This window comes from Pelodiscus sinensis, chromosome 3 (assembly GCF_049634645.1).
Source record: "Pelodiscus sinensis isolate JC-2024 chromosome 3, ASM4963464v1, whole genome shotgun sequence".
NCBI lineage: Eukaryota > Metazoa > Chordata > Testudines > Trionychidae > Pelodiscus > Pelodiscus sinensis.
The window spans coordinates 130,628,695-130,880,267 of NC_134713.1; the positions used below are offsets into that span (position 1 = coordinate 130,628,695).

At 43.5% G+C, this 251,573-nt stretch overlaps 4 protein-coding genes and 2 long non-coding RNA genes across 15 annotated transcripts; 3 read left to right on the plus strand and 3 right to left on the minus strand.

Moving 5' to 3' along the window:
- Window positions 1-509: 509 nt before the first annotated feature.
- Window positions 510-117,949, plus strand: WDR64 (WD repeat domain 64). Of its 8 annotated transcripts, XM_025181850.2 has the most exons (29): window positions 510-842; window positions 2,838-2,968; window positions 8,396-8,498; window positions 9,064-9,167; window positions 15,928-15,957; window positions 31,694-31,804; window positions 35,616-35,830; window positions 36,771-36,905; window positions 41,132-41,211; window positions 43,958-44,097; window positions 70,411-70,537; window positions 73,650-73,798; window positions 74,800-74,923; window positions 77,299-77,471; window positions 79,377-79,559; window positions 82,009-82,139; window positions 87,257-87,343; window positions 91,118-91,211; window positions 92,932-92,968; window positions 94,035-94,186; window positions 94,894-94,999; window positions 97,895-97,956; window positions 98,395-98,504; window positions 99,406-99,594; window positions 106,141-106,240; window positions 108,153-108,233; window positions 108,422-108,473; window positions 109,115-109,201; window positions 117,791-117,928. In XM_025181850.2, the coding sequence occupies exons 1-28, from the start codon at window positions 689-691 to the stop codon at window positions 109,159-109,161; spliced, it is 3,207 nt and encodes a 1,068-aa protein (XP_025037635.2). In that variant the 5' UTR covers window positions 510-688; the 3' UTR covers window positions 109,162-109,201; window positions 117,791-117,928. The 8 variants fall into 8 exon arrangements, 5 of the variants coding, with proteins under 5 accessions (XP_025037635.2, XP_025037634.2, XP_025037636.2 ...); XR_003088174.2 differs by lacking the exon at window positions 106,141-106,240 and having other exon boundaries at window positions 117,791-117,840; XM_025181849.2 differs by lacking the exon at window positions 108,422-108,473 and having other exon boundaries at window positions 117,791-117,948.
- On the minus strand, window positions 19,897-101,571 carry LOC142827979 (uncharacterized). The gene is made up of 4 exons (XR_012902825.1): window positions 101,303-101,571; window positions 35,158-35,255; window positions 25,747-25,873; window positions 19,897-23,422 (listed from the first exon to the last, which is right to left on the minus strand). It is a non-coding gene; the product is annotated as an uncharacterized LOC142827979 (long non-coding RNA).
- Window positions 117,950-128,662: 10,713 nt separating the features above from the next.
- On the minus strand, window positions 128,663-137,388 carry LOC102462580 (uncharacterized). The gene is made up of 2 exons (XR_012902826.1): window positions 136,889-137,388; window positions 128,663-133,352 (listed from the first exon to the last, which is right to left on the minus strand). It is a non-coding gene; the product is annotated as an uncharacterized LOC102462580 (long non-coding RNA).
- EXO1 (exonuclease 1) lies at window positions 137,273-167,999 on the plus strand. Of its 3 annotated transcripts, none has more exons than XM_075924836.1 (14): window positions 137,273-137,375; window positions 138,018-138,191; window positions 140,572-140,691; window positions 141,687-141,810; window positions 145,102-145,239; window positions 147,768-147,980; window positions 150,433-150,620; window positions 152,286-152,382; window positions 153,695-153,923; window positions 155,333-155,582; window positions 157,650-158,133; window positions 158,809-158,913; window positions 162,747-162,940; window positions 167,131-167,999. In XM_075924836.1, exons 2-14 carry the CDS (start codon window positions 138,031-138,033, stop codon window positions 167,273-167,275), a joined length of 2,448 nt encoding a protein of 815 aa, XP_075780951.1. In that variant the 5' UTR covers window positions 137,273-137,375; window positions 138,018-138,030; the 3' UTR covers window positions 167,276-167,999. The 3 variants fall into 3 exon arrangements, with proteins under 3 accessions (XP_075780951.1, XP_075780952.1, XP_075780953.1); XM_075924837.1 differs by having other exon boundaries at window positions 137,275-137,375; window positions 157,650-158,112; XM_075924838.1 differs by lacking the exon at window positions 137,273-137,375 and adding an exon at window positions 137,405-137,809.
- Window positions 168,000-211,960: 43,961 nt separating this feature from the next.
- On the minus strand, window positions 211,961-214,521 carry MAP1LC3C (microtubule associated protein 1 light chain 3 gamma). The gene is made up of 4 exons (XM_006117436.4): window positions 214,378-214,521; window positions 214,236-214,291; window positions 213,989-214,095; window positions 211,961-212,852 (listed from the first exon to the last, which is right to left on the minus strand). Exons 1-4 carry the CDS (start codon window positions 214,433-214,435, stop codon window positions 212,642-212,644), a joined length of 432 nt encoding a protein of 143 aa, XP_006117498.1. The 5' UTR covers window positions 214,436-214,521; the 3' UTR covers window positions 211,961-212,641.
- A 29,637-nt stretch (window positions 214,522-244,158) lies between these two features.
- Window positions 244,159-244,818, plus strand: LOC142827526 (taste receptor type 2 member 40-like). Its single transcript, XM_075923129.1, has one exon. The coding sequence runs from the start codon at window positions 244,159-244,161 to the stop codon at window positions 244,816-244,818; it is 660 nt and encodes a 219-aa protein (XP_075779244.1).
- The last annotated feature ends 6,755 nt before the right edge of the window (window positions 244,819-251,573 follow it).

The following is a 251,573-nucleotide window of genomic DNA, read 5'->3' on the forward strand; positions in this document are numbered from 1 at the left end:
ATAATCCGGAATTCTTGGGACGTAGGTGGTGCCGGATTATCGGATATGCTGGACTATCAAGAGGTACTATAAACTGGTTATATACATACACAGCATATACTGTATATATAGTGTTTTTAACCCTTTTTATTGTAGCACAAGCACTGTTCAGCATCACACAATACCAGTGGCAGACTGACTCGGTCCCATCCAGTTTCGTTCGGTTCAGCTACTGCTGCTGCTGCCTTGTGACTTGTTTTTTGCTGAAGCTCACTCACTAGGCTCTTGCCATTTTGATGCTGGACTATCGGGAGTGTCGTACAATTGGATGCTGGACTACTGGAGTTTTACTGTATTATATTTTGTGCAAAAGAGGGAAATGAGAGTTGTTACTGCCATTCACCCACTGGACATTGATTCTGGCTCATGACCTAGGCTGCTCAGTGATCAATAGGGACTCTGTGATGTAATGAAGGTTTATGACATCAGGAGTTTGTTGATAGGCTTGTCATCAGGAAGTGCTAGTCAAGCCAATAATTGCTCACTCATTTAAGTGACACCCAGAATTAGGGTCATGAGGCTTTACTTCACATACCCTTGCATGAGAGTTTAAGATTTCAGGACCCAAAACAAGGATTGAGTGGGGTCATGAGGAGAGGATTCTTCACACTCTTTCCTGCATGACTCCCCTCCACACCATTAATCAAAGATGTCTGACGGACAGGATTCAGGAAAAGGAAAACTGAGTACTCTTTCTGATGTGACAAGATTTAACTATGCCTTGAAGCAGTTCCAGATCCTGATTGGAAAAACAGTTGCCCAGAAGAGGGAGGAAAGAATAGGGATGTATGTTAAAGATCAGGGTAAGAGGCATTATCTTTCTGACTGAGAGACTTTAACTTTGGAGTGAAGACTGGGTAGCTAGCTGGGACAAGCTAGGATTCTACAGAGGACCCCAAACTGTCATGTAGGCCATGGCTTGCCTTCCCTACTTTTAAGGGAAATACGCAGATTGCTCTATGAAAAATATTTTCTCTTGGAAGCTAAAACCTACAGCAGTCTTATTATAGCCAAAATCTGTTACTGTGCCATTTACCCACAAAATCTTATTCTGACTGGCAGCATCCCCACATAGGAATTCCCCATAATAGTACTTGCTTAATCCTTAATGTGGTGCTTTGTGTTTTTGGCACATGTACCAATTAAATGTGCAAGTCAAACAATTTCTATTACCATAAGTAACTCAACCTCATATAGGTTGTTACCACTGCAGGCCAGTAATTTTAAGTGCATAAAAGTAAGCTTTATCACAGAACTCCCTATGACTTCAGGATACCCTGGGCGGGGAGGTTAGCAGAATGTTCTCTTAACACCTCTCAGAGTAAGCCAGAATTGGGGATGGAACACTTCCACTATGTTTTCCTCCTTACCCTGCAGGTTTTGTAGTCTGCATTGTTTGTTTGTAAACTACTTTACAACCTATGAGATTTTTGGAAATTAAGAAGATTGAACAGTTTTTGGCATGGGTGCTATAATAAATACAACAAGAAAATTGAGAACTTGAACATTAATGATGCTGAAGTTGAAATTAAGCCATGAGCCAAATGCAGTACCATAGAAATGTAGGGCTGGAATTGTCCTCAAGAGGTCATCTAGTCCAGTAGCCAGTACCAAGGCAGGCCCAAGTAAACCAAGATGACCCCTGGCAGGTGTTTGACCTGTTCTTAAAACTGTAATGATGGAGATGCCATAACCTCCCTGAAAGCCTATTCCAGAGCTTAACTATTGTTATGGTTAGAAAGTTTTTTTCATATTATGTAACCTAAATCTCCTTTGCTGCAGGTTACACTCATTACTTCTTGTCCTACCTTCAGTGGGCATGGAGAATGATTCATCACCATTCTCTTTGTAATGGTCCCTAATATAGTTAGAGTGTTACCTGATTCCTCTCCTCCTCAGTCTTCTTTCCTCAAGAAGTAAGCACATTTTTAACCTTTCCTCGGAGGTCAGATTTTCTAACCCTTTTATAATGTTTGCGGCTTTCTTCTCAGCTCTCTCCAGTTTGTCCATATCTTTCCTGAAGTGTGGCATGTGGAATTAGACATGGTAAACCATCTTAGGCCTCACCAGTGCTGATTACAGTGGGAAAATTTCTTTCTGTGTCTTATACAAAACATTCTTGTTAATACACCTCAGAATATTAGCCTTTTCACAACTGCATTACGTTGTTGACTTATCTATCTTCCCTTTTTGATGCACTATAACCCCAGACTCTTTTTAGCAGTCCTAATGCCTATCCAGTTATTCCCCCAATTTTAGTTGTTCAATTCACTTTTCCTTTCTCAATTTAGTATTTTGTACTTGGTCTTTATTAAATTTCAGTTTGTGGAATTCAGACCAATTCTCCAATGTGTCACGGTAGTTTTGAATTCTAATCCAGTCTCCAAAGTGCTTGCAATTCCTCCCAGCTGGGTGGTAACTGCAAATTATATAAGTATACCCTCTACTCCATTATCCCAAATTTGGCTAGTACTGGAGCCAGTACTGACTCCTAAAGTCCCCACTAGGTGCACTCTCCCAATTTAACAGTGAACTTTTGAATATGGTCTTTCAAAGAGTTGTGCACCCATTTTATGGTATTTTCCTTTAGATACTTTTCCCTAGTTTGCTTCTGAAAATATCATGTGCAACTGTGTCAAAAGTCTTCCTAAAATGTAGATCTGTCTCATCTACTACTCCCCTTCCTGCCATTTACTGAGTCAACAACCTTGTCAAAGAAAGAAATAGAAGAAGAAACAGTTTGCTAGTGCTCATCTCTGATGGACTTGTTATGTTTTATTATTCTTGTTCCAATACAGATGAAATAGATTATGATAAATTCTGTGAGATAGTACAAACCCTCTTTGGTCCAGAAGTGAAGGATCAAGATGTTAAGACATTTTTCAGGAAGATTAGCAATAACCCTGATGGAAGGATAGAATGGTGTGAGGTAAGATATAACTATATAACTATAATTATATATATGTGTGTGTGTGTGTGCCTGTGCAATTATGTAGTTACTGATGCTATGGAAGGAGAATGGATTTATGGATAATTTACATAATCAAGGTGACGTTCCATGTAATTATATTACTGCTTATATAACTCTTTCATCTGTTAAAGGCCAAAATATTTTTTTAAAGGATCTGGCCTTCAGGCTGTATGGAAAATTAGCTAAAAGTATTGTTCTGGTTGGTTAGAGTGTAAGTGAGAAGTAAAATGAGATGGATTGTCTTAGGGAATCTAATTTGTACCAATATGAGTCTTTATCTAAGTCTTTATAAAGTCTTTATGAGTCTTTATAAAACCCAATCATAAATACAATTTTGACAAGCTGAGAAAGAAAAAGGAAGCATTTATTTTTAGTGTGGCAGTGAACAGTTAAAAATACACATATAACCAACAGTGTTAGGAACAAATTTTGCCTTTGGATGTACACACGTCTCCAATAGAGCATGCACGGTACAGAAGAGGAGAGATGAATTTGTCTCCTGGACTTTTTCCTTTGTAAACTCTGCTCTCATTCAGGGAGTTATTAAGTATATCAGGGTCAGATCTCCAAAACGTTGAGCATCTACTGCAAGATACTGACCTGGTAGCTCCCATTGATTGGGAGAGGCAAGGGGGGGAATCTTGCAACATGTGACCCTTCTGTGCTGTGTTAGGGTTGCAATAGTCATTGTTCATGGTAGAATTTAACCAACAATTACTATGCTTCTAGGTGCAAAAATTAGCATCTAAAGACTGGCTCTGCCCTCGGGAAAATCTAGCTTCAGTGGGAATTGTACTTCAGTATGAAAATGCAAGTTTGGTCCAAACCCTCACATTCAGGGACCTGAAAGAATGTTTAGGTGCACAAATACCTTCTGTAAAGGATTGTCCAGTTTTTAAGAGCCAGCCCATAGGTACTAAGATGAGTGTTCAGAGGTAGACATTTATATTTCCTTATAAGGCACATGTATTTTAAAACTAGCCCAAATTTAACCCTTTAGCAGTGGAGGGGGAAGGTGCAGGGAGCCAGCAGCTGCTCCCTAACTTAGGGTTACATAACACCAGCACAAATTATAGCTGTCTCTGCACAGCCTTAATTTATACTATTTATGTGAAGCTCCTCAAGGACTTTATGTCAGTCAAGGATCAAGCATGGTACATCTCTGCTCAGTCCTACCCATCCCATCCAGGGATAGGGAAGGAGTCTCTGATGCACCCCTTCCTTTCCCACTGTGGAAAGAGGGGCAATGGATGCAGTAGGTGATGGACCTTTTTCCACCAGCTCTCTGCTGAGAGCTTTTCTGTGCAAGAGAGAATTCTCCATGGACTATCTCCAGCCTATTTAAGGACTCTTATTATGCCACAAAGCCACATTAGGGCTTATCTACTCTTAAAAATGCTAGAGCAGCACAGCTACACTACTGTGGCACTTCATTATGGACACTACCCAGGCTAGAGTAGACCAGGCCATCATGGACTGCAGAATCCAGCTCCCTGACTCTAGTGGGTTTGCATGAGTGTATCGAAGGGCAGAATTTGGATTGGACAAGAAGCAATGGGCTTAAATTGCAGCAAGGGAGGTTTAGGTTGGACATTAGGAAAAAGCTTCCTAACTATCAGAGTGGATAAGCACTTGGAATAAATTGCCTAAGGAGGTGGTGGGATTTCCATCATTGGAGATTTTGAAGAGCAAGTTTAGAAAAGCATCTATCAAGGATGATCCCTAGATAATACTTAGTCCTGCTATGAATGTAGGGGACTGGACTAGATGACCTCTCAAGGTCAGCCCTATGAGTCTATGACTGTAATGACTTTCAGTTTATTGTCTGAGTACAATGCACCTTATGTCCACTGACACAGTTGATGCATGGTGCAGATTTCTGGCTGGCCTCTTAGGGGATGAGGTTAAGGGAGAGGGACTTTGTCCTTCTCCCGTTGCACCTGCCCTCAGGAATGCTTGGCCCCTTTACCAGGTCTGGCCAGGGAGTGGAAGGGGCAGGACGAGCCACTTCTCATGCCAGTCAATTGAAGTCGCTGCTCAGAGCAGCATAGAGGCTACCTGAGAGAGAACTTGGCTTGGGCAGTATCAGGCCAACCTCCACCCAGACCCAACTACCACAGGCTGTGTGAAGACAGCCAGAGTCACCTCTGCCCTCAGCACATTTTTGGCTCACTCAGTCCCTATCCCTGGCAGCTAGGCCCATGTGAGAGGTGGGGGGTTAGGGTTGATCCACTATCACCCCCCAAGCTGATGAACTGGACAGAGCAGGAACCCATAGCAGCCAGCTTCAACTGGCATGAGAAGTGTCTCCCTCTTGTTGCCTTCCCAGGTCAGGGAGAGAAACTGAATATTCTGAGGGAAGTTGCAGCAGAAGAAAGCCAGAGCTCCTTCTCCTCCCACCCCCACACCACCCCTAGTAGGTAACTGTGGTGTGGCAGGGAGAAGGCTACGGCCCTGGGCAGAGGAGATGTGGAGTAGTCACATGTCCTCTTTAGATTGTATCCCCCCTCCTCAGTATGGGGAGGCATGAGTCATTGAGGTCCACTGAAGCTCATTCTTAGCTAACTTGAGTCAAACCAGAAATGTACCCAGGATAACTAAAGGCATCCACTGCCATGTTTGATCGGTTAGAACTATTCTTAAAATGAAAGGAGCTGGTTAGATATGGCCGTAATAAAGTCAAATGGGTTTGGTATCGTTCCACCATATTGTGCATAGGAGGAGTTCTGTTTTGTTTTATTTTGGTTGATATCAACTGTTTAATGGTGGCTGCAAGCCAGACAATTCTGGAGGGAGGCAGTATTCTCTAGTGTTTAGAACAGGCAACTAGAAACCAATATTCTTGGGCTCTCCTCCAAGTTCTACAAGCCTGACTCTTGCTCTGCCTTCACTCTTTCCACCTCCCATACCTTTCACAGTTATCCCTCCCTCTTTTAGGATTCTCCCCTTCAAGCCTCATATCCATCCTCAGCTTTCCCTTCTTCCTTCTATTGCTGCTTTATCTCTTTTGCCCTGTAGTTTGTCTCTCAGTAAAATAAGGATGGTCCTCTTCTGCCAGCCAGAAGAACCTTTGCACTCCCTCTCTCAGCAGTGGTCTCACGCGTCACAGAATCTCTACTATCAATGTCTCTCTAGTCTGCGTCTGCACTTCTGACCTGTCTTTGGCATCCTCTCCTGGTTGCATTGCCATCAGCTTCAATTTCATTTGGGCAAAACAGAGCACCTTCCCTCCCACCTCCTTCCTTTCTCAGTCACTGACCCCTCACCATCTTCTTGTGACTCAGGCCCCAAGGCTGGGATTCTGTCTTTGACTCCCGCACTCTCCCACGGGTGGAGAGGCAGAAATGGAGAAATGGCACTTCAACTCCATAATCTGAACAGTTGTCAGTGTGTCCACTAATTTTATGTATGAGATCTTGCACTCTTTGTATGTCACCTGCATGCACTTTGGGGTGGACACTGGGTCTTTGTATGTGTTTGGATGGCATCTTACCACAATGTCTACAGTGCAATCCTAAGTTTGACTGCAGCATAGTCAGACATACCCACATGAGTGCTGATCAAAATAGCAATGAAGGCGTAGCAGCGTGGGCTTCAGTGAGAGCAAGCAATACAAACATATAATCACTGTCCCAATGTATCTGTACAGACTGTGTTGCTGCATCTATGCTAATATATGTAACCATGCTAGCATGGCTAAAGCTACTCTGGATATATCTATTGCTGCTGTAATCAGGATTTGGATTGCAGTGTAGACATACCTAAAAAGGGCCCCAGTCTGTATTGGGGCCTCTAGGAGCCACCACCTTGTAAATATTAAATAACAACTGACATATTCAATTATAGCTCTTCAGCCCAAAACAAATCTTCTAATGTTTCTTCAAAAGGTTGTATGCTACTACTAAAAATAGTCAAGGGATTTAATTATTTTTAAATGGCAAGAATCAATGCTTTGCCATGGTTTAGCATCAGCTATTTATATAAGAATTGTTGGCAATACTAAGGTTGATTTACTTCAGAGATGGTAGTGCTGTGAAATTGCAAAAGGAATCACTAGGGTGAGACTGCCAAGTGTCACTTAAGAAAACTGTATAGGTAAGTGAGCCTCCAATTCAGGTGTTGTTACAAGGAGAGACAACTGCAGAGCAGCAATAATGGGGGTTAGAAGGAAAGATGTATAGGGCTGTGATTGACAGTTGATTGCAGTGTCATTAAAAGTGGGAATGACTGAGGTCACAGCAATGGCATGAAAGATGAGAGCACTAAGTTGCCCAGCCAGACTATGCAGAATGTTCTCTACATGGCTCTAAGGGGCATAAATCAGAATTGTCAGGATGGACAATTGATGCACTAAAAGAGAAAATGATTAGGTGAGAAAAAAGTGCTAAGATTTGTCTAGCTTCTTGATATGCTGGTTTTAGGACTAGTAAAAGAAGGTAAGTGAAGAGACTTTGATCCTGGGAACCTAGGAACAATTCCAGTTTTTTCCTCTCAGATTTAGAGATTTTTTTCAAACCACACAGGAAGGGATTAGATGGCTGAGTAGCAAAGTCAGCTGGGCCTTCTAATTCATAATGAGGAGAGGAGGAAAGGAGTGACAAGTTTTGTAGCACAGAGAGATGGGAGTCATGTCATGAGGAGACAGCTGCTCTGTTTTTGGACCCAGAGCATGGAGGGATTTCCATTTTGGAACCTTTTCCACCCTGGAATGAAGAGGAACTAGACCTTTTGTTTCTGTTTTAAGAGCCCACCTTGCAACAGACATCTGTGTAATGTGTCTAGGTTTTGTTTTTGTTTTTGTGGGGTTTTTAAAAATCCCTTGTTTCATGGTCTTCCGTATTATCCCATGCCCCTGTTTTTCACATAAAGTTGGGGGGTGGAAGTGGACCTCAAGGCTTGTCTGATACAAATCCAGAAGTTTAAATGTATATTTGATCCTCTGTGACCAAAAACAGTTCCAGGTCTTAAAAGATCACTACTAAGTAATATATTTGTTGTTTCAGTACTTCTTCCAATCCTATCCTTTACAAGGAAGTGCAGAAATGCGAAAATGCATAAGAAATTTAAGGCTTTTGCATGCAAAATATCAATGAGAGAGCTACACTCAAAGGTTTTTTTTCATTTTAATAGAATTATTATTTGCAGTAGCACCCAATAAGAGCGGGGTGTTTTCCAAACACTCAAGAAAAATACACAAGCTAAGAACGAATAAGTAGACTGTGATCAGGTGAAGAAGAATAACAGTAGGTAATATATATACATTTAGTTATAGATATATAAAAAAGTGATTGTTTATAGAAAAATTGTTAATTCTGAGCAGAATCTGGTGAATGCTTATCTTTATGCATATATTCATGTTTGAGGAATTTTTATGGTTTTTTTAAGATCTTTGGCTATTTTATAGTAGAAGGAGATGCCCTTGCTTCCCAGCTAGATGAAGAAAATATGGTTTTCCTGGTGTCCCGAAGACAGCGGATTACAAAAGCAGGTGCCATCTTTTAATGTTAATTCCAAACTTTTTTTTGAGGATGCAATGATGAGATCACACTGCTGACAAAGTTTATGTACACTTCTTGTTCTACTATATTAATAATATATCCCCTTTTTAATCCTAGACTCCATCATTGTCCTGTTTGTATCTGAAGATTTCTCGCCAAATACCTTGAGCGCATGGGCCTTGCCTATTCACCCACTTTCTTAAATTCTTCTTGATTTCTTCTTTTATTATTCTTTTTAAATGACTAGACCATCTGACCCAAACGGCCCCTTAATAAACTTCTTCTGCTTTCCCCACCCATCCCCACATTCCTCTGCAGCTCGTTATATAGAACCAGCCTCATCCTCAAGATATTAATATTTGAAAATTCAATATGACTATATAAAGCCAGCTTAGAATAATCTGCATTCTTGTCTATTACATCTCTGAACTCTGTCCTTTTATATTTGTGAGTGAGGGAAGTATTCCTAGCACCTTATTCTTAGTTATGTATTTTGCCTAGTCTCCGTAGATTTCTATACCTGTGAGAGAAAGAAAAATGTTATTTCATTGGCAGGTGTCAAGAGACGAGATGTGATTAAGTGCATAGCAAAGGTGCCACAGCTGGATTTCATGGTAACAGCATCTCAGAAAGGAATGTTAACAATTTTTAACAGCCAGGTAATTCTGATTCATGCTAGCTTTTTCTTTATCCCAGTGTTGGTCAATATATATTGTGAACTGAAAAAGTATGAAACCAAACTCCACACTTATATGTAAAAGCTACATGTCTTTTTAACAAGGTTCTGATACAATTTTCAGTGCTGAGGCAAATATTCATTCAATTTATTTTTAGTGGCTTTTGCTTGCTTCCAAGCTTGCAATAGTTGTTTGAAAGTGTAGACATTTAAATTTTCAAAATGTGATTCTCAGAAACTGTAAAACTTTTTCCAAAAACTCAGATGGCTTTTTTGGTGTTTATTTTTTATTTTTTTTATTTTTACAAAAAAGCACAATTAGCAGTAAAACTTATTGCTACATATGTAACTAATAGCAGGGAGTCCAAAAAGGATTGTATATTTAATAGTAGGGAGCCCAAAAAAGATTAGATATTTATATGGCTATTTGAGAATATCCAGAGTTTATTTAGTTTAAAAGCACATTTACATCCTTGTACTTCAGGGTATTTACCAGCCTCTTGAAACTTTTCCATAAGTGTATACTCTGGACTCATGTCACAATTTGTGTATGTCTTCTCCGCCACCCTATTGCTGTCAGTCATGTGCTGCCATGCCCAGTCTCAAGCAGGTTACATTTTTTTCAGAAGCAAGTAAATGAAGAGAAAGCAGCCTTGTAACTTGCTCTTTGCTTTTAGGCTTCAAGGTCACCTCTCCTCAGGGTCTCTAGTGCCCTACACCTGACAGCTTCCCAGTTCTAGCTTCCCATTTTGGCTCCCTTCCTGAAACAGTAGCCCCAAGGCTGACTCCTTGAGTAACTGGCTCTTTGCTCTAGAGACTCCCCACAGAGATTAGATTCCCTCCACCCTCTTCCCCTGGCACAACTTGTCCCCATCACTACCTGCTCCCTGGTCTTTAACATCCCTTCACTGGTCAAGATGGATTGGGCTTATCTGCTCTGACAGACGGTACTTGGCCCTGTCTACTCACTAGAACCACCTGCCCTATGGCAGGTTTCTTCTAACTTTTGACGCATCTTCTATTGACTGCCATCTGAGACAGGATACTGGACTAGCTGGGTCCTTGAGTCCTCCAAAAAATCACTCTTGGTTAATTTAATACAAGATCAGGCACTGACTGGCTTTACTTCTGTAGCACCATTTTTCTATTATCATCATGAAATTACATACCTATGGGATACTAAAACAGAAATATGTAGCTGTCACAGTATATTTCTGTCACTGAGAAACTTACGTTTATGTCTAAATGCTTTCATGGAAGTTACTTGTTGACTGCATGTCACTCATCAGAGGTGAACTCACATGCAGAAAGTAAACTCTGAATAAGGGACCTGCAGGCAGACCATAGATCACAGCTGCTCCAAGACCATTTCTCTAGGCTGTGGGCTACAAAATCAGCTGCAGTTCCTCTTTTCCCCCTTAGCATTCTGTGTTTGTGCATTGGGAAGCCCACTTCTGCAATGTCTGCGGACATTTGAAGTTGCATCACCTCCTCCCTCCAAGCATAGGTAACACAAGGTTTATGTGGATTTAGTGATTATATTAGACTCTATTGGGAAATTCTCCCCAAGCTGCAGTATCTGACATTTTAAAGTCTTGCAACCAAATTCAGCCCTGCTGTAAAAAGACACCACTCCCTTCAAGTTAGCGGAGATGTGTCAGGATGGAATTTCTGTTTTGAGAAATTTCTGGCATAAAAGGTCTACGAGTCTTGCAGGGTTAGAACAATGTGCTCTCTTAGTACTCTCCAGTAACCAGCTTAGAATCATAGAGTTAAAGAAAGCAGTTCAGACTCCAAATGCTATGTAAAGCCACATTTGCTAAGGAGTTTAAGACTGATAGCGATGTTGACCGGGACACCACTTCCTACAGCTCCCATTGGCCAGGGATCTGCAATGGGAGTTGCGATTGCCCACACCTGTGGAGGCGCAGATAAAGAAAGTGTCTCGTGACCAGATAGTGGCTTGCCCTGATAGGCTGTGAGCCAGAATTTGAAAACCCCTGGTTTAAGATACTCCATGAATTGTTAAAGAAATATCCTCCAACCATGTTATAAAATACAGTGGAAATAAATCACTCTCATCTGGGCAGATTGGTTGCATTCTGATCACAGAAATGACAATGTCACAATATTATAAAAATGCAGTTAGGTTTTAAAGCAGTGATAATACACTCCAGGGGTTTCAATTAATTAGAACATAACACTCTTGAAAGGACTGAAGTTAGACAACCAAAGATTCATGTGGGTAATTAAATGCCAAAGCAAAACTGAGGCATTTGGAAACTACTGAAATAATTTATTTGAAAGCCTGGGCTGCTGTCTTCAGGAACATTATCCCTCTTTAGGCACCAGGGCAAAAGGCTTCCACACAGTACAGCAATAAAAAATATTTTTTCCCTGTGCTATTTAGAAAGTTCTGTGCTGCCTCCTCCTCCGAGTTTCCATTGACGTCACTTTGACATCAGTGTCTCTATTTCATTTCCAGAGTTTAAATGATTTTACATCTTGCTCTTTGAAGCCGTGCTTGGAGATTTTGAGTCATGCTGGCGTAACTATGTATGCCGTCTGGAAAATGATGGAGGCATTACAATTGCTAGCCTCTGGCCATCTCACACTCTGATTTCACTTACCATGGATTTAAACAGGTGTAATAACATTGGTTTCATTGGAATTGCTCTGGGTTTACACCAATGCCAGTGTATGTCTGTATGGCTGTCAAAGATGTGATTGCAGCACATGTACACATACACACACTAGCTTTAGTCTAGCTAGCAGGTGTACCGATAGCTTTGAAACCACAACAGCACAGGTTTCATCCTAGGCTGTACAAACCCTGAGTCTCTGCATTGAAGTTCATGCCTCCTTGGCTTCATTGCTATCATATGCACACTGACTAGATCAGAGCTCGATCTATATCTGTGTACCCGGCAATCATATTACCAGTTGCCAGGTAGACAGACCCCAAATGAGAAGAGAATTTGTTTCTTTAGCTGTGAAATCAGTTGATCTGATTCCAGTTCTAGCCGAGGGTGTTTCCCCCTCCTCCCCATCAACAGTGTTAGCACCTTTTTCAGCAGCCTTGGTCCAGAGACCAAGGATTCAAAAGGAACAGCCTCACTGTTTCATCTTTAGTGGTGTTTCCTCCATGTCAGCAGGGTCATATGTTATGAGGAAGCTTGACTTGTAGCTAAATGTATGGGTCTTGCATTATGCATATGGAGGCCATTTGTCTCCTGGGTTGTCAGTTCATGAGCTCTGCCTTCATGAATAGGCTTGGGTTTTATTTATTTTAAGGTTTTTATTCTCCTTAATAAGACACGTGAACTGGTGCTACGTTTTAAATGCACACATTTCCCAATCCAATCAGGGGCAGCCTTGTACAATGGTTGCTGTGATGTGAGTAGTGAATTTCTGGATCTTTTTTATGCTACTTTTGGGTACTCATCTAAGCAGAAACATTCTTCCTGGTATAATAACTTGAGGACAAATTCTGTACTCTATACTAGTGTAAATCCAACATGCATCCATCAACATCCGTGTGTGCACTAAACATATACAGGGCATCCCTGCCATATGTTGCCCCGGTATACATCAGTTCCACACTACAGTCGTTGACACTTGTAGTAACTGTTGCGTTATAAGTCCTCCCATTCTCCGCTCTTATGTCGAACACACAAAAAAGACCAATTGGTGCAAATGCCGCGAAAAAAATTCTCTGCTTTCCATCGTTTCACTATCCGCCCACGTTTTTTGGAACGTATCTCGGACATGGAGCGGGGATACCCTGTAGTTTGATGTAGTATTCTCCTGGCACCAGTGTCCTTTCACAAAATAGCATTCAGGAGTCAAAATAGACTAGGTAATTGCATGGGAATCTGTAGCCTTCCAGGTCAATTCCTTCAAAAAATCTATCCTCATGTTGAGATTTTGGGACACTGAGCGTTGAAACTGAGATAACTGGAAGCCAGGGGAGGTAGAAATGCCCTATGAAGAAAAAAAATGTTTTACAAATGAAAATAGAAATAGTAAAGAGGCTTCTAGTCATCCTACAGTGTATCTGTTTGCCTCATTCTACACTAGTAAAAGAATGGAAAATAAATGATTCTGAGCAAATTATTGCTTTGACAGCTGCACATGTCATTTACATTACACGACTCGCAGACTGATTGATTCAGATTGGATGGGTTAAGACAGCTTTCAGCACCATTACTTAATTTATCAAGTGACAGACTTCCATCATCCAAGTGTGCGTGTGAATTGTTTGGATGTAATTATCTTCCAAATTAAATAAAGCATAGTAGCTTCTCTAAAGACTGAGTTCTGTAATATAAATCCTGCAGAGTCTCCTGCATATCTGCTGCTATTAAAGTTTAAAGCAGAGGCAAAAGAAAATTAATTATTAATTTCAAAACCAGTAAATTCCTCTCAAAGAGCCAAATTTTATTTTCTTTCTCAGATGTATTTGGTTCTCCCAGGCTGGCAGCATTTGCCTGAAGCTCTCTAGATTGTTAGCAAACCTACTAGCAAAGGGTTAAATTTAAGGCTGATAACCCGTCTTATCAGGTATAAGGAAGGGACTTTCTACAGAGGGAGGATCTAGGGTGTAGCCTGATGAAGAGATGTAGGTGCACCCATGCCTGGGCAGAATCATGGGGGTGAAATCTGTTTTCAGTTTCTTCTCTAAGAAAGCCAAACCTCAGGGAGCTAGTGCATTGTTAACTCTACACAGGATGTAGAGTTTATTTTAGGGTCAATTTAAAAAGGCAAATTTCTGCTCTGTCACTCACTACAGCCAATAAGTCTTCCCTACTTGCATATCCAAAGGCAGAATTTGATCCTCGATTTTCTGTGTATGATTGAAGCTGCCAGTAGAGGGTTTGGGGCACATGTGAAAGGAACTTGTTGCAAACGGATGATGGTGAGATCCTGGTTTGAAGAGATAGCTGCCTTCCTGTGGGTTTGCAGGACAGAAAAGTTCATCTGGGATTCTCACTCTTGCCAGCTGAATAGTTCCATGTATAAAGAAATAAACTAACTGGTCTTCTTGGGAGCCAGCTTGCATCAGCCTTGCATCAGGACAAGACTTACCGTGGGCGTCATTATAAAAATGGACATATTGCACTTCCTTTTTGTCCCTCAAGGATCTCAAAGTGCAGATAGAGGGCAGTCAGTGAATCCCATTTTACAGAGACTGCATCTCTCTCTTTGTTGCTCTTAGTCTCTGGTAGGCTAGAGACTGTCCTGGTATTGAACACTGAGTCCCGCATCCCAACTGATGTGTGATCAGGATGCCATTTCTCCCAGTATTCAGGTAGGTATGTTGGTGTGGGGCTGGCAGTCTCCATACTTGGCTCTGCACAGATCCCCAGAAGCAGTGACATGTCCTTCCCTCAGCCCTTATGCTCAGGAATAGCCACCTTAATACTGTGTACTGTTCATAGAATCCTAGGGCTGGAAGAGACCTCATCGAGTCCAGCCCCTGGTCCAAAGCAGGATCAACCCCCATCTAAATCATCCCAGCCAGGGCTTTTCAAGCAAGGACTTAAAAACCTCTATGGGTGGAGATTCCACCACCTCCCTAGGTAACCCATTCCAGTGCTTCACTACCCTCCTAGTGAAATGGTATTTTCTAATATCCATCCTAGACCTCCCCCACTGTAACTTGAGACCATTGCTCCTTGTTCTGTCATCTATCACTACTGCCTCTCTCCATCCTCTTTGACACCACCCTTCAGGTAGTTAAAGGCTGCTATCAAATCGCCCCTCACTTTTCTCTTCTGCTGACTAAATAAGCCCAAATCCCTCAGCCTTTCCTTGTAAGTCATGTGCTCCAGCCCCCTCACCATTCCTGCCCCTAGTGCTGACTCCACAGCTCCCATTGGTCAGGAACCATGGCCGATGGGAACTATGAGGATGGTGCCTGCAGGTGCTGGCCACAGCAGTAGCACACACAGCCGCCTAACCCCACCTTCACCCAAGAGCTGAGAAAGAGGCATGTTGCCACTTCCGGGAAGCTGCCCAAGGTAAGTGCTGCCTGAAGCCTGCACCCCCTTCTGTGTCCCAAGCTTGAGGCCCCCTCCTGCATCCACACCCCCTCCCTCAGCCCACTCCTTGCAGCAGGGATGTGATTGGGGCTGTAGCTGGAGCTATGCATCCCTATCCCACATCTTTCATAGTGGCTAGAGCCAGGCCATGAGCCCCTGCCCCATGGCTTGCAGCAAGGGCCATATGACCCTTCCTTGTAGCTTCCTAAGGTTTCTGGCCATGTGCCTATGGCTGCCCCCCTCACCTCCACCACCTTGTATCCCAATATTTTACTTTTCCATCTGGTCATGCTACTGACAGACTGAACAATTGAATACAATAGTCCTAACATCAAGTCTTTCACCCTCCCTCTCCCCTCCCCGCACACACACCCTTTCAGATGAAGAGAAAACAGCTGCACTTAGTGGACTGTAACTTGAAGTCTTTAAATCAAGATTTGTGGACTTCAGTAACTCAGCCGGGGAGAATGGGCCTATTGTGAGAGTGGGTGGGTGAGGTTTTGTGGCATGAAATGGGCAGGGGTTCAGTCCAGATGATCAGTCGTCCCTTTTGGTTTATGAGGTGTGGTTGGTTATTTCATTTGTTTCCAGGCCCTAGAAAAAGCCCAGTGACCGACTCTGTCTGTGATGATTATGCTCAGATTTTTAATTCCATTGCCAGCTGTTGATTATCTTTTTCTGGCTTTGTTTTGTTTTCAGATGAGGATGCTGACAAGCACAAACATTCCAGTAAGTATATTTTTCCATTCTAATTAGATAGAATTTTCAATTAAAAATCAACAGTTAATGAAGTGAAATAATTAGAAAGTAAATATTAGTCTAACACTCCTCCTCTGCTTGAGTCTCCCTCATAGTTTTGCGTCGTGCTGCATGTCAGGTCAGACTGGTTCAAGTCTTTCCTCACAGTTACAGAGAAGGTTGGGTATTTGTTTTCCCTAGAGGAAGGATGCCTCAGGTAAATTCTTCTTCCGCCAAATTTGCCTTCTCTCTCTCCTACTCCACTCCTCCCCCATCACCCGCTTGTACGTCTTTTCGGCATCTTTTGTGGAGCTGCAGGGTAAGAGGTGACATTCGGTTGACACTTTGCAGTTTTAGTAAGAAAAAGTGGTATGCTGAGTAGTGAAATACAAGTCTACTGATTCTTAATTGGATTGTCTGGTTGATTGACTGATATATATAAATACACTCTGAAGGCTAAATTTTACCCTGAGAATAGCATTGCAGGTCTTAGCAAAGCACATTATCTCTGAGGATTTGAGAACCAGAGTCTGTCATTAGTCCAAACCGCTGATGTGAGCCTTTATTGCAAGCAATTCAGCTATTCTGATCCTCAGGGCCAGTGCATTTGTGCTGATGGATCCCTGAAAGTAAATGTTGCTTAGGAGGAAATAAAGATATTATAGGCCACCCACCAAATTTCTTTCATTACCATCCACCTAAAAAGGCAGCTCTAGAGCCAGCTTGTGCATCAAAACATACAACTGATCTTGCAAGGACTAATTTGACCTTTGTAGTCATGGCAGGGATATATTTTAAAATAGACACACATGACTGTGAAGAGATAGCGAAACACCTGACCTATGACTTGCACAAGTAGGCATGTATTACTTCGGTCAGGCTGTGGAAGCCACTTATGGATTGTGTTTTCTATTACCTTATGAGCATTGGCAGCTTCCTAACTTAATAATTATCTGTGTTAACAACCCACAAGCTAGTATTAACATGTCACAACCAAAACACGGGTTATATGCCTTCCATAAATCCTATGCTTATATGATATGGGCTTTAAAATTCTGTAGTGCCCATTGCTTTGCAGAAGGATTCATGATTTAATGTAAATAATACTGAAATCAGTGTTTTGATATTTCCAGAATGGACTGTTTCTGAATACAGATTGGACCTCCCTGGTCTGGCACCCTCGGGACCTGACTGGTCCTGGATGAGTGATATTTCAGGACCAGGGGAGCTCATTTCTGGCTCCACTGCTGCTCCCCTCTGCTCCTCCCCCCCCCCCCCCGGGTTCCTGGCTCTCTCACACCCCAGCTGAGCCCCTTCACCCTCCTCAGCCCATCTGAGCCATGTGCCAACTCCTGAACCCTGCAGCACAGCTGAGCTGCACACTGGCTCCCCTGCCCCGCAGTCCAGCTGAGCTTCACACCGGGCTTCCTGCTTTCCACTCCCCACAGCCCAGTTGGGCTGTGTATTACACACCCCACACACCTGCATAGTGCCAAGCTCCTGGTCCCCCCCAATACCCTGCATCACTCTGGGACTCTCTGATCCTATAACACCCATAGAACATCCACCTCTGGTTTATAGAGGTGCAACCTGTAGTTCATTCTGCAAAATACTTCAAGTTTTTGACTTTTCATCCTGAATCAGAATAAAAGAACATTTCAAAATCCTGATATTTTTCATGGGACAGAAATTCCATTTTCCAGCCACCTCAAATAAGTGCTGCTAGAAAATCAGTCATTTTGGAATTCCGTGGGAGCCAAAGATATATTTTAAAAAATAAAGACTGCTTATTGAAATTGCAGTTTTCCTTTCAGTCATTTGCATCTGAACTCTTAGTAAAATTCTAGGGACATATCCTTAACTGAAATAAATCTGTACATCACCAATAACTTTAGTAGTGCTCTGTCAAATTACACAAACTGAGGTCATTGCCCCAGCAGCTAAATTATTGTTAGAATGAAGAGCTGTGACTAATGCAGTGCCTTATTTCCTGATTAATTTCTGGATAGCTGGACATTTTTGCCTTGCAGGACTTATATTTTTTTCCCAGATCTTCAGAAACAGCATGGTAGAATTAACAATGCATTCTTTCCTATCTGAAATGAAGACATTTTCATCTGATTTAATAGATCATCCATCAAGCTGTACCTTTTATGCAAATGAAGTGAGACTGGATACCAAGTTGAGTGAGAGAAATGCTCTGAACTCTCCATCTGTTGACAGTGAATTCTCAGCAGCAGTGCTCTTGCCACTGTATTATGGAGTAACACTTCATGCTCCGTCCATTCTGAGTTCTCAAATCATTTCAACAAACTGAGATTCATGAAATCATGATAGGAAAGGAATTATCCCATTTCAAAGACAGGAAAGTCAAGGACCAATATAGCATAGCAATGATGTGATAAAGCCAGGAATAAAAGCCAAATCTCCTGGAATACTTGTACAATCCAAAGCTTTTCAACTACCTGACAGTTTAAAAGAACAGGAGCTGTCAGTATATCCTTTCCTGTTTTGATTTATGGTTTTATGGACAATAGTTCTAGACAGATAAACCTGATTTCATTCTTTAATGAGATTACATGCTTGGTTGCAAAGAAAACTATATAGATGTAATATATCTTGATTTGCATATGGCATTTGACTTAGTACTGCCCAACGCTCAGAATAAAACATTAGCACTGTACAACAGGAATAAAATGCATATTAAATAGCTTAAGAATTGTCTAACTGCTGGGCTTCAAAATACAGTAGCTGCAAATCAGGAATCATCATTGAATCGGGGTGTTTCTAGTGAGATTCCACAGGGATCTGTATGAGGCCTGATGCTATTCAGTTTTTTCATCAGTCAACCTGAAACCAACATAAAATCACTGGTGATAAAAGCTGTAGATGATACCAAGATGGGTGGAGTGATAAATAATGATGAGGACAGGGGCAGTCATATAGAGTGATCTGGATTGCTTGGTAAGATGGGCCCATTCAAACAAAATGCATTTTATGATGGCCAAATGCAAAGTTACACATCTGGTCTCCAGGAATGCAGTCCTTGCCTACAGAATGGGGGACTGCATCTCAGAAAGCAGTCCCAAAAGGATTTAGGGGGTAATAATGCACAAGAAATTCAACATGAGCTCCTTCCCAATATGATGGTAAACAGGGTTAATGTGATTCTTAGATATGTAAAACAGAGAAGTTGGTGAGTAGGAGAATAGAGCTGAATTTACCTCTGCATATGACATTGGTAAGACCAGCACTAGAATACTATATGCCCTTTTTGTGTTCATAGTTTAAAACAGATGTTGAAAAAATCAGAGAGGGTTCAGAAAAGAGCCACAGATTATTTGATAACTAGATAAAATGCCTGATAGTGAAGTAAAAAAATAATGTTTCACTTCCCAAAAAGAAGATTGAGAGGTGATTTGAGTGCAAGGTTGTCACGGCAGTTCTCTACTCTGGCATTATGAATGCAGAAGGTGGAGGACCAGTTAGCAGAATAAAAAAATGCAAAATCTGTGTCTGTGATTCCCAGAGACAAATTTATTCAATCTCAGTCCCCCTGAGATCCAACAAAAAGACAAGACTGGTTCCGGGCTGCCACCACCCAAGCAATTAAAAGAAAATATAAAATAAAAATCCTTTTCAAGGGAAGAGATCTCTCAGGAATCTCCTCCTTAAGGTAAAGCTCTCCCCTCTGCCTCCAACCTCCATTTTGCTTGGAGTTGGGAAAACAAATTGAGGGAATCCACAGAGAACAATGGACTCCACCTTGTAACTAGGCACTTAATCTTAAGGACAGAACAATCAACTAATACCGGTTAATCAAAATAAAAAGAAAACTCTTTTATTATCAAAACAAAACTACTGTTGCAAGCATAGTAAATTGACTAGGTGGTAAGTAGCCACAATTGACATAGACTCAGGGAAAGTCAATTGGGCTGCAATCCTTAGTTACAAAAGAGAAAAACCATTAGCCAGCTCAGACAATTTCCAAACCCCCAAACAAGGAAAACAATAAACCCTGATGGACTATCTAAACGTTTCTCTACCTACATAATTCAAGAAGTCCATTCTTGGAAAGAGAAGGTATCTCTCATCTCCCTCAATACCTGGGAGAAACTACTCTGCCATCAGACAAAGAAGAGAAAGAGAGAAAAAGCCCTCTGTCCAGGTTTGAAATTCCTATGTGCATTTTTATTGGCTGACTGCCTGACATCTCCCCCCTCGGCTGACAGCTTTGCTGGGGACCTGCGTTAACTCCTTAGTCACCGGGTGCAGGTCAGCACTCCTTCTGTTCATGACAAATGTATAAGTACATACTTGAGGGAAAAATGCTGGTTCCTAAAGGCCTCTAATCTAGCAGAGAAAAGCATACAAGGAGCAATGCTGAAGCTAGACAAATTGAAAGGAGAAAAAGGCAGAGATTTTTAACAGTGAAGCTGATGAAATGTTTCACTTTTTCAGTTTGAGATGAGTTTGTTTCAAAATTTCCTTTAATTTTATTGTTTTTAAATATTATAAATGGATGAACTTGAATATACTTAATTGAAACAAAAGATTTTGTTTGAGCTGAAACAAAACTTGATTTGACTCTTTGATTCACGTAAAATTTGAAAAGTTTTCAAATGTAAAATAGAAAAATAATTTTGAAATTTCCAACAAGCTGAAATCTGTCTAAACTACATTCCTCTTTTGAAAGAGGAATGTAAATGAGGCTGATCAAAAATTCAAATGAAGCATGTATTTACAAATCTTGTGCTTCATTTGCATAATCGCGTGAGAGCACTTTTTCAAAAAAGGGTTTCAAAAAAGAAACCTCAGTCTATTTGGGGTTCTTTCAGGGGAAAAAAACCCCTTTTTCGAAAGAACCCATACGCATCATTTTTTTAGGAGTACGGGTTCTTTCAAAAAAGAAGGTTTTCCTGCTAAAGATGCATACCTATCTCATGTGGATCAGCGGCTGCATTTTGTGTACAATGTGTGTACACAAACATATGGGAGTGTATAATCTGACCCTGATTTTTGTGGTCAGTAGTTTGCTTGCCTTTAACTTATTCTGCTCATCTTTGTCATTCTTTTGCATCCCTCCGTACTAATCATCTTGTTTAGTACTAACATTCATTTGCACCAAGATGAGAAATGACTTGAGATACCATCTTGCTGTTTGGTTAAATGAGAGCTGAGGTATGTAAGCAGGGGATAGGATGGGAGCTCTACAGTAGCATCATGGAGGTATAGATGGGGAAGTGAGTGGGAAAAGAGTAATGCAGAAGAAACAGAGAGGTGGGGAGGGTTGGGTGGAGTGGTGAGTACTGGATTTGAAGCATGGCCTCATGAACATGGGTCAAGTGCAGTCTATTGTAATAGGAGACTGGAAGGGACAGGTTAGCCAAAAGCAGTATGCTTGGAATTAGAGGGAGATGAGAGAGTGAGCAGAAGGTCATTAGAGCCATGGCAGGACATAAGAAGAGGAACTTGGATACAGGAATAGTTTAAGTGTGGCACACCCACTTTCAGGGTGTGTGAGAGGTGCTAAAGGTCGTGTGAGGGTGTGAGACAGGACAGGCCGAAGGCTGTAATGGAAGTGGTTAGGCTGCTCTGACTTTCTGGTCTGGCAACTGCCTGACATTAAAGGGTTGCAGTGCCAAAAGGAGTATTGCCCTAAGGCTACTGATTTATAGCAAGAGTTGGTTAGAGGCCACTAATTGCACTATGTGCTTCCATGATGTTCTGTCCTAAACCAAGTCTGGCGTGTTATAGGGTAGGATCATTCAGAGATGCTCATCTGCATGGTATGAAACTGCTTTTCAGTGTTGACAGTGAGGGGCCATGTTCAATCCTATACATCAGATATTGACTCCAACATATTATATATCCTCAGCTTGTCTCTCTATGAAGATGTTTAGTTTGAAAAAAAACAAGCTTGATGAGTTACCTCATGTCCAGCTATGCGTTTAGGTGAAGTAAGTGACACACTCAGCTGGATGGTCACCAGCTAAGATGCTAGACCCCACAATGTGTTTGAAATTGCTATCCGGAAGAATATTGATTTTACCCGCAGTTTATTGACTGACTTTTGCCATTGAGCTTTCCAAGTCTTCAACTAGCCACCACTAGCTTGTCCATTAATTTGAAAACTAGAACTGAGCCATCATCAAAATTGATGTTTGTGAGATTCTTGTTAAGGTGGGCAAAATGCGGCCCGCAGGCCAGATCCGGCCAGTGGAGGCAGTGGGGAGCCCAAGGCAGGCTCCCCATTTGCCCCACAGCCCCACACACCATGCAGGGCTCCGTTTCTGTTTTAAAAGGGAAGTTTCAGGAGGCACCCTGCCCCCCAGCACAATCACATTGGCTGGCGTCTGGCCAGAAACCAGCCAATGGGAGCTGCTTGTTGGAATAAAAGGCAGCCAAGAAGAACCACACCCCCTCTCCTCAGCTCAGTGAAGCACATGGCCAGGCAAGTAGGCAAGCTGGCTGACTGAGAAATGTTTTAAGCTCTGCAAGCCTTAGCTGTGCAGGCAGGCAGGCTAGTTTGGCAGCTGGCAGGTAAGTCTATTGGCCACAGCCTGCTTCTGGCACCACCGCCCTTTCCTGCCCCAACATACTCAAACCCTCTGTCCCCTCTAACTCCCATTCCCCCTCCCTGATCTGGCACCCCAGTCTCTTACCTCAGATCACAAAACCCTCCTACCCTAGGTCACATCCCAAACCCCTGAACTCCAGTCCCCTGCCCTAGGTCACAACTGTCTCCTTCACCCAAACTCCCTCCCAGACTCCAGTCTCCCTCCTGCACCCCAATCCCTTCCCCCAAGCTCCCTACAGCATCCAACCTCCATCCCAGACCCCACATTTTCTCAATTAATATCATGGAAGAATGCGGCCCTCGACCACCTTCCAAAATCTTGGAGTGGCCCCCCCCATCAAAAATTATTGCCCACCCCCAATGTAGACCAAAAATACATTTATTTGGGGTCTGATCAAGTACATAGTGTAGAACAGCATTGAAGAGTTCTGGGCAGCAACACATCCTTGTTGAACATCGAACCGAATTCAGAAGTTGATTCTTTTTCCATTCACAAGAATGCAGCTTGGGGAGTCATGATGTACAAGATGAAACATTCTGTGTAGGCCTGCAAGTTTCAAGATTGCCCAAAGTGGTTCTCTGTCCACACAGTGAAATGCAGCCTTGATGTCCATAAATGTGAATGGGGAATGTGAATCAGCACCTGAACCTTCATGCCTTCTCAATAAGCTCGCACATTGTGAAGATTTTCTCTTGGTCCTCAAGATATCAGCATGCTGGGCCAACAAAACCAAAGCAGAAAAACTTCCTCTTGGACCGATGGAGTAATGTCACAATCGTTACAGCAATCTTGTTTGCTGCCTTTACATTTCCAAAACAGTCAAATAATGCCTTTTTGCCAGTTGGATGGACTCTCCCCATAATATCGAACTGGATCTATAGCCACAAAAGAATAGCTGATTCAACACATTTTAACAATTTGTTATGTAAAATGAATCTATCAACTTGCTGGAGCCTTCTTCAGAGCTGAGTACTGTTCTTTTCTGAGCACTTGCAAATCCTAGGCCTTTTAATATTAATAATGTTGAGTCTGTGTTATGTTTCTTGTCAGGAGTTTTCATTTGGGGTGTTATCACTTTTCAAAGTGTATGGCACCCTGTGTTCCTGTTTTTCTTTACTGGCAGGGCTGATGCTTTTGTTCTTACAGATCCCTCCATGAGGTTGGCCATGACTATTTTATGGAAGGAATGCCCCTCTCCCCTCCTGCCTGTGGCTTTCCACTTAGAGTATAATGATCCCTTTCTGTCTTAATATTCATGAATCCCTGGAGTAAGTTCAGTGGCGTTATGAAAGATGAATTTGGTACAGGCTGTTTTAAAATGTGAATTCTCAACTTAGATGTGTAAAAAATAAATAAAGAAAAATTGTTTGTACACTGCTCTTTTCAGTGCTCACTTGTTCTGGTGCATTTCCCCATGTTGAATTTTTTTCTTGACTGATAGTTTTTCATAAACTGATGTAGAACACATCTTTGTATCCATTCTTGCTATTGTATTATACAAAAATGAATCTGAATATAAATAACAGTTGATGTCAACAAGTGACATAGTTGGAGTTCAGATTGTTTTAACAACACTTGCAATCTGCTAGTGCAGGGGTTCCCAAACTTTTTGACATGGGAACCAATAAATCCATTCACGAGCTTTTGGAGGACTGGTAACATTCACTTGCATATTCATTAAGCAAATGATGAATATGCAAATACATTGTTTCTTGTCCTCCCAAAGCTCCCAGTGCTAGCTTTAGCAAAGCTTTTGATATGGTCACCCACAATATTCTTCCCAGCACGTTAAGGGAATATGGATTGGATAAATGGACTGTAAGATGGATAGAAAGCTGGCTAGACCAGGATTTCCCAAACTTTTTACTTTAGTTGGAACCCGGTTTTTTTTCAGTACTGTTTTTTGCAGCCCAAAAATATAAACACATATAAAAAAAAGAATAAAAAATGAATAAATTTTCACTGTTTCACCCAGCTGCATCCTCTGCCCAGCCCAGCCCAGGGCTTGGGGGCTCTGGAGCCACATGGGCACTCCGGGAGGCAGGAGCAGGAACAGATTGGGGTAGGGTGTCTGGCTAGGAGGGAGGGTGCAAGGAGGGGACTTGGTTAGGAGTTGGACCTCCCTGGTCTGGCACCCTCTGGACCTGACTGGTCCCAGATGAGGGGTTTTTTGGACCAGAGAAGGTCATTTCAGGGCTCCTGGTTCCCCCCCTCCCAACTAGGCTTCTTTGCACCTCCCTCCTCTGCAACCCAACTGAGCTTCCCACCCCCGCTGGTTCCCTGCACTTCCCCCAAAACCATCCCCCACAATCCAAGGGAGTGCAGCACCAGTTCCCTGCAGCCCCTCACAGCCCAGCTGAACTGCCTTTCTGTTCCCTATGCCTTCCCCATCTACCTCAGCCCAATTGAGCCCCACACTGGTTCCCTACATGTCTCCCCCACAGCACAGCTTGTTTCCCTGCACCTCCTCACAAGCCCAGCAGAACTGCTGAGCCCAGCTCTGATTTCTTGCCCCTATCCCTCTCCCTTGAGTCTAGCCCCAGGTTCCCAGCATCTCCCTCCTCCTGCAGCCAACTGAGCTCTGAAGCGCTCCTCTCCCCCGCAGCCCAATCCAGCCCAGCTCAGCACCCCACACCTCCCCACTCCCACAGCCCAGCACCCTGCACCTCTTCACTCTTGCAGCCCAGCTGAGCTCCATTTCCCTACACCTCCCCCCAAACTGCGCAGACGTGCTGAGCCCAGCGCTGTTTTCCTGCCCCTCTCTCCCTCCCTCCCCTTGAGTCCAGCGCCGGGTTCCTGGCATCTCCCTCCTCCTGCAGCCCAGGTGAGCCCAGCGCCTCACACCTCCCCCCTGCAGTCTAGCCTGGCGCCCCCCTAGCATGATGCCCGGGGGTAACTGACCCCTCCCCCCCCCGCTCCGCCTCTGCCGGGAGCCCGGAACATCCGGCTGCATCCTCCACCTAGCCCGGCCCAGGGTTTGGGGAACCCAGTGCTGCACGGGTACTCTGGGAGCCCAGAACACCCTGGTAGCCATGCTGAGGCCCGGTATTTTTTTCCCACGGACCGGTACCGGGCCGTGGCCCATAGTTGGGGAAACACTGTACAAGTGTTTACACAAATAGCAGGTGATGTGTGTTATGACTAAGTGTTTCTGATTGTTTTTTAGTCAGTAATGATTTATCTTAAAGGAGAAACTTACTCTTGATTGGTGTCCTTGGTCAATATTCTTCTCCATTATAATGGGAACCGTGCACCAGTTTTCTGCCTATCTGTCTTCTTCCTCCCACCCAGAGCTGGTTGCATTGCAGTGGGTTATGAAATGGTTCCTGCAGATGCACACAGGGTGTTTTGTGTGAATATATGTTTAAATATAAACTAGTTCTTATGATACTCATTGGAGTCTTCAGGAGTGACAGATGCTATATCAATATAATATCATTATAGTTCATTAGGAATAATCTTGATGAGCTTTCAGTGTAACAATTTTTTACTCAAGTATACACGTGTGTTTGTATGAATGTTTGTGTTTGCTTGCTTGCTTGCTCCCATGCTCAAACAAGGCATTTAATTCTAAATCATCCTCCTCTTGTGAAAGATATGGCTTATGTATTAATCTGTCCCCTAAACTTTCATATTTCCCCATATACACCCCTCCAAAATATCGCGCTCACACATTTAACCTTCAAACCTACTTCTTTTAAAAGGATCTTAAATTTGTTAGCTGTGCAAGTGTCTTTCTCCTTGTTAGTGTAAATACTGTGTAAATGATGCTCAGTACTCTGATAAATATCTTGATTTACCTCATAAAATGGCTAGACTGTTGCCCATATTGCACTGTACCCAAGAAAGCCCGGCCTTTGGTCTTGTTATCATGCTTTGTGGCCCTAGGTATGGTATGTTACAGACAGTTCTGGGAAAAACCCCACCACTGTCCAGGCTGAAACCATGGCTACCTTAAGAACATCAGAGATTTGTTGCCATGATGTGATCTGAACAACTTGCACAATGCTTGAAATGTGGCCGTTAACACAAGGGAGTCCCTTCCTCTAGCATCTTCCCAATTCTCATCCTTCTCAAAGTGGCCTCTAAAGAGTCATGTCATTAGTCTTTCTCCATTGTTTTAGCTGAGCTGAGCTCCCCACCATAACTGGCTGCCATTGACTTGCCTCATTTTAAGCCAAGAGCTGCAGCCAACAGTAGCAGCTCAGTGGGCCTCTCTTTTAGTATTGATCCAACAGCAAAGGACCTGTATAAAGTTTTCAGGCAGTCAGTGAAATCTGAAACTAATTCTTTGCCTTTCCTCCCCCCTCTGGGAGGCAGACAAACAACTTTGCAGCCATATACTCTTCGATTCAGAATGCATTTGAAATGGCTAACAGCTGCTAGTGTCATCCAGGGTGACAAATCACTATAGGAGGGACAACTCTCCTTGCCTTTTACGTGCAGAAGCACCTTCCTCTGCTTCTTGCCTAACTGCATTACCTTTTCAGTCAGATTACTCGACCCTTGTTCAGACCCAGCATATGCTTTTCAACCTTTTTCAGTGGTGAGACTGGATACTTCCATATGCAACAAAAAAAGAGGACTGGATATGAAAAGCAAAGAGCTGGTCAGGAAAAAAATATCTGGTTATCACTGTCATCTCTGTCCTGTCTTTTATTTATAATGTAAGCTGCTCTAGCTGGGCATAACCTTCTTGTTACCTGAGAAGCTTAGGGTATGTCTATACTCAGTAAAAGATCCTTGGCATAGTACAACTTGTTCAGGTCAGCTGACTTGAACTTGAAGATCTCAGGTACCTGGACTATAAAATAGCAGTGTAGAGGTCTGCACTTGGGCTGGTGTTGGGGCTCTGAGACTCTACAAGAGAGGGGGTGCTCAGAGCCTGGCCTCCAGTCCAAGCCCAAATGTCTATGCTGTTATATATCCACAGTACAACCCTGAGTCTGCTGATGCACACACTGGGTACATCTACACAGCAGTGCTATTTCAGGATACTTTCAGTATCCCAAAATAGCTATTCTGAATCTTTTGAGCAAGTCCGTTATTTAGAAATATAACAGGCTCACTATTCTGACGTCTCTGTAAATCTCATTCCACAAGGAGTAAGGGACATTTCGGAATAGTGGTTGATTTTGAAATTTGATGCTGTGTAGACAGAGCCAAATTACAAAATAAGTTATTTCAAAATTAACTCGAAATAAGCTATACAATTTGTGTAGCTCAAATTGCATAATTCATTTTGAGCTTAGGGTGCAGTGTAGATGCATCCTCTGAGATTCAGTGCTGTGGCTTTTATTACAGCAAAGACGTAACTTTACTGTCTACACAGACAGCACCCTTATTTTTAAGGTCTTTTCTAAGCAACGCTCAAGCAGTGAGTTTTATTTGCCTCCTCAGGCAGCAGAGGAGGAATTAAGGGGTGTCTAGACTACATCCCTTTTTCGGTAAAGGGATGTAAATTAGGCACATCGATATTGCAAATGAAGCCGGGATTTAAATATCCCATGCTTCATTTGCATAATGGTAGCTTTTTTTCGAAACAGGGCTTTTTTGAAAGAAAATGGCAGTTTAGATGGGAATCTTTCAAAAATAAAACCCTTTTTTGAAAGATCCTGTCCTCAAAAAGTGAGTGATTTAATAAAAGTGAAAACATTCATAACCTCTGGCTATTGCTCTTACTGGCAGACAAGGGGTGCATAGATTACATGCTATGTAAAGAAAAACTCCACATTGCCTAAAAACACAAAAATCTACAGGAAAGTCAAACACATTCCCATACAACATTGCATTTCTTTTTTCTTAATAAATGGTGTAACTCTGAATGCTAAAGACAACTAAGATTACATTCAACAGAAGTAAAAATAAATACATAAGATCTAAGAGGATATAGTACTAACAATTCCTCTTTCAATTCCACTGAATACAAATCACTCACAATTTATTCATTTCTTATTCTACTCTACATAAGGTACATGCAACAGCTGCTTGTGATTGTAAAATAAATACAAAATTGTTGCATGAGCTACCTGACATCAGCTGGTGGAAAGGAATCTGAAATCTGTTTGAACACCCTGGCTGTGTCTACACTGGCCCCTTCTTCGGAAGAGGCATGCTAATTTCTAACTTTGGAATAGGGAAATGCGCAGGGGATTTAAATATCTCCCACGGGATTTAAATAAACATGGCCGCCACTTTTTTTCCGGCTTGGGGAAAAGCCGGAAAAGAGCGTCCAGACTGGCGCGATCCTCCGGAATAAAGCCCTATTCCAGAGGATCTCCTATTCCTGAAGTAGGAATAAGAGATCCTCCGGAATAGGGCTTTATTCCGGAGGATCGCTCCAGTCTGGACGCTCTTTTCCGGCTTTTCCCCAAGCTGGAAAAAAAGCGGCGGCCATGTTTATTTAAATCCCGCGGGGGATATTTAAATCCCCCGCGCATTTCCCTATTCCAAAGTTAGAAATTAGCATGCCTCTTCCGAAGAAGGGGCCAATGTAGACGTAGCCACTGGGAATGGGAACCAGAGCTAAACATATTTTTCTTTTGGGTACTGGAGTGAGTAATCTCTGGTAAAACTAAAACTTCATGCTCTGGAAAAATAACCTTCCCATTTTGTGTCAGCCTAAATATCTCTTTTTGAGCCAGTGGCATAAACAGCATGTATAAATGTCTGACTATCTTTTTCTGTGTCACCAAAGATGTTACAGTTTTTCTATAAAAAGGGGAGGCAGGGACAGAATTTCAAAGTGGCGTATAAAATATTTTAGCTACTGGAGGAGATGACTTCTTATTGCCAAAAGTTTTTGGCATTCTAATTCAAGTGCTTTAGAAACACACATCCCATTCATTTTGGAGTTTGTGCACCTAAGTCTCTTATGTTTTTGAAAATTCTACCCCAGAATTAATTATCCCCAGCAAGGACATGTAACTGTGTGGAGGAGAAAACATCTCTGTCTCTGCTGTTTTTGTCTTTAGTACTATAAAATTTCTCCTTCCACTTGTCAGTGGACTGGTGTAACTTATCTTCTGAAACATCAGGTTTCTTATCCCTTCATTAAGTTGGTGAGGTCCATTCCATGATTGAGTTAGGAAAGTCAAATCACGTAAGGATTGAGGATCCCAAGAGGATGTACATGTAGATGGCACATGATTCTTTCATTTGGGGAAGCATATTCAAGCTCTGGAAGCTCTATAGAAAGTGGGACCAGCAGTGGCTGGACCATGGCTCTGGCCCCCTCAAGGCCACACCCTCACTCAACCTCAGCTGCTGGGGCCCTGCCCCATCCACAGATTGCTCCTCTCCACCACAAGAAGCTGAGCAGGAGAGGGGCTTTAGGTCAGAGCTCAGGCAGGGTCACAGTCCAGATGCCAGTGGCCCCCTATCCTTCTAGAGAGCTTCTGATGACAGCACTCCAAAAGTGATGGGCCAGCACACCTCCAAAGGGAGATGAGCCAAGGCCACATACAGCAAATTTTTCCCTTGCAGGGCCACCCTTTTGAGTGGAGGCTGTCTCTTTTATGCATCACTGAGAGGTGTAAAGGACCAGACTTTCTCACTGGAGGGAGAGAATTGATTTAGAAGTAATCCAGTAATGCCTAGTTGGATCTATTCAGATCATGGGAATTCTCCTGTTGCCCTAACTATTACCTTTCAGGGAGATGGATTACCTACACCAACAGGAGAACCCTCCTGTTTGCACAGGTAATGTCTTCACTGAAGTGCTACAGCAACGTAGGTGCACCTCTGCAGCATTTGAGGTGTAGGCAAGCCTGTTCTTTCTTTTATATTTCTTAGGCATGCTTAAATGCAACTGTAAGATAGTCAGTGTTTTCACTAAACAGGGAGAGGGAATAAAGCTTCAGACATTAATCTCTTAAGGCCTTTTCTTTGGGACTTTGCCCACACAACAATTGCAACACAAAAAGAAATCAATTGAAAAATACTGACCTGTAATTCCCAGAGGGTTTCCCAGTTCTAACCAGAGGAGGGGAGAAGACAAAATTTTCTTCTTATTTCTTCTTTGATTCAGTTTCCCCTTCCTTTTATACTTTGCCTTGACAGGCATCTGACTGCTTTTACCTTGTCACAGCAGTCCAGGCCTAGTACCATAAATATTGAATAACAAACCTAACTATAGAGGAGACCCTTTCTTTTCCTGTTAATGTATAAGCCATCTAGGGTATTGGATATAGGATCCAGGATATATGAGTTCTGGGTTCTAGTCCTAGCTCTTTCATTGGCCAGTTGGGTTGCTCTCCCATGATTCAGTGGGACTCTCCTAACCAAGCCTGTGAGATAGCTATGAAATTGTTCCATGAAAACTACTTTATCTCAGGCTACGTCTAGACTACATGCCTCTAGCGACAGAGGCATGTAGATGAGGCTACCAGGCATAGGAAAATGAAGTGGCGATTCATTTAAATTTACATGGCTGCCGCGCTGAGCCGATCAGCTGTTTGTCGGCTCAGCGCGGTAGTCTGGATGCGCAGGTGTCGACATCAAAGGCATTTGTCGACCACCCAGGTAAACCTCATCCCAGGAGGCATACCTGGGTGGTCGACAAATGCCTTTGATGTCGACACCCGGGCGTCCAGACTACAGCGCTGAGCCGACAAACAGCTGATCGGCTCAGCGCGGCAGCCATGTAAATTTAAATGAATCGCCACTTCATTTTCCTATGCCTGGTAGCCTCATTTACATGCCTCTGTCGCCAGAGGCATGTAGTCTAAAGTGATCAAAGTAGCCCTTTGCTCTTATAATGTGACCCCTTTGTGTGCCCCATAGTTCACCATCACTGGATTTGTTCTCCGATTTTTAAAAATAATGATCCTATTAACCTAGTCCATAGTCACTGACCCTCATCACCAACCACTGCACAGTCTACAGTTTCTAGCCCAGAACTGTAATAACAGATCAAAGAACAGTGCATTGGCAAAACTGCATTACACAGTGTCTACTGACAGTCTCTTTGGTTAGAACAAGTTTATACAGTAAATGGTAAAGTCTTCCTTTCATTTAATCAAATTTACAAGTAACTTTTAAAAAAATAGGTAAATATTATACAATTATTTTTATTTGTATTATCCTATTGCTTAGAAGCTCTGCTCATGAACTAAATCTTTCAACCATCCTTTTTCTTTCATCAGGATAGTTCCTGGATTAGTGGATGTGATTATCTTACTCAGCTCAAACGTGTTGTTGCTGTAACTGAAAGGACTATTATCGTCTGGGATTATAAATCACAAGGCAGCTCCCAGGTATTGTTTTGAGTAATGCAAATATTAAAGAAAACTTAACTCACTAGGGAATCCTCTCTGCTCACATCATACAGCCCTGTTGCAATTGTCTAGTAGGCTAACTTCTCTTGAGTGACAATAAGTTTCTGCAGAAGATTTGGTAAATAAAATAAAATAAAATGTCTTTCCTTCTGGGAAAAGTGGAGTGTTTGAGGCTTTGGGACTAGCATACAGTCTTTAAAAGAAGTTTAAGGAAGACTTATGTTGGAGTAGCTTGGTAGTGTGATGGATCTCCTAAGCAGGGACTACAACTCTTATCAGCCTCTCCACTGCCCATCCCCTTCCTCATGATCTGTAGTGAGTCCATATCTAACTCTACCTGACCTGCTAGCTGCAGCCCTATAACCGATGTACAAGAAATACATTATATACATTATAATGCCAGGGGAGAACAAGAAACAGAAGGGAAACAGCAGCAGTGATTGCCAACAAAAGAAAGGAACAACAAAAATTGCACACAGACGGAATAGCAACAAAAGTTGCAAACGGAAGAAAAAATAAAGGCTGCAGGATTTCATTGATATACGATTCATCAGTGCCCCCAGAGACCTTAAGCTTTGACAAATCTTCACAATAGACAGACTTAAAGCAGTATTTTGCAAGATTTTTTAATTGCAACAAAGCTCTATAGGAGACTGGAGAAGTTCTGGGATCTTTTATTTATGCTATGGGGAGGCAGGAAGATACATCTTTGACTTTCCAGAAGATAGTCACAAAGGGTTCTGGCTATATTTGATGGACATTTTATACCCCAGAGAAATGTGGCTTATGAAGAAACATTGTTTTTACCAGATAATCAAAAAACTAACGGGCTGTGTTGAATGTTTTATAAATGTTCTGGATCCATTGGCTGAAAACTGTCATCTGGCAGCTGCAAAGCATGAAACTGGTCAAACAGCAGAACAAAAGGCACAAGCAACTTGTAAAACCTAAAACTCCCAGCCTAAGAGGGTCAAATTCTAGTCACGCTTTAGAGCCTTTCGGTCTGCTTGCATAAGATGTGGAAAAATTCATAACCAAACAGTTATGTGATTCACTGGAGGTATAACATGTAAGAAATGCATAAAATACGTTCATTTTCCAGTTTGCCTCATCAAAGCAATAAAGAAATTAACTCGTATAGTGGACAATTGAGAGCCATTTTTTCTGAATCTAGCATGTGTGATGACACAGAGCCAGTTTGGATAGTGAAATTGAATATTTATGGAAAGCTTATAGATTTTAAAATTGATTCAGGAAGAAACATCGCAGTCATCTCAGAAGGGACTTATGGTCACCTTCAACATCTCCTAGAGCTGAAGTCATCTGACATCTATCAGGGACGGTCTAGACTGCTTGGTCATGCCATGAGGGTAGGAGCCTGGAGTCTATGATCTCTCGAGGTCCCTTCCAGTTCTAGTGTTCTATGATTCTATGACACAACTCTGACTAGCTCTGGAGATATTGTGAACTGTGGACAAGTTCATGACAGACACAGCTTGCAAAGACAAAAGCTTAACATTCAGGGTGTGTGTGATAAATGGATCACACATCAATAGCTTTCATTACTATTCATAAAAACTGTAACTCCATTTGTGTTCATTAACAGTTCTCCCATGTTGGAAAGTCTATAGTTATTATGAACAATATTTTGATATATGGTTCTTTGCTGGAAGAACACAATAACAATGTCAACAAAGTTCTAACCTAATTAATCAGTCTAGATTGAAACTAAATAAGGAAAATTGTGTTTATTGCCTATCCCACATCAAGTTTTTGACAGACAATAAACAAAGATTAATTCAATCCTAGCTCTGAGAAAGTAAAATAAGTTCAAAAAATATATGCACCAACTAAGGTATCAGAACTCAGATATGTACTGATGATGTAAGTTACCTTGGTCAGTATCTACAAAACTTCTCTGTGATCGTGTACAGTTACAGAAGACCTCTTGGGGGTGCTTCCTGGTATGCTGACAAAGCCACTGACACTAGCTTTCTTGCTCTCTGGGGCTTCTCACTACCCTGTCCTGCTGGGCCAGCTCAGCTAGCTGGTCTCCCCCAGCCAAGGCACAGAGCTGAGATCACATCCCCCTGCCCCCCCAAGAAGCAGTACAGACACTGAAACTCTTCAGGTCCAAGGAAAATGTAGTTCTGGGCCTACCTTCCAAGGAAACCACTCCCTAAATGGAATCAGAACCCCAAATGAATGATTTAGCTACGCCCTCTTTAACAATGAAAGGGGGAATGTACACACTAATTGCTCCCTCAGGTAACAGTTATTTACACTGGGCTTGATAGTAAATAAAAGTGATTTTATTACATACAAGCAGTAGGATTTAAGAGGTTGTCAGTGGAAAAAAGGCAGAGCAAAGTAGATTTCAAATTTAAAGTAACAGAAAATGCTTAGCTAATTCTAACACTAAAACCTCAGTACAAACTTAGTACAAGCTTACCCTAAAATTGTTCTTATTCCAGCTATGCCTCCAAACCAGGGAAGTTCCTCTCCCTGGGGGCTCTTTCTTGGGAGTGCTATGCCAGCCAAAGATAAAGAAACTGCTAGCTTCCCACTGTTTTATAGAGTCCACCTTTGGGCAGAAATTCTGTCTACATTCCACCCTTACATGGAAAAATCACAGCTGGTCAGTCCTTACCAGTTGGGGGTCACGTGACTTCCTAGGACCAACTGCTGCTGAGACTTAAAGGACAAAAGGGGCTATTTACATATGATTGCCCAGACATTGAGGCTCCTCAGCATTGGGAACACTATTTGTGGCTTTTATCTGCATATTTAAAACCATAAACCATTCCATACTCCATATCTCTAACTTTACTTAAAGAGTGATACATACACCATAATAAAATATACAGACCCAATGGATTTAACATTAAGATTCACATGTTACATGAGGTAATTTTTCCAAAGTGTCTTTGAGTTATGCATATTTGTGTGCATAAGTCCATTTCATAATCACACTCTCTATAGTGACAAAACCACTGAATGAATTATTAATGTCCTACATATCTTGAGTGTGGGTGCCAAATCAAGAAATTGCCTTTAAAAAGGTAAAAGAAAATTTCCCAAAAGTATCAGTTCTCAAGCTATGATGTGAAGAAACCCACAATAGTCTGTGTGGATGCAAGTAGTTCTGTTCTAAGCTGTATATTGTTTCAACAAGATGGCTCTGAGTTGCCTTTTGGTCTCTCACACTCACAAAAGGTAGTCATGACAAATACATATTCTATTGAATATAAAAGGAAGTGAGGCAATGAAGCCAATGAACAATAGAATCTGGAGGATCCAAAATCTCTCTGTAGAACCTGCCTCACACTTACTTCCTCTCCTCACTCCATCTAACAGGCTCTCAGCATGTCTCCCACTTGTGCTGGTCCCGGTCTTTTGACTTCTAATAATATACTAGTCCACATTTGTCCTGCAAAAAGAAAAAAGTTAAAAAGATCCTTATTCACAATATATTAACATACTAATTAGCATGGTGAATTGTCCCAACATGTTCATCATTCATATTTCCAAACACACTAAAATATCTTTAATGCTCAGGTGCTGGTGGCTTTGACTGAAATGCAGGTTCCATTGAAGTCCATAGCAAAAATCCCATTGATTTGCCAGCTTCATGAGTCTATTGTATCAGAAAACAGTTGGTATGACAAGATTTTGAAAACTCTGAGACAATAATTAGATGTTGTTATGAATGGATGAGCATCGTGGAGACTGTGCTCAGTTGCTGTAGGACTCGTGCAGTGTCAAATAAACTCTTAACTGTATTTCACAGGATAACTGCTTTATCATCAAACCAATGGAACATTGTCTGCTCTGTGTTTGTACGGTGAATTTAGGCGATCAACAGGCTAAGGATGACCTACTAATGGGAGACGATGGGGGTCATGTCAGCCTTTTTACAGTGACCAGTGATGACTTTGGATTAAAGCAATCCAAAGAAAAAAAGAGTTCACATTTGCAGATCCTGGATTCCAGAAAATTCAAAAAGTAAGTTGTTTGTAGAAAAATACTATCACTTTAGAAGCTTTCATCAAATACTTAAATTCTGTTTCTCAAGGATCCATGCTTTTTAAAATATTTTAGAATGTACTTTGCCTAGCATAACAATGAAAATAGCTTTTTAAAACAATGAGCTGGTTTTCTAGCTCCGGTGTGAAGGCAATTCCAGTGTTCTTCATGGGAGAGCTGCACACAGAACAGCTACAGAGTAAGAACCAACAGGCCCAGTTCACCACTTCTTTAGTTGAGTTTCAGCCTGGTGTAACTCCATTGTCCTCTATTAGATGGAATCAAAACTGCTCAGTTGTGTGCCACAAACACTCTTCTGTCCTCAGATGTAAGAAATGTGTTGTCACGCCCAGTATTAGGTGCCTGCAGCTTCAGGACTAGTGGATCTAAGGTTTCTCATCTCTCTTGCTATGACTTGCATGTGTTCATTGTGTGCATTTTTAATGCAGCCTTGAAGTCCCTATTCTTATAATATACACAACATATCTTATACCAGTGGTCCCCAACCTTTTGAGGTTGTCGGGCGCCAGGGGGCGTGGCCGTTTGCCCGCCGGGCGCCAGGGGGCGGGGACACTAGCGCGCCCGGGGGCGGCCCCCCCCTTGCCGCATGCCCGGGGGTGGGCCCCTCCCTTGCCGCGCGCCCAGGGCCGGCGCTCCCCCCCGCCGCATGCCCGGGGCCGGTGCTCCCCCCGCCGAGTGCCCGGAGCCGGCACCCGCCCCCGCCGAGTGCCGTGCGCCCGGCGCTCCCCCCGCCAAGCGCGCTCCCCCTGCAAGCGCCCGTGCGCCATGTGCCCGGAGCCAGGCCAGCCCCGAGCACCTGGCGGGCACATTGAAATGCCCCCACGGGCGCCATGGCACCCGTGGGCACCGTGTTGGGGACCCCGGTCTTATACAGTAACCACCTAATTTTTCTCCCCAGCATTAAACGAAAACTCCATGATGACTGGGTTGTCAAGGTTAAATTCATCTCGACCTTGAATTGTTTTGGCTCCTGCTCCTTAGACAGTGTTCACTCGTTCGTTTTGGATGACTTACAGAGACTAGAGGACAACATGTAAGTAGAGCCATGCATGTAACACTGGAACACAAACATGTCATTGAAATAGCTACATGGGAGATTAGTACATTTCACAGTTGTACAATTACAGTAGCTGTGCCTTTTGCAAATGATGGCTAATTAAAACTAAGGCATAATTGGAATTAGTCATGCAGAACTATACAGAATGAGCCCTCATAAAAGTGTATTGGTTTTTGCTCATTAACTTTTAAATGCTAAGGACTGTCCATATGTTACTCTCTTTCTTGTTACCTTTAAAAATAAATTCTGTTAGCAAAGTCTGTCTGCTTTGGGTTTTTTATCAGCAGGCAAATTTACCAAGCATGATGATTTTACCTGAATTGTTGTGGTAACGTATTTTGAAGAATAATATGTTCATTCTTTCCTACTTCACTATATAAATTCATATATATTGCACATGAATTCATTTATTCATTATGAAAGTACATGTGAATATGAGAAAATAGATAAGGAATGAAGTATTTTTGGTGGAGTTTTTAACATGCATTTGAACTTATTAAAGGACATCACTAATGAAGCAATACAAGCCATGATTAAATTGGCTCTGCTACTTAGATTTATACCAGATTGTTATTTTGGGGAAAGGGTAATGACAAAAATAAGATATGACATAATATGGACATACAAAATTTGACAGGAGTAGAAACTATAAATAATGCTTTTCATTCAAGGATCTCTAAACATTAGATCTGCTCATAGTCTCTTTGTCAGGTAAAATGTTAATGGCAAAAGCAACAATTATGATTATATAGTTTCACCCATTGCAAAATACAGACCATATATTCCCAGTAATTCCTGCATCAAACCCATACTTCCTGGTTTTATGCATATTTTGTGTATTATTTTAGATGAAGAAAAAGTAAAATGGCCAAATTGACCAAAAGTCACTCACTGGGTCACTAGCAAAGCCTGAAAATGCAATTTGAGGATGTTCAGAAGTTTAGAAAGTTGGAAATAATCCCAAGAAAGTCAAGGAGGTGGGAAAAAAAGATAAAATGTCAAAAATATAGCCAGAGGTGCATGCACCATGACTGTGTCTTGTATAATTTAAATGCAAAGGTTCCTTTATGGGGTTTTAATTAACACTTATTGTACAAGTGTCTCCAGTTGTTGGAAGAGGTACATTTCTTTAAGGAGATTCAGACAGGAGCTAGATGAAATTATATTTAGACACTTGCAGAATACACAAATGTTAAAATGAAATTTGTAAACCAATAAAAGACAATGTATTCAATGACCATTCTGTGGAAGTCATGGTGGCTGAAACATGTTATTGCATGATGCAAACAAAATGCCTATCCCCGTAATTGTAGAACCACTGTTGCTGTTGGGTTCAGGAACAAAGCTTTTAGTTATCAAAACCCTTATGGGAACCATGCAGTTACTAAGTGGCTAATCCCAGGGAAGTGGTTGTCTTCTTTCTTTACAAAGAGGCTTAGAAGGGGAATGTATGGCAGGGATCAAAGAGTGTCTGGTTGCAAGGATGTGGGATGGGTCTGGACTCACATCTGGAGTTAGTGGCACCAGCCTTCCTGTTGCAGGACATCATTTTTCCTCTAGGAGAAAGTTGGAATCATCCTTGAAGAAACAAGGAAGGATTATATAAAAGGAAGTCTCCATTTTAAGAATTAAAAAAGAAAGAAAGAACAAAATCCTAAAATAAACTACCAGTAGCTCAAAACAAAATGGATGCCTAGTTATTAAACTGTAGTTTCCAGAAGGCCAAAGGTCTTATGTTCAAAACTCATACTTCCCTTCTAGGTATAAAAACCTCCCTTCTTTCCAAGGTTTCCCTGGAGTCCAGAACTCCTTGTTAAGAAATAGTAAAGTAAGTAGCAGTTGTCCAGCATCAGGTGGCCTTACTGTTGATGTCTAAACAGAGTGATAATTTGCAAACACCTGATAAAAACATAAGGGCTGTGTCTACACTGGCCACATAACCCGTAATAGCTATGGAAATGAGAGAAGTCAGAATAGGGAAATGCGCGGGGGATTTAAATATCCCCCGCGGGATTTAAATAAACATGGCCGCTGCTTTTTTCCGGCTTGGGGAAAAGCCGGAAAAGAGCATCCAGACTGGCGCGATCCTCCAGAATAAAGCCCTATTGCAAGTAGGAATAAGAGATCCTCCAGAATAGGGCTTTATTCCGGAGGATTGCGCCAGTCTGGACGCTCTTTTCCGGCTTTTCCCCAAGCCGGAAAAAAGCGGCGGCCATGTTTATTTAAATCCCGCGGGGGATATTTAAATCCCCCGCGCATTTCCCTATTCTGAATTCTCTCATTTCCATAGCTATTATGGGTTATGTGGCCAGCGTAGACACAGCCAAGGTGTCTTTAGAAATATGGAAGTCATTGCTTTATACATTCTCTTTGTTCTGAGTTACATTAGACTAATTTTATAGTCAACCTCTTACCAGCCCAGAAAGTATAGGTTGGACTTCTCTGGTCTGGCAACATCCGTGGTCCGTCATGATTTTAGTTAGCCAGATGTCCACTTATCATGTGTGTGGCCAAATTTCCTGTGATCCTATCAAGTTTGTTTACAGCCACCAGTCTTGGCTCTCAGATTTTTATGCTGTTATTTAGCTCCAATTTACCCCTAAATCTCCTCTAAGAGCCCAGTAAGCAGTGGAAGTGGTGTTAATGCTGCTAGACAATATTGATCTCCTGTGGTTTGGCAAATTCTCTGGTTCGGCACCATTCAGGTCCTGAGGGTGCCTAACTAGAGAGGTCCAACCTGTTCAAACTATTTCTTTTGAATTCAAAAGTCATCTTAAAGATTTGTACTATCTAAGCATATCTTTTTCATATTTATCCCTAGCACAAGTTAATGTTTTCATGGTCCATGGTTATTCAGAGCCACTCAAAAAGGAATGAAAAAGGTTGCTAACCAGAATACAAAGGAAAATAAAATTCACACACATTGACCAAGTCACATTCCAGACATACTGGCAATAACCAGTGTTTCCTGTTTGTATTTCTATGCCTTAAGTAGGCATTTATTTGATTCCGTTTTTTTTAAATAAACATTCATACTGTAGTATGTTAGTGGCACCAGCCTTCCTGTTGCAGGACATCTGTATGGAGTTTGGAGGAAACACAGTGAAGACAGTCTGTGTGCACATGGCTGGAATTCTAAGTAGTTGAATTATCTCTGCAAAGTGTTCTCTTAATGATGAGCTAGCTTGCTTTTGAAAACATGGAATCTTCTCATATTACCAAACCTGTGATACAAGCTACACAGACCATAAACCAATTGTATCAAAGCAGCACATGAGAGGCTGCACTTGATTTGTATAAAATTGAGTGTCACTGTCATCCTTGTTTCTAATATAGAAAGAGTCATTAGTTGTAAAATCCAGTACTTGAATTTGACAGGAATATGCTTAGATCAAGATTCGGCATTGTCTCTAGGGTCCTATAGCCTGCACAGTTACTAGAAGATTTACCCAGCATTGCTTGGGTCCTTAAATTAATTAATTTTTGTTTTTCTCATTTAAATCATTGTTCAGGGGAGAGGGGAAAGGGGGGTTCAGTGTGCAGGCTGCCGCAAGGAGAGGGGACTATCTCAGCCCTCTCTCACCTCAGCAGCGTGGGATCAGGTGAGAAGCACTTCTCCATGACTGCTGCAGCGGTCACATCAGGGGAGGGGTGCATGTCCCCTTACTGGGGGATAGATCGACACACAGACATACAGACAAACTCACTGAAATGTATAGTAGATAGCCATCCCTTTCTCCACCCCTGCCCTTAATGGCACAATGGGTTAATAGATGCCCTGGTCCCATCTCGGGGCCCTTGCAAGACAAGAAACAATGCTATTTCAGCTGAAAAGCTAGTCTAGATCAGTTTTATTGCTAATGGTAGTTACTGAATTTAAACAACTGCACGAATCAATTTCCTTTTAATAAAGTATTGGCTGTGTTATTTATAAATACTTTAGCATTGTGAAAATAACCATTTAAACATGGTACAATATTATCTGTCTCTTTTGGCCAAGTGTGTCCAATACTGATAATATCTCCTTCACATCCATACTGATTTTTGTGCCATCAGTTCAGCCCTGTGTGTCTGGATAAAACAGCCCTTGCCAACCACTGCACAGTATATATAAAGTCTTCAGGAATGCAAATTGTAATTGCTATACATTCTACTTTGACAAAAATTTCTCCCCTGATCAAATGACTTGTTCATTATTACAGACCTGTCAGGGAGTTTTCTGTCCCAAGAGGAGTTAATGCCTTCACATACTGTGGGAAAGCAAATATCATTGTTACTGGGGGTAAGTAAAATGTTTATATTATATATGAAGATCCGGTGATACTTGTCAATGTTTTCTGTCAAACAGATTTCTTGGTTGTATCTTTTTCGCTAAATAAATTCTATTAATTATTAAAACAGCTTGATAATTATAGTAAATATTTTCATAGTAAGCTTTTGAAGACCGGGACTTCGTTATATGTGTGTATAGTGCTTAGTGCAACATGGCCATAGTCTTTGAATTCAGCCTGATTAGTAAAGTTGTGAGTGCTCAGTCTGGATTTGATTCACACATTACTTCCTATGTCCTTAATAATCATAAGTAGTATATAGTATTACAGGTTGGACCTCCCTGATCAGGCACCCTCAAGACCTGAGTGGTCTCAAACCAGGGAATTTGCCACCCCACTGCCACCATGGTTCCTGACCAGGGCTGGGGATTCCTCCTGATTGCCACCAGGGCTCCGCGGGCTGGGACTCCCTGTGGCTGGACTCCCCACCCACCGCAGGACCAGCCCCAATTGGCCCAGCCAGGGCTCCCCAGCACTCCTGACTGACATGGGCTCCTCACCACCACAGCTCACTGGTCCAGCAACATCTATAATCCTTCCAGACCACAAGCGTTGCTGGACCAGAGATTCCCAGATTTGGAAAGTTCAATTTGCCCTCCCTTCTAAGATCTGACAGTTCCCTGATGACCCAGGAAAAATGAGCAGAGTTATCCCTCCATCTGTCTCCTAACTGGACTACTAATTTAATGATAAATCCTGGTTTCCATATGCATGGCACCTTTTATCTGAAAATCATTTGCAAAGTTACATTACCTTCTCCATTTTAAGGATGTCCTTCCTTGGCCTTGCTTTCCTTATGCAAAATTACCCTTTAACTAAGTCATGAGCTGATCCATAGTATCCTCTTGACTAGTCCCAGCTCCAACCAAAAGACAGTGAGGGTATGTCTACACTACCTCGCTAGTTCGATCTAGTGGCGTAATGTAGGCATATCCCAATTGCAAATGAAGCCCGGGATTTGAATTTCCTGGGCTTCATTTGCATAAGCGGGGCGCCGCCATTTTTAAATCCCCACTCGTTCGAACCCCGTGCCGCGCGGCTACACGCGGCATGAACTAGGTAGTTCGAACTAGGCTTCCTAGTTCGAACTACCGTTACTCCTCGCGGCACGGGGTTCGAACGAGCGGGGATTTAAAAATGGCGGCGCCCCGCTTATGCAAATGAAGCCCGGGAAATTCAAATCCTGGGCTTCCTTTGCAATTGCGGTATGCCTACATTACCCCGCTAGTTCGAACTAGCGGGGTAGTGTAGACATACCCTGAGAGACTGCAGAAAGGACCAGTATGATGTAATAAATAGTCTCTGAAAAGCCACAGCTGAAAGACAACTCTGACACATCCCTGGATGTCAGATTTTTCCCCCCTTTTGATTTCTTATGGGCCAGAATATCTGTCTTTTGTGACTTGCATTTTATTAGGTTCCATCTATTAGGAAATGTATACATTTTCCTGAAAACTTTAACCCATCTTAATTTTAAAGCTGTGCATCTTCAGATTGTTTTGCAGTTAGTTTAGAAGCTGTGTATAGTTTAGCAATTTGGTGAGTTATTTCAGATAATGCCAAATGTACACACTGGAATACTGGAGAACGTTTACATGCATTCTGTTGACTCACAAAGGCAGGCAGCTTATTATTCCTGGGTATAAAAGAGGAATGGAGTGGCTGTCTAGGGAGAGAGTGGAAGTGGGTTGACCTTACGAGAGAACCTTGAGAAGATTTGAGCCGACTTTTGTTTCCTTTGTTAATAAAACTAAATCCAGACAGAGGATGAGTTTGGGCTGTTCTGTATGGAGTGTCTGAAGAGCAGGTAGAGAGAGACACTAGCTTGCACTCTGAGCAGCACAGGTCTAGAGGACAATGTATCTGTGCAGTCTCTCCCTAAAAATATTTAAGATGATACTACTACTCTAGTATATAACAAACAAAGCTGAGTGAAAAGTGGCTGACTTGGCATTATGGTTATGTGAATATCCATATACAGTTTTGATCCATATGTTCTTACTCTCTGAGTTCTGCTTCAAGTCTGGAGCAGCTCAAAGTAAAACTTATCAATAACTGTCAAGTTGTACTAGTTTTATATCTTAAGCTATTCACCAAGGGCTACATTGACTTATATATGATGCAAAGGGCCTCTCAGTATTTAACTGTTAACAATGAAGCCACAAATCTGGCATGATTTTTATGCCAACCCATAAATACATTCATGTGTGTTTGAAATTTGGGCCCAGGGTTTCTTAAAAGGCTTATGAAAAATAGCAAATATTTCAATGTAGCTGCTATACATTTGGGGTTTGTATCAGAACCAAATGACAAGTGTGTTTAGTTTTGCTTTGGATTGGCTGAAAATGTTTGAAATAGTTACCAGCAAAAGACTACTATTTAGTAAGAGGACCAGATTTCAAAACTGGTCTCTTAAATTGTGCACAAATATCACATTTGCACAGATGGACTCAAAGGGCTTTTGCACCACTCTGACACTATTAAAGGGTCTTAAAGAGTGAGTTAAGCAGTGTAAAAGGACCTATGTGTAACTGAGAATCAACCCTTGATATGAAATATACAAAGACTTAAGCAGGATTTGTGTTTGCAATCTAGGAAGCCACTTTTAAAAACACAGCTGTCTATTAAGAATCTATTTTGTGACAGCCTGCCTGTTAGAGAGAGACAGAATGAGTCATGAATATCTTCTGTTCACAGGTGATGATAAAATTCTCCGTTTATGGCATCCCAATATAAACACCAAGCCAGTGGGGAAGCTGTTGGGACACTTATTTAGTGTCATGGAGATTGTCACAAATGAAAAAGATCAGCACATTATTAGCCTTTCCACTGAAAAGGTAAAGCACTGTACCTTAACATCATGAAAACCACTTCTGTGAATACTTGCAAAAGTTAGTTACACTTTGAGTTACCTGTGCTAATGGTATTAGGTTTTAACATTCACATTTTTATTAGAATATTTTACACTGTACACAATATACTATGCTCTTACAAACTCTTAAAGGACATGCCTGTATTTAAATTAGTATCTTTAAAATATTCAACTTATTTTATATTGTGACATAGGTTTCTGCATATTTCTGGGGTGGGATTTGTTTTATTCTGGATATGGTGTTGGAAAGAGAAGATAATTACACCGTTTGATATTAACATTCTGATTACCGATGTGTGAATGTACCACAAGTGACAACTGAATAAAAACTGTTCCACCAGAAATAGTAGAACCACAGAGTCAGAAGCAGCTCAGGAATGGAGGCAGTGTATAATTCTGAACTAATGGTTATTTATGGTTGTTCTTTAAAAAGTTTACAACTGAACATTGATGTAATGTGGATTTGAAACTTTGTCATGCCAAAGAAAAATGCTGCTTTTCCTTTCTTTTTAAAGTAGTTTATATTTATGTTTAACACAGTTGTGTACTGTTTGGGTGGGGGGAGGTTAGTTTTTTTGGTCTCTGCTGCTCTCTAATTGCATGCTGCTGGGTTCCGAATGAGGAAATGAGATGTGTGACTGACTGCTCTGTTTGTAACTGAGGTTTGACTGTGCCTTCATTCAGAAATATTACGAACATAGAGAAGCTTCATTCACCCTCCTTCAATCTTTCTCATTACACTCACATGTAGCACTATCTTAATCAGAATATCAGCTCTTCTGGTCAGGCCCCATCTTTTTCCTCTCTATGTACAATGCGCAGCACTATGTTCTCTGCTCCAAAATGCAGTTTATACACAAATGGGATAAATAACATGAATTTAAATGTCTCAGAGGGGTAGCCATGTTAGTCTGCCACAAGTCTACTTGGTGAATTTAAATGGAGCCTAAGTTCCTGCTTACAGTTAAACATGGATTGAAAGTTAAACAAGACTGAAATAATTGGGCTTGTTTACTTTAGAAAAGAGAAGACTAAGAGGGGACGTGATAGCAGTTTTCAAGTACCTAAAAGGGTATTACAAAGAGAAGGGAGAAAAATTGTTCTCCTTGACCTCTGAGGATAAAACAAGAAGCAATGGGTTTAAATTGTAACAAGGGAGGTTTAAGTTGGACATTAGGAAAAGCTTTGTAACTGTTGTGGTGATTAAACACTAGAATAAATTGTCTAGGACTGTGTGGAATCTCCATCACTGGAAATATTTAAGAGCAGGTTAGATAGACACCTGTCAGGGATAATCCAGACAGTGCTTGGTCCTGTCATCCGGGCAGGAAACTGGACTCGATGACCTCTTGTGGCCCCTTCTAGTTCTATGATTCTATGGGTTTCAGTACTTTGCAGACTAGAAATGGACTTTTATACACTTGGTTAAGTGTATGGCTGAATTGGGATGTCCAATTAATCTCAGCTTCATTGCAAGTACTCAGAGGAGAGGGTGAGTTACAGTTGATCAGATCAGATCCCTTCATTTGTCCCAGTTTATTCAGAAGCTACAAGTGTCATCTGAAAATGAGGTTGTATATTGTAATTACATAATGAAAGTCCTCTTCTACTGCTTGTGGCTATTGATGCCAAAATAGCTAGCATTGTGACACCCCAGAAAAATGTCAGCTTGCAGATGGAGAATCCCAGCTTCATGGCTAATAACGGTGTTGAAAACAACAGGACTGCTCATACCATGCAACATTAAGCACATGCATAATTTTTTGCAGAATCACGTCACTGACAACATCATAAACCATGTGCATGCCAGATGGGAAACAAATATTTGTCCCCATTTTACACTTGGGGAAGAGGAGACAGAGGCAAGCAAGGCTATACAGCGGAAGCAGTGTTCAGTCCTGTCTTCTTCAGACCTTTGGTTTTTGCTTCACTGGATGAAGCAAATATTCTTAGTGGAGCTGAGAGAAATTCAGTTTCCATTCTCTGGGAAATTCTGATATTTCAACTTCTGCTTTTGTTGTGAGTTGGGATGAAAAGTTGGACCAACATTTCTCATACAACAAAATATTCTGAAAAAAGTTCAATGTGGAAGTATTTTTCTCCATTTTTCAATCAACACAAAATGATTTGACCTTTTGAACCCAAATATTTTAGTTTTGGTTTGTTGAATTGGTTTGCTTTGTTTTGAGTTTGTTCAGTATTGAACTGCTCTCCCCTCTCATTGTACAAGTGGGATTGCAGATTGCCTGGCACCCTCATTTTTTCCTAGGGGCCAGCCTCCCAGACTGGATTATGTTTCTTACGATGCACCTGCATCTATATAATGTCCATGATGTACCACAAAGCTTGATCGAAGGAGAGTTCATATTAAATCATAGGAGATGTAGTATATCTGTAAGTCCAGTCCATGGGAGAAAAGCAGGCTCAAACCATGATTCTCATGGGGCAATGTCCCACAAGGGAAGTACAATTTTATGTTGAGCTTGCTCAAAATTTCAAGTCAATTCAACAAACTCAACAATTCCAATTTGGGTTAAAGCCTCCTGAAATGAAATATTTTGTTTTAAGTTTTCCCATGGAAAATCAAAAACTTGGCAAAACTGGAATCCTCCCATGAAACACTTGATTTTATGGTAATTGCATTTTCTTTTGGAAAACAATTGTGATGGAAGAATCCCAACTGGCTCTAATTCTTTGCCTCTGTGTATAGATCTGTTAATTAGCAGTGGAATCAGAGAAAATAATGAATTCACATCAGTAGTCACCACTTGGTATGAAGTCCTTCACAAAAAGTTGACCTTATGAGGACAAGATCTGAAGAAAATGACTTGAAAGGGATTAATGGAGTAAAGTATTGATTCAATGAAAAACAGATCTTCTCTTTGATGTAGAACATTATATGCTGGCTACACGAATTGGAACTCTCAGAGGAAAAGCCCTCCAAAGTAAAAATGTTAGGTTTATTCCCACTCTCATTGAACTCAGTGGGAGTTTACTAATTGACTTGAAAGGGAGGAAGATTGGGCCTTTTCAGTGTAACTTTTCGAGATCTATTAAAAGGAATCAAAATAAAAAAACAATAGGGTTCAAAGTATATCTTCCTCTGAGCGAAACAAGCATCTCTTCCACAAACTTTAATTTGTGCCAAAAAGCTTACCATCAAACTCAGAAAACCCATTACTTTCCTCCATTGACAGCAAATAAGATGGGCTAGAAACAACACAGTCACATATATTCTAAAAAAGCGCAAGCTCGTTCTTGAAGATGATTAATTCTTTCTTCAGGGCTTGTTTCCCTGGATGTTTTTCCTTTGGAAAGAAACAGGATCCTGTCTCCAGACCTCTGTTATGATATAATCCTTAACCCAAACAAAAGAGGATACGTCTACACTTGCTCCCTATCTCGAGATAGGGATGCAAATGTAGTGTACTGAAATTGCTAATGAAGCACAGGATTTAAATTAAGCATAATCGTGTCTGGCCATCATTTTGAAATCGCATTATTGCAAAATAAAACACCCCATGTAGCAGAGTTATTTCAAGAGAAAACCCTTCTCTCGAAATAACTGTTATTCCTCATGCAATGAGATTTAATAGTTATTTCGAGAGAACAGTTTTCTCTCGAAATAATGCTGCTACATGGGGTGTTTAATTTAGCAATAATGTGATTTCAAAATGGCGGCCGGATGCAATTATGCTAATTAAACATGGGATATTTAAATCCCATGCTTCATTAGCAATTTCAGTACATTACATTTGCATCCCTATCTCGAGATAGGGAGCAAATGTAGACATACCCAGAGACACTTTAGAATCCCTCTTTCTTTGATTTCACCATTTTAAAGACTTCTTTCAATACAGAAAGGGAAATCTATTGCCTAAATTACCAGTACATCAAGAAAGATGAGGTTAATTTGCCTCTTTGCAAAGACTCAAAAATTACAATTTTCCAGACAACATTCAGAGAATTTAACAAGGGGGAAGGTTAATGAGATCTGAAAGTATGAGGCAACCCTGATCCTTACTTCTGCACCATATAAAGAAAGGTGAGAAACCAAACCTCTTTGAAAGATGAGAAAGTTCAGAATTCATATGGGAGGTAACAGGTTTCTTCTTAAATTCAAAATAATTATTCAAAAATACAGTACTGCGTACCTTCCCTTTAGGTTATGTTTTTTTCTTTTTTGTGAAACCCCACCCTGAATGGTCAGTCTCAGCCTGCCAAAATTGCTTAGATTTTGGCTACACTGAGCAGATGGCACTGCCTCTGACTTTTGGTGCAGCAAGGTATTGTCTTTCTGCATCTCTGTAACAGTGTTTGCTCCAGACGGTCCCCAGCAGACCAGAGGCACCGGGAGCAAAGCAGCAGCGGTGGCGGAGTCCCGTGCCTCTGAGGCTTTGCCAGAGCAAAGCCTCAGAGGCGCAGGACCCCTCCGCCTCCCCGGCTTTGCTCCCCGTGTCCCTGGTCTGCTGGAGACGGTCCCCAGCAGACCAGAGGCACTGGGAGCAAAGCGGCAGCGGCGGCGGAGTCCCGCACCTCCCCGGCTTTGCCACAGCAAAGCCTCAGAGGCGCGGGACCCCTCCGCCTCCCTGGCTTTGCTCCGGGTGTCCCTGGTCTGCTGGAGACGGTCCCCAGCAGACCAGGGACACCGGAAGCAAAGCCGCAGCGGCGGCGGAATCCCGCGCCTCCCTGGCTTTGCCAGAGCAAAGCCTCAGAGGCGCGGGACCCCTCCGTCTCCCCGGCTTTGCTCCAGGTGTCCCTGGTCTGCTGGAGACGGTCCCCAGCAGACCAGGGGCACCCGGAGCAGCTTTTCTCGCCCCGGAGGTCGGGGTGGCTGGACCACTGCGCTCTGGGCGGTCCCGTTGCCTGCGAGCTCCGGGGCGAGAAAGCCCCGTTCGTAAGTGCGGATCCGACATAAGTCGGATCCGCGTAACTCGGGGACTGCCTGTATTCCCCCTTTGGGCCCAATTCTTCATTTTCAGGCTGAGGATGATCAATAATCAAACATAAGAATGGCCATACGGGGTCAGACCAAATGTCCATCTAGCCCAGTATCCTGTCTGCCAACAGTGGCCAATGGCATATGACCCAGAGGGAATGAACAGAATGGGTAATCATCAAATGATCCCTCTCCTGTCACCCATTTCCAGCCTCTGACAAACAGAGGCTAGGGACACCATTCCTACCTATCCTGGCTAATAAGTATTGATGGACCTAACCTCCCTAAATGTATCTAGTTCTTTTTGAACTCTGTTAAAGTTCTGGTCTTCACAACATCCTCTGGCAAGGAGTTCCACAGGTTGACTGTGTGCTGCATGAAGAAATACTTCCTTTTGTTTGTTTTAAACTTGCTACCTATTAATTTAATTTGGTGACCCCTAGTGACATTCATTTTACAGTAAAAGCTCTGTTACATGGCATGTTTGAGGAACGAGGGGCTACAGTTAATCAAATATTCTAGTTAACTGAGAGTTATACTTTACCAATGGAATACCAGTTTTAAAAGTATTAGGATATAATAAAATGAATAAATTATAAAATAGTATACAGGTACTCACCGATCCAGTAATGGTACTGCATTGCAGAGTGGTCCATTTTTTGAAGCACGTAGCTGTACAAAGATAACATTTCTATACAGTAGGTTATTTTATGACACTTCATATCACTATGGGCAGTGCATGGCATACAAGCAGATCACTAAAATACACTAAAACTATACTGAATACAGTTTAATCTTTCTTTGATTCAAAAGGCATGTCAGGATCTTGCAGTGCCTCAGAGTCATTATTAACAACATCAGTTGTCATTGTAGATGTAGAACTTGTAGGAGATTAACCCTGTGACACACCCTGGAAGCTGCTTTTTTTTTGAAGAAATGCCTGATTTCAGCATGCTTGCTTGTCTTCTGCCTCCTTTGCATAAAAGCAGAGTGTAGAATATGCAGGTGCATAACATGTTGGGGGATATCAGAAATGGCAGTTACAGGCAGTCCCAGAGTTACGCAGATCCGACTTATGACCAGCAGACCAGGGAGACGGGAAGCAAAGCCTCTGAGGACGCCGGCAGCGGGACAGCCGCGGCTTTGCTCCATGTCTCCCCAGACCAGGGAGACGGGAAGCAAAGCCAGGGAGTACGTGGGCAGTGGACAGGCCAGACGCGCCGCAGCTGTCCCGCTGCTGGCGTGCTCCGCGTCTCCCTGGTCTGCTGGGACCGGTCTCCCTGGTCTGGGCTGTCCCACTTCCCCCGTGCTCCGCGGCTTTGCTCCGGACACCTGTGGTATAGCAGCTGGGGTGCTGCCGGTTGGTCCCATAGCGCCGCTCTGGGTGCTACTGGACCAACCCGGCAGCACCCCAGCTGCTCTGCCCCAGGCGTCCTGATTCAGCCACTGCTGGTCAGTTTCAGTCCCTGGGTACAGAGTTGCTCTGCCCCGGGCTTCCTGGAATCAGCCGCTGATCAGTTTCAGCAGCAGCTGACTTGGGGACGCCTGGGGTTCTTAAGTTGAATCTGTATGTAAGAATTGGCGTCCAGATTCAGCCTGTTGAAACTGATCAGCTGGCTGATTTCAGGAAGCCCGGGGCAGAGCAACTCTGCCTCGGGCTTCCTGTAGTCAGCCGCTGGTCAGTTTCAGCAGCGGCTGAATCTGGATGCCAGTTCCGACTTACATACAGATTCAACTTAAGAACAAACCTACAGTCCCTATCTTGTACGTAACCCAGGGACTGCCTGTAATTGAGTGCTGGATAACAGAACTTTTACTGTAGTATGGACTTCAACAAGGTTTTCTCAAATTTAATTTGAGGACTGTCAGCAATCATTTTCATCAGTATTTCCCCAGCCCCGTCACTCCATCACTCATCTTGAGCATTTACCAACCTGCCTGCATCTCTCCCACAAGTTGTGGGTACCTCCTATACTCTGACTGCCTAGGAATGGTCTTTGGGCTCTTAGTTGTGATGACTCCCAGCAACAGAGTCATTATATCTGAGGACAAAATAAAGAATAGGGAAATGGCCACCAGCTCTCTGTCATACTCCTATAGCAATGGCTGCCGGTCAGATTAAAAGGTGGGTTGGTTGCTTTATAGATGGGAGCAAACTGTTTTAATTCTGTCCTCAAAATGCATAGCTATTCTGCCTGAGACATTAGATGATGGCTAGTTCTAGTGTACACGGCAACACTGAATCGTGTTATAACTGAGCTTATAACATTGCTGTTTCTATAGTATAATTGGGCTGTTAAATCATAAATTCTCTGCAGGGAATGTGTCCTACTTTTTTTATAAAATCTACTGGATTTTTTTTCCAATATCTCTATGAGAGAGTACTTAATCTTTCAAGCTTTTTAGAGACATACCACAAGACCTATATGACTTTTTCTATTTAGACTCAGGCTCAGCCAGATGTGTCACTAGCAAATTATTTCTCCTGTAGGTTATTCTTCAGTTCTTCTAAAAGGAAAAATCAAACTGCTTACTCATACCTCAGTTCAACTGCTGTGTTACTTCATGACACTCCCTTGGGCTCTGATCCAGCTAAGGGTTGAAAATAAAACTAAAATATAGGTACGTAATCAGACTGAGGCTAATGCAACTACTCAGATGCATACTGTTAGTTGTGAGTGAGTTTGCAGGATCAAGGCCTTGCACAGCAGGTAATGTTCCCACCTAATAAATGACATTGAAAGGAAGACATGTTTTCAAGGTTTGTGTTTCAAGGTTTCAAGGTTTGTGTTTCAAGTTATTTCCTATACTGAATGACTAGCTAACTCATAGGTGGCTATAGGAAAGGAAACTGATGGACTAACACTAGCCTGATTTTGTATAATGTTGTCTGTATTGGCTCCATGTTCAGTACAGGGATGCAGGCCATTTACAAATCCCAGCATGCACTGCTCCAATTTACTGGTTTAATTCTGTAGTCTCTATTAGTGTAATTTTGTATTAAAGATGATGGTGGTTGTAATCTGCTCTGTTTAATGGAAGTTGGGTGACTGGATTCCAAATCTGGGCAGTGTAATCCTCATTTGGTCAATGTCTGGGTACCTTAGGGATTGTTGTGATGGATATAATTATGAGGGCACATCTGTTTTAATAAAAAACGAACGGAAATAAATCAACAGCAGACAAGTTGGGCTTTTTAATTTTTAAAACTACACATCCAGTTCTGCCAAAAAGTTATGGGCTTGTGGGTAGGAAATTTGGAAGTTTCAGTATCCTCCTGCTGATAAAATGAAAGTAATTTTTTGGTGTTGAAATTGTATCTAACAGTGAAAGACTTTTTTTTTCTTTCTTGACTTCCCCCAAAAGCTGTTTTCTTGGATTTGCATCATATATATAACCTTCCCATCCACTGATCACTAATTCACTTGGTTATTTTGTTGTTTGGTTATCTCTGTACCTTAAGAAAAATCAACTGAGGGATTTTTGTGTGTAACAGTACGATAATAATGTTAAATATTATTGACTGCTTTTTGTCTCTCAATTGGTGACTATGGGGATAATTTAACCAGATGTATAATTAAAATGGTGATAAATTCCATTTAAGTTCATTTTTAGTTAAATTTTGAAAAGATGTGAGGTTTGTAGGGTAGGAGTTTGAGTGAGACACTTGTGGAGAATTTCGATATGTTTTGTTCTATACAAAAACATATAATACAAATCTTAAGGCCATAGATATTGTAAGAATGTGACTAGTCCAGCAGAATGCCAACCAGTTGCTCTTGTTGTCCATTGGCTGTCAATATGAATCAGAATTAGTCACATGGGGGGAGGGTGACAAATGAAAATGTATTCTAGAACACATTCACAAGCAAAAAGTGAGTGATACACAAATACAATGTGTTTCTAACTCACAAATGGATTTAGCTCTAATGAGCAGCTCAGGCTCTTAATGCTGAAAATACAAGATTCAACCCTTATCTAGACAGAAACAATTAATTATGTGTGCATAAAAATGTCTTTAGATAAATATACTAAGGGTTTCATTCCTTTCATGGCCTACTCTTTAACAGGAGATAGGAAATACCATGAGGTTCCACTCTGTTTCTGATTAGTTCTTCTGTCAGGGTCATGGGGGTTTCCTACTCTTCCCACAGAAAGAAGGATTTTATTTCCATGAATGAATATATCCCTAAGATCCACCAAGGCTCTGTCCCTTCACATTGGTTCCAATTGCATTTGATTCTCTGAGGCTAGATCTATACTTTACCTTTTTTTCGGAAAAAGGTACACAAAATGCACTCTGCATTTCTATACTACACCTGGGTTTTTTTTTTTTTGAAGAGGCTTTTCCAAAATTTGTCCCGTTTACACTGGGCCAAATTTTGGATAATCACCCTTTTTCAGAAGATCCCTTCTGCCTCATAGAATGAGGAAGACAGGGCTTCCGAAAGAGCGCGTTTGCTCTTCCACAAAAAAATGCGGAAGAGCAAACGTGTTCCCTGGACGCGGCAGAGTTTTTCCGGTCTGTATCCTAGAAAAAGCCCGCAGTCTAGACGTACCCTGAGAGTGCTGCCCATGGTTCCCCTCTGCCCCTGTCGTCTGCTCAGGTGTTGGAGGAAAGATAAGAGCATTGTAGGGCATGGAATAAAGGATGGGAGAAGGAGGAACATTGTTATGAATGTAGCATCCCCCCTTCCCATTTTGGGATTTTCCCCATCCCAGGATTTGATACGTTACTGTCATAATCTCCAAAACTGTGATGCATCCTTTTCATACTTCTTTGCAAGGGTGTGTCTAGACTACATGCCTCCTTCGACGGAGGCATGTAGATTAGCCAGATCGGAAGAGGGAAATGAAGCCGCGATTAAAATAATCGCGGCTTCATTTAAATTTAAATGGCTGCCCCGATCTGCCGATCAGCTGTTTGTCGGCAGATCGGGGCAGTCTGGACGCGATGCGCCGACAAAGAAGCCTTTCTTGATCGACACAGGTAAACCTGGTTTCACGAGGCTTACCTGTGCCGATGAAGAAAGGCTTCTTTGTCGGCGCGGCGCGTCCAGACTGCCCCGATCTGCCGACAAACAGCTGATCGGCAGATCGGGGCAGCCATTTAAATTTAAATGAAGCCGCGATTATTTTAATCGCGGCTTCATTTCCCTCTTCCGATCTGGCTAATCTACATGCCTCCGTCGAAGGAGGCATGTAGTCTAGACACACCCCAAGAGGGCAGTGTCCAGCATAAGCATGTAACAGCAGATCTGTTACCTTTGCTTCTTCTCCTGCCCTTCCCAAATCCACTCTGCTTAGTAACAAACTCTAGACTAATTTTCCTGGATAGCTGAGGTGAGGGTGTGTCAGATCTCTCCCCACCACCAAACCCATGCTAGAAGAATAGGTGATTGATTTTCAGTCAGAGAACATGAGGAAGCATATCTTAGAAAATTTTACCCTCTCACCAGGAAGATGGTGGTACTTGTAAGAGGTTCAAGAGCTAGCCCTGACCTGTCCCTCCTTCAGCCCAGATCCAAGACATTTGCAGATCTCTTGTTCAGATAAATTATGAAGGCATATACTGGGCAGCAAATGAAGCTGAGAAAGAGAGCAGAGATACAAAAGCATTCCCTTTTCTCCAATAAGAAACCTGAGACGAGGCGTACAGATAGTGCGGAATGGCTTGCTAGTTCGAACTATCTAGCCCGTGCCGCGTGTAGCCGCGCGGCACGGGGTTCGAACAAGCCGGCATTTAAAAATGGCGCCGGCCGGCTTATGCAAATGAAGCCCGGGAAATTCAAATCCCGGGCTTCATTTGCAAGTGCGGTATGCCTACATTACCACCCTAGTTCGAACTAGGGTGGTAGTGTAGACATACCCTACGACAAGCCATTCCATATCAGTCCTCCTTTATCTCACCACCTTTGTTGTGGTTGGGGCATCCTAGCTCTCCACATTACACTGATACATGGAGAGGTGACCACATATGGAGTCCCAGCAGAACTGTACCTCTTCTGCTATCCACAAGATCCTCCACTGGTATGGAAAAGGAGGCAACAATTACCTCCAAATGTGGTAAAGTAAACTCTAAAGAAAAATCTTTTGGGGGGAAGGCTATCTCAACAGCCTTGTCTTTCATTCTGCTCCATGCATTGGCCTGGTAGGTTGCCAAGACAGGAAACCATTCTGGGATTTATACAGCATAAGACAGTTATGGTCATAGTGGATGAAGAGAGTCCTAAACTATCCTGTTGTAAAGTGTGACTTAATTGTTAAGCATTTGCTTGTATCAAGAAGCTACGATTCCTAAAAAGTACTTTAATGCACATTAGGAGGATTTAGTGGTAATGTAGGCATTAGCCTTCAGATGACAAATTCCAAAGGTTAATTTTCAAGCTTGTTGAAATTGTGTTTCTGGTGAAGACTCTCTCAGAACAGAGCTCGCCTATCGGCATAACTCCATCTCTATGAGAGGTGGTAGCTATGTCAGCAGGAGAAGTTCTGACAAAGCTCTTTTGATATGTGGGGATTCGGGTTAATATAATTACATTGCTCAGGGGTGTAGCTATTTCACACAGGGTTTCAACAAAAATACTGGACACACTTGACATTACATCACAATCTACATTACATCTTATTTAGAAAATACTGGACATTTATATTTTCTCAATTTGTTTCCCGAACAGAAAGCTCAAATACTTGACTGTCCGATTCAAAACCGGACACCTGGCAACCCGTAATTTCACACCCTGAGTGACTTATTTTACTAAAATATGAAAATGCTTCTGTAAAAAGTCAGATTCACCCAGCAGATACAGCCTTTGTTGCAATCCTGTGCTTTTTTGGGCAGACGTTAGCCCACTTTTACCATGAGGCACAGATGGATGGATGATAAGCCAAATGTAAAAGCTATGTTATGGATTCTACAGAAGTGACTGAGATGTCATGCTGTTTCAGGGCTATACTGTTGTACAGCTTACAGTCTGCAGACTCTGAATCAGATTTGAGTATCCAAAAATTTGCTGCATGATTATTTTTTTAAATCTCAAATATAAGATATATTTAGTGAGCTAGGGAGGGAACATTCATCCTAATTCCAGGTTGGTTGCTTCATTAATAATAGTAGTTAATGTGGAAAATCAAAATATTGTATCATAATCAGAAAAATTACTTTGACCATATGCATTCCTGTATTCTCAGCCTACATACTACTGTAATAAATTTTGTACAAAATATGCCTCATGACATATCACTGGAACACTAATAATTTATGGGTCAGTAATAACCTGGTTAAATGTATGTAGAAATATTATAGATAAACTTATTAACATAAGCTGAAATGATGACTGAAATGTATTTGTCAGACAAGTCTGGGGAGGGGGAAACATGCTTCTTGGAGACCAAGAACAAGCTGATACTTCTTGCCAGGTGTCTTCAACGTTGACTGGCAATCACTGGCCATTCTTTGACAGCCAATAGGGAGCAGGAGCACACTGATCTGCATGTTAGTTTACAATATGGAACCTTTTTCACTATAGAATCATAGAATCATAGAATAATAGGACTGGAAGGGACCTCGAGAGGTCATCGAGTCCAGCCCCCCGCCCTCAAGGCAGGATCAAGCTCCGTCTACACCATCCCTGACAACATATGAAACATAACATCTCCATTCTCAGAATTGGAAGGAATTTTATCTTGGGAAAACTCTTAGGAAAATGCATTTCCAAGGGGTACTTCCAAGGAGTATAAAAGGGAAGGGCAAAAATTCCCCAGGTAGCCTGACTGACTCTCTTTCACCTAAGAAAATGAAGGAAACAACTCTTGGGGCAGATCCTGAGATGAGAATTTGGTCAACAGTGTTGCTGGGAACATGTGGTAAGGATTCTACTTTGAACCAAGCTTTAGCTATTAGTAACCAGCTCCCCACTCCAGCCTGTTGGAACTCACCATAGCATGCAGATTGGACCATCCCTTTTGTGATGGTCCTCCCCGTTCCTGGTTCTAGTGCAACTAGACTGTCTGCCTGAGCTGAATTGTGAGGAGGCACCAAAAAGTTGTCTGGCCATGGCCTGCGAGCCTTGCCCCCATGCTACCCTCTGTGACCTGTGCCCAACATAATTTGTAATTAAATAAAAACAAACCTGACGCTTTTAATATGCACCTGGCATGACAAGTGTTACCCATCCGGCAACTCATTCTACAGGAAGTTTCCTCTATGCAGAGACCCAGTTCTTAACTGTTGTGTACATTCTGTGCTGCTTGATAGGAGCATTGGCCTGAGAGTCAGTGCAATGAGCACAAGCCAGCAGCTCCCAAGTTCTAGTCCTGACTACTGACATTTAAACCTCTGTGTTCTTAGGCAAGACTCTCTTCCTCCCTGCTTCAGATTCCCATTTTGAAATAATGGTGGATAATAAAGAAATGTCTCTATCATGCTATCTCTGGGTATTATGCAGCATGTAGACCTTAAAGTTGACAAGTGCTGTAAAAATTAGTGTATCGCTATTGCTTAGTTTTAACGACTTCAGTGGTAACATTGTAGACGTCAGTCTTCATAAAATCAGGACTAACGTTTCTTTGACTGTGTACATTTTTTTGCTTGAAAGCCCAACTTTGCCTGCTTTTTTGCATGTCGCTGATCTGAGTGGATTTAAAGTGACCTCTTCTCACACGGACCAACCTGGTTCACAAGACCATTAAACAGATGGTTCCAATAGCACAGATTACTCAGCAGGTGACTTGTGTCTGTGGAGAAGTTCTCTGTGGGAAGGATGTTGAGGGAGGGTGGGGGGATTGAGCAGAGAACTATACAATTTGTCAGTAAACGTAAATGCCTGGTGTAAAGAGGCTTACTCAGTACTGAAGTCCTTCAATTGGCTGTTTCTATAAGCAGAAGAATGACATATATTTGCAGTGGAATCTTGCTAACGGGGACATAAAATGCAAGTACCAAATTTTGCAACCTAAAACATCATGGATGATACATCAGATAGTGTACTTTGCTTCTTACAAATAAAAGTTCAGCTTCAATTTATGGGATAGGGATTTCTGTTCTCATTAAATGTTTAAGATACCAATCATTCTGGTGTCTGAGCACTTTTTGATGATAGTTATTGAGTCTATATATTAGAAGAATGAGAACTATCAATATTCCCTTTTATTAGCTGATACTGTTGACTAACAACTGCACAAAATGTGTTCTGGTTGTGGTGGAAGATCATTCTAAAAGGCTAAGTAATCACTTTCCTAATAAACTACCATTTCCTCTGGCGGTTCCCTCACTTGCAGAATATCTAAAAGGAGCTCAGTGGGTGTATTATGTATTTATTTCCATTTGTATAGTCATTTTAAGAATCAGAAAAATAACTCTAGTGTATAAATTGTAATTGGAGCATGTAGTTTGGACTGTCTAACCATCAACTTCCCAAAAGCCGGCTTCCTGGAGTCCTCAGGCAGGGTTAATGTGACTCTTCATCCTTCTTATGTAGACATGCAACCTGATGCTAAGACACAATAGGTATTTTTAAGCTTTTCTTCAAAAGATGCACCACTCTAAAGATCCTAGTGTCCAAGTCTGGGAAGAAGGAACATGGCTTCTTAGTAAGCTGAAGGTGAAAGACATTTCTCTTCACTATTGCTACCACAGTATTGAGAATTAGTGATGAGTCAGGAAGACGTGGGCACTAATCAGATGAAATATTACCATTAATAATGGGGAGGTTATTTTAATGGAACGACAGTACAGTCTTGGGCTAAAGCCTCAGTGTGTTTCCCTTCCCCAGCATCCCTTCTGGGTCTATTGGAGCCAGCTACCTTTCTTACTGGGGCTGAGCTATGACAGGCATCTTGGCTTCTATATGACAGTGGCTGTATTTATCTGCAGAGGAGAGATATACATTTGGGTTTACCAAGATATTTTTGGCAACACAAGCAAGGCGTTCTGTATGAAAATCTGGAGTTCATTTAAATAGTTTTCAGTAATGCTTGGGATTCTTCTGTCCTAAGTGCAGTACTCTGCACTTGTCCTTTTTGAACCTCATGAGATTTCTTTTGGCCCAATCCTCCAATTTTCTAGGTCTCTCTGGGCTATCCCTACCATCCAGCATATATAACTCTCCCCACATCTTAGTGTCATCTGTGAACTTGCAGAGTATACAATCCATCCCATCATCCAGATAATTAATGAAGATGCTGGAACAAAACCAGCCCTAAGTCTGACCCCTGGGGCACTCTGCTTGATACCAGCTGCCAAGTAGACATTGAACTGTTGATCACTATCCATTGATCCTGATGAGGTAGACAACTATCTATTTTAATGTGAGAGTCCATTCATCCAATCCATACTTCTTTAACTTACTGGCAAGAATACTGTGGGAGACAGACTTTAGCAAAGTTTTTGATAAAAAAGGCATATCATGTCCACTGCTTTCCTCATATCCACAGAGCCAGTTGTCTCATCACAGAAGATAATGAGGTTGGTCAGGCATGACTTAGCCTTGGTGACTCCATGTTGACTATTCCTGATCCACATGCAAACGTGTATGTGACTTTTTGAAATGTTGCAGATTGGCTTAGCAGTATGAAGGTATTTCATTCATTGCCTGAAGCTACTCTGCAGAAGTCATTAGCCCACTTTGGTGTACAACCTATCTGACCTGTTCAGTGTATAGTTTTTCAAAATGCCTGCAACATTTTTCTCTTGGGCTACGTCTAGATTGCATCCCTTTTTCGGAAAAGGGATGTAAATTAGAGGTATCGCAATTGCTAATGAAGCGGGGATTTAAATCTCCCCCGCTTCATTAGCATAAAAATGGCTGCCGCTTTTTTTCGGCACGGAGCTTTGCCGGAAATAGGCGCCAGTCCAGATGCTGATCTTTCGGAAAATAAAGCCTTTTCCGAAAGATCCCTTATCCCTCTTAAAATAAGGGATCCCTCTTAAAATAAGGGATAAGGAATCTTTCGGAAAAGGTTTCATTTTCCAAAAGATCAGCGTCTAGACTGGCGCTTTTTTCCGGCAAAGCGCCGTGCCGAAAAGAAGCGGCAGCCATTTTTATGCTAATGAAGCGGGGGAGATTTAAATCCCCGCTTCATTAGCAGGAAAAGGGATGCAATCTAGACGTAGCCTTGATTCTATGCATGGAATTCCCAATATTATTAGAATTTGAGAGTTGCCAAGAACAGAATCAGGGAGATAATGTTTTACAGTGTCTGAGTTTATATCTGGTCTTTTAAATCTAAAAGAAATTGGAATATACAACAAATTGGCTTATTTAAGTACACAAGTAACAGCCTATGACACTAAAAAACCTCTTTGCGGAAGGGAGATTCTGACAGTGCATATATACTTCTCGAACAAACACCACCTCAGGCTTAAAAATTACAGCTAAGTGGTAGATCTTGCTGCTTCGTGATACACTGATAGATAATGAATAATGACGTGAATTAGGCATTGTAACTCAAAGGCAAGAACATGCAGTATAAAGGTTATTAATCTGCCTATATAGCCCTCAGCATAGTAAAACACTTTTAGAATTTTAATTAAGTTATTAATATGTTTAGGGTTTTTTTTTAAGTGTATCCAGTTCTCTGCCTCTGAAATCTGTGGCAAATACTGTGATTGACTTGAGTGAAAGCATAATTGGCCCTGGACTTAATTATAGAGAAGTGGTACTGTGTCCATAACTAAAGGCCTTGATTCTCTAGATACAGTACATGAGTTTAGCAGTCCAATTGCCTATTGTAGAAATAGGGACTATGGTTGCAATCACTGTCCATTATAAGTATTCCCTTGTAAGACCAGAACCACACCTGATTCTGAATACCTGAAGCTTCACCTTAAGAAGCTAATCATCCAGCCCCTCAGCAGTCAGTAGCTTAGTGCCAGAAGATTCTGGGGAGGTCTGTGCTGGGGATGTCTGGCCCTGGAGAGTAAATCTTTCTGAGCTGGCTGTGCTCCTGCAGACTCCTCACAACCCCTTATTCCCTTGTGGCAGCTGCTCCCTACATGTCTCTGTTTGTTCTACAGTCTGCCCCCAAATTAATCCCCTGTGATTTTAGAAATGGAGAGCAGTGACAAATGTACACAGGGGACCAAACCCTAAATGCAGTGTGTAGCCCTATCCACGGGTGTTTAATTGCCATGTAGACATTCCCTTGTTGTGTGTGGCTCGGGGAGGGTGGAGCTTGTGAGTGTGAGGGGAGAAAGAGGGGAAGTGTTGTTCTCTTGCATATCTGCTTTGGAACATGGTAAAATTTGACTCCCAGGGCACATTGTCCTTTCTTCAATTTGTTCCACACTACTTCTCATATAGGCACACAGTCAAGTACATTGTTAAAAAAAAAAAACATGGAAAACCATGGAAAGCAGAGTCCATCATGCATATTTTGTTTTAGTTACCACTGACTAGCTTGTGCAGAACCCTAGATGCTCTGGCAGGAAATGGATAGGAAGCAGGATACTTCATTATCTTGATTAACATTAGTAGTGCATGGCTTTAGTCTGTTTCACTCAAACCTTAATGATAGTGCAATCCAGTCCCCTCTATCTAACTGCCTTCAATGCCAACTTTGCTTTGTGATGCCACAGTGAATGCCACGTGAGGTTGTCACATACGCCTCCTGTCTCTGGAAAAGCTGGTTGGAGCTGGGTGCATCCCTGCCTGAAAGGATTAGTGTTGACACTTGTTCTAACCTACTTTGAAGTCAAATGCCATTGTTTTCAGGATGTGTTCATAATGGATCTTCCCAAAATATGAGGACAGCTAAGCTGTAAGCATGATATTAACTAAAAATCTAAACCAGGATTGTTACTGAATTGTACTATATATCAAGATAACTAAATTTAATCAAGATAATTGGAACAAAGACATTTGGGACAACTGATCCAGTCATCCATTCATTATCGTCCTTTCATGGAAATTATATAGCTACATCTTTATCTGATATTTTCATAAACTGCTTAGAGATTTACAATTAATCTTTCCCTTGCTCATGTACTTTCATAACAATTATTTATGGCTATTTGTTTTGCCTAGAGATTAAGGAGTTTTATTCACACTTCTGAGTTGTTTAGTGCTTCAATAATGTTGAATATTTGTTCTTGGCAAGCTAGATCAAAAGCTTGATTTTCCTTATCCTTTTTTAATACGCAAGCTATCTAGCTTTTTCGTTAGTTTGTCATTGGAAGGTGGAAAGACCTAGAAAGTAATTGGAGTTAATTGAACAGTATATATTTCTGCCCCAAATGTCTGCTTTACATCTTTTTAATTTATATACCATATACTTATAATGCATTCCTAGGACCAGTGTGTGACTGCACGGCTCAAGGGAAATCTCTGAACAAGCTCATATGTTAAACCAATTAACGAGTACCTTCAAAATGCAGCCTTTCCTCTTGTTTTCTCTGAGGCTATGACTACACTACAGAGTTTTTGTGGAAAAACGGGGTTGTACTCTGGTATGATAGTACTAGTAACTGGGTATTTGACTCTGAATGTGATAGGCAATCTTGAACTTTGTCAAATTATCTATCTCGGAAGGCACTACTTGCTCAGCCAACTGCTGCATAGCATTGCATTAATGCACTGGGGTAATATCCTCTTTGCCATAGCTTCCTGAGTAACCCCATTGATAACAATCTGTCCCTGCATCTTCTAAATGACTAGAGCTGCAAAACCTGGCTAGGTCACTTTCAAGGATCGCAAGAGACAACTGTGTTTTCTCCAGATAAGTTACTCTGTTCATTATGGTAAGGAGAACTGCAGCTTTGCCTCTGCATGTTTTCCCTTTGAGGTCTATGGCACTGGTCAAACACGTCATGCGCATTTCCCTCATAGCTCCCTTCTTTGTGAACTTCACTATGTCTTGATAGCTTTTGATTAACAGTACAACACAGCTGAGCCACACGTTAACTGTAGGTGGGGCAAATCAACATGGTAGCCTAAAAGTAGCTTTTAAGTGTCGCCTAACCTGATCATGCCGCTGTGCATGGGACTGGACTAGATGCCCTCTTGAGGTTCTATTCAGTCCTATGCTCTGATGATTCTATGTTGATTTGTTGAATGTGTAGAGGTGTTTCAAATAGAGACAAGCTCTGCAAGTTTGGTGGAAACAGCTCTAAGTAAAAATTTAGCTACTTTCAGGTACTTCTGAGTTTTAGTCACTCTTCTCTTTTTTCTGACTCCTCCCTAGTGTTTCTTAATATATATGTGTGTACTTTCATGGAAAGAGCCTGGTGACATTTTCTCATAAGGGATGCATGCACATAGATTGCAGGGGCTTTTGGAGCATATCAGTTTGTCAGAAGAAATTCTTTAATATATAACTAGAACAGAAAGTTATTATGAATAGCTGTCCCTAAGGCAGTTACCACTAGTTACTTCCTAAAATCCATAATAAATGTGCTTGCATTTGCTCGCTGTCAATGCATATCATGTATGAGTTCGTGCACAGTTGTGTGCATATGTAAATATACAGCAGTGGCTCTATATCTCTCAGCAGTGCTTGTGGCACATTGTGTTCAGATAACTCACGTGAAATAGTTGCTTGCATAATCTGCTCAGCCCGTTGCCACAGGACAGAGATGGAATCATAGAATCATAGAATCATAGGACTGGAAGGGACCTCAAGAGGTCATCGAGTCCAGCCCCCCGCCCTCAAGGCAGGACCAAGCTCCACCTACACCATCCCTGACAGATGTCTATCTAACCTGTTCTTAAATATCTCCAGAGAGGGAGATTCCACCACCTCCCTTGGCAATTTATTCCAATATTTGACCACCCTGGCAGTTAGGAATTTTTTCCCAATGTCCAATCTAAATCTCCCCTGCTGCACTTTAAGCCCATTACTCCTTGTCCTGTCCTCAGAAACCAAGAGGAACAAATTTTCTCCTTCCTCCTTGTGACACCCTTTTAGATATTTGAAAACCGCTATCATGTCCCCCCTTAATCTTCTTTTTTCCAAACTAAACAAGCCCAGTTCATGAAGCCTGGCTTCATAGGTCATGTTCTCTAGACCTTTAATCATTCTTGTCACTCTTCTCTGTACCCTTTCCAATTTCTCCACATCTTTCTTGAAATGTGGCGCCCAGAACTGGACACAGTACTCCAGCTGAGGCCTAACTAGTGCAGAGTAGAGAGGCAGAATGACTTCACGAGTTTTGCTTACAACACACCTGTTGATACAACCTAGAATCATATTTGCTTTTTTGGCAACAGCATCACACTGTTGACTCATATTCAACTTGTGGTCCACTATGACCCCTAGATCCTTTCTGCCATGCTCCTTCCTAGACAGTCGCTTCCCATCTTGTATGTATGGAACTGATTGTTCCTTCCTAAGTGGAGCACTTTGCATTTCTCTTTATTAAACCTCATCCTGTTTACCTCTGACCATTTCTCTAACTTGCTAAGGTCATTTTGAATTATGTCCCTATCCTCCAAAGAAGTCGCAACCCCACCCAGTTTGGTATCATCCGCAAACTTAATAAGCGTACTCTCTATCCCAATATCTACATCATTGATGAAGATATTGAACAGTACGGGTCCCAAAACAGACCCTTGAGGAACTCCACTTGTTATCCCTTTCCAGCAGGATTTAGAACCGTTAACAACAACTCTCTGACTACGGTTATCCAGCCAATTATGCACCCACCTTATCGTGGCCCTATCTAAGTTATATTTGCCTAGTTTATCAATAAGAATATCATGCGAAACCGTATCAAATGCCTTACTAAAGTCTAGGTATATGACATCCACCGCTTCTTCTTTATCCACAAGGCTCGTTATCTTATCAAAGAAAGCTATCAGATTAGTTTGGCATGACTTGTTCTTCACAAACCCATGCTGGCTATTCCCTATCACTTTATTACCTTCCAAGTGTTTGCATAGGATTTCCTTAATTACCTGCTCCATTATCTTCCCTGGGACAGACGTTAAACTGACCGGTCTATAGTTTCCTGGGTTGTTCTTATTCCCCTTTTTATAGATGGGCACAATATTTGCCCTTTTCCAGTCTTCTGGAATCTCCCCTGTCTGCCATGATTTTTCAAAGATCATAGCTAAAGGCTCAGATACCTCCTCTATCAGCTCCTTGAGTATCCTGGGATGCATTTCATCAGGACCTGGTGACTTGCTGACATCTAACTTTCCTAAGTGACTTTTAACTTGTTCTTTGTGAATCCTATCTTCTAAATCTACCCTCTCTCTGCTTGTATTCACTACGTTAGGCACACCTCCAGACTTCTCGGTGAAGACCGAAACAAAGAAGTCATTGAGCATCTCCGCCATTTCCAAGTTTCCTGTTACTGCTTCTCCCTCCTCACTAAGCAGTGGGCCTACCCTGTCCTTGGTCTTCCTCTTGCTTTTAATGTATTTATAAAAAGTCTTCTTGTTTCCCTTTATGCCTGTAGCTAGTTTGATCTCATTTTGTGCCTTTGCCTTTCTAATCTTGCCCCTGCATTCCGTGTTGCTTGCCTATATTCATCCTTTGTTAGTTGTCCTAGTTTCCATTTTTTATATGACTCCTTTTTTATTTTGAGATCATGCAAGATCTCCTTGTTAAGCCAAGCTGGTCTTTTGCCATATTTTCTATCTTTCCTACACAGCGGAATTGTTTGCTTTTGGGCCCTTAACAACGTCCCTTTGAATCAAGGTAAAGGATGTGATGTAAAACTAAATTCTCTCCTGTGGGCAGTATTAGGACTTATAAAGCAATGGACTCTAAGGAGGGATGCAAAACCAATTTGATTGAAGTCCAGGAGGCATTTTGTGAACACACAACACCTCCTGGAGCTCTAGCAGAGGAGAGAAGCAGCACTGTTTTACCTTCCAGGGTTGTGGGTCAATGTGTTGCTCACCATACCTAGCCACATCCTCTTTGCAGTATCTAGTATTGGCACACCCAAACTGTGGTAAGCTCCAATCTAGCAAAGCATTTACTGTTATCCTGGGCTCTGCTGGAATGGAGGTGTGGAGCCAAAGCATCAGGATTCTGGTTGCCCCTGTGTAAGTGCACTGTGCCTTGCTGTGTTTTGTGGCTTCCGCTAGATCTGATAACAGGTTTTAACTTTATCATTGTCTGTGTTCTTATTTCCTCTGGTGACTATAATGAAGCATCTCATACAAACTTTTTGTCCGGTCATATATGGATTTGCATAATTTACTATTTGGCCTCTGAAATATCTGGAAGTAGCCGATACCTCAGATTCAGTCAGCAAACATAAAAATACTTAATTTTTATATCTGTTGGGAAAATCTGTCTTCCCTTCATCCAGAAGTTTGATAGAGATGTGTCTATTTTTGAAGGCCAGAAAGGATCATTAGTTTATCTGATCTGACCTCCTGTACAGGATGAAATTGCACCTTTACTAGAAGCTTCCCTGTACTCCCATTTATGGTTTAATTTGAGGAATTAAAAGGAATACCAGAACCACGTCTTCAGTTTGATTGTATCTATTCTACAGACTTTGAAGCAGACAATATATGAAACTAGAGTTTCTCAGAAGGTTTTATACCTTTCTTTTTCTCTTTATTATTGCAGTAGATTTCTCTTCAGTTCTCTGCTGTGGTTCCCCAACTCTCTGCGATTGTACGACTAAGTTCTTCAGTTCTTCCAGATGTTTTCTGTGGTGGCAGTGGTGGTGCGGTTCTGCTACTTTTTCACACAGTGCTTGGAGTTTTTCCTGAAGAGTTGCCCTAACTTCCAGCACTTTTGTTCTAAACATGTCTTTCCATTTTTGCTGCTCCAGTTCAGTCTGCTTTTTCTTCTCACATAAATTTCCTGTTGCAAGTCTTCTTTCTGCCTTACTTTTCATCTCCTATGCCCCTCCTGAAAGTTTTTGAAGTCAAATGTGTTTACCAAAAGCCCAGGTCAATAACTGAAATTTTAGACTAGTCTTCATCTAACTTTCTGCAAGTGAGTTGCTGTTTCTTTTGCTGACTGAGCTCTGATAATCTGAGTTCTAATAATCTGAGTTCCTCTGATCCCATGGGATACTATATAGGGAGGGAGGTCAAGCAGTCACAGGTGTTGTGCAATGCATGTGGTATTAAATGACCTCAGAAAAGGCATCAGGCAGCCATCTGGCTCACAACGTATAGTAGGCTCTCCAGGAGCCTAATCAGATTATTTCTATTTTTGTTACCAGCAGAGTCCCCTGGAACTTCTGGAACTCAACAGATAGAAAAGATAAAAAGTAATTTTTACTTCTAACTTTTCCTTTGAGGCCAGTGAGATTTTACAAATAGAAGATATTTAAAATGAAGATTTAAAAAAAAATCTGTTAATTGCTGCACAATCAGTGTGTTTTTACGAGAGTATTAAAAGAACCAATAATTACAGATTATTTAATTTAAAAATCCTAAATCACGTGTTACACTCTAGATCAGGGTGGCCAACCAGTTAGACATGAAGAGCCAAAAGAACTGTAGATAGTAGTGCAAAGAGCCAGACATCCCTCCCCCAGAGCCAGGCACTCCCAGTACCTCCCCCAACACAATGCTCTCCCCCAAACCCAACCTCCTCCCCAGTTCTCCCCACTCTAACCCAATGCCCTCCCCCTCTCCCAGATCCAGGCACCCCCAAGCCTCTCCCATTTTAACCCAATGCCTGGGTCTCACCAGAGCTGCCACCGCTGTAGCCATGCACTTCTCCCTCCAGGAACTGGGGCATGTGCACAAAGCGGGTATGCGGCTCTGAACAAGCCATAACCCTGAGAGCCACATTTCTGTGAGCAAAGAGCCACCTGTGGCTTAAGAGCCACAGGTTGGCCACCCCTGCTCTAGATCCTCCCAACTTTTCTTTCAATAAAAGATAATGATGAACATCTTTCCTGGGTGTGTATGTAAGGGGGAGGAGGGGAATGGGTGCTGCAGCTTGACGTGGTTTCCGTGATATACAGGATTTCCAGTTGAGTTCAATAGCTCTTAACACCTCCACTATACAAATTGTTCCAGCGCCTCTGGACACATCACCCTGCCGTGAATCAAAGGTAAAAACTGGTGAAAACTGGTAAAAATACAATCTAATGGTGCTTTTGAATTACTCCAAGTAACTTGCACATACAAGAAAAGATTGTCATAGTTTGAGAGTAGATGTGTATCTGTGCTAAAGTTGCTAGCAATGGCAGAATAATTTTAGTGACATAATATGTCTATTTTATTGGAAATACATTGTGCAAAAACATGGGATTATAACAACGCATGGCAATACTGAGAGCAATGTGTGAGTACAAGGGCAGGGACTGGTTGGTCATGAGTAGGACTTCTGGGTGCTACTGAGTGAGGGTATGTTGTGGAGAGGGGTTGTGTGTGTATTTAGATGCCCTGACTTCAGCCATTTTTGTTCATTCTTTTTCTGTTAGATTTATTTTTGTAAATAAATCTTCCTGATTGTAGTTCAAGTATTGTTTACCTATTCTGTCACTGGGGAACCTGGCCACAATGTTGAAAATTTGTCACCCTACAGGTTGAACCTCTCTAGTCCGATACTCACAGAACCTGAATGGTGCCGGACCACAGGAGATCAATATTGTCTCGCAGCATTACCAACATTTCCACTGCTTACTAGGCTCTCAGAAGATAGTTGGGGTAAATTAGAGCTAAATAAAAGCACAGAACACTGAGCCCCAGAAGTGGTGGCTGTTAACAAACTTTGTGGGACTGTGGGAAACTTGACCACACCCATGATAAGAGGATATCCGGCTAACTAAAATCATACTGGACCATGGATGTTGCTGGACCAGAGAGTGCGGGATTAGGGAGTTTCAACCTGTAGTATGTTTGGGTATGTCTACACTAGCCCCCTAGTTCGAACTAGGGAGGCTAATGTAGGCATTCGAAGTTGCAAATCAAGCCCGGGATTTAAATATCCCATGCTTGATTTGCATCTTCCCAGCCGGTCGCCATTTTTGAAATTTACAAGTCCGGACTAACTGCCCGCGTCTACACGCGGCAGGGACCTGGTAGTTTGAATTAAAGCCCTAGTTCGAATTACTTGTTATTCCTCCTGGAATGAGATTTAACAGGTAGTTCGAACTAGGGCTTTAATTCGAACTACCGGGTCCCTGCCGCATGTAGACGTGGGCAGTTAGTCCGGACTTGTAAATTTCAAAAATGGCGACCAGCCGGGAAAATGCAAATCAAGCGTGGGATATTTAAATCCCGAGCTTGATTTGCAACTTCGAATGCCTACATTAGCCTCCCTAGTTTGAACTAGGGGGCTAGTGTAGACATACCCTTTGGTTGTATGAGTATATATTTGAGAAGTATAAAATGGTAGAAAGGACAGATAGCGTTAAGGCAGTAGGCTAAGTCTCAGGAGTAGGACACACTGAGAATTTTTAACAAAAAACACATCCTTCATTGAAACTGAAATGGTTCACGAAAGCAGCTTTTTTCTGATTAATCTCCCAGCTCAGTTCTCCCCTCCCCACCCCCCGAATTGTCACTGTTTAGTTTCAACATTTTCAAACAGAAAAAATCTGGTTCCCCAGTTCAAAACCATTTTGCTTCATAGTGTAAACTAATTACAATACAATGTTAATGAAAAAAGAGGACAGCATCACAATAAAAATTTCATAAGTACAGAATGAAACTTTTAGATTGACCCCAACTGAAACAAAACAAATTTAATTTTTTGGTTCATGCAACATTTTGAGATTTCAATTTTTTGTTCCAAATTGAGACAGGAAAATTTGAACTCTTAAACATTTTTTTGGGTGGGAAAACCATTTCCCATCTAGCACCCATATTGCAATTCAGATGCTGGCTCTATCACAGAGTGCTTCTGAGACATTGAGCAATTCCATCTCTGCTCAGTTCACCCTCTGTACAACACCAGGGCACTACATCCTTTGTCTTATATCCTCTATTTAGATTGTAAAGTTCTTTAGGACGTGGAATGTTTCATACAATGCATTTGGCACATCACCTAAAGCAGTGGGGCCTGACCTTTGTTGGGTCTGCTAACTGCAATTATAATACAAATTATTAAGGCAGCATTTTTCAAAGTGGTCTGCGAAACCACTCAGAGAAACCTGCTAATTGGCCACTCCAGTGTATTTATTTACCGGTGCTGCAGCCATGGAGCCTCATGGCTTCCATTGGCTCCGGTTTGCCATTTGCAGCCAGCCAGGCCTCCACTTCCTTTGGCTCCTATTGGCTACAAATGGTGAACTGGAGCCAATGGGAGCTGCGAGGCTCTGTGGCTGTGGTGCTGGTAAAAAAAAACACCTGAGTGGCCAGTTAGCAGGTTTCTCAGAGTAGTTTCATGGACCACTGTGAGAAACACTGTGTATTAAGGGATGACAATATAATAGTGACATGCCATGCACCTTTATTTTTCCTCCAGATTTTTAGAGTGTGGGATATACAGACCCTTTCACTGCTGCAGATCTTCCACGATAGTCAGGGGAAACCTGGAGAAACACAGATCTATGCCATGATATTTGACAATAACCATGGCACACTTATTACAGGTATGTAGACATAATTAATGAATGAGAAATGCATCCCTCCTCATTTTAAATGTTGATTATCCATATTATGATACATGCATGCAGAAGGCAACAGCAGCATTGCCTGGCACTGAGGAAAATTAGATGCAAGGGATATGCTGAAATCTAGGACATGACATCGACTTTCTATACTCTGCTAATTGAGCATTTACAAATGAAGGCTATTTGAAGTGGAGAAGGAACTTCATGTTATATATAAAATCTAGTGTTTCTTTTAATTTGGGATATGCATGAGAGGCTTAAGGTGACAGTCACAGAAGATGATTTCTCTCAAGCCACATTTCCCAACATTTTGAAAAATGAACCCCTCGTCAAGAAAACAAAACCATTGTACCCTTTTCCAGCCCTGCCATCTGTTATTTATTTTAATCCCTTGAAATGGATCTCTTACCACATCAGAGACTGTTACAACCATGGGGCATGTCTACACAACAGCATTATTCCAGAATAATGGACATTATTCTGAAATAACTTTATGAGCATCTACACAGCAAGCCTGCTATTTTGAAATAATATCAAAATAATGAGTGTTTTATTCTGGATTCTGTAACCCTCATTCTACAAAGAATAATGCCTATTCTGACATAAGGGCCAAGGTGTCTGGTGTAGGGCTTTGTAAACCAGGGGAGGAGAGAGTAGGTTGCGTCCCTTACAATACAGATTGTCATGTCCACATCTCCAACCCTGATGATGCAGTAGGGGAAAAAAGGTTCTAGCATGCAGCTTCTGGAACAGGCTGGAGTTTCAGAAGACATGTGTGTCATGTGCCTTCCTTGACCACCCAGCGTAGATGACAGTAAACTGGCTGCAGAGGTCGATGAGGGGCCCCAGGAAAAGTGTGTGCTTGTCTGAGAACAAGAGCTTCTCCTGTGGCCTACACTTTTCCTTTTAGAAGCTCCTGGCTGATATAATATGGCCCAGCTGTCAGTCCCTCCTTCCTGTCCTACCGGTTCAAACACACTCCTTGTGGTATGTCAGCTTATCTTCCCACATTCCAGAGAAGCTAGTTAATAGCTCTTGCTTTTGCTGGGGACCAGATATGAACAGTTTATATTCATAAATTATCTGGGAGAAGGTATAAACAATGAGGTGGCCAAGTTTGTGGATGACACAAAATTACTCAAGACAGTTAAATACAAAGCAGACTCCAAAGAGTTTACGAAAGGATCTCACAGAACTGGTTGATGAACACATTGGAAAAGATAATCCCAGTTACACTTACAAAATTATGGGATCTAAATTAGCAGTTACCATTCAGGGAGGACATCTTAGAGGCATTGTAGATAGGTCTCTGAAAACATCCACTCAATGTGCAGCAGAAGTCAAAAATGCTAAAAGAATGCTAGGGACTGTTAGGAGAGGGATAGATAAGAAGATGGTAAATATCATAATGCCTCTGTATAAATGTGTGGCACACCCACTTTTTAAATACCGTGTGCTTTTTTGGTCACCCCACCTCAAAAAAGATGTATTAGAAATGGAGAAGGGCAACAAAAATGATTAAGAGTATGGAACAGTTTCCATATGTGGAAAGATTAAAAAAATTAAGACTATTTGGCTTGGAAAAAAGACAACTAAGGGAGAGGATATGATAGAGGTCTAAAAAAACATGCATGGTGTGGAGATAGCGAATAGGCAAGTACTTATCCCTTCTCAACACAGGAACCTGGAGTCACCCAATGAAATTAGTAGGCAGTAGATTTAAAACAAAAGAAAGCATTTCTTCACACAGCTCGGTTCAGTTAACAGTCAATATGTGGAACTTGTTGTTGACAGATGTTGTGAAGGCCAAAACTATCACTGGATTAAAAAGAGAACTAGGTAATTTCTTGGAGGATAGGTCTATCAATGGCTATTAGCCAAGATGATCAGAGATACAACCCCTTAGCCTCTGACTGCCAGATGCTGGGATTAGATGATAGGAGAAGGATCTCGAGTGACCTGGTCTGTTCATTCCCTTTGAGACATCTGGCATTGGCCACTGTCAGAAGGTTGGATACTGAGCTTATATGAACCATTGGTCTGACCCACTGTTGCCATTCGTATTTAAATACTTGGCTCACTGTATCTTGCCGTCCTCACTGAAAAAAGGCATGTTCTTACCTCGTGTCTGCAAATGTGGTAACTAGACAAGATAAAATCCTAATGAAGAAGATAAAATCCTCATGCCAATTTGTGGTTTTAACACTTTAGGAGATCAAGATAAACCCTAGATTTTCATATAAACTTTACCTCAACCTGCTAACATGTAAAAACTACAAATGGCAATATCTTGATTAGGATTTAAGCTTGCCTTTAGTTAACATGAAGTAAAGCATTTTTTTCTTAGAGAAGACAAGGTCTTGGTGATGACAGTTGCCCACTGATTGTATATATGAAAGTTCTGGGTTTGGTTTTTTTAAGCAGACAAAATTGAATAGAAAATAGAACAGTGACCATAGAGCCAACACTATTTTCTGGGCACTCCACTGTCACTTGGAGAGAAGACTCTTACTTCATATTTTTGCTGCTTTGAAGCAACAGAGAACAGTGGAGGTTTTGACAGCAGTCTCAATGCTTCTGCAGAGCAGGAAATTCACTATGTAAATCTTTTGAATCTGTTCTGAAAGTGTTAGCCAAGAACCCGACAGAATGCTTGTTTCTCCTTTTGCACTCCCAAAACCCACTAGTCTTCATGCCCTGTTCATCACTGGAATGAAGCTCTATTTTCAGTTTTGTACATGGAAGACATTTATTTGTTCCCTCCTATGTTGGCTCACTCTGGAACTGTAAATCCTGTGCTTCCTATTGATCTTGGGGCTAGGGTTGTCTCTACCATAAAAATTGGATAGTTGATTGTCTAAGGCAGCAAAATATGATAAATATTCCTATTTAATGATTGTTGTGCCTGGGAGAGGGGACTATTTTCTAGTTTTCTTCAGGCCGCAGAAATTCTCTAGAACTAACGTTGGGCAGAGATAGCTTGAATTTAAATCAAACACAACGGCTCATGTAGAGTTTATCCATTTCCTTACATGGCAGTTTGCACAGTCACATAACATGTATGTATTAGTACCTCTCTTGCCACGTACAGGGTCATCTGTCATTGACATTTATCCTCTAACCCGGATGATACAAGACACCAAACAGGTTCCACAAACGCATGAAAGAAACATCAATGTACTGACTTACAACAGGGCTTTTCATCAAGTTCTCACTATCTGTGCTGAATCTATTGTGAAGGTGAGCATAAACTTGCTTTAAACCAGGAGAGAAAAGGAATGTTGCAGTTGCTTTTATCACAGATAAACTGTTGAGCAATTAAGCAGAAGTTAATGGTATTTGTTATGTGAGCCATCCTCTTTGTAGCTATTCTTATGCCTTAACGCTCTAGGGAAGTGGTAATCCATGATAAATAAGCCATTTAACATCACAGCAGCATTATTTCTATCAGGTGACCCTTTCAAGTGAACTGCAGAATCAATGTAATTAGTCTCCTCTTTCACATTAGGCACCAGAAGGATTGGGAGGGGAGGAAGAGAATCTGTTCTTGATGGTGAATTCCTTTTCCTTCACTTGAGTTTTGTTCCACACTTCACTTACAGGAATGGATCTTTGTATATCAGTTGAATTCAGCCTATGAAACAGTGATCATTGGTTATAAAAAGCTGTTTTATAAATGTGATATAAGAATGCTCCAGATCAGCAGTGAAAGTAACTTAAAATTTCTTACAGTTGCTGTCCTGTTGAAACCCCGGTGCCTGACAGCTCTTTAAATAGCTCTCTGAGGGCTTTTGCCACAGCTCAGCTCTTGCTGGAGCTGCACACCAGGGCTCACCGTCTTACTTTCACCTCTGCTCCAGATGAGGAATTTAAGCATGTATACATAGTTAGGCCCCCTAATGGGGGAAGGAGGGAAGAAGGAAAGGAGCAATTGTCAGCCCGTGTCAGCCATCAGCCAGTGAGATAAAATGAATTGCCTAGTTAAAAAGAAACTATTTCATGTAACTGGTAAAAATAGACTATCTTTGCTAGAATGGATTTCTTAGGGTGGCAGAGATTTTTGGAATTATACTGTAATTGTGAATGTTGTGTTGTTAAATCTGCTACAGTATCAGGAAGCATATTTCATAGGATTTATGACAATCATCTATTCAGCATGTTAATCTTTTTGCAGCCAGTTTGTGATACATAGTCCCTGGGATTTTTGTAGGATGGACTGCAAATAATTTTATTTTTTCTAGGTCTGGGAGCTAGAATCTGGTCAACAAATATACCAGATTGAAGATGCCCATGGGCCTAATATTGAAGTGACCTGTGCAGCAATTGATAAAAATGGGTTTCACCTTGCTACAGGGGCATATGATGGTAAACAGTTCAATAATCTCTATCTTGTTATCTCTCTTTAGAATGAGATACTCTATGCATTGTGATCAGGGCTGTAAGAACATTTTCCTTGACACTCACCGGCAACCATATTAGTGGGGTTCAATTGCAAAAACATCTGCAAAACTGAACTGGTGCTGTTTTGTACAGCCCTAGCCCCAGTCACCCTTTTCTATTAAATGCCTCAGTGAATAGCAATGAAGTTGGGACATGGCAAATCGTTAAAGAAATACCCCAATCTAAGCTTCCCCATGCAATGTTAACTGCCAGGTAGCACATCCTATATCTTTGGGTGTGTCTACACTTTGCACTAGAGCTCAAGTAGACATACTTGGGCTCACTGTAATCGATGTTACATTGTTTTGGTGTTAACATTGTTTTGGTGACAGATTTTTGCTTTCAATTTCCCTTGTTGGTTTTATTATAAGAAAGGGGAGAAGGGATGAAACTAAGGTGCCCTTTATTCAGGAGGACTAAATTAGCGTCATAGGCCACTCAGTGGTCCTGAATGTTCTCAACCCTGTGACTCAAAAATGTTGCATTGAAATGTATGGTAAATATGGCCGCAGTGTGTGCACAGTCCAAATTGAAATATTCATCACTTAACAAATACCGAACGGACCTGCTTCAAGCTAGACGTGCATTTCACTCCTCAAAGAAAGCTCTAAAACAAGCCAAGAATTGAGTTTCTAACTAAAGTGCTACTGCTATGCAAGAACAAAACTCATGATAGAAACATGTGGGCTAAGTCTATTTTTTCAATCTTATATCATTCAAAAGTAGCAAACCCACTTTTGCTCAAACCTCCAAAAAATTGAATTATTATGAGCTAAGCCCCAGCAGGAATATCTTCAGGCTAGATGGCATTTTAATAAGAAAACTGAGCAACTGGAGAAAAGTAGTTAAAATGGAAAGTGGATCTCAGCTCTGTAGGATTTGCTGACTCTGAACACTAAACTATATAATATATATATATAGCCCCCCAGTATATTTACCAGACTTGCACTGAATTCTTCAATAAACTTTAATAATTAATTAATCAGTTATCATGGCTGCATAATTCTCAAACGTCAGGGTTTATTGAAATGTTTAGAAATGCAGCACCCAGTAAAAAAAGGATATTCCAGGATGCCTTGTGAAGAAGACATGGCCTCTATCATGCCATGCAGGCCAGATTAATTCCTCCTGAGCATACTGCCCTCTATTTCTGCCATTGAGCAGAGAGACTTTGCCCACAGTGGCTACTTGGAAAGAAAAAGCTGTTGTCATGAGGAGCTGCTGCTTACCCTGACAGGGATAACCCTATGAGGTAGCTGTTACTCTGGAGAGTGCCTCAGCCTCTTTTTCTGACTCCTCGATCTGAGAGAAAGGATGGTGGTTAGCCATGTTCCTCAGAACCTTGCTGGGCTCTCTGCTTTGCTGGCTCCTTTTCTGCCCTTTTGTGGGCTTGGCACAGAAGGAGGAAATGCAGAACAGGTATGGAGAAGGATTGAATGGTGGTGTGATGGAAAAATCCGATACTGTATCTAACAGTACTCATTGAGATAAGGGACCAAAGGACAGGAGAATTTGTTCCATTGTTCTCTCATTTAGGCCAAAATGAATTTTCACACCCATAATTAAGCAAGTGGGCAACATTGCTTGGCAATCAGACTTTACACCCTCATTGACGTCAATAGGTTTTAGACCAGTGTGTCATTGGAAACCTTTGTACGCATGGAATCAATTAAATGTATTGCTCGAAGAGCACAGGTTTGAATTTACATTATCTGATGTGAACAGACCCTGTAGGCAGACTGTCTTGCCCCTGAGGATCTATCAGAAAAATATCTATCTGGTGGTGGTTGATGCTTTTACAAAGACCTTAATGCGGGTCTGGGGCATATTGTACAAATGCAAATAAAGTCCCTGACTTAAAGCGCTTACACTTGACCTTGAAATAACTCGGCCAACACATGTGAGAAATTGAAGGAAAGAGGTTTTTGAACCCCAGGATAAGTCATTCCTAGCATGAAATATGTGAGTAATATCTAGGAAAAGAGAGAGTCCAACCGAGGCAGGGAAATCACACCAATCTTTTCTGCAATTGGGTGATGCAATATTTGTTAGGAACATGCATATACACTCTTCCTGCCAACCTTCCATTACAGGGAGACTAATTTCACAAATACTATGTATCCCAACTACATGATTCTGTGAATCAGTATTCAATTACCAAATATCAGACCTGTAGAAATGGGAAATGCAATGCAGCTGTGTTTTCTTTGTTTGGGACATGTCAAGTTTCTGACTTGAAAATACACATTTTGTGTTTAACAGTTTTTGTCTTTGTGTTTCTTGCCCTCACTTCGTGTCAGGAACGTTGAAAATATGGGATTTTGGAAGTGGGCAGGAAATTAAAGATCTGCCCATTGCAAATGACAGCAAAGATGATGAGCAGTGGCTGCTGCAGCTAGTTTATCTGAGGGCTAGCGAGAGTCGGCATGTGATCCTGGCTTTGGAGCACAGCGGGAAGATCAAAATCATTCAGGTTTTTTTATACCTTTCATGTGATTTAGTTCCTTCTGTAGCTGCTAATTCGGAAGTTCAAACAAAAAACTTTCATAGATTAGTAGGTAAACCCTATGCAACAGTCAATGTAAAGTCATTTTTCAGCATGTCACCAAAATAACTCTTTTAATATTTAAAGTGTCAGTGTGTTCAATGTTCCATGGCTAGATTCTCAACATTCTGCTCACCTCTTTCCATGAGTCCACTACACTGGAGCCAATGTTTTTCTCATAGCAGCTAAGCTTTAGTGGCTATCCCTCAGTCATTTTGCTCCCCAAATAAGAGCCAGAACCTGTCCTTAATTTGCAGGAGGTGCATAAGATTACTCTTTGAAGTAACTGAGAATATTTCAGTGAATAAAGTTATTTACACATGCAAGGGGTAGTAGGATCAGGACTCAAAACTAAAGAACTCTTTCCCTTCCCCACTCCTTCAGAAGTGAAAATTAGAGGTCCATGCACACCCCTCCCTTGGATGACATGAGGTCCACAGAACAGCATGATCTGAATCCTGCATAGGAAGGTTGCAAAGAGATATGAAAAGGTGCTCTGTGGTTCCTTCCTTCCTCTTGAGTTGGGACAGTGCTGCTCTCTAACCCTATTAGCCATCAGCTTGAATAGCTTACAGGCAAACAAGAAAATAGCTAGACGCAAATATGAAGCTACCTCCGTTTTTCATATTTCTATTTATATTGATACCCTTTGCCTGAGCACCTACACAGAAGAGAGTACTACGTGTTAGGTGGTTGATGAGACAGAAGTTGGTTCAATAAAATACATTACCTCACCCAACTTGTCTGTTCATCATTTGATACAGACATATCCCACTCTGCCATGCACTTATACAGTCAAGTTGCATAATCATAATCCCAAGCACACAACCATAGGATTGCATGCAGAACATGCACTCTTAGGCATAGCAAGATCCAGGACAAAAAAAGCAGTTTTCTGATTGCAGTGTGATGAAATTTCTGTAACAAAAAGCTATACGCTGTGGTTATTATGAACATGAAAATATCAAATGTTTGGAAAAGAAATAATTCATGTAGCCTTCTTTATCTCTGAATGTCGCTATGGAAAAGAATATCCACTGTATTTGGAGCTGCTTTACAAGTTAATGTATCTAACTTAATCAGTTAATTGATTTTGCTATTTTTGGTGAATAAAAAATGCCCTCTAAATGTAATTTACTAACAGTGTAGTTAAATGTAGCTTCATGAGTCATTCCTTGCAAACATTACTGTGAACCAAATTTAAATCTGAAAGGTCCTAGGTAAAACTGCCTATTAGATTTACATCTGACCGTATTTTTTTTTTCAGAATTGTTGTTGTTTAATATATTGAAATGGTTTAAAAAGTAACATTCTACTCCAGCATTGATTACATTTAATATGTAATGCCTCTATGAAAAGAGAACTAAACCTAAGCTATACTTTAGGAACACTGAGACTATTCTAAAGCCACAAAGTAGGGACATTGAAGTTAAGCCAGGAAACTAGGCATTGGAGTTTGTTTTATATGTGGAGAATCTGTTAAGCAACCCTCAATAGCAACTAGACACAATGACCAAGGATCAAAGACTCAGTTTCAGCCTTAATGCTAAACTTTCTTAGGTTGAATCATCATGCTTGTTGTTTTATTGCAAGTATGATGACTACCATCTTAGCTGCCACCTCCAGGAATGATCTGGCAACCTCCAGAGCTAAATGTATGAGTTGCTACAACTTGAGCTGAAGAGCCAAGAGGTTATAGCCTGGAGTGCAATAGATTCCTATCCTCTGTGAACCTGCATGGTAGGGGACTTACAATGCACTTTGACCTGTAAAGTACAGGTGCAAATTGATTATATATATTTTTGTCTTTGGTTAAATGGATTGTTTTACTAGGGTAATGAAGGTGAACCTCATCTGACTGTTACATGGGAGCTCCCTGAGGCTGCATCACTTATTCTGCAAGGGAATACGGTCATGTCTCTATGTCTGAAACCCAATGCCAACAAAACAAATGGATTTTTTCCAGATGTTCAGCTATTGCCTGACACAGATGCTAAGACAAATAACAAAATGCAGGTGAAGAACACTCCTTCAATTTCCACATCATTTGCATTAAATGAGCTAGTGAGAGATTTCGATGCAGTATGAGAAGCAAAGATTCCAAAGTTTCCACAGCACTGAAGTCCAAAAATATTTTTTTTAAGGAGGTGACTGTTTCTATGAGAATTAGTTGAATGATGCCCATTGATACTAATAATTGTTGTGATTAAATACATAAGCAGTGCTCTGACAATATGCCCCTGATTATTGTGTTACATGTTGGAAATAACAGATTGAGATTTAGATAGACAGTGCTGTACAAATGAAAAGGACATCCTAAATACTAATGGATTAATCTTCTGAATGACAAAGGGAGGAGGAGATTAACATATTGTGGCTATTTTAAAGGAGGGCACTTAGATGTAGAGAAACAGACTCATCTCAGGTCAAACAGCAAGTCTGTGAGAGACCTAGGGCTAGAATCTAGGTCACTTGACTGCCAGCCCTGGCTGTGATTTTGTCACCAGACACTGCCTTCCATGCTAAATGACATGGCCATGGTAACATAAGTTACCTGTATACATCTAATGAAATAAGGCACATGTAATGGGCTTGCCAGGCCAAATAATTTCCTAAGTGATTTTGAGCAATGTTGCTGACTTCTGCAGAATCATCTGTCACTGTTTTTTTTAAATTGAGTTCCCAGCTGTGCCATTTGTGAAGGAAAATGCGGTGAGTCGCATGCAGTTGAGGTGGGGAGAACAACTGCCGTTCAGGTGTGGTCAGGCCCGACTCTCTATGAGCTCCACTCATTCTGCCGCTGTTCAGAGTGTAAAGGAACCACTGGAGTGGGAGAGACAGAATCCTTTAGGCTCCATTTTCCCTTCCCGTGGTCAAAAGAGGAAAGGCTCAAAGATCAATGGGTCCCCACTACTCCTTGCTGCCAGTCCTCCAAGGCCAGTTCCAGAGGAATCCTGCTCTGCCCTTGGTGGTGTCGTTATTTGGCTTGGCTCCTTCTCATAGTGGTGCGAGTGCAGCGTCTGAGCAGGTGAAGGATCTGGGAGCTAGTCGAAGTATGGGAGGGGGCTGAAGCAGAGTGTTAGGGTATGTTCACTTAGCTGAGGATGCTCCTGTTTGGCATGAGAGGGGAATAGGTGGCTCCATGTGACACCCTGCAGCTCCCATTGGCCAGGAATTGTGAGGGTGGAGCCTGCAAGCGAGGGCAGTGCTAGGATACAGCTTCCTGGAGCAGTGCTTATTGCAGTTACGTGGCTCCAGAGGAGAGAAAGGAGGAATGGCAATGTGTAGAGCTGCCTGCCCCCACCCCCTCACTCCCCAAATCAGGCAGAGCTGGCCCGGATTGCAACATGGAAGGGCTTTAGTGGCTGTATCCCAGAGTCCTCCCCCTTACCCTGGTGACCTGGGCTGCAGCTCTCAAAGCCCCTTTCTTAATCTGGCCCTGTTCATAACACAAGAACAAAACAGGAAGGTGACCAGTGAAAAAAGGAAATGCTCTTTCACATGACATATGGCTATATTGTAGAATTTATTGGCACATGAAGTTGTTGAGACCAAGAATTTAGCAAGTTTCTATGAGAGATTGGATGACATATGGATAACAAGAATCTCCTGAGTTATAATAGTTCATGCCAACAGAAAAAATAATTGGAAGGAACATAGAACCTCCTGTTTTATGGGTTAAAACAATATCAAAATATTAGGGATTAGGATAAGAATTTTGAGAGAGCAGATTATACCACAGCTACCTATTTGCTGCTGCCAATGTTGGAGACAGGTTAGCGAACTTAGAGGGTCTGATCCAGGATGTCAGTTCCTGTGTAGTACAATGTGCTCTGTGCCCGCTCTTGCTGTTAATTTTATTTGGATGTTTGTCACGTGTTAATGTACAAGTTGCAACAATCCATTAACATAGGACATTACTTATACTAATAATTCTGGCTGTGCTAGATACAATGTGTCAAATATGTTTGTGCTATTATTGTATGATGCAAATGGTATAATGCAAAGGGAAGAAGAATGATTCTGTGTTCAAAGCACAGAGTTGTCCAAATAGCGTGTTCTTCTGGGTCCTACCAAGGACTTCCTATGAGTATCCGTAAAATGGACATAAGAATATTTAGAGTGTTTTCTATAAAAAAAAAACCTTAGCATTTGCTAGGATTTATCACACTGAGTGTTCTCTCTCACTTCATCTTCAGTCCTTAAAACAGAAAATTACTCTGGTATCTCGGGTATAATTGTACATTTAATGCTAATTTTACTATTGACCATAGTTCTTACTTCAAAAGCATTCTGACATGTTCGGATGGAAGGCACCACAGGAAAGGCAAATATGTATAATTCTAGTAACATTGATTGAGCTTACAACTATATACAATGTAATTTTCAGTACATGGCACATCTGTAAAAACATTTCCCTATTGAATTTAATGTTTTTCTTATTAAGTCTTTATGCTTGCTTTAGGATCTCCCAACAGGCACTGAAATGAAGTGCTTTGATGTGTTAAAAATCGAAGGTTACAGCTTGATAGCTACTGGAAATGCACAGGGTGCAATAATTTTATGGGATTTTGAATCTGCTACTGTCAGATACTTGTAAGTAATACTTTTGTAACAGATATGGGAATATCCTGGACAAATTTTATGGGATAAAGTTAAATCTTTCTGAATTAAATTTAATTGTTTTGGGAGTACATTGTATTAAAAATGCAAATGTTTATGTACTATTATGGGATTATATGGAACTTCTTTAGAAGGAAGATTAAGATTAATATAATTTCTGGAGGATATTAGGACTTCTAAAGACTTCTGTGAATAATGCTCATGAACCTGGGGTGAGGAAAATGCTAATGACCAACTTGGTATCCATCCATTTGAAGCTGCTCTTTGATATAACCGAGAGAGAGAGAGAGAGAGAGAGTGCAAAGTAATGCTTCAGTTTACTAAGTATCCTATTGTTTCACTTCTTGAGATATCCATGATATGGATATGGTGGTTCAAAGGCTGATTTAATAGTGACAGGTTTTGACAACTCAGACAAATATAATCAGAGCAAAGTCCCCAAAGTCCATATAAAATATTAAGATGGATAGTTTTGGTATTTCTAATAAGTAGATAAACAAATTCTATTTAGGGTATAATGTGGAATATTATATTTGGTTCTAGAATATTATTCATTATTATGTAATGAATCAGAGGAGAGGAGTTTAGATAAAAGTATGGTATCACCTTGGATATAAAAGCAAATGGAGACTTAAATCTTTGCCTTGTTTGGGTATACGTTGTCTGTAGATGCAGTCAAATCATTGGCCTGACACCCTTCATCTGATCACTGGGTTGTGGCACTTTGTACCTATGAGGAAGTAAACCTGTTCCTTGCATCTGCATTCTGGAGTTAGCAGTGGGTTTGTCTGCTACAGCAGGCAGCAGTTGTCTCCTTTGCTAAAGCAGAAGGGCTGTGTCTACACTGCACCCCTTTTCCGGAAAAGGGATGCAGATGAGACACTTCAGAATTGCAAATCCGCGGGGGATTTTGGCTGCCGCTTTTTTCCGGCTTGGGGAAAAGCTGGAGAAAAGCGCCAGTCTAGACGCGATTCTCCAGAAAATAAGCACTTGAAAGTAGGCATAAGAAATCCTCCGGAAAAGGGCTTATTTTCCGGAGAATCGCGTCTAGACTGGCGCTTTTCTCCGGCTTATCCCCAAGCCGGAAAAAAGCGGCAGCCATGTAAATGCAAATGCTGCGGGGGATATTTAAATCCCCCGCGGATTTGCAATTCTGAAGTGTCTCATCTGCATCCCTTTTCCGGAAAAGGGGTGCAGTGTAGACACAGCCAAGGATTTAAAGTAGCAGCATATATAGCAACATACATACTTAGCATTTCCTCCAGTCCACTCCAAGATAATCTGGCCAGCTAATCCTACCACAGCAGGTGGGATTATCTGGCTAAATTACTTTGGAGTGAACTGGAGGAAATAAGAATAGGGGGAAGTATTTATTTCTCAATTAGTGATGTCATCAGAAATAGCATTAGCATCACTGAGCAGTGATGGGGAGGGGAAACTCTAACAATGTAAATTATTCAGTCCTTTATCATTAGCCTTTGACATTATAACTAGCCTGTTCAAAGTGCTAGGAGATTATGGAGCCAATCCAATTTTGGAAGGGTTTAGCCCTGGTTGGGCACCAGGAAGGAGCTGCCACAATAATTGCCATTGGGAGATCCTGTTACTGCGCTTTTGCTATGTGTTTTCTAAGGCTGATGCAGTGGCAATTCTGCCCCTTTCTTTGTCTTCTGTAGGATGAAAGGTGGGTAGGTGCTGGGGGTTCAAAGTTTGTTTTCCTCAGATAAAAATCCAAAACTATTTGGGTTATCCAAACTTTGGGACACTGCTCCCCCCATCCCCGGCAACCAAGTGAAATGTTCTAACAACATCAAGCGAGTGATGGGTAAGCACAGGGTCTTATATGACACTTCCAACAGGCCTGGGCACCTCTCTCTTAGCTTGTTTTATCTCTTTAAAGGGCTGGTGATCTACTTTTCTACCTTTCCTTAGTCTCTGCATTGCATAAATTGTAGGCTTGATCTTCCTTCTTTGGCACAATTCTCAATACTCCCTCCAAAAAAAAAAAAAATCAAACCTGAGGCAGCCTCTTTTGTGGGCAAATTGCCACCAATTCTTCAGCAGTGAGACCCTGAAGTATTATAGACCATGCTGAGGTCACTGCTTCTGGCCCAAGGATGAGAATTTCATTAAAATATGCTACTCTGCTACATCCTGGCCATTGGACACTTTGCATCATAAATGATCCAGGAGTAGTGGCCATAGCATGATTTGTTGGAACATTTCCTTATTCTGTTGTTGAAGAAGGGTTGGCAGGCTCGCTGTCCATCCCCCCAGAAGGTCCCTTACCCCTGAATTTTGGAGGAGTGTTATTGCCAACTGCTGTGTGAGGGAGATCACTCATCAAGGGCATCGGCATAGACTCTCCTCTTTTAATGGTATATCCTGCCAACAGCTGCTCCAATCCAGTGATGATCTGCGAGGGTATGTCTATACTTACTTGCACCCTCTTTCGAGAGAGGGATGCAAATGTAGACATTTGAAATTGCAAATGAAGCCAGGATATAAATATCCCGTGCATTGTTTGCATATTCGCGTTATGGCGCTATTTCGCCAAAAGAAATGCTGTCTAGACGCGGTTATTTCAAAAGAAAACCCTTCTTCTGAAATAACTGGTAAACCTCATTGTAGGAGGAATAAGGATTATTTCAGAAGAAGGGTTTTCTTTCGAAATAACTGCGTCTAGACAGCATTTCTTTTTGCGAAATAGCGCTATTTCAAAATAGCACAATAACGCTAATATGCAAATGAAGCATGAGATATGTAAATCCAGGCTTCATTTTCAATTTTGAATGTCTACATTCGCATCCCTCTCTCAAAAGAGGGTGCAAGTGTAGACATATCCATAGTCAGGCGAGGGGCTTCAGCGCCCCATTGCATCAAGGTCTATGAACTGAGCCTTCTGACTTCAGGGCCTTCTTTCACCAAGAATACATCTACACAGCAGCATTTTTTTTTTAAATAACTTAGTCCGTGTCTACACAGTAAGCAGTTATTTCAAAATAATGTTGAAATACTGTCAAGCTGGAGGACTTCTTACTCTGACTCCTGTAACCTTCATTGTACGAGGAGTAAGGGAAGTTGGAAGAAGAGTGCGCTATTTCGAAATAAGCCAGGCAATTGATGTAGCTCAATTTGCGTAGCTTATTTCAAGTTAAGCCCTGCTGTGTAGACACACCCCTAGAGGTATATCACCATATCAGAGGTATGCTTTCTGCCTCCCGCCCTGACTAGGTTCTGGTAGGGAAACCTGGGCTCACCTGCTCACTAATTGCCAGTGCAGAGCCCAGCAGCTGATAGTTAAGTGCTGTGCCCAAAACTGTGATGATGTTACTTCCCTGGGTCATTCCTACCAGTACCCTCTTTCTCAGCACATAAAGGGTGTGTCTAGACTACAGGGTTTTGTCGACAAAAGCCCACTTTTGTCGACAAAACTATAGCTGCGTCTACACTACCGCCATGTTCTGTTGACAGTAAGTTGACAGAATGCGGCAGTTTTGTCAACGATGGTAAACCTCATTCTACGAGGAATAACACTTTTTTTCAATAGTACTTGTTGAAAAAGGCACTATTGCATTCAAAATGTGCCTTTTCGAAAGAGAGCGTCTAGACTCTCTTTTGAAAAAGTGGCTTGCTTTGTACTGGTTGTAGTCTAGATGCTCTTTTTCAACAGAGGCTCTGTCGACAGATACTGTCGACAAAGCCTCTGTCGAAAAAGGCGTGTAATCTAGACATACCCCAAGAGAAGATAATAAAAAAATGAAATCAAAGGTAAAGCCTCAGACCTGAGTGCCATATGCACCATTTTCTGGGGGTTTGGTGAAGTCACAACCACCAAAGGCTTCAGGACATCTGTTAGTGCTGCTTTCCTTCACCTGTCTTTTGGTGGTGCTCCTCTTGCAGTTTTTCTTTCTTAAATATTTATTATTTTTGTGTCCAAGTTTGACAAAGCCAAATCATTCATAATCCTTTCTTCCCTATTAACTGTTCAAAAAAGTTGTCTTTAGAAATACCGCTATCATCACCTCCAAAGCCTCTGGGAACCCTGATGAAGGTATGGGGCTGGCAAGGGGGGGTTCCCAAAGACCCCAAGAAGCCCCTTCAATCAATGTTGTTGTACATTTTCCCATATCTTGCCCACCACGGATTGGCAGCATTCTAAAGTGATCTCTGTATGGTCCCATCTGTCTAGTGACCCAAATCTGAGCTCCCACTACTAGGTATTGTCTCATACCCTTAAACTGTTTTGCCTAGCTCTCCTAAACTCATTTAATAAGCTTGGAAGTAATTATCTTGAAAATTATGCTCTGGCTTAGAAAAAGCTATTAGAACTGGTCACATATATAAACATTTAAATGCTTTACATAAGAATGGGATTACAGTGACATTTTTCATTTTCCTGAGTTTCTCTTTTGAACAAGATTTCAACACTGAAACGTCAACTGTTTTATTCCTTTCAACTTGTGGTCGAAATGTCACTTTTTCCTCCCTTCACTTTTTCCTCAAAAAGGGGTTGAGGGAAAAATGAAAGGGGAATAAAAGACGAACTACAGCTCTGCTTCCCCCACTCCTTTTACAGGGGGAGGGTTGTGAGTGTGGCTGCATGGAAAAGAGATGAAAGGGAAAAGTTGGAGGAAAATAGGGCTTTATACCCCCACAATTCACATGACTGGCCTGACTGGCAAGATGATGGCAATATTCTGCTTAAATTAACTTATGTTTTTTCTTGGTCTTAAATGCTGAGTGTTTGAGTGGTGATAGACATTTTTTTCTTTCCCGTTGAACCATTCCATCAGCTCCCAGGCTTTTCATTTCATTCCTGGTGGGGATGTTTACTATGGCAGAGCCTACAGAAAAGTGCAGTCTATTCTAAAAATGTCAAGCCAGCATAATTCGTGAATAGTAAACTGATTTTGCAGAATTATATGTGACTATTTACATGTCACATAAGCCCCAGGCAATGAAAATTATTTAATTCTTAAGAGTTTATGTATTTCAGTCTGTAGTTTTACCTAAGAACAACACTCTATAATAAATGCATTAGGTGTTGAAGTGTATGACAAATCCTATATGAACATCTATATTTCCAGGCATAAAACTTATCAGGCTGGTCAAAGTGCTCAAGTGCTTGGAGTCAATGCTGTGCTATTCCTATTCCGGAGTTCTACCTCCCCCAGGTAACTGAACTGCATGCACTGTGTTATGAATTTTGCTCTGTTATACTTGCATCATTTTCCCTACCAGGATAACCTAAAGCTGAATTGGGCTGGGTTCACTGTGTTTGACTGATCAAGTTGCAGACCCAAGTGGGTGCTTACCTTTCCCAATTCTTCCTCAGTGTCTCCTTACCTGTTGCTCCTTACATGTGAGATGTCCTTTCTATACTACTTCACTAAGCCCCACCCGTCCTCATTCAGAATCTGCCTATGACAGGGGTGGGCAATAATTTTTGAAAGGGGGCAATGGATTTCAGAAGTGGTTGTGGGACTCCTTGGTCAGATGGGGAGGAGCCATGAGACTGTGCATTCTCCTCCACCCACAGACCCTGATTGACCTAGGAGTGGGGGAGTGGGTGAAGTCTTTGCCCCCCGTCCTGCTAGTGCCACGCACTCTGCCAGGGGGAAGAGACTTTGTGCATTTCCCTGTGCCTAGGTCTCAATTGGCCTGAGGGCGGGGGAGCAGCAGAGTGGCCATGGGCCGGATCAAAGGGCTGGGTGCTGTCTTCCCCACCCCTAGCCTATGCCTTACCTCGGCTTCATAAGAAGTTAAAATTACAAAAGTCTATTTAACCCCTCTGTCCTCCCTCCCCAAAAATCCTTTTCTTTACTTTTTTTTTCCCCAGTGGCTTTTCCTTTCTTTTAATCTGGTTTGTAGACTATAAACTCTTTAAAGCATGGCTTGTTTTTATTGTGATTCATACAACCCTTAAGTTCATAGCCAATTCTGGCCAATATCCTTCAAAAAGGAACTAGGAATTAATGTATGGAGGACAGATGCTCAGTCACAAACCCCGCATCTAGAACAGAGGACTGAGTATGTGTGCATTTTTACAAGTGCTCATTTTCCAATGTACGTTCATAGACACTTGGCAGCCTTAAGGACTTAATTTGGATAATATATTTATGTAGTATTAAAGACTTAAACAATTAAGCAGCTTGAAGACCCCCTTGAATCTCTAGGGTGGTTTGTGGCTTTGTGTCATTTTAAGACCTTAAAGCGGATTACACACTTATTACACTAAATATGCCATAACCACTTAATAAATGTTAATCAGTCTCTACTCCACATATTCTGCTTCCCACCCCCAGCACCCTGCCCTGCCTCCTGCACCTCCCACACATCCTAAACCCCTACCAGGAGCCCCTCATACATCCCAAGTTTCAGTCTTAAAATTTAGTGATTTGGCCCTGTATTTTCAGAGACCCAGGTAAATTAAATTAAATGCAGAGATTAAATTTCACAGTTTGCACTTTTTAATGTCAGGAAATATCCTCACAGTGCTGAAAGGTGAAGTTCTTGAAATTACACTGATTCATACATGTTTTATGTAGAGTTTATTTTCTATTACTATGTCTGGTTAAATGTATGCTTATTACTATTATACACACAAAATGCATTAAAAGAACATTTACTAAGCTTGCAAAGTCAAGCATTCAAAGGTTAGAAAATGCCAGATTTAAGGAGGCCTCCTTGCATATATGCATTATTATAATCTTTAATTAATTACATCACACATCCCTCCCTTATTCTGTGTGTCAGATGGATGGATTTAATATTTTGTTGTATCCCCATTCCTCAAAGTTCAGTCTTATGTATTGCACACTATTAAACCCTGGTTTGAAGGCAGAATTATTAATTTCCTCCTGGACTTTTCAGTAGTGCTCATCCCTGTGATATCTGAGTACTTCACAGATTCATTTATTTTCATAATAACCCTGTGAAATGACAGGGTATTATTAGCCCTATTTCCCGGATGGAGAATTGACATTCAGAAATATTAAGGTCAAATGTATCCAGGTGGAGTGTTTGATTTGAGACAACTGGCATCTGGTTTTTCAGAGTTCCTAGCATTGTTATGCATTCGAAGGACTGCTCCCATTTTAATTTTGGTTGCAACTGTGAGTGCTCAACACTTCTGCAGACCAAACCCTATATCCTTAAATTGAGCAACCAAAAAATTGGGAGCACCCAATTAAAGAAAACTTGTGATGTGTTCGATTAAAGAGGCTTGTCCAGTATCACATGGGAACTGTACAGCAGGGATAGAATCCAATTCTCTAGGGCAGCATTCAACTGCCTTAATGACAAGACTCTTCTTGCAACAGTCTCCTTCATTACAGAACTCTGATTCACTCCCAGGACAAGTCCACCCACTGCACTGAATGAATGTTGTGGGAAAAAATAGCAAGTGCTTAGGTATCAATGCATAAGCTCCAGAAAGCACAGGCAACCTCGTGTGTGTGTGTGTGTGTGTGTGTGTGTGTGTGTGTGTGTGTGTGTGTGTGTGTGTGTGAGAGAAAGCACAGGCAACCTCATTTGTGTGTGTGTGTGTGTGTGTGTGTGTGTGTGTGTTCCTAAGTGGGTTTTTTTAAAAAGGAAACGTGAAAAGAAGAAGTTCCATCATGGGACACTACAGTGTGTGATATGCAGAGTTGGAGCCTTTAGATCCACAGCATGGACCTTTGCCACTTGAGCCAACAGAGCAACTGGTAACAAAAGTAGTTAGTCATCCACTGTGTGGATCTGCACTAGAGGGGGAAGGGGCACTTTGCCAGTGGGTTTCATGGATATTTGCTGGCAGCAGAGGTATGGTGAGACTCAACATCTTAGGCTCCATTCCTCCTTTTTCTCCTCTGGATTCCCAATCTCTCTCTTCCTCTACCCACATTCCCCATTCTGACCAGCTCCCTGTCTGCCTTCCCAGCCAACTCCAGTCTCTCCTCTTCCCCCTCTCCAGACACTTGTCTCCAAAAGTGCGGGGAGGGATTAGGGACACAGCCCCACCCACTGGCCTGCACCCCTAGATGTACTGGTGAAAGTGAGCCAGTATGAGCAGAGGTGAATATATTACCATTTTGTGAGGCCCTGGACCAGAGCAAGTTGGGGGCCACCTCCCTGCATTTTCTACCTGCTGTCCCCTCTATTCCCCCCCTTGGAGCTCCTGCCTGCCCAGCACTCTTGCCAGGTGGAGAGATAAGCCCCTATGCTCCAGCAGGAGTGCCAAGCAGAGTGAGGCAAGACCCTGTGCCCTGGCCCCACTCCTGGGTAGGTGTGCCAAGTGGGCAGAGTGGTGCAAGACCCTGTGCCCTACCCAATGTTGGGCGAGCAGAGTAGGTCAGGATGCAGGGGCAGCCATTTCCCCAGCCCACCAGACCTCTGGGCATGGGCTCCATTCACCTAGTGGCTAATATACCACCCAATATGGGAGAAAGACAAGCAACCCCAGTAGAAATGGTGTATCAGTGACCCTTGCTAAGGGCGATGTATTCAGCAGTCCTGGGCATGATGAACAATGCCTCGAGGAGAAGATGGCCATTTTTCATTGCCCTCCCCCCCCCCCGCCACTGCATACTCTTAGCCTGTAACGTCCCTTGAATGTAGATTTATACACTTAATACAATATCATGAACAGACAGTTATGACTCTCTCTTTTACCCTGGCTGAGTGCAATCTGAAATACCTTGATACAGCTCCACAGGATGAAAATCAATGTAGCATGTGGCTTGTTATGTGTTTAATTCAGACGTTTGCAGATCTTGCTCACAGACTTATGTCACTTACTAACATTTTTTTAAAACTTACTCTCTACCAGAGGCACTGCTTTTTTCTTCGGTGGCGCTGGCTAATATTAACTCTAGGTCTCCAACATAATCTCTGAGAATGTCAGTAGTCACCTATATTCTATTATGTGCCATCAGCCATATCTCTGGATTTTTTTTTTCCCCATGCAGGAAACTTAGTCCCTCCTCCTCTTCCCCTTCATCCATTGTAAGTGATATGACTTTCATACAGGGTACAGAAGGCAGTCACATGAGCCTAAACAAGGTATGTTGGCAGTTTGGTTTCCATTTCATCCAAACTAAATGTCTATAGCACAGCTAAAAACAACAGAAGCCAGTGGTTTGCCAAGATCAGTGTGCTGCCATGCTGAGGTCCCTTGCTCCACAGATGCCTGACTTATTTTGCTTCCTGGGCAAAAGAGCAAGCACAGCGCAGATATGGAAATGAAGATGGGATCTGGGAGTATATGCCATTCAGTAGCTTGCGACTGGTACATGGAGTGACTGGTATCAAAGGATGCGCATCACCAGCCTTTCCTGTTTGAGGGGAAATGATAGAGGGCAAGAAATGAGAAAATTGAGATTCTCTAGATTGAAATGTCAACCCTGTATTGTAGGAAAACTAGCATGGGTTCCATGAAAAATAACTCTGATATTTATAGTACTTCCTTGTAAGGTTCTGAATCAGTATTTTTGAGATCTACCTTCCTTTTCCCCCAGCACCTGATGCAGAGAGCCACAGGGAGCAAACAGCCACTTAAAGCAGTCTGGGGCTTCTCAGAAGCAGCTGGCTGCTCTGTGCCTGAGGGTCCCAGTGGGGTGGCCCGTGGCCAGATTGGGAGGTCTGTGGGCCGGATCCAGCAGCTTAGCAGGCCAGATCCAGCCCATGGGTCATGTCTTGCCTGCTGCTGTACTAGACTGAGGAGGCTTGTGTTCTTCTATAACCCTTTATACTTCCTAGTCTCCCTCCTGACTCACCAAATATTCCATTCTTTCCTACGGACCCTGCCCAACAACCCGCCCTCCCCTCCACCATTGCCCTTGGAGTCACTTCAATGGGTCCACATCTCTGTACAGCAGAACCTCAGAATTACGAACACTTCAGAAATGGAGGTTCTTCATAACTCTGAAATGTTCATGATTTTGGACAAAATCTTATAGTTGCTTTTTCAAAAGTTTACAGCTCAATTGACATAATACAGCTTTGAAGCTTTACTAAGAAGAAGAATGTTGCTTTCCCTTTATTTTTGGTAATTTACATTTAAAGCAGTGTTGTACTGTATTTATTCTTTTTCGGTCTGCTGCCAGCTTATTGTGTACTTCTGGTTCCAAATGAGGTGGACTCTCCGATCATAAGACTGAGTTTCTGCTGTAGTTGATAGACCCATTTGGATTGACATGGAGTGAAGTTTGGAGGCAATCCATTTGTCCAACACCTCCAACTATGTGACTGAGGCCATGTGAAAGTACTGATGTCAGAGTGAAAAGCCACATTCATGCAATTCTAGCAGGACTTTGTATTAGGAGTGTGGTAAAATTCAGTTAAAAGCAGAGTTTAAGAGAAGCAGCAGACAGAATTTGACCGACATCTTTAAAAAGAGAGGGGTGCTGAAATTGGGCTATATGTGGAAAAGCTTTGCTATATTATCTATTTTTGCTCCAGGGAAGAATAAGGACTAGTGGGGAGAACTGCAGAAGCACCTAACTCCCATTCATGTGTGATTTCAGAAAAATTCCCCTGTGGATTTATATTCTGAGTGTGTGTCCATTCGTTATACCAAAAAAGTATTAACTTAGCCCAGACCCTTCTTGGAAGTTGTGACAATATTAGTTAAAGTTTCACATTAGGTTCTCAAAAAATTAGTAATTATTTAAATAATGAGTCTAGAGAGCTCTTTCTCCAGGCATGTTATGGCCCAGTACTGTATTTACTCTCTTTTCTTTCAATTTTCTGGCTCAGTTTCTGTTTTATGTCTTGTTTTTAGGAAGATGTAAACACTGTTGAAGACTCCCCAACAGTAGGTATGGAATGTGTTTCTCTTTATACTATAAAGTTTCCTGGACGGTTGGGGAGGAAAGAGTATGGGCGAGGGAAGAGTCCATTTTTGAAATTGTTTGCCTATTGTCAGAAAGATGTGTGCAAGTATCAGACTAAAGCGTATAGAAATCCCAGCTGCTCAGACATTTGTGTGTGGTTCCACAGGGATTTGTTTCATCAGTGCTAATTTTCAGTGTGCATGGAAGGCAGCTGGAGCAGATAGTGAGAGATGGGGTGCTGAAATACCATCAGCATGCAGATTGTGTGTCCCAGTGGCAGGGCAAGCATGGGTTGCACCGTCATCCAAATAGAACAGAATAATTGATGTTAGACAGTGTCTATCAACATTACTGATACCGAGTCATCTCATATAGGCCACGGGTCAGGTTTGAGCTAGTGACCCATAAGTACAAGCAAAGAGACCTTTAAAATAAAGATCTTGGTTCATGCACATCTTTAGAAATAGAGAGCAAAGGGGAAAATAGCGAAGGCTAAATTGTCACATGCTCAAGAGACAGACAGACTGTACATAGGGATTGTAGATGGTTTACAGAAGGATAGAACACTCTCTCTCCGAGGCTGCAGAATATGGACAGAGCCATTCCCTGGGCTACATCTGCAGCCTCAAGACCGAGGAACTGGCTGCTGCTGTAGCCCTGCAGCTTTCCTTCCTTGGAAGACTCTGACCAGTGAATCTGCATGTTCACAGGTCCTCTGGTCATATTCCTGTCCTATCCTTCACAGTCAGAGATGCAGTGGAGCCTTGCTGTGAGGTACACAAGAGGAGCGCATGTAGTATCTCCGAAATGAATGATGCAGTTTGGCACAAGATGTCTCATGAGAAAACTTTCTAAACAATGTATCTCCAACATCTCTCAATGGCTCCTTGCCAGTATTTATGAAGTATTTTCAAAGGGGCCTCTTTTATAACGAAGTTTTCTTTTGTCAAGGTTTGGGTTTTTTTAGTGTTATGCCACTGCTTTGTGTTCAAAGAAAGCACTGTAAGAACTATGGCAAGAAGATAACGGAGTCAATTATGTTCCAAAACAGCAGGGGAAGAGACCACCACTGAGAAGGACATGCAGTTCTCTGACACCAAAAAATCATCCTCTGGCTTTTCCAAAGCCATTGCTGGACACAAATGCTCACCGATACTGGCCTCTGCTCATGAAAATGGCTGTGTCTATCTATGGACTCTTGGGGTAATGTATTTGATGATATTTTGGGAGGGAGCTGGGGGTGAAAGGAGAGGAAAATGCTCTTTAGCATCCTGCTCTCGCCTAACATATGCAGTAATCTACTGGTCATTATTTCTATGAACACAGTTTAGTGCTGCTTCAACAGCTGTAGCAAAGGGAAGGAAGAAGTCATGGCTTTGCATCGTTTTAGTAACAACTGATGTTAACTCCTTTGGGGTCCATTCTTTATTTCCTTCTGAGACAGTGTGATGGACAAGGCAAAGTCTGCTATTCCAGTTATAAGAGGAAATCTGCTCTGTTCACTGACTTTCTTTGAAAAATAATGTAGCAGTAATAGGCTATGTACTTGTGTGAATGAGTAGAGCATCAAGTACAATTTGCATATTGTACAGTCCGGTTGATGTCAGTGGAGTTACTTAACAGGGAAGAATTTGAGCCTATGTGGCTAAATTAAGATATATTATAAAAAGGTTTTTGGGACCGCAGAGTTTTTAATTAACTGTGATATTGAACTCTTTGGGTATAATAAAGCTGCTCAATGTACATTGTTGGTATAAAATCTGATTAATATGCTATTTACTTAATGCATGAAAAATCAAAGCAACGGAAAACATTGCATCATATTGACATGATAAAACTTCTGTTGTTTTGATTTGTTTTTATGGATGAAGTATAGGGGAAAGCAGACTTTGTTTGTTTGTTTGTTTTAGGGAGATTTACTGAGAGAAGTTTTACCCTTCACAAAGCATCCTGCAATTCCTCTGATTACTTTGTGCACTGATATCTCTGCTAAAATGCTTTTGGGTGCCACCAAGGGTAAGTGACCACTTGTCAGTCACAGTTCTCTGGACTCTTGGTAGTGCTAGAAAAAGATCATAAAAACATCTGGAAATACAGCAATGACAGACCAAATCAAAACTGCATTAAAAATTTAGGAAAGGGAAGTGTACATGAAGTGACAAATGCAAGTTAGTTAGCAACTAACAATCGTGCCATTACAGAGGCTATTTTCAAGAATGATGTGTTGTATTTTCTTTACACAAAGAACTCCCATATTCTTACCATCTAAATTCCCTCAATGTAAACGAAGGGAAAAGATTAACAAAAAGACTAAGCAAAAGCCCCACATTCCCCATAAAAAGCTGCAGCAACTAAAAGCAAATTGGCTGCTATTGTTGCACGCAGACAGAATTAGTTCATGGACAGTGAAAAGTTCAGTGTACAACAATGACCTTTGTTTTTCTAAATACACAGCAAGGTGGGGAGAAAAGCATTACCAACGCCTCTGCTAGCGCACCTTTCTTGCATCATTGATTTAACATTCAGTGAACCTTACAATCTTGAGCTTATCTAAACCTCTCATGCTTTCAGATGTGGCCTGAAAATCTTTGTTTCCGTATATCTCATGTGACATCCGGTACTTACATATTTTTCCTGCTAGAAATCTCACAACAACAGAATTTTTCACAGTAATTCCATCCTTCCTGATCTGCTGCTGGGCAGAATGAGATGGAAAAAGCTTTTCCAGACATTTCATAACTTAATAACGGTGTGAGACTGACACCAAGGGTAACTCTCCATTGCAAGAGGGGTATGAATGGGGTAGCTTGTGTGGGCATAGCCACACTAGTTGTACTCTAGATAGCTCGGTAAAAATAGACATGAGGAATCTATGGTATGGGCTTCAGCACCAGCCAGACAATAAATATGCACCCACAGGAGTCAGGTGGGTTGTGCAACCCATGCTGAAGTCCACACTCCTCACCTCCATTTTTGATGAGCTAGCCATAGTACAGCTGGCATGGTATGTCTACATGTGCTTCAAACCATATCATTGGCTGCAATGGAGACCTGCACTAAAAAATGGACAGAAAGCTTTCCTTCTAATCAGTGATCCCATACTGCATAGGTACAGCAAGGAGTTTTTCAGGTGGGCATGGAGAAGTACTCCACGTTACTGTCACACCAGTTTTCTTCTGCATTTGATGCTTTCCCTTTTTGACCTCTTGCTTGCATGCCACTGGCTGCAGATTCTAAGTGGTTGCATGTGGTCTTCTTACTAGTTCTGATCAGTGTGCCTCCTGTACCCTCTTCCTCCTCCCCACTACTGATGTCCACTGTTGTATTACCGAGATAACTTCTGTTAGCCCCTCTGCTCCTATCTCCTTCACTTCCTCCCTTCTCATCCTTTCCCCTCTACAACAAAGGCATCCTCTAGTGGGGCTGTCAACCCTTCTCTCTGCCCAAGTATACACTTTCAGAGAGTAGGTCGGCCAAGGATGACTGTTGGGACTACCCAGCCCGGAGCCTCCTAGTGGGAGAGCAACAAAGGGGAGATGGAGGAACTGGAACAAGGAGCAGTGGAGGGACACTAAATAAAGGTAAATGTTCCATTTCAGTGGTCAGTCTCCCGCATCTTGGTCTGTGTCCCCTTCCCTTCCATGAGTGCACTAGAAAGGCAGGAGTCATTTGTCTTTTTCATTATGCATGGGATTAATCAAACTCTGTCCAGTTTGTCATTTCAAAATGAAAAATGTCACCCCCATTAAAGTTCCTCATGTTTGGTCTATGCAGAAGGTAAGTCTGTTTAGTAGGTGATTTTTGTATGTGATTGTAATAGTTTACATTCTTAGATGGCTTTAACAAACAGGTAAGGCTGTGCTGTTAACATGGTATTCTTCATAAATAGGTGGGAGATCCATATGGTAACACATGGACTAACATTTTCTCCTTTATATTCACTAATGAACTAGTTAAGTGATGTTTATGTTATCCTGAAAACTAACTTTTAATGCTCAGATCCTTGGTCGCCTTTTACCTTGTCCAGGACAATTGATGGCACATCTAGCAAAAGGGATAGAAATGTTGCCGTGTTAGTCTGGTGTAGCTGAAGCAAAATACAGGACTATGTAGCACTTTAAAGACTAACAAGATGGTTTATTAGATGATGAGCTTTCGTGGGCCAGACCCACTTCCTCAGATCAAATAGTGGAAGAAAATAGTCACAACCATATATACCAAAGGATACAATTAAAAAAAAGAACACACATGAAAAGGACAAATCAGAACAGAAGGGGGATGCGGGGGGGGGGGGGGGGAGGAGAGGTAATGTCTGTGAGCTAATGATATTAGAGGTGATAATTGGGGAAGCTATCTTTGTAATGGGTAAGATAAACAGATATTAGACAGGATCACAAAGAAAAAACAGTTTCTTGCCATTTCAACCAGAAAGGACATTGTCTCAACGACTTAATTACTTGCATCCTGCTTCAAAAGCCTTTTAAAACTGCACTTGAAAGGGAATCCTCTGAACTGTTATTCATGCTAAAATTCGACACTTTGCACGGGGGTCTTAACAAAGACTCTAGTTATCTTACCCATTACAAAGATAGCTTCCCCAATTATCACCTCTAATATCATTAGCTCACAGACATTTACCTTCCTCCTCCCGCCCCCCCCCACTCCCCCCCGCATCCCCCTCCTGTTCTGATTTGTCCTTTTCATGTGTGTTCTTTTTTTTAATTGTATCCCTTTGGTATATATGGTTGTGACTATTTTCTTCCACTATTTGATCTGAGGAAGTGGGTCTGGCCCACGAAAGCTCATCATCTAATAAACCATCTTGTTAGTCTTTAAAGTGCTAGCAAAAGGGGGCACTTACAAAGAGATTTGAACCTCTTTTGAAATTATGGTTTTGTTTTTTAAATACAGAGGGGCATATTATGCGCTGGAATACTGGCTCATTCCTGGAAGATCCTCAAGATGAAAATAAGGTGAGACTGAAACATTTTTTCCACCTAAATAATTCACCGTTCACATATAGAAAGTAGAGAAAAAATGGAATAACAGTTCACTATCCTGGGACCAGTCAGTCCACTTCCTTCCCAGCTACAAAGAGTAAGCCTAAACCTTTGGTTTGAATTGTCTATTTTAAACTATGAACAACACGAAGAACAACAGTAAACTGTCCCTAGCATAATTCCATTGTAGAAAGTGGAGTTGCACTAGGGATGAATTTAGCCAAGTGGCTTCATGCACACTGCCTTTAGCTTGTTTTCAGGGTTATCATAACCTCTCATCTTTTGAGTCTGAAGACAGCTTGCTTCATAAGGACACTGTGGGGGTAACAATTTTAAGATTGCATAGCAGACTGAAATGTGGCCAGTTATGTTTGTGTGTGTGTGTTTGCTTGCTTGCTTTCCTCCCCTCAGCAAATAAAGCAGCAGCTCTACTGGCGAGCTCACTCCACCAAAGTGGTCAGCCTATTCTATGAGGAGGAGAAAAACCTGGTGGTGACAGCCTCCACGGATGGTTCTGTCAGGTACAGAGATGGTTAACATTTGTTATTGCTTTAGCCTGTGGATTCTCTTTTCCCAGAGCCCCCCTTTTTGCCTGACTTTTGTCTAGCTCAGAACTGAAATAATTTTAGGTATTTGTTTTGGCGAGGAAAAAAATCAGTTCTGCCTATGCACAGCTTAACTTCAGACATAATATGTCCATTCTTTTCTTTCCCAGAGGTCTCGGATCCTTTTTTTTTTTTTTTTTTTTTTTTTTTTAAAGTTTGAACCCCACCAGTCTCCTGAAATGTGCAGAGATGGACCACCACATTTTTCTTCTAATTCTGTGAAACTGAGCACATAAAGAGACGTCCAATCGTTTTGGAAATGAGCTCCTTTTTTAATTCCATTTTAACTTTCTGCAGGTGCTTGTCAAATTAGTATGTCAGGTTATTTTGCCTTATATGTGATATCTTGCAGATTTTACCATAGCAATCTCAGATTGAATAAACATGCATTACCGCCCATTATGCAATCTGCTCTTAACAAAAAAAGGGCATTTCAAGTTTCTAAAATAAAATAAAACCTAGGAAATTTCACTTCTAAAAATGTGTTTTTATGATGGCAGTTTCTCGCTATAGAGCAGTTTAGGTTGTTTTGAAATGCCTTAACTCATTTTCATACTTTACCATTTTTACATTTAATGTTAGCCTTGGCACTGAATGTCTTGGTTTTAGGGGTTTTATATAACATTCTTCTAATGTTTTTCTACACTTAATTTATTTAATCTGAAATATACTCTCAACCTTAACTCTGATATTGTCTTATGACTAGCCTACTATACATGTCAGGGGTTATTAAATTACATAACATTCCAAAGGCACTTCATTTTCTTCCAATTTCTAAATCTGCCCATTTTTTCCATCTCTCTTTCTGCACCTTTAGGCTCTGGCATGCACCAAGTGGACATTATGTTGGTTACTTTGGACAGCGGAGGGTGTTTGAATTATCAGAATCCAGTGATATGATTTTGCCTTGTGATGTTAATGAATTTCCCACTGTAATCAAGGAGGACAGCAAGTACATGGAAAAGAAGCAGAAGTTTGAATATCCTCTAGTACTGGACAGGGAAAAGTAAGCTCATAAATATTTGTTTACATGTGCAATGGGGATTATTAACAAATACATCACACTTTTGGGAAACCTTTAGGACATGTACTTTGCAAACAAGCTTTATAAAATTCCCGTGAGTTCGACTGTATCCCCATTTTACAGAAGAGTAAATTAAGGTACAGTGATTGAGAGACTTATTCAAAGTCATACAACAAGCAGCAGAACCAGGACTGGAGCCCTGGAATTCTCACTAATTCTGTTCTCTGGCAATAAGATGATCACAAAAGTTAATCAGCATTTATGTATTTAATGAACACTTTTGTTAAGTTTGGGAAATTGTTTCCCTCTTTCCCCTAAAAGCTGACTGAACCATCCAAAAAACAAATCATCCCCAGATAAAACTTTTGCATACCTGAACTCCACCCAAAAATGAAGCTGATTAAAAAGTTAAAGCAAAACCAGAGGAATTGTAGAGTAATGGGGATGGCTGTGAAATAAAAATGCATTGTCCTTTATTTTCTGGTATGTGTGCATAACTCAAAACTGAGAGTTTCAAAGTTGACAGGAATGTGTTGTAATGTGATATGAGGGATGTGTTACAGGTCCCAAGTATAGCCTTTAGCAAAGAAGGAAAGCAATTCAAATGGGATGATAATTACTTAGACTTTTGAACTGATGAACACTTGATATGTTTAGTGCATAATACAGCGTCTTATTCAAGTTTTTAGGTATACCTCTTTGCCAAAGCACTTTTGAACACTGAGAATGCTTCAGTGTTAATCACCATAACCATTCAGGATATGTCTATACCAGCACCTTTGTCCGTAAAACTTGCTGGTCAGGGGTATGAAAAAAACACATCCCTGATATAAGTTTTACCAGCAAAAGTGCTGATCTGGACAATAGTGTATCAGCAGAAGAAGCTCCCTGATGAACATAAAAAATGCAGATTAATTGCACTGGCAAGAGAGCTCTCTCCTGCCAGCAAGAAGAGGCTACAGGGAGACCTTACAGTGATGTAGTAATACCACAACAGCTGTGCCACTGTTAGACCTGTAGTGTAGGGCTGTAACCTGCTAGCACTTACCAGTAATCATTTTTTTGATTGTATCCTTTGGTATATATGGTCATGCCAATTTTCTTCCACTATTTGATCTGAGGAAGTGGGTCTGGCCCATGAAAGCTCATCACCTAATAAACCATCTGTGATGGCTTGTGTGGGTGCGAACACCCCCTCCCAGCGGGCAAGGGGGTTCAGCGGACCCGCCGCCTGGCAGTTCGAGTGCGATCACCCGGCCACGAGTCCGGGCCAGGGACCAGCGGACTCGTGGTCCCGATTCCCCTGGGGCGCTCCCGGGGCCCCAGTCCACCCGGGTGCCGAGGCAGGGAGATGGTGCCGCCCCCGGCGGCCTATCCGTAGGCCAGGTCCTCGCCGGGGCAATCGAAGTGAAAGGTCTTCACCCCTCTGGTTAGTCACCCCCTGCGGGGTTACGTGGGTTGGGGTTTCGTGGTAGGGAGGGGGATGTGGGGGACCCGGGCCCGCCCTCTCCACCGGGTCACAGCCCGGGGCCCTAAGTGGGGGGGGGAACGATGGAGGCGTTCCTCCCACGACAGGTGGGGTTTATCCCCGTAACGCACCTGTCCATGGGCGTCAGAAGGCCCCCGCCCCGGGCTCCTTCCACTCCCCGCTACCCTCCGCCCCGTTGGAGGGGGTCCCGCAGTCACTTACCCCGCCCGAGACGTCGGTCTCGTCCCGCGGCCGTCGTGGGGGTTCGGGTTCGTCCCTTCGCCTTCTCCAACGTGGGGGGGGTTCCCCCTGGCAGCTGAGTGCCGCCTCTGCTTGCTTCACCCGGCCGCTTTTCAAACGGCCCGGGCGAGGATGCCGGGGGCGTCAGTTCCGCCCCCTGGGCGTCCTGGCGTTCCCCGACGTCACGGCCGGGGCGTGCCGTCCCGACGCCGGACCCGCGCTGCTCCGCCCAAGTGGCACGCTGTTCTGGCTCCCCGCACCTCGGCTGCAGCCGCTCCCGGCCCCTCCTTCCCCACCGCGGGGTTAGCCGCCCCTCCTCCGGCGGGGTTTCCCCCCGGGCCCACTCTCCCCTGCTCCTGGGGCTGCCTGCTGGCCCGCCCGGCGACCTGAAGGGTGCGCCGCCGGCTCCGGTTCTAGTGCGGACCTGCGGGGGTCCGTCACACCATCTTGTTAGTCTTTAAAGTGCTACATAGTCCTGTTTTTGTTTCAACTCTTCCCAGTGTGAGTGGTCCTACTGAAGTCAGTTCAATAACCTATGAATAAAGAACTTGCCTGGATGTGCTGACAGGATGAGCCCTTAGGCTGTGTTGAATACAGGGACATTCACTGAATACGGAGCCTGGCACCCTCCCTTTCCTGGGTTTCAGAGTCTGCGGTCCAGCCCAAACCCCTAATAGCTTCACTGCTAGTTATAACCCCTCAAATCCAATCAATTGACCTAGGGTCTAAGACTTGGTGCTGCAGGTTTTTGTTTGCAGTGGAGACATGCTGTGTTAGATGAGGTTACAATGGCCAGCTGATGTAACATTATGTAGAGAGAGCACATTGCAGTAACTAGATTGGTGTGAATTAGAATCATAGAACTGGAAGGGTACGTCTACACTGCAATGCTATTTTGGGATACTGAGCATCCCGAAATAGCTGTCTTTACAGCAAGCCCGTTATTTCAGGCTCGCTATTCTGACATCTCTATAAACCTTATTCTACAAGTAGTAAGGGATGTTTCAGAATAGTGCTTTATTTCAAAATTTGGCACTGTGTAGACAGTGCCAAATGATGAAATAAGCTATTTCCAAGTAGCGCTGAAATATAAGCAATTTGTGTAGCTCAAATTGCATATCTTATTTCAAGTTAGGGTGTAGAGTTGACTCAAGAGGTCATGAAATCCAGTCCTCTGCCCTCATGGCAGGACCAAGCATCATCTAGATCAGTGTTTCTGAAAGTGTTCCGTGGAACTTACCAGCGCTGCGGCCACAGAGCCTCGGGGCTCCCACTGGCTCCATTTCATCCTTTGTAGCCAAGGGGAAAATGGTGTCCCAGACCACGCTGCTTCTCACGGCTCCCCTTGGCTGCAAAGGATGAAACAGAGCCAATGGGAGCTGCGAGACTCCTTGGCCGCAGTGCTGGTAAATAAACAAACCGGGGTGGCCAGTTAATGTGTTGCTGAGAGTGATTCCGTGGAACACTTTCAGAAACACTGATCTAGATTATCCCTGATAGATGTCTATCTAACCTGCTATTAAATATCTCCAATGATGGAGTTTCCATAATCTATTACAAGTAAATTATTACATGACAAACCTATTTTTGTTTGCAAATATTTCTCCCAAAGGCTAGATTTTTGGCTTATTTCCCCCCTATTTGTAATAGCTGAAATAGTTTATGCCTGTTTTCGGCAAGTGGAGGTTAGTGCACTGTTCATTTCAACTCGTTGCTCTTCTGTCTACTTGGTCACTTAATCCACATATTAAGTCTGTTTCCTTATTGGATAATTACTCTTCTTCATTCATTATGCTATTGTTTCAAATAATGAATTCATATAAAGGTATCCATACAAGCAATAAGCACTTCTCAAATGTTCGTACACATAAAAAAGGGTCCAAGCATAGAATCATAGAATACTCGAACTGGAAGGGACCTCAAGAGTAGGACCAAGCACTGTCTAGACAATCCCTGATAGATGTCTGTCTAACCTGCTGTTAAATATCTCCAGAGTTGGAGATTCCACAACCTCCCTAGGCAACTTATTCCAGTGTTTAACCATCCTGACAGTTAGGAAGTGTTTCCTACTGTCCAACCTAAGCCTCCTTGCTGCAGTTTAAGCCCATTGCTTCTTGCCTTATGCTCAGAGGCCAAGGAGAACAATTTTTCTCCCTTCTTGTGACACCCTTTTAGATACCTGAAACCCGCTATCATGTCCCCTCTCAGTCTTCTCCTTTCCAAACTAAACAAGTCCAATTCTCTCAGTCTTCCTTCATAGGTCAAGTTCTATAGATCTTTAATCATTCTTGTTGCTCTTCTCTGGACCTTCTCCAATTTTTCCACATCTTTCTTGAAATGTGGTGCCCAGAACTAGACACAGTACTCCAACTGAGGCCTAATCAGCGCAGAATAGAGCAGAAGAATGACTTCTTGTGTCTTGCTCATAACACTCCTGTTGATGCATCCCAGAATCAGTTTGCTTTTTTTTTGCAACAGTGTCACACTGTTGACTCATATTTAGCTTTGTCGTCCACTATGACCCCTACATCCCTTTCTGCAGTACTCCTTCCTAGACAGTCGCTTCCCATTCTATATGTGTGAAACAGATTGTTCTTTCCTAAGTGGAATACTTTGCATTTATTCTTATTAAACTTTATCCTATTTACCTCAGACCATTTCTCCAGTTTGTCCAGATCATTTTGAATTATGACCTCATCCTCCAAAGCAGTTGCAACACCTCCCAGCTTGGTAGCATCTGCAAACATAATTAGCGTACTCTCTATGCCATCATCTAAATCGTTGATAAAGATAGTGAACACAACTGGTCCCAAAATAGGCCTCTGCAGAACCCCACTTGTTAGGCCCTTCCAGCAGGATTGTGAACTGTTAATAATTACTCTCTGAGAATGATTATCCAGTTAGTTATACACCCACCTTATAGTAGCCCCATCTAGGTTGTATTTACCTAGTTTATTGATAAGAAGATCATTCGAGACCGTATCAAATGTCTTACTAAAGTCTAGGTATACCACATCCACTGCTTCTCTCTTAACCACAAGACTTGTTATCCTATCAAAGAAAGCTATCAGATGACTGAACCAAGCAGGGGTTCAGAATTCAAATACATATTTGCAAACATTGGCCTATATTCCCAGCTGTGAAAGTAGCTAGGGTGCCATTGACTTACTGAAGAATTTCAGTGGGTAGCATTGGGTAAATTTGTTTCAACTCTTCTCAGCAGTGGAACAACAGGATGCAGATCCTTAACTAGTATAAATCAACATCACTGCATTAATTATAAAAAGGGTTAAGTGGACACACACTAATTGAAGATCAAGACATGCATGTTTTCTCCTTATAATTTGGGCTGAGGCCCACTAGTCTGGCAACCAGTTGAATCAATAGTAAAGGTCTGCATTGCCTTGTTACAGTGTGTACAAACCCCACACTAGGCAACAAGGTGTTACAGGTTTTTTTATGGCTCAGCTAGTCCCAGCATGCTACACCTGCAGTAAGTGCTCTCTCTGCTGGAAGAATTAAAAGGAAGGAAAGTAGGTCATTTGTGTGGACATATCTACATCCCTCACCCAAGCACTCATCTTACAGCGAACATTGCCCCCAGGGGTAGATGAGAGAAAGAGGCCCAGGGAGGAAGCTGGTGTTAGCAAGTTACAGCCTTACACTATAGTGTGGATCAGTGCTTTGAGTTTGATCCACTGGTAGTTGATTTACTGGTTCTAAGGAAGATCTACCATATCGACTGCAGATCACTGTGCAATCAACCCCCATAGTCTACCCCGATGAGAAGAATAAGGTAAGTAAATGGGAGTTTCTCCCATTATGCTCCCCACAGTGAAGACTCGACAGTAACTCCACCTAAGGTATGTCAAGATCAGCTACGGTATTCGCATAGCTGGAGTTGCATGTCTTAGGTTGACTTTCTGTGGTTTTGTAGATATAGGCTTAAGCATCTTTAGTTGCTAGACTACTGGTAGCCCAAAGGGCACTAGGCCAAAGCCCAGTGGAGTGGGAAGTGTAAAGACTCCCCTCCCCTCCCGTCAACTTCCTTGGCCATCAGGAGTTGCAGCCATGACCACTAGGTCACACTCCCCATAGTGTTTTAGATGGACAGTAACATTGAGTCACTATAATACAATGAATTGGAGCGTAGTCTTGATAAGCAGTGGTCTGTCCATAAACATACCTACCAGCCTGAAAATGGCAAACACATAGGCTGTGTCTAGACTGGCCAGTTTTTCCAGAAAATCAGCCGCTTTTCCGGAAAAACGTGCCAGCTGTCTACACTGGCTGCTTGAATTTCCTCAAAAGCACTGACTTCCTACTGTAAGAAATCAGTGCTTCTTGCGGAAATACTATTCTGCTCCCATTCAGGCAAAAGTCCCTTTTGCGTAAAGCTTTTCTACAAATGGGCCAGTGTAGACAACTCAGATTTGTTTTCCGAAAAAAAGCCCCGATCGTGAAAATGGCGATCGGGGCTTTTTTGCGGAAAAGCGTGTCTAGATTGGAAAAGCGTCCGTGCCAATCTAGACGCTGTGTTCCAAAAATGCTTTTAACGTTAAAAGCATTTCCGGAAAATCATGCCAGTCTAGACACAGCCATAGTGAAAGAAAATTAATCCCACCTGTATTGGAGAAGTGTTAATTAAGTAATATCTCCTGATATTTAAGCCCCTACATTAAATTTTATTCTGCAAAGATACAGAAGGAATTACAGTTCAAAGTATTTGTGTTTCTAAACTAATTGAGTGTGTGATATTGTATGTTGCTTTCTGTTCATTAATATGATTCCTCCCCCTCCTGCCTGTCACTTGTGAACAGATGGAAATCATTAACCAGATCATCCTTACTTTCAAAAAAGCCTAGACCCTTCGAAGTGGATCAAGATTTCAAGTTTTTTAAAGCCCTAGCTTCTCCTAAGGTAGATGAAGAGACATGATTCATTTGCATCTGTTTAATGCAATATTCTGGTAGATGTTAACATTTGGAAACTAGTCCAGAACAAATCTTTGGGGCTTTTCTGTAGCAAAGGCTAGAGATAATGAAAGGCATTTGTGCAAGTCTTCTGTAGGGTTTCAGTTTATGGGGTCTCACACTTCCAATGCATTCGAGAGTCTAACCTGTACTACTTAAGAAGGTAAAGTTGAAAAGAGAATTGGGCTGTGGCGCCACACGATCATGTATGAGGAGACTGCTCTTGTCTTCACTTACGTTGATAATTAATAGGTACCCCTGAAAGTCTTGTTGATAAGTGTTGATACAACCTTACTTATTTGATAGGGGACCATGCCAATCCAGCTCAGCATATTTACCTATACTTGAAGATGTGTAAGGACCTAGAGGTCTGCACAGGCACTTTCAAAATCACATGTGAGCACCTGAGTGAATTAACATTAATTCTGTGATGCTATGGGTGATGAAGCTAAGAATCCTTGAATTCAAACCTGGGATATATGAGGAAAAATTAATGAGGGAATTTTTAAATGTTGAAGATGTGAATCATCTTAACCTATAACAATTGCATATGCACTTAAATTATCTACCAGAGGATGCTATAAAACAGATTTAATATAAAATTAAATTAGGGGGTTTCTTTAAAATGCAATTTGATTTTTGCACAAACCCCTTTTTCAGCATTTTATGAAAACCTCGCGATACGTAATTTTAGATATATTTTTTCCTGTTGCATGATCATAAATTCTGTTCCTAGTGGGAAATGAGTACCTTATCATATAAGGCTACTGACCTCTACTATCGAATACACGGGATCTAATAACCTAGGTAGCTTTTAGCTGTCAAACCAACATTTGCACAAATATGGCCCGTCCATCAGCAGAAATACTATTTTGTTCCACCTATTATTTTTCCTGATAGGCAGCTTAAGAGTAAAGGGTTGCATGCTCAAAGAGAGAGATCTCCTGCCTGCAATGAAGCTGTCACCTGGGACTGAGGTCCCTTGAGAATTGTCAGCCCATCATCCCATGGTTAGAATTCAACCCTTCTTTAGCAGCACCCACCAACTAACTCACATCCTTACAACTGACTTAATACATTTGGCCCTTGTTAGCATATTTACATTTGTATAAAGAATGCCCTGAGTGGTTTTAAACATTTGCAATATGCAATCTGGCATGTCTGTTTTCCCCAGATTTCCAGTGTTGGTGTGGTATTGAAGTTAAACATGTTTTAAAAGTTGTTGTAATCAGTCTGTATGTCTAGACTACAGGCTTTTGTCGACCGAAGTTTTGTCAACAGATACTGTCGACAAAGCTTCTGTCGACAAAGAGCATCTAGACTACATCCAGTTCTGTCGACAAAGCAAGCCACTTTGTCAACCTGACAGTGTGGACGCAAAGGACAGTGTAGATGCAAAAACGCCTTCTGTCGACAGAACTCTGAGGTTTACAGCCGTTGACAAAACTGCTGAGTACTGTCAACGTTATGTCGACAGAACTCAGCGGCAGTGTAGACACAGGTATCGTTTTGTTGACAAAAGTCCACTTTTGTTGGCAAAACCCTGTAGTCTAGACACACCCTCTGAGTAAAAGTCCTCTCATCAGTCTCCATTTTCTATGAAACAAGCAGAACCGCATCCCACTATTTTTGGACAAAACCTCCTGGGTAATTTTTATATATGGCAAAAAACAAAACTGGATACAAACCAAACTATTTGGTGGTATTTTTTTTAAAGTAGATGTGGAGTTTTTTTTCCTTTAGTAATATGGAATGAATATTACCTATGCAGATTTATGGAACCACCACTAGATGTCATTTCTACCATCATGCTGTTGGTCTGTAACTGAAAATATGTTACTCTGTTCCCTATTTTTCAGGTTAATAGAGAACCTTTGGAAAGTTTCAAGTCAGGAAACAAAGAGACTGGTGTTGTGTTTGGATCTATACCTATATATAGGGTAAGTTCAAGATAATCTATTTTTCTACATCAAGCATTGTCTTTGATATAACAAAAGCTGTTAAAATTAGAAAAAAAATAAAATCACATGCTCTGTGACTTGCTATTATAAACGTTCTGCTTCTCAATTTAATTTCTTTTGACTTGGCTTGAATTACTCCCTATCCATCTCCATTCAACGGTAGTTAGCCTGATAACAGGGCACCTCCTCTGAAGATTGACCAAAAGAGCATTCTGCAAGGTGAGTCTTTCAGCCTTGTACTTTTCCTATCAAAGCTCCTGACCTTAAATTTATGCTCACTCTCTTTTCTTTCAACCAGCCCAATGACCGTTGCGCCTATGGCACAAGGCTTTGGGCAATGTCTGATAATATCATGTCCCACTGAGCATACAAATGCTAAAACTGCATGGGACTTTTCATCTTAGTTCAATTAGTTTAATATTTATATAAACAACTGCATTAGAGATATAGCCCCAAATTCTGCTCTCAGTAACACAACTGTACCTCCAACCTCAAATGATGGGAGAGTGCTTTGATAGCTGGTAAAGAACATTCAGCTGATCTGGCACATGTGACTTTCTTCTGTTTCCAGCTAATGTGTTTTAGAAATTTTCACCTGGCTTTCTCACAGAAAAATCAAATGAAATACAATGGCGTGGGGACTGATTCTGATCTCCTCTTTCTGTGGATTGAGAGCAATTGAGCTCAAGTCAAGGGAGATCCATTGGATTTTCATGGAAGTGTGAGATCAGAATCAGATGTTATGGGTTCAATGAGCTAAGAATCTCAAGCGCATTGTTAAACAGGCTGTTAGTTATCAAGAGAAAATAGTGTGCTCATAGGAGGCTGTTCTATAACTTCACTGCTCTAACTTTTCAAAGGTTCTCAGTCTAACAAGTCTGAAAAAAAAGAAACAAGACACAGCTGACACTATCTTCAAAAGGAATAAGAGTCAAGCACTTGGTGAGGTAAGTGGATTAGCAATTTCTTCACTTTAGTCCCAGAATGTTTGCCTATTTTCACCTTTCTATACATTTCTTTCCTCTTTTCATTCAATTGATGTAAATGCACAGGAAGAATTGTTTTGCTACCTGAAATTAGAAGTAGATTTGATCATGACCAATACAAGCTTGTCCAAAATGTAAAGGTATTCAGATACGGGCCTGTATGTTAGACCAATATATCTGAGAAATATTTAACATTAGAAGATTTACGAAGTGTTGCTTGGATCATTCAGGGCAGGGGGCAGGAGTAAGGGAGGAGCTTAGGGATGTGGAGGTGCAGAAATCAGAGTTGGGGCAAGGAGGGGCTGAGGGCAGGAGGTGGGAGGCTCAAGAGCGGGGGTGGGGAGGCTGAGGGAAGAGGGACTCAGGGGCAGGAAGGCTCAGAGAAGAGGGTTAGGGCAACCATTGGCTACTCCCTGAGGCCAGCTTGGGGAGGTAGCGGCTGTGCAGCCTATCCGCTGGCTGCTCCTCAGAGCTGGCCCGAGGCAGCGGGGACCACTATGACCAGCCAGCTCTGCTCCCCAAGGCCAGGCTGGGGTGGTGAAAGCCCAGGCAATGGCTGCTCTCCAGGGCTGGAGAGCTTGCTGCCCCTCCCCCTGCCCCCCGTGCCCATGGTAATTTTGGAGTATAATTGTCCCTGCTACCATAGCCCTCCTTTTCCATTTGATGAGAAACAATCACGTTCCATGAATATCCCATTGCCTTGGCACAACCAGACCCTGACCTTGCTTTAAGCTATAATAAGAGGAAGCTGCATACCACGTTTGGTGTCATAGGTCTTACCATATAGGAAGAGTTCTTAAATAAACAGAATCACAGACAGACAGACACCCAGACAGACATACAGACCTTCTCAAATACATAGTAGATAACATCCCATCATGTCCAGTTGGGTTCCATAGTGTCTTATCAGGCTGCACTTTATCGCACACTCACACACACCAGCCCATACAAACAGATTACCTAACAAAGCATATGATTAATGAGTGGGACTAGAAGAGAGGGAGAAGCTTTAAGCAATAAAAGACAAGTAATTAACCATACATACTGGAAATCATGCCCATAAAAGCTGGGGCTGCTGGGTATGCCTATGAGACAACAGTTATTTCTCCTTCTGTTCAGAGATAAACGCAGACTAGAACCCTGAAATCTGTTCTCTCAAGTGGTTTGTATTCAAATACAGTAAAACCTGCTCTACCTGGCACTTAACTATCCAGAAAACTTTAGAAACCGGCAAATTTCCTACGAGCTTGGCTCGGGGCTTGGCACGGCTCTGTGGCACGCTGCTATGATCCGACCGGCCAGGAGCTGGGCCGGGCAGCTGAAACCCTCAGATAACTGGAATTTTTAGATCACTGGAACACCCTAATCCCCAAGCGTGCTGGTTAACACAGGTTTTAATGTACATACAAAACCATCCTTATGTGTTCAGATTTGCTTTGGAGCCCAAATTGTTCAAGAAGGGCAAGTTTTCATTTACTGCTTGAGATGCTACTCAAACCAGAAAAACTCATGGCATCACTCTATATTTATATTTAGAGAGAGCTAAATATTAACCATTGCTGAGCAACTTATATAAAAACTGCTTTTTCTCAGAGATGGTTAAACCTCGAACAACTTCTCCTACCTCCACTTTCAGGACTCTGATTCAGTTAACATACTAAAAATGGAAGTATAGGCACAGCAGGGAGAATGGAAGGAGGAGTTAGATACCCTGAGTATCTATGCGGGATTTCAGATGGGATTCTGCTTGGTTGGTTAGCCTTGCCTACTGCTGTAGCTACACTTCTATTTTTATCATGCTAGTACAATCAGAGGTAGCCCTGGCATGTCTGCCTAAGCTGAAAGATTGGCAGGACATGCTATTGTGACTCCTTGTGATGGGCTTGCGGAAGCCCGCACTGAGGTTGGGCCGTTCCCGGCCCCTTGTCCAACGGGGGGCAAGAATGGTGTGAGGAGGCAGAAGGCGTGGCATCAGCTGAAGCCGGGCTGCCCGCGTGCAGCTCTGGCGCGAGGGGGTGGGGCCCAAACAAGAGAGCGAAACAGAGGCAGACGCTGTGATCTCATCAAGGTGAGACACAGTGATGTCATTGGAGCGGGATGCCATGACGTGTTGGCCGGCAGCCACCACTTTCAAAAGGACCCCGACCGCTGCTGAGGGAGGGAATGGTGGCAGGGTGGAGAGACGCCAGGGGAAGCGAGGCACAGCCCCCCTCTCACAGATGGAGGAGACTAGCAGCAACCACCCAGAGACGGACCCTCGGAGGAAGAGGCTGGACACCAGACAGGTGCGGTAGGCTCCCCGGGCATGATGCGGAGCACTCAGGACAAAGGGGGGAGCAGGAAGCAGCCCAGGGCAGGGCAATATTGGCACCCGTGAGCTGATGAGTTTCGGGGAGACGCCCCGTCAGCCGAGTGAGGGCAAATGAACCCTCACTCTTTAGGGCCCTAGGCTGGGACTTGGTGGAGAGGGAGGGCCCGGGTCCCCCTCTGCCCCCTTTTTAAGGGGCACCAGGGGCCAGGCCCCAAACTGCCTTGTTGCATGGAGAAGACCATAAAGTCCTTCATGACACGACAAACACACTGACACATGGGATTATTTTGGCAGGACATTGAGAAAGTCAGAGGATGCAGTGCCCTTCCGGACTTAGGGTAGGGGTATGGGTCGGACAAAACTGCCACACATGGTGGAGAATGTGGGTATTGGGCCCACGGGTGAGGGACCAAAACCCCAAGCGAATTAGTGTTCCAAGAACAGTGGTGTATTTGCTAGGAAGAAGAAGGGAGAGTAATCAGGACAGCTGGAACCCACTAAATTCCTGGAGTGGCTGAGCGAAAACCAGTGGTGGCAGCAGCAGCAGCAGCAGGAGACACAGCTAATTCAGCAACTGGCCACCCAATTCCAGGAACAGGAGCGACAACTCATTCCATAACTGAACGCCCAACAGGACCGTTGGATGCAAGCCGCAGGGAGAGGAGCCAGAGTATCAGGTATGGGGGTCGGCAGTGATGGAGAAGGCCCCCTGCGGCTCTCTAAGATGAGCCCAGGGGATTACCCTGGAGCCTTCTTGACAACTTTTGAGAGAGTGGCGACAGCCGCTCGTTGGCTCCAGGACCAGTGGGCCACATTGCGCCCTACCTGTCAGGACTGGATAAATTGACATACTGGAGTTTAGCAGCGAAGGATGCCCGCCACTATTTTAAGGTGAAAGAAGCAATTTTAGATCAATTAGGCATAACACCTGAGACGTGCCACCAGCAGTTCTGGCAAGAACGCTTTAAGCCGGGAGAGAGACCCCAAGCGGTTGCTCAAAGGCTCCAGGAATTGGCCTGGCAATGGATCAAACTGGAGCAGAAAATGAGTGTCCAGGTGACCGAGTCCCTGGTATTGTAACAATTCATCCACATCATCCCTCAAGAGGGCCAGAAGTGGGTGCGGAAATACCAGCCCACAATGCTGAATGAGGCCGTCACCCTTATGGAAGCACACATGGCGGCAGAGGGGGATGAAGCGGGCGGCCAAAAGGATTCTGTGCTAGCACCCAAGGTAGGGAGGCCTTGCCTCACTGGGGGAATCGCCGGAAAGGAGAGGACCACTGGGTTACTGGGGGAGTGGGGGAGGGAGAATGAGCCGGGACACGTAAATTTGCACCAGTGTGGCCTGATCGGCCGTCCCTCTTGCGGCCTAAGAGGTAATGGGCACACAGGGGTAGGTCGAGAAAGGGACCACCCCCTTCAGAGCCTGCTTCCAGTGTGGACAGGAGGGACATTATAAGAGATAATGCCCCCTATGGACTGCACTTTAGACCAGTGAGTGGAAAAGAGGCCCCCAGTGACCATGGGAGGAAAAGGAACGAAGGTCGTGGCAACCATGAGAATAGAGGGAAAGCCGGCGATGGCCCTTGTCGACTCAGGGTCGGCTGTGACATTGGCCCGTGCAGACCTAGTACCCAGGGGACAGGAGGAAGAAGAACCCGTGTGGATGAGGTGCATACACAGGGATGTCAAAGCCTATCTGATAGCATGGGTCTGCATCACGGACTGATGGCGGAATAACATCTGGAGGGTCGGGAAGGCCCCCACCCTATCCTACCCAGTGTTATTGGGAAGGGACTGGCTGGGGTTTAGTCAATTGTTGCAGGCCAGGAACCAGCCGAAGGCACAGGAAAAGACCTGATGAACCCCCGAGGAAGAGGGGTTCTTAGCCCTGATAGAGGAAGAGAACCAGGACGGAACAACCCCGCCGACAGAGGGGGACAGCCGGGATGAAAAAATAACCTTGAATGCTGGGGAAAATCCAGACTTCGTGCAAGAACAAAGGGAGGATCCTTCCCTAAAGAATGCATGGGATCAAGCCACAGCGGAAGACAGACAGGAGGAGTCCCCCAGGCGGCAGTCGCAAGGCCCTTATTTCCAGGTACACAATGACTGGCTCTATTGAGTGGCCAGGAGGCCAGAGGGGGACTGGGAGGTACAACAATTGGTAGTACCCGCCCACAACTGCTGGGACGTTTTAGACTTAGCCCATGCTAACCCCTGGTTGGGACACTTGGGACGAGAGAAAACCTTAGCAAGGGTAATACAGAGGTTTTACTGGCCAGAGGTGTACCGGGCTGTCTGAGACTTTTGTGAGTCATGCCCTGAATGCCAAAAAACAGCCTTGGCAGGCGTGCCCAAAGCCTGGTTAATACCACTACTAGTGGTGGGGATCCCATTTGAACGCACAGCCCTAGACTTGGTGAGACCCCTCAAGCCGTCCCGGATGGGGCATCAGTACATAATGGTGGTTCTTGATTATGCAACCCGATATCTGGAGGCCATGCCCCTCTGAAATACTAGAGCCCCCACCCTTACGGTGGAATTAATGAAGATTTTCTCGCAGGTGGGACTCCCGAAAGAGATTCTAACAGACCAAGGGACTAATATTACCTCTCGAGTGATGAAAGAACTGTGCCACTTGTTAAAGATCAAGGCCTGCCGTACCTTGGTTTACCACCCACAGACAGATGGCCTTGTAGAAAGGTTTAATAAGACCCTAAAAGAGATGTTGCGTAGGTTTTTGCAGGAAGAAACCTGTGGGTGGCACCAGATACTCCCGGCCCTGCTGTTCGCCATTAGGGAGGTGCCCCAGGCCTTCACTGGCTTCTCTCCGTTTGAACTGCTTTACGATCATCAGCCCCAGGGAATATTAGATCTTCTGAAGGAGGACTGGGAAGAACAACCCACACCCTGCCAGGGAATCGTACAGCATATCCTCCACCTACAGAAGAAGCTACAATGGCTAGGAGGGTACACCACAATGAATTTTCTAAGAAGCCAAGAAAAGCAGGCCCATTATTATAATAGGATGGCAAGGGCTCTCCAGTTCCAGCCCGGCGACTGCGTACTGCTCCTACTGCCTTCCCGAGAATCCAAGCACTTAGCACAATGGCAGGGGACTTATGAAGTAATTTGGAAAGTGGGAGAAGTGGATTATGAAGTACATCTGTCGGGGCGGAGGAAGGACACCCAGATCTTCCATGTTAATTTATTGAAGAAATGGGTAACCCGAGAGAGCCTAATGATAGCCTCCCCTTCCCATCTCCCCTCCACCCCCGCTCGGAGGACAAACTGGGCTCTTGGTGTAGGGACTGCCTGGAAAAAGATGAGGCCACCTTGGGGGAAGACCTGACGGCGGCCCAACGTCTGCAACTCAAAGACCTCCTACAGCAATATGAATGAGTCCTCATGGCGAGGCCGGGCCGTACGACTCTGGGATGTCACCGGATAATTACAGAAGTGGGGAAGAAAGTGTGAGAGCCCCTCCGGTCCCTACCCCGCAAGGTCTGGAGTACAGTTTGGGAAGAGGTCCAACTCATGAGACAGTGGGGTATCATTGAGGAGTCCCGCAGTGAGTGGTGGAGCCCCACTGTACTTGTCCCAAAACCAGACGGTACGGTCTGATTTTGTATTGACTTCCGATGCGTTAACGCTATTTCCTGCTTCGATGCCTATCCAATGCCCCGAGTGGATGAACTACTAGAACGGTTAGGACACGCTCGGTACATATCGACACTCAGCCTAACGAAGGGGTATTGGCAGATTCCCCTGGAGCCAAAAGCCAAAGAGAAAACTGCTTTTTCCACCCCATTTGGGCTCTTCCAGTTTATAATGATGCCATTCGGCCTCCATGGGGCGGCTGCCACATTCCAGCACGTGATGGATGAACTATTAGCACCTTATGGAGGGTACGCAGCTGCCTATATAGACGATATCATTGTATACAGTACTACTTGAAACGACTACCTCCAGCATCTGGAAGCCATACTAGCCGCCCTCGGGAAGGCGGGACTGACCGCGAATCCAAAAAAGTGTCACATCGCCAAGAAAGAAGTTTCTTACCTGGGATACACAGTAGGAGGAGGAAGGTTCAAGCCTCTTGTGGGCAAAGTTCAGGCCTATAAGACTACCGGGCCCAACAACAAAGCGACAAGTAAGGCAATTCTTGGGGCTAGCCGGGTATTATAGGAGATTCGTCCCCATGTTTGCAACCATAGCTACACCCTTGATAGAATTAACAAGAAACACAAAACCTTCAAAGGTGCAATGGACTCCCCAGTCTGAGCAAGCCTTCAAGGCCTTGAAGGAAAGGCTGACCAGGGCTCCCGTACTAATCCAACCAGATTTTGAAAACCCTTTTTCTTTATATACATATGCCTCCGAAGTTGGACTAGGTGCAGTCTTGGCCCAAGAACAACAAGGGGACGAGCACCCCATATTGTACGCCAGCTGCAAGCTCCAGCCCCGGGAGCAGAACTATGCTACTATTGAGAAAGAGGCACTAGTGGTAAAGTGGGCAGTTGAATCGTTGCGATATTATTTGTGGGGCAATAAATTCCGCTTGATAACTGATCATGCCCCTTTGGTGAGATTACAGTCTATGACAGAGACAAATCCAAGTATTATGCAGTGGTACCTGGCATTGAGGCCATATTGCTTTGAAATAATCCACTGCCAGGGGAATAGACACCAAAACACGGACTTTTTTTCGAGAGTAGACAAACGAGAGAAACAAGGGGGTCCTGAACCCCTAAGGAGGGAGGTGTGTGATGGGCTCGCGGAAGCCTGCACTGAGGTTGGGCTATTTCCGGCCCCTTGTCCGGCAGAGGGGCAGAACAGCATGGGGAGGTGGAAGGTGCAGAGGCAGCCAAAGCTGTGCCACCTGCATGCAGCGCCAGTGCGAGGGGGTGGAGTCCGAGCGGAATGGAGGCGGACACTGTGACGTCATCTGGGCGGGACACCGTGACATCATTGAGGTGAGACGCCATGACGTGGTAGCCAACAGCTGCCGCTTTCAAAAGGACCCCAACCACCACTGAGGGGGGAACAGCGGCAGGGAGGAGAGATGCCGGGGGAAGCGAGGCACAGCCCCCCCCCCCCCACAGACGGAGGAGACCGGCAGTGGCCACCCAGAGATGGACCCTCGGAGGAAGAGGCTGGACACCAGACAGGTGCAGTAGACCCCCGAGTGTGATGTAGAACACTCAGCACAAAGGTGGGAGCAGGAAGCAGCCCAGGGCAGCGCAATATTGGCGCCTTGGGTTCTGACGAGTTTCGGGGAGACACCCCATCAGCCGAGTGAGGGCAAACAAACCCTCACTCTTTAGGGCCTTGGGCTGGGACCCGGTAGAGAGGGAGGGCCCAGCTCCCTTTCTTCCCCCTTTTAAGGGGGACCAGGGGCCAGGCCCCAAACTGCCTTATGGTACTGAGTAGACCATAAAGGCCTACACAGTACGACGAACACACTGACTCTCGGGATTATTTTGGCAGGACATTGAGAAAGGCAGAGGACGCGGGGCCCTTCCGGACTTAGGGTAGGGGCACGGGTTGGACAAAACTGCCACACTCCTAAATCCCCCTTTTCCTAGAGGAGACAATTTCTGAAATTGTAGGAGTTTAATCCTTTTCAGTTTGTTATACTCTCTAAGTTTTCACTCTGAATGAGGTAATCTGAGCGCAGTTTGCACTCAGCACCCAAAACTCCTGTTGTAATCAGTGGGAATTCTGCATGTGAGGGCTTGCAAGAATTGGCACATGATGCATTTATAAGCAAGCTTTTGGGACCAGTTCTAGTGACATTCAAGTTAATGGCAATACTTTGCTTTAAGTTAATGGGGAGCAGATCCAGGGCTATTATGGTGGCTGTGAGATTTATAGTAATAAAGATGCAAGTGTTAAACTTTGGACTGAACTTGTTGGCCGCATCATGGAGATGTGGTTTATAATATGTATAAATAGCACAGAAAATTAAGCTGAACAGCTATTGAAATAAACATCATGATGTGTCCTAGAAAAGATGATGTAACAAATATTCAAAAGGAAATCTAACTCTCTTACTCCTCGTAAGTTAGAGTGGAGAACTTCCAAAAAGTCTTTTTTTTAAATTTCTACTATATCTGCTTATTATTTTCTTAGTAAGAAATATTTCCAGTAGTGTATAGATTGTATATTGCTCACTTAGCATGTATACTAGCAAGGGTTATCATACATAACTAAATACTCTGCTTTTTTCAGCAATCTCGTCTATACAAGAGAAGAAGTGCCAAAACTAGCCCTGATGAAAATATAGTTCAGACTTCCACCGCCTCTGTTTCTTTCGTGGGTGTAAAACCCTAGAAACTGCCCCTGCTGTTATAAAAAATAAACCCCTGATATCACTGCAAATCGTATGTTGTCAAAGAAATCATTACTGGAAAGCGGACAAAGACAGCCTTTGTGTCCAATGTCTTTATTTTCAGTGCTACAGCAATATTGTGTTAATTCATGTATCAGTAGCTCCTGTATCCTGGAATCCACTGTTTTCCAGTAGCAATTGATGTGGGAAACACTCCTAAGAGTGAGCAACAGTAGTGCTTTTCCATTGCATGGACTGGCAGGGCGCTATAAATTATTTGTTGTTCTCATATGATCAGACATTTGCAATCAGGCGATGTGATTTTCTTTTTTAAATACATGATGGCCTGAATGTTTTGTGTTGTTATATATATTTGTATTATCATTGTGTGTATGCATCTTCTTAGACTTTTTAACCAGGTGCTCTTAGGAAAATGATTTATTTTTATTTTAAAACTGTAATCCTGTGGGTGCTTATTGAGGAAAAACTCCCTTTGACTTCTGCAGTTTTCCCTCAATTAGGAGTGCAGTTGAGTTAAATTAGATATCACAGTAAATTCTCACTAGCTTTCATTTTGCTCTTTTGCAAACCCCTTGAAAGACACATTTTTCACTCTTGCTTCTGCTTCTCACAAAGATGGAAACATATGATCTAAATGCAGCACTTACTTAAATTTCCTTTCCAAAATATCTTATACTGCAGTGCATTAGTAGGACTCCATCCATTTTTGGCAGGGTAGCTCGCATGCTACTTTGCAACTTGCTTCTGCAATTAACATGGATTGCTGAGGTCCTTGTACTTAAGTAAAGCATAAAAGAAAATAAAACTGGGGAAAGACACAACAGCTGACAACTGAATTTTATTCATGACTGGGGTGGCAATCTTGTTATTCGTCATACAAGTAAGTTGTGTGAAGAATCCAGTTGAAAGCTTAACCAATTGTGTCCAGTACCCCTGGTACCTTATTTAATATTTGTTTTCTGAGAGTGCCCATAATACGAGGGACTTTCCAAACATATTTTACTTCTTCCTGGGTGAACAATGAGCTTCACTCCTGGGTGCTAGTGCACTAATGCTATGCTTCTCACATTTATTGACCTGTGTTTTCTTCTAATGGCAGTTGGGCTAACCTTGAACTTCTGCAGAGTGTGTGCCTGTTTAGTGTTCTGTATTTAAGAACATAAGAACGGCCATACCAGGTCAGACCGAAGTTCCATCTAGCCCACTATCCTATCCCAGTATTCTGACAATGGCCAATGCCAGGTGCCCCAGAGGGAATGGACAGAACAGGGAATGATCATGTGATCCCTCTCCTGTCAGCCATTCCCAGCATCTGACAGAGGTTAGGGACACCATTCCTACCCATCCTGGCTAATAGCCATTGATAGACCTAACCTCCATGAATGTATCTAGCTCTTTTTTGAACCCTGTTAAAATCCTGGTCTTCACAACCTCCTCTGGCAAGGAGTTCCACAAGCCGACGGTGCACTGTGTAAAGAAAAACTTCCTTTTGTTTATTTTAAACCTGCTACCTATTAGCAGGTAAACCCTAGTTCTTATATTGGGAGAATAAACAAATAACTTTCCCTTATTCAATTTTTCGACACCAGTCATGATTTTATAGACCTCTATCATATCTCCTCCAGTCTCTTTTCTAAATTGAAAAGTCCCAATCTTTTTACTCTCTCTTCATATGGGACCTGTTCAAAACCCCTAATCATTTTGTTGCCCTTTTCTGAACCTTTTCCAATGCCAATATATCTTTTTTGAAATATATATCTGTACAGAAGTTTTTAAGATGTGTGTGTACCATGGTTTTATATAGAGGAAATAAGATGTTCTCTGTTTTATTCTTATCCCTTTTTTAATGATTCCTAACATTCTCTTTGTTTTTTTTGACTGCTGCTGCACACTGAGTGGATGTCTCCAAGAACTCTCTCTTGAGTATTTATAACTAAATTAGTATTGTATGTATAGTTGGGATTATTTTGTCCAATTTCAGAAGCTCTCTACTTTGGAAGTCCATATTTAAGTGGCTGACCTTAGTTTGCCATCCTGCAGAAATTGAGAACTTGTCTATAATACCATGGGCCATCAATACAATGGGCCATCAATCTAAGTTATGGTACTTCAGCTACATGAATAATGTAAGCTAAAGTCAACATACAGGCAGTCCCCGGGTTACGTACAAGATAGGGACTGTAGGTTTGTTCTTAAATTGAATTTGTATGTAAGTCAAAACTGGTACATATTGTAGGGGAAACTGTAGCCAAACATTTCTCCAGAGCTCAGTTTTATTCTCCCACACCTCTCTTCCCTCAGTCCTTTATTCTCAAGCTGAGGTGTCTGCTGAGAAAAGCCGCTCCGTGTCTCCCTGGTCTGCGGGAGGGGGAGGGGGGGGCACTAGCTTCACGTCTCCCTGGTCTGCTGGGGGGAAGCAGCTAGTGCGGGGTTACCTCACACCGTTTGTAAGTAGGGATCCGATGTAAGTCGGATCCATGTAACCCGGGGACTGCCTGTACTTAGGTTTGCTTACCATGGTATCTTCGCAGTGGTAAGCTGACACTCTCCCATTGACACCGCCTACTCTTTTTGGTGGGTTACCAGAGTGGACAGGAGAGTGCCTGGCAGTCAACTTATCACATCTGTGTTAGACACAATAAATTTACCCCTGCTGGATCAATTGGTGCCCAGCAATCCACTGAGTAGGGAAGATATCCCCCAAAACATGATTGTGGGGAATATACTACAAAGATGAGCTGGCTACTTCATGATGTCGAGGAAGCATAGAGTGGGTAGCGAGGGAAGGCCCCCAGAGAAGTATGAGAAAATTGAAGGGAACATAGTGCAGTAATGAAAAAGAGGAGGGATGAAAGGAGATAGAAATACATTTATTTTAAAAGATTAACTTGAGGGCAAACAGAGATGAGTATCAAGGAAGGGGAGGGTGTCAGGGTGCAGGTCCCCCACTGTGCCTCAGTGCCCCCTGACTGTCCTCATCAAGCCCCTCTCAGGGCAAGTTACAGTCATCATTGGCAATGGGATTATCTCCACAGCCCCGCTTACCTAAGCCGCGCTGTGATCCACCTCCAAACCCTGGGCCTTGCCTCCGGCCCCTAGCCAGGGGAGTCTTAGCTGGCCTTCTCCCAGCCCTTGCTGGCTATCCCCAGCGGGTCTCCCTCCTGGGAGCTCCTGCTTCCTCCGCAGTCAGCCCCTCACTGGGCCTCCCTCTTAAGCACTGTGCTTCTCTCTATATATAGTTGTCAGCTGGGCTCTCACTCGCCCTAACGGCTTCAGCTGGCCTCTCTCTTCCCAGCCCGGGCTCAGGGCCTGAGTCCTGGTCTTAAAGGGCCAGTGCAGGGCAGGCGCCCTGTCACAGAGGGGAAGAGAAGAGAGGACAGCTGGGGAGTTTTTTCATTGTTTCATAGAAAGTTCAATGATAAGGAGTGACAATGGACAGGAGTGCTGGAACAATTCCTATACTGGGGGTGCTGATGATGGAAATAATGTATTTGGTGGTGGTATTACTACTTCAAGCCAGCAACCCTAGCACACTCATTCCAGCATCACTGACAATAAAGCCAGATTGATTTCAGATTTTATACACTGTGTGTGTGTCTAAACTACATGGCTCCATCCATGGAGCCATGTAAATTAGGCTGATCAGGAAAGGGAAATGAAGCCGCGATTTAAATAATCGCGGCTTCATTTAAATTTAAATGGCTGCCGCGCTGACCCGACAAACAGCTGATCAGCTGTTTGTCAGCTCAGCACAGCAGCCATTTAAATTTAAATTAAGCCGCGATTATTTAAATCGCGGCTTCATTTCCCTTTGCCGAACAAACAAATCTACATGGCTCCGTCGACAGAGCCATGTAGTTTAGACGTACCCTGTGTTATCACATTACAATGCACTGTGTCTGTTATGCTTTGTGCCACCAAAAAAGCAATTGAGCTCAGAAAGGGGACAAAGAGATGGTCATGAAAAGCTATGAAACTCTTAAACCAAGTAAAATAAGGTTCTGGATAAGACTCCATATAAATTGGAATAAGACTGTCAAGGCTGTTTCCCCACTCTGGCACTTGGGCTCGCAAAAGTACCCCAAAACCTTTTCTCTCTGGGCTTTGGTATAAAACTTCCCCCACAAAATCCTAAAACCTAGATTTTGGGGATAAAAAATCCAGTGCCACCATCAAGTGCTTTTGAACCCATAAACAGGGGTGGACACTTGAAACCAATCCCAGGGCACCCCACGCTCTTTTCTCCAAAGAGCTTGAAAAAGAAAAGAGAAAATACAAACTGCAGTCTATGGCTCCTGTCCCCTAGTCAGAGACATGCAGATCCCACAGACAAATTTCCCAAGACACAGAACTGAATCAATACCAGGTTAATAAAAGAGAAAGAACTTTCAATATCAAAACAATACTCCTGATACAAGTATGGTTGGATTGGTTAGATGGTAAGAGCCACCAATTAATAAACTCATGGGGAATTTTCCCATGGGAATAAAACTTAAGTTACAAAAGAGAGGAAACCCCATTTCTAAATGCACAGACATCAAATTCCCATTCCCAAACCATAAAACAATAAAATCTAATGGATGTATCTAGGCTTTGCCCTATTTACAGATGGTAAAGAGTATTTTCTTGGAACGGGACATGTTGTCTGTCCCCCTCAGTATTGGGAAAGAGTCAACTGGCCAGAGACAAAGGAAGGAAAACCCAGAAATTCCTCTGTCTCAATTTGAAATCCCTAACTGCATTTCTATTGGCTGACTGCTACCTGGCTAGGTACAGTTAACCCCTTAGTCCCCAGGCTGTTGGCTAACCCTCATGGTCATGACAAAGACTCTCCATGTAGACTGGCAATTGGGGAGTGCTTGTCCCACACCAAGTTGCCTTTTTATGTGTCACCTATTTGTATAGTTGGATACTAAATAATATTGGTTCTGTGCATGTTGATCAGGTCTGAAGCAGTAGCTACTACAGTGGCTACTGTCATAGTAAACTAGCCACACTCAACCAGCCAAATAGCCACATGTGGCCAGTGGCTACACCGTGGATCCAAATGAACCACATTGTAGAAAGTGGACACCATAGAGCTAAATGAACCATGTTGTTTAATGTGTGTTATCATCCTTATACTTTAAGAATGAAGTGCAAGTTGGCAAGTTCTGTTCCCATCCATCCACTGATTTGTTTACTATGGTTTGGTAAAGACAAGACTGGGTTTTCCAAACTCTGGCTTTATCAATGAACTTGTCTTTTTAGTTAGGGAGGTAGCACACAGTGGGATTCACAAAGCTTGAGTTTAGTGCCTAGGTTCCTTACACAATGAATGGAAGAGATGGGTATCTCAGAATGGAATTCAAAAAAGACAGCCTGGTAAGTGGGGAGCTGCCTTTTATAAAGGAAATTAATACAACATACACCTGTAACTTGAACTATTAAACTACGGCTTTATTCCACAGTGTACCTGATATGAATGTGTTAGAACTTAGATCATTGTTTTCCAGTGCTGGAATAAATCTGTAACATCACCATTACAATTTGTAACAAAGGTAGCATCCCATCAGAATTCAAGGTATAACATATCCATACTGATTGGCTTTTCAGATTGAATTATATTCCTAACTGCTTTTCTCTGGTTTGATTCACTTTTCAAGGTAGAGTGCCTCCACCTACATGAGTCAAATTCTATTAAACTCTTTCCTTTGCAGCGGAGTTAAAACATGTCAAATATTGTCTCTGCATAGATCAATCTGACATTCTCAACCTGACCTATTCCCCAGTATTGTAGGGGTTAGGCATTTTATAAAATCTCAAAAGAAAATGCACTTTGTCAGTCAGTCTCATTATTCAGTGTGGTATGTTAAATCACAAATAGCTTCCTCCTGATTGTGTATTCTTGTCCAGAGAGCCTGTCTCATGCTCTCATATACAGTACCGCTCTGAAAATGATTTTTTTAAGAGGACTGCCTTTGGGGCTGAAATGTAACTCATATATTCTGCCATCCTTCCACTCTGGGGATAAGGACATAGCGTGAGAGTGTGTTCCTACTAACAGGGGACATGGAGATGATATGGTCCCCTGCTTAGTACTACTTTGTCCATCTTCCAGTGGCTGTGTTCCCTAATGCCTGCCCTCATCAGCTGCTACAACTGAGCAAGCTGACAGTGGTAGTCCCAGAAGAGCGAGGCTGCACAGTTTCTGCAACTGAAAGCAAGACCCAGTGCTGCTCTGTAGTGTTAATGCTGGAGGACATGACTATAGAAGGATGAAGAATCGGGGCTGATGCGTCAGGGTCATTGTTAGCAGTAAAGTCCTTTGGGGCTAGCTGTAGGCTTAAAGCAAGGATGAAGGGTTGGATCTGGATTTCTGCCTCATTCCATTGTGAAAGCGCTGGGAATGCAACTGGCAAAAGAAGTGGAATTACTCTACTAATCCACATACTAAGTCTTCTAACACATTATTGCGGGGGGGGGGGGGGTTCGGCCAAGAGAGATTAGGGATAGAAATGTGTCTTTGGCCTTTCAGCATTCACAAAAGATGTCATACAGCCTGAAATAATCTTTTCAGACACTGTCATAGACCATAAGATGTGGTGCACCCCTCACACTGTCACATTGTTCTGATGCTGCTCACCAAAACATGCATGAACAAATGTCAGGTTACAGTGGGACAGTGCTAAGAACTCCTGCATCTGTTCGGAGCAACCACACAAGAGTTACAGCGGCATGAAGAGGTGTGGTGGGGTGGATTAGCTCCAAAGGCCCCCTGCTAGAGACCTCAGGGTCCTGCCACACCCAGCTCAGGAAAGGGGCAGGAGAGGTCCACTAGCAAGGTAGAGTGGCTACAGGAAGCAGCCAATCAGAGCCCAGCAGGCTCATATATAAGGAACTGCAGGGGCAACTTCAGGGACGGGAAGAGCAAGAGGTGTGGCTGGCTGGCTGTGGGGGATGTAACAGGTAGTTGCTGTCAGGAAAAAGGAAAGTGAGGGAATAGCTTCTGGCTGGTTTCCAGGACTCAACTAAGATAGGCTATGAAGAAGTGGCCCAGGTAAAAGCAGCTCCTTAAAGGAACATAGCACATTGCTACTACTTAGAGGGTCCTTGGGCTGGGACCCAGAGTAGTGGGTGGACCTGAGTGAGGGCCCCCCTAATGGCCATTGGGGATGTGGCTGTGCCTGAGAGAAGGGTATAGACAGTCCCAAAAAAGGGACTTGATACAGAACTGTTACCCCTGGAAGGGGGCAGAACTGAGAATGAGCCAGCTGGAGAGCTGAGGTCAGGGGACAAAAAGGCAACTGAAGAGCTTTCAGGGAAGAAGGCCTGGAGGGGGGAGGTGCTGCTCCACCTCAGAGCAGGAAATTTCATATGTAAGTTGTCAACTAGGGTACTGAAATAGGCCCCATTGGTCAGACAGAGGACTGGAGCCCAGAGAGGGCTAGAGATCTTTCCAACAAAGGGATACCGTGATGGGCCCTGTTGGACTGTGAAGGGACTAAGCGAAGGAAGGACTGCAGAACATTACTGAACGGTTGAGATAGGGCTGGTTGGACAGTGCTCTCCAGAAAGGGTTTGTTTTGTTTGCACACGGACTGTAGGTGAGTCTGCTGGAGAGCTCAGTCACCAAAGGCCCGGCTTGCAAATGCAGTAGTTGATGGGGGACACTGTGAGATAAGAAATCGAAAAACCTGTAGGCATGCACAGGCTTGATCAGGGCAGTGGTCATGAAAGGTGGGTCCCACCTCATTATGGGAAGCTTATATCACTGCTGTACTTTTTCTACAGCCAAAGAGAAGATGTTGCTATTTCAGGCTGCAAATCCAGCAATTCTAATGAAAACAAAATTATCTTTAAGTATCGATACACATTTGATATCAGGAGACTATTTTAGCAATGGCTCTTGTTCAACTACAACTTCTGTTACTGGAAGTCTGAGCAAAACTCAGCTCTTGTTCCCATTGGCCTCAATGTAAGTTGCACTTGCATGGTTAAATCTGGCCTTCCAAGGTTTTAGGAAGACAAGTTTGAGGTCAGATCTATTTTAGCTTCAGACGAGTACAGATTTTAAATGGAAAGTTGTCGTCTTGTTCTTTCTGTTGTGACTACTGATCCTATTAAACCTAACTTAAAAGAAGAATGTTTTAAGTCCCTTTATGACTTTGGGCAGTGATGAATTACAGACAACTTTGTGGAGTGAGCCAGTCACGTCACAAAAACTTTTCATGCAGAAAAAATGATTAGTGCATAGAATCAGCTGACGGATTCAACAGCAGACATAAGAGGTTATTGGAAATATGATAAATGGACTTAGATAATGTGAAATGGGTTGATCTGAAGCCGTCTGGCTTTTTGGGGTCAAGACATGATGAAACAAACTCCTTCTTCGGTTCCTCTGCCTACACAATTGTATGATTAAAATCCTAGAAAAGGTCAGGCCATTATTTTCAGCAGACCCAGAAATAGCAATCTGTGTGTATGTTAATTAGAGAGAATTTTTTAAAAGAAACCACTAAAGATTCCTTTGTTAGTGCTACCTGGCTCATCCTCAGGCTGCTGACCAATAAGTGAAATAATATACAGCCAGTCCCCGAGTTGCGAACGGTCAACTTATTACCATTCGCATTTATGACTGAAGCTGTCGTAAATGGCAGACCCCGAATTACGAACGTGATCTGCGCTTACGAACAGTGCGGTCGCGTGTAACTCTATGGGGTCCGACTTACGAACAAACCAAGTTATGACCAATTGCTTCGTCCGTAACCAGTTCGTAAGTCGGGAAGAGGCTGTAGTAATACCTGAAGTAAGAGGGCATGAGACAATAACCTATATTGCACAGAGCTGATCTGAGGTCTGAGGCCTAGCTAAAAATGAACAATACGTGGCTAAAGGAACGTTAAGCAGGAAACAACCTTGTTTGTTTAACCAGGCATAAACAAGCTGAGATAGCACAACCTCAGGTGGAGAGCAGTAAATGGGGGCTTATCAGGAGTTATAGGCACATAAATCACTGAGATGGGCCTCGAAGTCCGCTTCTCAGTTCAGGAAAAGGGTCTAAGCTAATAGCTTGATGTTTACAGTCTGTAAATGGCCTAGGGGGGGCAAGAGAAGTGTTTCACTGTTGTGAGCCATTCCATTATTACGTGGTACAAATGCATAGTGGTTCAGTAGAGTCTATTGACAACTATTAATGTACAGGCAGTCCCCGACTTACGCGGATCCGACTTATGTCAGATCCGCACTTACGAACGGGGCTTTCTCGCCCTGGAGCTCACAGGCAGTGGGACCACCCAGAGCGCAGCGGTCCCGCCACCTCGACCTCCGGGGCGAGAAAAGCTGCTCCGGGTGCCCCTGGTCTGCTGGGGACCGTCTCCAGCAGACCAGGGACACCTGGAGCAAAGCTGGGGAGGTGGAGGGGTCCCACGCCTCTGAGGCTTTGCTCCAGGTGTCCCTGGTCTGCTGGGGACCGTCTCCAGCAGACCAGGGACACCGGGAGCAAAGCCGCAGTGGTGGCGGGGTGCCGCGCCTCTGAGGCTTTGCCAGAGCAAAGCCTCAGAGGCGCAGCACCCCGCCGCCGCTGCCGCTTTGCTCCCGGTGCCTCTGGTCTGCTGGGGACTGTCTCCAGCAGACCAGGGACACCCGGAGCAAAGCCGCAGTGGCGGCAGGGTCCCGCGCCTCTGAGGCTTTGCCAGAGCAAAGCCTCAGAGGCGCGGGACCCTGCCGCCGCTGCGGCTTTGCTCCCTGTGTCCCTGGTCTGCTGGGGAGGGGGCGCAGCTAGTGCGTCGTCCCCCCCAGCAGACCAGGCTTTTGTTGTGGACCCTGGGGTAGAGCAGCTGGGGTGCTGCTGGGTTGGTCCTGCAGGGACCTACCTGGCAGCCCAGCTGTTCTGTCCCAGGCTCGAGATTCAGCCGCTGTTGAAACTGATCAGTGGCTGATTCCAGGAAGCTGGGGGCAGAGCAATTCTGCCTCCAGCTTCCTGTAGTCAGCCCCTGGTCAGTTTCAGCAGCAGCGGCTGAATCTGGAGACAGTTCCGACTTACATACAAATTCAACTTAAGGACAAACCTATAGTCCCTACCTTGTACGTAACCTGGGGACTGCCTGTACTTCGTTTACCAATAAACCTGGCCTGGCACCATTTTTAATAAGAAAACATAAGGGACACCTCATAATTAAGGTTAAGATAATATTAACACAATTCCAATTTCTTCTTTGGATTTTTATAAACTTGGGTTTTTTTTCCTTTTAAATCTAGTTTTAGGAATGGCATAGCAATAATGTTAAAAAAAACATTTATGCATAAAGTTAACCAAACAGTTTCAACAGGTTTCTATCTTGGACTCCAAAGCACAACAAAGCATCAAGAAAGCTTGCATAAACCTATGTTTCTATTTTGGTCTAACTTTATACTTAGTTTAATTTTATACACTTCGTTACATTATGTCAAAGGGAAGTAGTTGTTAGCATTTGTGCTTCTAAACAGTTAACCCAAGTGAAATTGTATCAGAAGCAAATTAACTCTGAAAAGCTTGGTAAAAGTTATGTTCCAACTCTTTTGCTCAGATAGTGTTCAGCAAGGGAAAGCAACACATCTTCACATGGAAGACTGTAAGCATTATGTTTGGTATACCTCAAGTGAAAATCAATATCTATGCAATAATTGCAGAAGTATAACTTGTATTGTAAAAGACTTGGCTTCTATTACATTATAAACAAACTAAATTAATCTGTGCATTAAGTTACTAAAAACAAGAGAAATGTAAAACATCCAAACAAAAAAACATATTATATTAATTAACGTAAGTTGTTTAAGTTTATTTCCCATGGAGAAGATATCACACCACAAAGACACTGGAAGATAACAGTATACAGTACAGAAAAGAAATGCCCAAGCATTAGGAAAGGAAAAGAAATGCTTTATATAAAAGAGACTGGTCAAATACACCTCAATCTACCATAGATGGACAATTAAGTTGGCAATCAGCTAGAAATTACTGTTAGTTAAAATTGGATGTTGTGTAAAACCAACTGTATTATTGCTGTATCACTGTATTATTGCTGTACAGGCAGTCCCCGGGTTACGTACAAGATAGGGACTGTAGGTTTGTTCTTAAGTTGAATCTGTATGTAAGTCGGAACTGGCGTCCAGATTCAGACACTGCTGAAACTGACCGCCAGTTCTGACTTACATACAGAATCAACTTAAGAACCCCAGGCGTCCCCAAGTCAGCTGCTGCTGAAACTGATCAGCAGCTGATTCCAGGAAGCCCAGGGCAGAGCAACTCTGCCTGGGGCTTCCTGTAGTCAGCGCTGGTCAGTTTCAGCAGAAGCTGACTTGGGACGCCTGGGACAGAGCAGCTGGGGTGCTGCTGGGTTGCTCCAGTAGCGCCGCTCCTCGGTGCTACTGGACCAACCCAGCAGCACCCCATCTGCTCTGCCCCAGGCGTCCTGATTCAGCCGCTGCTGAAACTGACCAGCAGCGGCTGAATCAGGACCTGGGGCAGAGCAGCTGGGGTGCTGCCGGGTTGGTCCAGTAGTGCCCAGAGCGGCGCTGCAGGACCAATCGGCAGCGCCCCAGCTGCTCTGCCCCAGAGTCCAAAACAAAAGCCTGGTCTGCTGGGGGTGGGGGGAGCACACTAGCACATGTGGGACCCCGCCGCGGCTGCGGCTTCAGTCTGGGTACCTGTGGTCTGCTGGGGACGGTCCCCAGCAGACTACAGGCACCCAGACTGAAGCGGCAGCAGCGGCGGTTCCCCGCGCCTCTGAGGCTTTGCTCTGGCAAAGCCTCAGAGGCGCGGGACCCCCCCGCGGCTGCGGCTTCAGTCTGGGTGCCTGTGGTCTGCTGGGGACGGTCCCTAGCAGACCACAGGCACCCAGACTGAAGCGGCAGCAGCGGCGGTTCCCCGCGCTTCTGAGGCTTTGCTCTGGCAAAGCCTCAGAAGCGCGGGAACCCGCCCGGTGCCCCTGGTCTGCTGGAGACAGTCTCCAGCAGACCAGGGGCACCGGAGCAGCTTACGAACGGGGCTTTCTCGCCCCGACCTCCGGGGTGAGAAAGCCCCGTTCGTAAGTGCGGATCCGACATAAGTCGGATCCGCGTAAGTCGGGGACTGCCTGTATATCATTTACAATGTGCATAACTTTGCTAAACTGTTTACTCAACACACAGGGGGGAAAATCAACACAAGGATGGCAGAAAGCAACATGAAGAAAAGGGAAAAACTAATTGGTTAACAAAAATTAAGTTACATAGTAGCTACAAATTGTGTAAACTAATTCTCTGTTAGTACCAGTTATTATTTGGATCAGTGACACTGCATCCTAACTGAGACACATGTCATTCAAAACAGTCTTGTTCAGTGTCTGGATACCAATGCTAAATCCTGACACAGAAATATTTGATACATTGATTACTGTCCATTCAGTAGGTTATCTGAAAGACAATGTCCATAAGAAACAACTTGATCTATGTCAACTACCAGTGTATCACAGAGCCCTGTAACCAATGGAACAAAAAGTTAATTGTTCCTGTTTCCTGCCGAGCAAAGCTTATCCCAGAGGGTGACACCCAATAGTGAGGATAACCCATAACAGGAATGGACAGTACTGAGTAGTAATTAATTACAAGACAATTATATATCAAGGCCTCATTTGTAATGTCACTGTTCCACATTTGTTTTACATATACATAATCTTGTGGGACACACTGTAATAATGCTTATCCCAGTATGTCAAAACACTTACCCCACTACCAATAATGATACAGTTAATAACTATAATTGTCCTAATAGAAGTGTGTGCTAACTGCAATGCCATAAGGGCTAAATCATAATACCAAATTGGAAAATATATTCGCTTAACAATACACCTGGCCTGGCGCCTTCGATCCTTACCTGATTTGTGGTCTTTGGGGGGGCTCTCTTGGAGTCTGCTGTGCAGACTAAGTGCACTAGTCTATACAGCACACATCATTGAGCACACATGCAAGCAGCCTTTTGGTTATCATCATCGACAGAGTCAGAGACGTGTGAATACATTGCAACAGTCAATCCTGGCCCCTGCTAACTAACAGCATTGCTGAACAGCTACCTGAATAACAATAATACCAAAAATTCTCTTTGTTCAAGATAACACTATTACCAGAACTATTGACAGTCTAAAATTCCTCTGTGCCCACCAAAGAGATCCGCTTTTGAAAAACAGACCCCTGCTAGTATGTCCCACCAGGTAAATCACACACTATTCAGATAGTTTTAGCTATGTGAGCATGGTAGTGATGCTGAGGGAAAGCTTTGTCCAGATCCTTGAACTTTATTTCCCCTACATGAAGATTGATAATATGCTTGTTGACCTTAATTAGCTCAGTGTGAATCTATGGAATTATTCTGGGTTTACATCAATGTAATTGAGAGCAGTATTTGACCTCTTCTGGCTTTCATTTGCTTTATTGTCTACATTGCAAGGCCTACCTACTCTTAGGCAGGTTTAAAGAAGGGGTAATGGAGACTTCAGGACATAGGGGTAATGAAGACTTCAAGTCATGTACATGCCCCACTGAGTAACAATCCCTTTCCCTTCCATCCCCACCTTTTCAATTTATCACTCCCACTGTTCTGTCAATTTCAAACTGTAAGCTGGATGGGGTTTATTTTGTGACATGCATAAGAAATTGCTGGGTGCTCAAGACTACTCAGTGTGTGCCAGGGAAGGGCAATCATTTTTGATGGGGGGCCATTCCAAGAATTTGGTGAAGTGGTCAGGACCGCACTTTCCTACAATATTAATGGAGGGCGTGGGGTATCTGGGACAGAGATTGGGTGCAGGGGAGGAAGGGAAGCTCTGGGCATGTAATTAAGATGCAGGAGAGGTGTGGGTTCTGGGAGGGAGTTTGGGTGCAGGAGGGGGTTGTGACCTGGGGCAAGGGGTTCGAGTGTGGGAGGAGTGGGATGCTAGATGCAGGATCTGCAGGATTCCACTGGCTGGGAGCCACCTATAGAAGAGGTTTCCAAACTCTGGGTCATGGCTTGTAAGGGCAGTTTGCCACAAGACACTTTGTTTACTTGCATCTCCACAAATACGTGCGATCGTAGCTCGCGCTGTCCGTGGATCACTGTTCCCAGCCAATGGGAGCTGTGGGAAACGGTATCCCATTCCATACCTCTTCCCACAGCTCCCATTGGCTGGGAATGGCAATCCGCAGCCAACAGACGCTGCAGTCACCCATATCTGTGGAGGCACAGGTAAACAATGTCTTTCAGTCAGTTAATGACTTGCCCTTACAAGCCACGGCCCAGAGTTTGAAAATCCCTGACCTCCTGCTCAGAGCTTTCACCTTCACGGTCCCATCAATTTATCATCAAAGAATTCCATGTTAAAGCCAAATGGAAATCCATATCCCCGTATATTAAACCAATTGTTTTACTTTTCAAAGTAGCCATGGTGACACAAGTCTGTTTCCTTTAGCATCCTAGAAATGTATGGTTTCTCTGGCTACAGTAGTTAGTTTGCCAGAAATTTACTATAGCCCTTGCTAATGCTTTACAAAACTTCGGATATTCTTTGACATCCCTTACCCATTGGGGCAGCTCAATCTGAATGGCATCAACAGTGCCAGTATACCTAGACCCAAAAGTCTTCGTAATATAGCCCCCTTTATAGTAATTCCCAGTTTTTGGCTTGGGGTTTGTTGGAGAAGGAACACAAGGGTAAAATGTTTTGTTCTGGCCTTCAATAAATTTACCCAAGCTTCTGGATCCCCTAAGCAAGGTCCCAAAAGAAACATCATGCACCTGGCTTGCAAGATAGCGAATAGAAGAACCTGATGCGGAAAACTTCCCTGAGTTGAGTGATGCTTTTGAAATGGTGTAACCTAGTTCTATCCATTGCTCAGGGTGTGCTTGTCCATGGATATCTACAATAAGGCCTCCCAACATCTGTGATTTTGCTGATCTCATAAATGTCATAAAGTCTCTCCAGGCTTTTTCTGCTTGGGGAATTCCAAAGGTAGCTTCTTCCTTTTCCCTGTTGGCATCCATCTTGATCCTCTGGAGATGATTTATAACAAGATATGGGAGGAAACCACCATTAAGGCTTCTGATTTCTTTAGCAAGAGTCCGAGCAATTTCTATAGTATTCCTGTCCTGGTTCGTCCTCACGTTGCATTTCCGAAAGTCTTGAATACTTCCTAGGGGACAATTATGAGAAAAAATACAAGATAACGTTTTTGAATCCCAGCAACCAGCATCTCGATCAGGGATGTCTTCAGGGTTCAATGTTCCACCATGCGGGACAGAAATAATCAGGCTCATATTGCCTACTTGATATTCAGTGTAACCATTGTAGCCAAGGATGATCTCACAGGTTCCAAAAGATTTCAGGGTCAAATACAAAATGCAAATATAGAATTGTCGCATGTTTTTCTGCTGGGGCCTGAGTTTGGTAACGTATTATGTATCAGTACCTAAAGAAAAAACAAAATACGTATTGTCAGAGGTTTTATGATGGGGGGGAGGGGAAGATCTCTAATGTTCTATCATGAAGCAGTTTTTGGCTTTCTGCTAAAATAATTGTAGGTGAAGATTAGCCAGTTTTGGTAAACCCCCTGCAGCAAAGTGGTAGAGGAAGGCACGTATGGGAGAGACTGATCACTAGATATACTCCTTTAGCGTGAGTAGACAAAACTGATAGCCTCATATTTCATTAATTGTTATGGAAGTTCCATAGAAAAGTGTTCCTGAATGAAGAACTGAGTAAAGGGAAGGATCTGTCACAGACTCCTAGAATGGTGATGGATGGTTGCAAGCTACTAGGCTTTTGCCCCAGAAAACACAGAAAGGCAAAAGGGGATAGAGGTCCCCCAGGCTCAGAGCTGGGTAAAATAATCACTGGTAACATTTTTTCTTCCTAAAAAGTATGCTGTTTTCTGATCTGCAATAGGGATAGTAAGAAGCAGGTATTTCACTAATCGTAGTTGATACAATTTTTATCAACTACACGGTTAGTCAATAAAGGAAAGCGCTCTGTCCCGGCTTGCGCTGGGTCTGGGAGCTATCCCGCTGTGGCTTTGCAGTTTAAATGTAGTAAGAGACGGGCTGCTGCCTGCCTGGCTCTTACTACATTTAAAATACAGAGACCCAGTGGGGGTAGCTTCTGGACCTGGCACGAGCTGGGACTGAGCCAGGCTTGCTCAGTCCCGGCTCTCTCTGGGTCCAGCAGCCGCTGTCCGTAGGGGGTCTCAGCAGGAAGCTGCCCAGGCTCACTGCAGGCACAGGCTGCTTCATGGCAACCTCCCGCACCTCTCTCTCTCCCATGCTGCTGCTTCTGATACAAACAGCACCACGCACCTTTAACATATGAAGAAAAGGTAAGCACCTAGCATCAGCTGAAATCTAAAATATGGTTAATTGATGTCTCTCGATTAAATCTCCACACTGTACAAAGTTAAATTTCAGTTATTTATGTTAAAGCACAGAAGGGGAAAGACAATATTTGAAATTAGATCTTCTTATCCTCTTAACCGTGGGATGTAGCAGAGGCCTTTCCATACTGTTGGTCTGGGCATTCATCACATGAGGATTCTGCAGCCTTTTAATGGGGTCAGTTAACTGCAATTTCCCTTGGTGACCTCTATTTAATATACCCTGCTTCAGGTCTTGCTGGTAAGGGCAGCTCTGTTTTGTATTGGCCATCTGCCAAACCGCTCTCAGTTCTCTCTCTTGCTTCTGCTGATACCCAGTAGATGGCATCAGTATAATATAGCATTTCTTCAATGCTTCCTTTAGTAAGAGGAATTAATTTATTTATTTAATTTCTTTCATGGATGGATTTGCCCTGACTTAATTTAGGACCCCTGCTTTTAAGCAATTTTTTAATATTACCAGCAAGAGTATAACATTGGGCGATCTTTCATCAGTGCTTTTTATTTATAGTGCCATACAAAAATTTCTACTTGTAGAGTGCTACAGTCATTTACCAAGAAATGAAACAAAATCCCAGAGTCTTCTAAATCAAGTGAACACAATTAATTCATGTTTTCATTATATCCAATGATGATATCATTCTTCACTTCCAATGACTCTTCAAATCTAGGCTTATTGGGTAGTCGAGTTGATGACTCATATTTCCTTCCTCCCCCTCACTGCCTCTATATCAGAGGCAGCAAAATTGTATCGACTACACGATTACCCAATTACTTGGAGTAGTTGCTTGACGTTCAAACTGATGTGAGTATAAATCTTGGATGTGAAAGAAATACATTACTTTCTCTTATTTTACACTAGCTGACTTATCCACCATTGCCCAAGTCCTTTGGGGCAGAGGGCTGGCAGTGTGAGGGTACAGGAACAGGGCAGGACTCTGTGAATGTGGGGGCAGGGGAGAGTGCAGGAGGCAGGAGGTCCAGGGGAGAGAGTGTGGGGGTGAGGATGGACTCAGGAGAGGGGGGGTCCCATCCGGCACGGACATTTTCCCTCTCCCCAGAGCCCCACCCCCAGCCACCTGGGTGTTTTCTCTCTCCCCCATTTACTCCTGCCTTCCAGGAGTGTTTTCTCTTTCCCCAGTTCCACCCCCAGCTACTAGGGGCATTTTCTCTTTCCCCAGTTCCACCCCAGCTACTAGGGGCATTTTCTCTCCCCCGTGAAGGATGCCCCCTCCCCACCGTGAAGGGTGTTTTCTCTCCCTCAGCCCCTGCCACCAGGGGTATTTTTTTCTTCCCCCATGTCTCCTGGCCACCAGGGGTGCTTTATCTCCACCTCATCCCCCTCTCCTCCCACCCCTGGCTGCCAGGGAAGTTCTCTCTCTTCCCATTGGAGTAAAAACTAAGTGTGCTTCTTCCCCTCATTGCTTAAGCTCGAAACAGCACGTATCATTTAGCTGATTGCGCATGCCTCAGAAGCTGCTAAACTTTCTACTAGCTCTTTCCATATAAGGGAACTAAGTAAACTTGCAGTAACCAATCACGTTGCGACATGTGGCCAGAAGGAATGTGGAATCCACAAAAGTTTCAGCTCAGGCTTTGCCCAGGGGCGACTTTGCTTTGAGCACAGAGCTCCTCTGTTGACCTTGTTTGCAAACAATAAAATGGAGTTGGACCCAGCCTGAAAGTGTGACTCTCTTCTTGAGGCAAATTGGACTAGCCTCCAGGGGACGAAACTAGCAATTTATGCAACACCATTCCTCCCTCTGACAGCTAGGGGCATTCTGTCTCTCTCCAGCCCTGCCTCCTCCAGGGCACCAGGGGCATTTTTTCTCCCTTCTGTTTGACGCAGTGGCCAAGGTCCAGAGAGGCCGCGAGTGTTTGGGACAAGGTGGTTCCTTACCCGATGCACTGGTAGCCAAGATGGCAGAGCCCAGCACTGCTGGCCATTCCCTTGGCAGTAAGGCTACCACCAGTGAACACTCCGCAGAATAGCTCCCCCCTGTGGGTTCACTGCCCACAATGGCCATTCATATCGCAGCCTTTCAAACAGCAGCCCCTCCCTTTGCATGATATGGAAAGCAGTCCTTTTCCCAGGGGTTGTGGTAGTCCTGGCACAGCCAAACTCTGACCTTGCTTTAAGTTAGGAGAAGAGAAAGCTGCATATCAAATTTGGTGGTCCTAGCTCTTACCATTTAGGAGGAGTTCTTGAACAAAAGGATTCATAGACAGACACACAGACTGATGCACTCTTAGATAGACAGATCAAGTACCACCTGATATAGAAGCCAAAAATAAACAGCAAAAACGCACAAGGCAGACTTAGAATACAAGGAAAAAGATTAAGAAATAAAGTCAATGTTTTCCACACACCACTGAAAATATAGATGGAAGGCAATAATCCTACGCTACACAGCTGTTTTTTTTTTAACAAACATTTACATCTGGCTCAAAAGTTGCTGTCTCACTTCCTACTGCTAATTTTCTAACAGAAATTAATAATCTTGAAAGTGGATGCTTAAAAATATTCTCTGTGTTAAAGAGATCAAGTTTACATAAGATAAATGTAATAGAATACTCACTGTAAATGGGAGACCCGCTTGGAGGCAGGATTGGACACCCAGAAGTGGAGTCCTGCTTTCAGGATATGGAGCTGGAAACCCAAGTTTCTTTATCTAACTTTGTGTGGGAAGCTCTGAGGACATGCTACAAGAACAAATTGATTTAAACAACATTAGTGGCGAAGGCATAACTCAAATCCACGTAGCTTAACCCTGTTTAGGGCAGGAGCCTGCACTGCAAAGAGTTGACAAAAACAACCACACCCTTCTCCTGACCTGTGGCGCTCGCCTACTGATCTCATTGGGCTAAAGTACCCGAGCAGACAGGAGAGGGATCGGCAGTTGATTTAGTGGGACTTTACTAGACTCTCTAAAATGACCACGGGGTGGATCGATCACCGATGCGGGCTCCACCGGGTACTGGGGGCAAGACCTCTGCCCCAGCTCTCCCACGCGGGTGCAGCCCCACTGCCCTACGCAGGAGGCTGTCTGGGAGTCCGTGGGGAGCGTATGTCGGGGGGGGGGGGGGGGGGCTGCGGGACGCACCAAGCCACAGGCGCTCTGGGACGCCTCAAGGCGGTGACAGGCGCCGCTCTGCTTTTCCGCGGCCCAATCCCCGCCTGCCGCGTCCCCGATTGCTCATGCGGGAGGCGCGCACGTGCGCCTGCCCCGTCTCCCCCCCGCTTCCGGCCATTCCCCCACAGCTGGAGCCCCCCGCCGCCCGCGTGGACTACACTTCCCAGCCTGCAAAGCGCCGGCGGCCGCGGGGCATGCTGGGAGGGTCTGTGGCGGGGACGCCGCGCTCTAGCGGCTGAGCGGCCGCGGGGGCGGAGTCTCCGAGCTAGGAGCGCGCGCGGCTTGAAAGTGCTACGGGCTGCGACCCGCGCGCCCTGGCTGAGCGGCCGGAAGGGAGCCTCTCGCGGTTGCCCCGAACGCCCCTAGGTGATGGATTGGGGGGGAGGGGGAGAGGAGCGGCCCGGGGGCCGGGATCGAGGCAGGGGCTGCGCGTGCTGGCCCGGGGGCCGGTCTCGGCCCGGTGAGGGCGGTGCCGCCGCCTGCGGTTCCCGAAGCTCGGTGCCCCGCTCGCCCTGGCCGGGGCACGCGAGCCAGCGTGTCTCACGCCCCTTCCTTTGCTCTTCCCCGCGTGCAGTGAGGCCCCCGCCATGGGAATCCACGGCCTGCTCCAGTTCATCAAAGAGGCAGCCGAGCCCGCGCACGTGAAGAAGTACAAAGGGCAGGTGGTCGCTGTGGACACCTACTGCTGGCTGCACAAGGGAGCCTATGCGTGCGCGGAGAAACTGGCCCGAGGAGAGCCCACCGACCAGTAAGCGCCCTGCCTCCCTCTTGTCCTCCCGTCGGCTGTTTGGGGACGCTGCTGACTTGAAACTGCTTTTAACTTTCTTCTAGAAAACGGACTAGGTTTCCTGTGCTGTAGCTGCCTTTGAATCCCCCTGCCAGTTTGTGTGGCTTTATAACCAGGCACAAATGGGGAAATAGCAAAACGGAGTCGACACAAACCAAGTGCTGTCAAATACATTACTGATGTAAAGTATCAGAGGGGTAGCTGTGTTAGTCTGAATCTGCAAAAGCGACGAGGAGTCCTGTGGCACCTTATAGACTAACTGAAGTGGAGGAGCATAAGCTTTCGTGGGCAAAGACCCACTTCGTCATGCATCTGCCCACGAAAGCTTATGCTCCTACACTTCAGTTAGTCTATAAGGTGCCACAGGACTCCTCGTCGCTATTACTGATGTAAAATCCCATTTTTAATTGGCTAACCAGTTTACATTCTGTTTAACTGGTTAACCAACTAAAGGGGGGAGCACCCTGGGGGATGGGGAGGGCTGCCTCCCGCCCTGCATGCTGAGGCTTAACTGGAATGACTCCTACCCCTGCAGGCAGAGGCTGCTTCAGCCTGCCAGAGCAGTCCCTGCCTGTGGGAGTGCCTGGCCTGTAAAATTCAGCTTGTGCCACTGGCAGTATGCCATCCTGTACAAAAATGACAGCTTATAAACAGTGTTGTATAACAGAATGACTAATGCTGAGTAATTCTGGCACCCCATATTGTGAATGAGATCAATCTCTTTCTGCACGATGCATATTTTTTATTATATTGGTTGTTGCTCACAATGAATCCCAAGGAAATATGCCTGCTTTTCAATTTTGTTATAAGATTCACTGACGTTGGAGATATGCTTTTGTTTTAGATTGAAATACCTATTTGTTTGTTTTAAAGTATTTTTACCCCGCCTTTCTATTTACAATATTTGAGGTGGCTTACAAAATTTTAAAAACTATATATCTATATAAAAAGTAAAATACAGGACCCCAAAGTGGGGTAGGGACATAAAACCTGCTAAAACACCTCAGGGGAGGTATACAAACACACACAACTAAACACCAATAAAGTATTAAATTAAATTATTAAAGTAGGTGGGGGGTGGGTATTGGGCATCAGTCAAAACTAGGCAGTTTGGGCTAACTTTGGTTTATTTTGGGTATTAGTCAAAACCTTTGTCATACTCTAATTTGATTCGTCCTCTTTCATAAATGGTGTATATTACATCTATTCTTTTCAGTCTAATATTTGCTGCTTTGGTTTCAGCTTGTCTAGTGTCTGTGCCTCCAGATGAAATGTTTATAGCTATTCCACTCTAAAAGCTTCTCTCTACTGATCTATATTGTGTGTTAGAGAAAACTCTGTGGTCAATTAAGACTTGAAAAATATTAGCTGACTATAAAAAATGCTGTATTAAGTTTTTAATAATATAGCCTTAAATTCTCTGGTAAGGTGGCCACTTTTCAGTCACAGGCAACTACATCTATAAGATGTGAAATGCTCCCTGTATGCCCATTGGACCGAATTGTATATTTCCATAGAAATACAAAGAAAATCAGGGGATTGAAGAAACATGGGAAGGTTAACATTGAAATCTCTTTGAAATGCTTACTCCAGAACAGATAGGTTTGGGGATGAGTGAAGGTGGGTTGTTCGTTCTAGACTGTTTCTTTGCTCTTACTTCATTTGAGGGCACTGTTAACTGTTCTGATCTATAGCAAGGTCATACCCTGCTCTTAGTCACCTTTCTCTCAAAGTGTCAGGATATAGGCACTGTTTGCATGTTTAATGCTGCGTTAAGGATTTTAGCATGGACAACCTAGTATTTATCCACCATCAGGAGTAATGGATGGATAGTGGCAAACATAAATGGTAAGCTTCCATTACCCTTTAATCATAAAACGCCACCATAAAGTAATCTGCAGAGTTTCAAGAAAATAAAACTGAACATGCACCCTGTCTCGGTTTGTTTGAGCATCATGTACTCATCTCACAGACATCAGGGAGATGATCTGTGCTGTGATTTATAAAATGATTTACAATTTGGCCCTTCAGTGAAGTCTAACTTACTCTTTGGATGCACAAATTATTTGTGTAAAAAGAATTAACAGCAGTATTCATAGTGGACTGGTGTTCACTGAAAATGGAAAATAAGGATTCCTGTACAATAATAATGTGTGGCTTTTCTGGTCTTCCATTTTTTTAAAAAAAATTACAGCTCACTGACAGCTTTGAATGTTAATGATCATCAGCTTATGTTTGTTTTTCCTGCAAGTTAGAAGTATGTGTTTGTCTTAAAGTTTGTTTCACTGACAATAAATGGTTGTTTTCTTGTTTTGTAATGAGAAAAAATATATACTTACAGATATGTAATCTTCTGCATGAAACTTGTTGATATGCTCTTGTCATTTGGGATCAAGCCAGTTCTAGTATTTGATGGATGTACCCTGCCTTCTAAAAAGGAAGTGGAAAAGGCTCGAAGAGAGTAAGTAATGATCAACTTGCAAACAAATTATATTGTCTCTGCTCATTTTAAATTGTTTTAAAACATGGTAAATTCACTGTGCTTATCAAAGATTGCTTTAGTTTCTACATCTCTTACAATGTGGTTTAATAATTATTTCAATGCTAAGCCTCAACATTTTGTTTGGATATTTTAGAATAGAACTTCACTTTTAAAAAAATCTTTTAGAAATGGTGCAGAAGTAGATATTTTGGGCAACAGCTTCTCTCTTATTTGTAATCTGAAACATCATCTGTAGTTCTAATCTCCTTGGACAAATCCGAGGTATAACCATAGATTTGGTTAGTTGCCACTACAGTAATTGATGATTATTAATGATGGATCAACAAGGCTTTATTGAATCTGCATTATATTAAGATTTGAATTATGACTGGGTTTTAGATTCAGATTCTGATTTGATAATACTAATATCTTGTGAACTTGCTAGGTTAGCAATTTTCATTATTTTGCAATGGATCTAGGAACAGGACTCAATTATGCTAGGTGCTGTTTGGATGTAGAACAAACAGATGGCCTTTGCTCCAAAGAGTTTTAAATCTTATTAGGGCTTAGTCTCCTCAAATTTGGAAAATAATGAATTTTCAGTCTGGAAGCAATCACAATTCCCTCTTGTGTTCATTCTCCTTTGAAACCATCCTCAAAAGCCATGTCTGCCCTAATTTTCACTGTTCATCCCAAGGCCTACTGCCTGCTTCTTCTTCAGTCTCTGTAGCATTGTATTGCTATTTATAAGCATCACTACAAAATGATTCTCATTATTTGCACCAGTTTGCACCCCTTTTCCTATGCCCTTTCATATCTTCATATTCTTCATTTGTATAACATAGGTTTTGACCTTTTTGGAGAAGGAACTATATCAATCTTAATTCTTCATAAAGTGTCATGCAAATTATGATATGTAAATGTTGAATAATACTAATATATTGAGGGAGGTGGATATTTTTATTACCTTACAGAAAACGCCAGGCCAGTCTTCTGAAGGGGAAACAATTGCTTCGTGAGGGGAAATTATCAGAAGCCAGAGACTGTTTTGGGCGCAGTGTTAATGTTACCCATGCTATGGCTCATGAAGTTATTAAAGTAAGTTGTAAATTATATCTATAGTAGGTTTGCAGATGTCATCTACAGTAGGGATGTTAGATGATATGTATATTGAATAGTTGTGTAATGGCATGAAATCTTGGCAGTTACATGACTATTCGATAATCGATGGGGACTGCAGTCAGTACACTCCCAACCCCGCTTCCAGGGAGCCCCCTGCTGCTGCCTCTGATATAAGGACATGGGGTGGCAGCAGCCCCTGTCCGCGGGAGGGTCCGAGCTCCCCACAGACAGAGGCTGCTCTGCATCTCATGGGGTAGCCTCTGTCCATGGGCAGCTCCTCTACTCCCACCCCACTATGCTGCTGCCTTCCATGGACCTGGTGCGCATCCCTCCCCCCCCTTTTGTTGCCTCCTACAGGTGGTACCCGGGAGCTGGTGCTTGGGGGAATTGGCTTTTAAGCCAGCTTCCCCCAGGACCGGCTCCTGCCTGTGGGCCCCCCTCCCTCACTGCCTCTGAAGGAGGCAGCAAATGGGGGAGGCAGGTGGGGCTGTGGGAGCTGATATGCACAGGGAGCTGGCTCCCCACGCGTATTTGCTTCAGCCTTCCCACCTTGCCATCCACTTTGCTGCCTCTATCGGAGGCAGCAGTGCAAGGGGTTGAGGGGCAGGCAGTTCTGGTGCTCGTGAGAAACTGGCTTTTAAGCCAGCACCTCACCTCCCACCCTCTGACCCCTTTCTGTCTCTGATAGAGAGGCAGCAAGGGGAAAATGTGTGTAGTCTAAAGGATTAACTAATCTACAGTTTTAGCAACTTCTCCACTGTGTTTACATCTTGTTCATTGCCCATATTTACATACTAGTCTTTCAACTTTCTCTCAACTTGTAGCATCATAATATAATACACCCTGAAGTGTATATTAAGCACATTTTTGACTGTTCAGCACACCAGATGGAGAAATCCATTCTCTGTTTTTCATTATGCCAGATTTTTTATAATAGGTCTGTGGCTGTCATTTACAGATACCTTTTAAATTTTAACTGAACCATTAAGTGTCCTTTCACATTTGACATTTTAGTATATATCAGTGGTACTCAGACCTCAGTGGCATTACCCAAAAGAGTCACATTAGAGTAAATTCATTGTTTCACTTACTATAGCATTATGCCTACTTAAACATGCACTATTTAAGTTATAATAAGTACTATTATTTTATCAACTACATTTGACTAGTAACACAGTGAAACCATCCTGACTGGTTAATAACCTAGATTAGTTATTAATTAAATCATTATGTTTTAATAGCATGTGCTTCAAAGAGCTGCAGGAGACACACAAGCCATTTGTGGCTTGGGAGCCTCCATCTGAGTATCACTGTCATAAGTAAATGACACAGGAAATAATACTATTTTTTCATTTTTAGTTCGCAAAAAAAATGTATAAGGGAAAATTATGGATCACTTAAAAATGGCACAGAAGAGTATTATCGATCTTACATTTGTTCAGATCCTTTTTCTTTGAATAGAAGAAAATGGTTGGAATTGAAAAATAAACAGTTGTGATCAGGTCCAATAACTATGGATGAGATTGGAGGCCAGTATAGAAGTTATTTGTAAGCAAATGTTTGTTTGGTTTCTTTAATTTAAATTTTTTATTATGAAACTTTTATGGCTAGATCCTTAGGTGGGTTTTATTTGTTTTGTTTTTGTGGTTTTGGGGAGACTTTTCTGTTGTGTTTGATTTAGCAGAGGATTTACCCAGCGTTGCTTGAGTCCTTAACTGAAAATTTTGGGGGTGAGGCTGTCGATGAGGGGTTCAGTATGCAGGCTACCCTGGGGGGAGAGGACAACTCCAACCCTCACTCAATGCAGCAGTTTGGGGCCAAATAAGAAGTGCCTGTCCATGGATGCTGCAGCAGGCACAGATGGGAGAGGAGTGCATGTCCTCTGGCTGGGGGGACAGACTCAGACTCACAAGCAAACAAACTCTCTCATATATAGTAGACAGCTGTCTCTTTCTCCATCCTTGTTCCCTGCTGCCCCTGTGGGATTATAGCTGTGCTAGTCCCCCTCTCTGGCCCCTTACTGCCCCCACGGTCATTACACAGTATATCTCGCCCTAATAGGAAACCTCTCTTTCCATTTTATGAGAAACAATCACATTCTAGGCATGTCCCGTTGGCACAACCAAACCCTTATTTTGATTTAAGTTGTTATTAGAGGAAGTTGCATACCAAATTTGGTGGTCCTATCTCTTGCCATTTAGAAGTTTTTGAACAAACAGACTCACAGACAGGCACACAAACTCTTTTAAATATATAGTAGATTTATTACTACATGGTTACATGGTAAAATTTTCAAAATTGCTTACCTTCCATTTTCAAAAGTGACTTAGGAGCCCGAATGTCATGAAGGTCAATGGGACTTAGGCTCCTTAGTGTTTAAAGGCATGCCTACACTACCACGTTTTGTCACCAAACCTGCCTTTTGGCAACAAAGCAGTGAGAGTGTTCATATTGCAATGTGACTTTCATCAGGAAAAACCTCCAACTCCAGTGACAAAAAACTTCCACCCCTACCAGAGGCTTTTTTCTTTTCTCCTCCCTTTATTGTTGACACAGAGCCAGTGCAGTACTGTTTTTTTGTCAATGTAACTGGCTTCCGCCAGTATCCCACAATGCCTGTCCAGTATTTTGATCTCTGCTACCCTGCACGCATGCACTCCTCCCCTTTCAAATCTCTGGGGAGTCTCATCTGACAGATGAGCGAGCTGCTCATTTGGGGAACAAAGAAAGAGCAAATCATTGGAATGTTCCGGATCTGCCCTGCCCTAGGAGCACAGCAGCAGACAGACTGCAGCTGCAGGATTAGGGGGACAGATTGCTGTGCTGCTTTGACTTACCCCAGCAAGAAGAGCTCACAGAGCTACTCATGATGCTGCTCGCTGAGTATGCTATGGGAAAGCTTGGAGGGAATCACTCTGCTTTCCACTACACTTCACTGAGAGAGACATACCACACGCTGTTGTTGATGGTGCCCCCCAGTGTGAATGTGATCTTTTGACAGAGGGAGCAAACGTGAACACCCTCTGACGAATTTTGTTTAGTCAACTCTCGGGCATCGACCAAATTGTGTCAATAAATGTAGACTTAGCCGAAGTCATTTTTGAAAATGCAGATGAGGGTTACTAAGTCACTTAGGCACTTTTGAAAATTGTAACCACAATGCTTAGCAAAATAGGGCCTAAATCTGTTGGAGGCTTATATGCTGCTGCAGTTCAGTAATAATATTATTGAGTTCCTTACATTTTTCTCTCCCTTGTTTGTATACAGGCTGCCCGTGCCCAAGGAATTGATTGTATTGTTGCTCCGTATGAAGCTGATGCTCAGTTAGCCTACCTTAATAAAACTGGCATAGTACAAGCTATAATTACAGAGGACTCAGATCTTCTGGCTTTTGGGTGTAAAAAGGTAATGAAAAATATATATAGCCCAAAGTCAAAGCATTATGCCAACTAATTGTCTATTTACACTTGCGACGTATGTAAGTACAATTATGAACTTACTTCATGTATTTTATGTACTTACTTACAATTATGTACCTTTAATAAGGCTAATGAAGAGCTTAGGGATAATGGCAACATAACAAATGGGAATAAGGTTATGGAGGTAGATATTATCAAATCCGAGGTAGAAGCCAAACTCGAACATCTTAATGGGAGTAAATCGGGGGCCCCAAATAATCTTCATCCAAGAATATTAAAGGAACTGGCACATGAACTTGCAAGTCCATTAGCAAAATATTTTAATAAATCTCTAAACTCAGGGGTTGTACCATTTGACTGGAGAATTGCTAATATAGTTCCTATTTTTAAAAAAGGGAAAAAAAGTGACCCGGATAACTACAGGCCTGTTAGTTTGACAACTGTAGTATGCAAGGTCTTGGAAAAATTTTTGAAGGAGAAAGTAGTTAGGTTAATGGCAATTGGGACAAATTACAACATGGTTTTACAAAAGGTAGATCGTGCCAAACCAACCTGATCTCCTTTTTTGAGAAAGTAACAGATTTTTTAGATAAAGGAAATGCAGTGGATCTAATCTACCTCCATTTCAGTAAGGCATTTGATACAGTACCACATGGGGAATTATTGGTTAAATTGGAAAAGATGGGGATCAATATGAAAATTGAGAGGTGGATAAGGAACTGGTTAAAGGGGAGACTACAGCGAGTCATACTGAAAGGTGAACTGTCAGGCTGGAGAGAGGTTACTAGTGGAGTTCCTCAGGGATCAGTTCTGGGACCATTATTATTTAATCTTTTTATTACTGACCTCGGCACTAAAAGTGGGAGTGTGCTAATAAAGTTTGCGGATGACACAAAGTTGGGAGGTATTGCCAATTCAGAAAAGGATCGGGATACCATACAGGAAGATCTGGATGATCTTGTAAATTAGAGTAATAGTAGTAGGATGAAACTTAATAGTAAGAAGCGTAAGGTTATGCATTTAGGGATTAATAACAAGAATTTTAGTTATAAGCTGGGGACACATCAGTTGGAAGTAACGGAAGAGGAGAAGGACCTTGGAGTCCTGGTTGATCACAGGATGACTATGAGCCGCCAATGTGACATGGCCGCGAAAAAGGGTAATATGGTTTTGGGATGCATTAGGCGAGGTATTTACAGTATACATAAGGAGGTGTTAGTGCCATTATATAAGGCATTGGTGAGACCTCATTTGGAACACTGTTTGCGGTTCTGGTCTCCCATGTTTAAGAAGGATGAATTCAAACTGGAACAGGTAGAAAGAAGGGCTACTAGGATGATTCGAGGAATGGAAAACCTGTCTTATGAAAGGAGACTTAAGGAACTTGGCTTGTTTACCTTAACCAAAAGAAGGCTGAGGGGAGATATGATTGCTCTCTTTAAATATATTAGAGCGATAAATGCCAGGGAGGGAGAGGAATTATTTAAGCTCAATACCAATGTGGACTCAAGAACAAATGGATATAAGCTGGCTAGTAGGAAGTTTAGACTCGAAATTAGGCATAGGTTTCTAACCATCAGAGGAGTAAGTTCTGGAACAGCCTTCCAAGGGAACTAGTGGGGACAAAAAACGCCTATCTTGCTTCAAGATTATGCTAGATGGGTTTATGAAGGGGATGTTTATGAGATAACATGATCTTGGCAATTGACCTTTCACTATCAGTGGTAAATAGGCCAATGGTGGGAAGATAGGAGTTACTATAGAGAACTTTTTTTCTAGGTGTCTGGTTGGTGAGTCTTGCCCACATGCTCAGGGTTCAGCTGATCGCCATATTTGGGGTTGGGAAGGAATTTTCCTCCAGGGTATTTGTCAGAGGCCCTGGAGGTTTTTCGCCTTCCTCTATAACATGGGGGGGGGGAGTCACTTGCAGGAGGATTGTCTGCATCTTGGGATCTTTAAACCATCATTTGAGGACTTCAGTATCTGAGATATAGGTGAGTAGTGGGTGGGTGAGATTCTGTGGCTGCATTGTGCAGGGGGTCAGGCTAGATGATCATAATGGTCCCTTCTGACCTTAAAGTCTATGAATTAACTTGTCACAGACTGGAAAATTGAAATATGGAGATTAAGGGTCAAATTCAAGCCTGTTTTTTCTCCATTAAGTGCCACAGACTAATAAATATTTATTTTAGCAGCGCCTATAATGCAGTATGTGATTTCCAAACAGGGAAAGCAAAATGCCAAATTGGGTCGTATTTGTTTGAAAGCAAACTAAAACAATTCCTCCTCCCCTTAATTACAATATTAACGTGTGTCCATATATGTTTCTGGCAGGCAACCTTGTTCTGTGCTTTCGAGAATTTAGGCTCTGAGAGCAAGTGTAATAGGCAAGGCAAATACACAAGCTAATGATGTAAAATATTTTTGTGGGGATCAGCTTTAGTTCACCAATGCGCATAAAATACAATCAGATGAGAATTAATGTTTAGTATTTGTTCTCACTCTTATTTCAAGGTGTTTCTGAAAATTGACAAGTTTGGAAATGGACTAGAGATTGATCAGGCTCGACTAGGAAAGTGTAAACAGCTTGGAGATGTATTTACTGAAGAGAAATTCCGTTACATGTGCATTCTCTCTGGTTGTGACTACCTTCCATCACTGCATGGAATTGGGTTAGCTAAGGCATGCAAGCTATTAAAACTAGCCAGCAATCCTGATATTATAAAGGTAATGTACACTCAGATTAGAAATCCTAAAATACCAAAGTCTTTATATATGTCTAAGATGTTATTGAAAATATCTGAAAAATTGGGCATCATGAAGGGTGTTCTCAAAATGCAGGTAGTTAAGGAGGTGCCTATCAAAGGAAATGTTCCAGTGATGTTGAAGAATAGTGTGTTTCATTAATATAACAGTATATTGACTTAAGCATTGGAAAACTGTATCCCAACAATTAAATAAAACAAATGCTGGCTTAATCTGATTCTTCGAGAATAAATAGTATATATAGACAGATTTTTTCAAAGATTGTTATTCATGATATCCTTTATGTACTCCTTGTGGTGCAGTCCCACAAAGCCATCCCACAACTTTTAAATTGATTTCAGATTGTGCCAGATTCTGTGTGGTGGTTCTGTGTAAGAATGCCTCAAGGAAGAAGTGTCGCCTTCTTTTTTCTGTTCCCTTTGTGTGTTGAAAGTCATGCATGATTATTTTTTATAATTATCATGGACAAACAATATGTTTGACATCATACAAGACATTAACATAAAGGCAGTTCTTTCCCCGCTGAGCGTACACCTAAAATTAACCTGACACACTGAAAAATCCAGAGGATAGATTTAGTTTGAAATTGTATTTCCTTTATGTTGTTTATTAACTTCTTCTGAACAATATGGAAGAAGAGTTCTTGAGGAATAATAAACATGAAACCTCACAATGTTATTTTGGAGGCATGGTAGCACTAATCCAGCAAACCAAGTTCAGTTAACTTCAACTGAACTATTCATAAAATTAAACATTGCCTAAGTGCTCTGCTTGATCTGGACCTCTTGAGGTTTAAAAAGTGCTATTCCTCTCTATTTCATACATCTTTTGTTAACGCTATTTGACTTGCTAATCAAACTTTCTTAATATCAGAAGGAATTCTTGTAGATTTTTTCCATTGTTTAATTACAATTTTCACTATTAAGATAAACCTGTACTTTAAAAAAGGGAAGTATGCCTAGCTTAGTTAAACAGTGAAATTTGTGAAATCTGAAACGCTCTTATTTGCTAATCTCACATGAAGCATTTCAGCAGTAAATATTCTGAGCCAATAATTGAGCAACAAGTATATTGGTCCAATGGTGTATGAAACAGCATTCATATTTCTCTTTGAAATGAGTTACACTAAAAAATAATTGGAAAAAACAGGAAAAAAAAACCTTGCAAAATATGTTCCCTGCCTTACCCCTTTGGTTTACTCATGTTTTTCAGTTTAGTTTCTTTGAGTGTAAAATTGCTCATATCCTAATGCATCCTTCTCAATATACTTGTCTCAGCACTTCCTGCCAATTAGTGAATTCATAAGAACCACCAAAAAAGTAGCTACATTCAACAAGTTAAGGTTAACTGGTGGGAGCTGGAGTAGGGATGTCAACGTGTAGATGACTACACAATTAACCGATAAGCCTGGGTTTATCCTGTGAACTACACACATTCCCCCCACTCCTTGCTGCTTCTGTATCTGAATGGTTAACTGGTTAAACATATTGGTAAAATGGTTAAATATACCGTTTAATTTGTTGACCAATTAAAGGAAGAAGGAACTGGGGGTGGGAGGGAAACGGGTGCACCAGTCCAACTGGGCTGGAGTGCCCCCCCCCCCCCCACTGCAGGCAGAGGTTGCTCCAGCCTAGGGATGTTAGAATGTGTGTAATTGAATAGTCGTGTAACCGCATGAAATTTTAACAGTTACACGACTATTCAGTAGTCCCCAGGGGCGGGACCGTCAGCCAGTGCTCTTCTAGTCCCTCTCCTGACAGGTGGGAGCCGGTCTGTGAGGGGAGCTAGTCTGTGCAGGAAGAAAGACAGCTCTGCCTGCCACGGTGCACTGCTGCCACTGATACAGATGCAGCTGTGCTAGGTGTCGGGGCTGACTATTCAATTACATGCTATCTAACATCCATAGGCTGGAGCAGTGTTTACCTGTAGTGGGAGTGGGGGGAGGCATGCCAGCCCAGTTGAGCTGGAGCACCCCTCACCCTTCTCCCTTTTATTAATTAACCAATTAAACAGGACCAGGATTTTACATCCCTAGTTAATGGTGTGGCAGGCAATATGAAGGTGGAAAGTAAAGCACATTACTTTCATTAATCACTCTGCATTAAATTTTTTCTCCTGCTTTTAAGGATTTGGATTACTATAATGTGCCCTTCCGAAACCTTAACTGTTGCTAAATAAAAGTTTTGTCTGCTAATGTAAAGTGTCTATGTATTTATATAAAATGTGTGCGTGAAGGCAGTTCTATTACATTACTCCACCACGCATTTCTGTACTGTGCTAACAGCAGCTTTCCATCTAGTCAGTTACCTCCTCTAGGATATTTGGAATAATAGGTTTGAAGCCATGCATGGTATTGCATTTCCTGTGGTTGGAAGTGACAAGAAGACGTTGTTGTTGTTGTTTTTGTTGACAGGTTATTAAGAAAATTGGGCAGTACCTGAAAATGAATATAACTGTATCTGAAGAGTACATAGAAGGATTTATTCGAGCCAATAATACTTTTCTTTATCAACTGGTTTTTGATCCAGTCAAGAGGAAACTTGTTCCTCTGAATGCTTATGATGACAACATTGATCCAGAAACGCTACTTTATGCAGGGCGGTATCCTTTCTGCTCTGGCATATTACGGGGAAAGTAAGGTGGCACAGTGGGTTTCTTTTCTTCCTTTCCTTTACAGCTTTCTCCATTATTATACAGGAGGCTTTTGTTTGATCAGTCAGCCTAGCTAAAGTTAAGTCTGTCTGTCTTCAGCTTTTTAAAGCATTGCAGTCACCAGAAGGAAACAACTTTGTTCTAAACCCACAAATATGGCTTTAATTAGCTTAACTTTAGACTGAAATTAGGCTTTTTTTAGATGGTGTATACCAGTGGTCTCCAACCTTTTTACACCCAAGATCACTTTTTAAGTCTCAGAACAGGCGAAGATCTACCGCCCTGCCCCTTCCTTGAAGCCCCGCCCCTTCTTTGAAGCCCCGCCCTCTCTATTCTCCTGTCCATCACTTGCTATCCCCAGCCCTTATACATTGTTAAACAGTTAATTTTAAATTATGCAGTATATAAAATTAAAATCATGTTTAGAGTTATGAAATAAATGGTTTGTTTTTAATTCATGCTATTATACATTTTGTTCTCTGCTATTTTGTAAATCTAAAATCAAGTATTGATAATTATATATTTTTTCTTCCAATAACAAAGTCTCAGTGTGACACCTGTGACTGAACAGTGTGTTGAAATCTGGGTTGTAGTCTGAGATTGCTAGTCGTATACAGTCCATCAGATGGGCATCTGTGATCCTGCGCTCAGCACAGCTGGAGCTAGACGCAGCCTCCCTGGGCTGAGCGCAGGGCAGCCGGGCTAGAAGGAAGAGAAGTGGCTGCCCGGCCAGCTGGCCATGGCGCTCAGCTAGGGTGCACCAAGCTCCACGTGGGCAGGCGCAGAGGAGAAGCTGCCAATCAGCTGGAGTGCGGGACAGCCTCTTTCAGCTGAAAGCCACAGCTGGGGTATTTCAGCCCTCCCAACCTCCCAGCTCCCACCATTCCAGCTCCCACCATTCCTCGCAGCTACTCACCTGTGTTGTTGCTCAGTGAGTAACTGCTCCTCAAATGAGGAAATCTAATGTAAATGTACTGCGCAGGCACGCAGTTCAGAGAGGGCTCAAGAGCTACTCTTAGAGCCCCTGAGATCTACCGGTAGATCGCGATCTACTGTTTGGTTACCACAGGTGTATACTATGTGTGGTGGGAAGGTGATTCTTGTAATGCCCCCATTTGCTGTGGTTAGGCAAAGGGGGGGGGGCAAAATCTGTGGGGTTTTTGGGTGTTGGCATTTCCCCATCATTTGTCTTCCTCTAACTCCCAGCATGACGGAATAAGAAATCATTTAGGAAAGGAGACATTATGAGCTACCTTGCAACTTTGGTACACCTGCCAAGCTGCTGTGGGGAGTGACTAATAGAGACTTCTGTGTGTTGGAACCATCTCTGTTTCTCCTGCCTGCTCCCTAGTAATGTCTAGTGGCTTCTTTTCTTTGAACTCTTTTGTGACCTACCCTCATTCTCCAGGACTCCCAGGTGCTGCTACTGAATGAGGTGAGGGGTAAGGAGCATGCCCAGCAGCATATGGTAGTCTTTGGATGTTTACTCTTTGGATTGTTCTTATTGCATATGTAATATAGAAATTAGAGTAGAAGTTGTAATTGTTTTAGCATTTGTATGTTACATATAAAATATACAGATATATACATATCCCCTTAATTTGATTAATTTAGACATATTGGTGATGCTGCTGCTTTTCAAATTGCTCTTGGCAATAAAGATATTGATACATTGCAGCAAATTGATGACTACAACCCTGATGCATCACAGGTAACATTGTTTGTTTTTAAAACATTTAATATAGGATTTTGACATGCTATTGGAATTGCAAGGGTTGTGTGGTTGAATGTTACCTACAATGATATCAAGGAGTACAAGCTGGTTTGTTATGATAGATATATATGGCACTCAAGGAGTCTGAAATACTAATAAGGGTCAAGCAGCAACAGAATACAAATTTTTGGTGCCTACCCTAAGGAGATGTTAATGTGTACTTGTGTACATGGTTAGCCTATAAACCTGGGCTCATCAGTTAATCTGTAAGATTCTCTCGTCCCCTGCTGTTTGGAGGGGAGGTGGGAGCCAACTTTTAAGCTAGTGGAGTCCTCTTCCTCTTCTACCTCTGCACTACTGTTGGGAGGCAGCAGCAGGGGGGGACGGATGGCTATGTGGGGAACCAGCTTTCAGGTCAACTCCCCATGCATACCGACTCCCCCTGAGCCAACTACCCTCTCTCCCCCCATGCTGCTGCCCCTGTATCATAGGGGATGGAGACGGGAGTCAGTTGAAAATTTCAGCAGTTAAAATATTTTTTTTTGTAAAAATGTAACATCCCTAGTCCACCCTAACTTTGATCACTAATGCTTTGAAAAGCATCCTGTATTTAGGTGACACACAATTTTCTGAGAATTTTTGCCTTTTTTTTTTAAATTTCTCAATCGTTCCAAAAAGATTAAATAAAGCTCATATTTATTAGTATCTTCTGTGGTTTTCTTTCCCAGTAAAATATAACAGTTTCATGTCCATTTTGTCATTGACTGGCCCTGACTTAGAAAATCACTTAAATCTGTGATTGTGTCCCTTTGAAGTCCATGGGAATTCAGCATTTGTTCATAGCCTTTCCTAAATTTGAACTATAAGCAGTTTTTTGAGTTCAAGAAGCCTCATGAAATGAAGTGCGGGGTGGGGGGGGGGGAGATATTGGAAGATATAAAAGGTTTTAAAAATATTGGAAAAAATGGCTTCAATAAATCAAAACTCACTTTTTTAAAAACAATTCTTTTTGTTACTATCTTTTTTCACTTCAATTTGAATATGATTTTAGCAGCTGACTAACAGCTCAGAAATGGTAAGAGCTAGAATAATGTGTTGCTTTTTGAATGCTGGGATTTAAGCCTTCATCTAGTATAACAATAAGACCTTTTAAAATAAGAATTCTTCTGATGGTAAAACAATTTATAATTGAACTTATAAGAGGAAGAAAGATAGTGTCAAAATCATCTTGATACACTAAAGTGGAGAATCATTGATTGAATAAATTTCTCTCCAATACATTTAGTTCTTTCTTTTTTATTTTTTATAGCCTTCACAGCCAAGAAGTCGTGGCTGGAACGATAGAACTGCTAGTCAGAAGCTGTATTGTGTAAATAGCATTTGGAGCAGAGACTATAAGCCGGATCATAATACAGACGTTACCACATGTAGCACACATTTCCTAGAGAAATCAACTACCAAAGGCATTGAGAAGATAATTAGTATTAGAGGCCTAAAACTTCCAAGCAAGGAGCTACTAGTCAAAAGATCAAGAAGTGGTATGTTTCTTTACCCAAAAATTATCAGGACAAAGAGGAAAAGGGAGAACCATTTTTAAAATTGAGTTGAAGACCTGAAGTTGAAAACACCATCTGTGTTGCCACCCTGTTTCTTCCCCTGAGCATCCCTCGCTCCCTCCACTTCCTCCCTTAGCTCTGGATGCTCTGAGGAAAGGGGAGGAGTTGCTGAGCGCAGGGGCTGGCATTTCCTAGTGAGTGCTCCAGCCCAGGAGCACCCACAGGAATGTCCCATAGCCAGGTCGCAGATGGTGCTGAAGTTCAGCTCATAGAGGTTGAACCTATATTATATGTGCTGCTATCCTTACATTACATCTCCAAGATCTTTGAGCATTCTCTGTCTATTCCCACAGCCTAAGTGCTCTTTCTTCCATTTTTCCCGTGATATTCTTCATTCTGATTTCTTCCCCTTTTTTCCACTGAATCTTCCCTTACTTGGGTAACTGATGAGCTATTGCTAGCTAAGTGAAAGGGGCACTTCTCTGTTCTTATGCTACTTGGTATATGTGATTTCTTCAGGGGAGTTGTCTTCTCTTCTTCAGCCTCTTCCAATCCTCAGCCTTCTTTGAAATCTTGGTCACTTTCTGCCTTGACTGCTGTGACATTCTTCCCTTCAGCTTCTCTCATTTCCAGGTTATCAAAAAATTTGCTTACTAGGCAGACTTACCACTTTTTGCATCTTTTTATAGACCTGTTTTTGCTCACTGTCCTCACTTTGAAGGCCTGACATAAACTTGTCATGTTTAAATATCATCCCTGTATATTCCATGTGCTTATGCTGCATCTTTTGATCATGTTCCACATCTCTCAGTGCTGTCTATATTGATCACTTTTACCCTTTCTTGATTTAGACACTTTGTAATGTTTGGAACAGGCTTTCAGTATTTGCTATCCAAGTATGTGACCTCTCTTTCTCTTCAATACCATTTCTTTCAGTGATCCTTCCTACCTTGCTTTCCTCACTAATAGTTTCCTCATGACCTCTTTTCTAAATCATTGTCCACTGTGTCAGTTTATATACTCAGTCTGAAATGTTTCTTACTCTGGTACAGTACTTAGTACATTATAAATGGTTAGTGGTGGTAATGGTAGTAGTAGTAGTCTTGGAATTGTATCTTAATATGATTTGTGAAACAGGCCACTTTGTAGTACATTCATTGTATAAGAACATATACTAGACGAGTATACTAGTTAACATTTGTTGTAAAGATGGCAATATCCTAAATGCCTACACCATTCTTAAATTAACACCCTTTTGGATTAGTTAGAATAGTAAGCAGCATAATACTTGTTCGGTTTAGCTCATTTCTTAATAGCCAGGAGAGTTCGTTCTACAGAGCATTTCTACAATTGATATTAAAGTTTATGAAAAATTTATTCTTTCTATTTAGAAGAGTTGTCGGATGGAGACCTGTTGAGTCAGTATTCGTTTTCAAAAGCAAAAAAGCCCAAGAAAGAAAACAGTGAAGATGGTGAGCCACAGAAGTCTATCTCTGCAGTGTCAATGATTCGTGCTCCAGGGGACTCTTTAAGTAAACAGAGCGCAAACAGCCAACCTAAAGTCAGGAACAAATTTGCTTCCTTTCTGCAGAAGAAAAATGAAGAGAATGGTGCTATTGTTGTTCCAGGGACTAGAAGCAGGCATGTTTAAACCATTGTTTTAATGAGTAATATAATATAAAAATGTCAAGATTAAATTGTCATGGAATATTAAGAATTTAACATTGCAGTTTTCCTACTATTATTGTTCAGACTGTGTATTACAATACTACCTCAAGACTCCCAGTGGAGATTGGAGGCCACTTGTATTAGACATGGTACAAACACATAACCAGAGACGGTTCTCTTCCCAAAGAACTTAAAACATTAATAGATGTACAAAAGGCGGGAGCAGAAACAGTTGAACAAAAGCTGACTTTCCCAGAGTCAAACAGCAGATGAGGATTGAAACCAGAAATTGACCCCAGATGTCCTGCCTATTTGAGCAGTGGACTTATGTGATACGTATTAACTGCATTTAGGGATGCCATGTTATCTGAATACGTTTCAGCTCTTTGATGAATTCATTGGTTTGTGGGATTCTGTTGAAAAATGGAAAATCCCATTTAGCTTTGGTTTCCTATTTAAATTTCTTCATTTTAAGGTTGATTATTTTTTATATGTGAGGTTAAAGGTATATTGATGCCAGTCCAACTTCCAGTATTGTCTTCCATAGGCTTATAGTGTGCTGACTAGTTAAGGTGAGTATAAAATAGGACAACGCAAGGATTCTGTCTCCCAGAGAAGTCTCATGGAGGCAGGCTACCCCTAAAGCCTAGTCGTTCCGACTTTCTAAGGTTTATTTGCATCTGCTTGTGCACATTTCTTAAAGTAGACATGTAGCTGCAGTGAACCGGGATAACACATCTGATGCTGGGCTTTATTTCTGTATTTGTATGATTATTTCCTTCTGTTAATCCTGGAAAGGAAGCAGAAGTCGGCCTAATATAATAGGAGCATATAGTTACATGTCTGGTTTTTATTGTAAATACAGAGTATGACAAGACTGCTATAAAACAGAAATACTTTTCTTTTATCAATGTTCTGGCTATAAGGCTACAACTACACTGAAACATTGTTTGGGGATACTGGAGTATTCTGAAATAGCTATCCCGCATCTTCACAGCAAGCCTGTCATTTTGGGCTTACTATTCCAACGTCCCTGTAAACCTCATTCTACAAGGAGTAAGGGACATTTTGGAATAGCCCTTTATTTCAAAATTTGGCGCTGTGTAGACAGTGCCAAATGATGAAATAAGCTACTTTGAAATAGCATCGAAATAAGATACGCAATTTAAGGAGCTCAAAGTTCACATCTTATTTTGAGTTCTGGTGCAATGTAGATGCACCCTTATGGACTACAAATGTAAAGTATCTTAGAAATTGATGGTATTTAGTTTCCAGGTTATGCAATAACTTTTCCAAAATAGCAGCAGTGTTATACCAGGAATAGAAGCAATTAATCCTGGAAGAGTATATTTAGTACCTACTTGATTCTGAGCTTTGCAAACAGTCTCTTCTTTTTTTTGTGCCTCTGTTATGCATAACATTTATATATATGCGTAACTTTATGCATGAGTAGTCCTATTGAAGTCAATGGATCTGTTCACATCTTTTGAAGTTAAGTATGCACATAAATGTGTGCATGGTTGTCTGTAATGAAGCTGGGAATTAACCAAGATCTCCTGAGTCTGTGTCATGTCTTAACCCCAAAAGCAGTCACAGTCTGCCAATCCCTGCAACTTCTGCAGCACGAGGGTGGATCTTAATCTAGCTAAGAATGTGGATGATTGTCAGTAGGTCCTTCTTGGAACTTACCCAGTGTTGTTGGGGTCAGGGCATGAGAGAGGAGGTAGACCTACTCTGAGAGGAGTGTGATGCGGCAGTGGCCTTGCTTGTTTGCAAACCTCACTTGAGCTCTTCCTCAAAATGCAGATTAGCATAGTTCCAATAGGTGCTGAAGGAACAGGATGCATGAAAAGGGCAGGCAGTGTTTTGGTATCACTGCTACTTCCATTGGGCTAGAACCTATAAAACTGTAAATAGGACTTCCAAGACAAAATTGCTGGGTGCAGATAACTATTGACTGTGAAAATAAAATTTCATTTGCAAAATAACTTGTCTATTTTCATTTCTTTATTCCTTGTATCTTTCATTTATATGTGTTAGGTTCTTTTGCCATGACACTCACATGCCTGATAGTGCAACAAAGAATGAAGCTGCCCAACCACCACGGAATGTTGAGGTGGATTGTCAGGCCCAGGAAACGAAAAGTATAACCGAAGATCCTGTTCCTCCGTGTTTGGAGACTGAGAAATTTACAAGAACTATCTCGTCATCCCCTGTGGAAATACAGAGAAGTTGTTTCAGTTGGTCTGGAAGCCTTGGTGAGAGTCCTGGGACACCCAGCCCATCTCCTGGTGTGCTGCTGTTACAGCAGTTTCATCGACAAAGAAACGATCAAGTGGTGTCCCAGGGAGGTGAGGTATCTGGATTACATACTGTCAGCAAAGCAGCAAGTGATGAGTCAGATGAAGAATCCTCCCCCTTACCGGAAATGGACTGCTCTTCACAGTCTCAAGGGTCTAGTGAGCTGTCAGAAAACAGCGCGGACTCCTCAAGAATATTGCAGGTGTCTAGCAAAGAGGTGGAAGTAAGAGTATTATCTTTGTTTCAGTTCAGCGGTACTAGCCGTATGGGTTAATTCATCAAGATTTAGGGTAATATTTTCAGTACTCTGTCAGATTTGCAAACGGTTCATGTTAATTACAGTAGTTTTTCATCTGACTGCAAAATAATACTCTAGGGATATGTTAATTTCTAATGACAAAAGCTATTTGTATGATGAAAGCGTCTGTACAGCATGAACTGGCATATTCATTTAACATTTGACTATCTGTGAGTCAGTCCTATTTTCATACATTCTCAGATTCTAAGATGGGAGGGACTGTTGTGATCTAGTCTCATTCTTACAACACAGGTTACAGAACTTCCCCAAAATAATTCCTAGTTTTAGTTTATATTTTCAGTTTGCACATTGCTGCTCATGCAAGGAGTAAGATTAAGAACAGTAATGCATTGAGATGTCTGAATCTGTTTACCTATTGCTGAAGAAGTCTCTTTCAGTGTATGTCAGTTTACACATTATTGCTTTGTGAAAACAAGTAGAGGTTCTCAGGAAAGTTTTTAAAATGTTGCCAACTGAACATGTGTGTGGGAGAGAGCACACATTCACATATATATTGATACATGTAAAACAATTGGTTTAGGTTATGGAAAAGCCAGTTTTAAAATCAAAGTGGTGTAAAATATTATTTTTGTCCCAAAGGAATCTGACTGCAGACTAAAAGGAAGTGATGATCCAAGTTCTTGGAGCTCTCCCCTATTTTCTGCTACTTGTACAGAAAGGAAACATACACCCTTAAGGAGCAAGGTATAAAATTTCTTTAATTTTAATGTATAGTCCATTGAATTTTGAAGACTAAAGTCTTGGCTAAACCATTACATTCACTTATGAGACTTCAGTTGGGTTCTGTTTCAGGCATTAATATATGCTAGCCAAAGTAGTCATGTGAACTCTCCTCTTACTTGTTACTCCTGGTGTTCATCCATACTGTGAATGCAGTTGAAATAGGAATTCTGGTTATAACCCAATGTTAGAACCATTAACATAGTCACAGTTTACTGTGGAATCTTAACTATGTTACTATTAACCATGTTCCTTCACTAAAGCCTAGGACATTTCTATGATTTTTTTAACTTGGTTTAAAGAACATTAAGTTATTGTGGCTGCAATTTGTAATATACATAAATATACAATATATAGTTGTAAACGAATATACAAGCATTCTATAAACAGACTTTGCTTGGTTTCACTGAGAAGTGCAAATAAGACCATACGTGTTTTGCTTCCTCTGCACGCCCTCTACCCCAGCCAGAAAATTACTTGCAAGGTATCTATGGGTAAAATAGACAGACTTAGTTTTCACTAATTTTTAGCAAGAGATTGTTTTATAAACATTAAAAAGTAGTATGTATTCATACACCACAACAGTGCTGCATGTGTTCCTTATAATAATAGTGACACCTTGTGGTTACTGGGTTGCTTTCCATGTAAAGAAATCTTAATTTTTTCTTTACCTTCTAAATTATTCTCTACTTGCAGACTTGTCCAGCATTGCCTGGGTCCTTCAGGGACTTTGGGGGTGGTGGGGAGGTTCATACGACCAGAGGTCAGGGGTCTGTTCTCTACACCCCTAGATCCCTTCCCCCGCCAGGGGCTGTTGTCTCGTCTCTTCATCCCTAGCCTACCAAGGGCCTGTTGTCTTGCCCCCAGTGGTACTGCAGCCAAGGGTCAGTAGGGAGGGAAAAGGGTTTGGAGCAGTGGAGGCTACTTATCAGTGTGCTGCCAGACAAGATGGTAGAACCCCAGTTCTGCTGGCCACTCCCTTACTCCCTTGGGGGTATGGCTGCAACCAGGGGACATTGCAGGATAGCTCTCCCCTGCGGGCTCACTGTCCCCAGTGGCCACTCTCCTATCATGTCCCTCTGAACAGCAGCCCCTCACTTGGCATATTATGGAAGACTGTCCTTTTCCCTTGGCTTCTGGTTGTCCTGGCACAGCCAAACTATGACCTTGCTGTAAGTTAGGAGAAGAAGCAGCTGCATATCAAATTTGGTGGCCCTACCTTTTAGGAGGAGTTCTTGAACAAAAGGACTCGCAGACAGACACTGTCTAAAATATATAGGGGGATTTCTTGCTTTTTTTCATACTTTTCATTAGAATACTATATTGCTCTTCGAGGCAGGGGCAGATTGTTGAATGATTAGGTGGTAATTAGGAGATCTGGGTACAATTCTGTTCTTCCAGATTACCTGTGTGACTTTCTTGAGCAAGTCGTTTAATCTCTCTCTGTCCCAGTCCCAGTTTCCAATTTATAACACATAGGTAGTAATACTTCCCTCCCGCTCTGAGTTAGTGAGGATAAATGCTTGAAAGATTGTGCAGAATCACATAAGTATCTTTGATTTAACACAGCTGAAAAGTTTCAGGACACTCCGGATCCCTTGGTGTTGGTAGAGTAATGCTTTACTGATAGATGGACAGAGGCAAAGCCTAATGAATGAGTATAATGTAAAGACCCTGAATTTATGAAAGAACTAGAACATTTATCCAGCATTGCTTGTGTCCATAACACAGTTTTTTAGAAAATAAAATGAAAGGGCACCTGCTTCCTTGAATCATTGCTCTGTGGTGGGGCTGGAGATGAGGGGTTCAGTATGCAGGTTGTCCCAGGGAGAGAGGACTACCCCAGCTCTCTCTCACTGCAATTTCTTGGGGCCAGATATGAAGTTCCTCTCCGTGGCTGCTGCAGCTCCAAAAGGCACAGCCGTGGGTGGGGTGCATGTATCCTGGGTGGGATGGCCATGTTCAGGTTTGTCTGCCCCCTGAACTCTCCCCAGTCAGTGACGAATGCAAAAAACTACGCACTTTTCCTCAATCCCTGACAAAGGGGAACAGCCAACAATGTTCTCGTATAAATGAAGTCGGGGGGCTAGCCCTCCTTAAAGGGTGCCTGGGGAATAGGAGGTTCAGGGCTGGGGCAGACCTGGACGGTGAGGGAGGGGTATCCCCAGCCATTCCCTTTAACCTGCCTGGTGATTCTGTCTCTTACCTGTATGGTTTTGTGAGAAGCAGTCCCATTCCAGACACATTCCATTTTCCTGGTACAACCAAACCCTTACCTTGCTTTGTTATAATAAGAGGAAGCTATATACTGACTTTGGTGGTCCTAGTTTTTACCATTTAGGAGATCTTGAACAAACATGCAAACTCTCTCAAACATATAGTAGATCAATCCCATTATGAGGGTGTTTAAAATAGTAACTGTTCTGCTGTGGCTGGCCTGAAATAAGAGTTTATATAACACTACTGTTACACTTTCCAAGCAATTTTGCGTTCTTGTTGCTTAAACACAAAATTGTATTGATTGTTTTTGAGGTAACCTTCAGGATGGGCAAATTGAGAATATAATGTATATGTTCTGGCTTGATTCTAATTTCAGGATCAATCCAATCATCGTCATTATTGATGTGTGTGTCCACCTTTTGTTGCTGATGGAGTTGAGTTAGCAGTAGCAACTGTGGAAAATTTTAAACTAAAAAAGCCTCATCTAGACACAGCAAAAGGGGGAAGTTTGCTTTACTTTATGTGAACACTGACTTCTAAATTATTTGGAAAGGAGCAGATTCAGGAAATTTAAGTAGCAGCTTTGAGTAAGGTGGAGTTGCTAGCAACCTCTATATTTAGATTGCCTAACACTACCTATTACAAAATATTCTTGCACTCTTAAAACTTTTGTTTGCCACATGCCTTTGCAACCTGAATAACTTGTTAATAGTTTATTTGTATGTAATTACATATATGTAGTCCTGAATATCAGTCTCTTGAACAATTTAGGTATTCCTCCCTTGTGAATACTAAATTATTCTAAAAATCCTAGTTCTCAAAGGTTTGAATTATATTAATTGCTTTGTCACAAGCATGACGTTCAATAATTCATGTGTCTGGCACTAGTAAAACACCCATAATTTCTTAAAAATTATGAGTGATTTTCTAACACAGCAGGTACTTTCTCTCAATTTGAGAGAACTATTTTGGACCTCCTTATGAAGATAAAGATTAATTCATCACTGGATTGGAAGTCAGTGTTAATGTAGGGACCATCATCAGACCCAAATTATATTCAAAATAGACCACACTTCTACCCAATAAAATATAGAATTGCTTCTTCAAAAGGGTCAATATTCCAAAGCTAGGAAAATTTATTAGGAGAAAAATTTTAGACAGAAAAATGTAAATAAAAATGGAGGGTTCTTAAGTAGACTTTATTACATTAAAGTTATAATCAGTAGAGAAGAAAGTCAACTTAATTTCAAAGTCCATCATGGTTAAGTGGTAAGAGAAATAATATACATATACATCATCACACATATAATCATACACAAAAACAAATAAGAAATTAGGTACAAATATTTAACAATGAAGGTGATTAACTAGCAAGAGATGGGGTGGGTTCTCCATTTCTTGATGCCCTCAAAGCAAGTTGGGTATTTCTCTGTATGCACAAACACTATCTACCTTCTTCAGCAAAATTATTGTATTTAACCCTTGGGTAAAATACATAAAATTGTACTGCATAGCCCATAGTGTTTACTTATGATTGTTTCTGCCAGAGCTTTATAACTTAATATTTATATCTACAGGTTCCTGGTTTACAAAGATCCCATTTTGTAAGGTCAAATGTTTCACCTAAACTCAAGCCACTGATGCCAGCTAAAGTCAGTGGGTTAAGCAAGAAACTATCAAGTGCCCAGAAAAAAAATCATCACAATGCTGAAAATAAGCCAGGACTGCAAGTCACAATCAGTGATCTCTGGAAAAACTTCCAGTTTAGAAGGTGCGTTGCTTTAAGTCTTTATTATAAAAGTTGATTTTTCTCCCCACATGTCCCCTGGTTCTCTTCCTAGTCCCTTTGAAACTGAGGAAAAATAACAGCATTTCTCTACTCGCCATATGTCCTGAAGCTGTGAGGAGAAGGTTTTGGGGGTGGGAATTGGGGAGAATTGGATCACTGTCAGTGTAGGCACACAAAGGAAAAAAATTCCCACTTTTCTCTACAGAAATGAAAAATTTCCTCTTTTTTTCCTAATATCAGTGTTGAGCGTAGTGTGCACAAACCAATTAATATGAAACATATTAGTATAATTTAGAAATCAGATTCTCATAGTGTGCACGATACCACACTATATAGATGAGCCTAAAATCTCCTGGCTTTAAGTACTGTCCCTCTTGCAAGGTGGGAATACCTGTAAACGACTGGGTACGCAATGCCTTTTGTTTAGAGAAAGTATAGATCCCTGACAAGTATGTGATATGTAAGTCTTTTTTTGAAAAGCTAGTGTTTGAAAAATGCATGGATATTCTCCACGGTTGTGGAGATGGCCCATTCACAAAGCTCTCACGGACCCAGCCAAGCACATATGGCATATTCCAGTTATAATTACTTCAACCTCTAAACATTAGACAAGAAGTGCCTTCCAACCTTGTTGAAGCATGTGTACTAGGGATGTCAACATATAGACAACTACATATAAGCTTAAGCCTATTAGTTAATCCTGTCAGCTACACACATTTCTCCCTCACTGCCCCCACCACCCTTACTTCCTCTGTAAAAGAGGCAGCAAGGATGGGGACAAGAGGTGGTGCACATAGTGAGGGTAAGGGGGGCAGGTGAGAGCCAATACGCGCAAGGAGCTGGCTTTCAAACCAGTTCTCCATATGCTGGCTCTCTGGACTCGCCTATTCCTCCCCCTCAGCTCCCTCCCCCCCAGCTTGCTGTCTCCTACAAAGGTGGGGAGGGCAGGCAGGAATTGATGCTCGGGAAGAGCCGACTTAAAAGCTGGCTCCCCTCGAGCACCAGCTCCGCCTGTCCCCTCCCCGCTGACTCAATCAGAGGCAGCAGCGGGGGTTGGGTGGAGCAGGGGAGGCTGCCATGGAGCGGTCCCTGTCTGGGCGGGGTCTGAGCTCTCTACAGGCAGGGGCAGCAGGCAGGATCTGGTCTGCACAGGGAGCTTACATCGCAGACTGGCTCCTTCCTGAAACAGAGGCAGGGTGCTCCCCAGTTGTGGGACAGGAGTGCTTTGGCTGCTGACCCCACCCCTGGGGACTGTCGAATAGTCGTGTAACTGCTAAAGATGTGAGTGGTTACATGTCTATTCAGTTATACACTATCTAACATCCCTAGTCTGTACATGCACCCTGAACCTGGTTTGCAAGTGGTGTTGGGAACTAGTGAGAGGAAATAGACAACACCAGCTCAGAAATGACACTGAGAGAAAAAGATCTGAAATATCTTGAGTTATTCAGATGTAAAAACTGTCTGCCAGCCTTCCTTTTGAATCACCAAGTCTCAGGTGTTAACGCAATATGACTTCTCAGAACGCAATATGACTTCTCATTATAAATCCTCCATGTTCAATGACAAACTACCACAGAAGAACAGGGAAGCATTTTAAATCTTTACTTAGGGGGGGGTATTTAGTTACCAGGATAACCCTCCAGGCAGCTCTGGATGCTTCTGATACCATATCTTGAGCCATGACAACTTCAGTTGTCATGAGAAGGGCATGCTAGTTAGGAGGCTCCAGTATCCTAAAGAAGGCACAGCATGGAAGATTTCTCTGTGGCCTTTCCATGCAAAAAGACTGAGGCACTTGAGCCACTGAAGGATTCCCATTCTTCTGTTCTCTTGGAGTTTATACTACAGTACTGAACAGAAAACTGTGAAGACCTTACACTACTCCAAACAGAAACAATTACTAGTTTTCATGTTCCATCAGAGAATCTCAGAACCCACAAGAAAGAGGTACCACTTGCAAAAATGGAGACCTCCTGCTGTGGTCTCTGCTTCTTCCCACTCCTCAGCTACACCCAAATCATTATTTTGACAGTGAATAACTCAGTAGGGTCTAGCAGGCTTAATGACCCCTCTGCTGAATCCCTGGCAACCTGCTCCTTAGTGTACTTAACAGTGAAAACTTTTTGGTAGCAATTATGTTTGCCAGAAGATTGGGGGAAGTACGAGCTCTCTGGGTGGGACCTTCCTATATCTTATTCATTGGGTTAAAGAGTACATCCCAAGTTCTTACTAAAACAAAATACAGGACTATGTAGCACTTTAAAGACTAACAAGATGGTTTATTAGATGATGAGCTTTCGTGGGCCAGACCCACTTCCTCAGATCAAATAGTGGAAGAAAATAGTCACAGCCATATATACCAAAGGATACAATTAAAAAAAATGAACACATATGAAAAGGACAAATCACATTTCAGAACAGAAGGGGGATGCAGCGGGGGGGGGGGGGGGGAGGTGAATGCCTGTGAGTTAATGATATTAGAGGTGGGGAAGAGTAGATGTCTGTGAGTTAATAGTATTAGAGGTGATAATTGGGGAAGCTATCTTTGTAATGGGTAAGATACCTGGGGTCTTTGTTCAGACCCCTGCGGAGAGTGTCGAATTTTAGCATGAATGCCAGTTCAGAGGATTCCCTTTCCAAGTGCAGATTTGAATGTCTTCTGAAGTAGGATGCAGGTGAGTAGGTCATTGAGACAGTGTCCTTTCTGGTTGAAATGGCAAGCAACTGTTTTTTCTTTGTGATCCTGTCTAATGTCTGTTTTGTGGGCATTGATTCTTTGGCGAAGTGTCTGAGACGTTTGTCCAATGTACATAGCAGACGGACACTTTCGGCACATGATAGCATAGATTATATTTCTGGAGGCGCAGGAAGACATTCAAATTCGACACCCTCCGCAGGGGGCTGAACAAAGACCCCAGCTATCTTACCCATTACAAAGATAGCTTCCCCAATTATCACCTCTAATACTATTAACTCACAGACATCTCCCCTTCCCCACCTCTAATATCATTAACTCACAGGCATTCACCTTCCTTCCCCCCCCCCCCCCCCCCCCGCAGCCCCCTTCTGTTCTGATATGTGATTTGTCCTTTTCATATGTGTTCATTTTTTTTAATTGTATCCTTTGGTATATATGGCTGTGACTATTTTCTTCCACTATTTGATCTGAGGAAGTGGGTCTGGCCCACGAAAGCTCATCATCTAATAAACCATCTTGTTAGTCTTTAAAGTGCTACATAGTCCTGTATTTTGTTTCAGCTACACCAGACTAACACGGCTACATTTCTATCACAAGTTCTTACTAGGAGTTGTTATGGACTTCCATTTAAACTAACTGCCAATATTCTTCCCTACGACAGTCTAATAAAGGAGGGACTAGGCTTATACTCCTAGGGCATGTTCGTAGGCCCTATCCTTTAACTTGCAGAGACCCAAATCCTTTCGATCTAAGTTATTTGTAGCATTTGCCAGTAGAATGAGGGGTCTGGCAACATCAGCTCAGAGACTGAGTAGGTTTGGGGTTCTGTTACAAATTAGTTAGTTTAGATGTCCCAGCTCAGATTAGGGCTCACTCTAACCAAGCCTAGGCACTGTCTGCAGCCTCCTTGCAAAGCATACTCATAAAATAGACTCAGAAGATACACCACTTTCACACCAGGTCACTGCTGGTGAATCCCCGAGTGTGTAATACATTTGTACAAGCATTCAAAGAAAAAAAGCTACTTTCATTACAATAAATGGAGTTATTTGACATATGTCTCTATTAATTCCATGACCTTCCCTCCTCTTTCACTAGTATAGAGGTATTTAACTGGATTCTGTTTTGGTGAAGGAACTGAGTGGCAGGTAGGCCATCTTCATACTTGATGTCCTTGGTACTGGAGCACAAGGACAGCTAAGGCAGATGTATGAACCCATTGCTGGCCAAAAGACTTTGAATCTGAAGCGAACAAATATATGCCACTCTTGGTGTCCATGCACATAGACATGTTGTCAAAGAACTCTAGTTACTGAAGTAACTTGCCCAGTGTACTCAGCAAGTCGGTGGCAGAACTGGGATAAAACTCTGGGCTCCCTGAGTTTGCCTCTTTCTTCATGCTTGCACGTATTATAGTTCTGTGATTAGAAAATGAAACGTGTAATTGTACATGGTTTTGTCTTTTTTGCAGAGACTCTGAAAAGCTCCCCTCTTGTAAAAAGTCATCAGACCCATTATCTCCAATCAAAGATAATATTCAGCTCACTCCAGAAACAGAAGAGGAAATCTTTAATCAACTTGAGTATAGTCATGTTCAGAGAGCAATATTTCAGTGAACTGATGTATTTTGCTTATGCAGCTCTGTTGCATGATGGGATACATTTTAATCATTGCACACACATTGAAGGATAAGGCAAGATGAAATGTTTCTGGACATTGTATACCAATATAAAAATAGACTATTTTGGATGTGAGCTGTATATTTGTCTGATATATAAATTTTGTCATCTTTTATATAAAGTGAAATGAAAGGTACAGTTTTATACTGACTAAAATAAAACCTTTTGAATATTAATGGATTTTTCTCATTTAAATGGCAGTAGGAAATTTCTGTTCGAACTAATGTTTAAAAACTGTCCTTAAGCATTTTAATTTGAAGTTGTAAGTGTAACTTTATTCTAGATCTAAACCTCTGAAAGCATGTGTTGTGCCTCTTAGTGGAAACACCAGAGACCGTTCAGGTTTGCCCCAAGGGCTAGAGTTAATCTCATTCCTTCTCCCCATCTGTCAGATCTTCTGCTCCAGCAGTGCAAGCAAAGCAGAACTTCAGTAATTCCAGTTCACATCACTCTTTTTCCAGCTACTTACAGCAATTTTCAGGCAACAGCAACCAAAGTAGTTTGCTCCTAACCAGAACCACTTCTCTGTTGTTACCTCTCTTCCCCTCAGAGAAAAGAGTAGGGAATGCAAGAATGATGTTCTATCTGAGGATCTCACAGGAACATCACAACTGCACTTTGACTTGCAGCAGGATGGGGGGGGGGGGAAATGTTCCTAAAGTTTTAGGATTTGAAACACGGGGGCTGTGTCTACATTGGCATCCCTTTCCGGAAAAGGGATGCTAATGAGACACTTCGGAATTGCAAATCCGCGGGGGATTTAAATATCCCCCGCGGCATTTGCATTTACATGCCTGCCGCTTTTTTCCAGCTCGGGGGTTTTTGCCAGAGAAAAGCGCCAGTCTAGACATGATTCTCCGGAAAATAAGCCCTTGGAAGTAGGAATAAGGGATCCTCCGGAAAAGGACTTATTTTCCGGAGAATCGCGTCTAGACTGGCACTTTTCTCCAGCAAAAACCCCGAGCCAGAAAAAAGTGGCAGCCATGTAAATGCAAATGCCGCGGGGGATATTTAAATCCCCCGCGGATTTGCAATTCCGAAGTATCTCATTAGCATCCTTTTGGCATCCCTTTCCGGAAATGTAGACACAGCCCAGGTCTTGACTCTTCATTTATTGTTGTGGAGATTTTTGAGAAACTGAGCTTGTCAGTCATGGAGTTAATTTCACTCTGTATGACACAAGTTCCACGTGGTGTGTTTGTTTTATTGGACACCTTCTATGCATCACGCTAACTAATCATCAATTATCTACTTGCAAATGAATATGAATAAAAAAAAAATCCTGGCCCGAGGAGCTAATCTCTTAAATTAAGCTGATTAAATACCTCAGTGGGTGGCGGGAAATAAAATGCAAAAAGGAGAGCAGACTCTTTTGTTCTCTAGGTTTTGTACCACACTTATCAAAATAGTGTTTGAGCAGTAGTTTATTAAACTGTGTAGTAACACATCTGTCACATGTTTGTTCTCTCATCCTCTCAAAGGGAGAAATGTGCAGAGGAATGTCTAGTTTTGGTAGGTTTTAGGGAGGATAGGCTTAGGGAAAAAGTACTTATGTTTTTCTATTAGAGAAGTCAAGGACAAAAAAATGTGCCTTAGGTTTAGAGCAGAAGTTGACAAGGTTCGTGATGATTCGGAAAGATCTGAGACCTTTTTCTGCAGCCATATTATAATAATGTTAAGAAAGAGATCCTATCCTAATAGTACTGTAACATCTGATTACAGTATCACCCTGTACATCACGGTTGCTATCACTGTTACATAATTGCAACTAATCTTATGCAAAGTGTGACACCATAACCAGAAAAAGGTTACCGTATATACTCGAGTATAAGTCGACCCGAATATAAGCCGAGGCACCTAATTTTACCCCAAAAAACTGGGAAAAAGTATTGACCCGAGTATAAGCCTAGGGTAGGAAATAAGGCAGCCTAGGGTAGAAAATGAGTCGGGGCGAAAGCTGCTCCGGTGCCCCTGGTCTGCTGGAGACCGTCTCCAGCAGACCAGGGGCACCGGGCGGGTTCCCGCGCTTCTGAGGCTTTGCCAGAGCAAAGCCTCAGAGGCGCGGGGAAGCGCCGCTGCTGCCGCTTCAATCTGGGTGCCTGTGGTCTGCTGGGGACCGTCCCCAGCAGACCACAGGCTCCCGGACTGAAGCCGCAGCCGCGGGGGGGGGGGGGGGGTCCCGCGCCTCTGCGGCTTTGCCCGCCTCAGTTCGAGATGCTGACTCGAGTATAAGCCGAGGGGGGCATTTTTCAGCACAAAAACTGTGCTGAAAAACTTGGCTTATACTCTAGTATATACGGTAAGCAGCTTGTAGGATAAACGATCCAGAGTTAGCCTTTAAAGGTATGTAAGAGAAATATGCAAATGGTACTTGGGGACATTCAGTGGGAGATAGGCTAGAACTTTGAAATTCAAATCTAAATTGTTAGACATTTGAGGTAATATTAATTGTATGTTTGTGCTCATCTTGCTTGATGCTAGCCAATTCCTGTCTGTCATTATAGCTATTGATTCAGAGATAAAAATGAGATGTTCACATTTAGATGAACAGTAAACATAGTAACATCACTGTTTTCACCTCTTTGAATTGTATACCAGATTACTGGAGAGTGATGGAAAATGAGCAAATGTCTTGTGTTAATCCATTTAGCTGATTACTAGGGTGGGGGGAAGGTGGAGGAGGAATGTTTGGGAATAGAAGGTTACTTTAAAGCCTATTGATCACCCAGGACTTGCAGGGTCAAGAGGCTGCTTGAAAACTGAATAAAAGACTCAGGGTTCTGATCCTGTTTCTTGAATCTGCTTGATGCTTCATGCAGGGGAAACTTAAACCACAAGGCTGAGATCTCCAGGTCTGCCTCAAGTTCAACCTGCATATGGACATTGGACTATAACGTAATTCTGAAAGAACTTTGCAACTACAAAGTTCATCTTTCTCATGAATCTGATCTCAAACTGTACTCATGTTTGTATATATACTGGTCTTTTAACCAGTAATCTCTCCTTTTTTAATAAATCCTATTCTAGTTAATAAGAATTGGTGTAAGCATGCATTTGGGTAGGATCTGGAAAAACCATTTATTTGGGAAGTATTATGTCCTAATCTTTTGGAATTGGTAGAAGTTTCTTGTATGATTAGATTTTCAGTCATCCCCATCATATTTGTCCTGGGTGTCTGGGTGGAATCCTAAGGCTGAATTGTTTTAAGGGAAATATGTTTTGGGCTGCTTGGTAACCAGTAAAATGTTATAGAAGTTGTTTTGTGCTGGTTTGGTAAATCTAACTATTGGAATATTCACCAGCTTTGGGGATCGTTTGCCCCATTCTTTGACATTTACCTTAGTTGAGTAACTCCATTGTGGCTTCTTTGGGGTTCTGGGTCACAAGTATCCACTGTCACCAGATAAGAAACCGATCTTAAGTGTTCAAAGAAAACTTGGTTTAACAACACACAAGCATTTAGTAGTTGTGTAAAATCTCAACTAATTCATTGTTCTTCTTCGGGGATGTCCCCGCAGGTGCTCCACTATGGGTGCTGGGCTTGCCCCGGCGCCGCAGACGGAGTCTTGTCATTAGCAGTGTCTGGCTGGACCACGCATGTGCCGCAGGCTCGCGGCTTTCGCGCTCTTTCTGTCGCGCGGTCCGGCCCCTCCGCCAATTCCTCTTCACCACCTTAGGCTGCAGACGCCTGTAACCGCGCGCCTCTCTCCATAGAACTAGACTGCTTCTAGTTCTCCCTTTGTATATATAAAATTTCCCTTTCCTCCCTCTCCCCTCTTCTCCCCATAAAGTTTAAAAACAAAAAATTCTTTCAAGAGAGGCAGGACAAAGACTATCGGGAGTGAAAGCGGAGACCGCTCTTACCTCCCGCCTCTCAGCTGTTCTCTTGACAGCTTCTCCGTATATAGCTCCATTCACCTTTTTAAAAAAAAAAAAAAAAGAAAAAAAAAGACAGACAGACTGTTAAGATAACAAGAACAAAGATAGCTGGCCAGAGCCATTACCAGGCTATCAGCCTTAACAACTACCAACTAAAGATAATAAGCAGCGGGCTGCCCGCAAATGTCAGCTACCGGCATTAAAAAATGCAGCTCCTGCAGGGAGGCAATGCCAGCCTCTGACAGCCATGCGGACTGTATTCGTTGCCTGGGGGAGTCTCACATCCCCCAAAAGTGTCACCATTGCTTAAGGCTCACCTCCAGAGCCAGGAAAGACAGGGAGAGGCGCCTCCGTATGCTCCTCTTCGATACAGCCCTGCAACCACAGCAAGCTGACTTCAATCAGCAGCCTCTTAAGCGCTGGGCTTCCTCCCCTACTGCGGGACGTCAGAAGACAATGACATTGTCCCCAGCAAGATCCCGCCAGCTGCCTTTAATGGCAGGGACAGCCAGGCACAGACACTGGGGACCTCTGGCATTCCAAAGCCATGTCCCCCTGCCTCAGCGGCTTCAAAGTCTAAGCAGCCACGGGAGCCTGCAAAGACGCCGGCTCCCCAGCCGGCATCACTTCAGCCGCTTCCTCCTCCGGCGCCGAGCATTGAACCGGCGCCAAGAGCAGCCCCGGACCTGACCATGGCACCAGCCCTGGCACTGCCTTCGAGTCACCGCGCAGTGCCGAACTACACAGTGCCGACCCGTTCTGGGGCCGGCACGGTGCCGATCGCTCCTGCCCCGCCGCACCAGGAGCTGAGTAATTCAGCGGCTAGCGCTTCAGCGCATGCCGCAATTCAATCACCCCGGAGCCCTGCTACCGCTTTCCATTCCCCACGCTGCCGCAGCTGCTCCCGCTCCCGCTTCTTCTCCCCAGCACCGTGCTCTCCTCTGCCGGCGCTGCGATCCCCACGCGGGTCCTCTCATCGGTGCCGCTCTCCTTGCAGCTCGTCTAGGCTGCCCTCCCCGTTTCTGGCTGCTGCATCTTCCCATCGCAGGCACCAGTACAGACATCTCTCTGCCTCTCTTGCCTCCTTAAGGGCATCACACCTCCGCTCCTGCTTGCCCTGCTCCCCATACCATTATCGGTACGGCAGCCGCTCCAGCTTCCATGATGACCGTTCGCTGCGTCATGGCACCTACCATCGCGGTGACCACAACTTTCGACATTTCCGTAGCCGGTATTCTTACCGACCACGATCCGTCTCCGACTACGCTGCACGCAGGCGCTCTCCAATCCCGGCTCACCTTACTCTGCCGCATCATGCGCCATCACCATCTCACCACTCTTCAGAGCCGGAACATACTCCCTTTGTGCACCATGCCTCGGGGTCTTCCATCCCGGTCTCATCTCCTCCGGAGGATGCAGTGAACCCCGACGACAGCTCTCCTCCAGACGACTTCCGTCAATTCCAAGAATTATTTAAGCGGGTAGCGATTAGACAGGAGATTCCCCTACAAGAGCTCAAAGATAAGCACCACAAGCTTTTTAGGAATCTCCAACCACGGCACAGTTCACGCCTCGCCATCCCTCTCGACGAAGGCATCCTGGAACTGGCTGACGAAGTGTGGCATGCTCCAGCGTCGGCCTTTCCCACCAACAAAAGAGCCAACAAGAAATATTTCATGCCACCAAAAGGCATGGAATTCCTCTTTGCCCATCCACAGCCTAACTCTTTAGTAGTCGACGCAGCTCAGCAAAGATCTAGAGTCTCTCACCTCAAGCACCAGGGCTCTGATAAAGACGTAAGGAGGCTTGACATCCTGGGCAGAAAGGTATACACCTCAGCGACTTTACTCCTCAGAATCGCCAATTATTCGGCGCATCTTTCCAACCATTCCTTCGATACAATTTCTCGCCTCACTCCTCTCATGGATCACCTCCCCGATTCAAAAAGATCGATCCTGAGATCAATCATCCAAGACGGCTACACATCAGCGAGAACGGCCCTCCAGATGGCCATAGACGTGGCTGATACTGCTGCTCGCTCTGCCGGTACGGCTATTGTTATGCGTAGAGCTTCTCTCCTTCAAGCGGCAGGAGTTCCAAAGGAACTACAGATAAAGGTCGAGGACTTACCCTTCGACAAGGATAAGCTTTTTGCAGAGACCACGGATGCAATCCTGCACTCCTCTAAAGACTCTCGGACAACCCTGCGAACTTTGGGGATGTATACACCCCCCTTTAAGAGATGTTGGTACTCACCCTATCAGCGCAGATATGATTACCCCTACATTAGACACCAGTGGCAACAGCAACACCAACAACAGAGACCTTTTGACAACCAGCGTTCTCGCCAGAGGCCTCAACGACGCCGAAACCCGACCGGCAGAACGAACATGCCTTCCAACAGCAAGCAACAGATTTGATGTGTTGGTTGAGGGCGAGCACACAGCCACAGGCAACACCGTGAATCGTTCAACCCAGCTATTCCACTACCATCTAAGACCCTTTCTACATCAATGGGCAAAAATCACCACGGACAAATGGGTCCTTGAGATTGTTCAGTTCGGCTATCCTATCCCTCTCATAGCCATCTCACCAACCACCCCTCCCACGCCGTCCCTCTTCAGGGACCCCTCTTACAAAACCCTCCTCAGACTAGAGGTCGACCGCCTTCTCTCTCTGGGTGCCATAGAGCCAGTCCCGAAGGACTTCAGGAACAGGGGCTTTTACTCTCACTATTTCCTCACCCAGAAAAGGTCCAGAGGCTGGTGCCCTATCCTAGACCTCTGTCGTCTGAACAAATATCTCAGGAAACAACGATTCAAAATGACAACGTTAGCTGCCATAATCCCTATTTTAAATCCACAGGACTGGTTTGCCGCCCTCGACCTCCAGGACGCCTATTTCAACGTCCCTATCCACCCTGCTCACAGAAGGTTCTTGCGCTTCGTCGTGGCGAAGGACCATTTTCTATACAAGGTCCTCCCCTTCGGGCTATCCTCAGCCCCCAGGGTGTTCTCAAAGATCCTATCCGTGGTCACGGCCTTTCTCTGACGCCAAGGGGTGCTCATCTTCCCTTATCTGGACGATTGCCAGCTCAAAGGTGCTTCGGCACATGAGGTCTCCCACATGGTTCACCTCACGATGCAAGTCTTTCGATCGCTTGGACTCCTCCTCAATGAGCAGAAGTCCGTCTTGCATCCCACTCAGGACATTGAGTTCATTGGGGCCCGTCTGGACTCACTTGCCGGCAGAGCGTTCCTACCGTTGCAGAGGTTTCAGGCCATCCAGGACCTCATTTGCACCATCATCGTGAGCCCCACCGTTCCACTCATCACAGGTCTCAGACTCATGGGCCACATGGCCGCCACAACGTACGTGATGAAATACGCCATACTACACCTGCGTGCCCTTCAGCACTGGTTGACCCTCGTATACCACCACACCAGATACGATCTCCACAGGCCCGTTACACTGCCACCTGGCGTTCTTCAATCATTCTGATGGTGGACCAGCCACACAAATCTGCTGTCGGGTGTACCATTTCACCCGCACCAGCCTCTCCACCAAATCACAACAGACGCCTCCCTACTAGGCTGGAGGGCCCACATGGGTTCCCTCTCGGTACAAGGCCAATGGTCCCCACAAGAAGCAAGGTTGCACATAAACCTCCTAGAGCTTCGTGCTATTTTCAACGCATGCAAATCCTTCCTCGTCTACATTCGGAATACCACTGTGACGATACTTACAGACAACATCGCAGCCATGTACCACGTAAATCGCCAGGGCGGCGCTCGCTCCCGTTCGCTATGCATGGAAGCTATCCGCTTTTGGAACTGGTGCATTCGCCACGAGGTGACTCCTTTGGCATCCTACTTACCTGGCACCACAAACGTGACGGCAGACTTCCTGAGCAGACACTTCCACTGGAAACACGAATGTGAAATGCACGACGGCATATTACGCGACATCTTTCAATGTGGGGGAACTCCCCGAGTGGACCTCTTCGCAACTCCCGCCAACACAAAATGCCGCAAGTTCTGCACCAGAGCATGCCTGGGCCGTGCATCTCTAGGGGATGCCCTCCTCGTGACTTGGCGCGGACCCCTCCTTTATGCATTTCCCCCATACCTCTCATTCCCAAGGTTCTTCAGAAGCTGAAGGCGGACAGGGCTACACTAATCCTCATAGCCCCAGATTGGCCTCACCAGCACTGGTTTCCATTCCTGCACCGCCTCTCTGTGCGGACACCAATCCGCCTTCTGCCTCTCCACGACCTCCTCACACAAGACCGAGGACACCTGAAACTTCCCCAGATACAAATGCTGAACCTAACAGCATGGTTTCTAACTGGTTGAACCCATGTGAATCTCACTGCTCTGCTGCAGTCCAACACGTCCTAGTACAAAGTAGACGACAAACCATGAGGAAAACTTACCTTCACAAGTGGCACAGATACTCCTCCTGGTGTACCTCGAACCACCACGATCCGACACGTCCGTCCATTTCCTCCGTACTGGACTATGCACTGCACCTAAAAAACAAGGGTCTTGCGTTAGCCTCCATCAGGGTGCACCTCGCAGCAATATCAGCATTCACACCACTTACAGATGGTGTTTCTATCCTCGCCCATCCTATGACTAAACGATTTCTCAAGGGCCTTACCAATATGGATCCACCATGCAACCCAGTCCCTCCTGTGTGGAGCCTGGATGTGGTACTCGACGCCCTAATGAGGCCACTGTTCGAGCCTCTGGCGACCATATCCTTACAATTTCTCACTCTGAAAATGGTTTTCCTGCTCGCAATAACCTCTGCACGCTTTTGGAACTGGTGCATTCGCCACGGGGTGACTCCTTTGGCATCCTACTTACCTGGCACCACAAACGTGACGGCAGACTTCCTGAGCAGACACTTCCACTCGAAACACGAATGGGAAAGGCCATTTTCACGAATGGCGAGCTTTCTGCCATGATGGCCATTCCACCATATACGATTTTCCGTAGCGATGGGGTAGTCTTGAGATTACATCCGAAGTTCCTACCCAAGGTTGTCTCCAATTTCCATGTTAATGAACCAGTCATCTTGCCAACCTTTTTCCCGAAGCCCCATGCCTCGCCACGAGACGCGGCCCTACATTCCTTGGACATCTGCAGGGCCATAGCGTTCTACATAGACCGTACTAAATCGTTCAGGCTTACGGACCATTTATTCGTCTCCCTGGCACACAGGTCAAAGGGTCAACGTCTATCTTCCCAAAGAATCTCCAATCTTGTAACCTCATGCATAGTGCAATTGTACGCAACGAGAGGGTTACCCCTTCCGTCCCAACCACACGCTCATTCCACTAGAGCCATGGCCACATCTACAGCGTTCCACAGAGACGTATCTCTGAAGGACATTTGCAGAACGGCGACCTGGTCCTCTCATGGGACCTTCGCTAAGCATTATTCTATCTCTCTCTCTCACTCAGATGGGGGCAGTGGCGACTGCGGTGCTCTCCACGGCGGATAAATAGGGTCTCCTTGCCCTCCTTCCGTTTTTGGCGACTACCACTACGCAGTCACCCATAGTGGAGCACCCGCGGGAACATCCCCGAAGAAGAAAGCGAAGTTACTCACCTCCGGTGCAGTAACTGTCGTTCTTCGAGGTGGTGTCCCCACGGGTGCTCAACTACCCGCCCTCCTCCCCGCTTCGGAGTCCTCTCTCTCTCTCTCTCTCTCTCTCTGCTTGTCTCTTACAGACTCCGAGGCGGTTTCGAGGAACTGGCGGAGGGGCCGGACCGCGCGACAAAGAGCGCGAAAGCCGCTAGCCTGCGGCACATGCGTGGTCCGGCCAGACACTGCTAATGACAAGTCTCCGTCTGAGGCACCGGGGCAAGCCCAGCAGCCCCATAGTGGAGCACCCGCGGGGACACCACCTCGAAGAACAACAGTTACTGCACCAGAGGTGAGTAACTTCGCTTTTTACCTTTATGGTCCCTCTTTTGTATTGTTTATGTGGTTTCTGCCTGGTGCTTGCATTGTTGTGTGCTACATTTTCAAGATTTAAATTAAGGTGGTAGGGTCTGGTTAAAGAATTGTTTCATAATGGGCTAGGTGAATAATAATGTTTGTAGTACTGTAGTTTAAAATGATTTGTTAAAGTATAGTTCAGCAGGACTCAAGTTTCACTATATAAACTGGGGTCCAAAAGGAAGATTTTTTGGAATCAACTCCAGGACACAGCCCCAAGATCAGAGCTGCCAGACCTTGGCAAACTACCAGTCACATCATGCAGAAACCGGAGTCCCTGGACAACTTTATCCTAACCAGCCATCAGGAATAAATTGTCTGCCTTATTGGGAATGGTGATCATTGTATGCTTAGCATGTACATTTTGTTTTGGTAACTGTTAACAAATAGACAGTAAGGATAGTGCTGTGTAAGACTCTTTCACTGGTAAAAGACCTCTGAGAGTAAAAGGTTAGGCTTTCAGTACACAGAAGAGTAATGGTGGGTACCTAAATGATTAGGATTATGCCTTGGGCCCTAGGAATTAGATAGAGGTCCCTAAAGTGTGTGGGTAATGACCCATAATTCCTCTGACAGGAGATCTAACTTGGAAGGTTAAGTAAAAAATAAGGAACTTTTGCTGAAAGAAACTTAGAGGTTAGGGATGATTGTTTTAAAAATCATGAATCAGAAAGCTAGAGGAGATGAAGAAATGAGGTAGAGAATCGATGAAGCATGAATAGCAAGTGGGGAAGGAGGAAATGAAAGCATAGATGACTGTTGAAAAGACTTTTCTACTTTTTTTTAAGTTAATCTCTAATTAATACTTTGCAGTTTAAATGCCTTCCATTTGAAATTTCTAAGTACTTTCCCAAGGTAGATATTCTTTCTACAAATGGAATAATACTATCGGGTGTAACGATACATTTTGAAAAAAGTGTCCAATAATCCTGAGGCCTGGTTTACACCTGAAACTTAGGTTGACCTATCTATGTTGTGGAGAGAGATGAAAAAATTCTTTGTATTGATCTAGTTACTGCAACTTGAAGAGGTGGATTTACTACAGTGGTAGAACAACCCCTTCTGTTGTTGGAGTGAGTGTCTTTCTACACTAGATGCATCCTTCTGTAACTCTACTTCTGACTGCCAGACCTGAATGGTAAATAGCCACAGTGTCTAGGAAGGTAATAGAAACAGGAACTGCAGATGTTTAGTGTTCTTGTAAATCAGATGTTAACGGTGTCAGTTTGGGCATTCATAGACAGTCAAAATTGGTGTTTCTGAAAACAAAACTTGGGTTTCACTTGCCCAAGAGGAAGTTAGGAATAGCCCGCAGGATCCCTCAGCAATCTTGTCTTTGTTCTAATTATAATCATTATACCTGTGTCCTTCGTTTTATGATGTGATGTAGTGGATGATATTGCTTTTATAGTCAAATGAGGATTCCATTAAGAACCACTTGGCCTAAGCAAGCTATATGTATGCAACAACATTACTGTACTTAAAATATTTCCAGAAAAGTATGTGTGTTTTGCCTTATATTTAATACTTTACAGTGAAGTAGGAGAAAATAAAATCTCGTAATTGATATTGTTAGATTTGGTATGAGGATTATGAATTTATTTGACATTCTCCTGCTTCCAGCTGTTTGTCATAGTAATGAATGAACCAATTACTGTGTGTGCTGGTATCTGTTTGCGCCAGTGGTGCATTGACTAATTCCTTTTTCACGACATAGAAATTTCTCAGTATATTTTTTCTTTTGTTTTTGTTTTTGCTTAAAAAATAAAACCTTCTTTTCATTTGTCAAGTGTCTAATCCAATGGGGCCCAGACCTTCAGACACTATCATAGAAGAAATAATAGTTTTAATAGTTTAGGGGGAAAAAACTTTTGACCAGCAGAGGTCACTTTATACAGTTCATAAGTCTGAATCTGACTATAATAGTCAGATGAACTAATTTAGTTGCTATCCAGTGGTGGTTTTGTGTCACCACATACCTTTGAGTCTGGCAGTGATCTCACGTAATACAGAATCTAGACAGAACCCTTCAATGAGCAGACTTCAGAAGAGGTTTTGTGGTAGTAGTGAGAAAAATATTCAAGAATTGAATAAAATGGGCCCAGAACTGTGAATAATCTAAAAATAGGGATGGCTGATTGGAGGCTCACGGGGCTTTACCAGTGTAGTATAGTGCACTGATTTAATTGGGCAAGAACCCTTAAGTAATAAGCATAATAAAAACAGAGGTCCCAATTATGGGGAAAATGGAATTTGCCTGCAACAGAAAAAGGAACACTATAGAGACACTGAACATTACAAGGGCTATGGATAGCAAGCGTCTTGTCTATCTCCCATTGTTCTCAGTGGGGCTAAAGCCATGAAGATTCTCATAGGTTAGGGGCCATTAGCAGCTGAATGGATTAGAAATACTTGTCCTGGGAGCTTGCCACATGTGAATAGTTCTTCTCTGGCCTCGGAGAAGCAGTCAGTGCTCTCCTCCTCTAACTAATATGCTTCAGAAGTGCAGTTCCCACAGATGCCAAGAGGTCCAGGTTCTGCACACTGAACATGTGCCTAGCTGTGGTCTTTATAAAGTACTCTTATCTTCTCATTCTTCACTGGTGTTTAGTGTTACAATAGCTTGCCAACTATGTGCCTCTCCCTAAATCAGTATTTCCCAAACTTTTTGGCATCACGCCCCCTTTTTGATTTTTGAAAAACCCTCACGCCTCCCTGCCCCCCAAAATAACAGCAAAACTTGTTGAGGGGGGAAAAAAAGGAACTGATGAGCAGCAAAACTTGATTGGGGGAAGGGAGGGAGGCTGGCTGAGTCACCTTATGCCCCCCCTGGAATTTCTTCATGCCCCCCAGTTTGGGAACCCATGCCCTAAATAGTTAAGTGATATATATCAAACTTAAGACATATATGTATGGTGAGCTCGGAAGCATCGGGAACTCAGTATGTCTATGCTGTGTGGTTTGCAGTCTTGGTTTACAATTTCCTGTGTAGGGGAATCCACCACAACCCTTAGTAAATTGTTCCAATGGTTAATTACTCTCACTTTAAAAGATTACCCATTTTTCCCCCTTGTCTGAATGTGTCTAGGCGCAACTTCTAGCACTTTATCTGCTAGAATGAAGAGCCCTCCATTATCAAATATCAACCTCATGAAAAATATATCAAGTTAGTCTGATGCTCTATTTTCTGCAAACCCATTTGGATGTTTATTCATTAGACTATTAGCGTCTTTGAAGAGCTGAGGATTGTTTGCTCTCATGAGCCACACTGGACCCCGGAATAGGCAGATTCCAATGAAATACAATATTTTTTCCTCTTTTGAAGGCAAATTAATTTTCCGGTGGCCCTTTACAGCTGGAAATAGATCTGAGACTGTTTTCATCTCTTCCGATCATTCTTAGGTGAAATTCTTCATTAGCATAAAAGAAAAAAAACACTAGCATGCTTTGTCTTAATTTTAGAAGCTATAGTAATTAAAAATCTGTTAAGGCTTTTATTTCAAAGGCTGTAGCTTGTCCCCCAAGATTTTTTTTCAGGCAAACATGCTCATGCTGATTTGGAGTTGGGTATGGGTGAAATCAATGAATCCATTCAGTGTACACAAGCCACTAGGCACACTTGGCTATTTTTTAGTTTATTTTACAAGAAAAATTATATTTTACTGTGTTTCCACCAGTAACTAAATGAGAGTTTTGTTGCTGCAATAGTAACTAGCACTATAGTTAATAGTAATTAGCACTTTCCCAACATTAATTAAAAAGACACTGTCAGATTTAGTCCAAAAGTTTGATTTATGGGGGTGAGTCATGTCATCTCTGGGGGCTTTTTAAGAGTGTTTATATTTAGGATTTGGTGCAGTTTTTCTACTTTTTTTAAAAATACAAACCAATTGAAATATTTGTTGCATTTCTGCACAGTTTCTAATCTAAAAGCTATAGCACTGTGCTGGTACATGTAAATCTGAAATTAAACTACTACAGGTTACACCTCCCTAAATCAAATTGCAATTGGTCCAGCAACATCTGTGGTCCTGGAAGACTACGGATGTGCCTGGATGAGAGCACCCCTGGGCATGAAGGCCAGCAGCTGGGAGCCTGGTGGAGTTGGTGGCAGCAAAGCCAGGGCTGGGCTGCCTGACAGCGAGGCCAAAGTTGGGGCTGCGTGGCAGAGCAGCTGGAAGGAGCCAGCGGCAGGGAGGGGCAGTGAGCCAGGAGCCATTGACAGGGGACTTCCCCTTGTCCAGCAAGTTCTCACGTTTGGAACCAGTCAGGTCCTGAGGGTGCCAGATGGGGGAAGTCCAGACTGTATACACTGGGGTTTTTTAGTGAAACGGTTTACTAGCTTATTGTCCAAGCTGAGACAAATACAAAGAGCAAACAATGAAAATAAATGAACATTTAAAAATCTTTCAGCATTAACAATCTAAAGTGTCATTTGTAGTATAGCTTAGGGCATTTATTGTGTTTATCTTGATTGTGAGCTAGGTAATAAGAATAGTGTGTGGCTAAAATGTTGGGCAGACTTAAGGAGAGCTAGCTTTAATGTCAAGCTCTGCCACAGGCTTTGAGAGTAACTTTGAACAAGTCATTTCATTCCCTTGTGATTTTACTTTGCCACCAGTACCGTAGGGATAATCACACTTTTGTATTTCAGTGGGGTTTTAAGGATAAACCCACAGATATCTGAGACTAATTCCTACGGTCCTAGTTTCCAGCTAGCAAAACCGAGACAAAGCAGCTGAGGCAAAATTTCAGCTTCTACCCTGATTATTTAAATGAGTAAAGATATGAGCAGCATAGGACTTACAAAAGAAGAAAGAGGAGAACTCATGTACTCTAATGTATATAGAGCTATATAAGAAATCATTTTCAGGCTTTCTGCACAGGTATCATGGCAGAGAGTGGCTTGGAAGAGTTCTTGAGGGAAGGGATCAGGAGGAGACCCCATCAAATGGAAGGCATGGAATCTGCACTCCACTAGAGAGTTCTGCAGCCACCACTCCCAAAAGGAGAAGGGTGGTGATCATTGGGGACACTCTCTTAAGGGAGATGGAGTCATCCATCCATCTGCCACCCAGACCGGGAAACTCAAGAAACATGCTGCTTGCCTGGAGTTAGGATTCAGGATGTGATGGGGTGTCTCCCGACACTTAAAGCCATAGGACCCCCTACCCGTTCCTACTTCTCCATGTGGCCACCAATGATACTGGCAATAATGACCCTGAGTGAGTCTAATGAAAGGTTTGAAGCGTCTATGCTGTGGACTCCATTACTGAATGAGAAGTAAGTAAATGTTAATTGATTAGTGCCCCCAAGTAACTTCTTATTTTGGAAAAAATGGAAACAGAATATTAATTCACATTGTTATTTTCATACTTTAAATTACTTTTTATTAGTAATATACAGTGTGCTTTAGTCTTCATTTGAATTCCAGTGGTCTTGTGAAAGCTTTATTGCTGTGTTTTATGTAATTAAATAACATAACCTCAGTATGGACACATTTCTAAGGAATTCCTATAGTAAATATAGGGAATACTGCAAATACTGAGCTAATGTTATTCACTACAGCAAACCTGGCAAGACAGAGTGACTGCTTTAAGGAGTTGTTTTCCTGATCTGAGGTTGCTAAGCAGTCCAGAGACTGGTTAATGTCTAAAAACATAATTAAAACTCAGCTGCTTTGCCTTGCATCTAATATCACGTGACTGTTGAGAGACTTCAAAATAAACTAATATTTATGTTGGACTGGGAAGCCAGTTCTTGGAGGTCAGTCCCAGTGAGGGCATCACTTTTTTCACCAAGCAATAAAAATGATATAATGTCAGAGGTCTGTCTCTCTTTTTTGTTTTGTTTTTGTTTCCTGTATCTGAAACACACATTCTACCAATTGCTGGTAGAAAATGGCACAATTCATACTTTGTCAATGGTAGACCTGAGCTTACAGTGAGCTGAATTCTGCTTTATTGTCCCTTGGTAGCCACACTGAGTTCAGTGAGTTTGCCTGGATATAAATGGCAGCAGAATGTGACACTCCCATGTGAAAATTGCCCCTTCAGATTAATGAAGATAGAAACAGAAACTGAATTTCTGCTCTTTGAATCTCTTTGACTCTTAAGCGTCTGAAAGAGAGATAATCAGGTACAATTTGTTATCTGTGAGTTTGCTTGAGCTGATGGATTTATGGCTTTTGGCTTGCGGTTTAAAAACATTTTATGTCTGGTTTACATAAATATGGGGCATGTTTAGAGTAAGGGATGTCTAGTCATTGCCAGGGGCGGATCAGAGCGCCGCGGGGTCCAGGGCAGCGAAATTTTGCAGGGCCCCGCCTTTGACACGGCGCATGCGCGGGGCCTCGGGAAGCGCGGGGCCCGGGACAGCCGCCCCACTCGCCCTGCCCTAAATCTGCCGCTGGTCATTGCCATACCACTAGCTCCTGATAATCAGCTATGTTGAGATGGAGAGCATGATTGGATTTTATATAGGCACAGACCACTGGTTCCAGGTATAGAGTGTACCTTTTTAAAAATGCACATTGTGCTTTAATGGCTCAGTGGAAGAATTAGGTGGAGATCACCTTGAACTTCCTGTTAATGTTGCTGGTTTCTTTAAACTTCCTACTCCAACCACTTATCCCTTCACCCCTCTCTTATTTCCTATGACTTATTAGCCTTCCCCCTTCCCCCCCACTCCCCAAGCTGGAATTTTTTATTGTAAAGGCTTTCTACAATGCTGAGAAACAGAGGGATAAGGGATAACCTCAATGGATAGATCAAGGAATTGCTGCCCTGGCTTGAAGGACATTTTCTCAAGGCTGCCAAGCCAAATTATAACTACCACAGCCCAGTTAAAGGTTTACTCCTTTCTGGGAAGGAAGGTATGGTACTTGTAAGGTGCTGGGGAGAGCCGATGGCGTCACCCCTTCTAAAGAAGTTATTCTGCAATGGAGGTAGAAGGGATTTCCCCAGACACACTCTAAAGGGGGCTGACTACAGTTTTGTACATGGGATGCACATTATTTGGAGACCATATTTCTCCTGGGCCATCCCAACCCTCTGTTGCTGAGGAGAGCATACTGAGAAAATGCTGTGAGGTTCACTTCATTGGAGAATCCTGGGCCTTTGGTCCCAACTTAATTTTATCTAAATGTGGCCCTTGGTTGGCTCAAGACCAGACTATATCAGATGGTAGCCCATGATTATCGTAATGCTTTTTTAAAATCCATTACTTTCTTACAGAGTTTTGCCATTACAGCCATAGAAAACATCTCCACACTCTCTGATGATGGCAGAATATGTAATCTAATGCTTAGATCCTGCCTTAGATTGACATGTGAATTATTTTTGTCATTTCTGGGAGTTCTGAATACTGGCCAAACACAGCATGTGACTGTTAGCTCCTGAAATAGCTAGCTCTTATTCCATCTTTCATAGATGGGCAGCAGGCCTTTACAAGCAGAACTGAGTTCCAGATGTCTCAAGAGTTTAAGCTAAAAACTTCCCTCGACTGTTGTGCAGCTGCGTGTTGGTATTTTCCATGAAAAAAAACCAAAAGGTAAATTAGGCATATCCCAAAACAGAAAAAAAAATTCTTTGTGTGAGCAAGATGTGGATTTTGTGACATTAGTTCAAAGCCACTTCAGATTCTAGAAACAATGATTAGATCTGTTTCAATGAATTATTTCTTATCCAGAAAGTGTTGTGTTGAAAGTCAGGATGCTGTTAATTGGTAAAAACAACTACTAATGGCAGCACAATGTATTTTTATTTTGTATATGATGGGGCATATTAGCCCTGAATCTGTGCCTTCTTCTATGGTGCAAAGTCTAGTGTAAATCCCCAAGTCATGTCAACCGAAGTGGGGGAAGGGCTGTGATAGAAGGATTGTACCTGCAACCTCCTTTCCACTGGGGAGAGCAAATGGCCAGGAGATGGGCTTATTGAGAAAAAAAGTCAGAACGGCTCTTGAGCAAGAAGGGATTTTTTGCGCAAAAAGGAGCCGTCTACACAAAAGCCCCTTGCGCAAAAATGGTCACTCATTAAGCATGCAAATGAGGCACAGAAATAGTCACCACTTTGCCTCATTTGCATATTTTCTTGCGCAAGAGAGGGCAGTGTGGATGTAGCCTTCATGTTTAAGCTGCTTCACTGGCATCGGCATTTAACCTTTTGAAATTATAGCAGACTTCAATAATCCATTTCACAGCTGTACTGAATAATCATTTGATGTTAGAGATTACCATACCTTTTTCCAAAGAATGTGTGTGCCTAAATGTTCTGACTTGAGCCTATCTGTCAATGAAGCAAATGTCCCAAAGTTGGAAGGCCACGTACCTCATTATTAATCCTCTAGACCATCCAAGCATTTCAGGGCTTTTTCTTTCTACAGTACAGTCCCGATTATCCAACCTAAATGGGACCAAGAGGTGGTCGGATTAACACAAATGTTGGATAATACGGAGTACAGAACATTACCTGTACAGTAGTTGACTCGGGTGCTCTTGGCGAATGGCAGCAGCACTTTGGTGATGTTTTGCTTGGAGGCCCGGAGTAATGGGACAGCGAGCGGGGCCATTCTCCTGGCCCCACGCCCGGGGGCTGCAGGAAGGGAAGGGGGCCAGGCAGGGATGGGAACCAAGCGGCGCCAGCAGGAGGCTCAGCCCCGCAGGCTGGACTCTCAATCGCCCACTGTGCGCTGCAATTCAAGGGACGTCAACAGCTGGGGCAGGAGAAACGGGCCCGGTCACATGGCAGGTGGGTGGGCAGCCGACCGGCGGCAGTGCGGGGTTTTAGTTTTGCTTTCGGGGCTGCTGCTGGAGCCTCTTCAGCCGGGGAGGCTGCATGCGGCATAGCAGCGCGGGGCGGCTGGCCTTGGGGGCCGTATATTCGCACTACGCTAGGCTGGCTGGGGACTTCTCGCGGAACCCCTGACAATGGTCCGCAGAACCCCAGGGTTTATCCGGCTATGTCGGTTAAAGCGGAATGTCGGATTACCGAAGTTCGGATAATCCGGACTCTACTGTATTAATGTTTTCAGAGTTAAAAATATGGCTCTTAAATCCCCACAACTTCAGTGTTGTCAACTTTATAATTGAACCTCACATTTGCTTGTTTGTTATTAAATTGACCTGGTTAATTCTGCCTTTGGGGTTTTAAAATATATTTGCCCTGCCCTATTCCCACCCCATTTTTTGGAGCTTTAAAGCAGAAAGTCTATGTGCTAAATCTCAGTGCTAGTCTCCCTACAATTGGCAGATTTGAATTGGGAGAAGAAAAAGGGTGTCATATGCACCTTAAAGCAGAAAGTGGTTGAGTGTTAACTCATTAGTATGAGAGTCACATGAAAAACTTTTAGCACAAACCCTTGTAAAGTTAAACTATTGAACTTTAGCCATGTTCATTCTGTAACAGAATTCACTATGGTCATTTGTATTAATCACATTAATTAGTTTTATGCTTCTAGGGTTTGGATGGATTCTTGGAAATTTGACAGCAATAGATCCTAAATCAGCATGCTTTGTTATTTAGAAATTGATTTGAAATCGATGCAAATGACACATGTGGTGAGTTTAAAAGATGTTCCCATAATAATCACACACCCACTCTACATTCTGTACTGGATTGTACCTGCTTGTGCCTTTAGAATATAAACCCTTCTTAGTGAGAGCTTGTTACCTGTTATGCGTTTGACACAGGGCATCTACTGTATGCAATTACGGGGACTGCGAATAATAAAATGAACTTTGGGATGAAATCTGGTCCCAATGACAAAAACAGACACCCCTGCATTTCACCCCAGATGCTCATACCATTTCACCCTAAGCACACTGGCCTAATGACTAGGGATTTCATTGCAATATTTTCAGTACTTCCAGAAAATCATGAAAATAATCTTTCTTGAAATATTTTAATACTTCCATTTTTATCTCAGAAGAATACACAAACTGCGAACATGTGTGAAAATGAAAAAGAAAACAAACCCTCAAACAAATAAACAAAAACCTTGTAAAATGCCAATCACATATTTGTTCCCACTTTTTTGTTTGCTTTTTAATGAGCTTTGAGTGGTGCTTCTTTGTTTTTGGAGATCAATTTTATTTCATGGAGAGAACAAAGTAGAGTGACAAATTAATGAACAACACCCAAGAATGCATCAATCCAATCAGTTATTTGTCTAAGTGTGCATTGCCTGGAGTATCAATAACTAGTATGCTTCCGAACTTGAGGATGTACCTTTGTATGTCCTAATATGGATATTGTTTAATTCAACATTCTTTAGTTGAGGATGTCGCAGAAAAAGCATCGAACAAGGTCAGTTGTCTAAATTTACGTCTACATTATGAAATGTTAGAGCAAGCTAGAAATCAGAGTTAAACTATCTCTTTATAAAATTCCAACATTCAAAATCTGTAGCTGTTCAGGCCTCACCCATAGCTGATAGCTTAGAACTAGAATGGCCAGACTGGATCAGACCAAAGGTCTGTCTAGTCCAGTATCCTCTCTTCTGATAGTGGCCAATGCCAGATTCTTCAGAGGGAATGAACAGAACCAGGCAATTATTGAGTGATCTATCCTTTGTCTTCCACCAGCAGTCAGAGGTGTGGGGACACGCAGAGGCTGGGTTTTATCCCTGACTATCTTGACTAATAGGTTCATGCTGGATAGTTCCATCAATGGCTATCTAAGTATTTTTAACCCAGGTATAATTTTGGCCTTCACAGCATCTCCTGGCAATGAATTCTGTAGGTTTACTGTACGTCGTGTGAAGAAGTATTTCCTTATGTTTGTTTTAAGCTTGCTGCCTATTAATTTTGTCAGGTGACCAATGGTTCTTGCATAACATGGAGAGATTAATAACACTTTTTTATTCACTTTTCTCTCATAATTCATTACTTTATAGCCCTCTATTTCATCCACCCTTAGTTGTCTCTTTTCTAAGATGATCAATCCTGGTCTTTTTAGTCTTTTTCTTATATGGAATTGGTTCCATACCCCTAATCATTTTTGTTGTCCATTGCTCTACATTTTCCAATTCTAATATATCTTTTCTGAGATGGGATAATCAGAACAGCATGCAGTATTCAAGGTGTGGGCATACAATGGATTTGTGTAGTGGCACCGTATTATCTTATCTATCCCTTTCCTAATGATTCCTAACTTTCTGTTAGCTTTTTTGATTGATGCTGCGTGTTGAGCAAATGTTTCCAAAGAACTATTCATGATGACTGCAAGCTCTCTTTCTTGAGCTCTCTAACAGCTAAGAGATACTCTAGAGGCAGGATCCTCACAAGGGAGAGGAGAGAACCAGTGTTACCCCCCCCGCCCCCCGCCCGCTTGAGACTATAGATGTATGTTTTGTGTTTTCAGTCTAAAGGAGAAGTCACTTCACTCTAAAAGTGCATGTTTTGCTTTTTGTGCCAAAAAATCCTTAGTTAACAATGTTTTGCATTTGCCTGGCTGTAATTAGCCAGCAATGTTAACAGCTCAGCTCCTCTGTGACTCCAGCCTGCTTATCTTCTCAAACAAGGGGCGTAGAAAGATTTGTAGAGGAAAAGTACAGGGAAAACCTACTTGCTTACCTGTCTGCTGGTAGGGAGGGGCAAAGAGAGAGGGCCTGGAGCTCCTGGCTGCCACCACCACTACCATGGCAGTGCTGGTGCCAGAGCCCGGGGTCCTTTAAATTGCTGTCGGATCACCACATGACATGCTCCCGGCAGCACTGAATGCTGCCTAAGGGAAGCGTGGTGCTCTCTGGGCAGCGCTGAGGGCTGCCTGGCCCCAATTTCGACACTTCTGCCTGAGACCCTGCCCCTTCTGGAGACAGAGCAGCCCCCACCCCCCATACACCCTGCTGCCACCTTGCCATGGCCAGGCTGTTGTCCCCGTTGCTTGCTTAGCATTTGTGACTGTTTCATGATGGAGGATTCTCTTGTCCCAGGTGCCGGGCTGCTCTAGATCAGTGGTTCTCAAACTGCAGGCCAATCAGCACACAGCTACAGCCCATGTGATATCCTCAGGGCCAACAGATAGTATACGGATCGGTTGGCTGAGTCCACGGAACACACAGAAAGCAGGTAAATAGGTTGAGAACCACAAATTTAGATAATACTTAGTCTTGCCTTGAGTGCAGGAGATTGGACTAGAAGACGTCTCCAAGTCTCTTCCAGTCCTACGATTCTATAAATCAGCAATGTGATGCTGGGGGGGGGGGGGGGGGGGAGAAGCCAAGGCATATTAAGGATGCATTAGTAGAGGGATAGAATATGAGTCACAGGACATGATAACAGCGCTCTACTTGGGGGTGTCTAGGCCCCAGAAGAATTGTGTCCAATTTTGGTCACCACTGTTTAGCAAGGTTGTAAAGAAACTGGAAAGGATCCAGAAGCAAAAGACAAAGATGATGGGAAAGATGGAATGTAAAACATATAAGCTAAGGCTAAAGGAACTGGATGTGTTTAGTTTGGAAAAGAGGAGACTAAAGGGGAATACAGTAACAGCCTTCAAATAAAAAAGCTGTCATAAAAAAGATGAAGAGAAGTTGTTCTCTCTTGCCAGAGAACAAGACCAGGGACAATTGGTTCAAACTACAGCCTAGCAGATTTAGACGAAATCTCTGGAAAAACTTCCTAGCTATAGGAACAGTGGAGCAGACTGCCTAGAGAGGTTGTGGAAGCTCCTTCACTGGAGGCTTTCAAAAGAAGGCTAGATAGCCCTCTGATATTTAGCCACAACAAATCATGTTAGCAGGAGGTTAAAGTCCCTGACCCTCATTGGCCAAGCTGTCCCTTGGCCAACCACCCCAGGCCCTGCTCTTTGGGGAGCCCAATGCTTCACTAAAATTGTGAGGAGGCAGATGGGGAGCTGAGGCGAGAGAGGTGGGGTGAGGAGGCGAATGGAGTACTGAGCAGCAGACAGGAAGGGGATGTGGAGGCTGGTGGGGAGAATGATTTTCCAGGGCCATAGGTGCCAACTGTGGGGGTGCTCTGGGGCTGGAGCATGTACAGGCAGTCCCCGACTTACGCGGATCCGACTTATGTCGGATCCGCACTTACGAATGGGGCTTTCTCGCCCCGGATCTCACAGGCAGTGATCCGCCACCTCGACCTCCGGGGTGAGAAAAGCTGCTCCCGGTGCCCCTGGTCTGCTGGAGACCATCTCCAGCAGACCAGGGGCACCGTGAGCGAAGCCGCAGTGGGGCAAAGCCTGCTGCAGCTTCGCTCCCGGTGCCCCTGGTCTGCTGGAGACGGTCTCCAGCAGACCAGGGGCATCGGGAGCGAAGCCCCAGCCGCAGCGCGGTCCCGCGCCTCTGAGGCTTTGCCAGAGCAAAGCCTCAGAGGCGCGGCACCCCGCTGCCACTGCGGCTTTGCTCCCCGTGTCCCTGGTCTGCTGGGGGGGGGGGGGCGCAGCTAGTGTGCCCCCCCCCAGCAGACCAGACTTTTGTTGCCGGATCCTGGGGCAGAGCAGCTGGGGCGCTGCCGGTTGGTCCCGCAGCGCCGCTCTGGGCACTACTGGACCAACCCGGCAGCACCCGAGCTGCTCTGCCCCAGGCGTCCTGATTCAGCCGCTGCTGGTCAGTTTCAGCAGCGGCTGAATCAGGACGCCTGGGGCAGAGCAGCTGGGGTGCTGCTGGGTTGGTCCAGTAGCGCCGAGGAGCGGTGCTACTGGAGCAACCCAGCAGCACCCCAGCTGCTCTGCCCCAGGGGTCCCCAAGTCAGCCGCTGCTGAAACTGACCAGCGCTGACTACAGGAAGCCCGAGGCAGAGTTGCTCTGCCCCAGGCTTCCTGGAATCAGCGCTGATCAGTTTCAGCAGCAGCTGACTTGGGGATGCTTGGGGTTCTTAAGTTGAATCTGTATGTAAGTCGGAACTGGCGTCCAGTTCTCTCTGTAGAACAAACCTACAGTCCCTATCTTGTACGTAACCCAGGGACTGCCTGTACAGGAAAAAAATGGTGGGTGCTGAGCACCCACTGAGAGCTCTTCACCAAAATCTCTCCTCTCCCTCCCCCCAGGGGTTTTATTTTTGAATGATCCCTGTCTAAACAGTCGTTTTTCTTTCGAAAAGCCTCTTTTCGTGGGAAAAAGAAACGTGGCCGCCATTATGCAAATGAAGCATGGGAAATTTAAATCCAGGCTTCATTTGCATTTTTGAAGTGTCTAATTTACATACCTTTTTCGAGAAAGGGATGTAGTTTAGACACAACCCCTCTCAAAGTCCCTTGCTTTCCTGTGCGTTAGTGTTCTTCTTGGCTGTTTTCTTGGTCTCTGCTTTCAAATTGCTTTGTACCACAGTGTTTCCTGGCAGGTTGGGTGTTTGGATTTACAAACAAAACCAAAGCAAAAAACAAAAAAGGAGGAAAAGCCCAGCAGCACCTGGGTTCCACCTACGCCACTGTGCTTTTTTTTGCATGAGTTCCAAAAGCAGAGCTTGGTAGTTTTGTCAGGATGGCCAGTGGTCCAAGGTGCTGTATTTAGGCCCTGACAGTTCAGTCGATGTTCTAGGCAGTGGCTAGGTCTCATGGCACCTGTTAGGTGGGCCTTTTCTTGGCGCCGCCAGAGGACTGTAGTTGCTGTGCACCTTAGCACTGCCCTGTCTTCCGTCAGCGAGGCGATGGAGTTTTGTGGCCAGGCCATCAGGGTGGCTGATCAGTCCAAAGCACTGCATTTAGGCTGCAGTCTTCTCCGGAGGCGTGAGTTCAAATCCCACTCCTGACGGCATGCTGCAGCCCTTGTGTTGCTGGTGGGGCCTTCAGGCTCACTTGTGTAGGATTTTTTTTGGGGGGGAGGGGCATTTCCCATTGATTCCCTCACAGGAGGTGTTCCCCCGCCCTGCCTTGAGGCCTCAGTGGGAAAGCAGTCACGCCTGGTGGCCTGCTCCTGGTGGAAGCGAGAGTGGGATTCTAGGGTGGCCTGTGACGCTACCACAGCTGCTACCTGTGGGAAGAAAAGAAGTGGGAGCCTTGTCCCTTTGTGTCACAGTGGCTGTGCAGTCTAAGGTGCTGTGTTAAAGTTGCAGTGTCCCTTGGAGGTGGGGTTCAAATCCCACACCTGACAGGCCCTTTTGTGCCTCTAGGCAGGGCTGGAATCAATCACGGTGGCCCTTTGCGCCTCCGCTTCTTTTTCAATGGGCGGCTGAGCCACCGAGCAAGCCAGGCCAGCAAGGAACAGTGGGCTGATGATGACATCCGTAACTAACTCTTTGCAACTGGCCATATTTCTTTCCAGCCCCAGGATTGGGGTTGCCGCTGGTGAGGGAAAGGGGGCCCAAGGTTAGGAGGGCTCCTCTCTCTCTCATAAAATGCTCCATTCACTCCCATCTTTGGTCTTACGGGCCTTTCAGTGACTGGCTCGCTGGGAGATGATGGCAGGAAGGTTTTAGCCTCAGCAGTGGCCTCCCTTGCAGTAGCAAGCCCTCCGCTTCTCCCCTCCTTCGGCTCGGTCTGTGTGGAGGTCTTTGTACCACAGGGTGAAGCAGGCCAATTCCTGGGAGAAAATTTCAAGCAAACCTCAAAGAAGTTAGTACTCGTACCTCAATACAAGGAAATAATTAAAGTGATTTGTGGTGGCTCTGCTCCATGATAGGTGATGTAAGATGGAAAAATAATTGCTTTGTGGAGAAATGGAAAAGGGAGAAAATAGGGAAAAATAAGATGTTTTTCCTAAGCTACTAAGAATAGTATTAGTTGATTGGAAAATGATGGAATAGTACTAGCCAGGATTTTTTTTTCTTTTTTACAGAAGTGTCTGAAAACAGATTAGTTAGTTGTTACACCTGTGAACCTGTTACCCTCATCTGTTGTCACGTAGAATATTAACAGCTTTGTACATCTCAGCAGAGATTATTGTCCTCATTGTTTTTGTTTCTTTCAAGCGCTATAAGAATCCAGATAAGGCAGAACTAGGATGTCAGCGCCTATCTAGTGGTTCATGCTGTGGGAAAAATGACAAAGTAAGCCTCAGGTTCAGTAAGTGTGAACTTTTACCTGTTTTCAGTCTTCTTGGAAGTAGTGTCTGCACTCTGAGCATGACTAAAAGAAGTGTGGTGGGTTTTTTTTTTATGCCAGTCAAGAGGGAAGGGTGTCCCTCAAAGGCAAATTATTGGATGACACTGAAATTAGTCTCAGGCTTTGTCTTCGTTAGAAGTGCCAGTGTAGGTATACCTGTAGACTGAGCTGGCAAAGTGCTCATGGTGTTGATGAAGTTACGCTAGTGTAGTAAACCCACACCCCAGGAGTGAAACAAGTTGAATCAGTAAAAGTGCAAGTTTCCCAATATAGCTATGCCTTCCCTGGGGGTTTCTTCCTCCATAGCTATGTCTGTCATGGGATGCACCTCTTCAGAGCCCAAACTCACATAGCTATACTGGTACAAGTCAGTAGTGTAGTCATAGTCTCGTTTGATGTTCTCTGGAGAAGGAAAAAAGATGGATTTTTAAAAGTACTTTAACCAATGCAGTTTGACGGCATATGTTGTAAAAATGGCTTTGGTGCTTAATGTAGACAGAGTTTTATGTTTTTAAAAATGTATTGGCTGGTTATAATCTACACATAGCTCCTCCCAGGGCTAACCACAACCAGGCAATATCTTTTTAAAGGTGTTGGCACCTAGGTAGACAGAGCATAAGAGCTGTTCTAGCTAATACTGTGAACATGATTTAAAATGCAGCATGGCTGGCCCTTTTAAGGAAAGGCAGGGCCCAATCTACCTGTGACGTGCTATTAGATGGTCAAATTGAGCTTGTCATGGGTGGTCCTAGCCCTGACTTCCCTTAAAAGAGCCTGCCACACTATTATATACACCTTGTTTTTCCCCCTAACCTAGCTCTGGACCCAGGATGGTACAAAAACACTAGAGGTGAGAGGATCATCCCTAGATGTGAACCCCTGAGCTCCAAGTAAGAGAGAAAAAATGCTGAGTGGTCAATAATAAGAATGTTATCTGGAGTTTTGTGTTCCTTATCGAAAAATTCACAAGGTGTAAGAGGTCAGTTGTTGCATGGAATTCTTTAGCCTTTGGATTTAGCGCTGCTTTCTTTTTTATTTTTATTTTTTTTACTTGTGTGAACATTGCCTGTGTTGGCGAATAGCTACTATGTGGGCAAAGAGATTAGAGAATAAACTCTTTAATTTGTGTACTAACCTCTGCAAAAACTGATTTATTTAACCAGAGATTAAATCCAGATATGGTGCAAACACCGTGAAGAAGAGTAAGGCAGCCTTTGACATTGATTGCACCTTTGTAAAATTCCATGACGGGAGTGACACATTATGGAGGGGGACGATCACAGCCCTTCGGGAGGTGCCTTGTAGCAATCCGAGTTATAAAATGATGCAATAAGAAGTTCTGTGGTAATGTAATGGAGGCTCTTGCAAGAAAACGAAGGGCCAATGCTTTTTCAAATCTAACATTTCTGAAAACCCCCAGCATCTTTGCTGTTGTTGCAAACTTCAAACCAACGCTGGATTATTTCACCACTTCATAAGTACAGCGAACAGCACTGATTAGTGACAGAGCATAGTACATATGCAGAGGAAGACACAGACTCTTTTCAAGGATCTTTGAGTCTAAAGGCCTGATTCTGGACACACTGATTGGTAAATGTCATGCTTATTAATAAATGGAACACCAAAGAAAGCAGTGGGGATGGTCACATTGCCATTGGGTGTGTGGTGGGAGTTCATGTAGATGGATCTAGCCTAGCTTTAACCTAGTTATCTTGGGTACAATTTAAAAAGGTGTAGCAGCATGGGCAGTACAAGCCCATCCAGGCCTATACTGATCTGTGCTGCTGTGGCTATGGATGCCTCAGATGGCTAAATTAAAGCTCGTGTGGATATGTTTATACATACTGCAGTCACACACCACTGTTCCTGTGCAGATTTACCCTGTGGATTTGGGAGTTGCAAGATTAGGCTCTTCATTAGGGCTGGGTTTTGGGGGGCCCAGGGTATAATGGGAAACTGAGGCTCCAGAAGGTGAAAATTGGGGAGAGAGTTTGCCTTGTATTCACCCTGCAGCAGTGACTCCTACCCCATGATGATGATTCCAACTTCCTCCTCCTGGCAAAGCAACCCAGTACATGAAGTCACAGCGCTGCTCAGATTTGGCCTGAGCACCCTCCAAATCCAGATGGCACTGTGAACTCGAGCCAGGTTGCAATGCTGGTGGTTCAAATTCCATGGGCTTTGGGGCCCTCTCAAATGGGGACTCGGGAGCTGACATCCCTTTTGTTCCTGCTTCACTCCCGATGGCCCTGCCCTTACTCAGAAGTAGACAAAGCAGCGCAATTCACATGTACAACACCATCTGCAGGTCCAGTCTCCAGGTTGTTCAGTCTTGTTAATAATTCCTTTGCCTTTGAGAACTTCCCGAAGGTTTATTCACAGTAATTAATGCCGTCCCAGAGCCCCTCTGCAAGCTAGGCAAATATTCCTCACCTCATCTCTTTGTTTTGCAAATAACCTGAGGGGTGGGGAGGCGAACAGCCTCTGCACAGCGTGGAAGTATTACAGTGGTGAGCACAGTTTAAGAACCTAGATCAGCGGTTTACAACGCACTGGCTATTTGCCTACACAGAGCTGAACTGATCGCATAGGTGTTTTCTCTTAGCCTCGTTTTCAGCTGCTAAAAATACATGGATGCCTTTCCTAATAGCACAGCTTAAGCACATAGCTCTGGTTATATAGAGGATGTTGGGTGGGAGTTGGTTCCTGCAACTGCAAACAGGTAGGAGGAGGGCCAAGAGGTGCAGTCGCCACTGAAGTGTAGTGCACATTCTGAAAATGTCTGAGACGTCTAGATAGAGCAGAGCTGATTTCAGTGGCATTTGGCCTGATTTCTGGCAGGGTAAAGAGCAGAATCAGGCACCGAGTCTTGAGGGAATTTATTGTGAAAGTAAATACATCAACATACAGTTCCATTGGCCTTATACTCTAGCTCTGTTAGCCTGTGGCCAGGGTTTTCATGCAGCTGTGCCAATGTGAAGGCATTAAAAGCAAGACAGCAGTAATTGTCTAAGGCTATGTCTACACTGCAAAGAAAAGTTGGAAAAAGATATACAAATTGTGTTTCGCAATTTGCGTATCCTTTTCCGCTTTTTTTTGGAAGAAGCTTTTCTGAAACTTAGCTCGTCTGCACGAGGCCAAGTTTCAGAAAAACCTCCTATTTTGGAACATCCCTTCTTCCTCATACAATGACAAATACAGGGATGAGGAAAGAACGCATCTGCTTTTTCAGAAATTGTTCCAAAAAAGCTGAAACGTTCTTTGGATGCTTCATAGCTTTTCTGACATATCTCTGGTATCCCGGATAAGCTCTGTAGGTAAACATAGCCTAAGAGGATATGGGCCTCATTGTCCTCGGATAGCAAAAATGTCAGACTTGCTTGAGTGATGGTAATAGTGCTGCCCACTACTGGTAATCATACTAATTAAGATGGTCCTTTATTTTAAGCAATAGAGGGGCTTTGTTTTGTCTCTGTCATCAAACTGGGGTGTACTCAATCTCTAATTACAACTTGAGATGTTTGGGTGCATTTTTTTCCTCAAAGTTTTCCTAGAACTTCATACCATTGGCACTGGCTGAAACCTCTTATCCTTTTGTGTGGTGTGCTGTGCACTGGCGGGCTTCCTCCGCCTCAAAGGTTGCTGCATCTCAGTGTGCGTGTTTTATATACAGTTTGCAAAGCGTTTTCAAAATTCAGAGCTGGCACAGGAAGAATGGAACACCCTGCCAGGTGTCCCCTGGCACAGTTCTCAATGAATCATTTCATCATGGAAGTGGAATTTGCCTCTCCTTGGAACAGACACACCCCATGATCAACAAGGAAATGCAGAAGGCCAGGACACACCAAGAGAAGACCTTGTGTTTCCATTCCAGCTCAGGGGGTGCCATAGCTCTCCGTCAACCCTGAGACAGAACCCTGAGCCATTGCTTTTCCCAGGCCCCTTTTGAGGGGGTTTGCCCCAGTGTGAAGAAGGCTTCAGAGGAGCCATTGCAACCTTAGTCTGAATTAATGCTTTGCTGGCTTGTCTGCAGTGCTTTGTGGGGAGAGGGTACTAAAAAATAATCTCTCTACCAGCAGGGCCCCATCCCCAGTTGCTGATCTCCTGTTACAGCACTGGGGAGAGACAGGTGCAATGGCATCTTTCTAAGGCTAATAGCAGCCAGAACCTGGCATTGGATGGATCACTTGATGATTCTCACTTCTGTTCATTCCCGCTGCAGCACCTGGCATTGGCCACTGTCAGAAGACAGGATAGTGGACTAAATGGACTTTGGTCCAACCTACTATGGTCATTATGTTCAGACTCTCTCTCCTCCTACCTCCCCCACCCTCATGCACTGTATCCCTGTAATATGACTAACTCTTTATGTAGCACAGTTGTTAAATTGCATTATCCTATTAATGGAAGGAAAGTCATAAAACATAGCCAGAGCACAGGGCGACAGTGTGTAATTTATATGTAACAAAAACATATTTAAGCTTGACAGCAGTGTTATCAGAATACCCCTGTCTGCTCTTTGAAAATTGAGAGGTGCCCTGAATAAAATGTTTTTTCTTTCAATCATGACTTGCCTGTTCCCATAACATATTTCAAATCTTTATGGTGATCACAAGCTGTGTGAAGTCAGCAAATGTTCCTTTCTATTTTTATTAAGTCTTTTTTTCCCTTCACATCAAACATACCAAGTTATTTATGTTCTCTGAGAAACCAGTAAAGCATCAGCAATAAAAAGGGAATCAAATCGAGGTTGGATACATACCTCACAGAAGAAAAATAGCAAGTGGAATCAGGAATCAGGACAGTTGGCAAAAGCATACTTCACAAAGAGATTTTTCCAAACACAAATCCTTGCCATTTGCCACATTGTTTTGCCTTTTCCTTTGTTCTCCTGTTGAGTAGATGTGCATCTTCCCACATAGAATAACATGGTTATTCATATCCTGGTCTGCAATTTTCTCCCTCCATGCTGCAAGCAAGTCCTTTAACTTCAGAAACTTGAAGATATTCAGGAGCCTTGGGCAATCATTAGGAGTTAGGTGCTTAAATACCTTTGAGACACTGTGCCTGACTCAACTCTTAGCAAAATCTCTTAATGTACTTCAAGGGCCTTTTACCAGTGTCAGAGAGGAAGGATGGTTAGACTAGTAGCATGGGATGCTGGAGATGGATGCTTTGCTGCAGGATTTCAGGGCACCAATTTAGCATTGCCTCCAGATAGACACTCCAGAAAGTTAGTTAATCCAAATTAACCAAAGGTGTGAATTTAAAGAACCTTTAAACCCGTGTGGTGATGTTCATTAAAGTAGCCTTAATTTGGTTTGGTACCGTATATTCCGGCGTACAAGATGACTTTTGATGTTAAAAAACATCCCCCAAAATCGGGGGTCGTCTTGTACGCCGGGTATACATCCCATGCGCGCCTGGGATGCCCCGCCGCCGGCTTCGCCCGAGGCTTTGCAAAGCCGCGGGGGAAGCCGGCGGGAGGGCAGCCCAGGCATGCCTGGGCTGCCCCCCCGCCGGAGCTCCTCCGCGGCTTTGCAAAGCTGCTGCGGCTTTGCTCCCGATGCCTCTGGTCTGCTGGGGACCGTCTGCTGGGGAGCAAAGGAGGCGGGAGGGCGCTGGGGTATAAGATGAAACCCTATCTTTTAATTAAAAAATTAGGGGGTTGTCTTATACGCCCAGTCGCCCTATACACCGGAAAATACGGTAATTCATTTCTACAATTCAATGCAGTTTAACTAATCAACTTTAAATTCACCCCTTCAGTTAACTCAGATTAATTCTCTGGAGCATCCCTATGTACAGGGCTCGACAAATAATGTAATGGCGAGTAGATTACGACCCGGAAGAGCTGGCGCAGAGCGATCTGCACATGCGCAGAACGGCGCAAAACTACGAGGCTTGGCAAGCCCTGCCTATGTTGATAAGCCCCCTGTTTTTCTTCTAGGGTACGTATACGCAGCAATGTATACACGTTGATTAGTTATTCCAAAATAACATAGTGCGTGTCTACACGACAAGCCTTTATTTTGAAATAATGTTGAAATGGAGGACTTCTTACTCCAACTCCTATAACCCTCATTTCATGAGGAAGTTGAAGGAAGAGTGTTCTTCCTTCAACTTCTTGCTGTGTAGATAGCTCCAAAAGCCAAATTAAGCTCTTTTGACTTCAGCTACATCAACTGCGTAGCTGAAGTTGTGCAGCTTAATTCAACTTTAGCCCTGCTGGGTAGACGTTTTAGTTCCCTACCTTGGAAAGGAGGATAAGAGTTCCCTACCTCTCAGAGGTGTGTGAGGTAAATCTATTAAAGAATGTAAGCTGCTTGGATACTATGGTGATAGGCAACATATAAAATTAAGTATCTTGGGCTTTGTCTATGCTAGGAAGCTAGTAAAGCAGAACACTCCTGTGGACAAAGCGCTGTTTACACTGGTGCTTGTCGGCAGGCCCGTCAATGGGGGAGAGGGAAAGGGGCAACCGCTCAAGGGCCCAGTGATTCAAAAGGGCTCAGGGCTTCTAGCCACCACTGCTGCTACTGCAGTAGCAACAGCAGCAGCTGGAGCCCCAAGTCTTTTAAATTGCTGCTGGAGCCCTGTGCAGTGGGCTACGGACGGTGCTGAGGGCTGCCTGGGGTAGGTACAATGTGCTCCGAGAAGCACTGAGGACTGCCTGGGGGAGGTTAGCCCTTCCACCCGAGACCCTTCCCTTTCCAGGGGCATGGAGCCACTCCCCCCCCCCCCCTTGCCCAGGGTCCTGGCGAGTCTGTCAGCCCCACTGGTTGATGATAAAACATTTTTGTTTCTTGCGGGGGTGTAATTTTAACACCTCAGAACAACAGAAGTGTTGGCATTGAGTTGCCAGTGTAGACCTAGCCTAAGATTTGAACAGCAAATAGAATGAGCCTGAACCAAAGTATCAGATCGGACTGTCCTAGAAGTTTGGAGGCATCTGAATGCAGATTCAAACGCTGGCCCAGATCCACAAAGGGTGTTTGGGCACCTCCCCCAAGAAATAGGAATGAGGTGTCTAAATACATTTGAGCACTTAGGTTTTTGTGATTGAGGCTCAAGCTGAGTTGTAATAACAGGTACAATTCTCTTAGAGAGAACTGATATCACAAAAGCTTTTGTTACACTGCAGATCGGCCTATGTTTTAGGTGTCGATTTGACCATGGAGCAAAGCCACCACCCCCGCTGCCACAGGAGTGGTGACACCTGGAGCCCTGGGCCTTTTAAATCACCGCTGGAGCGCTGTGCTGCGTGCTCTAGGCAGGGTTGAAGGCTGGACGGGGCACAGCACAGTCCAGGAAACACTGAGGACTGGCTGCCTCCAATCCTGCCTCTTTCTCCTGAGGCACCATCCTTTCTGAGAGCACAGACCTAGCCCCCCGTTCCCTTGCCCATGGGCCTGGCAAGGCTGTCAGGTCCCCTGCCGTGGTGGGAGCAACTTCATGATACAGCTACAAAAGCCTGTTAAGAAGTTTAGTGCCCTCAGTATATACACACACAGAGAAGACACGGTCCCCTCCCAAAGAAATATGGGGAGCAAGAATTAATATGGGTGTGGAGGGATGGTGTGGAATTAAAGATTAAGTTGTACCCACCAGTGTTTAGGGAACGTGAAATAGTTTTCTCTGGGCTCCTCTTGCTATTTTTGACAGGTTTATAACGAAGCAAATATAATTTTGAATAGTGAAATTATCTTGGTAACCCCTGTAATCATTTGGTTACCATTGAGAGTCTAGCCAGGGCAGCTGCGGCTGGGGCAGGCTGGCGACCCTGACTTACCTATGGCCTAACAGCTGCTTTTCCTATTAATAGCCATTTTATTTTGTTGGTGACTAATGCAACGAGCCAGTGGAAAATGTTTCTCTCCCTCAGCCCGTAAGCAGTCAAATATGCAGCCCCTTTCGCTACCTGCTATTAGTTTTGTTGAGAAGCTGCTTTTTTGGGGAGGAGGTGAGGTGCAGAGCGTGTTAGTGTCTATCCCTGACGCTGGGGCTTTAGGTTCTCAGAATGAGGGCCTAGGCTTCTCGTGAAGGAGTGCCAGCACTCTGAATAGGCTGTTCTTTCCTCATCAGGTCTTCCTGTCAGCACCCTCATACGTGTGTTTCCCATTCACAGGGCTCACTCTTGGTTCAGGCAAAAGCTACAGGTCCCGGCCCTCTGTTTCTCTGGTAACTCCTCTTGGGGAGTGGACAGCTGTAATGGCCACATTAGTGAGGTCACACTGAGGCTCACGCTTTCCACTCCTTCACAGATGGAGAATCCGAGGCCACAGGCAGCTGGGGGGTGGGAGTGTTGATGTGCCAGTTTACATCCATCTATGTGGCTGCCGCTTGCTCACTGGCAGGCAGAGGTAAAGAACTCCCTGCAGATCTGTGGTAAGCCTCTGGCTCTGCTCTTGTGAATTGGAAACACTCAGAGATTTATTTCCCATCCAGTGAGAGCTGGCAGATGCACCTCATTCTTTGAGCCTTGTCTCTGTGTCAGTGAAGTCAACTGCCAGCACCCAATTCCTATCATGTGATGGGCTTGCATTAGAAGGCCAGCGGGGGATCCAGCCTGAGCCTTTTCAATCAAAATAAAAGTAGGCGCATGCTCTTGATCTGCTGACAGGGTCGGACCGAGCCATTCCGGCACCCCGGGCAGACAGTTTAATTGCACCCCGGGTTTGGGGAGGGTGCATGCGTGGCCCCGCCCCCGTCCAGCGCATGGGGGAGGGCGCGTGGAGCTGGCGGTGGCAGGACACACGTGCCCGGCCCGGCCTAGCCCGGCTACTGCTGCTGGCGCGTAGCCCAGGGCCGCCCAGAGTGGGCCATGCCTGGCTGTGCAGGGCCCCGCGGCCATGGGGGAAAGGGCACTGCTGGCTGGTGCTGCGGGGGTTAACACGGCCCCCGCTCTGGGCAGTCGCTGCAGGGTGGCTGCTGGGAGCTGCTGCAGCCTGCGATCCAGGAGCTGGGCGCGCAGTGCCTGATGGCAGCTCTAAGGGGTGGTGCGCGCTTCTTAGAGCTGCCATCAGGCACCCCCCATAGGTTGGCGCCCTGGGCAGCTGCCCGGCTAGCCCACGCCTTAATCCGGCCCTGTCTGCTGAGTATTAGTGAAGATAAACCCCACAAGCCCACTCTGCCACAAGCCACAGGGAACTTCACAAAGACCCTTTCCAATCAGTCCCTACTGAACATGATGTAAGTGCTGAACATTCCCAGCAGCCCCCCCCCTTCCCTTCCTAACTGACGGGGAAATTCCATCTGCTGCTGAAAAGAAACACTGTCTCCTCAGGGTCAGGACGAGGGGAAGGGGACAGAGACTGGGCTGATTTTCCATGCCCTAAATTGGCCAGTTCCCAATGGAGGCCACAATGCACTGCTGCTAAGCAGTTGTAATAGATATAAGTTACCTGCATGATGCAGAAGGAGCATTTGCTACTTGCATAAGGATATCAGCTGGCAAACAAAAGCGGCAAAAAGGGAACAAAATGGTAAGGCTGTGACTATACTTAAGGGAAGCTGCTAGCACTAACTGAGCCAAGATTAGTTGTCCTCAATTAAAATGAGATTATTGTTCATATAACACCTAACAGGTTGTTTGGCACTTTATAGATGCAGAGAGTGATACAGCACTTGCCCTGGGAACTTGAGCCCTTTATTAAGCAACATCCAAAAGCTGGGGAGAAGAGCAGGTTGTAACAACCTTTAAGAAAAGCCATGGAGCATTTTGGAGAAACTGATCACAGACCAGGTGTTTGAATCATCCTATAGGATTTAACTGTATCCTTTGTATAGAATTTGATAGAAACATTCAAAAACTACAGAAAGAAAATGGGATCCTTCAAAATTCCTTTAAAACCCTGTTGCACTTCTGTTAAACTTTATTGATTTAATCCCTGTTCATTATGATGCTAGTTTATCAGGAGATGAAGCAATGTGCTTCACCAGTGAGGATTAGTTCTTGTGTTAGTGCTCTGATTTATATGTGGCGTTCCAGAGAGATCGCAATCAATCATGTCAGCCTAAATAAAAAATAATGAAAATACAGGCAGTCCCCGAGTTACGCGGATCCGACTTATGTCGGATCCGCAGTTACGAACGGGGTTTGCTGCCCGTCTCCCAGGTCCAGACCAGCGAGACGGGGAGCAAAGCCGGGGAGCACGAGGGCAGCGGACAGCCCGGACGCGCCGCGGCTGTCCCGCTGCCGGCGTCCTCAGAGGCTTTGCTCCCCATCTCCCTGGTCTGCTGGTCTCCAGCAGACCAGGGAGATGGGGAGCAAAGCAGCGGAGCACGCGGGCAGCGGACAGCCGAGCACGCGGGCAGCGGACAGCCCAGACGCGCCGCAGCTGTCCCGCTGCCAGTGTGCTCCACTGCTTTGCTCCCCGTCTCCCTGGTCTGCTGGTCTCCAGCAGACCAGGGAGACGTGGAGCAAAGCCGCAGAGGACTCGGGCGGCGGGACCGCAGTGCATCTCGGTCCCCCGCCCGCGTCTCCCTGGTCTACTGGGGGGGGGGCGCAGCTAGTACGCCCCCCCCCAGCAATCCAGGCTTTTCTCCGGACGCCTGTGGTAGAGCAGCTGGGGCGCTGCCGGTTGGTCCTGCAGCGCCGCTCTGGGCGCTACTGGACCAGCCCGGCAGCACCGCAGCTGCTCTGCCCCAGGCGTCCTGATTCAGCTGCTGCTGGTCAGTTTCAGCAGCGGCTGAATCAGGACGCCTGGGGCAGAGCAGCTGGGGTGCTGGAGGATTGGTTTAGTAGCGCTGAGGAGCGGCGCTACTGGAGCAACCCAGCAGCACCCCAGCTGCTCTGCCCCAGGCGTCCCCAAGTCAGCTGCTGCTGAAACTGACCACCGCTGACTACAGGAAGCCCAAGGCAGAGTTGCTCTGCCCCGGGCTTCCTGGAATCAGCCGCTGATCAGTTTCAGCAGCAGCTGACTTGGGGACGCCTGGGGTTCTTAAGTTGAATCTGTATGTAAGTCGGAACTGGCATCCAGATTCAGCCTGTTGAAACTGATCAGAGGCTGATTCCAGGAAGCCCGGGGCAGAGCAACTCTGCCTCGGGCTTCCTGTAGTCAGTGCTGGTCAGTTTCAGCAGCGGCTGAATCTGGACGCCAGTTCCGACTTACATACAGATTCAACTTAAGAACAAACCTACAGTCCCTATCTTGTACGTAACCCGGGGACTGCCTGTACTTGCTTGAGGAAGGGCTAGGAAACAGGAGAAAATCTGCTGACTAGTGTGTTACCATTTCTGCTTTCTCTTCGTTTATTGTCAATGGCTTTGACACCATAATTGCTTGGAAGCAGTTAAAAAAATGTGGTTGCTTGCAAAGCTTTACATGGTGTTTAATATCTCCATTCATACAATTTATTTCACCTGTGCAACTTTTACAAACAATTTTTAAATCCAAACTGTTTGGAAAGCTCCTTTGCGTGCTTATGAGCCAAATCCTAAATTCAGGTTATCAACTGTGCCTTGTAGGCCTACATGACCATTCACATGCCCTGTGAAGCAGCATTTCCAGTACCGTTTTGAGGTGATTGCCTGATGTCAGCTGTTGCAAGGCAGATAGGAAAAGCTGAACTCTGGTCTGAGCAGGCAAACGAAGAAAGGAACGGCTTTCCAACCATTTTTACATTTCAGAACTGTATGTAACATTGCATTATATCTTTTTAAATAGCCATTATCAGAAATGGATGATAAATGTTTTAGAACAGTGGTTCCCAAACTTTTTGGCATCACACCCCCCCCCTTTTTGATTTTTGAAAAACCCTCACGCCCCCCTTCCAAATAGCAGCAAAACTTGAGCAAAAAAAAGGAAAAAAGGAACTGAACAGGGCAGCAAAACTTGATGGGGGGGAGGGGAGAAGAGGCTGGGTTTCCTCATGCACCCTTGGAATTTCTTCACGCCCTCCCCCCCAGCGGGGCACGCCCCCCAGTTTGGAAACCCATGCTTTAGAACAAGGAGCAAAACCAAGATGCTCAGAAGTGACTAATGATTTTGGGTGCTCAGCTTTGGATACTTTAAAGAAGATGCCTGATTTCAGGATGGACGGCCTACCTGATAATCTGCTGATAATCTGCTTCCTTTAAAATGGGCTCCCAGAACGGAGGCACCCCGAACCACGAGGGACTTTTGCAGATCTTGCCCCATGTCTTTGTGTGTGTTTGCCAAAGGGTTCTGATTTTGACTAGAGTCTCTGGCCACTACTCTAGCATAGATATTAAAATAATCAGCCTGCTTGATTCCCTGCAGGTTCCTTTCAGTCCCAAAGTGCTGCTTTTTCTGAGTTTACTAAGATGGGGTGGAAAGGATCTCAAGACTGCTCCTATTCTGCAAAGTAGCAGAGACTCCTTGCTTCAAAGGATGGTAGCTTACTACTTCCTAGACCTTTTAATGCTGATTTTAGTCTTAAGCAATCCCCTTAGGGTACATCTACACTGGAGCGGGAGGTGTAATTTCCAGCTCATGTAGACATATGTGTGCTAGCTTTGAATGAGCTAATGTGTTAAAAATAGCAGGCGTAACCGTGGAAGCTTGAGCTATCTGCTCTGAGGCCTTACCAAGGGGGCTAGTACTTGGCAATTTGCCATGCTGCCATGCCTTCGGTGCTATTTTTAGTATGTCACGTTATCCAAAGCTAGCACATCTACATCTATACCAGACGGAAATTACATTCCCAGGCTACACTTTCTGTCAAGACTGTTTTTTGACAGAAAACTTGGATTTCAGCGTAAGCAAAAATTTTTCACAAAAAAATGCTCTGCTTTCTGCAACAAATTGGATTCCTTTGTCTCTTAAAAAAATGCCCCAAACCCTATCTATATTGGACAAAAACCATACATTTATCAGTATTCAAATTGTTCCTGAAAAATCAAAACGTTCAGAAGAAACTGCAGCATTATTGGTTGGTTGGTTTGTTTTTGTTTGTTTCTGTTGAAATCATGGACATGAGAAACTTTTTTCACCAGCTGTACCTGGGAAACCTGTAGCTGATAGAGACATCCCTTTCTAGTTTTTGGGACCGCTCTAATGTGCAACCTGGTTTGGTTTCATTAACACTTTGCTGGGACACCCTGGCTGTGTCTAGACTGGCATGATTTTGTGGAAATACTTTTAACAGAAAAGTTTTTCCGTTAAAAGTATTTCCGCAAAATAGCGTCTAGATTTGCATGGATGCTTTTGCGCAAAAAATTAAGGTGCCTGTCTACACTGGCCCTCTTGCGCAAGTATTCTTGCGCAAGAGGGCTTATCCCTGAGCGGGAGCGTCAAAGTATTTGCGCAGGAAGCACTGAATTCTTACATTAGAATGTCAGTGTTCTTGCGCAAATTCAAGTGGCCAATGTAGACAGCTGGCAAGTTTTTGCGCAAAAGCAATTGCTTTTGCGCAAAATCTTGCCAGTCTAGACGTACCCCCCATGAATAGGGCACATGTCCCCTCCATTCCCTATGTGCAGTTGTGTTTCCCCTCCCAACTTTACTAGGGTTACGGATACACTATGGCTGTGTCTACACTGGCCACATAACCCGTAATAGCTATGGAAATGAGAGAAGTCAGAATAGGGAAATGCGCGGGGGATTTAAATATCCCCCGCGGGATTTAAATAAACATGGCCGCCACTTTTTTCCGGCTTAAGAGCCCTATTCCTTGCAAGTAGGAATAAGAGATCCTCCGGAATAGGGCTTTATTCCGGAGGATCGCGCCAGTTTGGACGCTCTTTTCCGGCTTTTCCCCAAGCCGGAAAAAAGCGGTGGCCATATTTATTTAAATCCCGCGGGGGATATTTAAATCCCCCGCGCATTTCCCTATTCTGACTTCTCTCATTTCCATAGCTATTACGGGTTATGTGGCCAGTGTAGACACAGCCTATGAGTTTTGCCGAAAGAGGTAATGCAAATGAAGCGTGGATTATGGAGGCCCAGACACTAAGGAGTATCAGGCAATAATAAGCTAAGGACAGATTTTGAGGTTCAAAAATATAAAGTTTTATCACTATTAAAACATAAACTGCCAATATCACATGTCAAAATATACAACAAATGAACTTAAATCAAACTCTAATAAGCTCTGCAGTTTTCTTTTTGTCTCTCTGTAAATTTCAATTATTATGAAGGGAAATATTTATTTAATCATGTTGTGTCTGTACAGTAGAATCAACACCTCTTATAATTTAATCCTTCTAAGTTTATGTTTGTGTCAAAGGATAGATGCTCTTTTTGAGATGTGACTTTTGTTCTATCTTGAGTTGTTTCCTAGTCATTGTCCTTCTGCCTGAAAATAGCATGACTGTGCTTTTGGTATGTATAACCAAATCATAGGAGAATTGTAGACACTTACTTCCTCCTTCAACAGTGCCCTCTCCCCCAACCCCACCTTGGTGGACTTACAGAAATGACTCAATGCCTCCTATTTAGGTAGCAAACTCTCTGTCTGCGCAGTGATCTTATCAGGGAAGGGTTTCTTCCTAATGTCTATCATGACATGAGATGCCCCGCCTCTTAATATGTGCAAGTTGGCCACACAAGAGAAGGTGCTTCTATCAATTCAAATAATATATCAAGATGGGGTAGGGAAGCTACCCCACCCCACCCCCAGAAAAGATGACCAACCACTCTCTGCCTCAGACTGTCCTGCTAAGCAGCCAGCACACACCAAGCATGAAACTTTCCTGTTTCTGAAGGCCACATGTTGACTGCATAAAGGTCTTACTTTTCTTAAAGGATGCACATGAAAGATTTTGATGATCTTGTTTGCCTAGTGGTAGGTCCCCACCTAGGTAGGGTTGCCAGATGGTTTCAACAAAAATACTGGACACACTTGACATTACATCACAATCTACGCTCCATCTGATTTAGAAAATACCGGACACTTATATTTTCTCATTGATATTTTCTCAATTTGTTTCTCAAACAGAAAGCTCAAATACTGGACTGTCCAGTTCAAAACGGGACACCTGGCAACCCTGACCCTAGGAGTTACTCATGTGCTGCAATGGCAGGATCCAGCTGCTGAAAGAAAAATACATCAGGGTCTGATTCTCTGCTGTTGTGCCCTTAGCGTACCCCAGGGGTGGCTAACCTACACCTGAGAAGGAGCCAGAATTTGCCAATGCACATTGCCAAAGAGCAACAGTTCTATGTTACTAGCCCTGATTATCTCCCCACCACCGCTCTCAGCACATCCCGCCCACTGGCAGCCCCACCACTCAGCGCCTCCTTCTCCTTTTCCTCCTGCCCCCTGGGATCAGCTCTTTCTTAGTGGGAGACAGTGGAGAGGGTGGCAAGTGGCAGGATCCTAGGGGGAAAGGGTGGAAGGAGACAGCGCCTATGGCAGTGCTGGCGTTTGAACAGTGAGCACCCTCCAGCCCAGTGGAAAGTTGGCACCTTAAGCTCCAGCCCTGGATTTGGTACCGATGTAAGGAGCCGCATATTAACTTCTGAAGAGCTGCATGTGGCTCTGGAGCCACAGGTTGGCCACCCCTGGTGTAGCCATTCATTCCTGTGCAAAGTCTGGGTACAAGGCTACCATGGGAGCACTTGATATTGACTTAGCAGAGGTGCAAATGATGGTACCAGGTGAAAGGCAACAGATAGCCTCTTTTAGACACCAACTAGGGTCAGACACTATCCCTCACTCCTGCTCATTATTCCAGAAGAGTTACTCACCTAAGCCATGGAAACTATTTTGAAATAACTAAATTTGACGTATTTCTCCCGATTCTGCAAAATCAAATAATGTGTCCGCACTACGGGGAAACCTTGAAATTAGTCCGAGGCAGGCTCCATTAATATGGATGCACTACCCCGACTTAGAGCCCCGGGAAGCACTGGGGGGGGTAATTAGTTCAACATACTCTGGGGCGTAGTTATTTCAAAAGAGCGGCACCGGAGCATTCACACTAACGCTATTTCAAAATAGCTATTTCAAAATTAGCATTATGCCTCATGAAAAGGAGTGCAGATTTAAAAATAAGCGACCTGTTATTTTGAAATCACAGGGTTGGGAGTGTGGACACAGTTTATAAATTCAATCTAAGGGGGGGGGTATTTCAAAATAAAGCCCTAGTGTAGACAGGGCCTAGGGAGCTTCCACAGCCCTGTCTGCTATGAATGGCACTAGTCATTAGTACTTTAACTGCAAAGTCACCCTCACTGCAGTTTTATGCTTTTCCAGGTTAGAATACCCATGCTACAGTTAATGATGTAACCCCACTTCAAGGGGCCTTAAAAAGGCTTATGGACAGGCAATTCCAGCCTTCTGCAGAGACTCTCAGGCTATGTCTACAGTCGTGGCGTCTTGTGCCAGAAATATGAAAATGAAGCTAAGTGTGGAATATTGCCAAGCCTCATTTGCATACTTAATGAGCTGCCACTTTTGCAGAAGAGGCTCTTGCACCAGAAGGAGCTGTCTACACTGCCCCTTCTTGTGCAAGAAAACCCCTCTTGCGCAATGTCGTTATTCCTGAAAATAATCAGCGTAGCGGCATTGCGCAAGAGGGTTTTTGTTGCGCGAGAAGGGGCAGTGCAGAAGCCTCTTCTGCAAAAAATGGCAGCTCATTATGTATGCAAATGAGGCTCAGTGATATTCCATGCTTAGCCTCATTTGCATATTTCTGGCACAAGAGTGTAGACATAGCCTCAAAGTGCTTGCAAACTGATGGGTAAGTGTGCTCCCTATTTTACAGATAGGGAAGTCGAAGCACACGGTTTGAACCAGCGCAGGTACAGTTAGATGCGGTGAGTGGGGCTAGATGTTGTGGCCCCAATCCAGCAAAGAATATCAGCAGCACATGAATGGGTCCATGCTTAAATGGCTGGGGCCAAAAAGGTTCAGCACCTTGCAGGAGGGAACCCATCATTTGCGGCAGAGTCAACACTAATGTCTAGATTGTTTGTTCCCATGCCTAGGGTCAAGCCCCTGGTGGGCCCTGTGAGACCCACAAAGAACTCCCTTTCATAACCCCCCTCAGAAACATTACAGACAGATTCACCTAGTGTACATTCTAGCACTGGTGCCCTGCTCTTCAATACTGCAGCACCTCACTGTATATATCTTACCTAAATATTGACTCTCTGAACAGCAGCTCTGCTGGAAGGAGCCCTGTGGTATCTCAGTTGCACAGGCCAACACAGCAGCTGGCTCTCTGTTTGCCCCTTTTCTAGTTGGGTTAAATGGCACCACCTCCCCGTAGTTCAGGAGCATCCATAACATGTTCAAGCCAAGGCCACCTGCAGCTGGGCTGGGAAAAAACCACTCCTACTGGGGTCTTCACTGAAGGATGTTTTGAAACCTCAGCTTTTGAAGGCAGTGCTGGTTTTGTGTTAGTCCTGTTTGTTTTGATACATCCAGGAGGGAAAGCCCAGTGACTGCCCAGTTCATAGGAGCTGTAGGGTTCAGACAGGTTAGTGCCATACTTTTATAATCAGCTTTCTAGGGCTGACAATTTGGCTGGATCTCTGGAAGCTGAAGTTATGTAATCTCCCTAGCCAAATCCTTGGAGTGTTTCCCTCTATACAGTGTCACACACACACACACACACACACACACACCTCCAACACAAGCTAGAAGGCACTATAGCTTTGAGTCCTGTCAATCATCCTTTTGTTCCTGGCCAGTTAAAAGAGTGTTACAGCCACCCAGGAGGGCTCAGTGTTGTGCCTGCCAAAGTGGTGCCTTCCTAGCTCCCAGAGGGCTTGTAACCACTGCCTGCTGGAGCTCACTCAGAAACTATTTCCACTGTGCCTTTATGAGACTAATGAGAACAGTCCATGTCAGACTCTGGAATGCAGCACTATCCTAGGAGTAGGTAATACATACCCTAGAGGGCATTGCTCTTTTCAGCAAGCCAGTGATTTGGCTTAAACTATATATTTTTTTAAGCTGGCTTCTGTAGTGCTGCCTTTGAAAAGAGCGGTCTGGTCTTAGTTTTAGCATTTAAAAGGAAACACAGGGGCTGTGCCTAGACTGGCAAGTTTTTCTGCAAAAGCAACTGCTTCTGCGGAAAAACTTGCCAACTGTCTACACTGGCCACTTGAATTTGCGCAAGAACACTGATGATCTCATGTAAGAGTGTCAGTGTTCTTGCACAAATACTATGCTGCTCCCACTGGGGAAAAAGCCCTCTTGCGCAAATGCTTTTGCGCAAGAGGGCCAGTGTAGACAGCTAAAAACTGTTTTGTGCAAAAAAAGCCCCGATGGCGAAAATGGCAATCTGGGCTTTCTTGCACAAAACCGTGTCTAGATTGGCATGGACGCTTTTCCACAAAAAAGCTTTTGTGTAAAAGCATCCGTGCCAATCTAGATGCTCTTTTCCACAAATGCTTTAACAGAAAAGTTTTTCCTATTAAAAGCATTTACGGAAAATCATGCCAGTCTAGATGTAGCCAGTGGGTCTCCAGCCCTACCCCACTTCAAGGCACCGCTATTGTATGCAGCAGAGTTTTATTTAATTCAGAATGTATCCTCAAGAGTTCTGTTTTCCTTTCCTCTAGGCTCTGGGGTAAGGAAGATTAGACTGACATGGGTCTCCCATTTAAAAGACCTCACTAAGCTGTTGCTAGATACAAAGCAATCTGTCTACTCAGCCTGGGGCAGAGTTCAAAAAGCAGTGTAGCTTAACCTCAAGCCAGAAATACTGTTACAACTGTAAAAAGTGCTCTGCGGAGACCCAAGAAGGGCACTGGCTGCTTAATACCTTATTTTAGGCAGGTAATCAGCATTTGGTGTAGAAATATGAACTCAGATGCTGGTCAAATCAACTGTTTTATTACTGTGCTCCTGTTTAATTAGATTATACAATAGCTTTGCCATTAATGTGGCTCAACAGGAGCATTTCCAAAGAGACAACGAACCTGTGTTAACAATATGCTTTACATGTTATATGCTTTACATGTTACAGGTGATTCCATACAGGCTCAGGTATGGACATGCAGCATAAAGTAATACTCTCTTAATGCTATGTGCCCATGTTCTTTACATCCTTCCAAGTCACCTCTTTAAAATGATATGAGATAAATTCCAAGACATTCCCCCCCCCCCAGAGATTTTTTTTTATCTGCTTCCCCCCAGACCAATATTGGCATTCAGCCTAGTCTTAAAAGTATCTTTATTCGACTATTAAGCTCCGACTTTAGAAGTCCCTTAAAAAGCAGTTATAACTTAAGTGTTAACATTACAAAAAAGAATTCTCAAGGTGCAGTTCAAAAAACCCCCACTAGTGTCTTTTCCACATATAAAATATATATATTTTATCTCCAAAGTTTTTTAAATCGAGGCACAGAGCACCACCACTTCTGCTTTAGTTGGTCCTGCCAACTTCTGGGCCACAAGTCCACAGTACAGTGTTTTAAGAGCCCATACTAAAAAGATCACTTCTGATCTTCAAGTCAGTAGCATCATCAGCTGCCTAGCAGCAAGACATGCCCTTATGTTCTTAGAAGGCATTCCATAACGTTCCCTTGCGGAGGGGGCACGAAACATCCAAACATCTCCTGGGAAGCATAGGTCATGTATACAAAGCCATCTTCATCTTTGTAGTCTCTGTATACTTCAGCCAGCGTCAGAGTCATACTGGCCAGACTCTTGTTGTTCACCAGCAGGTAGAAAGCTTGTGTAGCATTTAGGGCCATTCTGCTTCTGGATTTAGGTGAAAGGGGCAGGGGGAAAAAATATTTTTAAAATACAAGGTACTTCTGGAGGAGTTTCCTTTTTTGCATTGTATGTTTTATCCACATTGACTAATGGAATGACAGGTATTGCAGTTGTGAAACCGTTTCGTACTGTAGAAGATGAGCCAGAGAGCTTTGAGTCAATATGGGTTAACATTAGTAGGTAGCTTTAAACCCATATTTTTTCAAAGTCTGAGGCTCTTTTATGCAAGTCTCCCAAGTCAAATATTTGAAGCAGAAAAGCTCTGAAGTCAGGGCTTTGTTTACTCAATTGCGGTGGCTAAATACTTTAAAACTGCAGATGTTTCTTCAGCACTGTTCTGCATATGCTGCAAAACTAAAGGTTTGAAGACACTCTTATTTACAGCCCTATTCAGAGATTTGCAGTCTTTGAGACATTCCTTCTGCAAGGGGCTCAGCTCCAACAGAGTTAGGCCTGGCTGCCCATCCACCTCCATGCATGCTCTTTGTGCTTGATGGAAGCTATTGTATTGTATAGACATCATAGGCTTTTTAAGAGGCAATGTTTCTTTTAAAATGACACTCTAGAATATACTTATTCCAGGAGTAGGGGACTGCTTCCCTAGAGAGCTTTTGGCCAAGGACCTCAGAGCAATTTAGAAGCATTATGCTTTGCACAACCCACACCTGAGACAATTCTGACGGTTTATTCAGGTTTACAGCAAGTCATTAGCAGTGCTGGGATGGGAATTTGAGTGCTGGTTACCAGTCAGCTCCCCTTTAATTTCTCATCACAGAGGCACGCAGGACATGAATCAGACAAAAACCCTGTTTACTCAAGCTCATGAACAAACTTTGTGCTCCTCTGTGGACACTGGATTTCACAAGAAGCTCTGACCAGATTTAGAAAGAAAACCTATCTTAAGAGAACACATCATATGTTTTGCCCTTGTCAGAGTCTTGCAGGCAGAGAGAAGGGCCCCCCCCCTACACTTCCCACACACAGCACTCAGTAAACCTGAGTCCCTCCACAGACTACTGGAGAAGGATTCAAATTAACATCCACAACTTGCAAGCCACAGCTTAAGAGCACACAGCAACATTTATATAGTGCTAACTGCTATTCCCAGATTTGCTACATACCTAATGATAGTTATAAACTGTGTCATGGTCAGCTCTTGAGGAACAAGAAATTTTGTTTTGTCCAGCAGAGGAAGATATTTTTCTTTCTGATACCGTTCAACAATTACCTGTTTTTAAACAAGTAAAAAGAGATCATTTGTAAAGCAATTGAAAAGGTTTGATTTTTTTTAAAAAAACAGACTTCAATAGCTCCACTTTAAACTTTAAAAAAGTCTCAAATACTAACATAAAAAACAGATATATTTACCGGGACTTTTGTTGGGAACTTTGCTCGAATTCCAGCTACTTCTTCCAGCCTAGTTGCTGTGCAAAAGAAAAACAAATATTAAACACATGCATTCCACAAACTCTGCTATAACTTTGTTATGTAAAACACCCCGATGAATTACCAAAACTCTTTCTCAGTTTAAAAGGTCTGGCAGATTGACTGCTATGCAGAGTTTGCATCTTCTTTACTAGAAGACTTTGTTACTAGGACTTAACAAAAACAAGCAGCTAGCTCCTAGTCTTCCACCACAGCTGAATTCAAACTGTGAAAGGTTAAGCTGAGCCCCTTATAAAGGCCTAGTTATGACATCATGTTACTCCCTTGCCCCACCCCCATTTCTCCCACACAGCAAGGGTAGGTTCTACCAGGCTGAAGCTAGCTTACCAGGGAATGCTGGGATCTGCCTGTAAGACATAAGAGTGCGGAGGATTTGTTCTGCCTTCTGTACCTGCCCAGGACAGCGAACACAGGGTGCTAGAAGGACATCCTGACACATTGTATCTCCCACATTATTTGTTTCACAGCTTATGTCAGGATGTCTTTAGTTCACACAGTTTTTCAGGGGTCTCTACCTCATTCCAGACTCTGCGCTATTTGAGGACAGCTGCTTATGATGCCTTCCTAGACCCATTAAAAACAATTTGTCCAACAGGGGTTACGTGAGAGAAACTGCAGGCACTTCTTCTTGTGGGGGGCAGAGGAACACCTCCATGCCCTGCTAGAAGAAGATGGGACAAGACTGGGGCTTTGCTGTATGCATCATGCTAGTGTTATTACAATATGCTACACCTAGGCTACATCTAGATTGCATCCCTTTTTCGTAAAAGGGTTGCAATCTAGACGTAGCCCTAGAGCAAACTGCTGTGTGAACAAACTGCTGGACCAGCCTGCTTGGTCTCATTGGGTGAACGGAGGGGTTAATCAATCATTTGCAGAGGCCGAGGCCCAGATTTTGAGAGGTATTTAGGCTCCTAACTGCCATTAGTGTCAGTGGAAATTGAAATCAGTGAAAGTTAAAAGCATAAATACCTTTGAGGGTCTGGCTAAAGGTCCTGTCTGAGTGTTTAAGTAAGACTTAAGTGGTGCACAGGCCTTTGCTAGCTGTCTGCATGGGTGATTTCACCCATTTTGAATTAAATAAGATTATCCGCACTGCATTGTTTTAGTAACGTACTGAGCTGTGTGCACCTGACATCTTTCATTGCTTAACTCAGCTACCGCATTTTCAGTCAGACACAGGGATGACAGAACGTAAGCAAGAGAAAAATAGGTTTTGTAAGGGCTGTTTGTTTGCTACTGATATACTGGTCATTTTAGGGTACTGATGAGGTTAGAACAGGGGTTATGTTTTTAATTAAAGAGGATCTTGGAGATTGGGGTTATAAAATCAAGGACAAAATTCTGATTTCCCATTGCTTTCAAAGAGTGTTTTGCTCAAAAGACTGAAGGTTGAATTTGGTTCTTAGGTTGTGACAAAATATTCAGGTTAGTAAAGTTTTGCATTCAGTGTCACTTCGGGGGAAAAAATTAAGTGCCATGTTTCTCTCTCTTTTTTTTTCTGCATTCCACATTCTTATGGTAAAAGTACAGGCCCGCAAATCCAGAAAATGTTGGGTTTGTTCCCAGCTCTGCTGACAATCTCTTTAAATTAAAAGTCATTCAAACTGAGAGAGACTTTTTTTTACTTTTGGCCTGTGACACGTAATGCTCTGTAAAGGGAATTCAGGTATTCATAAGAGAATCTTTAACTTAAAGCACTCTATGGCCCATCTATTTTCCCTTTTCACATGGGCCTGCCTCCAACTTGCCATTTAGCTTCTTAATACTAGCAAGTGGCCCTTAAAATTATTTCCTTCATTTTCACACTATCCTGTATCCACACAGCTCACTTTGGCTATGTCTACACTCGTGGCTTCTTGCGCCAGAAATATGCAAATGAGGCTAAGCGTGGAATATCGCCGAGCCTCATTTGCATATCTAATGAGCCGCCATTTTTGCAGAAGAGGCTCTTGCGCCAGAAGGAGCTGTCTACATTGCTCTTGCTCCAGAAGGAGCTGTCTACACTACACCTTTGTGCAATGCTGTTCTTCCTGAAAAGTAATCGGCATTGTGCAAGAGGTTTTTTCTTGTGCAAGAAGGGGCAGTGTAGACAGCTCCTTCTGGCGCAAGAGCCTCTTCTGCAAAAATGGCGTCTCATTAGGTATGCAAATGAGGCTTGGTGAGATTCCATGCGTAGCCTCATTTGCATATTTCTGGCGCAAGAAGCCGCGAGTGTAGACATAGCCTTTCTGAATAATTCTGGAAAGAGGCTTTTAAACCAGAATCTAACTTTTGTCTTCCAGAAATGGTATTATAGAGGGATTTTAGGGGTCGTTGCGGGGTAAGAGTGGTTACAGCTTCCCAATAGATTTCAGATTTGTCAACCAGCCTATTATAGTCAGATATACCCTCAATGCTTGCATTGCTTGTATCCCTGTAACTATTACAGCTGTCAAGATAGTTTCTCAACCAGCTGTGACTTGGTAAAAAGTAAAGTCAATAGAAGACCTATTGCTCTTTCTGTAAGCCATGCTAATGAATGACTGTAACTCACCCTGACTCTGTGTTGTATAAGCATTGATAACATGGTACTTAGTATTCTGTTCAGCCTATCAGTTTGGGGAAAACATAGGATTATTCAATGTTCGTTGATTACTAAGTCATACATGCCTGATTGTATAGAACAGAATCAAAGTAACTCTCTTGCTTCAGCGTTGTCAGTTCTCACTGTTTTATTACCAGTCTTGCACTATTTGTTATGATGATTAAACTCCCAGTTCCTGGAGTCATGTGACAATGGGAGAATCTTGGCTTTCATCTATCTATTTTAGTGTGTGTCTGTTTGCATGTCTGTCTGCAAGACCATTTGTTCAAGAACTCCTCCTAAACGGTAAGAACTAGGGCCACCAAATTTGGTATGCAGCTTCCTCTTCTCCTAACTTAAATTATGGTCAAGGATTGGTTTTGCCAGGACACTCGGAAGCCCAGGGAAAAGGATGGCTTTTCATAAGATGCAAAGGGAGGGGCTGCTGCTCTGAGGGATGTGATATGAGAGTGGCCACTGGGGCAGTGAGCCCACAGGGAAGAGTTATGCTGCAGTGTTCACTGGGGGCAGCTGTACTGCCAAGGGAGTGACCAGCAGGGCTGGGCTCAGCTCCACCATCTTCCCTGCCAGTACACTAGTAAGTTGCCCCATTGCCCCAAATCCCCCCAGTCCTTGGTCACAGTGTTGGAGGGGGGAGAAAAAGGATCCTGGCGTCCGGGGCAGGGAGGAAAAAGGCCCCTGGTGGTGGCTGGTAGAGGAAGAGAGAGAAGGGCCCCTGGTGGCTGGCAGGGATGGGGGAGAGAGAGAGAAGGGCCCCTGGCAGCCAAAGAAGCTGTGAGGAGAGAAAAGGGCTCCTGGTGGCTGGGGGCAGAGAAAAGTTCCCCTGATGGCTGAGGATCTGGGGGGAGAGAAAATGGCTCCTAAGGGCCCAGGGAGAGTGTTCAGGGAAATAGAAAAGGGCTCCTGGGGAGCAGGGGATAGAAAAGAGGTAAGTGTGCTAGTGTAAAAATAAAAGTATGTTTCTAGCCCTCCATGTTACAGAGAAAAGCTTTGCAAAATGCTTGGAAAGTACAATCTAAGTGCTTGGGAAGAAGGTGGTAAAGGCAAATTAATTACCAAAAACTTCATCATTTTACACCTAGCTCATGATTTTTATGTGACTGACTCATGACGTCTGAATGCTTTGGATTGGCCGAACTGCTGGTCCTGACTTCCAGGGGTTCCAAACCCGAAAATGAATTTCTCAGCTAGGGCTTTTGCCATCGCACCAGTTTCCTCATCTGACAGCATGTATTTATTACAAAGGGGTACAAAGAAGACAAGATCCTTTCCCCAAGCTTCCAAACAAAGATCCTGCCCCAAACAGGATCAGGGCCTAAGCTCACGAGACAGAAAAGTCCTTCATGTGGGCACACCCCTGCTTTTGCCCAATGGTATCCACTAATTTCACCAATTAGGTCAACAGATCCTACTTTTGTCAAAATCATATTGGCACCTTACTAGTCAGCTGTTCTGTCATCCTGAACGGAAGCTAGCATCTGAGGCATTTATTTATCAGACACAAGGGCTCGCCTGACACTTTTATTAAGCCTAGGCTTTGGAGTAAACACAGACTTATTTGCAATAAATCCCACATATTTTTGTCAGGTGTAAACTCAGGATGAATGGCTCCCAGTGGACATTAGGCTCCATGAGATGTTCGGTCCTGCCTTCCCATACCCTGGCTTTAAGCATTATTATTATGGAACCTTGTATCTTGTCCAGTTTTTATGGGAGTTGCACCCACATCACTGAGAGCGGGAACTGGCACATAATACCTGAGCAAACCCTTTTCAAGATGTTTCATCCTGCTCAGGATTAGCAACACATCACAGGAATGGATCACTGCACAAACACTCTGCTGTTTCTGCAGGCTCCCAGTGAATACAGAGTTCCAGTCAAGGGCTTTGCAATGGGAGCCTACCCCAAAGTAGAGAGAAAGACTCTATTAACCTTGTGACAGGCTGCACCTGGAGGACAATTGGAGCTGATAACCTTTTATTTGATGATGCTTTCCAGCTGAACAAGGTGTAAGCTAAGCTGCTGTAAAATCAGGAGGTAAGATATGAGAGAGCTGTTGGTCAGAAGGTCTGCAGTTATTTGAGTTGAGAGATGGAAAGATGGAAGTTAGGGGAGAGTAGAAGTCCTGGTCTTCTGTTTCTGAAGGAAAGGTATCTGCAGAGGTGGGCAGAGAAAGAGGGAGATACAGGTGAGGTAGGAAATAACCTGGAGTGGGGAACCTTTTTTGGATTGGAGGCCTCTGACCCATGGAAAAATCAATGGGGGATGGCACACAAGTGAGAAGCAAAAGAACTGCCCCCCTCCCCCCAAACACACTCACTGACATGGCCCCTGACTGAGAGGACACTCCTCACATTCCCCTCATACCCCCACAGCCTTGTGGGGCCCAGGCTAGTAGATTTTGTGTGCTCCAGCACTGCAGGGAGACGGGAGGTAGGGCTGGAGCACAAGTGTGGGCTCCTCGATGCTAGGGAGAGGAGCCCCAAGCCTTGGGGTCCAGATCCAGTCAAGCCAAGGGTTGCATCTGGTGCCTAGGCCTTAGGTTTCCCCACCCTGGCCTAGGGAAACAGCATCAAGGTTTGAAGTATTACAGACTTTGGCTACTGGTTGTAGGCTCCCAGGCTTGAACTTGGAGTACAGGGTGGGACTAGGTTCTCCTGCTAGTCACTGGGCAAATGCTACAGACTGGAGAGCAGTGCAGAAGACTAAGACAAGCTTTTCCAGTAGGATTTTCTTCCCCAGAAGGGGAAAACTCTAGTGACTGGGCTGGAGGATCAAGCCAAGAAGATGGAATAGCCCGAGTGAAGAAGAGCGTGTAATGTGCCTCCTGAAAGAGTGAGATGATGGACTGAGACACGGGAGAGGGCATAGCACTCAGGACAAGCTAATCCCTGGATGAGCAACAATGAGGTACCCCAGCAGGGAGGCCCTCTTGACAGGCTCTCTCCAGGTATTCAAAGCCCTGGGAGGGGCTGGCCCTAGCTAGCTTCCTTCCTCTCCACACCCAGGCCTGCGAGGTTTCAACAGACTGGTTAAATTGTTCTCCATCAGGGGAGGTTTGTGTAAATGGAAGAGCTTTCATTGACTGTAGGCTGTGGAACTAACTCCTGCAACAGATCAGAATATAATGAACTGCTTTCAGAACTAAATGCAGTTTTCCTTCCTTTCACTTAGCTTTCCTTCTGCGAGTTCTTCTTCTTTCTGGAACACACAGCTTATAAACTCAGAATGCCTTTTCGTCAGGAAAGATGAAAGACAGCTTAACTATTTCTACTTTTAAGTACTTGGGTAGTGCTCCGTGGCTGCAATGATATGGGCCATATAAGTACATCGGATCGCTGCGATAAGCTTTAAAGCTACTTGTGCGGCACAATGAGGGGGTTACAGCAGTGTCTTGAATTCTGAGTTCTTATCTGCTCCCAGCTCACTGACACATTTACAGCCTCTTTTTAAAAAGTCCTATGTTTGCTGTTGCGTAAATGAACTCTGACATCTCCATCGTGCACGTCAGTAATGAAATGATCTCAGGCTTATGCCTGGCCAGTCACGTGATTGCATACAGCCTGGGAGGGAAATAATTAATGGAGGACTGGGGAACAGGGAAATGCTCCAGGTGGTCTATATTCCATCTGCAGTATAAAGGGACTTCTTTCAGAATAGAAAAGTATTGTAGCCAGAGGTGCTTCTGAACACAAGAAGGTACCAGAAGTTTCTAGCTTGCTCACAGAGGTTTAGTATAGAAAAAGCTTTAAGCTCCAGAGAAGTGGGGGGTCTTCTGTGTAAGACTGAAATGTATGTAGTAAAGGGTAGCTGAAATAAGCAACTTCTCTGAGCTGGGGGGAGCTCGGTATTACACTTTTGGGGAAGGTAAGAGAAGCGAGATTAAAAAGTCTGGGACTTTTCAGCTTAAAAAAAGAGAGAACTAAGTGGGGAGGGGCTATAAAATCCTGACAGATCTGGAGAAAGTGATTAAGGAAAAGTTATTTACATAAGAACTAGGGGTCACCAAATAAAATTAATAGGTAGCAGATTTAAAAAAAAAAAAAAAAAGGATGTTTTTCTTCACACCATGAACAGTCAGCCTGTGGAACTCCTTGTCAGAGGATGTTCTGAAGACCAGGGCTGTGTCTAGACTGGCAAGTTTTTCTGCAAAAGCAGTTGCTTTTGTGGAAAAATTTGTCAGCTGTCTATACGTGCCAATTGAATTTCTGCAAGAATACTGACTTCCTACTGTCTGAAATCAGTGCTTCTTGCGGAAATACTATGCTTCTCCCGTTCGGGCAAAAGTCCTTTTTTTTGTAGACAACTTAGGGTTGACAACTCAGATTTGTTTTGTGCAAAAAAGCCCCCGATGGGGGCTTTTTTGTGGAAAAGTGCGTCTAGATTGGCACAGACACTTTTCCGCAAAAAGTGCTTTTGCGGAAGAGCATCCGTGCCAATCTAGATGCGCTTTTCCGCAAATGCTTTTAACGGAAAACTTTTCCGTTAGAAGCATTTCCGGAAAATCATGCCAGTCTAGACGTAGCCCAGGACTTTAACAGGGTTTAAAAAAAGAGCTAGATACATTTGTGGAGATTCGGTCCATCAATTCAGGATAGGTAGGAATGGTGTCCCTAGCCTCTGTTTGTCAGAGGCTGGAAATGGGTGACAGAAGAGGGATTACTTGATGATTCCCTGTTCTGTTCACTCCCTCTGGGGCATCTGGCATTGGCCACCATCAGAAGACAGGATATCGGGCTAGAGGGACCTCTGGTCTGACCCAGTATGGCCATTAATATGTAAGGTTAAAATAACTTGGCTTCTCTTATGGTGGCGTTGGCTCTGGACAATGATGCAGGTGAGGAATGAGCTGAAGCTTGCTAGGGAGCCAGAGTGGCTAGGAAAGCCCTTTTGGCCCTGCCTTCCCCCCAAATGAGGGGTACACTCATTGGCAATAGCTGACAGCAGGTTTGTTCTTTCTTTGCAGCAATGCAGCCTGGCTCCATCATGTATGCCCTGCACATTCACAGTGCTCATCTGTGTCCAATCATCTCTCCTTGCCCCCTGAATGCTGTAGTTCTCCCAACTGGAAGCCCTACATGCTTTTAACTCTCAGTAGGCAAATAAAGGGATACTTGTCTGCTGACTCTAACTTGCTGACGAAGGATTTTAATTCATGGTCTCATCTGGCTTCATGATGTTTCTTGCATGTTCATGCTGCTCAGAAAATGCCCCCAGTCACCTTATTCAGCACTGCAGAATAAGAACCTTATTTTCTGACCCACGGCTTGCTTATTACAGTCTGTAAATACAGTGGTGTCGGTGGCCACAAATGAGATGAAGATCTCATTGTGATAGGGACTCTACAAGCACCATGACTGACAATCCCTGCCTTGGAAAGCCTGCAATCTACAGAGAACCCTGAGGGTGGGAGGAAGTACCATTCCTCTCTAACAGAGGGGGGAAACTAGCACAGTTATAGTTGTGATTTGCAGAGTATCATATGGAGACTGTGGCAGTTGGTTGATCCCAGATCTGAGTCCCTGTCCAGTACCTTTAACAAAGAAATGTTCAAATTTATTTGAGGGCAAACTCACTAGCCCTTGTCTAATGCTTTGCTGGGTTGAGCAGAGTGTGCTGGAATCAAGTTTTCAGGCCTTTCACGGTAGGTCTGTTGCAAAAATACAGGAGAAACATATGAAAGCAGGTAAGATCATTTTTTAAAGAGCCTTCTCAGCAGTATCAAAGATTAAGACTTAAACAGTAATGTCAACCTGTACAATATAACGTAATCAGCATGTGTCCAGCTGCCCTCTACTGGATGAAGTCAGACAGGATTATGTGGCTGAGCATTTAAAGGCCAGTCACTAGCACTAGAAATGGGAAAGATCTGTCACATGAAACTTTCTATGACTAAATGAAGATTTGGTGATACCCAAACATTTCCTGACTTAAAAATAAAAACAATGTACATACATTCAAAATGGCCACTTTAAACGTTTTTTTAACAAAACAAACAAAAAAGCCCTGTCTTTAAAAGGGTATCTTTCAAACTTTCCCCCAAACTTTTAAAAATCACTAAAGCACAATTAACCATTTGGCTTGTCAGAATTTTTTAAAAATTGCCTATAAACAGAAAAATTCATTTCCCCTTCCTCCCTTTTCCCCCCACCTGCACTGTCCCAGTCTTACTAAATAAACACTGCTGCTAATAGTGGGTCTTCTTGAATCAAACCCTTAGAGAGCTGTGGCTTTGGAGAAAATGTTTAGAAATCTAACATATGTGAGGTTTGACTGCCAACTGCTGTGACTGGTATATGGACAGGAGTTTGTTCTAATGGCTGCTCTAACAAGTTGTGCAACTGATCCTTTGTTTTGGGTCAGAGCAGTGTTGTCTTCAAGTCGTCATTGTCAAGTCCAAGTCGAGTCTCAAGTCACTACAGTTCAAGTTTCAAGTAGAGTCTCGAGTCTTAATTTAAAAAATGTCAAGTCACTTTTGTACAAGCCATCAATATCGGATTTTCGGACAATTTTTTCATCAAGTCAATTTAACAAAATTAGCAAGTTTCAAGTCGAGTCTCAAGTCACAAACAATGAACCCGAGTTGAATCTCAGGTCGAGTCACCTAGGAGACTTAAGTTCGACTCGAGTTCAAGTCGTGGGACTTGAATCAACAACTCTGGGTTTGAAATGTCTTGAGGTCTGTGATACATCTAGGACTCAGCTGGGTATCATGACAGGCTACATCCTTAGCTGTTTATGTTAAATGGAAGGGGAACAAAACTTAACTTTTTCTAGCTATCCTGGGTTAAAATAGCAGTGAAGACACAGCAACTTGGCTTTTGACTCAAGCTAGAAGCTCTGGGTACAGCCTATGGGTGTGTCTCCAGTGTAGTTGGAAATGAGCCTTTAAGTCCACATAGAGAGAGTGATGGATCACTGCAAACTTGGCTCTCCTAATGTGCTAAAAGTAGCAGTGTGACTGTTGGGGCTTGGGTTTTCAAGCCCATCTAAAGCCCTAGGTCTAAGCTCGGGTAGCTAGCATGAGCTTTTGTTGCAGCCCTATTGGCCACACAGCTAGTTTTAGCCAGGCTAGGGAAAGTTTGATCTGGGAGGCTTGCTTCTAGCCATGCTGCGGACACCCCTTCTGGAAGAGCCAGGGGTCAAACGTGAGTTGTTAATGTGAATTAGAATGTAACTGAGTTGTTTCACTGTTCTAATGTGAACTACAAACTAAATTATAGTATAGACCGACTCTAAATTAGTTCAAGTCCTCACTTCTTCTAAGTGGGGTCCGTGAGCTGCCATGGGTGAGATCCCAGTGTTGCCTATGCTAGGTAGAAGGCTCTGGTGCTCCATTTGCTGTGGCAGCAGTTAAAGCAGGAGCACTGTGATTTAGTACTGAAATGCCCTTGCTGAGAGTTTGTGACCTAGAAAAGGATGTGTCCTGGACATCACTGCCACGCTGCCCTTTCACCTAAGGCATACCACTGTCTTTGTGTCACTGCCCGAGGCTCACTAGTGCTGTGGGCTTTTCCCATCAAAATTGCCTCTTAGTTGAAATGAGCAGCACTGGCAGAATGGAAAGTGAGACGGAAACCACATTCGTTAGTTTAGCCTCATTGGCAAAATAATGTTTCACGTTAATGAGAGCAAACCTACGATCGTAGTTTAGTGAAGGGAGAAACCCAGTATTAAAATTGGGGCTGCCTTTGTGACGACTCTTTTTTTTTTCAATGCAAATGTGCTGCCCTGTCACATAGCAGAATTGATCCATCAAATCATACACTGGTAGTCTCCCTTCATACCACAATGTATAAGTGTAAGCGCATTATTTCAGTGTTAGAGAACTAGGATGAGAAATGGGCTGGTTACATACTGACCTCCACCCTTATTAAGCGATGGAAGTTGTAAGGGAGAAGGGATTGACTACAAGTTAAACCTCTAAAAACAGGGGGACTCTGGTCTGGTAACATCTGTGGTCCAGTAGGACCACAGATATTGCTGGATCAGAGAACCCCAGCTGGTTAAGTTCAGGGGCAGGACTGGTGGTGGAGATGCAGCCCTGGTGACAGTGGATCAGTGCGGTGGAGAGCACAGCCCTCCCAGGCCACTGACAGTGGGGTCTGGCACAGCTGGAGACAGCAGGGCCTGGTGCCCCCAGTGTGATGGGAGCACAACCCGGGCAGGGCTAGGGGCAGCAGGGCAAGTTAGGAAACAGGACCAACAGCTGGAAGACGAGCCTTGGCCTCCTCTGGTCTCGCAGACTCCGTGGTTTGGAACTGCTCAGGTACTGAGGGTGCCAGACCAGGGAGGTCCCACCTGTACAGCAAGCATGAAACAACTGTCAAAGCTAACAAGTTTGATTATAAATGATAAAGTGGCAGAGGACAGATTATTGTTTTTAAGCAGAGATTTGAATCAGAATAGAAACTGTGGCATGTTATTAGGGAAAGGGGATATAAAAAAAATACAGAATTATTAGTAGAGTAGTGGAAATACATGACTACTGATATCTTCAAGGTAATATTTCATCCAGGTAGTCTATGAATGCAAAGTAAAAAGTGATAAAATAGTATATTCAAAAAAGGGAAAAATATCCCAAGCAACCTAGCTGGGCAAGCCAGGGTAAGAAAAGTTGTGGGGTTTTTTCAAAATCAGCCTGAATTTTAGCCCACTTCCCCAGAGGGATGTGAACATGTAGATGACAACATGATTACTAATAAGCCCGGGTTTATCGGTTAATCTTGATGACTACGCTCCCTGCCCTCTACTCCTTGCTGTCTCTGTATTAGAGGCAGTGGGGGGGAGGAGGGACGTGGGCGCTGGTGCCTGGGAGGAGCTCCCCAAGAGCACCAGATCCACCCGCCCCCACCCCACCCCTGCGCTGCTGCCTCTGATAGAGAGGCAGCAGGGCGGAAGGTGAGGAAGACAGGTGGGAGCTGATATGTGTGGGGAGCTGGCTTTCAAGCAGGTCCTCGTGCATGCTGGCTCCACAGACCCAACTATCCTCCCCCTTACTGTCTCCTACAGAAGCCCATCGCATCAACACAGTCACTTTTATCAATCAAAGGTGTAACTGAAAAAAAAAGGGATTTTTTCATAAAAGTATTTCATATTACTCTTCCATAATTATTTATCATCCAAATCCCACATCAGCTACTCTCTTTTCTTCCAGGGATCAATTTGAGGCCAACCAACCAATAACTACCTGGGTTGCTTTATTTATACTTTTTAAATATTGGCACAGTGTTGGCTTTCTTCCAGAATTCTGCAACTTCCCAAGTGTTCCCAGAGGTACTGCGAAATTACACTAATTATGCAGGGAGCTTCTGTCGTGTTCTTTTCAAACACTCTTGGATGCAAGTTATCCTGGCCGCCTTTAGTTCTTTTTAATGGTTACTAGGAGGCTGCACCCCCGCTTGTTACATGCTTGCGCCCCTTGCATTGCTACACTGGCTGCCCCTGAAATAGAGCCGGCTCCCGCATGGGAAGGCAGGATAAGGAACACGTGGAAAGGGGAGAGGTGGGGTGGGTCCTGGAGTAGCCCCCCCTTCTTTGTGGCCAGACTTGGTCACCTCGGTCTGCACACAGTACTCCTTGGCTGGTGAGCCGCCTGTGTTGGTGGCCACCACAGTAATGTTCACAATCTCGGGCATTCAGCGCTGCTGCTGCCTGCTCAACTCAGCCAAAGGGGCTGGTGCAGCTGGTGAGGAGGGTAGTAGGGCGTGGGGAGGCATGGAACATGGCTGGCAGGGTGCAACAAGTTGGGGGAGCTGCCTGGGCCAGGCATGGGAGGGGGTCAGGGGACAAAGCAGTTGGGGGGCACGGTTAAGGTTGCCAGGTGTCCGGTTTTCTACCAGACAGTCCGGTATTTGCTCCCTCTGTCTGGTAGAAAATTTCAGAAAATACCAGACATGTGCAATGTCCGGTATTTTCTGAATTCCCGGCTGGGCACAGGGTGGAAACCTGGCAGGGGCGGAAACCTGGCAGGGGCGGAGGAGCAACTGGGATGCGGGCTGTGATTGGCGCTGGGAGCCCTGTGGTTGCACGCAAAACCTGGGTAGGGCCGTTGCCGGGAATCCCAGCCACTCCCCCTCCCGGCTTCTGCACACAACCAGAGGCTCCCAGCCCCTCCCGCACCCCCACCCGGCTTCTGCACACAACTAAAGGGAGTGCCTTCCGGGGGCACGGCCCCACCCTCCAGGTCTGCTTCCCGCCCCCCTTCCTCCGCCCCACCTCCCGTCCAGCCCCGTGCCCCCCCCCCCCACAAGCTCTGCTTCCCGCCCTCCCTCCTCCTGTCTAGCCCCATTGGCAAACAATGTTTGCCTAGTGGTAGGGCCCCACCCTAGGTAGGGTTGCCAGATGGTTTCAACAAAAATACTGGACACACTTGACATTATGTCACAATCTGCATTACATCTTATTTAGAAAATACTAGACATTTATATTTTCTCATTGATATTTTCTCAATTTGTTTCCTGAACAGAAAACTGTCTGGTTCAAAACTGGACACCTGGCAACCTTAGTTGCTAGGGAAGGCCAGGCCGAGGCTGCAGTGCACCAGCTCAAGCTCTGGCCCAGGCCACCAGGGAAGGCCAAGACAGTGATGCAACAGACCTGGCTCTCTACGTCGCTGCCAGAGAGGTCCGGGTTGGGAGCACATGGGGCTTGGCTCCAGGGGTGGGACTGTGGGCAGAAGAGGCAGGGTTGGGGCTTGCCTTCCCAGCTGGGCTTTCAATGACTACCTCCCCCCCACCTGTGAACACTGATGACAGGATGATGTCATTCTGTTGCCCCGCAGGGGGAAAAAATGTGTATATATAGAGAGAGACTGAGAAAAACTGATGTTTTTCTTTAATTTTAGTTTACTGCACATGTCTGAATAGATCTGATTTTTCTAGTAAATATCAGGACTGAACTATTGAAACATATTTTCTTTTTACCTTGCAGCTTCTATGTGTTCAGTTCCATTGACTTCAATAGGGAGACAGGTGTAAGTAATGGGCACAGAACCTGAGGCTTAGAAAAGTTTATTATACACAAGCTCACACAGTTTGGTGTGAAAAATGAATTGTTGGTTTTTATCCCATGGTTGCTGGATTCTATTGTAATCTTCAAAAAAGGTTGCTATAACTGGCAAAGCACTGAGGATTTAAAAAATATCTTACGCATACTAGGGGATAACATCACTGTCATTCTGTCTGCATGTTTGACAAGAGGCTGTTTCTCAGTTCTCTCTCAGGGTATGTCTACACTACCCTCCTAGTTCGAACTAGGAGGGTAATGTAGGCATACCACACTTGCAAATGAAGCCCGGGATTTGAATTTCCCGGGCTTCATTTGCATAAGCGGGGCTCCGCCATTTTTAAATCCCCGCTCGTTCGAACCCTGTGCCGCGTGGCTACACGCGGCACGAACTAGGTAGTTCGAACTAGGCTTCCTAGTTCGAACTACAGTTACTCCTCATTCCACGAGGAGTAACGGTAGTTCGAACTAGGAAGCCTAGTTCGAACTACCTAGTTTGTGCTGCGTGTAGCCGTGCGGCACAGGGTTCGAACGAGCGGGGATTTAAAAATGGCGGAGCCCCGCTTATGCAAATGAAGTCCGGGAAATTCAAATCCCGGGCTTCATTTGCAAGTACGGTATGCCTACATTACCCCGCTAGTTCGAACTAGCGGGGTAGTGTAGACATACCCTCATTGTTGAAGGCAGCTTTAACTATGAAAGCCAAATAGTGAATTTGCTAACACTGACAAAGACTCAACATTTAAGAGTAGTTACCTGAATTGTTTTCACACAACTTAATTCTTTAGGCTGGGATTAGATTCCTGATTTGTCTTGTTCATGGTTTGCTTACTGATGCTTGAGTTTGTTCTAGGCTCTGGGCAGTGCATATACTACAAGGAGTTTAGCTGCATAACTAAATAGCAACGTAGCTATCTTGGCATAATGGCATAGTGTGAACACCATCTGTAGTGTCACATTGGGCTTTTCCATCACTACCTCCCAAAGCAGTGGCAGCTAAGTTGATGGAAGCATTCTTCCATCTAAGTTGATGGATTGCATCTGCAGTGGGGGTTAGGTTGGTGCAGCTGTAGCGATGTCCATCTAAATTTAAGGTATCTACACCAGATCTTAATACAATCAAATAAAATGATTTCAAGGGGCTATCGCTATTTAATTCAACCTATTTATTTTCAGTGTCTTCATCTAAAGGTTTATTCTGACTAAACATTCAGCCCACTTCTGTAACTTAGAGAAAATCCGCCAAATGCTCCTACCCCACAGAAAGCTAGCATTTAGCCAGGGGGTGGCTGTATGTCCGGAGACAAGATGGCTTACAAAATATTGAGGCATAGCACATGAGAGGCAAAAGCGGGGTGAAGAACACTGAACAAAGGGCAAGTCTTGGTTACATCTGCAACGTCAGTGAACTGGCAAGTACAAAACATAAACATGTTCCACAATTTGCTCCGTCCCCATCAACGTTTGTTTGTGTGATAAGTTTGTAGGTGGTGCGTAGGCCCATTCTCATTGGTCTTCACAGCAGTGTGGCAGTGAGCAAGGACAGTGCATCCCCCTCAAGATAGAACAAGAAGAATGGCTTTTATTTGTGTGAGTATTAAAGCTACCTCATCAAGCTACTCTGTGCATCCAATATGAATTATCTATTTGCTAAACACAAGTGGCTGTGTCTAGACTGGCCAGTTTTTCTGGAAAATCAGATGCTTTTCCAGAAAAACTTGCCAGCTGTCTACACTAGCCGCTTGAATTTCTGCAAAAGTACTGACTTCCTACTGTAAGAAATCAGTGCTTCTTGTGGAAATACTATTCTGCTCCCGTTCAGGCAAAAGTCCCTTTTGCGCAAAGCTTTTGTGCAAAAGGGCCAGTGTAGACAGCTCAGATTTGTTTTCCGCAAAAAAGCCCCGATCGCAAAAATGGCAATCGGGGCTTTTTTGCGGAAAAGCGCGTCTAGATTGGCACGGACGCTTTTCCGCAAAAAGTGCTTTTGCGGAAAAGCGTCCGTGCCAATCTAGACGCTCTGTTCCGAAAGTGCTTTCAACGGAAAACTTTTCCATTAAAAACATTTCCGGAAAATCATGCCAATCTAGACACAGCCAAGTGTGTATGTCTTCACATCGATCACCAAGAAGGCCTTAGATGATTTTTTAAAAATCATCTAACTTTTTTTTACCTATTGTGCCTTTTCTCTTTTTTGCATTGTCTTGCTCTGTTTGGGTAAGAAAATCAGTCTAATCCAAGGCTACTCAACACACAGCCCATTGGTTTGCGGCCCACAGTGAGGTTTGGGTTTATGTGGGGCTCAACATGCCACCCTCAGGTGGGAGCCAAAATAAAAACGTAGTCAATATAATGGTCTTCTGTTAATATGCATTTTATAGTTAAATTCCTGGACTGTCATTGCTCATTAAAAGTGCTGTCAGATGGGTAGAAATCAGGTAAATATTGCGTTTTATTAATATCAGCAGAACTGACTTAAATGGGGATTGTGTGTTGTGCAGTCTTGCCTTAATCTTCGTATTCATGACCATCAGTGTGAAAAAAGCTATTTGCATATATATTTGCATGTATATGCAACCACACTTAAGCTGAAGCCCTCAGCATGTGCTGTGAGTATCATTGTGGCCCCCGGGGCTTCCAAAGTTGAGTAGCCCTGGTCTAATCAGCTTCACGACTGTTAATTGTTCCTGTATTGTTAACTCCATGCTGCAGTTACTGAGTTGCAAAGGCCGAAAGGGAATGTCTATTCACACAAGAGAATGCTTTTCACTGGAATTTAAGTTTCCTCCTTAAGTGTGTTAGAAACAATCCTTATCTCTCTCTACATTCGGTAAGTATTTTATCTCCTCAGCCCCCACACTACGCATGTATATTATTTCCCTGCATTGTATGCAGTATTGTTAGCACTGTTGGCCCCAGAATATGGCAGACAAGGTGGATGAAGTAATATGCTTTAATGGACCAACTTCTGCTGGTGAGACAGAGCTCTATGTAAGCTCAAACACTTACCTCTCACCCCTAGAAGTCGGTCCAGTGAAAGATCTTGTCTCTGATTTCCCTGGCTTTCCTAGTGAGAAGGCACAGATACAGAGGCAGGCAGTAGGTAAAGGAACACCAACCCTTTCTTTCCTCATCCCACTGCCCTGATAGTGACGTCCTGATGTTGATTTAATTGGCAAGCACGATAAAGGCAGACAGAGTGACCTCTAATTCAGTCGCACTGTTGCGTGAAGTGGGCTCAGCTGGGGAGTCCTGCATGCACACATTGAGAGAGAAACTACTTTGGGGGTTATTTTGATTTGTCACAGACGTGAAAAAGATCATATAGGTTGCTATGAAATGGATGTAAACAATCCAGGCTGATTAAGAGCCCAGCTGTCTCTGGTCAATTGCTGCACCCCACCTAAGGCAGCTGTAAAATAAAAATCAGTTTGAGGCATGATTTACAATCTAGCCCCATAAAATGTTTCCTGGATAGTACTTGTTTCCCCGTCATCATGTGGTTTTTGAAAGCCGCTTGAAATCTACTTTTGGCTCCAACTCAATGCAATCATCTTTGAAATCAGCTTGGTGATGGATGGCGGCAAGCTGCCTGAAGGGGACTGGAATTTTGTTTGTCCAGGGTATATCTCTGGAGTGGTGAGTGAGTGTCTAGTATCTGAGTGGTGCCAAAAACCATAGGGAGGGGGTGAGGTGAGACAGTAATGAAAATACTTCTAGCTAGAATCAGAGGACAGTTAGTCAATCTTCATCCTTGTCTTCAATGAAGCCTATTGAGTAGCAGTTCTCATATCAAAAGCTTTATTAGTAGAGCTGGCTGGAAAATGGCAAGCATTTGACAACTTTTGAGGTTGCAAAGTTTGTTTTGTTCATTCATTGGAAAAGCCTTTCAATTGTGTTTAAAAAATAGAATGGTCTCAAAAGGTCTGGTAGTTTTGTTTTGTTGACTGAACCTTTCTACATGGGAAGAGATATTGGTAAGCATGTATGTGTTGTTAGCAGCCAGTCACATAGAGTGCTCATCTGAGACAGGGAGACCCAGGTTGAAGTCTCTGTCTGATTCAAGGCTGTCACAGCTTTCATCCTGAACTACTTTGACTCGGGCAGAGAAGACCTGAACTTTTCTCCTAATCACCAGGCTACAGAAGGAGTCTCTGTCTTCCCTACTGTGCAAAAAAAGCCTATGGTGAAACAGTGTAGATTGATGAAATTTTATTCCAACCAACTCTAGGTTTTAACAGAAACTGGGGGGCTGCCAAGTAAGCATCTTTCAGCCAAAGCCTGCCTCTGGCACCCCTACCCTCCTTCTCCCCAACCTCCTGCTCCCATTCCCCCTCCCAGACCCTGTACACCAATCCCCTAGCCCAGGTCACATGCCCCTCCTTCACCCAAACTCCCTCCTAGATCCCACATCCGCTCCTGCACCCCAACCCCTTACCCCCAAGCTCCTTTTCTCACCCAACCTCCATCTCAGACCCTGCACATCCTCCATTAATATCATGGACGAGCTCAGCCCTTGACCACTTACCAAATTCTTGGAGTGCCCCCCCCCCCTCAAAAATATTGTCCACCCCTGGCATAGCACAATGTAAAAATCATTCCTGCCAGTGAAAAATGATTCCTTAAGAGTGAGATGATGGATAGTATTGTGGCTAGGGCACTGGATTGGATTCAGGAGATCTGGGCTTAGTTCCCAGATCTGGCAAACTGCCTGAATGTCCCAAGAGTTACTTCCCTTGAGATTTGCAAAGGGAATTAGATACTCCACTCTCATACTTCTAACCCTCTTAGACTAGGTCAGAGAGAAGGTCCTGACTCAGTTTCAATCCAGACTTTTTATATATAAAGCTCTTTGTCTGCAGTTCTGTGGAAAACTGTTTGAACTGGTCTATGCAAATATCTCTAGGGGATGGTACCTCACTGGAGATGTTTACAACCTGAGTGGTTTACCTTAACTCCCTCCCACCTGTGTTCTCACTTCCTGCAAAAGCAGTGATACTCCTCCCCTCCCATCCTCCAGAACTGCATATACTCCCTGGTCCACAGTGCTATGTAAACCATTCACAAGTGTATTACAATATGGTCCCCAGAGATTATTGCATGTTGTTGGAATATGTCACACTCAGCAACACTGCAAATTAGACTGCTTATTTAATTCCTTAGATCTAGATATTATTGCCCAATTTTAACCATCCAAGTCTGAAAGGCTGTTTCTTCCATTACTTTACTGGCTTGGCAAGGCTAGTACTGTAAAAAAAAATCTTATTTTTGTCAGTGAAGTTAGCAGCTGTGACTCAAAGGCTCACAGGGAACACATCTGTTGAGGAAGAAGGGACAGATCTTGCATAATCCCTTTTCTGACCATAACCATACTGTAATGGATTGGAATGCAAACGCCAAAATACATGACTGAGTGTCTGGCTCTCCACAGAACATCTCGCCCTCAGAAAGCCAGTGGGACGGTGTTCAGAAAAATTGTCGAGAAAAGTCGATTGTTTGGTGGTTGTGACTTTACATCGTGTGGTGATCTGCTCTTTAAGAGATATAGAAAGTCTCCTCTGCAATGTAGAATCTCTAGTGGAACAAAATGCTGCAGGATGCCTTTGACTCTGAGTATATGATATACCATAACGAGAGGATCTTCTCTCATGCCAAAAAAGAAATTAGGGCTCAAAAGAGGACTCTTGTTTGAGCTTCTGGTAGATTAACTTAAAAGTCCTTGAAACACTAACATCTGTACAGTTTGTGCTCTGTTTTCATAGTTCAGGGGATCTGAACCCTTATTTCTCCATGCACATTTGAAAGACCACTGCTGCTCTAGGCTCCTGGCTCCTCACCATCACCTCTCTTGGGCAGAGATCTCTCTCCCCTTCCTCACCAAAGATTTCCATGCTGCACAGTTCCCTGCTTACACAGTCATTTCCAGCATTTATACTTTGCTCTCTCTGGAGGCTATAAACATCATAATTTTTTATTTTATTTATTTATTTAAAATATTTGTACTCTGATTCTCTATTTAAAATATTCGAGGCGGCTTACAAAATGCTTTAAAACACAATACAAATATATAAAAAACTAAAATACAAGACCCCAGAGGGACATAAAATATGCTAAAATTGGCCTGTTATAAATTACCAAGCAGTTTTTTTTCTAAGCAAGCACATTTGTTCTTAAGAGGACAGTATTACAGAGAGACCTCTTTTAAAAACAATAATCCCCACGTATTTGCTAACAAGCTTACCAGAGATCACCCCACCTCCTAGAAAGGATCTCTTGGGAGTCAGTCCTTCAAACCCTGCCACCGTGCATGTATTTTTCTTCTGTAATTATAAGTTAAACAGCCCTGGCTCAGAACAAGCACACCTATGACTATGTTTTTCCTTTGTACAGCTTGGGTCTTCCATTTCCAGGAAGCAGCAAACAATGGTCCCGCCTCAGGGGGTTTGGTTTTTGCACAACCAGGAGGGTTGTGAGGTAGGGGAGGGTGTTGCATTCATGTTCCCCTAGACATTTCACAGGAACGCCGCTTTGTAGGTTTACTCTTAAAACACCATTCTTGTGTCTCAAATTATTCAATACAATTCTCTGATCATCCAGGCTGGCAATAATACATAACATTTGCACTGGATTCAATGATCTCCAAAGACACTTAAACTGAATTCAGCCAGGTTTCCCAAGATTATCAAAAAATAGCCACAGTTGTCACACTTCAAATGTGAAATGCTACTGAAGAAGGCTTCCTGAAGCCAGTTGTTAGTCATGGGTTACCCAGGTTAAACTCTTCTGAATATACTGTTCATTTAAAGGCAATTTGGCACGTCCATCACCATTAGCATTTTTGGCCTGGTCTTACAAGATGTGGGGTTCCTCTTGAGATGAATAGCAGCCTCAGTTCCCCTTGGCTTCATGTCAGGTGGCGGGAGTTCAAAACAAGGGCTGCATGCAGGGAAGATTGATGTAGTAATCTGTATCCTCCTGACATCAGTCGGATGGATTGTACAGCTACAGAGTGGTGCTATTGTTTAGACTGGAATTCTTTTACTCTGCCTTAAGACAGAGGCAAGAAGTGTTATGGTCAATACAAGGTTAATTTTCCAATCCATTTGAATTAAACTTGTGCGCTCAAAAAAAAAAAGTGATCTCAATTTTACCAGAGTGTTGTACAGCCAGTGTTGGGAACCTGATAAGTAAGCAATGAGCCTTTGCCCCAAAAGAGAAGCATTAGCATCAAGAGATGCAGACATTAATGCGTACCCAAATCTGAGCATTTCTAACACTGATTGCTGGGTTGTGCTCAGTTCCCAGAGAAATTGCTTTGAAGATCAGTTTCTTTAGAATCATAAAATCATTTCAGAATCTCCTTCACCCAGGTTGCATTCCCACTCCAGATTCGCCACTAATTCCTCCCTGTTAGTCAGAATCAAGTCTAAAGTGGCTGTCCCCACGGTTACTTCCTCCACTTTCTGCAAGAAAAAGTTGCCCCTAATATATTCCAGTAACTTACTGGAAAATGTTTCTCTTTTCAACAGATGTGTACCTGATCTTGTGTATAGGATATTTCTGTTTTGTTCAAGAAATGTCTCATCCATCTCCTCTTCCTGATAGATGATCTATAACAGATGGCGCCATGATGTCACCCCTGTTTTTACTGTTTTATCTTTACCTTGAAACTCTCAACCAGCCTGCCTCCCACCTCCTAGACCTCATAGCCTTGGTATATAACTAGCATGTTGTCCCTTTTTATCCTGCCTGCCCTCCCCAAGCAAGCTTTGCTCCTCTATACCAATATTCTAACCATGAAATTTATCCCAATAAACACCGAGTGATTACATTTAAGTCATAATTTAGCTTATGTACTAATACATCCAGTTCTTCCTGTTTGTCCCTCATACTACTTGCATTTTTGTATGGGCATCTAAGATGTTGACTAGATTCTCCTTTTGACATCTAATTGATGGATACTGTCGAACAATACAGATGGGAGTACATGGAAACAATGAGACCATATTGGTCAGTGTGATAGGCAGCATACCAGCAACCTGTTACTTTTTTGTAACATTGCAGCAGAGAAGGGATTTGAAAGAGGATAATGAAATAGCTTTCCATATATTTGCTGTGAGCATAACCCAAAATCATGAACACTTCTCAGTCCTAGGGGAAATCTGCAATTTTACCATGGCTCCAAATGCAAAAATTCCAAAATTCCCCCAGGAATTCCAGCATCCCATGTTCACTTGTCTACTATTGAAGAACACTTGGTCTTACCCCTCAGTTTGCTCCTTAAAGTCTGGGTGATAAATGATTTAAATTAACTTAAAAGCTTTTATTTCGACTTCTAATATCTGCTTTGTAACTCATCTGGAATTCCAGTGACCAAGGAGATAAAATTGATAATGATGGGTGTTAATCAAAGCTACATTTTCAAATTAGGAGTGTCTCATAATATCGGTTCTTCATAAATCACTGAAAAAGTCATATTTTTATTTAATCAGGCATTGTTTTATGGGTTGTTTTTTGGTGGGGTGGTGGGAGTGGCCAGACAGTGCTTTGGTTTAAAAGGAATCTAAGCTGCTGAAGCATGAATGGCTTTTCAGTCATTTATCTGGCAATTATATCGATTATTTGAGGCCAGAAGGGATCATTACAATCGTCTTGTCTAGCCTCTGCATTACACAGGCCATAACATTTCAGCCAGTTACCTCTGTTTGAACCTGTGTTTACACTGCACTAAATTCTTTTGGATCCTTTCAGTAATTACTGGCTTTTACTCTTCCTTTTCATCCAGCAGACCAATCCGTTATATCTTTACTTAGTTCATAGTATGTGTCATCATCCTAGAGACCACAGAATGACTTTGGATAGTATCATATTAAAAGGAAAGAAATGACTCATTCTTGCCACTAGCTCATCCATAAGAATTGATATAAAAAACGTCTCCCCCTCTAAACCACAGACATGCTGTCAGCAGTTGTTACTAAGCTACAACTGGCTCTAAAAAATAAGTTGAGTCAAATCATTATAATTGTGATGTTAATTTTGTTCGCCCTGCAGTGTTTCTGTGACAGGAAAATGAAGTGGAGTCTAAAAGATTCTTTTTACTTAGCGTGTCATAATTCAGAATTGGTAAGGGAGCATCAGACATGTTTTGCTACATTAACCAATCACATTGTTAGAAATAAAGTGATACTATCAGGGACGACAAGTACTGGAATAACGGCTGTCCTCTGATTTTTCTTGTCTTCCCCCCCTCATGGCACTGAGGGTAGGTGTAAAACAGGCGGCTCTCAGGCCTTTTTCCATTAGTTATGTTGCTGGAGGAGAGAGGGAATAAAGGGGGAAGTTGCCCCAGAGCATAGTGATTCAAAAAAGCCTGGGGCTCCCAGCCTCCACTATTGCAGGAGTGGTGGTGGCTGAAGCCCTGGGCCCTTTAACTCACTGCCAGAGCACTGCACAGTGCACTCTCAGTGCTGAGGGCTGGCTTCTCCAGCTCCACCCCTTCTGCCTGAGACCCTGCCCCACCCAGGAGCACGGAGCACCCACCCACCTTGCCCAGGGGCCCAGTGAATCTCTTGGCCCCTCTGCTCCTGCATGTCAGCCCATGAAGACTGAATGTGGCTGACTGAAATTCATAACAATGATTGAATGAAAAATGGTGAAAATGGAAAACTATTTCCATTTCAGCGTTCACAGTGGTCTGTCTGTGAAGTATAAAAAAGGGACCAAACATTCTTCCTGTATTTTTTTCCCCTCGAAATTAAAAAAAATAAATATTTGGGGTTTTTTGCTCACTGAAAACCAGTTTTCATACTGCAAAGCTGACTTTTACTAAATGATTTTGATTAAAAAATGTCAATATAATTATAGACAAAAGTTGCAGAAAATGTTATGAAGAGGGCATTTTGCGGTTAAGGTTTTTTGAGGAATGTTTGAATTTTTTGGGGGGGAGGGATTAATTTTCAGAAGAAGAGAAATGTCTGTACAAAGAATTTTGACCCGTTCTCTTCAGAGCATTTAGCTGCTCTTCACCCATGTCCTGTGAAACTTCTGCTTGAAGTGGCGATTCGGTTACTGAGTGTGAGTATCTCCTGGAGTCAGTGGTATTCACTCCTGGGGTATTTCCCATAGAAACCTGATCTGTGCTAGGTGACACAGGTCAAGAGTGAGTTCAGTATCTGTAGAGCCACAAGGGGAGCTGAGGGGAACTGTGTCTTGCATAATAACTGTGGAGCAAAGAGGGGAAGGTTTCCCCAGGAGGTGGAGTGTCTGCTGAATTTGAACAGCCAGATACCGGGCAATAACAAGAGATCAAGGAAGAGCTATATGGCCCAGGGAGGCTTTGAAAGGCTGTTTTAATAGTGAGCTAGTATAGTGTGTATTGCTGTAGTGTGATCTACCTGGACTTGCTCTTTTGCAGCCCAGTATGAACCTTGTAGTGATTTCTATGTATCTACAGGTTGAACCTCCAAAAGCCAGGATTCGCTGCTCCAGCAACATTGGATCACAGATGTTGCTGGATCAGAGAGCCCCAGAGCCAAGGAGTGCGAACCCTATCCCTGGGGAGCCCTGATTAGGCAGGAGAAAAGCAGGGCCACATGGCTGGGGAGTTCCATCCCTGGGGAGCCCTGGCTGAGTGGAGCAGCAGGAGCGAGGCAGCCAGCAAGTCCCATCCCCAGGGATCCCCAGTTGGGCTGGGGAGAAGTGGGGCCACAGTGGCTGGGGAGCTCTGTCTTGGGCAGCCCCAGCTGTCAGTGGCAGGGGACCGCCCCATATCCAGCAAATTCCCTCATTTGGGATGGATCAGGTCCAGAGGATGCTAGACAAGGGAGGTTCAATCTATTCCTATATAACATATCCCAATGCGCCTATTAATACTGTCTGTGAATGTTGCATGGGGTCTGTGACAAAATGAAGTAACAGCAAATTGGTGGGTCTTCGACCTGTTCAGCCCCAGCCAGTACATGCTGTGAACTTAAAGGAGGTGAATTGTGTTTAAAAAAAAAAAATAAACCAACACCACCACACACCAAAACAAACCCCAAAACCCTGATCTGTGAAAGACAGTTTGGGAGAAGCTGTGATTGTCTTTAATGTTCCCTGGGGTTGCAGTGGTCAGAGTAGCTTTGCTGGCTCTGCTTGCACAAGGGATGAAGGGTGGTGTAATGAAGTCCCAATACTGAATTGTATGTGGACTGTAGAGAGAGGTGAATATGGGATTCTTGGACCTCCAGGGCCACCAGAGTCTGCAACATTTGTGTTTTTCTGTCTGAGAAGGCCTATTTATCTCCTGATGCATCTCTCTCTCTCCTTGTCCTGCTTGGACTGGCAGGCCTTTCTCCTCTCTTTCCTTCTCCATGTTGTGTACAAGGGTCATCCTCCAGGCCTTGGTCTCAATATCTGATTCACCAGGCTTGCAGCATCTCCTGGAAGTCCTCTTCTTTCTTCTCCTTATCAATTTTTCCATGGGTATGGCGGGGGGAGACCAAGAAGGCCAAAAAGGCAGCAAATGAAGATACAATGCACAGAAGTACCATTGACACACAAATCACAACTTAGGAGACCGTACTCGCTCCCTTTGATCCCCACTTGTTGTAAGCACTACATTCTCCCTTCTCCTTGGTACTGATATGGTACGCTGCCAGCCATGATGAGGGAGGCCCTCAAGTGGCGGGGAGACTGAGGAAATGAGGGACGTGGGGAGAGCTCGTTGGCATGTAGGGTAATAGCTCTGAATACTGGCACCTATTGTCCACAGGCAATGGTGATTTTAGCTCATATCTCACTCCTAGGGGGAACAGAGGCAGAGAGCGCACAGTTGCTGCTGGCGTCCTGATGCCACCCGGGCCCCCATATACCTCCAGTCTGTGTGTTGCAGTGGTGCCTTCTGGAGTAATGGCTGAATGGCACAGGAAAGTGCCCTACCTGACAGAAGACATAAGGGACCCCCTCAAAGAAACCACCAACAGAGGATTGCATACTGCCTCTGTGAACGCTGCATTGAGGTCTCTGAGGATTCTTGGGATAGTCCAGTGCACCAAAAAAAACCCAAACCCTGTGCACCACAGGGCCCTTTCTGCCTAACTCTAGAGGGGGATGAAAAGCCGGCAGTGATGCTGCCTTGAGTGGTTGGTTGTACTGACTCTTCTGGCCTAGGTGAAAAAGAGTAAATCAGCAGATGTGCCCTCCTGCCACTGTGGGGGTTCCACCCCTGCCATTGCAAGACAAATGGCCTATTTAGCAAACGTTCCTTCCCTGGCATCAGGCTCTCCTGTGCTTAGGACAAGGTGGGTGGCAGTTGAGCTAGTGTGGAGCCATGGACCTGCTGCTTTTACGGGCGTTAGAACCATGTTCAGTCTCGCTGTGCTTCTCAATCCCCTGTCCCCACCAGTCATTCTCTTCCTCATCCACCTCCTCCTCGCTGTTTATGGCGGGGACCTGGGACTCGGGCTCCTTTGAAGTACCCCCAGGGCTTTTGGAGGTGGTATAGGGTTGCCAATCCTTTTAGTTTCATCAGGAGTCTCCCAGAATTAATCTCCCAGAGGCTACTGCAGCTAACCCAGGAGATTTTAAACTGCTGAAATTCTGATGGCACAGCAGGGTTAAGGCAGGCTTCCCTTCTCAGAAGCAACTGGCATGTCCCTGCAACCCCTGATGGAGTAGACAGGTGGGCTCCACACACTGCTCACTCTGCTCCTGCCCCAGTCCCAGCTCTGCAGCTCCCATTGACTGGGAACGGTGACCAATGGGAGCTGGAGATGTGACGTCTGCAGGGAGGGGCAGCATGTGGCATCATATGCCCCCCAATGGGCCACAGGGACATGCCAGTAGCTTGTGGGAGCAACACGGGGCCAAGGCAGGCAATCCTGAAGCTTTGTTTTGTTCTCATTCAAAATGTTCATAAACAGTTTTGTTAGCTCTTTTCCACAGACCAGAAACAGAAAATGAGGTTCCTTTACTTGGATACAGCCATCATTGTCATCAACATATTTTACTGTAAATGGCATCATTTCACTGTGATTCCTGTTGGGAGTGCACTCCATTATTACGACATAGTACGTCGCTTTGCTGACACGTAAATGTGTTCTCGTCCTTGCCATAAGGACAATGAATTCACTTTGAATTGTTTTGCTGCAGTAACAATCCATAACATTTTAACAAACTACTCAACGTAGGTGCTCACTCATGATTTTGTATTGCCTGAGGAGCTATACCAAACCAAGGAAATGACCATTATGTTCAGTGAACAACTTATTTGATGAGCCCCAGAAAGCCAAATTATTCTTTTGCAAGGAAGAGGACAATTGAGGTCAGAAGCTCAAGTAGGTTCCTTTAATGCTGGGATTCTACATTAAATGCATGGACACAGAAAATCAATGCATTATTTTTCAGCTTGTGCCTGGACTCAACCTCTATCCATTTGGAGTAGGCCATAAAATGGCTGGATGGCTTTTCATGTTGCTTCAGAGCATCAGTTACATTACGACAGCAATTGTACCTGCAAAGCACAAGGAATGGCTTGGCACACTTGTCAAATCATTTGAAACAAAAACAAAATTCTTTGTTGGCTGATTTTGAATAAACCACTTAATGCTGATTCAGATTCTCACCATTCTTGAGCATAATTTGGCAGTATGACTTGGAGAAATATCGCTTCTGCTGAGTTTCTGGAAATGTCAGATCCTTGAGTTTTGCCTGGCCCATTCAAAATTACACGCCTGGCAGAATTTAGGATAGTCAGCTATAAAGCAGGATCTGGTGCATCGACTTGTGGTGTGCAGTTTTTCTCATCGCTGCTTCTGTCATCATGGAAGACTGAGTATTGTTGATTGTTTCTTTCCTTTTTCATATTAGTCACCGTTCATCATCACTCTCCTTTATGACACCAGGAAAACTGGATAAATCTACATCACTCTCCTCAGATTTCCATTCATTATATTCAGGTAAATCTGTAAATTCCTTAGTAATAGATCTTCCATCATTTACACTTCATTCCTCAATTTGTTCTGCAGCAGATTGAATGCTACTGTCGAAAGTCTGGTCTATGTTTATCTATTTTAAATATTTTCCCATCAAATTTGGACCTTGCTTCAAACAAGATTGCGACTTATTTTCTGTGTGGGGGAAACATATCATTAAGGAAAACAAAAATCTATTTTCCATAGTATTAAAAAATCATTAAACGTGGCAAAAGAAGTTGCAGTATTTCTTGTATATTGTTGCATAGATACAGTTTCAATGGATATCTGCAATCTCATTAAATATGTCCTTTATTAGTTGCTACTTACATGCCTCAAGTCTTAATACACACACAATTCCACAATAACACAAAGTTCACAGTTTCACAGACAAGCTTTCACTTCATTCTTATATATCTTGCTGACTGATTAGTGAGGAGCCACTCGTTACAGACACACAAGGGCAAAGCTGACAACATTCTAAGAACTTCAAGGAAAATGTAGTTTTCAACATCTGGAAGTTTTCATGAGATTCTAGAAAGGTCCAGAACATTCTAAGAGAGTGTGGAAAACACATTCATATACAGAATACCTGCAACATTTTATTTCCAAGATTCTATTTTCCCTTTTCTAGCTAACAATAAAACCAGAACCCCAGGTGATTGCCTAGCACATCTGGCCCTGCTTTCAAATCACTAAATATGGACCAATTTCAGGAATGCATTTTTTCAAGATTTTAGCCATTCTGCCTGCAGTCACTACCTTCTACCACATAGAGTAAAATTGTGGTTCGGATAGTCCTAAGAAAAGCACAAAATGCATACTTAATTTGCTGTTGGTAGGCACCATCTATATATAACAATTTATATGGAGAATGCAAAGATTTGTTTGCAATGGAAAATCTGTAATGCAATCCTCCACTGATTTGCATACATTTCACTGCAGCTGGCTCTCTGTTGTGACAGTGGAACCTACCTGCTGACAGATCTTGCTTTTAGAAGAGAGTCTATCATGGCTCTTGGCTTGTGGGCTATTCACTTCCTTCCTGGAATAACAAGATGGTTTTGTTGCACTTTGGCAAGAGTCATGTTGAGACAGGTGATGCATTAGGAGTTCTTGTCTGGGCTAATTGGGGGAGTTAGGATGTCTGTACAGTGGTGTTAAGATAAAACTTGTCTGGACTTTCCAGACAAGTCAAGTCAATCTTTAAAATTTTAAAAATGAAAGCTAATTTTGGAGCATGAGATCAGCAGGGAGATGGTGCAAACTGTGTAGAAGAATCTGATGCTTTTGGGTACAGGCATTTTGAAAATCTTGTGGCTATGTTGTGCAATGGGAGCAGCTTAGGAGTGGAATCCAGCATTGTCCAAATAAAGCAGCAACAATTAAATTAATAATGATAAAAATCAGGAAAGCAGATGAATAGAAAAATGTTTTGGGGACAATTTATATTTTAAGTCAGCAGGAAAGCTACGGGCACCCACATAGCCCCACAATATGCCAACATTTTTATGGCTGATGTAGAACGGTGCTTCCTCATCTCTCGTCTCCTAACATCCTTGCTCTACTTACACTATATTGACAACACCGTCATCATATGGACTCACGGGAAGGAGACCCTTTTCTCTCCATTCTGTTCATCTTGAGGAAGTGGGTTTTGCCCATGAAAGCTCGTGACACTGTACGTATATTTTTGGTAGTCTCTGAGGTGCTACAGGACTACTCATTATCTGTGAAGACAGTCACTGCACTGCATTGAGGAGGAGGATATACAAATAAAACAAATCAGAAAGGAATTCATCATCACAAATGTAATAGAATCTGTCTGAGATTTGCATTGCATCCCATCTCTCATAGCTGAATCTTCTATGTTCGGTAGCTGAAAACCTCACCTCTCTCACTTTCAGCTGTGATACAAAGGTAGGGCAGGGCAGGCCTTGCTAACAGGCGCCTGGCACGTCAGTCGGCATTTGTCTTTGGGACAATTTCTCTTGGCGCTTCAGAAGTTGGACAAGCTGTGGTGACAACATACAGAAACATGCTTTCTGCAATTATTATTGCTTTGATTGTTTTAGGAATTGAGCTCATTATAGGGAGTATAGCAAATGGACTGATGATTATTGTGAATTGCCTAGAATGGATCAGAAGCAGAAAACTGACCCGTTGTGACATGATCTTGACTAGTCTGGGCATCTCCAGATTTTTTCTACAGTGTATGATATTCATTAACAGTATCGTCCTTCAATTATGTCAAGATATAAATAGATCTTGTGATACTTTAAGTTATTTCTTTGTTGCTTGGATGTACCTAAGTACTCTCAGTCTCTGGTTTGCCACCTGGCTCAGTGTCTTCTACTGTGTGAAGATCGCCACATTCAGCCAGCCCCTTTTCCTCTGGCTGAGGCAGAAAATATCAGGGCTACTGCCACCGTTACTCCTGAGTTCCTTATTGGTTTCCTTGCTCACCTGCTTCCCTTCAGTCAATACTGTATATAGAAATAGTTCAATGAATAATCTGTCAGGAAACACCACAGTGGAATCTAAATGTGTGATTGATTTATTTTCTGGCCTGTCTATGTTCTCTACCATTGGATTTTATTCTCCCTTCATTATATTTATTGTTTCCTCTGCACTGTTAATCACTTCTCTGTGGAAACACAGCAAGAGGATGAGAAAAGCCATGAGCAGCTCTAAGGATACCATTACTGAGGCTCATGTCAGAGCAATTAAAGGACTGATCTCTTTCATTTTCTTCTACAGTTCATATTTTGCAGTACTAGTCATATTTTTGATAGAAATATTCAGGAACGACTTCGGCTTCTTGTTGTTGTGGGGAGTGATAATGGCTGCTTATCCCTCTGGGCACTCTGTTATCCTAGTGCTGGGGAATCCCAAACTGAAGAAGGTAGCAGTGAAGGCTTTGCACTATGCCCAGTGCAGGCTAAGAAATGAGGTTTCATAAAATTGCTTGTGATGACACTCCACAAAACCATCTCCTTTATCCTCTCTATTTATCACATATGTCCTAAAATCAGAAGATTTCCATCTTTCCTACTTGAGGATAGTGATAGAGGACTATGTTATAATTAAAACTATGATTCTTTTTTCTTAAATGTTTGTGAATTAATAACTCATGCAAATCAAGAGCAAACTACTATTGATTGTGAACTAGATTTCCAGAGACCGAGTAGTGGACAGCCCTTCAACTAGTAAAAATATCCAGTCATGCTGGGGTTCAAAGATGAAAGAGATGGACTGGATCTTCCATACCCAAACTTCAAGATAAGATCTTCCAAACCGAGTTGTCTGCAAGAACATTGAATGGTGTTGATATGAAAAAAACGAGAATGTCACATTAACAATTAACACCAAAAGATGACCCAGGGAATCTACCCTGTTGTTATGAAAGGTACTCATGGCTGCTGACCGGTGAGTCTTGTCCTAAAGACAATCATAGACCTACTTAAAGAAAATCAATAGTTGTGCCAAACATTATTTCAGATTCTATAGAAGGAGCATTTAAGTCCTTTTACATAGTAGACACCCCCCCAAAGAGAAACTCTGCAAGGAACATATCTGATCAGAGCTAAGATATGTTAGTTTAAGCTTCCTTGATTGCAAATCCAGGGGATAAGTTATTTGCTGCCTTTATGAGCTAGAGGCCCAAAGCCAAAAGAGCCTGGAAAAGCAGTTGTACGACACTGAGAGGAAGCAGAGACACAGAACTTGTTGGAGAGACTGACCTGGGGAATTTTGATCCGGGAAACTACCAGAAATGTTTTTTTTCTACTGCGTGACTTCCTATACACTTCTGTAAATAGAAAGATAACACTAAAAAAATTGCTGAGTTCATATCTTCAGTTTCTTATTGTAATGGAAACAGACAATATTCAGGGCCATGCCAACTTAATTTTTCATGAAAATGGGGCAACATTGGCACTAGAGGAAGGAGAGAGCTCCCAAGGAGAGAAATTGTGAGCTGGTATTTTGCTGAGTCCATTGGGAACAGATAACAAAGGTGTTCACAGAAATCAAAGTGATTCAAGATCAAAGTGGGATTTAGCACTGGTCAAGAGAAATTAAAACAAGAGCTGGAGCTGTTCAAAAATCAACTAAAACAAGAGCGAGGGACATCTGAAGAGTATTTCAAGTAATATATTTGACTCCATTTGTAACCCATACAGGCCCAGCAGATAGAAATCAGTTTGTTCCAACTCAGGTAATGGAGAGAAACATTCTCTCCGAGTGAACAAATCTCTGTGACTCTTATTTGGCTCAGTTGAATGTCATATCCCCAAATGAATGTTTGGAAAGATGAAGCTAGAGGCAGCTTCCTGGCTGCTAATTTGAGTGGCCAGCTCTGATGGTGCTGGAGAATTTACACTGGAAAATAGAGCATATTGTCTGAATTCAGTATAAGCAGTTTGGAGCCAGTCATCAGATTGAGCTGAGCAGCCATAGCAGTCTTAGAAAAGAGAGGAAAGAAAAGACCCCAGAAAGAGGACCTAAGGAGACTTAGAATAGCCAGGTCCCAGGAGGATTACCAGGACAAATTAGTGGTGGACCAATTCATAAAAGCTCAGATGCCATTCGCCCTGCAGCTGAAAATCATGAATGTATAAGGGGAGCCATGGAATTCACAGGAATGGTGAACATGCTCAAACACACTAAAAAGTCTAGGGAACAGGGGATCTGAAACTCAGGCCTGTCTGGTCTCAAATAGAGACAGGGATGGGGAAACGGGTATCAATCCAAAAGTGAGGAAAACTAGGTTTGAGAAGTAGATTTCTGGGATTGCTCAAGACATCTGAATGACCACAGTAGTAGATTAGCCAATAATTTGTTTGGATTCCATTATGTAAAAATACTAGCAAATTCAGTGTTTTTGCCAATTCAGTCTGGAAATTTTCTTTAAAGATGTGGTTCCGGTGAAACAAATTCCTAGGAGGCAGTTGATTTGCTGTGAACAAGTGCTTCTATCTCCATGGAGTTTCTACTCCATGGAACAACACACCAGCTCTCCCGCAAGGAAAAGATCTGGACTGATCGAAACCTGCTTTGAGACCCAGCATCTCAGGGGAAATTTTAGTTAGTACATTTCTTGTGATTTCTGTCTGTTTACTGAATGTTTTGAACAACAAATGGTAAAATAAGGAATTTCAAGTAAAAAATGGAGGCTGGGTACCAATGGTCATCTCCCTTGACACTCACAGATTAGTAGAGTTTAGTGGAGCTCTGCTGCTATTGTAGAAACTGTGTGTATAGGAGCTCACCAATCACAGGAGCATTGCACAGGCTGAGTGAGAAAGCAAAACCACTTCAGTGGGCCACAGAGTGTGATTTAGCATTTCCAGAACTGAAAGGGATCCTTGTGACTGCTCCTCTTGTAGCATGTTCATGTGTGAAAACACCTTTCATATTGCGCACGGCTGCCAATGCTCACAGATTGGCAGTTGTGTGGACACTGGAATGTAAGAGCCATCTGGGAAGGTGCCAAGGGAACAGAATTTCAGCTTGGCTGTCCCAGAAACAGTGTTTGCAACTGTGGAAGCTAAGGCTGGAAGAATTGTGACATTAATGAATTCCCCATTAGGACAGAATAGGAGAACACAACTTAATGAATCCAAAGAAACTCTCGTGAAGTACTGAGTCTCAGTCCTGTAATACATTTAATCTTCTTTGTAACTGAAAGTGGTTTGAGTATTGGCCTGCTAAGCCCAGGGTTGTGAGTTCAATCCTTGAGGGGGCCATTTAGGGATCTGGGGCAAATGTGTCAGGGATGGTACTTGGCCCTGCCATGAGGGCAGGGGACTGGACTAGATGACCTCTCAAGGTCCCTTCCAGTTCTATGAGATGGTAATTGCTTGTATCCATCTGCATGCTAAACTCTGGTCAAAAGCTTAAGAAAAATAGTTGACCTGAAACGCCTTCTCATGTTCAGAGCTGTTGGTTGAATCATTCTGGCTCATTGCTGTGCTCACACGATGCATAGCGCCTCGATATAGCAGTAATGTCTGCTCACCTCATAAGAGCAAGGAAAAGAGCTTAGCTTGCCACTTCCTGCAGTGTTAGTGAAAGTTTAATAACAAAAGTGTCGTGGTTCTCAATAGTGATGCAGTGCATCCTGCAGATTAGGATTTGCACACACAAGGTTTCTTTGTATTTGACACCTTCAGTGAAGAAATGTGAATGATTTGCACAACATAGTACAGAAGAACACCAAGCACTTGCTCACTGGAGTGGCAAACATTGCAGGTTTCTCTGTGTAGTGCAGCTATTACATAGCAGATGGAGCCAAATGTCTGCTCCAATGAGCTCTCCGCTATGGAAGAGCACTTCAGGAGTTGATCTTGTTTGCATGGGCAACACCCATCCTGCTTAGGTGCTCTGTATGATGGGATTGCTTGCCCCAAATGATCACTTTTGGCTGGTGTTGGATCCCCATCGTCTTGTTGTTAGGGAAGAAGTAATAGACATTGTTTCTGGTGCAAGAAGACAGCCTACTGTGCACCAGCTGTGAGGCTTCCCCAGAGACAGCTGAAATCACTGAAGTATGCTAAGTGTGGGTGGGGATGAAGATATCAGGGTGGAGTGGCACAGCCAGCAGGGAGCCATGGATGGTTGCTGGCTAGAAGCAGCATGGCAACTGGTGAGGAGTGGCTTGGCTAACAGGATGACTGGCAAATGCCTGAGCAGCTGAGCTAGTAATATTTCTCTCCCTCTCCCTCCCTCCCTCCCCCCCTTTCCTTTTCCACCCAGGCTAGGAGGTGAACTCTGCACATGAATTTTTGAACTCTGGGGCTCCACTGACCAAAGATAACAACTGAGAGTGGGGTGCAGAGAAGAAGCGGACATGTTAAAAGGACTTTTGGGCTGCTGGACCTAAAAATCTGACAGGAAAGGGCACTACCCAACTTAACTGGGATGGGCTGTTTGGATTCATGGTTTATGGGATTTTCCCAAATTAATGCGGAGTTAATTCCCTCGTTTTATTAAATTTTGTTTGCTACCCTCTGACTCTGTGCTTGTAAGAGGGGAAGTACTGTCTCTTAGAGGTGCCCAGGGGAATGGTGTGCATTTATCCCAGGTCACTGGGTGGAGGCTCAAGCTGGTATTATTGAAAATAAACCCATAGATACTGAACCCAGCCCTCTTTGCTGCCAACTGTCTGGCAGAAGGGTTATATACCAGAGGATATACCGAGTATTTCTACTGAAATTAGTGGTGTTAGTTTAGGTTTCCATTAATAACCGAAGCAGAATCTGTTTCAATGTCTCTACATGTAAGAGTTTATTGTTCTGCTGAAATGTGCACGGTTCATGAGTTTTCTGTTCTGTAACAGGCAGGCTGAGGAGGAGGGCAGAATGGAAAGAGCTCTGAGGGGCAGGATGGTGGATAGGGAAAAACAGGGACATGCTCAGAGGTTGGAATAATTTGACTAAAGCGTGTTCTCAGAATGAGAGCTTTGGAGTGTAAGAGGGATTCTGGCTTGGGGGGGGGAGGAGAGGAGAGGTGTCAGGAGTAGAGCAGAAGGGGCTTATCTCAAGCAGCTCCCAGTCAGTGATGCAGCAGGGGTGCTAAGGAAGGTTTCCTGCCTCTCCTGGCACCCCAGATCATGTGCATCAGAGAAGCAGCCAGCAGCAGGTTTCCAGCCAATGGAAGTGCAGAGCCAGTGTTCAGGGCAGGGGCAGTGTGAGTAGCCTTGCGCTCTCTCCACTCCCACCTAGGAGCCAGGCCTATTGCCAGCTGCTTCTGGGGCATTCCACATCTGCGGTGCCAGGACGAGCAGGTAGCCTGCCTGAGCACCCCCACTGGTCACCTGATCACCCTGAAGCAATGAGCCCCAGTGTCTGACATTCCACTCTCCAGTGCTGGGTCACGACCCCTAGTTTGGAAACCACTGTACTAATGGAACAATATCATTTTCATGATGCTTTTTGTTCATAGTATCTTACTTATTGTCCTTTGCTCTGATGGCCGGAGATGTCTCCATGTGTCCCTTGGCTTCCTCTATCAAGTTTTTATAATTTCTAACTTTAAATTTATGTTCATTATCACCAGCTTCCCTTTTCTTCAATTTGTTACACATGCACACGTACACATTGTTTAATATATATTGCCTTCACTGCCTCTCTAATTCAGAATTCTTTTTTACCTAATATGACCTTCTTTCTTGGTTGCGTGATTTGTGGCTTTTTTGGCATCCTCATAAATTGTTCTTAAATTTTTCCAAATTATCATTCATATTTTTCTGATTAAATTCTTACTCCATGTTGATTGGGTTCATACTTGTTTTCAGATTTGTTAAACTGGCACTGTTAAAGCACTAGGTATATTACCAGTCTGGATTATATTCTATTTGCACGTGATCACTTGGACTTAAATTACCATTACATTTTAGTTCTATGATCAGTTAGACCATAAGAATGGCCATACAGGGTCAGACCAAAGGTCCATCTAGCCCAGTATCCTGTCTTCTGACAGTGGCCAATGCCAGGTGCCCTAGAGGGAATGAACAGAAATAACATGTTCCCAGCTTCTGTTAAACAGAGGCTAGGGACACTACCCCTGCCCATCCTGGCTAATAGCCATTGATGGACCTATCATCCATGAATTTATCTACCTCTTTTTTTTAAATATATAGTCTTGGCTTTCACAGTATCCTCTGGCAAAGAGTTCCACAGACTGACTGTGCATTGTGTGAAAAAAACCCTTCCTTTTGTTTAATTTAAACCTTCTGTCTACTAATTTCAGTTGGTGTTCCCTAGCTCTTGTGTTATGAGTAAATTACGCTTCCTTATTTACTTTCTTCACACCAGTCATGATTTTATAGATCTGTCAAATATCTCCTTAGTCAGCTCTTTTCCAAGCTAAAAAGTTTCTGTCTTGTTTATCTTTCCACCAAAGTGGTTCCATGCCACAAAAGTTTTTGTTTCCCTTTTCTGAACTTTTTCCAATTCCAATATATATTTTTGAGACAGGACACCCACATCTACATGCAATATTGAATATGTGGGTGTACAATGGATTTATATAGAGGCAGTATGATATTTCCAGTCTTGTTATCCTTCCCTTAATGATTTTTTAAATTCTGTTTGCTTTTTTGACTGCTGCTACCCATTGAGTGGATGTTTTCAGAGGAGTTCTTTATTTAAGATGTCTTACAAAGAATTCCTCTGCATCAGCTGCAAAGCATTTTGACTTAGGAAACTGTCATCTGTGTTTGGAAATTCAAACTATGTTTTAGTATTGGCAGAATGAGACCTACGGCATATGTCACTCAAATTAAAGGCCCCTATGTTCAGGGTTTCCATCTCCACACAGTATAGATTGTGGTGTACGGAGCCAATCTTTCTTTTTCCCTAGTCGGATTTGGTGAATCTAGTGCATTATTTCTGGTAGTGTTTAGGAAGCAGGAAAGTTAATGCCAACAGCTGACCTAAACTCCATCTTGTTCCACGGTTTATTAACTTGAGAGAGAAAATAGGGTAGGTTGCATAGAAGGTAAATGTAACTCTTACTCTAATAGAAGAAAGCTTTTGGAGGGAAAAATATACTAGTCTTGACTTCAAAATTGTTCCTAATCACAACTGTAAGAGAGTCAAAATGGATGGTTCGTTAACCATGGTCCATGAAGTGATCAGTGTTAGAAACAGAAAGACGGGAGATTCTTTCTCAAATCATTGCTGCAACATGGATTAGCTTCCAGAATTAAAG

What these genes read in the sequence shown, in the direction of transcription:
- EXO1 (XM_075924836.1), top strand. Translation starts at nt 138,031, where the DNA reads ATGGGAATCCACGGCCTGCTCCAGTTCATCAAAGAGGCAGCCGAGCCC. An exon ending in GCAATCCTGATATTATAAAG is followed by an intron (nt 147,981 to 150,432) that starts GTAATGTACACT and finishes TTTTGTTGACAG; the next exon opens with GTTATTAAGAAAATTGGGCA. An exon ending in ACGCTACTTTATGCAGGGCG is followed by an intron (nt 150,621 to 152,285) that starts GTATCCTTTCTG and finishes TGATTAATTTAG; the next exon opens with ACATATTGGTGATGCTGCTG.
- MAP1LC3C (XM_006117436.4), bottom strand. Translation starts at nt 214,435, where the DNA reads ATGCAAACTCTGCATAGCAGTCAATCTGCCAGACCTTTTAAACTGAGA. An exon ending in TAAACTGAGAAAGAGTTTTG is followed by an intron (nt 214,292 to 214,377) that starts GTAATTCATCGG and finishes TCTTTTGCACAG; the next exon opens with CAACTAGGCTGGAAGAAGTA. An exon ending in CAGTTTATAACTATCATTAG is followed by an intron (nt 212,853 to 213,988) that starts GTATGTAGCAAA and finishes ACCTAAATCCAG; the next exon opens with AAGCAGAATGGCCCTAAATG.
- LOC142827526 (XM_075923129.1), top strand. Translation starts at nt 244,159, where the DNA reads ATGTACCTAAGTACTCTCAGTCTCTGGTTTGCCACCTGGCTCAGTGTC.
- WDR64 (XM_025181849.2), top strand. Translation starts at nt 689, where the DNA reads ATGTCTGACGGACAGGATTCAGGAAAAGGAAAACTGAGTACTCTTTCT. An exon ending in TTAGCCTTTCCACTGAAAAG is followed by an intron (nt 44,098 to 70,410) that starts GTAAAGCACTGT and finishes TTTTTCCTCCAG; the next exon opens with ATTTTTAGAGTGTGGGATAT. An exon ending in AGAGTCAAGCACTTGGTGAG is followed by an intron (nt 109,202 to 117,790) that starts GTAAGTGGATTA and finishes TGCTTTTTTCAG; the next exon opens with CAATCTCGTCTATACAAGAG.